Source organism: Capra hircus, chromosome 1, assembly GCF_001704415.2.
Source record: "Capra hircus breed San Clemente chromosome 1, ASM170441v1, whole genome shotgun sequence".
Taxonomy (NCBI): domain Eukaryota; kingdom Metazoa; phylum Chordata; class Mammalia; order Artiodactyla; family Bovidae; genus Capra; species Capra hircus.
The window spans coordinates 136,448,939-136,680,894 of NC_030808.1; the positions used below are offsets into that span (position 1 = coordinate 136,448,939).

General features: G+C 38.1%; 4 protein-coding genes across 8 annotated transcripts; 2 read left to right on the forward strand and 2 right to left on the reverse strand.

Moving 5' to 3' along the window:
• On the forward strand, positions 761-55,003 carry NPHP3 (nephrocystin 3). 2 transcript variants are annotated; one of them, XM_018051255.1, is made up of 27 exons: positions 761-1,216; positions 3,068-3,193; positions 3,912-4,062; positions 5,854-6,024; positions 7,220-7,353; positions 8,997-9,157; positions 19,236-19,392; positions 21,879-21,953; positions 23,459-23,632; positions 26,043-26,146; positions 28,107-28,221; positions 28,479-28,622; positions 29,089-29,186; positions 31,820-31,922; positions 32,363-32,445; positions 34,111-34,249; positions 36,115-36,279; positions 43,741-43,835; positions 44,450-44,572; positions 46,154-46,343; positions 46,502-46,743; positions 48,011-48,086; positions 49,766-49,893; positions 51,142-51,382; positions 52,364-52,489; positions 53,081-53,196; positions 54,166-55,003. In XM_018051255.1, the coding sequence occupies exons 1-27, from the start codon at positions 821-823 to the stop codon at positions 54,344-54,346; spliced, it is 4,014 nt and encodes a 1,337-aa protein (XP_017906744.1). In that variant the 5' UTR covers positions 761-820; the 3' UTR covers positions 54,347-55,003. The 2 variants fall into 2 exon arrangements, with proteins under 2 accessions (XP_017906744.1, XP_005675662.2); XM_005675605.3 differs by having other exon boundaries at positions 5,872-6,024.
• UBA5 (ubiquitin like modifier activating enzyme 5) lies at positions 56,512-89,404 on the reverse strand. Of its 4 annotated transcripts, none has more exons than XM_018051281.1 (13): positions 89,053-89,401; positions 86,531-86,596; positions 83,162-83,207; positions 82,957-83,046; positions 79,907-80,016; positions 77,492-77,578; positions 76,776-76,860; positions 74,988-75,092; positions 74,682-74,809; positions 60,945-61,098; positions 59,666-59,741; positions 59,410-59,516; positions 56,512-58,888 (listed from the first exon to the last, which is right to left on the reverse strand). In XM_018051281.1, the coding sequence occupies exons 1-13, from the start codon at positions 89,211-89,213 to the stop codon at positions 58,805-58,807; spliced, it is 1,299 nt and encodes a 432-aa protein (XP_017906770.1). In that variant the 5' UTR covers positions 89,214-89,401; the 3' UTR covers positions 56,512-58,804. The 4 variants fall into 4 exon arrangements, with proteins under 4 accessions (XP_017906770.1, XP_017906774.1, XP_017906792.1 ...); XM_018051285.1 differs by having other exon boundaries at positions 60,945-61,080; positions 89,053-89,397; XM_018051303.1 differs by lacking the exon at positions 86,531-86,596 and having other exon boundaries at positions 60,945-61,080; positions 89,053-89,404.
• On the forward strand, positions 89,798-203,557 carry ACAD11 (acyl-CoA dehydrogenase family member 11). The gene is made up of 20 exons (XM_018051271.1): positions 89,798-90,173; positions 107,456-107,555; positions 109,652-109,777; positions 118,701-118,862; positions 124,583-124,747; positions 144,622-144,763; positions 145,108-145,229; positions 147,063-147,169; positions 148,741-148,867; positions 156,205-156,282; positions 156,970-157,108; positions 158,989-159,096; positions 163,900-163,998; positions 178,182-178,248; positions 178,882-178,967; positions 180,754-180,825; positions 181,678-181,832; positions 198,710-198,826; positions 201,048-201,157; positions 202,287-203,557. The coding sequence occupies exons 1-20, from the start codon at positions 90,025-90,027 to the stop codon at positions 202,399-202,401; spliced, it is 2,346 nt and encodes a 781-aa protein (XP_017906760.1). The 5' UTR covers positions 89,798-90,024; the 3' UTR covers positions 202,402-203,557.
• ACKR4 (atypical chemokine receptor 4) lies at positions 165,128-171,392 on the reverse strand. The gene is made up of 3 exons (XM_005675607.3): positions 171,300-171,392; positions 169,066-169,475; positions 165,128-166,696 (listed from the first exon to the last, which is right to left on the reverse strand). Exon 3 carries the CDS (start codon positions 166,685-166,687, stop codon positions 165,635-165,637), a length of 1,053 nt encoding a protein of 350 aa, XP_005675664.3. The 5' UTR covers positions 166,688-166,696; positions 169,066-169,475; positions 171,300-171,392; the 3' UTR covers positions 165,128-165,634.

The following is a 231,956-nucleotide window of genomic DNA, read 5'->3' on the forward strand; positions in this document are numbered from 1 at the left end:
GAGATGTATGCATGCTGCTGCTGCTGCTGCTGCTGCTAAGTCGCTTCAGTCGTGTCCGACTCTGTGCAACACCATAGACGGCAGCCCACCAGGCTCCTCCGTCCCTGGGGTTCTCCAGGCAAGAGCACTGGAGTGGGTTGCCATTAATGAGAGGCATATAGCAGTCGCTCAATAAATTTCTGACTTCCTAACTGCCTTTGGGTTCGATCCTTGGGTCGGGAAGATCCCCTAGAGGAGGAAAAGGCAAACCCACTCCAGTATTCTTGCAGGGATAATCCCATGGGCAGAGGAGCCTGGCAGGCTACAGTCCATGGGATCCTAAAGAGTGGGACGCGGCTGAGCACACACGCATGCAAACTACCTTCGGAGAGGAGAGCAGCGTCTGGAAAGGCCGCAGCATATAAACTGCAGCAACAGAAGTTGAGCTACATGGGACCCAGGCCAGAGCTCGATGTGAGGCACGCACCCGTGGGGAAGTCTTGGCCAGATAGAGGGAACTGTGAGAAGCCTACTTGCGCCCTCCCGTAGGCACTGACAAAGTGCAGTGGCGGGCCAGAGCCACATCCCTGCTGTCTGCGCGCCACGCCGATCGCCCAGCAACCCGCTGGCCGGCTCGGCTACGTAGCCCAGCCCAGTCCCGTCCCGCCCCGCCCCATCCGTTCTGCTCCTCTGGCCCCGCCCTGTCCTTCTTGCCCGCCCACTGGCCCGCCCCTCCTTGATATGCTCGCTCCGCCCCTTCCTGCTGCCCCGCCTCGTCTATCTGGTCGTGTCCCGCCCCCTCCTCGTACCCTGCTGGCAATTAGCAGCGCCAGCCGGCGCCATGGGTACCGCTTCGTCGCTCGTGAGTCCCGCGGGTGGGGAGGTGATCGAGGACACGTATGGGGCGGGCGGCGGCGAGGCCTGCGAGATCCCGGTGGAGGTGAAGCCCAAGGCCCGCCTGCTGCGCAGCTCGTTCCGCCGGGCCGCGGGTGTGGCGGCTGCGGGAGCCGGGCCCGGTTCGCTGCCCCGTGGAGCGGGCGGCGGCGGGCTGCTAGGGGCCAGCTTCAAGTCTACTGGCTCGTCGGTGCCCGAGCTGGAATACGCGGCTGCTGAGTACGAGAGGCTGAAGAAGGAGTACGAGATCTTCCGGGTCAGCAAGAACCAAGAGTTGTTATCCATGGGCCGCCGGGAGGCCAAGCTGGACACGGAGAACAAGCGGCTGCGGGCCGAGCTGCAGGTAATGCTGTGCCCGGGCACTCACCGGAGATGACCGCGACACCTGGGAACTGAGGCCCGGGGCCGTCTGCCCACCGCCCCGCAGCCGCATGGCGGCACTGCCAACTGGACCCTGAACGCCTGACTTCGTCCCTTGTCCGTCCTGCCTCATCTCCAAACCAAGAAGTTTTGAAAGTTAAGCAGAAACTGCTCTGCATTTTACTTTGAGAGAACATACTGCCTTGCCGTCTAAACTGATTCTTTAGGAACCACCGGCTCCCCCCACCTCCCCACCTTTTTTTTTTTTTTCTGTCTTTGGGCCATTCATTCAGACACCTTGAAGCTGTTAGCCCGGAGCAGCAAATGCTCGGGGCTTCCCTGGTAGCTCAGCTGGTAAAGAAAATGTGAAAGTGAAAGTCTCTCAGTCGTGTCCGACTCTTAATAGTCCATGGAATTCTCAAGGCCAGAATACTGGAGTGGGTAGCTTTATCCCTTCTCCAGGGGATCTTCCCAATCCAGGGGTTGAACCCAGGTCTCCCGCATTGCGGGCGGATTTTTTACCAGCTGAGCCACAAGGGAAGCCCAAGAATACTCGAGTGGGTAGCCTATCCAAGCCCAAGAATACTCGAGTGGGTAGCCTATCCCTCCTCCAGGGGATCTTCCTGACCCAGGAATCGAACTGGAGTCTCCTACACTGCAGGCGGATTCTTTACCAACTGAGCTATCACAGAAGCCCTGGTAAAGAATCCGCCTGCAATGCAGGAACCCCTGGCTGGATCCCTAGGTCGGGAAGATCCCCTGGAGGAGGGTATGGCAACCCACTCCAGGATTCTGGCCTGGGAATCTCCATGTATAAAGGAGCCTGGCGGGCTACAGTTCATGGGGTTGCAAAGGGTCGGACACGACTCAGCGGCTAAACACAGAGCAGCACCAAATGCTAATCTCCGGGGAAGTGGGTCTGCCAGGACCACACAGAGACACAAAAGACTTTGGCGACATCCTGTTGAGGCAGCTCATCAAACCCTTCGTAGGTGTTTAAGACCCTGCCCCCCCACCAAATGCAATTGCAACAGGACAGAGTGCACAGGGGTGACAAATGTTCCAGTCCCAGGTTATTTCTGTTACCAATCCTGATTTCTTATGTAACCTTTTTTCTTCCTTTTTCATATACCTAGGCATTTAAAACACACACACACACACACACACCCTATATTTATTTTATCCATTCAGTCAGACATTTACTGAAGACCTGCAGTGTATCAGCCTTGGAGCTAGCAAGAGGAGTGAGACATGGAGCCAAGGAGTGCACAGTCTCACAGAAATAATTATCCTTCGGGTTAAATCTTATAAATTGTGATTTGTTCTCTTAAAGGTGGGAAAACTGAGTTGTAGTGAAGATTCAGAACTGGTGCAGTATTTCAAAGAAAAAGTATTAATTTCCATTGAAAGCTTAATGTTGAATATCTTCATTTATAATTCAAGCACATTTGCAGGGTTTTTTCCCCATTATATGTTTGAATAGAATGGCAGTATGCAGTTCTTGAAAACTGGTGAAAAACTAGACTGTTGATATTCTGAGACATGTAATATGTATATGAGAGTGTTGGTTGCTCTGTCAAGCCTGACTACCCCATGGACTATAGCCTGCCAGGCTCCTCTGTCCATGGAATTCTCCAGGCAGGAATACTGGAGTGGGTTGCCATTTCCTTCTCCACGGAATCGTCTGGACCCAGGGATCGAACCCAGGTCTTCCCACACTGCAGGCAGATTTTTTACCTCCTGAGCCAGAAGGGAAGCCCGATGTGCATATAACATAATGTAAAATTTGGGAGGCATGCTATTTTTTAGAAATAACAAGGTAAAATATTTCCAGGCACTTCAAAAAACTTACCAGAAGATACTTCGGGAAAAGGAAAGTGCTTTAGAAGCAAAATACCAAGCAATGGAGAGAGCAGCTACATTTGAACATGACAGAGACAAAGTTAAGAGGCAATTTAAGGTAAATTTCATGCATTTTTATCCCCAAAGTGACAGGGAATAAAGCAATATATTTTAAGATTTCATATAATACTGTGATGAGTAAATAGAAGTAAATGATGTAGGAGTCATGAAAGGTATAAGAGCTAAAGTCTTATAAAAAGTAAATACTTTTTACTTTAGAAGTATTTGAGTTGGACCAGGTAAACTTGAGATAATTTCAAAGAAAAGGTATAAAAGTGAACATTTTAGTCGGGGGTGGGGGAGGGGAAGGAAAGTGTTTGTATTAGGGGAGAGCATGTAGAAATATTTGGGGATGTGTCCTTTGGGAGGGCATTACTGGCAATAAGTGTGCATGCTAAGTCAGTCCAGTCGTGTCCGACTCTGTGACCCTATGGACTGTAGCCCACCAGGCTCCTCACTCCATTGTATTCTCCAGTCAAGAATACTGGAGTGGGTAGCCGTGCCCTCCTCCAGGAGGACAATAAGTGGGAGGGGGGCAAATTTGCTAAACATCAGGTAGCACACATGGCAGCCCCACACCTTAGATATATCCTCCTGGAATTCCATTGGGTTCCAGTTACAAAACTGTGACAGAGAGGTATTCGCCTTACAAAAGAGGGAGATCAAGTACCAAATGAATATTGATTTTATGAATGAAAGAATTTTCCCTTAAAAGTTGATGATATCACTTTTTGCTTATGGAAAAGGATTTCAAAATTAAAATATATCTTTTAAAGATTTTTAGGGAGACCAAGGAAAATGAAATTCAGGATTTATTGAGGGCCAAGCGAGAGTTGGAGAGCAAACTTCAGAGGCTACAGGCTCAGGGGATCCATGTATTTGATCCTGGAGAATCTGATTCAGATGACAACTGTACAGATGTTACTGGTAAGTTTATTTCCTATTTATAATGTTTTGAGATATCAAAATATTAATAGGTATAATGATTGTAGAGCCAGCTTTGAATCCTTGTACTGATAAGTAATTGCTCTTACAAATAGAATTGCTCTTTCTTTCTCGTGTTATAACAGGTCTTTTCTGTAGAAGTCTATGGCGTAGAAGCTGAGGTTCCTTCTATTTTGTTGCTCTGCCAACCTTAACCCATAGCTTTTCTCTCTCTGGTCTAAGATGGCCCCTCCAAGTCCCATCATATCTACAATTTAGCTAGAGGGAGTGGGGGAATACATTACTTTCCTTGAAAGCACAATCTGAAAGATAATACACATTACTCCTACTCAAACCCCATCAGCCTATACCTTCCTCAAACCCCATGCAGGCCTATACCTTCCTCTACCTAGGAAGATGGGAAAGTGTAATTATCAGTAGAAGAGCCATGTATGCACGTAAAGTTTGGGGTTGTGTCATTAAAGAAAGGAGAGAATGGATGTTGGACAACAGTTAGTAGTCTCTGTCACATTTTCCCACATAATGGATGTCTTCTTGCAGCTATCAGAGTATCTACATAATGTTTCATCAAGTGGTTTCCAATACAGTTTTTTGAAATATTTTAAAGTTTTTGTTTTATAATTAAACATATTAAATGTCTTTCTAGAAATAAAGAAAAACTCAGAATCATAGAATCAAAATGTGCACTATGTTAATAGGAAATAATAATGAAGTGTGATTGACACTGAACAATATTGTATTTTAACTGTAGTGGGAAGGTGCGGTCACTCTCCTATTTATAAAAAAACTGTAATTATATTCTTCCAAAGTAATGTATTTTGGAGTAAAATATGGCAATTGATAATCCCCTCTTAATTTGCATTTTAGTACCATTGAAATTTGACCAGCATTCTGAGACTTTTATTACTAACTTTTGAGGAAAAAAAGGTGAAGAGATTCTTAATGGCTTATTATGACTAAGACATTAGTCTTAGCGGTTATTTCAGTGTTGACATATGTTAAAATATAGTGTTTCAAAACTATTATATTCTAATTCTCTTGGCAAGTTAATAAAAACAAGTTAATATTTTCTCCTGGGTCTTTTTTCCTATTTTGATATAAACATGAAGAAGGAATGCTTGAGGGAATATTGCTCATTATTTGTCACCTACAAATAAAAATCAGTTTTGCCAGAGATTGTCACCCAAATACCAGTTTACTTAAGTTTAGTCAAGGACTCCATGTTATAGCAAATATTCCTTATTTTAAAAATGTTTGTTAGTAAGTACTCATTAATTCAGACATTAATTTTGTTCCTCTGGGAGGTTAAAGAGAATGTACTCTTTACATCTTTGGCTCATATCCTAGTGAATTACCAATATCAATTGCTGGTGTGCCAGTAATAGTCTTCCTTTGAAATTCATCCCTTCAAATTTTACACTGATACCTAAATCATATGGTTAGAAAAGTTTTTTAGAAATTTTTGTTGGGGAGCATTTTTAATTCCTCTCTCTGTTATTATAATTTCTTTGGTTATTATATTCCTAATTTCTTTTCATCTTTCTCTCTTTAATCCCCCTTTTAAGATTGAGATAACCAAAACTGTGTTAACTACCACCTTAGAACATGCCAGAAGTTGGTGGCAAAGTACTTTCAGAATTATTCTTTTGATTTTGAAATCAAAGTGTTAATATTTGTTGTATTTATGATCTTATAGTACTTTTCTGGATTAGAAATCCTGTTGAGTATATTTGATAAGGTTTTGAAGTTTCAGTATTATTTGGTTTTCATCAGATGAAATCTGCTTTACAGCTGCTGGAACCCAGTGCGAATATTGGACTGGTGGAGCCTTGGGAAGTGAGCCTTCCATAGGGAGTATGATCCAGCTTCAGCAATCGTTCCGGGGCCCTGAGTTTGCCCACAGTTCTATAGACGTGGAAGGACCGTTTGCTAATGTCAACAGAGGTAAATGGCTAATGGTAATTAGCCATTTGCTAATTAGCTTAGTTAATGGTAATGATTGTTTGTGTACTACAGTCTTGTGCTGGGAGAACTGCCATCAGCAGAGCGTAAGACTTGTTTTCTGGGTGTCTTCCACTGTCAGGCCAGTATGTTCTGGTACTTGTCACTGACCAGAAAGGATGAAGTTACATAATTCACGTCAGGATCAGATGGTGTCCCCCAGCCTGACTGACCAATGAGTTCTACTAACGGAAATTTTGGTCTGGATTCTCAGGCATTTTAGTTGAGTAGTGAGAGTTTACTGTAGATCAGCTGAAACACAGTGGTTTTCAGTCTTTTCTTCTGCATCTTTGATGGTGTTGGAACGTTGTGTGTGCCTGTGTGCTGAGTCACTTCAGTCACACGTGCACCCTATGGACTGCAGCTTGGCAGACTCCTCTGTGCACGGGATTCTGCAGGCAAGAGTACTGCAGTGGGCTGCCATGCCCTGCTCCAGGGGGTCTTCCTGACCCGGGGGTCGAGCCTGCGTCTCTTGTGTCTCCTGCACTGGCAGGCGGGTTCTTCACCACTAGCGCCGCCTGGGAAGCCCAGTTTTACTCATTATCTTTGTATAATTTGGTATTCAAAGCAGCTCTTAAGATCTGTTCAGAATTTCAGTGCCGCAGCTGACCTGAGATATTATAGCTCCATTCTTTTCTTAAAACTATGAAATTATTTATCTATCAGCAAAATGAAAATTATTTTTTAAATAACGCATTTTCAATTAGTCAAATATGTCTTAAAATAGTCATTCTCACTATCTTTAGGTTACTTTTCATTTTATACCACTCTTAAACTTTCTCTTTGACTCGGTCTATTTCAAGAATAATAAGTAAAACCAGTCTGGGAATGTAGGCCTTCCTCAGGTTACAAACTAACTGAACAGCCCATGTGGCCTAGTTCCCTGACATTTGACTGGAGCCATGGCTACCTCAGCAGAGACCACTGGTGACTGTGATTGCTTTAAACCCCAGGATAGAATTTGAGATTAGAGAACTGATTGCCTTTTAATATGTTATTCTAGAAGTTATGTCAGTATTACAAGTGAGATAAGATATCGTTCTACGATGCCAGTTGTGTTTTTTCAGACTTTCAGACATCTTATCATATGGTCTTCTAATAATTCTTTTGGGGAACTTATGAGAAATTTTATTTTCAGATGACTGGGATATTGCTGTGGCTAGTTTATTACAAGTTACCCCCTTGCTTTCACATTCTCTATGGAGTAACACTGTCAGATGTTACCTCATTCATACCGATGAAACCCAGCCTGAAATGGATCTTTTCCTTAAGGTGAGGACATTTATAAATTTTGTATTCACTGATTTAAAATACAAGTTAATATTGTATTCTGGTTATGATACTACTGCATCTGAATAAGGTAGTTTACTACATACAAGATTACATCTTAAAGAGTAGGAGGCATTTTGGGCTTTTCTTAAGAAAATGTCTTAGTATTTTCAGTATATTCAAATTAAGTCCTTGGAACTTTATGCTTTTGAATGCTTCATTATACATTCTCCACAGTGTTTAGCTGTGCCTGCTTTAGTTAATCTCTGCCAGCCCTATTCTTGAATCTGTTTCAGATTATAACAAAATGTAACCCTTGTCATGATTTTCAATTTTTCACAGCAGCCATTGGGGTTAATCTAAGGCAGGGGTCAGCAAACAAAAGCCTGTTGGTCAAATCTGGCCTGAAGTCTGTTACTGCGTAACCTAGAGCTAAGATTGGTTTCTGCGTTTTTAAATGATTGAAAAAGAAATCAGAAGAAGATTTTGATGTGAAAATCATATGAAATTCAAATTTTGTTGTCTACAAATTTTTATTAGAACACAGCCACACACAACATATTGTCTCTGGTTGCTTCACATTAATGGCAGAATAAAATTATAGTGGCACCTAAATGCACCACAAAAACCTCTGCCGAAACAGGCAGCTTCTTAAACTATTATTAATTTGCCATCTGGCTCTTCGCAGAAAAGTTCACCAGTTACCTTTCTAACTGAATTTTCAATAAATGTGTGGCACATGCAATACTTTCAATATTAACATCCTCTGGATTGTTGATTAATAAGTCCATTTAGCTTTCCTTTTTGATATTACTCAATTTTGGTAAACAGACACAGTATTTTGAAAACCAAAGCTTCTACTCACTAACTGAGTATACATTATTCCCAAATACATGTTGAGGGAATTACTAATTTATTGCATAGTAATAATCAACATTACTAAGTAAGTTAATTTGTCATCAGTTCAGTCACTCAGTCGTGTCCGACTCTTTGCGACCCCATGGACTGCGGCACGCCAGGCTTCCCTGTCCATCACCAACTCCCGGAGTTTACTCAAACTCATGTCCATCGAGTCGCTGATGACATCTCATCCTCTGTCGTCCCCTTCTCTCGCCTTCAATCTTTCCCAACATCAGGGTCTTTTCAAATGAGTCAGCTCTTTGATAATTTGTAATAGACCAGCATATTTTTATTTTATATCTGTTTGCTTTAGTGTTCATGGCAGACACTTTTTACTATATAAATTTATGGGTTTATGTTTGTCACCCTGTAACAATAAACAGAAGTTATTTGTAAGAATAATAATAAAAATATATACCACAGCAAAACAACTTAATACTGTACTCCTGTTGTTTTAAGTTTTATTATGAGATAAATCATTTTCTGAACTAGGAAATAGCCGAGCTGCTAAGCTATTACTATTTTCAATTTATAAAGAAGTTTGCCTTTCCTCTTAAAGATTTTTTTTTTAATGTAATTATGATTTTTTTTAGTTTTAAATCAGAGAATATCCAACATAACTTGTGATAAAGCATGTTTTTTTTTATTTTAAGTAGATGAAGCTGACTAGATCTTCAGTTAAATAAGCTGTGCTATCTTTCAATTTGCACATGAAAGATATTTGCTATGTTTCAATTTGTTTTTAGGATTACTCACCTAAACTTAAGAGAATGTGTGAGACAATGGGATACTTTTTCCATGCTGTGTATTTTCCAATAGATATTGAAAATCAATACCTCGCTGTAAGAAAATGGGAAATTGAGAAAAGTTCGTTAGTTATCTTATTCATTCATTTAACCTTACCAAGGTAAGCTGAAAATTCTATAATTTATTATAGGGGTTAAATTTGTAAATAGAATTAAGTTGCCAAATGAACTTGAAACGTAAGTTCCAATTGCATTCTTGTTTTTTTAACTTATTTATTTTTTAATTGAATGATGATTGCTTTACAGAATTTTGCTGTTCTCCATCAAACCTCAACATGAATCAGCCTTAGGTATACATATATCCCCTCCCTTTTGAACCTCCCTCCCATCTCCCTCACATCCCACCCCTCTAGGTTGATACAGAGCCCCTGTTTGAGTTTCCTGAAACATACAGCAAATTCCCATAGGCTATCTATTTTACATATGGTAAAATAAGTTTCCATGTTACTCTCTCCATACATCTCATCCTCTCCTCCCCTCTCCCCTTGTCCATAAGTCTATTCTCTATGTCTCTTTCTCCACTGCTGCCCTGCAAATAAATTCTTTGGTACCATTTTTCTAGATTCTATATATATGCATTAGTATACAATATTTTTCTTTATCTTTCTGACTTACTTCACTCTGTATTGTAGGCTCTAGGTTCATCCACTTCATTAGAACTGACTCAAATGTGTTCCTTTTTATCACTGAGTAATTTCAATTGTGTTATATTTATAAAAAGTAATGGATACTTCTTTATCCATTCATCTGTTGATGAATATCTAGGTTGCTTCCATGTTCTAGCTATTGTAAATAGTGCTGTAGTGAACAATAGGATACATATGTCCTTTTCAGTTTTGGTTTCCTTAGGGTTTATGGGTAGGAGTGGGATTGCTGGGTTATATGGTGGCTTTTTTTTATTCCTAGTCATCTAAGGAATCTCCATACCATCTTCTGTAGTGGTTATATCAATTTACATCCCCACCAACAGTGCAAGAATGTTCCCTTTTCTCCACACCCTCTCCAGCATTTATTATTTGTAGGCTTTCTGATGATGGCCATTTGACCAGTGTGAGGAGATATCTCATTGTAGTTTTGATTTGCTTTTCTCTAATAATGAGTGATGTTGAGCATCTTTTCATGTGTTTGTTAGCCATCTGTATGTCTTCTTTGGAGAAATGTCTCTTTAGATCTTTTTCCCACTTTTTGATTGGGTTGTTTGTTTTTCTGGTATTGAGTTGTATGAGCTACTTGTGTATTTTGTAAATTAATCCCTTGTCAGTTGTTTCCTTTGCTATTATTTTCTCCCATTCTGATGGTTGTCTTTTCACCTTGCTTATAGTTTCCTTTGCTGTGCAAAAGCTTTTAAGTTTAATCAGGTCCCACTTGTTTATTTCTGTTTTTATTTCCATTACTCTAGGAGGTGGGTCATAGAGGATCTTGCTTTGATTTATATCATTGAGTGTTGTGGCTGTGTTTTCCTCTAAGAGATTTATAGTTTCTGATCTTACATTTAGGTCTTTAATCCATTTTGAGTTTATCTTTGTGTATGGTGTTAGGAAGTGTTCTAATTTCAGTCTTTTACATGTAGCTGCCCCATTTTCCCAGCACCATTTATTGAAGAGGCTGTCTTCGCCCCATTGTATATTCTTATCTCCTTTGTCAAAAATAAGGTACCCGTACATGTGTGGGTTCATTTCTGGGCTTTCTGTCTTGTTCTATTGGTCTATATTTCTGTTTTTGTGCCAGTACCATACTGTCTTGATGACTGTAGCTTTGTAGTATAACCTGAAGTCAGGAAGGTTGGCTCCTCTAGCTCCATTCTTCTTTCTCAAGACTGCTTTGGCTATTCGGGATCTTTTATGTTCCCATATGAATTGTGAAATTTTTTGTTCTAGTTCTGTGAATGGTGCCATTGGCAATTTGATAGGGATCACATTGAATCTGTGGATTGCATTTGGTAGTATAGTCAATACTGATTCTTCCTTCCCAGGAACATGGAATATCTCTCTATCTGTTTATGTCATCTTTGATTTCTTTCATCAGTGTCTTATAATTGTTTGTGTACACTTCTTTTGTCTCTAGGTAAGTTTATTCCTAGATATTTTATTTTGTTGCAATGGTGAATAAGATTAATTCCTTAATTTCTCTTTCTGATGTTTCATTGTTAGTATATAGAAACGCAGGTGATTTCTGTGTATTGGTTTTGTATCCTGTGACATTGCTAAATTCACTGATTAGCTCTAGTAATTTTCTGATAGTAACTTTAGGGTTTTTTATGTACAGTATCATGTCATCTGCAAACAGTGAGAGCTTTACTTCTTTTCTGATCTGGATTCTTTTCATTTCTTTTTCTTCTCTGATGGCTGTAGCTAGGACTTCTGAAACGATGTTGAATAATAGTGGTGAAAGTGGACACCCTTGTCTTGTTCCTGATTTTAGGGGGAATGCTTTCAGTTTTTCACCATTGAGAATAATGTTTGCTGTAGGCTTATCATATATGGATTTTATTATGTTGAGGTAGGCTCCTTCTATGCCTATTGTTTGAAGAGTTTTAATCATAAATGGGTGCTGAATTTTGTCAAAGGCTTTTTCTGCATCTATTGAGATTATCATATAGTTTTTATCTTTCAATTGGTTAATATGGTTTATCACATTGATTTGTGTATATTGAAGAATCCTTGCGTCCCTGGAATAAACCCACCTTGATCATGGTGTATGAGCTTTTTAATGTGTTGCTGAATTCTGTTTCCTGAATTTTGTTGAGTATTTTTGCATCTATGTTCATCAGTGATATTGGCCTGTATTTTTCTCTTTTGGGGGGTTGTCTTTGTCTGGTTTTGGTAGCAGGGTGATGTTGGCCTCGTAGAATGAGTTTGGAAGTCTTCCTCTGCTATTTTTTGAAAGGGTTTTAGAAGGAAAGGCATTAGTGCTTCTCTGAATGTTTGATAGAATTCTCCTGTGAAACCATCTGGTCCCGGACTTTTGTTTTTTGGGAGATTTTTTATCACAGTTTCAATTTCAGTGCTTGTAATTGGCTTGTTCATAATTTCTGTTTCTGTTCCAAGAATCTGTCTATTTCTTCCAGGTTATCCATTTTATTGCCATATAGTTGTTCGTAATAATCTCTATAATTCTTTGCATTTCTGCATTGTCTGTTTTAACCTCTCCTTTTTCATTTCTAATTTTGTTGATTTGATTCTTCTCTCTTTTGTTCTTGATGAGTCTGGCTAAAGGTTTGTCAATTATGGTTATCTTCTCAACGAACCAGCTTTTAGTTTTATTAATCTTTACTATTGTTTCTTTCATTCCTTTCTCATTTATTTCTGCTCTGATCTTTATCATTCCTTTCCTTCTGCTATGTTTGTTTTTTTTTTGTTTTGTTTTTTTTGTTGTTGTTGTTCTTTTTCCAGTTGTTTTAGGTGTAGAGTTAGGTTGCCTATTCAATGTTTTTCTTGTTTCTTGAGGCAGGATTGTATTGCTATAAATTTTCCTCTTAGAACTGCTTTTGCTGCATCCCATAGGTTTTGAGTTGTCATGTTTTCATTGTCATTTGAATCTAGAAATTTTTTGATTTCCCTTTTGATTTCTTCAGTAACTGTTGGTTATTTAGAAACATTTAATCTTCATGTGTTTTATGTTTTACTTTTTTTTTTCTTGTATATCTAGTCTCATAGCATTGTGACAGGATGCTTGATATGACTTCAGTTTTCTTAAATTTACTGAGGTTTGATTTGTGACCCAATATGTGGTCTATCGTGGACAATGTTCCATGTGCAGTTGAGAAGAAGGTGTATTCTTCTGCATTTGGATGGACTGTCCTAAAGATATCAATAAGATCCATCTCATCTAATGTATCATTTAAGGCATGTTTCCTTATTAATTTTCTGTTTTGATGATCTGTCCATTCTTGTGAGTGGGGTGTTAAAGTCTCCTACAATAGTAACCGTATTGTATTATAGTTAGTTTCGCCTTTTATGTATTAATGTTTGTCTTACATACTGAGGTGCTCCTATGTTGGGTGCATAGATATTTACAACTGTTATGTCTTCCTCTTGGATTGACCCCTTGATCATTATGTAGTGTCCTTCCTTATCTCTTGTAATATTCTTTATTTTAAATTCTATTTTGTGTGATATGAGGATGTTACTCCAGCTTTCTTTTGTTTTCCTTTTGCATGGAAAATATTTTTCCATCCTCTCAGTTTCAGTCTACATGTGTCTTTAGGTCTGAAATGGGTTTCTTGTAAACAGCATATAAATGGGTCTTGTTTTTGTATCCGTTCAGCCAGTCTGAATGGATTGGAATACTTAATCCATTTACACTAAAGTAATTATTGATATATATATATATTCCTATTGCCATTTTCTTAATTTTTTGTGGTTTTATTTTGCAGATCTTTTTCTTCTCTTGAATTTCTTGACTATATAAGTCCCTTTAACATTTGTTTAAAGCTGGTTTGTTGGTATTAAATTCTCTTAACTTTTGGTTGTCTGAAAAGCTTTGGATTTCTCCATCAGTTTTGAAAGAGATCCAAGAGATCCAAGAGATCCTTGCTGGGTAGAGTAATCTTTGTTGTAGATTTTTCCTTTTTCAGTACTTTTAATATATCCTGCCATTCCCTTCTGGCCTGCAGAGTTTCTGCTGAAAGATCAGCTGTTAAACATATGGGGTTTCCTTGTATGTTACTTGTTGCTTTTCCCTTGCTGATTTTAATATTTTTTCTTTGTGTTTAATCTTTGTTACTTTGATTAGTGTGTATCTTGGCATGTTTCTCCATGGATTTATCCTGTATGGGACTCTTTGCACCTCTTGGACTTGATTGACAAACCCTTTTCCATGTTGGAGAAATTTTCAACTCTAATCTCTTCAAAAGTTTTCTCATACCCTTTCTTTTTCTCGTCTTCTTCTGGAACCCCTATAATTTGAATGTTAATGTGTTTGATATTGTCCCAGAGGTCTCTGAGACTACCCTCAGTTCTTTTTATTCTTTTTACTTTATTCTGCTCTTCAGAAGTTATTTCCACCATTTTATCTTCTAGCGTGCTGATTCCTTCTTCTGCTTCAGATATTCTGCTATTGATTCCTTCTATTTTTAATTTCAGTAATTGTGTTGTTTGTCTCTGTATCTTTATTCTTTAATTCTTCTAGGTCTTTGTTAATTGATTCTTGCATTTTCTCTTCTGTTTTCAAAGTTTTTGATCATCTTTACTATCATTATTCTGAATTGTTTTTCAGCTAGTTTGCCTGGTTCCTCTTCACTTATTTGGACTTCTGTGTTTCTAGTTTGTTCCTTCATTTGTGTATTATTTTTCTTCCTTTTCATTATTTTTATTTAAACTTACTGTTTGAGGTCTCCTTTCCCCAGGCTTCAAGGTTGAATTCTTTCTTCCTTTTGGTTTCCGCCCCACTATAGTTGGTGCAGTGGTTTGTGTAAGCTTTGTATAGGGTGAGATTTGTGGGAAATTTTGTTTGTTTGTTTGTATTTCCTCTGATGGGCAAGGCTGAGTGAGGTGGTAATCCTGTCTGCTGATGACTGGGTTTGTATTTTTGTTTGTTGTTTGGATGAGGTGTCCTTCATAGGGTACTACTGGTGGTTGGGTGATGCTGGGTCTTGTATTCAAGTTGTTTCCTTTGCAGGAGTTCTCACTATTTGATACTCCAGAGGGTTAGTTCTCTGGTAGTCTAGGGTCTTGGAATCAGTGCTCCCACTCCAAAGGCTCAGGGCTTGATCTCTGGTCAGGATCAAAGATTCCACAAGTGGCTTGTTATGGCATTAAGTGAGATTAAAACAAATACCCAAAAACAAGAAACCAAAGATGAACCCCAGATAAATGGCAGTTACAAAATCAGGCAAATAATAATTAAAATAATGGAATATACACATATACATATACACCCATAAGCAAAATCAAAACAGTCCAAGAAAAATAAAGTTCAATAGATTGACCAAGCAAACAAAGAAAACAAAAATTATATCTAACGGTTAAGAACTAAGCTAACTAAAGCACAAACTAGAAAACAAAACTAAAGCAAGGTGCCAAGTGGGGAATAAAGCAATGAAAATAAAACTAACAAATATGTTGAGAGGAAAGGGAAGAAAGAATAGACATGCAAAGTTAAATAGAGGTAGATAAAGGAGACTTATATACACTAAAGCTTAACTTCAATGTGCAAAGAACAGTAGGAAAAGCAAGCAAAGAATAAATGTAGGGAAATAATAATAGGTTTAAAAAAACTAATATTAAAAAAGGAGAAAAGGAAAAAAGGGAAGAGAAAAGGGGGAGAAAAAGAAAAAAGAGGAGAGAAAAAAAGGAAAACTCCACAGAACTGCAAAAGCCCAACATAGAAGCAGAGGTTTATAACAAGGAAAATCGTGATTGGAAAAAAAAAAAATCAAAAGCTTAATTAGATTTCATGATGCCAATAAAATCAACAACTACAACAGGATGGGTTGAGGGGAAAGGACAGAAAAGGAGACAAAGGAAAAAGAAAAAAAATCCAAAAGAAAGTACCAAACAAGTTAAAACATAAGAATAATGAATGTTTTTCTTGAGTCACTGCTGTTAAGATCCTTTCCCTCACTGGGAGTCACAGCCCACCTCACCTCCCTAGGATACCCTCCAACACTGTGCTCGTCTCTGGACCTGCTGTGGGGGCAGCTCAGATTCTAATCTGGTTTTATTCCTGTGTGTTCTTGCCTCCAATGTCCACAGCTATCAGAACTAGTGTGTTTTCTTTTGTGGGAGCTCTCAATGTCCTTTTATACATTCCATAGACACACAGTCTGCCTAGTTGTTCATGTGAATTTAATCTGCAACTTGTACAGCTAGTGGGAAGGTTTTGGGTTTCTTCCTTAGGCACCCTGCCCCTGAGTTTCAATTGTGGTTTTATTTCCATCTCTCTGGGTCGTCCACTGGGGTTTGCTTCTGAGGCTGCCCTGGAGGACTTGGGTCTGTCCCAGAGAGGGCCAGTTGCAGAGGTGGTACAGCTGCTTGGGTTGCAGGGGTTCTGGCAGCACCAGGTATTCAGGGGAGTTGGCAGCTAGGGCAGCAGGAAATATAGTTTTCTAGAAGAGCGGAACCAGTAATGGCCACAATACTCCAGTATTCTTGCCTGGAGAGCCCTGCTGATAGAGAAGCCTGGCAGGCCACAGTGCACAGGGTCGCAAAGAGTTGGATATAACCAAAGCAACCCCATGTGCATAGAGGCAAGACTTTTTTTTTCGCTTGTGGCAGCTCTGCCCACGTGAGGGTTTAGCATGAAGGTGGTGCAGATGCTTGGTTTGCAGGGACTTGGCAGTGCCAAGTGTGCAGGTTCACAAACTGCCTTCGCTGCAGGAGTTATGGCCCTATCAGAGTCTTTTTTCAAGCCTCTGGTAGCTGGCAATCAGAAGGCCTCTTTGGCTAGTCTTTCTCTGTAGCTCTACCCATTCAGACACTTAGAGGGCTCCCTTGCCTAGGGTCCTTCTCTGTAGTTCAGTGCGTCAGGTACATAGAGGCTGGGGTCCTACTCTGTAGATCGGTGAGTCAGGCACTTAAACCGTCACCCTGGGTGGCGTCCTACTCTAGTTCCGGTGCGTCAGGGGCTTGGTGGGTCATTCTCTCTATTGTTCATCTGCCGATGCTGGCTGTGGGAGAGAGAGGCTATGATGATGGCTCTACCCCCTACACGTGACTCAGTAGTATTGCCTTGCTTCCATGGCTGCCTGGCTTTCCTTCACAGGCGTTTCCCACCACAATCTCCTCCCTCACATCCCCTCAGTCCATCTGTCTGCAGTCAACAGCATTCCTCGCCCTAGGCTTGCTCCACAATCCCTAAATTCCAGCTCTCAGCCGCTGCACCTTCTAGGGGACCTGCGTCCTTGTCCAGGATGCATATGGCTGCGGCAAGGACTGTCTGATTCTCATTGCATTTAGGCTGCCACAGGTCAGCTGGTTCACTCTCATAAATGTTTCTCCTCTGACTCAGACAGTTGCCCCAGTGTGTGGACTGGACCCCTGCCTCAGTTCCCCCACCCACTGCGGGCAGTTCCAGTCCTACTAACCTTCCTGTTTTTCCTCCTAGTGCCTCATCCTACTGGGTTTTTGTGTGGTTCTGTATATTCTTTTCTGGTGGTCTGGTACTCCTGTCTGCTCTCAGCTTCTGTTCTGCACACACTTCTGTGTCTGGAGGTGTATTCCTGATGTGTCCGTGGAGAGAGATGTACGCCACATCCACCTACTCCTCTGCCATCTTGTTCTCTCTTTCTAATTGCATTCTTATAATCAAAGACAATCCTTGAAATTCAAAAGATTCTATGACTTTTCATACTTAAATATTAATAAAAAGTTTCACACTGTTAGGCTTGTTTTTGATAGGTTATAAGATTAACATCATTAATGTAAGATCATTTTAATCAGGGGTTAGCAAACCATGGCCCTCAAGTCAAATCCAGTCGGTCACCTGTTTGTTTCAATAAAATTTTATTGGAACACAGATACGTTCCTTTCTGTGTATTGTCTACAGCTGCTTTCGCAGTGTACCACCAGTGTTGATTATTTCAGCAGAGACAGTGTGTCCTGCAAAGCCTAGAATGTTGGCTAGCTGACTCTTCACAGAAAAGGGTGGTAACCCCTGATTTCAGTAATTAGCATTAACCTTCATTATTTTCTTTGTTCAGATACAGATTGAGAGGCAGTTGAACACTTGTATAAGTGTTAAATCATACTTTTAATTTGCTGAGGAGTAACTGCTTAAATCCAGTAAAGTGAGTGGTTTTCTTATAATGTGAATATAATCACACCAATGAATCTAATCTGCAAACAAATTTGTTCTTTTTTTTTTTAACCAGTTAGATATATAGATAGAAGACAGAATAGGATAGATAGAAGGTAAAATAAGGGGTTAAGTTTTCTTTCTATACTTTCTTTCTGATTGGATTTAATCCTTCCAAAGCATTTTTTTCTCTTTTTATTGAGGACCAACTCTGACTTTAACTGTGTATGGAAGTGTTTGGAGCCCTAAGCTTTACTAGAGACTCTGCAGTATAACCCATCCTTGATCCTTAGGACTATAGAGTATAGTCTGGATAGCCAGAGGCCAGGTGGCCGGGGAACCACCTGGTCAAGGAACCTTTTCCCAAAACAAGATTGAGGATTCCGTCAACTTGATTTCCTCCAGTTGGAGTTCTTTACCTCCCCTCCCTGTTTTCCTTTCTTGTTTTGTTTTTATATTTATTAAGAATATATCCTGTTTTATATTTAACATCTGGGTAATATTTTATCTCAGACAGTAGTATATGTCATTTGTTGTTTTTCTCAATTCTTTAATCTTTGCAACCATGTTTTTTTTTTTTTTCCAGTTTTCCTCTTTGTTTTTTCTTCTGTTTTATATTAGGGCTGGTATTTTAGTTTTTTAATGAAAATTCTGAATTGTATAATGGCTTTCCCTTGTATATACACACTTATTTGCCTCCCTAGACAAACTTTGACTTAATGCCTTTTAGAAAGGGAAATTGTTTATAGTTTTCCTTGTGATATAGAAAATGCTAATAGTCTATAAGATTTCTAGAATTTAAATAAGAATAGTACAAACTATAGTTATAGTTATAGTACATTGTAACAGAATTTCTTTTTAACCTTTACCTTGGTCAAGATTTTTACTGGCTGCCTAGCCTTTCTCATTTGCCTCTGGATCTTTCTTGCAGTGTATCTGGGGTATAAGGATTCAGATCATTTATTCTATGAGTAAAGGCTAAAGAACTAGAGAAGAGAAAGTCTTGAAACCTTGAGGCTGATAATATTTGTGTTTTAACTTGAGAATTATATAATTGTAAACAGAATTAAGTTTTCCATTTATTTGCAAAGTCTTATGAGTCTGGTCCATTATTTTGAGCAATGTTTAACAGTATTTTTGAGAAGTTTTTTTTTTTAAGTTATATTTAAATAAAGTTCTGTATGATTTTAAATTTAATTTATTGCACAGTTTATTGTCTGCTATTGTCTACTCTGTCTGCTAGTGAATATACTGTACTTTCATATAAGCTAGAACAAAGCTATAGAAAACATCCATTTTTGGAAAGTTTCACTTGTTCTGCAGCAAGGCCTTTCCTGGCCACTTGTCATTGTAGGAAATCCCCGTCTTGGCACTTAGGTAAATAGACTATCTGTGTGCTGCCACAGTGCAGTATAGCACAAGAAATACTGATTTCCAATCTAGCCTTTTATTGGAAGATTGTGAAGAAGCTTTTCTGAAAAACCCCGAAGGCAAACCACGATTAATTTATCATCGTTTGGAGGATGGGAAAGTCAGTTCTAACTCTGTCCAGCAACTGATTGATCAAGTTTCTAACCTGAACAAGACCAGCAAAGCCAAGGTAAAGTTCATAGGTTGTTTTTAAGAACATTCTTGGGAGAGCAGTGTGCTGGGATGAAAGCCATGAGGTGGGAGTGAGCCTGGCATGTTTGAGGAAAGGAAGGAAGCTTGTGTGGCTGGAGCAGAGTGAGTGAGGGGACGTGAGTAGAAGAGGTCACAGGGGGCCAATCCTGAAAAACCTTGGTTTTTCTTACTTAGAGAGAGGTGGGGAGCCACTGAAGGACTTTAACCAAAGAGGAAGAAATGCCGTTGTGACCAGGCTCTCTTGGGCTGCTGTGTAGAGAATTGACTGTGTTTTGAAGGGAGGGCAGTGGATGGGTCAGAGCTGGAGAGCTCCTGCTGTTATCCAGACGAGAGTTGCTGGTGGCTCAGACCAAAGGATGTGATGAGAAGTGATAGGATTCTGGATAAATTGACAGAGTCAATAGAGTTACTAAGAGATTAGTTGTGGACTATGAGAGAATGAGACACAAATAGTGATATATACCTAAAAAGTGTATGATATGTAAGTGGACAAATCAGAATCATTACTGTGCATTTTTCTCAAGCACAGAGTCCTTCTATCTATTATTGGCCAAGGATCAGTGTAAGGAAGAGCCTTTTCCTGGTAACCATTTCTGAGGGGTTTGGGAAAAGCCAAAAACTGATGATGAGTAGGAGAAGGATTTGATCATCCCTAGATGCAAAGCAGAATGTATTTTGGAATAGAGATTACAGGCTTTGCATTACTGCATGCTGAGATAACTTGGTAAATGTTTATAGTTAATGATAAGAATGCAATTAAATAACTCTAGGGTTTTCACAAAGTTTCTGTTTCTGTATGTCCAGCCAGAAAATGAGATCAAATGTGAATACAAACATTTTTCTTGAGGTCAGCATAATACAGTGAAGAGTCTAAGAAAAAAAGAGTACATTTTTATTATAGTTAATCTCCAGAGCCATTTCATCTTATTTGAATTTATTTTAGTACCAGCCTACGTTACCAGATGCTACAAGCAAAGTTACTTATTCTCTAGATACTACTTTTAAAAATTAGTATACCACAGGTTGAATTTTTTTATATAGGAGTCACAATCTCTCTACTATGATTATAAATTTAAATGTAGGCTAAACTTCTTTGCTTTGTTTTGTAGAATTGTAGTTTTACTGGCATAAAGATGGATTTTGAATGTTATGTATATTGAATGGTACAGAAATACATAAGATGAATTAGCTGTTTAATTCATGTGTGTGTGACTGTGTGTTTAAGAAAAAAAAAATGCCATTCAGGACATCAAGAGAAGGGACATTCAGCAGAGTGATTAAAACAGTAAAGGCTGGTATTTGGCTTTGCCTAGCTTTGGAATGTTCATAACCCAAAAGATGAAGTGATTAGCAAGGTATCTGCAAGTTTTTACCTGAAACAAAACTATGAGAATTCAGCCACTGGAGTTTTCCTAAAAAAAAAAAGACTATTCCTTTCACCTGGGCCAAGCCCCCCAGCCAAACAGGGAAAGAGCTGAGAGTGGCAGTTGTGGGGGTACCTTGTCCTCTGTACCCCCACCTGCTCCCCAGGTGAAGGCCCCTCAGCCTTGGCACATGGCCCCCTCCCTCCACCACTCCTCTAGATCATTCTATAAATAACCCACAGATTTGCTGACCACCTAGGCCCCAGATCCACAGAGAAAAGCAGAGGAAGCCCCATTAACTCCCACTAAAGAAAGTCTGGTTCCCCCTGACCACAACCAGGGACCCCAGCCCTTCCACATTTCTTCAGGTTATCCTGATTACCCTTCCAAAACACATATGCAGAAAGCAAGCAATATTCAGAGAGGGCTTTTATATGAGCCTACGTGTTGATGTTGCAGGACAAGAAGAAAGAAACAAAAATTATTTCCCCCAAGGCTGTGAGATAAAAAGAATCAAGCCAAACTTAGGAATACTTTCCGCAGTCTCTGCTCCACATGATAAAATCTGCTTCTGTTTGCAGGCAGAGATGGAGGCTCCATGGCCTCACAGCACACCCAGGGATGTAGACGCTGCTACCAGGCCCCAGCACGTACCATCCCACCTATCCAGGCCCTTAGTCAGTTCCTGCTCTCTCATGTCACAATGGTCAGCTGTGTGCATCAGTCCAGACAAGGTGGATTTTCAGTGATGATACCAGGTCCTGGACAGAGTTTTGGCATCACCAATACCAGTCACTTTTCCAGATGGACACATGAACCAAAAAAAAAAAAAAGCATACTTTTTGTTTTATTTGCAACATTGTTCACAAAAAATCCCTTGCGTAACCTTAGACAAGGTATTTAACTTGCCTCAGTTTCTTCTTCTAGAAAATGGAGAGAATAACAGTGTCTTCCTTATAGGGTTGTGAGGCTAAGTGAGCTATACACATAGAGCACTTAGAACAGTTCCTGACACATAAGCCTGTGAAAATGTTCAGTACCACCTCCTCCTCCTGTTAGTATTGCTTTTTCTTGTTGTTAAACTCTTTTTCCCCCCCAGATCATTGATCACTTGGGAGATCCTGCAGAAGGAGTCTATAAAACCTATATTTATGTAGAAAAGATTATTAAACAGGTAAATATGCATTCCCTGTAAGATTTCATCTCAAATATCTTGACTGATTTCAATAAAATTGAGTTTTCCAGAGAAAATCACTTGTTTGCTTTTTTGAAAGCAATACCTGGGTTGTGTGCCCTTGTTTCTGGCAGGAGTCCATCCTGTAGTATTGTTGTGACATTCCCAGTACCGTGTATCTGTATCTCTGAGCTCACAAATGGTTTGATTCTTTAATACCCATCAGGTATAAAATGGATTACAAAAGTGGTAGGTAAAAAGCAAGTATTTGAGGGATAATGTTCATCCTGTTCAGTAGAGAGTTTCCTCAGGTTCTGTGTGCACCTTGAGTTTTTGCAAATAGAAAAATTCAGGATGGATTTTACTACCCTCCTAACCATAGAGAGGAGTGAAAACATACCTCTGTGTGTCTGAGGTCATGGATCACAGAGACATCTCAAACTAAAAGTTTCTATGGTATCTCAGTATTATCTTGAAATTTTATATGAGTTAAATATTTTGCTTGATATTTACCTGTCTTTGTTTTTAATATTAAAAATCATTTAAAATTATGTATCAGCAAAAATGCTAATAATGATAATAAAAAGTATTCCCTATCTTCAAGTAAAATGGGCACAAGATGTTTAGCCTGTGTTTATTCTTACCTGCTGACCTCTCCGTCAGGGTACTGGGAACCCTATTTGAGAAGTAAGGGTTTAGATTACTTTTTAAAAATTAACTTGTGTTAAAGTATGGAGATATGTTATTAGAGAAAAAGAGTGAGCCCTGAAATAAGATGAATTAAACAGAATAAATGGTAATAAATGAAAATGGACATACTCACCAACTTTACCACTTGTAGGACAATATATTTTCAGTGATTAGTATAACGGGTAGATATCACAGCAGAGATATTTAACATCAAAAAACCCTATCTTAGTAATTACATTCTTATAAAAATGTAAAGCAGCATATATCTTAGACATTAGCACAGTCTTTAAAATTGTTCACTAGCCAAATACAACCCTATTGTGTAATATTTTTCAAAAACCAGATTCCCTCTAACTTTAATGAAAGAGAGAGGTCTTTGTTTTTATTATTTTAATATTTCTTTGTGTTGCTTTGTTAGTCACTTAGTCGTGTCCAACTCTTTGCAATCCCATGTACTGTAACCCACCAGCTTCCTCTGTCAATGGACTTCTCCAGCACGGATACTGGGAGGGGTTGCCATTCCCTTCTTCAGGCGGTCTTCCTGACCCAGGGATTGAACCTGGGTCTCCTGCATTGCAGGCAGATTCTCTACTGTCTGAGCCATTAGGGAAGCCCTAATATTTCTTTACTTTTATTTTTAAACTATTGCTTAATTTTATAGTTATAAATTGATCCCTGGAGGTACCATAAAAGGCCATCGGTTTGAACTTGCCCTCCAAGGTAGATGAGGGCCACCTGAAGCCTGTGTGCTGACTATACTGTATAAGGTCTTCACTTCCTTCATTCACTTTTGCGTGCTTGCTCTTGGTGTTCAGGACATCCTGGGCTTTGAAAACACAGACCTGGACACCAAGGATTTGGGCAGTGAAGATTCTATTCCAGAAGAAGATGATTTCGGTGATGTTCTGTGGGACATACATGATGAACAAGAGCAAATGGAAGCTTTCCAGCAAGCTTCAAATTCAGCCTGTGAGTTGGGATTCGAGAAAGTAAGCATTTGGTTTACAGTTCCAACAAAAATCAGTTGCACTTCAAAGCTGTAACATAATTGTGGTTTAATCTAATTATAGTCAAGGTTAAGGACTGTGTTAGTAACTTCCTCATGGCTTAATTATCCATGTTGAGACATGTGCTTAGGTTTGTGTCATGTGAAAAAAAGTGAGATTCAAATATACTTATGAACATCAAACATGTTTAGTTAGATTGTGCTTGTGTGCAAAGTCACTTCAGTCATGTCTGACTGTTTATGACCCTATTTGCCGTAGCCCACCAGGCTCCTCTGTTCATGGGATTCTTCAGGCAAGAATACTGGAGTGGGTTGCCATGCCTTCCTCCAGGGGATCTTCCCAACCCAGGGATTGAACCCATGTCTCTTATGTCTCCTGCACTGGCAGATGGGTTCTTTACCACTAGTGCCACCTGGGAAGCCCTCTTTACAGATTAGGATTTATCAACTATATGTGTATTATGCTACCATCTGCAATTCTCTAAGATAATATACCTGGGAAACCTGATAAAAATACTAAGGCTATCTATTCTTCCAGTTCCTAGAAGAATCAAAATATCAAACATCCAGAAAACAAAGCAGAGTAGTTAATGCAATAGGCAGATCTGTCCTTCGGCGTCTTTAAATATCTAAGTGAATAAACAAGACTAGAAGTGTACAATGAGTCTATCTTCAAGTTTAAAAAGCACTTAATATTTAAAAATTAATAAAAGAATATCTTAAAGAATATTATGGTAACTGTCACTAACAGCTATGTTTTTATAGAACTTTTAATGGCTTTTATAATTTAGACTGTCAGTTTTATGTCTTGGTTCCACTGTTTCCTCACTATGGCTTTTGATCAAGCCACTTAGCTCTAAGCTTTGACTTTCTTGTGTATAAAATGAGGATGACTAATAGAACCTATCTCACATGGTTGTTGGGGGGACTAAACCAGATCTTGCACATATAGCACTTGACACAGTACCCATCACATGGTAATGTTAAATTGTTATTTCATAAGGAAGGCAAGATATCACTATTTTGTAATTGAGGAACCTAAGGTTCAGATTATAGTTTGCCTATGAGCCTACAGAGTGTAGATTGCAGATGTAAGATTTTAACCTAGGTCTTCAGGCTATAAATCCTATGCTTTCTTCTGTGGCAAGGAGCCTTAATTTGGGAAACACAGGTCTATAAAAAGACTTTGTGTACGTGCTGCGTAGTATCTGACTCTTTGCTACCCTATCGACTGTAGCCTGCCAGGCTCCTCTGTCCGTAGGATTCTCCAGGCAAGAATACTGGAGTGGGTTGCCATTTCCTCCTCCAGGGGATCTTCCTGATCCACAGATTGAACCCAGGTCTCTTGAGTCTCCTGCATTGGCAGGCAGATTCTTTACCACTTTAAGCCACCTAGACTTTAGGTGGAGCCGTGAACTAAATTGTTAGGTCATACAACCTAACAATTTACGAGGTTTATGAGGTCGTAAATCAAATAAGCCCTTTGTTTCTTGAGAAGCATCATTTCTATCAGAAATATTTGATTTCCTGGGAAATATGATACAACAAACAGAAAAACTGATTGAAAAACTATACTAAGTAATTATTTATTGTAATTGCTAGAAATCTCTGCTACCCTAAAGCTCACACAAACTGCTTATTATACATTCTTTTGATTCCTCATCAGTTATCATTTACACCACTGGTACACTTAAACATCCTAACCCCCAAGATGACTTTGGAAACTCCTTTATAACAACTGAGATATTGCAGTTTTCTGAGCAAGTTCCTTTTCAGCTCTGAACCAAGTTTTCCTATCAGGGAAGGCCTCGGAAATAAGAGTTCTTGGGCTTTGCATAGAATTCACTCAATTTCAAAAAGATCTTAGGTGGCCTGTCATAACTTGATTCTCTGTAGTGAGTTCAGTGACTCCAAGGCTTCAGATAAGGCCTTCTCATTGTTTCTCAGGAATCCCTGGAAACTGAGATGGTCTTCAGAACAGGTATTCTTCTGACCAGGAGATATAGGATGCCTGCTGATGATTCCCTCAAGGTCTTCTGTGGTTCTTTCCAAGGTTCAGGAGCTCAGGGTAATACAGTAGCCTCCCTGCAACATTCTGCAGAACATCTGAATGGTGCAAAGCCCCACAGTGATCTGAAAGGCTGCCCTCATCCATTAATTTACATTAATACTATAGCAGAAGAAATTGGGGCCCATTCTTAGTTTACTCCTTTGGACATATTTAACCAATCATAAAAAACAAGCAATTATGAGGGTACTACTGATTAAAAGTAGATTTCATTTTTTCGTACAGCTTTTCTCCACTGATTTCAGAGGATAATCGGAAATTGACTCTGTTTAGTATTTGAAGAGGCATGTTCTTCCTCACAATTTAAATTTATTTTTATTTTTAGTACTACCAGCGCCTTAATGATCTTGTGGCAGCACCAGCACCAATTCCACCCCTTCTTGTATCTGGAGGACCAGGCTCTGGAAAGTCCCTTCTTTTATCAAAGTGGTATGATGCAGTGCAATTAAAAAGTTATTGTTGTCATCATTTGAACTACTGAACTCATTCAACAAAGTGAATTATTGCATGTCTACCTTCCTGCAAGGCCTGTATTGAATATTAAAAAAGCAAAAAGAGTAAAATAACAAACTCATGCCCTGAGAAATATAAAAATTGAATGTTAGGGAGAAGATGCAGAATGAGAAAGGAATAGCATTTGTGATTGTGTACATAAATTATGTTGTTGTTTAGTCTTTAAGTCTGACTCTTTTGCAACCTCATGGATGGTAGCCTGTCAGGCTCCTCTGTCCATGGGATTTCCCAGGCAAGAATAGTGGAGTGGGTTGTCATTCCCTTCTCCAGGGGATCTCCCCAACTCGGAACGAACTTGGGTCTCTTGAGTCTCCTGCACTGGCTGGCTGGTTCTTTACCACTGAGCCACCAGGGAAGCCCACATAAATTATGTAGGTCAGAACTAAGGGAGTGGTCAATATCAATATCAATAACCTCAGATATGCAGATCACACCACCCTGATGGCAGAAAGCTAAGAGGAACTAAAGAGCCTCTTGATGAAAGTGAAAGAGGGAGTGAAAAATCTGGCTTAAAACTCAGCATTCAGAAAACTAAGATCATGGCATCTGGTCCCATCACCTCATGGAAAATAGATGGAGAAACAATGAAAACAGTGACAGACTTTATTTTCTTGGCCTCTAAAATCACTGCAGATGATGACTGCAGCCACAAAAATTAAAAGATGCTTGCTCCTTGGAAGAAAAGCTATGACCAACCTAGACAGCATATTAAAAAGCAGAGATATTACTTTGTCGACAAAGGTCTGTCTAGTCAAAGCTATGGTTTTTCCAGTAGCCATGTATGGATGTGAGATTTGGACCATAAAGAAAGCTGAGCACTGAAAAATTGATGCTTTTGAACTGTGGTGTGGAGAAGACTCTTGAGAGTCCCTTGGACAGCAAGGAGATCAAACTAGTCAATCCTAAAGGAAATCAATCCTGAATATTCATTGCGAGGACTGATACTGAAGCTGAAGCTCCAATACTTTGGCCACCTGATTCGAAGAACTGACTCATTGGAAAAGACCCTGATGCTGGGAAAGTTTGAAGGCAGGAGGAGAAGGGGATGACAAAGGATAAGATGAATGGCATCAACAACTCAATGGACATGAGCTTGAGCAAGCTCTGAGAGTTGGTGATTGACAGGGTAGCCTGACGTGCTACAGTCCGTGGGGTCACAGAGTTGGACTGAGCAGTTGAACTGAACTGAAGGGAGTGGTCAGTGTGACAGGGAATTAGGTGAATTATAGAGGCATGTACCTTTATTTTCAGTTACTGGGCTCATCTTTAAAGATTAATTGGGATTTTAAATATTTGAAATAGGACAGACTATTTAGAGTGAAATAAATCATACAGAATATAAAAATAAAGGATAATCTTTACTATGAATATAAAACTAGTTCTTTAAATTATGGACTAAGTTTCCTTTAAGCTGATAAACTCTTATTTTAGTCCCTCATGTTATTTAAAAACAAGAGGTAAGACCGTTTTCTTTCATTCATAGTTATTATTTACATTGAGGAGTTACCATATGGTATTTCCTTTTTATTGCCCTTTTATTCAAAGTTATATTTCAAAATATTAATTTTGTACTTACCATAGAAACTTCTTTCTTCCTAGGTTAATGTTCATTTTACTAATACTTTAACCTCAAATGTATAGTGTTTTGATTAACATTAGTCGCATCAACTTTTAAGTAAAGTGAAGCTATAATTTTTAATGGTTTATTTAAAAGAATCTAAAAGTGGAGTAAAAATGGAAGTTTCCCACATTAATTCAAAATTAACTGATCGTGTAATTACTGACAGGTAGCAATTGATGCTTCATGCATTGTGAATTCTTTTTTGTTGACAGTAAAGGAGGTTTATCATTCTTACAAAAGGTCTTTTTCTTTCAGGATCCAATTACAACAGAAGAATTCCCCTAACACACTAATTCTTTCTCATTTTGTGGGGAGGCCCATGTCAACCAGCTCAGAGGCTTCCTTGATTATTAAACGACTGACTCTAAAGGTAGAATATACCATTTTTGGAGTTAGTTACTACAATTTTTATTTAGATTCAGAAGTTGTCTGGCCTGAGGACCTGATGATAAACTAATTTTCAGTATTACCCATTTGTTTTGGTTTTGCATACGGGTAAAAGTATATTTAATGCTGTTGGGTCCTTCTGGTGACAATTTTGGTTTAAAATGCAGAGATAGAAATATTTCTCACCAGCTGTGTGATAAAGTGTAGCTGCTTTAATTTGTATGTGTTCTCACCTTGTAGTTGATGCAGCATTCTTGGTCAGTATCTGCTCTGACATTGGATCCTGCTAAGCTTTTGGAAGAATTTCCACGTTGGCTGGAAAAACTCTCTGCCCGGCATCAAGGCAGCATCATCATCATTATTGATTCTATAGATCAAATTCAGGTATGTTTTCACTTTGTAACCTGTTGGTACACTCAGAAAGAGACAAAAATATCAGTAATGACAAATGTTTAAATCATGTTTGTGAGAAAAAAGTGTTGATTTTGTTTATTTCTGCTTAATTTATAGAGAGGAAGCATATGGATAATACAGAAACACACACACACAAATATATATATATATGCCAATAGACACTAGTATCTTGTTGGGAAGGACCAACTATATTTTCACAATTAGCAAATATTGTTCATTTTGACATAGTTTTAGGGCTTTGACATTTCCTTACATGCCCAGAATTCAGATCAGTGATGGTAGTGTTTTACCACTTGTTCTTCTAATATTCTGAGATAAATAATCCCCAAATAAGATTTTATCCTTAATGAGAAATATAATGAGAATTTCATTTTAATTGGAAAGCTTTTGAAATATTTTAAATTAATAGATGGAATTTTGTTTTTATATATTTAAGCAAGTTGAAAAACACATGAAATGGCTGATAGATCCACTGCCTGTGAATGTAAGAGTAATTGTTTCTGTGAATGTAGAAACGTGCCCTCCAGCATGGAGGTAAGCTGCTAACATTAGTTATTTCTGGCTACATAAAATATTTTAAGTAGAAAGAAAGGTTTTTGATACATGATTATTTCTCATATTTTTCATGTAAGTGGGAGTGAGGATAGGGGAAGTGCACAAATTCAGGAAAAGGATACAATCTATAGCATTTTGTGGGAAGTTAGATCTGAGATGTGAGGGAGAAGACTAGGATGGCCCCCAGGTTTCTGGCTTGGGAAATAAAGTAAATTGTGGTTCCATGAACTAAGATGGGAAACACAGAGGACAGGCAGGTTTGTGAAGGAAAGGTCATGAGTTTTGTTTTCAGACATGGTTTGTTTGAGTTGTCAATTATAGCTCCAATTGGTGATTTCTGTCTGGTAGGCAGTGAAATTTATGGGTGAGGAAAACAAGGGCAGAGCTGGACCAAGAAAAATAAGACTAGCCAGCTGTGATCCTGAAATGCAAGTCCAGTACTTAAAAAGGGATGCAGTGGTTGAGTTCTGTGAAGTGGTGTTTCTCAATCTATTTTGTCTCCCTACCCCAGGAGCCTTTTTAGTAATGTTCTTCCTAATCACCTCCCTACCAAGAAATTTTAATATCACACATATACCATATATAAATTCATGAACATAAACAGATACATGTGTATTTGTTGTTCAGCTGCTAAGTCATGTCTGGCTCTTTGCAACCCCATGGACTGCAACATGCCAGGCTTCCCTGTTCTTCACTATCTCCTGGAGTTTGCTCAAACTCACACCCATTGAGTCAGTGATACCATCGAACCATCTCATCCTCTGCCTCCCCCTTCTCTTTTTGCCTTCAATCTTTTCCAGCATCAGGGTAGCCAAAGTATTGGAGCTTCAGCTTCAGTCCTTCCAATGAATATTCAGGGTTGATTTCCTTTGGGATTGACTGGTTTGATCTCCTTGCTGTCCAAGGACTCTCAAGAGTCTTCTCTGGCACCACAATTTGAAAGAATCAATTCTTTATCATTCAGTTTTCTTGCAAAGATTAAAAGTATACTCAGTGCAATTGGGTCCTTTTGGTGACAATTTTGGTTTAAAATGCAGAGATAGAAATATTTCTCACCAGCTGTGAGAAACATGACTCATACCCATACATGACTATTGGAAAAGCATAGCTTTGACTATATGGACCTTTGCTGGCAAAGTGATGTTTCTGCTTTTTAATATGCGGTCTAGGTTTGTCATATTTTTTCTTCCAAGGAGCAAGTGTAATTTTGTGGCTGCAGTCACTGTCCACAGTTATTTTGGAGCCCAAGAAAATAAAACCTGTCACTGTTTCCACTTTTTCCCCAGCTGTTTGCCGTGAAGTGATGGGCCCAGATGCTATGATCTTGGTTTTTTGAATGTTGAGTTTTAAGCCAGCTTTATCACTCTTTCTCCTTCCTCAAGATGTTCTTTAGTTCCCCTTTGCTCTCTGCATTAGGGTGGTGTCATCTGTATATCTGAGGTTATTGATATTTCTCCCAGCAATCTTGATTCCGGCTTGTGAGTCGTGCAGCCTGGCATTTTGCATGATGTACTCTGCATATAAGTTAAATAAGCTGGGTGACAATATGCAGACTTGATGTACTCCTTTCCCAATTTTTAACCAATCTGTTGTCCCATGTTCAGTTCTAACTGTTGCTTCTTGACCTGCATACAGGTTTCTCAGGAGGCAGATAAGATGGTCTGGTATTCCCATCTCTCTAAACATTTTCCACAGTTTGTTGTGATCCACACAGTCAATGGCTTTAGCCTAGTCAATGAAACAGAAATAGATGTTATTCTGGAACTCTCTTGCTTTTTCTATGAGCCAGTGGATGTTGGATATTTGATCTCTGATTCCTCTGTCCTTTCTAAATCCAGCTTGTACATCTGGAGGTTCTTGGTCCCATACTGTTGAAGCCTAGCTTGAAGGATTTTGAGCATAATCTTGCTGGCATGTGAAATGAGCATAATTGTACAATAGGTTGAACATTCTTTGGCATTGCCTTTCTTTGGGATTGGAGTGAAAACTGACATTTTTCAGTCTTGTGGCCATTGCTGAGTTTTCCAAATTTGCTGGCATACTGAGTGCAGCACCTTAACAGCACCATCCTTTAGGATTTGAAATAGCTAAGCTGGAATTCCATCACCTTCACTAGCTTGCTGGGGAGGGGAAATCTTACACTTTTTATGTATAAAGCACAGATTTGTGGTTTATAAAAAGCATAAGATTTCCCTTCTCCAACAAAGAATTTCAGCATTTCACTGAGACTGGATGTTATAGGGTATTAAATTTGACTGAATTACAAGCAATGTTTGGTAAAAGACTATGTCTGGCACTATTCCTCATAGGTACCAATACTGATGTTATTTTACTGATCGTATAGAACATAGAACTAGAAATGTTTTACCAGTTTACTGTCAATATATGCGCATTTATCTTATAACAGTGTTTGTTGTGATTAATTGCTAAAAGTGATGACATGCATGTTATAACATGTATAAAGGAAATAATATTACTATGTTTAACAGAGATTAATTTTATGAAGGTAGTATAAAAAATTAATTCTTATAATGGACTTTGATTTGTATTATGGGAAGCTTTGTTGTTTCATTAGAAAAGAATTTGATTTTTCCTTTTTCTTTAAATAAAAGGCTGTGGCCTACACTTCATCTTGACCCTTTAAATCCAAAAGATGCAAAATCTATTATAATTGCAGAATGCCACTCTGTAGACATTAAATTGAGTAAAGAGCAGGTAAGTATTTTTAATTTTGCTGTTCTCTTTTACTCTCTATAGATTTCTTTATTTAAAAAAAATACCTTATATGAGACTTAAAATTCAATATAGGAAACTCTATGTGGTTCCAAGGAAAATTGGAATTTAGTTATTACTTTGTTAAATGGATTTACCCTTAAACTAATAAGATATAGAACAAGCAATAAAAAAGACTTTGGTCTTAAGGCTTACTTTACTGTATTATATTAAGCAGTATTTTAAAAATGAAAAAGCATTTGTATGATGACAGCACTTGTAGTTTACCACAGCACGGCAGTGATGCCACTGATGAGGTGGCAGGAACTGTGTTATTTCTTCAGGGGCATTTGCTGATGGCTCAGTTGTAAAGGCCACTCAATTCCAGGGTGGTTTTGTATTTTTGTTTTGTTTTGTTTTGTTTTTTTGGTTAACTGGTACAGGAGAAGAAGCTAGAACGACACTGTCGTTCTGCTACAACCTGCAATGCTCTTTACGTCACTCTTTTCGGCAAAATGATTGCACGGTAAGTGGTAGTTATTTTATGTCACCTTCAGCAATTTTGTGTTTGCTGCAGAATGCTTCCTCACTGTGTGAAACAGAACTGATCATTATGGCAATCTCTCAGGCCACTAAGATTCTGGTGTTCTAACTGTGATGCTATGACTTGACTGTGATGCTGTAACTTGACATCCATGATAATGTGACGACTGAAAATTGCTAGCCCTTGAATATCAGAACTTGTTGGAAATATTTATCTGGTTTTCATCACACTCACCTTTTCTCAACTTGGGCCTGCAAAAGAAGGCAATCTTTGTTCTAAATTGTCACCTTGAGGCCCGTAGTTTTGGGAAAGTGAGGAGGCAAATGAGGCATAAAAAATGATATTCAGGTGTCTTTCAATATCAGTAGATAGATGTATTGGTAGGAATTTTTAATTGTCTCTGTTCCCACATCCTGATAAACATTTCATCTTACAGCGGAGACTTCTATTTTAGACATTCATTTGTAATGTGCCTTTATATAAGCAGTAGAGAGTTTTACCTGGAGAAGGCAATGGCACCCCACTCCAGTACTCCTGCCTGGAAAATCCCATGGACGGAGGAGCCTGGTGGGCTGCAGTCCATGGGTTCGCTGAGAGTTGGACACGACTGAGCGACTTCCCTTTCACTTTTCACTTTCACGCTTTGGAGAAGGAAATGGCAACCCACTCCAGTGTTCTTGCCTGGAGAATCCCAGGGATGGGGGAGCCTGGCGGTCTTCCGTCTATGGGGTTGCACAGAGTCCGACACGACTGAAGCGACTTAGCAGCAGCAGCAGAAAGTTTTACTACCTTTACTTCTTCAGGACAGCCTCACCTTACTTTGTTTGCAACCAGAGGTAAAAAAGAGAAAGACTAATACTTGTTTTGGTATTCATCAGAGTAGGTTGTAATCCTAGCACAATTCATATTGGGGAAACTGAAACTAGTACTGTTGTCTCGCAATTCCACATTCTCACCTGAAGGACCACATTTGAAATGAAAAAAATCTTTCAAAACTTTGAATTGCCTGTGATATTTTCACTGACCCCTCCCCCTGTCCCCAGAGTTGTAGCAGTGAATCTGAGAACAACAGTGGCTTGCATGAGTACAATTCAAGAGTGTTAAGTCATGCATTTCGTATATTTTGAAGTAATCTCTTTTAAGAGGGACTATGGATGATTTTTTGTTTTTTCACCATTCTTTACATATTAAAAAAAGAAACTACTGGTAAATATGTAATGTTTTAAAACAAACCCTTTCTACTGTTTTCTTTAAGCTGATGTTTTCCAAATTCTGGTTCTGTTAGTTTGCATGGCTAACTAATAATACTTACTTGTAATTATTTTCTTGCTTCCTGTATGTAGGTGGCGCGCATCTAGATGTACCATGTCTTGTTTTTATGTTCCACCGTGTGCAGTAATTACTTGATACATAGTTAATTCCCAGCACATGTTTATTGCATTGAATTAAATGGTATACTAAAATAACTCTGATGATTCTAGCAGTCCCATAAAACTAACGTTTTCCTGGGCCATGTTTTATCGAATTCCTGTTGTCATCAGTTGAACAGTATAAAAAAAGATAAAGTAGAGCATTGTTTTTATTTACCCCCAATTATTCAGTTGTTGGCAGATTGTAAGAAATTAAATCTGTTCTCAATTCCAACAGTGCTGGGAGAGCAGGCAATTTAGATAAAATCCTTCTTCAGTGTTTCCAGTGTCAAGACACTGTTTCATTATACAGACTTGTTCTGCGATCTATCCAGGAGTCCATGGCAAACGATACAGATAAAGAACTAATGAAACAGGTAAAATGTAATAAACTTATAAAGGGAAGATTATTTTGCCATGTTTGGATTTGTGTGTGAATTGAAGTAAATGGTAAATCCCTGTAATGTTAAATATGTTTCAAGCATACACTATACCCACTGCCATAGCATGCTTATGACCAGAAGTGATATCTCAGGGAATCTTCATTTTCCTGATTATCATGGAGATTTTTCATCTTTTCATGCTTCTTGGCTATTCTTGTTTCATCTTCTGTGAGTTGCTGGGTCAGGTCCTTTACCCATTTTTTAACTGAGTTGACTTTTTCTTGTTGATCTGTTAGTTTTTAAAGGTTCTGCATATTGAATACAAATTCTTTTTTATAGAGTTTACAAATTAATGTCTTCCCTGTTCTTGTGTTTTAACCTTATGACATCATTATACAAAGTTTTATTTTAATAAAGTAAGATTTATCCACAGTTTCTTTTATGGTTTATGCCTGTTTATCTTTTTTTTTTTTATCCTTTGCTGTCATAAAAATGATTTGATATTTTTCCCTTCAAAATATTTTATAATTTTGTTCTTCATGTATAAGTCCTTAATGCACATTACATATTTTTATTTATTGTGTGAGGAAGGAATCTACTTTTTTTTTTTTGCCACGCTGCACAGCTTATAGGATCTTAGTTCCCTGACCAGGAATTGAACCTGGGATACTGCAGGGAATTCCCAGGAGCCTAATTCTTAATCTTTTAAAATATAGCTAGTTAATTGTTCATTTTACTTTATATATCTTTTCTACTGATTTGGAATGCCACCTCTCAGGTATCAAGCTCATATATAAACATGAGTCTGTTTCTAGGCTCTTCTGTTCCAATTTACTATTCTTTATCAATACCACTGTCTTAACTATTAGAACTTGAAAGTAAGCTTTGATATTTCATTGGGCAAACCCCCTCTTAATATTTTTCATAGTTGTCTTTGCTCATTTCCCATGTGTATCTTTAGAGCTGGCTCAGCAAGTGCCGCGGAAATTCAGTATGCAATTTTAATTGGAATTGCACTGAATTTAGAGGCGAATTTAGGGAAAATTATCTTATATCTTCTCCTTCATGAAAAGCTAGATAGTTCTCCATTTATTTAGTCATCGTCTTGAATGATTTTCAAATAACATTTTATCTTCTTTCCCATAAAAGTTTTGAACATCTTTTGTTAAAATTTGTTTCTAATAACTCTGTAGTAGTTAAAATAACTTGTAAAACTTTTTTTTGTTGCTGGTTATTCAACTTAGTTTTTGGAAATTCACTAACAACCTTGCTGAGCCCTTATAGTTTTAACCTGGATCCATTTTTGTGTTTATTTCTCAGCTTGGAGGGTTCCTGTAGTCGGACTTTTCTTTCCACCTCTGAGCCCATAAGCTTCCTTCCTTGTCTTCTTGTTCTGCTATTTATCTATCTAAATTTTCAGTTTACCATTTGGGATACTTGGGGGATTTCCCTTTCTTTTCTGAAGGTTCAATTATGATTTTAGAAATGTTTTGTTACTTGTTGTTATCTGATATTAAGAAGCATTTGTACTAAGAGGGTTGTTTGCTTCCCCCATCTTCCCAGAATTGGAACTCTGTCATTAGTTTTAATAATACATTTCCTGCAGTTTTAATTTCACTAAACTTTTTCTATATGTATGTTATCTTTGGCACGCTACATTTTATATGTACACTGTCTTATTCTTGATTAGTGTCTTTTGGAAAGTGTGTTCTAAGAAATCTGTTTCTTGGTTTATTAAATCACTTGAATGATAAATTTGAATAAGTTAATAAGCTTAAAAGAATTATGGACATTTTAATGGCTATTAGTTAACAATAGAGGTACTGTATAATTACTGTTAATTTATTTTATCTACCTAGATTCTCTGCCTTGTAAATATTAGTCACAATGGTGTGAATGAGTCAGAATTGATGGAACTCTATCCTGAGATGTCCTGGACTGTCTTGACCTCCCTTATTCACAGTTTACACAAAATGTGTTTGTTGACTTATGGTTGCGGTTTGCTTAAGTTTCAACATCTACAGGTAAATGTTATCTTAGTAAGGTTTTTTCACTTATTGAAATGTCTACATATCATCGCATATGTATTATGCTGTATAATGCCATATTATTTCAAATATTTCAATTAAAAGACAAAATTGAAATCTCATTTGGCATTACAGATATTTTTCTAGTAATTTTAGGTTAGATATAAAATTTGGCTAGTATTCTTATGAAGTAAATACCTTTATGAAATGGCTATTACTTTAAAAAGTAGTTTTTTCTGAAAGAGAAAAATGTTTTTTCAATTTTATGTTTCATTGTATTGTTGGTATATTATACATGGTTTAAGAACTTGGGTTCTGTCACTCTGCCTCAGTTCACAGCCCAGCTCTTTACAGCTTAATGTAACCCTGGGCAAGTTCTCTGAGCCTTGGGCAGATGTTTTCAGCTTACCTCAGGGGTTGTGAAGATAATTAATTGAAATGGTGAATAATTAATTGGTCCTGGTGAAGTCCTAAACATGATTTCTAGCACCTAGTAAATAAAGACTAATATAACTCTTTTTTTGTACCGCATAATTTGCATCTGTTAATCCCAAATTCCCAATCCTTCCCTTCCCAACTACCCCTTTCCCTTGGAAAACACAAATTTGTTTTCTATGTCTGTGATTCTGTTTCATAGATATGTTCATTTGTGTCATATTTTAGATTCCACATATAAGTGGTAATCACAGTTTGTCTCTTTCTGACTTCGCTTAGTATGAAAATCACTAGGTCCATCCATGCTGCATTTTCATTCTTTTATTTATGGCAGAATAAATATTCCATTGCATATATGTACCATGTATTTCTTATCCATTCTCCTATTGATGGACATTTAGGTTTTTTCCATGTCTTGGCTATTGTAAAGAGAACTACCATGAACACGGAAGTGCATGTATCTTTTTGAATTACAGTTTTTTCAGGATAAATGCTAACAGTGGAATTGCCAGATCTTATGATTACTCTATTTTTAATTTTTTAAGAAACCTCCATGCTGTTTTCCATAGTGGCTGTACCAGCTTACATCCCTACTAGCACTATAGGAGGGTTCCCTTTTCTCTACACCCTCTCCAACATTTGTTATTTGTAGACTTTAATGATGGCCATTCTGACTGGTGTGAGATGGTACCTCACTGTAGTTTCGATTTACATTTCTCTAAAAATTAGCAATAATGAGTATCTTGTCATATGCCTATTCACCATCTGTATGTCTTTGGAGATATATCTACTTAGGTCTTCTGCTCATTTCTTGATTGGGTTGTTTGGTTTTTTGTTATTGAGTTGTATGAGCTGTTGGTATATTTGGAAACTAAACCTCTGTTGGTCACATCATTTGCAAATATGTTCTCCCTTTGTTTGTTTGTTTATGATTTCCTTTGCTGTACAGAAGCTTATAAATTTGATTAAGCCCTGTTGGTTTAGTTTTGCTTTTATTTCTATTGCCTTGGGAGACTGACCTAAGAAAACATTATTACAATTATGTCAGAGAATGTTTTGCCTATGTTCTGGTCTATGAGTTTTATGGTGTCATGTCTTATATTTAAGTCTTTAAGTCATTTTGAGTTTGTTTTTGTGTATGGTGAGAGATGTGTTCTAACTTCAGTGATTTACATGCACCTGTACAGCTTTGCTAACACCACTTGCTGAAGAGACTGTCTTTTCTCCATTGTATTTTCTTGCTTCCTTTGTCGAAAATTAATTGATAGTAGGTATGTGGGTTTTTCTTGGCTAGTTCATTCCATTGATCCATAGGTCTGTTTTTGTGCCAATATCATGCTGTTTTGATTGCTGTAGCTTTGTAGTTGTGTCTGAAGTCTTGGGGGGTTATGCCTCCTGCTTTGTTCTTTTTCCTAAGGATTGCTTTGTCAATTCTGTTTCTTTTTATGGTTCCATATAAATTTTCGGATCATTTGTTCTAGTTTTGTGAAAAATGTCATGGGTAATTTGGTAGAGATCACATTAAATCTATAGTTTGCTTTGGGTGGTATGTCCATTTTAACAATATTAATTCTTCCAATCCAAGAGCATGGGATATCTTCTATTTTTTTTGAATCATATTGTTTCCTTTATTAATGTTTTATAGCTCTCAGGATATAAGTCTTTCACCTCCTTGGTAAGGTTTACTCCTAAGTAAATTTTTTGCTATGACTTTAAAAGGAATACTTTTTTACATTCTCTAATATTTCATTGTTAGTGTAAAGAAATACAACTGATTTCTTTATGTTAATCTTATATCCTACTATCTTCCTGAAATCATTGATCTGTTCTAGTAGTTTTTGTGTGGAGTCTTTAAAGTTTTCTATATGCAGTATCATGTCATCTGCATATAATGACAATTTTAACTCTTCCCTACCAATTTGAATACCTTTTACTTTTTTTTTGGTCTGATTGCTGTGACTAGGACTTCAAATACTATATTGAAGAGAAGTGGGGAGAGTGGGCATCTTTGTCTTCTTCCAGATTTTAGTGAGAAGGCTTTCATCTTTTCACCATTGAGTATTATACTGGCTGTGGGCCTGTAATAAATAGCTTTTATTATGCTAAGATATGTTCCCTTTGAATCGACTTTGGTAAGAGTTTTTAATCATAGACGGATATTGAATTTTCTTCTTTTTTTTATTGACTTTTCTCAAATGCTTTTTCTGCCTTTATTGAGATGATCATGTGTTGTCTTTTCTTTGTTGCTGTGGTATATCACATTAATTAATTTGCATATATTAAATCATCCTTATGACTCTGGGATGAATCCACCTTGGTTGTGGTGGTGTATGATCTTTATGTGTCATTGAATTAGGTTTGTTAATATGTTGTTAAGAATTTTTGCAACTATATTCATCAAAGATGGCCTATAATTTTCTTTTTCAGAAGTGTCTGTTGTGGTATCAAGGTGATGGTGGCTTCATAGAGTTTCTTTGGGAATGTACCTTTCTCTTCAGTCTTTTAGAAGAGTTTAGAAAAGACTGGTATAAGTTCTTCCTTGTATGTTTGGTAGAATTCGCTTGTGAAGCCATCTGGCCTTGGACTTTTGTTTGTAAGGAGTTTATAAATTACAGATTCTATTTTACTTCTAGTTATTGGTCCATTCAAGTTATTTATTTCTTCTTGACTCAGTTTTGCTGGATTGTATGTTTCTAGAAAGTTGTCCATTTCTTCTAAGTTGCTGAATTTGTTGACCTATAATTGTTCCTAGTATTCTCTTATGGCCCGCATACCAAAAAACGTTAAGTCCACACAGGCTACACAGGGATGCTCTGACATAAAAATGGTCCTCCAAGACCACAGTAGATAACTGTTTTTCCTAAATCCATAGAGTAAGAGAAATATAAGTAAAACGAAGCAGAGGAACCACTCCCAAATAAAAGATCAAGAGAATTCTCGTTAAATGAGACAGACTTCTTCAATCTAATAGACACTGAAACAACAAGATAATGAAAATACTGAAGGAATTAAAAAGGACTATTCATAGTAATGAAGGCTACTGTACAAAGAGACTAGAAACTAGAAGGAGGAGCCAAGAAAAATTAGAAAATTCACTTGCTGAAATGAAAGCTGAGCTAAAGGCAATGAATAGCAGAATAAATAATGCAGAAGAATGAATAAGTGATCTGGAAGATAGAATAATGGAAATCACCCTATCAGAACAGCAGACAGAAAACCAAATGAATTTTTAAAAAAAGCAATATAAGAGACCTATGGGATACTATAAAAGCATGTCAGTCTATACATAGTAGGGATCCCAGAAGGAGAAGAAAGAGAGAAGGGGGATTGAAAATATATTTGAACAAATTATGCCTGAAAATTTCCCAAACCTAAAGAAAGAAACATATCCTCCTGTGTACAGGAGGCACAGAAGGCCCCAAACAAGATAAACCCAAACAGACCTATATCAATACATACTATAATAAAAAATGGCAAAAGTTAAACATAAAGAGGGCTAGAGAATAAGGGGTGACAGAGAATGAGTTGGTTGGATGGCATCACTGACTCAATGGATATAAGTTTGAACAAACTCTGGGAAATAGTGAGGGATAGAGAAGCCTGGATTGCTGCAGTTCATGTGGTCGCAGAGTCAGACATGACTTAGCAATTGAATAACAACAAAATATAAAGAGAAGATACTAAAGGAAGCAAGAGAAAAACAGAGTTAATTATAAGGGAATCCCCATAAGGCTATCAGCTGATTTCTCTACAGAAACATTATAGGCCAGAATAGAATGACAAAATATATTCAAAGTCCTAAAACAGAAAAATCTGTAACCTAGGATACTCTACCCTCCAAGATTATCATTTAGAACTTTTCAGATGGGCAAACACTTAAAAAAAAAAAACAACAATACTAAACCCATCCTAAAGGAAATATTGAAAGGTCTTATCTAAATAGGAGAGAAGTAAGAATCAATAGGGAAGAGAAAACCACAGTTGGAAAGTAAATCATTTAACTAAGCTGGTTTGTTAGTTAGTCACAAAGTCATGTCCAACTCTTCTGCGATCTCATTGACTGTAGCCCGCCAGGCTCCTCTGTCCATGGATTTCCCAGGCAAGAGTACTGGAGTGGGTTGCCATTTCCTTCTCCAGGGGATCTTCCCAACCCAGGGATTGAACCTGCGTCTTATGCATTGGCAGGCAAATTTACCACTGAACCACCGGGTACACAGATATTTAAAAATTTCTGTGAAAGTGGTAATAACCACAACAAACAGCAAAAGGACAAACATAAAGATATAAAAGAGGACATTAAGATCATAAAATGTGGGGGACAAGCATAAGAAAATGTAGACTTTTTTTCCCTAGAATGTGTTTGAGCTGTATAACTACCAGTCTAAGGCAAGCAGATATAGGAAAGGGGCTAGCATACATGAAACATAGGGTAACCACAAATCAAAAACATATAATAGGTTTACAAAAACCAAAAAGAAGAGAAAATAAGCATAATGCAAAAGAAAATCATCAAACCACAAAAGGAAAAAGAAAAAGAAAGGAACAAAGAAGAAATATAAAATCATGGACAAACATGATTTAAAATAATAATAAATACATTTCTATTAATAATTACTTTAAATGTCAATGGACCAGACGCTCAAATCAGAAGACACATAGTCGCAGAAAGGATAAAAAAAAAAGAGTATAGAATATGCTGCCTACAAGAGACTCATTTTAGGGCATATGATACACGTAGATTGAAAGTGAGAGGATGGAAAAAACCATTTCAAGCAAATGGAAATGACAAGAAAGCAGGGGTTACAATATTCATATCAGACAAAATAGACTTTAAGTCAATGGTTATAAAGAGAGATAAAGAAGGATACTATATTATGCTAAAAGGATCAATACAAGGAGATGATAGTACACTCATCAACATATATTCAGTCAATATAGAAGCAACTAAATACATAAAACAAATACTAACAGACATAAAGGGATAAATTGATGGGAATACAATAATAGTAGGAGACTTTAACACTTGACTCACATCAATGAACAGATCTTTGAGACAGAAAATCAGTAAAGCAACAGACAGCCAAAATGATACAATATAATAGTTAGACTTAGTTGATATTTTCAAGACATTACATCAAAAATGTAATGTCTTGAATTTCCTGATGTTCAAGCTGGTTTTAGAAAAGGCAGAGGAACCAGAGATCAAATTGCCAACATCCGCTGGATCATGGAAAAAGCAAGAGAGTTCCAGAAAAACATCTATTTCTGCTTTATTGACTATGCCAAAGCCTTTGATTGTGTGGATCACAATAAACTGTGGAAAATTCTGAAAGAGATGGGAATACTGGACTACCTAAACTGCCTCTTGAGAAACCTGTATGCAGGTCAGGAAGCAACAGTTAGAACTGGACATGGAACAACAGACTGGTTCCAAATAGGAAAAGGAGTACGTCAAGGCGGTATATTGTCACCCTGCTTATTTAACTTATATGCAGAGTACATCATGAGAAATGCTGGACTGGAAGAAACACAAGCTGGAATCAAGATTGCCGGGAGAAATATCAATAACCTCAGATATGCAGATGACACCACCCTTATGGCAGAAAGTGAAGAGGAGCTAAAAAGCCTCTTGATGAAAGTGAAAGAGGAGAGTGAAAAAGTTGGCTTAAAGCTCAACATTCAGAAAACGAAGATCATGGCATCTGGTCCCATCACTTCATGGGAAATAGATGGGGAAACAGTAGAAACAGTGTCAGACTTTATTTTGGGGGGCTCCAAAATCACTGCAGTTGGTGACTGCTTACTCCTTGGAAGAAAAGTTATGACCGACCTAGATAGCCTATTCAAAAGCAGGGACATTACTTTGCCGACTAAGGTCCGTCTAGTCAAGGCTATGGTTTTTCCTGTGGTCATGTATGGATGTGAGGGTTGGACTGTGAAGAAAACTGAGCGCCGAAGAATTGATGCTATTGGACTCTGGTGTTGGAGAAGACTCTTGAGAGTCCCTTGGACTGCAAGGAGATCCAACCAGTCCATTTTGAAGGAGATCAACCCTGGGATTTCTTTGGAGGGAATGATGCTGAAGCTGAAACTCCAATACTTTGGCCACCTCATGCAAAGAGTTAACTCATTGGAAAAGACTCTGATGCTGGGAGGAATTGGGGGCAGTAGGAGAAGGGGACGACCGAGGATGGGATGGCTGGATGGCATCACGGACTCAATGGACATGAGTCTGAGTGACCTCCGGGAGATGGTGATGGACAGGGAGGCCTGGCGTGCTGTGATTCATGGGATCGCAAAGAGTTGGACACGACTGAGTGACTGAACTGAATTGAACTGAACATCAAAAATAGCAGAATAGACATTCTGTTCAAGTGCACCTGAAACATTCTCTAGGATTGAGCACATGTGTGTGTGTTCAGTCCTGTCCAATTCTTTACAACCCCCTGGACTGTAGCCCACCAGACCCCTCTGTCCATGGAATTTTCCAGGCAAGAATACAGGGATGAGTTGCCATCCCCTTCTCCAGGGTATCTTCCCTTGAACCCGCATCTCGTAAGTCTCTAGCATTAGCAGGCAGGTTCTTTACCACTAATGCCACCTGGGAAGCCCTTCATTGCCATGGTTAATTTATATATGTAATCTAATGTAAATAAATTCTTTCATTTGAGTATGCCGTGTTATATGTAGGTGTAGAATATTTGTAATTTCACAAGCTTATCTTTCTCCTTTGTAGTATTAATACATCAATTAAATATAGTTTGCTGTTTTTAGTACTTTTGCAGTTCACATTTCAGATTTTTAATGTATTCACTAAAAGTTTGAATTGTATTATATTTTGAGTTCTAACAAGAATTCTGTCAGTTGTCACATAAATACATACTGAATTTTTAAATATTTAATGCTATTTCTATTCTACAACTATAAATTGAAATAATTATAAATTTCATTTTAAAAATTCATTGTCAGACATACAGTGACTTACAGAAAATAGACTGTGATATTTTTTCTTTTTCTCCATAGGCTTGGGAAACAGTGAGACTAGAATACATGGAAGGCCCCACCATTATTGCTTCATATAGACAAAAGCTAACCAACTATTTTACCATGCAGCTAAGGTATTATAAACGTCCATTTTGTTGTTCTTAGCTTCTGCAACACACTATACCTCTGTGTCCTTATTTTTTCCTTCTTAGAATAACTTATTATAAAAATTTGCTTATTATTTTAAAGGTTAAGTTCTCTCCTGTTAATGCCAAAAGAACAAAATATAATTATGCAAGTCAGTCTTTTAATATTATGCTAAAGATTTAAGTGAAATCAATGCAGGATCATTTTATCATTTTTATTTTATTCTAGTTAAATAGTTTAAGTAGTTAAAAAAATATGTGTATGTCTGTAAATACCTGGGTGTGTACAGTTGTGTCCATTGATGGGGTTTTTTTGATAATTCACTTTGTGTCCATTGATGGTTTTTTTAATAGTTCAATGCCTACTCTATAGGTATAGGAAAATACCTATAGAGTTTGATCAGTGGTCCTGAATATCGCTTTATTTCCATAGTTAGGTTCATAAAGTTTCTGATTTTTACCTAATTTTCTCAGTATTCATTGAGTCAGGGATAGGATATATATCAAATATGTATCTCCTCCTCTAACATTTGCTAGTAGTCTTCTGAAGCAGTCTCACTGTGGGACAGTACTATTGAATGTTGTCCCTTCTCTTCTAATAGTCAGGACCGAGTGACTTGGAGGAGTGCAGATGAACTACCTTGGCTTTTCCAGCAGCAGGGAAGTAAACAGAAGCTGCATGACTGTCTTCTTAACCTCTTTGTGTCTCAAAACCTCTATAAAAGGTAAAAAACTTATTTGTAGGACATCTTTCCCCAGAAAAACAGATTCAAACAGTTGTTCTGTGTAACAGGGGAAAATGGCATTCTTCATTTAAAAATTAGTCCACTTTCAGTGGTAACCGTAGTATAAAACAATATGGGAGAAATTTTAAACAGTTTGCAAATTGCCATGTCTACTTTTCCCAAGACGTAAACAAAAAAGATGCTGTGCTGTGCTTAGTCACTCAGTCATGTCTGACTCTTTGCAACCTCATGGACTGTAGCCCGCCAGGCTCCTCTGTCCATGGGCATTCCCAGGCAAGAATACTGAAGTGGGTTGCTGTGCCTTTTTCCAGGGGATCTTCCCAACCCAGGGATTAAACCAAAATCTCCCACATTACAGGCAGATTCTTTACTGTCTGTGCCACCACGGAAGCCCAAACAAAAAAGATAAGAGTATTGTTTTTATAAAATCAGAGCTGGAATGCTCTTGAGATAGCTTTGTATCTTAATCTTTCACTGAAGCAGGTTTAAATCCAGACCACCCAGAGAGGTGGTTCATGATGTCTACCTCTTAGGGCATCCAAGTATTTTAAAGTATAGCCTTCAAACTAGACTTTGGGCTCTTCATAGGATCTGACTGGTGTCAGAATTTAAAGAAAGGATTACCCTTTTCTTATAATAATCTTTTTAAAGTTTTTATTCTATCTTTTTGGCTGTACCATGTGGCATGTGGGATCTTATTTCTCGTACCAGAGGTCAAACCCACACCCCATGCAGTGGAAGCACCAAGTCTTAGCCACTGGCTAAGGGAAATCCTTTATGTCTCATTGGTATCTCCTGGCGTGTCTGAATTTGCCTTTTGCAGAATCACCTTTTTATGAGCCAACCTTCTGACCTCTAAGTCCCACCTCCGTCTCACCTAGAAATTTAGACACTTCTCATAACTTAGCTGCATGATTTGTTTTGTTCCTTAATGATCTCTCTCAAATTTCTTTGTTGCAGCTCATAAATTATTTCTGATCTTCATCCAGTTTCTCATGATTTGAAATGAGATTCATCCTTTAGTTTAACAGCTCTCCATCCTACTTAATACCATCTACAGATGAATAAGCTTACTTTTATCATTCCATTCCTTGATGAAAATACGAAGCAGGTATTCTGACAGCTTGCCTGTGCTTTGTTTCTTCTGTTCGTATTTCCATCATTTAAAATAATTTTGGGGTGACCTCAGCCGTTGACTGCATATCGTAAAAAATCTAAACAGGATTCTGATAGGGTTCCATTGGTGAGTAACCATAATGGTATTCATGGTATCAGCCAGCACTGTGGAGTACTTGCTACATGCTATGATCTCCTTAAAGCAACACTTGAGGCAGGTGATGTCGGGGTGCTCCTTCTGCAGTCGAGAATGATGAGGTAGGAGAGAACACAGCTAGAGCGCTGTGGACTCAGATGGCAGGCCCAGTTTACACCTTTACCTCACTACACTGGACTGGCCTCCTAATACACTGTCAGTAGCTTGATATGAATTTGTGGCATCTTCACTCAGTAGTGGGGTTTAACATTTCTTTTTCATTATATCACTGTTATTTGTTGAAACAGAGGACATTTTGCTGAGTTGCTGAGTTATTGGCAGTTTGTTGGCAAAGACAAAATCGCAATGGCAGCAGAATACTTTGATTCACTGAAGCAGTATGAGAAAAACTGTGAAGGCGAAGAGAGCATGGTTTGCTTAGCTGACCTTTATGAAACCCTGGGGCGATTTCTCAAGGATCTAGGCCTTCTCAGTCAGGTAACTTCAGCAGGGAGTTAGAGACTGTGTGGGTCTTCATGTTTACTCTTTTTTCCTTCCTAGGAATTGATGTAGCTTTCATTTGTTGTGCTAACCAGATCGCAAATCTTATAGGATTTCACTCACATTAATTGGTCTTTAACCTTTTTCTTCCCCAGGCTGTTGTGCCTTTGCAGAGGTCTCTGGAAATTCGAGAAACAGCTTTAGATCCAGATCACCCACAAGTAGCCCAGTCTCTCCACCAACTCGCAAGTGTGTATGTACAGTGGAAGAAGTTTGGCAATGCAGAACAACTGTATAAACAGGCGTTGGAAATCTCAGAAAATGCCTACGGTTCAGACCATCCACATATTGCTCGCGAGCTTGAGGCACTTGCAACTTTGTACCAGAAACAAGATAAGTAAGATTTCAATTAGTAATGCTCTGGTTTTTTGACAGGGAATTAGTGTTCTTAATGTACTTATGTGGGAGGCATTGTTTTGTGGCTGTGTACTTTTCTTTATCCTGTACTTTCCTTATCCTATATTCTTTTGAATCCACCATATTCAAATATTATTCTTTGTCTGGGTCTTCATGGGGTAAACAAAATTAGAACTGCAAGGTTCATCTCTGTTTCAAGGACAAGGTTCATCTCTGTGGGGGACAGAGCATGGACTTTGGAGTCATAGAGCTGGATGTGCAAATGAGCTCCTTTGCTGACTGGCTTTCTAATACTGAGTACTACTAATACAGGGGACAGCAAACCATCACCCACATGCCCAGTCCAGAAGGTCCCCCCCTGTTTTGGACCTAAGGTTGTAGTGGAACACAGCCATAGTTTTTTGTTGTTTTTTTTTTTTTTCATTTACATATTATCTGTGGCTGCTTTCATGCTTCAACAGTAGCTTTTTAGTTTCAACAGGAATCACATAACCCACAAAGGCAAAAATGCTTACTATCTAGCAGTTTACAGAAGTTTGATCCCTAGTATAATACAACCTCTGAAAGATATCTCTTCTCTATCTGAAATCATTTCTTTTGCTCAATCATAAGCGACACATATTGGAATTTTTTCTTTTAACTTCTAAAAATATTGTTTCACACAGATTTTGTGTGAATTTCCCATTTCTATGTGACCAAAAATTAGTTGATATAGCAAACTAAAGTTTTGAATTTTCATTTAATTGGATTGCATTTTAGAGATTGCCTTTTAAACTCAAACTGAGTTTAATCAGCTAAAAAATAGTTAAATGTCAGCTAGTTGGAAGACGTGTTCTTTTAGTTGCTAAGTCATGACTGAGTCTTTTGTAACCCCATGGACTATATCTCGCCAGGCTCCTCTATGCATGGGATTTCCCAGACAAGAATATTGGAGTGGGTTGCCATTGCCTTCTCCAGGGATGCATTTCCCTTCTCCTGACTCAGGGATTGAACCTGCATCTCATGCATAGGCAGGCAGATTCTTTACCACTGAGTCCCATGGAAGCCCACTTGGAGGACTAGATTTATTAGATTTTGCTTTGTGAAAGTTTTTGGTTAAGATTTTTCATTCCATATGACTATCACTTCTAGAAATAATGTTGTATTTAATTAGCAAAAAAAAGACTTTACATTGGTGCTTTATTTCACTGAAGTATGACACTTTGGATATGTTGCTTTCCTTTGACTTATTTTTTTTTTTTTTTAAGATATGAACAAGCTGAACATTTTAGGAAAAAATCGTTTAAAATTCGTCAGAAAGCTGCAAGGAGAAAAGGCAACTTGGTAATGAGAGATTTCTTTTGTGTTGTATTTTGAACAAAAAGGAAAAGAACATCTCCGTATCATAATGTAGATGCATAAACCTCACATATTTAAAAACTTTTGACTTTAAAAATTGATTTCTAGGGAAATACTAATTAATATTTTCTAATTTAAAATACATGTTTAAATATTAGTATCACTGAGAAGTACAAATTAGTGTATGTTTATAAAGTGGAACTATATATTTTGGTAATCATTTTACACTATATACATATGTCATATCATAATGTTGTACACTTTACACAGTTTGATATGTCAATTATATCTCAATAAAGCTGGGGAAATTTTTCTTTTTAATTTTTAAAAAGTAGAACTATATAATCCAAAGACTAGATTTTAGTGTGAAGCAATTATACTCCAATAAAAATTAACAAAAATGATAAAGGTTAGATTTTAGAAGATGAACTTAAAAGCTGTTTCAATTTTTTAAAGAGCTGGAAAAGAGAATAAAAGAAATTTAGTAAACATTTAATGTTACATTCAAATGCCAAGAAATTATTATCCTTAAGTGTAAAAAATTTTCATTTTTCTAAGCTGCTGATAAAATAAATATAGCATATTTATTTTAACTTAAAATGCTATATTCAGTTTTTTATTAAAATGTATTTCACATCTAACACTGTGTAAATATAAGACGTACAACATATTTATTTGATGCATTTATATATTGTAATATGATTACACCATAATATCACATCACAAAATTATTTCTTTTTTGTGATTGGAATAATTAAGATCTAGTCTCTTAGCAAGTTTGATGATTATAATACAGTATTGTTGCCATTATTACCTATGCTATACATTTGATTTCCAGGACTTACTTGTCTACTAGTTGCAAGTGCTATGTGCAATTTTAAGTTCAGTTCAGTTCAGTCACTCAGTCGTGTCTGACTCTGCGACCCATGAATCGCAGCACGCCAGGCCTCCCTGTCCATCACCAACTCCCGGAGTTCACTCAGACTCACGTCCATCGAGTCAGTGATGCCATCCAGCCATCTCATCCTCTGTCGTCCTCTTCTCCTCCTGCCCCCAATCCCTCCCAGCATCAGAGTCTTTTCCAAATGAGTGAACTCTTTGCATGAGGTGGCCAAAGTACTGGAGTTTCAGCTTCAGCATCATTCCTTCCAAAGAAATCCCAGGGCTGATCTCCTTTAGAATGGACTGGTTGCATCTCCTTGCAGTCCAAGGACTCTCAAGAGTCTTCTCCAACACCACAGTTCAAAAGCATCAATTCTTCAGCGCTCAGTTTTCTTCACAGTCCAACTCTCACATCCATACATGACCACAGGAAAAACCATAGTAGTACTTGGTATTAAATGTTTAGTAATAGGGTTAATAAATATATGCACATTAATTCTGTTTCCTAATCTTTTTGATGCATTTAGGGATTCTGTTCATTTTGCTAAAATATCATAGTCATTTTCACAAAATAGTTTTAAATGAATTTAAGAATGTGATGTCACTGGGAAGTTTGTATACTTTTTAATAATCATTAGAGTAATTGAGTATACTTAAAGTAATTGTAATCTACTTTAAAGGAAACAAAAGGAGAAAGGATTTTTTCAGAACCCTAGTATATTGCTTCAGAATCAGAGATTGCACTTTCTTGATGATTGTTGTGAATTTCTGTGTTTCTCCAGTATGGATTTTCCCTTTTACGTAGACGGACTCTACAATTAGAAGAGCTCACATTAGGTAAGGATACACCTGACAATGCTCGGACCCTCAATGAACTGGGTGTGCTCTACTATCTTCAGAACAACCTAGAGTGAGTACCATACTGTTCATATTGAAAACAGGTATTCATTTCATCTCTTGCATCTATCAAGCCAAGCTAGAAAAAACTGACAGAATTTTTCATGTATGATATCTTATGAACATGGCCACATTTAACAAAGACCATGACACTTTCTCCACTGTTTTCTTTCACATTGTTTATTTAGTAACTAAGATATTCTGTAGTTTCCTTAGTATTTTATAACAAGTGAGTTTGTGTAGATATTGTACAAAAGATCTCACATAAGAACAAACTTGGGACTGAGAGAAAATAAAGAAAAGAATATAGATGGCTGCTAATTTTATTCTTCAATTTATTTGGGTGTAGACTCAAAAAGACTCTTTTATGATAAATGAATGTTTTTTGGACTTCTTCGTATGTCAGCAAAATATAATAGACTTGACAGTTTGGATATCAGAAAAATACAAATATTTAGCCCACTTCACAAAGGAGCAAGGTCTACTGTTTGTTGTGGTGCTCAGGCTTCTCATAGTGGTGGCTTCTTTTGTTAAAGAGCATGGGCTCTAGGGCACATGGGCATCAATAGTTGTAGCACACAGGCTCAGTCATTGCGGCTCCCAGGCTCTACATTATAGGCTGAGTAGTTTTGACCCACGGGCATATGTAGTCTTCCCAGACCAGGAATTGAACATGTGTCCCCTGTACTGGCTGGCGGATTCTTATCCACTGCACTATCAGGGAAGTCCCACAAAGGGTTCTTTAATTAAAACTTATTTAGTACTAGGGAGCTCCCTTGTAGCCTGGTGGTTATTTGGCTCTTTTACTGGAGAGGCCCGGGTCCTACCCCTGGTCAGGGAACCATCTTGCATGGCACAATGCAGCCAAAATACCAAAAAAAAACTCAACCAGATTTAGTACTAACTCCAAAGGGAGGGAGAAAGAAAGAATACCAAAATCCTTTGAGTTTGGCTTAGTAATTTTTAAGATATAAAAAGTTTGTTTTGGAAACTATTTATGAGTTTGTCTTTTAGGAGAAGTGAAGTGGAGAACTGAGACAATTATCCAGATACTTTAGGGTCTCACACTACCAGGAAGGCATATTTAATTTTTGGAAAAGGGCAGAAAGAGATGAGAGATGGGAAAGAGGATTTTGAGCTGAATCCTTCATTTTAACTATCTTGGATTTAAGAATAAAAGTACTTCAGTTCTCCTCCTAATTAGGACTAGGGTTCTGACTTCTAGAGGATTGTTTAAACCATCTGGGTCTTTTGTTCATAGAACAGCTGACCAGTTTCTGAAGCGTTCCTTGGAGATGAGGGAGAGAGTTCTAGGACCAGATCACCCTGACTGTGCCCAGTCTTTGAATAATCTGGCGGCTCTGTGCAATGAAAAGAAACAGTATGACAAAGCAGAAGAACTTTATGAAAGAGCCTTAGACATTCGGAGACGAGCATTAGCTCCTGACCACCCTTCTTTGGCTTATACGGTAAAGCATCTTGCGATCTTATACAAGAAAATGGTAAGTAATCCACAGCATGCCTACATGTGTTTTATAATATACCAGTTAAGCCATAATTGCTGTAAGCAAAACAATTTATCTTCTGATGGATAGATTATTTTCTATCAGCTTTTAAATCACAATGATTTAATTATTTCAGACTTAATTAAGGTCCTAGTTTAGTTTTTAACAATACATTCTAAATACAAATACATTTGTCAGCACTCTAACTACAACTTATTCTTCTTTTACATTTCAGAAGTTCTAAAATTCAACCAGTATTAAGTATGCTGTGTTAGGGTACCACAGACATAACAAATCACCCAGTTGTCAGGACTGAAGAAGTCTCCATAACTAATGAAATGACCATTTCACTTTTTCTTTTCTTTGCTTGCAGTTAAATGTAACCATTCTTTACCATAGAGTTCTAGCCTAAGTGATATTTGGAGTTTTTATAGCTGTCCTTAAAACAAATGAAAATCAGGAGAAAAAACTGCTTTCATTTAGTGTGGTTACAGAGTTGTATAGACTTTGTGGGACTGTTGCTAACCCTCCTAGTACTGAAGTTGATGTTTCAATATAAAGGTTGTTGCTATTTCTACCTAAATTTCAAGTAAAAAAGAAATAATCAGAAAAATCGGGAAAGTATTTGGTGGAAAATGAGTTTTAAAATAAAAACTTTGATGCTACCTCTAGATTACGTATAGTAGCAAACATACTTTAACTGGCATGTGTTTATGTCACCAGAAAGTTATAATGGGTGATCCTAAAGAACTTTCTGAGTTATCAGAGAAAATGTTCTTATATTCTATATAGCTTTACTTACATATTTTATTAGATTTCAGATATCTATAAACTTATCCATTAAACTGGGAGGAAATATTTCTGAACTTTTTTCCTCAAAATTACTTTTTACCATAAAACTGTATTTATGGAACAAGCTCTGATCATAAAGTATTTATTGCTTTAATATTTTTGTTAGATTTCACTTTTGTGTTTTAGGGGAAACTTGATAAAGCTGTACCTTTGTATGAGCTGGCTGTTGAAATCCGGCAGAAGTCCTTTGGCCCGAAGCACCCAAGTGTAGCTACTGCCTTGGTGAATTTAGCTGTTCTTTATAGCCAAATGGTAAGTTCCCATATAACACTTTATAAATGAATAGTTTTAACATATGAAATATAGGTAAACATGTATTAGATATAGGTAAACATGTATTAGATATGACAGTAAAAATAATTAAAGGACATTTAAGGTTATCTACTAATGTTCCCTTTAATACTTGAGAAATTATTAAAGTTACAACTATAAGACAGTCCATTCTTCTTTGTGTGAAATACTGTGTTTAGTTCATTGCATAGGCTTATTTATTTCTGGAGACTCCCTACATCTCTTTATGTAATATTGTTTCTAAGATGTATCATTTGCTTGTCATGAGTAAGTGATATGGTACCCTGGGGTACCGCAAAGAAGTTTGTGTTTATATAATTGGATTAATGTCAGTTGTTACCAAGCCAAGTCTAAAACTTAAGTTTCTGAATTTTATTATACTACTTCTCCAATTATGATTACTCTGAAATTAATCAGTTTATCTACATCTTGTAGGAGGATATTAACTCTTTTACAGTGCTTAGCCAAGTAGGTCAGCTCAGTCTAGAGTACCTTAAAAGTAATTTCAGAAACCCAATGTGTTCAAATGAGCATTGTTTCTTTTTTAATAAGAAAAAACACAGTGAGGCCTTGCCGTTATATGAACAAGCATTAAAGATTTACGAGGACAGCTTGGGTCGGATGCATCCTCGAGTTGGAGAAACACTAAAAAATTTAGCTGTGCTTAGGTAAGAATTCTTCACTTTCCTCATATTAGCCAAAATCCCTTTTAGGACATCTTTGATTCATCATAGAACCCCACAAAATATTTATTGCTGATATGCTTTTTATTGGAACAGAGGGTTTATTTTTGGCTGATCTAGTTCAAGACACATCGAAATAATATCCAGAAGTGAAATTGATGGTGGTACAACCTATTTTGTAGAGGGGAGTATCATGACAAATAAGAGGATGGATTACATTTGCAGCTAACTGGCTCTGGGGGTAATCTGGGCAGTTTGCTATGCTCAGTGCATTTACCATGTTGACTTTTGCATTCTGTTTACCTCAGGATGCTAACTTCCTTTAGCAGTTTCACTGTACCCATTACAATGTAGTCTTAATGGTGCCCCTATAAGACACTTGGCAGCAGATAAAAAGAAGAATTTGGGTATTCTGTTTTATTGGTTGGCCTGAAAACGGACTTTTCTTGCAGAGTAAAATTTACAAACTGAAGTTAAAATATAAAGTAAGATCATTTCTTAGGCAAAACACAAAATCTAGAAATGATCCACAGACTCTTTTCAAGTAATGGGTCAAGCTGCCTTTCGCATGTCACTGTGGGACCATTCACCATTACAGTGCACAGAAAACCCAGCTGTAGGGTTTTACACAAGGTGAGGTGGAGAGCACTTCTGGGTAGATTTCAGGTGGATTTTGTTTTTCAATTATTTCTATCTTGTCATATGGTTAAATGACTAGCAATTTGCTAAAATAATCTTGGAAATCCTGTGATAGTTGGCATTTTAGAAAATTTTGAAAGCATTCAACAAATAGAACTTTTTCTATATGAAAATCTAATAATAAAAACCTCCAGTTTTTCAATCTTCAGCTTGGAAAAAAAAGAGCACAACTTGTTTTTCTGTATCCTATAAGATCATTTAGAATTGTTAAAAGAGAATTTTGAGAATTTTTGAGAATTTTTTTTTCTCCCAAAGCTATGAAGAAGGGGATTTTGAAAAAGCTGCTGAACTATACAAAAGGGCAATGGAAATAAAAGAAGCAGAAACGTCACTTTTGGGTGGAAAAGCTCCTTCCCAACACTCATCAAGTGGAGATACATTTAGCTTAAAAACAACCCATTCTCCTAATCTTTTCCTTCATCAAGGACAAAGGTGACAGCAGCAACTACAATTCATTGGAAATGCACCTTAGGATAAAAAAATTAAGAAACATTTGGAACTTTAGAATTTAAAATTTATAAAAACTGTTAAGAAAATTTAATTTACTTTGTGTGATTTAACTGATTATTTGTATGATATTGGACTACATTGAAGTTTGAGTCATGGCTATTTCAATTTTAGCTGTTTGAAAGAATTACCTTTCCTATTGTGTGGGAACCAATATATACACCTTGGAATCCTAAGATAACATGAAGAATTAATTGATCATGGAGAATAGACTGGTCTCTGTTCTGTAAGAGCAGTTATAACTCTTTATGAGCAGTTAACACAAGGAGTTCAAGAATTCCATGATTCTTATCTTTCAAAATCTACTTTAGCCTCACCATTCCTCATCTTGCTATTCAGTAGCAGTCTGGCCCAGTTGTCTACCTCAAAGAAAAGTTTTGGAATAAAGGGATAACGTTTATGGGACATATGAATTGTCTTCTGTAAAATGAACTAGTATTAGGAATCATCTGTCTGCTACATTTCTTTTATTCTACCTTTTCCTTGAGCAGATATGGCTAAGCCCAGTTTTCTGTGCTTTCTACACTGTATATTGTTTTTGCTGTGTAGAATGTCCTTGCACAAACTGAAGTCAATATTGCAGTAACAAATCAAGCTCTTTGGCATTCTTTTAACTTTTCCCAAAATATGGACACGACCTTCTTCCTTAAATGGCCTACATCTACCTCTTCATTTATCTCAAACTCAAATTAGTTGCCCATTTTATATTGAAAATTAAATATTTTTATAGATTTTATAAATATTGCCAATCTGGGGTACTGTTTCATGCCACTTATGTATTTATATATGGTAAAATTTTCAATTTTAACACTTGTAACATTCCAGTATGTATTAATTGTAAAGGTGAAAGATGTGATAACCATATTTCACAATTTTAAAATAAAGGTGAAATTTCAAGTTCTTTTTTCCACTCCAGTTTATACAAAAAGATATTTACATTATTAAGAAAAATGTTGAACACTACAAAAAAGAAGAATTAGCATTGTAGTTTGCTAATTCACTGAGTAGTTTGCTCAACTTGAGCTTCAGTAACTCCTTAGGATTTTATGTTCTCTAAGGCTTGGCTACTCAAGGCGGTCTGTGGACCAGAATCATCAGTATTACCCTGGGAGCTTAGTAAAAATTCAGACAGGCACTCCCCAGACCTACTGAATCAGCATCTGCAATGTAGCTAGATTCTCAGGTGATTCATATGCACAGAAGTTTGGGAAACAGTAGTCTAATTTTAAGGCACTGGAGTGGTGACCTAAAGTAAATGAGGCAGAATCTTACGAAATGAGCATCATTCTTCTCCCTTCTGGCAGAAGTACAAAAGGGAAAAAAGATTAACTACAACCATAACACATATTTCTCGGTTTGCCAGCTATGAAAGGCACAAAGCAATTGAATTCACAAATATATCAGACACTGACTGATTTTATTTTTTATTTATTTTTTTTAGGACACTGATTTTAGAATTAACCTTTTAGAGTTTAAAATTTGATTATTTAGTGGTATAAGTAATTTAACACATCATAAATAATACATTAAATTTAAATGCCTTAAACTTTAAAAAATAAACTAAGATTGATATCCTAGAAGAAGCCTGAAAAAAGGAAAAACTAGCAAAAGGATAACATGCATTTTTGTTTGTTCCTACAAAATTTGCACTTGAAAAATATACAAAAAGTGAAAACTTACATTATTCAAAGTGACTTTAAGTCATTAATTATACTTGAGGGGTGATTATTTCAAAAGGTTTAAGTTTAAATATAGTTTTTAAGACTATATTTTGATCTTACTAATTATGCTACCAACTCAAATGTTTTCATGTAGAATGCCTACTTAAAAAAAGATAAAAATAGGGACTTCCCTGAAGGTCTAGTGGTTGGGACTCCATGCTTCCACTATAGGGAGCACTATGATCCCACATGCCATGCTACATGGCCAAAAAAAAGAAGTTCTCAAAAGGAATATTATGTGCCCTTTAATATACACCTTTAACATGAAAAGCATAGGTTTAAAATAATTATAAATCTGAATTGGAAGGCTTGAGCTGAAACTATGGTAGTTATTAATTTTCATTCATTAATACTTTACAAAAAAAACATGATGGCAGAAGTTAAAGCTTTATTAATATTCTCAAATATTTATTACATTTTTGGGTTGGTCAGTGTTTATAGGTATTCAGGAAGTAATATTTTTACATAAACTCATAATACTTACTTTTTTTTTACTATATAAAACATTTGAATAGTACCATGCCTGGTGTGCTGCGATTCATGGGGTCGCAAAGAGTCGGACACAACTGAGCAACTGAACTGAAATGAAGTGAACTGAACTTATGAATTAACCTCCCATTAAATTAGAAAGGGATTAAAGTTAAACATATTGTTTGTTTTACTCTAATTTAGAGTATCTGTGCTACGGCAATTTTGGGAGTGTGTTTCCATCTTTCACACTTGAAGCAATAGCGTTATAAATCTGGTCAAACACTATAGGTTTATTTAGTAATGTAAAATCCAATGATGATTAATTTCTCATAGTCAGCTGTCTACATATACAAATTTTCATGACATACAGACTGTCAAGAGAGCACTCTAGATTACAAAAGATATTTGTTACCAGATTTTTTTCTGCTAAAATATAACTTTAATGGAAGATATAAGAAAAAAATTAGGTAAGATTTTATAAAATATAAGATACCAGCAGGGTACAAATTAAGAACAGGAAAAAAAATCTTTAGAAGATAGTAGGTTCTAATATGTATAACTGATTCATTTTGCTGCACACCTGAATATAAACACAACACTGTAAATCAACTATACATCAATAAAAAAATGTTTTTAAAAGACTGTAGGTTCTAGCTATTTATCAAACTATATAAACTTAAACTTGTAAGTATAGCCTTACCAAATTAGTGTACCAAAGGAATGTTATTTATAAAGACTGCATTTCTTTTCTGAAATTCAAAGCATCTCTATGAACTAGAAAAGTTATTTTACAGATGAATATACTAAGCTTTTAAATAACTGCAATGACCTACCAAGGCAACATAAATACATTTCAAGCCTAGGAAGCTATCCCCATACATCCTGACATTACTGTAAACATAAGAATCACAGTACCCTAAAATCTCAAAACTAATAAATTAAACATATTTGATATTTGGCGCTTTCTGAAATTAGTTTGTAGAATCTTATTTCATAAATAGGAAGGGTACCTGTAATTTTTAATTACATTTTCCCCTAGAGATAGAATTTAAACATTCTCTCTTCAAAGCAAAAAAATCATCAAAATAGGAGACAAGCACAGTAACAGCCTACAGATAATGGTTACCAATGCATGTTTATTAGTCTCCAAACCATTAGGAATTTACTTCAACCGAGGCTTTCTAAGCCTTCATTATTTGTATGCAAACTCCAGAGAAAAGCAGTTTAGCAAATTACAATGATCAGGGAAAATGATACTCTTCCCTGTGAAGAAAATACACGTCAGTCATTTCAGAAGTAATTTAGGCTTCATTTATTATCTGCTACCCAGGACAAGCCTTTACCAGTAACGAATTACCCAGGGAATCAAATTTGAATAAAGTATTAGAAGGTAGCCCATATGATGGGTATAATTTAGGTGATCTTAAACCTAAACTTATCTTTTGCTCCTCAGTAAAGCACACTGACTCAGACAGATGATATGCTTTTTCTTAGTACAGAAATACAATTTGTACATCCTGAAAATATCTTTATCTGACTATCCATGAAGGAAGTTTCTTTTTATTTGCCTGTCTTGCTTAGATTATATGTATCACAAGTTTACAAACTTTTCCAGTGCCTACATTTCAGCTTATATTTCATCAGGAAACACTTGAGAGGATGTTTTTATTTTGTAGGTTTATAACTTGAAATTCACTATTGCTCAAGTTAGTAGTAGTGGGCAGTTTTCTTGTAGAGAGCAATTCCAAACAATGAGTATGTGCCTGCTGGCTATAATAATCAACATGCTGTTCCTCTTGTTCTTTCCCTGTATTTGATCACACACTATTCTATCTATTGTCCATGGCCGCAGGCAGCAGACTACAAAGGATTATTGGAAAGAAAAGGAATATACCAGCAAATTGGTCCTTTCTTCTCACCCCCCCACCCCAAAGGTCAAAACAGTTCAGTGGCTAACCTACAATTAATCCTCTGAAGTTTTCTTACTAGAATGAAACATGAGTTTTAAGAGAGTTTCTGATTTAGTTAAAGGAGGGGAGCAACAAGCAACAGTCACAGTATTTCCAAAGAGTTAATAACAACTCAGTGAAGATTACACATCAATTAATGTTAAGTTTTCTCAGTTTTTAAATGATTTTTTAATTGCAAGGGAACAGGTTTAAACATAGGAAATAAAATATAGGCCAGTCCATTATTTACATGTTCTTCATCTTGGCCATAAGGTCTTCCAAGCTTTCACCAGAATCTTCTACTGTTACTTCAGGTACAGAATCTTCTTGCTATCAATAAATGAGGGAAACATGGTGAAAAAATAATCAAAGTTCTTGATGCTTAGGAACATATCAGTAAGCTATCACTGTGTTCAAAAAATTTACGAAATAAACCTTCTTTAATATGCCTTCTAATTTTTAGGAGAGATAAAGTCCTTTATTTTCTCCACCAGTCTTTTGACTCACAAGGCAATAATTTCAGTTTTCTTGAGATCTCTACTGAACTGGTATTTTTAAATGGTTTCGTGGCTAAAACTATCAATATACAGAAAAGGTAGTCTTAATCAAAATCTATTTCACCGATCCATCAATGAATGAACAAAACTATTTTATGTCTACATTTTCAAACAGTTTAAAATGTGCTGTGCACATTTCCATATTAACACTGAATACCTCTCTCACAAATCTTAATGTAAAATATCTAAAATAAGAAATTCTGCATTGGCATTATAAAATAGGTTGAAGATATAAGAATATAAATAGACATTTTCTCTTATATCTTCTTATGGTAAATCGGATTTTAGATGTACCTTTTGGGGAACTGTATATGCCACCATAATTCCTTCAGGTAAGTCAGGGATTGGACCTGAAGAATTTTTCAGTTCCTCTTCTGAAATCTCAGATACCAACTCAATACCTGTAAAGTTAAACTTAATCTTAAAACCGCTTTCAAGGAACTTAATGAGCAATAATCATTCAAAACTTGTATAATCTTAATAATAATTAGATTCCCTCCCATAAAAGAATGTTTTTTGCTGCCATTTCAATTTATAAAACAATTCCTACCCCACTCATTGTCTTCATGTATTATCTCTCCTTCTTCTTGAATTACCTCCTGTTTGGGCAGTGCTGCTACCTTTTTCTGTAGAAATCAAACAGTTTCAGTGTTTTTACTCATTCTCAGTTCTCTGAAGCATTATTCAGACTTGATCAGAATCAAGAATTCAGACAGACTTTTTCTAAGGTCTACATACAGAGACTTTACGCAATACACAGAGAGACCCAGCAGACATGTATCACTAATCATCAGGGAAATGTGAATGAAAACCACAATGAGATAACATTTGTCAGAATGACTACCATCAAAAAGACAACAAATAACAAGTGTTAGCAAGGATGTGGTTTTGGCAAAACTTGTGCACTGTCAGCAGGATTGTAAACTGGTGCAATCACTGGAAAACAGGATGGAGGTGTCTCAAGAAACTAAAAACACAACTACCGTGTGATCTAGCAATTTCACTCCTGGTTTTTTTTTTTTTTTTTTTTTTAATGAAAACAAAAACACTCAGAAGATATATAATCCAATGTTCATTGCAGCATTATTTATAACAGCTAAAACATGGAAGTAAACTAAATGTCTATCAAAAAATAACTGGATAAAGAAGGTGTGGTACATATATATACAATGGAATATGACTCAGCCATAAAAAAATTTACTATTTGCAACATGGATGGAACTACAAGGCATTATGCTAAATGAAATAAGACAACCAAAGACAAACACCATATAATCTCACTTAAATAAAGGATCTAAAAACAAAACGAAAGGAAAACAGACTCACAGATACAGAGAACAAATAATGTTGCCACAGGAGAGGTAGGAGTGCAAAATAAGTGAAGTGAACAAAAAGGTCTAAACCTATAATTATATAATAAGTCACAGAAATATAATTTACAGCATAGGGAATATAGTCAATAATATTTTAATAACTTTGTATAGGAAGAGATGATAACTAGACTTATCACAGTGATCAGTTGATAATGTATGCAAATGTCAAATCATTACGTGGTACACCTGAAACTAGCATAATATGTATACAACCATATTTTAGCTTAAAAAATTAAAATTTAAAAACGGAATTCGGACAGGCTTTTTATCTTACAAAAAAACAAGAAAGGACTTTGAACAAAATTTTCATTTTTAAAGCATGGTGAATAAATTAGAACTTTAAAAATCCAAAATCCATTTACCTTGTATTCCAAATCTAAATGATTATTTCTTCTTTTTTAAGTTTCTGTCCTATGCAATATGATCTCTCATGCATTGTGACACATTGACATATACCTTATATTCCTCTTGCTGCTTCCTACAGTTTCTGTCATCACACTGAGGATTTGGCTTCATGGACATAGTAGGGAAAAAATCCTGCATTGCATTGTATCCAAGGTAAAAACTAACAGTACCAAAATTTAACAGAAACCTAGAAAAACAAAGCAGACTTAAAGAAACAAAACCATAAAAATATTAGAAAAAACTGATACTTAAAAAAAAATTATTTTGAAGGTAATGATTTCTGTAACAAGAACCCAGAAAACAATTTTTTTATCTTGTTTATAGGGCCTGGCTTATAGTAGATTTTCTTGAATTAAACAACAGAATGCACTATTATTTTTTGAACCTGTAATAAAGATAAAATGCTACCAATTAAACTATGACATGTCAACAACATTAAGAAGCATATTAATTTCAGAGAAGTTCAAATGTGAGATATCAAAGATATCTTAAAAACATCTTTGAGATATGGTTCTAAATCTCATTTTTAAAAGTTTTTTATATATGACACTGCAAAGTTTGCTATCTTAAATTTGTATTAAATCTCAATAAAATTTTACAGAAGTATTCACTCATGTAATAATCACTACCAGATCAAAATATAGTTGGCCCTCCATACCTATGAGGAATTGATTCTATAACACCCCCAACCCAGGATACCAAAATCAAGTCCTGCACAATATTTGCAGATAACCTGTGCACATCCTCCCATATACTTTAAATCATCCTGGTGGCTCAGACAGTAAAGAATCTGCCTGCAATGCAGGACACCAGGGTTTGACTCCTTGGTCAGGAACATTTTCTGGAGAAGGGAATGGCCACCCACTTCAGTACTCTTGCCTGGAGAAATCCATAGACAGAAGCAGGCTACCGTCCACAGAGTCACAAAGAGGCTGACATGACTGAGCAACTAAGCACTGAGCACTTTCACTTAGATTACTTACAATATCTAATATAATGTAAATGCTATGTAAAAAGAAAGTGAAAGTGAAGTCACACAGTCGTGTCTGACTCTTTGTGACCCCATGGACTGTAGCCTACCAGGTTCCTCCGTCCATGGGATTTTCCAGGCAAGAATACTGGAATGGGTTGCCATTTAATAGTTCTAAATAAAATGCAAATACTATATAAACAGTTAACAGCTTGTGGCAATTCACATTTTGCTGTTTGGAACTGTATGGATTTTTTTTTTGGATCCACAACTGGTTGATTCTGCAGATGCAGAACCCAAGGAAATAAAGGACCAGCTGTATAGTGCATTTCCAATATGCCACAAAGCACCCTTGCTCCCTTACATTTAAATCTGATTTTTTTCTTAAGTTTTTATTTATTTATTTATTTTTGGCTACCCTGGGTCTTCATTGCTGCACACTGGCTTTTCTCCAGTTCAGTGTGTGGGGTTCTTATTGCTGTGGCTTCTCTTGTTGCAGTACATGGGCCCTAGAGCACTCAGACTTCAGTAGCTGGGGCATGTAAGCCCAGTAGTTGAGGCATGTGGGGCACAGAGTGCAGGCTAAGTAGTTGTGGCACATGGGCTCAGTTGCCTCTTGGCTTCCTAGAGCAGGAATTGAACCTGTGTCCCCTGCATTGGCAAGCGTATTCTTAACCACTGGACCACTGGGGAAGTCCCTGATTCCTTTTAGAAGCTTATAAGTAGAGGAAAAGTCAGGTACAAACATAAACAACAAAAGGAAAAAAATTGAAAAATGTATAGTCTCAACATACAACAAAGAAAGACCAAAAAAAACTGAACAGAGACAGAACAAGGTGGCAGAGCAGAAGGTGGACATGGAGTACTTCTCCCTCCACGGATGTGCCCATCACCAGCTGAGAGTGGACAGGAGTACCAGACCAGTGGAAAAGAATATATAGAACCATGCAAAACTTGGTAGGGTGAAGTGGGGGAGAAACAGGAGTGGTACTAGGACTGGACCTGCCCTTGGTGGGTGGGGGAACTGAAGCAGGGGTCCGATCCCCACATCAGGGCAACTGTCTGAGTCAGAGGAGAAATATTTAAGGCTGAGAGTGAAACAGCTGATCTGTGGCAGCCTAAATACAATGAGAATCAGAAGTTCTTGCCACAGCCATATGTACCCTGGACAGGGAAGCAGGTCCCCTAGAAGGTGCAGCAGCTGGGAGCTGGAGCTTAGGGATTGTGGAGCAATCCCCGGGTGAGGGCTGTTCACTGCGGAGAGATGGACTGAGGGGATGTGAGGGAGGAGACTGTTTTGGGTAATGACTGGAGGAAAGCCAGGCAGCCATGGAAGCAAGTCGATACTGCTAAGTCAAACATAGGGGGTGTAGCCATCACCATAGCCTCTCTCTCCACACATGCCAACATAAGCAGGTGAACAACAGAGAGACTGGCCCATCAAGCACCTGATGCACCGAACTACAGACTAGGACCCCACCCAGTGCACTCCTTTAAGTGACTGATGCATGGAGCTACAGAGTAGAACCCCACCCAGGGTGCCTGTTTAAGTGCCCGACACACCAATCTAAAGAGTAGGACCCCAGCCAGGGGGGCCTTCTATATCACTGACATGCTGATCAACAAATAAATACCCCAAAAGGGAGCCCTCTAAGGGCCTGAACAGGTGGAGCTATGGAGAAAGACTAGCCAAAGAGGCTTCTGATTGCCAGTTACCAGAGGCTCGAAAAAAGTCTGATAAGGCCATAACTCCTGTGGCTGAGGCAGTCCGTGTCCCTGCAGACTTGGCGCCACCAGGGTCCCAGAGACCCAAGCAGCTGTGCCACCTTCACGCTCAACCTTCACTGAGGGAGAGCTGCCAAAAGCAAAAACGTCTTCCCATCTATGCACGGGGAATAGATGGGAAGGCTGAGAGTGAAACAGCTGATCTGTGGCAGCCTAAATACAATGAGAATCAGAAGTTCTTGCCGCAGCCATATATACCCTGGACAGGGAAGCAGGTCCCCTAGAAGGTGGGGTCCCTTCCATTGTGTCTAACTCGCTGTGACCTTGTGCACTATGGCCTGCCAGGCTTCTCTGTCAGGGGGCATTCCCCAGGCAAGAACACTAAAGTGTATTGGCCATTACTGGTTTCCATACCCTTCTTTGCTGCTAAGTCGCTTCAGTCGTGTCCGACTCTGTGCAGCCCCATAGACGGCAGCCCACCAGGCTTCCCCTTCTCTGGGATTCTCCAGGCAAGAACACTGGAGTGGGTTGCCATTTCCTTCTCCAATGCATGAAAGTGAAAAGAGAAAGTGAAGTTGCTCAGTCGTGTCTGACTCTTAGTGACCCCATGGACTGCAGCCTACCAGGCTCCTCCATCCATGGGATTTTCCAGGCAAGAGTACTGGAGTGGGGTGCCATTGCCTTCTCTGATACCCTTCTTTAAAAGCACTATATTTCCTGCTGCCCTAGTCATTGACTCCTCTGAGTACCTGGTGCTGCCAGAAACTCTGTGACCCAAGCAGCTGCACCACACCCACACCTGGCCCTCACAGGGGCAGACCCAAGTCCTCCAGGGCAGCCTCAGGAGCAAACCCCTGTGGACAAACCACATGCAGAGGTGGAAATAAAATCACAAATGAAACCCAGGGGCAATGTGGCTAAGGAAGAAGACCTAAAACCTTCCGAGCAGCTATACAAGCTGCAGATTAAATCCACATGATCAACTAGGCAGACTTTATGTCTATGGAATATGTAAAAGGACATTGAGAGCTCCCACAAAAGAAAACACACTAGTTCTGATAGCTGTGGAAAATGGAGGCAAGAACACACAGAAGTAAGACCAGATTAGAATTTGAGCTGCCCCAACAGCAGGTCCAGAGACCAGCACAGTGTTGGAAGTACCCTAGGTGGGTGAGGTGGACTGTGACTCCCACGGAAAGGACCCTGACAAAAGTGATTCAAGAAAAACATTTATTATTCTTATGTTTTGACTTCTGTAGTTTCTTTTTGATTTTTCTTCCCCCCCCCCGCCCCCGCCTCTGTTGTAGTTGTTGATTTTAATGGCACTATGAAATCTAATTAAGCTTGTAGGTTTTTCTTTTTCCAATCACACTTTTTATTGTTATAAACCTCTGCCTCTTATGTTGGACTTTTGCAGTTCTATGGAGTTTTCCTTTTTTCTTCCTTTCCTCTACCTTTTTTTTTTCTTTTCTAATTTTAATTTTTAACTTTTAAAAACCTATTATTTTTCTACATTTATTCCTTTGTTTGCTTTTCCTACTATTCTTTTACTCTCGCAGTTAATCTTCAATGTATATAAATCTTCTTTCTAAAGCTATGTTTAACTTTTCATATCTATTCTTTTTTTCTTTCCTTTCCTCACAACATACTTGTTAGTTTTGTTTTCATTGCTTTATTCCTCATTTGGCACCTTACTTTACTTTTGTTTTCCAGTTTGTGCTGTAGTTAGTTTTGTTCTTAACAGGTAGATATAACTTTTGGATTGCTCTGTTCACTCTGTCAATCTATTGTACTTTATTTTTGTTAGATTGTTTTGATTTTGCTAATGGATGTATATGCATATGTGTATATCCCATTATTTTAATTATTATTTGCCTGATTTTGTAACTGCTATTTGTCTGGGGTTCACCTTTGGTTTCTCACTTTGAAGTATTTGTTTTAATCTAACAAATAATGCCATAACAAACCACTTGTGCAATCTTCGTTCCTGACCAGAGATCAAGCCCTGAGCCTTTGGAGTGGGAGCACTGACTCCAACCCTAGACTACCAGAGAACTAACCCTAGGGAGTATCAAATAGTGAGAACACACACAGAGGAAACCACTTGAATACAAGACCAGGTATCATCCAACCACCAGTAGCACCCTGTGCAGGACACCTCATTCAAGCAACAAACAAAACAAAAATACAAACCCAATCATCAGCAGACAGGATTACTACCTACTCAACCTCATCAGAAGAAACACAAAAAAAAACTCAGCACAAATCTCACCCTATACGAAGCTTACACAAACCACTGCACCAACCTGAAGAGGGCAGAAACCAAAAGTAAGAAAGAATTCACCCTTGAAGCCTGGGAAGAGGAGACCTCAAACACAATAAATTAAAAATAATAATGTAAAGGTAGAGAAATACTGCACAAATGAGGGAATAAGCTAGAAACACAGCAGTCCAAATAAATGAAGAGGAAATAGGCAAACTACCTAAAAAAGAATTCAGAATAATGATAGTAAAGATGATCATAAACCTTGAAAACAGAATGGAGAAAATGCAAGAATCAATTAACAAAGACCTAGAAGAATTAAAGAGTAAACATACAGAGACAGACAACACAATTACTGAAATTAAAAATACTCTATAAGGAATCAACAGCAGAATATCCAAAGCAGAAGAACGAATCAGTGAGCTGGAAGATAAAATGGTGGAAATAACTTATGAAGAGCAGAATAAAGTAAAAAAAAATGCAAAGAACTGAGGAAAGTCTCAGAGACCTCGGGGACAATATCAAAAACACCAACACTGAATTATAGGGGTCCAAGAAAAAGAGAAAAAGAAATGGTATGAGAAAATTTTTGAAGAGGTTATAGTTGAAAATTCCCCCAACATGGAAAATGAAATAGTCAATTAAGTCCAAGAGTGGCAAAGACTCCCATACAAGATAAACCCAAGTAGAAACACACCAAGACATACACTAATCAAAGTAACAAAGATTAAATACAAAGAAAGAATATTAAAAGCAACAAGGGAAAAGCAACAAGTTACATACAAGGGATACCCCATATTTTTAACAGCCGATCTTTCATCAGAAACTCTGCAGGCCAGAAGGGAATGGTAGGATTATATTTAAAGTACTGAAAGGGAAAAATCTACCACCAAGTTTACTCTACCCGGCAAGGACCTCATTCAAAATTGATGGAGAAATCAAAAGCTTTTCAGACAAGCAAAAGTTAAAGAGAATTCGGTACCACCAAACCAGCTTTATGACAAGTGTTAAAGGGACTTATATAGTCAAGAAATACCAGAGGAGAAAAAGATCTACAAAATCAAACCCCAAACAATTAAGAAAATAGCAATAGGAACATATATATCAATAATTACTTTAAGCATAAATGGATTAAATGTTCCAACTGAAAGACACAAATTGGCCAAATGGATACAAAAAGAAGACCCATATATATGCTGTCTACAAGAAATCCACTTCAGACTTAAAGACACATATAGACTGAAACTGAGAGGATGGAAAAATATATTCCATGCAAATAGAAAGCAAAAGAAATCTGAAGTAGCAATCCTCATATCAGACAAAATAGACCTTAAAGTAAAGAATACTACAAGAGATAAAGAAGGACACTACATAATGACCAAGGGATCAATCCAAGAGGAAGACATAACAATTGTAAATATTTATGCACCAAACATAGGAGCACCTCAATACATAAGACAAACACTAACAGGCATAAAAGGAAAAATGGACATTAACACAGTAATAGTAGGAGAGGTCAACACCCCACTCACACCAATGGACGATCATCAAAACAGAAAATTAATAAGGAAACACAAGCCTTAAATGATATATTAGATGGATGAATCTCACTGATATCTTCAGAGCATTCCACCCAAATGTAGAATACACCTTCTTCTCAACTGCACATGGAACATTCTCCACAACAGACCACATCTTGGCTCACGAATCAAACCTCAGTAAATTGAATAAAACTGAAATCATATCAAGCATCTTTTCTTACCACAATGCTATCAGACTAGATATCAATTATTGTGTAAAAAAACACAATCATATGGAGATTAAACAATACATTTATAAATAACCAATAGGTTACTGAAGAAACCAAAAGGGAAAGAAAAAAATTTCTAGAAACCAATGAGAATGAAAACACAACTCAAAACCTATGGGAAGCAGCAAAAGCAGTGCTAAGAGGGAAGTTTAAAGCAATACAATCCTACCTCAAGAAACAAGAAAAACATCAAGTAGACAACCTAACTTTACACCTGAAAGAACTGGAAAAAGAACAAAAACCCCCCAATTAGCAGAAGGAAAGAAATCAAAAAGATCAGAGCAGAAAAACATGTAAAAGAAATGAAAGAAACAATAGTAAAGATTAATAAAACTAAAAGATGGTTCTTTCAGAAGATAAACATAGTTGACAAACATTTAGCCAGATTCAAGAACAAAAGAGAGAAGAATCAAATCAACAAAATTAGAAACGAAAAAGGAGAGGTTACAATAGACAATGCAGAAATCCAAGGATCATAAGAGACTATTATGAACAAAAACATGGCAATAAAATGGATAACCTGGAAGAAATGGACAGATTCTTAGAAAAGTTCAATCTTCTGAGACTGATCCAGGAAGAAAATAGAAATTATGAAAAATCAAATTACAAGCACTGAAATTGAAGCTGTGAACAAGTATCCCCCAAAACACAAAAGCCCAGGAGCAGATGGTTTCACAGGAGAACACTATCAAACATTCAGAGAAGAGCTAATGCTCAGAGCTAAAACTCATTCAAAAAACTGCAGAGGAAGAAACCCTTTCAAATTCATTCTACAAGGCCACCATCACCCTGATACCAAAAGTAGACAAAACAACACAAGAAAAAGAAAACCATAGGCCAATATCACTGATGAACATAGATGCAAAAATACTTAACAAAATTTTAGCAAACAGAATTCAGCAACGCATTAAAAAGCTCATACACCATGATCAAGTTGGGTTTATTCCAGGGATGCAAGGATTCTTCAATATATGGAAATCAATCAATGTGATACACCATATAAGCCAATTGAAAGATAAAAAACATATGATAATCTTAGATGCAGAAAATGCCTTTTACAAAATTCAGTACCCACTTATGATTAAAACTCTTCAAACAATGAGCATAGAAGGTACCTACTTCAACATAGTAAAAGCCATATATGATAAGCCTACAGCAAATTATTCTTAATAGTGAAAAACTGAAAGCATTCCCTCTAAGATCAGGAACAAGACAAGGGTGTCCACTTTTGCCACTGTTACTCAACATCATTTTGGAATTCCTAGCTACAGCAATCAGAGAAGAAAAGAAATAAAAGGAATCCAGATCTGAAAAGAAGCAGCAAAGCTCTCACTGTTTGCAGATGACATGCTACTATACATGGAAAACCCTAGTATCAGAAAATTACTAGTGCTAATCAGTGAATCTGGGGCTTCCCTGGTAGCTCAGACAGTAAAGTGTCTGCCTAGTAAAGTCACAGGATACAAAATCAATACACAGAAATCACTTGCATCTCTGTATACTAACAATGAAAAATCAGAAAAACAAATTGAGGAATCAATCCCATTCATCACTGCAACACAAAGAATAAAACATTTAGGAATAAACTTACCTAAGGAAACAAAAGAAATATACACCTAAAATTATAAGACACTGATGAAAGAAATGAAAAACGACAAATAGATGGAGAGTTTTCCATGTTCCTGGGTAGGAAGAATCAATATTGTGAAAATGACTATACTACCAAATGCAATCTACAATTTAACATCGTCCATATGAATTTACCAATAAAATTTTTCACAGAACTAGAACAAAAAATTTCACAATTCATATGGAAACACAAAAGACCCTGAAAAGCCAAAAGATTCTAGAGAAAGAAGAATGGACCTGGAGGAATCAACCTTCCTGACCTCAGATTATACTACAAAGCTATAGTCATCAAGACTATGGTACTGGCACAAAAACAGAAATATAGACCACTGGAACAAGATAGAAAGCCCAGAAATAAACCCATATACCTATGGGTATCTTATTTTTGACAAAGGAGGCGAGAACATAAGATGGGGCAAAGACAACCTCTCCAACAAATGGTGCTGGGAAAACTGGACAGCTACATGTAAAAAAATGAAATTAGAACACTTCCTAACACCATATACAAAGATAAACTCAAAATGGATTAAAGACCTAAATGTAAGACCAGAAAATAAAACTCTAGAGGAAAACATAGCCATAACATTCGATGACATAAAGCAAGATCCTCTATGATCCACCTTCTAGAGTAATGGAAATAAAAACAAAAGTAAACAAGTGAGACCTGATTAAACTTAAAAGCTTTTGCACAGCAAAGGAAACTATAAGCAAGGTGAAAAGACAACCCTCAGAATGGGAGAAAATAGCAAATGAAACAACAAAGGATTAATTTCCAAAATATACAAGCAGCTCATATAACTCAGTACCAAAAACACAAACAGCCCAATCAAAAAGTGGGAAAAGGTCTAAACAGACATTTCTCCAAAGAAGACATGCAGATGGCTAACAAACATGTGAAAAGATGCTCAACATCGCTTGTTATTAAAGAAATGCAAATCAAAATTACAATGAGCTATCTCACCTCCCACCAGTCAGAATGGCCATCATCAGAAAGTCTACAAACAGTAAATGCTGGAGAGGGTGTGGAGAAAAGGGAATGTTCTTCCATTGTTGGTGAGAATGTAAATTGATATAGCCACTATGGAATATGATACAGAGATTCCTTAAAAAACTAGGAATAAAACCACCATATGCCCAGCAATCCCACTGCTAGGCATATACCCTGAGGAAACCCAAACTGAAAAAGACACATGTATCTCATTGTTCACTGCAGTGCTATTTACTATAGCTAGAAGATGGAAGCAACCTAGATGTCCATCAACAGATGGATGGATAAAGAAGCTGTGGTACATATATGCAATGGAATATTACTCAGAGATAAAAAGGAATGCATTTGAGTCAGTTCTAATGAGGTGGATGAACCTAGAGCCTATATACAGCATGAAGTAAATCACAAAGAGAAAGATTAATATTGTATACTAATGCATACATATGGAATCTAGAAAAACGGTACTGAAGAATTTATTTGCAGGGCAGCAGTGGAGAAACAGACAGAGAATAGACTTATGGACATGGGGAGAGGGGAGGAGAGGGTGAGATGTATGGAAAGAGTAACATGGAAACTTACATTACTATATGTAAAATAGACAGCCAATGGGAATTTGCTGTATGGCTCAGGAAATTCAAACAGGGACTCTGTATCAACCTAGAGGGGTGGGATGGGGAGGGAGTTGGGAGGGAGGGCCAAAAGGGAGGGTGGAAAGGGAGGGGATATATGTATACCTATGGCTGATTCATGTTGAGATTTGACAGAAAACAACAAAATTCTATAAAAATTAAAATTAAAAATATTAAAAATTAAAACAAAATATAAATAATTTTTTTCTAAAACTGAGCAAAGAATATAAGAAGACAATTCACAGAAAAATATAAATGTTCAAGCCTTTGCACAACTAGAAATTAAAATGAGATACCCTTTTTTCACATGTCAAATTGACAAAGAGTTTGATGACTAACATCATATACAAAAATAAAATCAAAATGGAGTAATGATCTAAATCTAAAACCTAAATGTTTCCTAGAGGGAAACATAAGCAGAACACTCATTGACATAAATTGTAGCAGTATTTTTTTGGATCTGTCTCCTACAATAATGGAAATGAAAAGAAAAATAAACAAATGGGACCTAATTAAACTTTTGCACAGCAATGGAAACCATAAACAAAACAAAAACAAACTATGACCTGGGAGAAAATATCCGCAAACTATGCTACCAATAAGAGGTTAATTTCCAAAATATACGAACAGCTCATATAGCTTAATATCAAAAAACAATCCAATCAAAAATAGGCAGAAGACCAAAACAGACTTTTCTCCAAAAAAGACACACAGATGGCCAACAGGCACATAAAAAGATGCTCAATATAGTTAATCATTAGAAAAATGCAAATCAAAACTACAATGAGATATCACCTCACAGTGGTCAGAATGGGCTTCATCAAAAGGTCTGCAAATAATAAATGCTGGAGAGATTTGGAGAAAAAGGAACCCTCTTACACTGTTGGTTGGGATGCATGTTGGTGCAGCCACTAGGAGAACAGTATGGAAGTTCTTTAAAAAATTAAGAATAGAGTTCTCATATGATCCAGGAATCTCATTCCTTGGCATATATCCACAGAAAACGCATCTGAAAAGATACACAATGTTCACAGCAGCACAATTCAAAATAGCCATGACATGGAAGCAACCTGAAAGTCCACTGACAGATAAATGGATAAACGTGTGGTGTATATATATAAAATGAAATATTACTCAGTTATTAAAACGAGAATGAAATAATGCCATTTGCAGTAACATAGATGACCTAGAGATTATCATACTAAATGAAGTAAACCAGACAAATATCAATATCATCTGGTATCACTTATATGTGGAATCTAAAAAGCTTGATACAAATAAACATTTACAAAACAGAAACAGATACACATAGAAAACAAATTTATGGTTACCAAAGGGGATGGGAGGTCGGCAGCAAGGGAGGCGAATAAATTAGAGGAGTATGGGATTAACATATACACACTAAATATATAAAATAGGAAAACAAGGACCTAATATATAGCACAGGGAACGACACTCAATATCTTGTAATAACTTATAAAGGAAAAGAAGCTGAAAAAGAATATATATGACTTTGCTGCAAACCTCAAAAATAAAAGTTTGACAACACCTAATGTTACCAAAGGTGTGGACAAACCAGGTACTCTCAAAACTGTCATGGAAATGTACAATCCTTTTGAAGGAGAAATTTAGTAGTATCTGTCAAAATAAGTATTGCATAAACTTAGAAATTATACTTCTAAAAATTCACACTATAAAAATCTAGTTTACAAAGAAGGCAAATTGTTTTTTGCAGCATTGTTAATAACAGCAAAAAAAAAAATCTGTAAGTAGCCTAAATGTCCGTCAACAGAGAGCTGGCTATATATGATATATCTAGACATACAGATGTACAGAGAGATACTCTATAGAAATGACTATTTTCCCCCTTCTTCATAACATACAATAAAATATTGTGTTTAGATAGGACCTATTGAAGTCTGACAGACTATTTGTCTTATATGAAATAGTCACAGAGAAATAATGCCATTTGCAGTAACATAGAGAGTTGCCTTGAGAGTTCTTATGTGTGTTGGTATTTCTTTGCTGATAGGTGATACTAAGATTAGAGTGCCTCTCTGTATCATGTAGCAATTTTTTCTTTTTATATTAGATGCTGAAAAAATATAATTAAGCTTATTAACACTGTAAAGTAAGGTAAAAAAAAGGCCTGAGTTAAGAAACAACTAAAGTAGTTCTGCTTTTCATAAAGTATGAGTTGGTTCAAAAACTGATATTAATTTTAGCTGCAAAGAAACATTTGTCCTAGAAAAAAAGAAGAAAGGACGGACATTTGTCCTTATTAGCTATAGTTTAGATGTGTGGTTGCAGGAGTATCTATTTATGGATAACTGAGATATTACCCTAGTTAAAGTTTAATCACATATTATTTTTATTAATAAATAATAAGCATCAATGGCAGAAAGTGAAGAAGAATTAAAGAGCCTCTTGATGAAAGTGAAAGAGGACAGTGAAAAACTTGGCTTAAAACTCAACATTCAGAAAACTACAATCATGGCATCTGGTCCCATCACTTCATGGCAAACAGATGGGGAAATAAACAATGCAAACAGTGACAGACTTTATTTTGGGGGGCTCCAAAACCATTGCAGATGGTGAATGCAGCCATGAAATTAGAAGATGCTTGCTATGACCAACCTAGATGGCATATTAAAAAGCAGAGACGTTACTTTACCAACAAAGATCTGTCTAGTCAAACCTATGGTTTTTCTAGTAGTCATTTATGGATGTGAGAGTTGGACTATAAAGAAAGCTGAGCGCCAAAGAATTGATGCTTTTGAACTATGATGTTGGAGAAGACTCTTAAGAGTCCCTTGGACAGCAAGGAGATCAAACCAGTCAATCCTAAAGGAAATCAATCCTGAATATTCACTGGAAGGACTGATGCTGAAGCTCAAACTCCAGTACTTTGGCCACCTGATGCAAAGAACCAACTCAACGGGAAAAACCCTGAGGCTGGGAAAGACTAAAGGTGGGAAGAGAAGGGGATGACAGAGGATGAGATAGTCAGATGGCATCACCAACGCGATGGACATGAGTTTGAGTAAACTCCAGGAGTTAGCGATGGACAGGGTAGCCTGGCGTGCTGCAGACCATGGGACTGCAAAGAGTTGGACACAACTGAGTGACTGAACTGAACTGAATAAACATCAAATCAAGCGAGTGTGTCTGTGCCTAGGTCTTCACCCTTTGGCCAAACCTGCAGATGTAAATCATTTGGTTAAGGCTTCATAAATAAATATACCAGTACCACTGTAGCATTTAACAAGAGCTATTCCAAATGGAGAAAGTAACACAATTATGTGTGTGCTGATGTGTGTAAATTAATATATATTTAAATTAAATATATTAGATTTATTTATTTATAAATTAAGGGCTACCCTGGTGGTTCACTCGGTACAGAATCTACCAGCACTGCAGGAGACCCAGATTCAATCCCTAGGTTGGGAAGATCACCTGGAGAAGGAAATGGCAACCTGCTTCAGTATTCTTGCCTGAGAAATCCCATGGAAAGAGAAGCCTGGTGGGCTAGAGTCCATGTGTCGCAAGAGTTGGACATGACTTAGTGACTAAACCAACACCACATATATAAATTATATTAAAAATATATAAATTAAACCACTACCATATATAAATTAAAAGTATACATATATTACACATGTAAAAAATGTTAAAATATCTGTAAAATTAAATTTAAAAAATTAAATAATTAGCTGGTAACTCCAATTTTGAAATGTTTGTCAGAAGTAAACAGAAAAATTATTCTTCACTCACTTTAACACATTTTGTACCAAGATCCCAGCAACCACTCCCATAGTAGTAGGAAGACTGGCTGCACAAACACCTTCTCGTTTCAGAGTCTTCTCATCAATATTTGCAGCAACTACAAGTGGTGGAGCACACTACATGAAAAGAATTAAAAAATGTATATTTCAAAAGAAAGGGAAAGAAGTATTCAATGTTCCAAATAGTATTCCACCACATTCAAAGTTTGGTTTTCCTTTGAACTATAAATATTTTCCCCTAGGAACTCTAGTACTTAGCAGTGAAAAATAATAACTCAAAATGAATCATGCATACCGCAAAACAAGCAGATTCTCCAGGAATTATGAGCTGTATATGCCCTGAAACTGCATTTTCACTGACTCCAGACTCCATCCATGTTTGTCCAAGCTCATTACAAGCCTTAAAAGAAATAAGGGAAAAATAAGAACATTAAAACAAAAAAGTAATTTACCATAAGTTTTTTTCATGAAAAAGTGGAGTTTAAATGAATTACAACGAGTTTTTAAAAATAAATTTTTAGAAACAAAAAACTGTAAATAATGAAATTCCTTAGCAATTGACATTTTCCTTAGAAAAGTAACCAATAGCATTCAGGTAAGCAGTCAATAAATACCTAATTAAACTGAACCAAAGCATACTGGATTTCTTATTAATGTAAAACTTCACTTTTCTAAAATAATTTCAGCAACAAGAAACTGCAAAATGTTATTTGCAAAGTTGAAAACACAATAATTCAAAAGAAGAATTCAGTTTTATTTTTGAGAAATCATGTGTGTAAGCTATTTATACATATTTATACATTTACTTATAAGTAACAAAAATTAAAAGCAATGCTGACCAAGAATAAGGTAGTATTATAAGATATTTATTTATTTAAAAAATTGTACATCAGAATTATCTACTGTTTAATAGTTTCCTCTACTGGCCTAAGACAAAGTAGGATACTGAAACATATGCCTTACCAGCAAGGCTAGACAGGTCCCCTTAGAATAAATTTCAAAAATAGGATGAGATCACATTAAGAATAAATAAAACACATTATCAAAGGGCTTAAATGCAGAAATACTTTCAGAATGTGGAATATATACTGACAGAATACACAGGAAAATAGTGAGAGGATAACAAGCAGGAAGGCCAGGGGTCTCCAAACAGAGGAGGTAGGCTGCAAGTGTGATACATTTTTTATCTCTCTCTTATGAGGCAGGAGGAAACAAATTAGTGATATATATATTTTTCCCTTCCCTATACAAATTTAAAAGAGGTTTCTCTTAAAACACTGTGTTGCCATAATGATACCTGGTTCCACCTGAACTTAACTATTCTCAAACCTTGAGCTAACCAATGCATTTTTCTTATGGAAATGTTTGTCTTAAGCTATGTTTATATAATATGCATTTACCCCAGACTCTGTCTTCAAGTCCATTTGCTAAAGGCTCAGAACTGACTTGACAAACCAGTATGTTACACTCATACACTGTTCTCTTAATGAAACTATATATTTGTATGGGAATCTGCCTTTTTCAAGATTCATGCCAATCGTTTTATGGCCTGGGATGACTCACCTGGTGCCAAGATTATCTCAAAATGCATCTGGTAGGTGAGGGGCCTGGTGCCGTTCTCTGAGTCTTAAGACATTTCCTTTCTTTAATTAGCAGACAGCTGCTGCTGCTGCTGCTAAGTCACTTCAGTTGTGTCCGACTCTGTGTGACCCCACAGACAGCAGCCCACCAGGCTGCCCCGTCCCTGGGATTCTCCAGGCAAGAACACCGGAGTGGGTTGCCATTTCCTTCTCCAATGCATCTAGTAGCTATATATACATCCAGCTAAAGGCTAGCAGTGGGGTATTCTTTCTGCCCCCTTCTGATGTCTATGTCAGAAGCTTTCTCTATCTCCTTATACTTTAATAAAACTTTATTACACAAAAGCTCTGAGCTATCAAGCTGCGTCTCTGGCCCCAGATTGAATTCTTCTCCTCCGGAGGCCAAGAATCCTGGCCAAGACCAGGAATCCTGGTGTCTTTTTCGGGTTCAGCAACAACCTTTCAACAGGTAAACCCATGAGTATAACACAAAAGATACTCACTGTATTTATTGTCATTCGAGCTTCAAAATTATCCACACAGCTAAGAACTAGGTCAACAGGTTTTCCTTCTTCTAATCCACCATTACTAGGCAAAGAAAACAAGTTTTATTGGAAAAAATCAGGACACAAAATACAATCTTATTTGTTCAATCAACACATTTAGTCTTTCAGTAAATTTCTGAGTATAACTGTAACATAGAATTTAATATTAAAGACCAAGTATAAATTAAGTATTCACTGTTATAAATATTAATAATATTACAGTATTACTTAAACTGTAAAGATGTACAGGGGTACCAGAAATATAAACAGTGTTCACAAAAATTGCCATTTCTCTGTCAGCTTTTATAGACTTTTATTCATGTTTCACTACAAATGTAAATGTAATAAAAGTTAATTGAATATAATTTCAATAGTTTAGGTCTGCAGAAAACCATATTCAGATAGAAATATAACCTATAACACAGAACTTATAATGGAGGACCCCTTGCTATATCATAACGACAGACATTTTGAGGCTTATTTTTTATTTTGTTGTTACTATTGTTTAATGGACCATATATACTATTTACTGAGCTCCCACTATATAAAACTTACACAAAATATTAACTATTTTAAAAATAAAATATATATCAACCTTCTCATTGAATTGATAGATTTTCTAATACTGAAAGTGAGATGGACATTGTGCAAAATACTCATAAATAAAATTTTACCTTATTCTATTCATAAAATGTTCAAAGTTTTCTACTGTGGTTATATTGTAGTTGTGTACTTCAAAAAGAACATCAGGATTTATGTTCCTAAAGGGAAAAGAGAATGATTATAAAAACTACAAGTAGAACAGTAAAATAAAGCAAGAAAAAGCACTAAAAATAGCTAAAGATTATTTAACAGATATTAGAGAAACGGAATTCAAGCAATTCAAAGAAAATCCGAAGTCCTCTTCTACCTTTCATCCCACTGCAAGGACCAAGTTCAAAACATGTAGAGTGTCAGAAAGTGAAAGTGAAATCACTCAGTCGTGTCCGACTCTGTGACCCCATGGACTGTAGCCTACCAAACTTCTCTGTCCATGGGATTCTCCAGGCAAGAGTACTAGAGTGGATTGCCATTTCTTTCTCCAGGGGATCTTTCCGACCCAGGGATCGAACCTGGGTTTCCTGCATTGGAGGCAGACGCTTTAATCTCTGAGCCACCAGGGAAGAAAAAATATTCCCACAGTCTCAGTTCAGTTCAGTCACTGAGTCATGTCCGATTCTTTGCGACCCCACGAACCGCAGCATGCTAGGCCTCTCTGTCCATCACCAACTCCCAGAGACCACCCAAACCCATGTCCATTGAGTCGGTGATGCCATCCAACCATCTCATCCTCAGTTGTCCCCTTCTCCTCCTGCCCCCAATCCCTCCCAGCAACAGAGTCTTTTCCAATGAGTCCGCTCTTTGCATCAGGTGGCCAAAGGATTGGAGTTTCAGCTTCAACATTGGTCCTTCCAATGAACACCCAGGACTGGTCTCCTTTAGAATGAACTGGTTGGATCTCCTTGCAGTCCAAGGGACCCTCAGGAGTCTTCTCCAACACCGCAGTTCAAAAGCATCAGTTCTTTTGCGCTCAGCTTACTTTACAGTCCAACTCTCACATCCATACATGACCACAGGAAAAACCATAGCCTCGACTAGACGGACCTTTGTTGGCAAAGTAATGTCTCTGCTTTTGAATATGCTGTCTAGGTTGGTCATAACTTTCCTTCCAAGGAGTAAGCGTCTTTTAATTTCATGGCTGCAATCACCATCTGCAGTGATTTTGGAGCCCCCAAAAATAAAGTCTGACACTGTTTCCACTGTTTCCCCATCTATTTCCCATGAAGTGATGGGACCAGATGCCATGATCTTAGTTTTCAACTTTTTCACTCTCTTCTTTCACTTTCATCAAGAGGGTCTTTATTTCTTCTTCACTTTCTGCCATAAGGGTGGTGTCATCTGTATGCTGCTGCTAAGTCGCTTCAGTCGTGTCCGACTCTGTGCGACCCCATAGACAGCAGCCCACCAGGCTCCGCCGTCCCTGGGATTCCCCAGGCAAGAACACTGGAGTGGGTTGCCATTTCCTTCTTCAATGCGTGAAAGTGAAGTCGCTCAGTCGTGTCCAAATCCTAGCGACCCCATGGACTGCAGCCTACCAGGCTCCTCCGTCCATGGGATTTTCCAGGCAAGAATACTGGAGTTGGGTGCCATTGCCTTCTCCCGTCATCTGTATATCTGAGGTTATTGATATTTCTCCCAGAAATCTTGATTCCAGCTTGTGCTTCCTCCAGCCCAGCGTTTCTCATGATGTACTCTGCATAGAAGTTAAATAAGTAGGGTGACAATATACAGCCTTGTAGTACTCCTTTTCCTATTTGGAACCAGTCTGTTGTTCCATGCCCAGTTCTAATTGTTGCTTCCTGACCTGCATACAGGTTTCTCAAGAGGCAGGTCAGCTGCTCTGGTAGTCCCATCTTTTTAAGAATTTTCCACAGCTTATTGTGATCCACACAGATGTGCTGGGAATTAAGCTTTTATCACCTCTGTTAACTACACAATTCAGTCCAACAAAAGAGCTTCTTTGCTTCTTATTCAATTCAGTGCAAGAACGTTTAGGAACATAAAGAAACATCCCAGAGTAAGAGCTGCCCAACTAGGTCCCCTGGGCCAAATCTGACTACCACCTTGCTACATTTTTTTGTAAGGTCTACAAACTAAGAGTAGTTTTTATATTTTTAAATGGCTGCAAGAAAAGAAAAAAATCAAAAGAACAACAATATTTCATGATGTGAAAATTATAAGAAATTTAAATTTTAGATTCCATAAATAAAGTTTTATTGGGGCACAGTTTTGCTCATTTACTTTTATACTGCCTATAGCTACTACAACTGTATAGCTGAGCAGTTTTGACAAAGACCATATGGCCCTCAAAGCCTAAAATATTTACTATCTAGCCTTATAGAGAAAAAGGCTGCCAACCCATATCTTTATGCATAAGTGAAACCAGCATTTTTATACAGGAAAATTCAGTTCCATTTATAAGTTAGGTGACTGAATACATACAGGAAGATTTCACCAATTTCACTGCCTTCAACTGCTATTCCATTTACCTCAAAGTATGTTCTGCTGCTTGAACTTTACTTAATCCTGCTTGATGAGGTTGGAAGAAAAGTCTATTCATATTGGCCAGTTCCACCTTGTCATAGTCAAAGAGTAGCAACTAAAATGAAAATAGTGGTAATCTGATGAAAAGTGTACCAAAAAAGAAAAGAAAAATAACGAACTAGTCAGCTAGTTAAAATCTGATAGGTTTAACTATTTAACAGTAATAATATTAACTAACTTTGAAAAACTAGATGTCATATATTAAGTCATTTAAGGATCACATGCAGTAAGTATATATGTACTCTCCTCATTTTAGAAATAATACAACTAGGGTACTTGCCCAAAAGCTACTCAGCTAATATGTAGTAAACATGGGATTCAAACTGAGGCATTCTCTGCTGTACTGCCCCTCTAAATGATTATATCAAAAATTAATGTTCATTGCATTTCTTTTTTTTTAATTATTATGTTCATTGCATTTCATGACAATTTTTACAAACTGTGCCAAAATCTTACTTCATTCCAATTATTGGCCAAAAGCCAACCACACATTAGATAAATGAAAATTTTAAATAAGATTCAAAAAATGCTATAACTTAAAACCATGGTATAATACAATGCCCTTCATGAATATGGAACTAAATATACTCACGACATGGCTCAAACATTATTCCAAACAGAATGATTAACCAGTTAATTTATATTTCCTGCTATATATTTAGGCATGATAGCATTTGTCAAACCTGTTCAACCAACTTTAAAATGGCCAAAAGGTCCATTTCCTATCAGTAAGAGCTGGTTGAACTCAAAGATATCCAAAGTCCTTTCTTTTTTTTTTTATTATCTAAAATTAAATTTTTATTGGATGACACTCAGAGTAGACTAGACATGGCAGGGGAAAAAGAGGATCAATGAACGTGAATGCACAGCAATGCAATTTATCCAGAGTGAAGAAAAAAAGAACCAAAAAGAAATTGATCCTCTAGACCTATGGAATAATTCAAAGCAGTGTAAAAGTGATATACTTTGCTATCGTTGCCAAAGTCACTTCTTTATCTAAAATTCTGTGACTTTGTGATACAATTCTCAGTGTTCCAAATCTAACAATAAAAACAAAAATGGGATGTTCTTCTTCTCAATATAAAAACTAAAGAAAGTTAACCCAGCCCTTAGTATCTTGCTAGAAAAGACATCGCTTATATTCTCTATAACTTTCTAACCCTACTTAGTCTCTTCAAAATTTGGTTTATTTAAGCTTATTCAAACAGTATTTATTAGGTCAGGCCAAGTATTAAGTTTGAGTTTCAGCCTCATAGCTATATGAGTAAATTGTAGGAAATCCTAAACTTGAGGACAGGAGGTGTGAGTTGTAACTGTCAATAATTAGCTCTGATTCTGTAAGTCACTTTAACTGTTTAGGTCTGTATCCTCATTTGTAAAATAAGGCAGTTGATCTAGATCTGGTTATCCAGGGTACCTCAGGAACTCAGGAAATTTTCAGGGATAAGAAGTGGGCTCTGGATCTCCAATCCTCATTTCCCTACTTAACCACATGAAACAGCTTCCTGTTTCTCTGTTTTATACATTGAAGAGAGAGTTCTGAAACTAACCTATGCAGATTCTCAGCTTACAAACTTGAGTGCACTTGGAATCACTGTATTTAAAAATACAGATGTGTGGGTCTTATTCCCAGAGGTTCTGATTACCTATTATGGGGTGCAGTCTGGACATAAGAACTGTTTTTTTTAATATCCCAGGTGATTCTAACTACAGCAATATCATCTGGAGTTTGTGTTAAAATACAGATTCTGATTCAGCATGTCTTGAGTGGGACCTGGGAATCTTCAATTCTAACAAGTTCCCAGGTGATGCTGGGACCAGACTGAATAAGTAGTTCTTAGAGCATAGTCACTGGACTATCATCAGAGCCACCTGGGAACTTGTTAGAAATTCTTAGGTCCATTTGAAACCTACAGAATCAAAACCACTGGGTTAGAGTTCAGCAATCTATGTTTTAATAAGCCTTCCAAGTGACTCCAGTGCACACTCAAACCAAAGACCCACAATCTTCATGATCTCTACCACCCTTGGTCAATCAACCAGGGCATGTCAGCTGTAAGCAATTGTTGACAGGCATTTATAAACTTCTTGAAAGATATTAAAATGTTAATAAACATTTTTAGTACTTTGGTGTTGTCTTTTCTATATTGATAAGTAAGTGCCAATTTTGAAAGCACTTTAAAAATCTGGGACATGGAATGGACCAATATATTAAAGAGCATTGATAAAGCAAGCATTTTCCCACAAAGTTTATCAAAATGATATACAATTGTGGAAAACTTTTATATTCAACCACTATCTATCTAACATCATGGACTTTAGATTTATAAATATAAGATTGGTACACTGACTTCTGGTATAAAGTCAACTTTTCCTTCCTCCTCACAGTCACAATCTGAATCAATTTTAGAAAAAAGTAAGGAACTTCCTGGTGCTCCAGCGGTTAGGAATTGGTGCTTTCACTGCCATGGCCTCAGAGTTCAATCCATGGTAAGGGAACTAAAATCTCACAAGCCTCACAGGGCATGACCAAGAAAATTTAGGGAAAAAAAAAATGCCTGAGTTAAAAAAAAATCTGGAGCATTCAGCAGTTCAATTTCAAGAGTAAGAAAGGCACATGCTTTCTAGTTTGTCTTGTAAATAAGTTTTTTAAAAAATTTTGGAGGATGTTTCAGTGTTTCACTACACACTTTTTCAATTTAACAGCCTTCTTTCCTAAAGGTCTTTAATCAAAACACTTAAGTCCAAATTGTTTATACATTATCCCAAACAAAAAAGTTCCTGAACACAATCAGACAGTCCTTATTTAATCAGCAGCAATATTAGTTTCCTCTTGGGTGAGTTTATGTCTTAACTGGGGTAGAAAAAACAATCTGAATGAATACACCACAAATCAATATGCCATTAATAAAGAGAAAAAAATCCTAATTTGTACCTTATTTACTCCACAAGTGAATGGGTTCCGAACACGACAGAAAATGAGAAATGCTTTTACCTTACCAATGCCACATCGTGTCAGCATTTCAGCAGTCACACTGCCAACTCCACCAACACCTACTATTGCTACAGTAAAGGTACGGATTTTCTGTAAAATGCAAAATTATATATGTGTTGGTTAATAATTCTTCACTGAAAATGTCATTGAAAATTATTTTCATTTACTGAAATCATCTTCAAAAATTTGGAAGAGTTTATCATACCTCATAGTCCTTCACAATTCCCATTCGTTTCAAAGCCATCAGGCGGCTTAAAAAAAAGGAGGAAAAAAATGTTTTAAAGTTTACAGTATTTTAATTAATAGTGACATAGGTAAACATACATCATCATAGAAAATAAACTTTAAGAGAAGAAACAGTGAGGGGAGTGGGGGTGGGAGGAGAAATCTTTCAGTTAACTTTTACCAGATGAAACTAAATCACCTCAGATATTTTAAAAAGCATGGATGCCCGAATATCCTCCAAGGCAGAGCCTGTGCAATAAGATTTTTTTTTAAGTTCCTCATACATTCATTCTAATGTGCAGTGAAGATTGAGACCTACTGACTGAAATGTTAAGTTTCCAGATGAGAACGGGTCAAAGTGAAATTTCAGCATTTTCCCATGCTTATTAGTTTATGTAAATATTTAATGTTTGATTCAGATTTTATATTTAACATCAGAATAACCTCATGACTGGAATTCTATTGACTTGTTGCCTCTGCCCACAATGGTAAGTCTTTTAGTAAACACCTTTATTCCAAGGACTCTAAGAGGTACTTTAGATATCTAGTTACTGCTAGTCTGTTCCCTTCTTCAGCCACCAAGCCAATCAAACTTTGGATGGGAGGCCTAACAATCTGTGTTTTAATAAGCTCCCCAAATGATTGTGATGCACACTAAAGTTTGAGAACCTTTACTGTAGATTACTTAATTTATTCTCTTGTTATGGTTGGAAGAACATCTTCCCAAAGCTTTGTAAAGGGTAAATTTAGGAAGGTAAATTTTGAGAACTTGTATGTCTGAAATGTTCTTTACCTAACTTCTTAAAAACATTTTATCAAAATTCTATTCTTAGAAATATATTATAAAATGACAAACTGAAGGGTATATAATTGTTGAAAGCTATACCTATACACACACACTCTTAGTTGATAGTTTAACTAGATATATAATTTTACATTAGAAACAATTTTCCTTCAAAATTTCTAACGTGATTTCTAGTTTCTGAAACTTCAAAATGTGCCCTAGAGTGAAACTATTCTCATCAATTGTGCTGAGTACTTACTGGACTCTTTCCAATCACAAACGTATTTAAGTTGTAGAAAATTTCCTTGAAGAATGTGGTGACTTCTTTGGTTGGTTGGTTGGTTTTTCCTGAACCTTCTGGAGCTCCTATTATTTGGAAGTTGGACCACTTGGACTAGTCCTCTACTTGTAATGTCTTTCCTCTGTTTTCCATTTAGTTTTCTGCTGTTCTCTGGATTTCTTTTAATGTTATTTTCTTTTACTGAGATTTTCACTTTTGTTATCATTCTCCATTTGCAAGAATGATTCTTTTTGTAGTACTCTGTCCTATTTCATTTACACATATATCTTTCTAAAGATATTAATGATCATGTTGGGGTTGCAATCCCCTTATATAGTCTATTAATTTTGTTTCCTTCCTTTCACATTAGGAGGTTCTCTCATCCTTTCTGCTCATATTTAAAAGTCAGACACTAATAAAGGCAAGGATGTGGGCGCTGCTTATTTGACTTTGGGCTTCACTATAGCATGATCTTGGAGAAGGCAATGGCTACCCACTCCAGTACCCTTGCCTGGAAAATCCCATGGACGGAGGAGCCTGGTGGGCTGCAGCCCATGGGGTCGCGAAGAGTCGGACACGACTGAGCAACTTCACTTTCACTTTTCACTTTCATGCATTGGAGAAGGAAACGGCAACCCACTCCAGTGTCCTTGCCTGGAGAATCCCAGGGACGGGGAAGCCTGGTGGGCTGCCGTCTATGGGGTCACACAGAGTCAGACACGACTGAAGCGACTTAGCAGCAGCAGCAGCAGCATAGCATGATCTGGCTGGGCTGTTTAGTTGAGAAACCCAGAATGTCAATGTCTCTCAGTCTTTCTTCTTGGCACTCTAGATTCCCTACAGAAGAATCTTTCAATTTCCAGCCTGAAAAGTCTTTAAGCTGATCAGTTTTGGGGTGTTAAATGGAGAAGCAAGGCTGGGAGTCCTAGCATTCAGTATGTAAACATTTAGTTAATTCCTTTCCTTCAGGCATGAAGACTTGCTTTAATTATTAACAGAAATACTCTATTTTACTCTCTAATGAGTAAATCTCTAGTAGTCTCTCCTGACAGAGAAGAGGCATTGGCCTCACTACTCAAAGTGAAACAATGAACTTGGGTTGCTTCTTCAACAGATTTTCAGCCATCTCATTTAGTCCTACCTTAAGCCCTTCTTGAAAGACCTATGCCTGTTCTTGAGCTTTGAGAGAATTCTATTGTATAAGTCGGGTTGCAGGCTTTAGAGTGAATTTCTTGGATCCTTTAAATCAGGATCATCTATTAGTCATCTGTCCCTTTCTAGTTTCTAAAACTGTTTTATTATAATCATTCAAGTACAGAGACTCACCCATCCCCCAATTATTAACAGAAACTATTTTTTTCCCAGTGGCGATTTATTCCTTTTATTTTTTTTATTCCTTTTTAAAAATTATTCCTTTACTTTCATTTCACTGAGACTGGGTAGAAAGTGATATATATATGTGATCAATCTGCCTCTTTACCTTGATGCTGTCTTTAATCTTTATAAATAATCCTGAGAAGAATGCATTGCTGGAGAAGGAAATGGCAACCCACTCAAGCATTCTTGCCTGGGAAAGCCCATGGAACATGGACAGGACTTAGCAACTAAACAACAATAACAACATCCAACTGTTCCAGCAACACTTGTTGCAAAAACAATCCTCTCCATAAATTGCTTTGGTAACTTAGTTAAAAATCAATTGACCATATTTATATGGGTCTTTTACCAGACTTTCTATCCTAGTCCATAGAACTATTTGTTTAGCTTTATACTTATATTATAGTCTTATTCTCTACAACTTTAAAATGAAATTTTAAAATAAAGTTTCCTTTCCTTAAAAAAAAAAAAAAAAAGAATACATCGCAACCTCCTTTTATAAATGGGGCCAGCTGGGGGAAAGGGAGGGGAGATTCAGGTTAATTAACTTGCCCGAGATTAGTTAAATGACAAACAATTATTCAGAGCTGGGTTTTGGAGCTAGTATTTAAAACCAGGTTTTCTAATTTTAAAGACTCTGCTCACCTTTTCATTTAGTTAACATGCTTCTAATTATATTCCTTACCACACAATTTTACAGTTACTTGTGTTGATCATTATTCTACAACCATTGAATCTCCCAAATTAAAACAAAAGGTCTTTGAGGGTCAGGAACTTTGTATTTCAAAATGTCACTTGATGCAATTAAAATAACGTAGAATACCTACAAATCCCTCTATATTTTTCTGATAATCATGTGCTGTGCTTTATCATAATTCTTACCATTTATACTGTAATCCCAAGTTTACCTTTGTATCTCACACTTATCTGGTAACCTCTGGAAGGAAATGACCATGTCTTTGTATTCCCAGTGTCTGTGCAAATAATAAATGGTAAATAACATTATTCAGGAAGGCTGGAAATGAAAAGGTGCTCACTAAATATGTGCTGGATGTACAACAATTCAAAAAATAAGGCTGACCTTATCAAGTTTCCATGTACTAGTACAGAGCTTTGGGTGTCAACTGCCATCTCCAAAGTAGCAGTTTTAATAAAGACAAAATGGTGCAAATAAGATAGAAAATACTAAATGTTTAAATTTGAGTACTGAAAGATTTGTGGTTACTATAATGTCAAGTAATTGTCTCTGGAGAAGGCAATGGCACCCCACTCCAGTACTCCTGCCTGGAAACTCCCACGGACGGAGGAGCCTGGTAGGCTGCAGTTCATGGGGTCACAGAGTCAGACACGACTGATGTGACTTAGCAGCAGCAGCAAGTAATTGTCTCACATTAAAATGATGTCTGAAAGATGATTCTAAATATATGATTCACATTCCTTTGCTTTTCTCAGAGGGAGCATTTCAAAATTTTCATTTTTAAAACTGAAAAATGTTTAAGCATGCTAAATGGAATGAAAGTGACTAACGCTCAGTCATGTCTGACTCTGTCACCTCGTGGACTGTACCCCACCAGGCTCTTCTGTCCATGGAATTCTGCAAGCAAGAATACTGGAGTGGGTAACCATTCCCTTCTCCAGGGGATCTTCCCCCCAACACAGGGATCAAACCCGGGTCTCTTGCATTGCAGGCAGATTCTTTATCGTCTGAGCCAGGAGAGAAGCCAAATGGAATAGTTACTACTTATTCTGATTAATGAGATGGTAAACCTTTCACATGTGCCAAGTAAAATACATGCACTATCGTCAATTATATCTCAAAACTGAAAGAAAATTTTTGTTAATGTAGTAAGATAAATGAGAGAAAATCAAGAATCTGGCATGATTTAATTTAATGTAGGTTAAAATAAACTCTTCTGTAATTATAGAACAATTATAATTTTGGTCAGGTTTTCTATCACAAATAATATTGTAATTAACAGCTTTGTGCCTAAATACTGCGTCTGCATTTTATGTTGCAATATATATGAAGTGAAGTTGCTCAGTCCTGTCCGACTCTCTGCGACCCCATGGACTGTAGCCTACAGGCTCCTCTGTCCATGGGATTTTCCAGGAATGAATACTGGAGTGGGTTGCCATTTCCTTCTCCAGGAGATCTCCCCAACCCAGGGATTGAACTCGGGGCTCCCGCATTATAGGCCAATGCTTTACCATCTGAGCCACCAGGGAAGTCATATATATATATATATATATATATATATATATATAGAGAGAGAGAGAGAGAGAGAGAGAGAGACACACACACATATATATATATATATATGCATCCTAAGACATTTACTGAGGCTTTATGTCATGAATAAAACCTTTAAAATCCAAATTTCTGCTCTTTGAAGGGAAAGAGCACCAATAATACCTTTCCTGTTTCACCTATTCTAAAACTGTCCAGTTTTTAGCCACACTACTTAAGAGCTTATTTATTTTTACTGGGGAGACAGCTCCATGGGAACTTTGGAGCAAAACAAACCTAATGGCAGTCCAAGCCTTTTTAGCTACTGTTAGCTCTATGGCTTGAAGCAGGTCACAGCACTTCTCTAAGCCTAATTTATCTCGCCTATAAAATGGGGGTAAAATGACAGTAGCAATCTCCAAGGGTTGCGGTGAAGAGGAAAAGTGACAAGCATGCAAAGTGTTTAGCGGGTGGTGAAAGTTCAGTAACTGTTACTATACTGCCTAGCATCGAAAGCTCTATTCTAAGAACTTTACATATACTTGTATTTTCAATATTCACAACTCCACAGAAAGAGATACTACAGCAAGAAAGTGAAGGTACAGAACTCTCACCAGGTTACTCAGTTGCCAAGATTTGACTCCAGTCTGGGCCTAGGGTCCTTACCGTCAATCACTACCCTACATTCAACTACTGCCCTATATTCAACCTGCTGAATTAACAAAATCTTGGGAAATGAAGAAAGAAGAGGTACGGATAGGGCTAGTGAAGTCCAAAGGTTTTAGAGCTAATCTAGCTGTTTCCACCACACTAATTTAAGAAACACAGAAGACTCTATGAAGCTCCCAAGTTTAGCTTAGCAGGTTTCACATTTGGTGTCCTAGGCTGAAAGTTTCTACTATCAGTTTCATGCTGAGCGAGGAAGACTCAAAGAGGTAGGGGCGGCAGGAAACCGGATCCGTGTCCTCAGCAAGCACAGGAGCAGCACCATATGGCTGATTTAGTTGAGTTTTTTTAAAAAGAGAAAGAACACCTTTTGACCAAGACTAAGACTTGGCCTTGCTCGTTTGGAAATAAGACCCTAGAAGAAGAAAAGGGAGGTGTGAGCTGTCAGTTGGACAGCGGCGAGAAGCGCCTCACTTCTGACCACCTGGAGACCGTGACCTCGCCCCTCTTCCGGCCCCGACCCGTCCCGCAGATCACCTGTAGGGGTTGGAATCCACCACCTCGGAGCTCATATTTTCAATGCGGGCCCGACCGCCTCCTCCGTCGCCGCTCCCCAGGGCGCGGCGACTTCTCTCCTGGGCCAGTTCCCGCTCCAGCTCTTCGACCCGCTGCTGCAGCCGTTCCACAGACTCGGCCATGGCTGGGACCCCGGCCGCCAGCGCTCCCAGCCCCGGCCGTCGCCGTCGTCGCCGCCCCACGCTGCTGGCCTGCTGGCCCCGAGAGGGATATGTGGAGAGTCACCCTGCTGCAGCTTTCCCAGCCCACAAACCTGAGGAAGCGCTCGCAGCGCGCCCCAGACCGACACGTCTCGGCCGCTCCTGCGGGTCTCCCAGCGTGCCACTTCCGGTGCGTTGCAGTCAAAGGTCCGCCTCAGGGGGAAAAAAAAAAAAAAGCCCCCTACTTGGCCTCTTCGCCAGGACCTAAGAATCCAGGGAGCTCTAGGGCCCGGGTCATAAGTGTCCAGAACCAGCGGCCTGCGATGTTGCCTTTCCAACCTGGCGGCCAGGAAAAACCCCAGAATCTTTTATTCCTAGGCTCGAGGTCTTGACGGGCTCTTTTCCGCACCGGACCCGGTAGGTCTTCCGCCTGCCGGTGCTTTCAATTTGGAGATGGACCAGGCCTCGGCGTTCTAATATGCTCTTGTGACTAACGTGACTTTGCTTTCTTTAGAATTGAGGTCTCCAACTCTTGAGGCTGACTGAAAAGTTTAAATTCGAACACACAAGGCCCTTCTAGCATTTCCTGAATAGAGCCCAAGTCCAGGAGGCAGCTGGCCAATGCTGCCGGCCAGCGGCCTGGCGATGTGTAATTGGCTGGAGCCGCGGGCCCGCCTCCACCTGGGCGTCTCGGTCTCGCCCCTGTCTGTGGAGTGGCGTTCTCCTAGACATACCGGATCCCAGGAGTCTAGTGAGTTCTGTGACTCTGTGGTCTGAAGCGGCAGCGTAGATCATGGAAACCGCTGCCTCCCGCGAGCCCAACACTATGGAAGTGCTGCCCCAGCACAAGTTCGACTGCAGGTCCCTGGACGCCTACCTACACCAGCACTTGCCCGGCTTTGGGACCGAGCCCGAGGCCAAGCTGACGGTTGCCCAATACAGGTATCGACGCCAGCCTTCTCCAGCAGAAACAAATCTGTACTTTGTGCTTTTCTTCCTCTGGCCCTGGGTGGTTTTCCAGTTTCTTCCACCCTGTTTCTTTTTTCCGTAGTGACCTACTCTGCCGGCGGGAGCTGCTGTCACTGGCTCCCGCGTTACATTCTGAGTATTTCCAATTCCAGCGCGGTAATGGAAGCACTATAACGTTCACGATTCCAGCTATGAGAAGGAATCTTTGTTAACAGCTATATACTTTGAGAATTCACTGAGGCAGTTAAGGTTGGAAGCTCTGTGTGATATAGAGAGGCCGTTCGCTCAACCTTTGTTCTATAACCTTTTTTTTCCCAGAGAAGCGGATGTAATTCCATTCACATTGGCTATATTCTTAGAGGCTGAGGTAACGGTACCAGTTGGGGGATACGAATTCTTATCCTAGATATTCCATTTAGCAAATCACAGCACCACTTTGGGCTTTAGTTCTTTTGAAATAGGAGAATGGAACTAGATGACGGTGCTGAGAGTACTGTCTGTTCTCCACAGTGAATCTGCCTCTAGTCTGATGTTGTTGTATAGTAGAAGGTAATTTACAAATAGACTTTGCTCTAGAAATAGCATCTTGATAAACACAGAACTATAGAAGCAATCCTGGCTTCCAGAAGAATTAGGTGTGTCACTTACTGACTGGAAATTTAAGTACTGTGGTACATGAACTCTTTGATGACTAGTTTCATAACCTGTAATAAATACTTGCCTGCTCAGTATAATCCTGATAAATGAAGTAATATAGATGGAAGGGCTTAATGTTGTAACAGCACTGTTTACCAGTGGCCTTATCACAGGGGTTTATATTCCTTTACTACTGATTTCAGAGAAATTAAAAATAGTGGAAAGGTGATGGATCAGAGAGGGTTTGACGAGGTAAAATTAAAAAGCACCATGTGGAATTACCTAGCTGTCCAGTGGTTAAGACTCAGTGCTTTCACTGCTGGGGCCATGCAGTGGCCAAATTAAATAACAACCAAAAAATAAAAGGCACTGTATCACATAGATATTTAGAATGAAGCAGCAAGTGGAATAAAAAATGGCAGAGGTTTCTAGCCTGAAGACTTGGGTTGTAAACAGACTAATAGATCAAAGTTCAAATCAGCTGGACAAGTTATTTAACTCTTTTGAGCATTGAACCCTTCTTTGGCAAAGTGGAGATAATATTTATTTCCTAGGGCTTTTGAGAATTATCTAACTGAGAGTTAATTCTGAATTGTTGAATGTTAAATCAGAATTGTGCTTGATAAATGGAATAACTAGTATAGAACTAGTTAGATAGATAGATAATATAGAAGTATAGACGGTATAGAACTATCTCCACAGAGAATACACATTTATTTCCAGGACACATTGAAAAGTTTATAAAAATTGAAGAAATGTTAGGCCACAAAAGAAGTTTCAAAAATTCAAAAATGTCATTCTTTAAAAAAAAAAATCAATATAAATGCCAAAAGTTTACAAATCAAAAAAGGATAGCTAATGAACACATTTTAGAAAACTAATTGATACACAAATTAAAGAGCCAATAGTCTACAGAAAATAATGGAGTTTATCAAATTTCAGTATGCAAAAATAATTGAATTTCTCAACTTTAGCAGCAAAAATGTAAAGATATAAATTTTAGAAAGACCAAATTAATAAGAGCATCAGACATATAATTTCCTCAAACATTAATAAAATATTTGCAAGACTTTTGTAGAGGAAATTATAAAACTATTAAAACCTTAGAACTAAATACAATAAAAGATGCCATGTTCATGAATAGGAGAATTCAGAATTGTATGTTTCTCTTTTTTTCCAATTGTTATATAGATTCAGTGCAATGACACAGTCTTAATTTTTCCCCTAATTCAAAAAATTACTCCTAAATTGTATGTGCAAGAGCAAAGGGTTAAAAATAAAGGAAAACACTCCTGAGGAAGAACAAAGTGGGAAATGTGAATTAAGATGGCTTATTTTTTCAGAGATAGACAAATCAATAAAACAGAAGAGAGAATCCACAAAAAGACCCACATATTTATAGAACTTTGACATATGACAGTGCTGGCACTGAGAATCAGTCTTTAGAGAGTTGGAGAGAGATCTTTCAGTAAATTATACAGGGGTAATTATATATATGAAAAAAATTGAAATTAGACCCTTTCCTTACTCTACCTTACTCAGTTCTAGGTGGACTACAGAGGAACAGTAAAAGCAAAACTATAAACATTTGGAGACTTCCCTGGTGGTCCAATGGTTAAGAATCCATGTTGCAGTGCAAGGGACACTGATTTCAATCCCTGGTGCAGGAAGTTTGCACATGCCTCAGAGCAGCAGAGCCAGAGCACCACAACTACTGAGCCTCTGTTCCAGCACCCAGGAGCTACAACTACTGAGCCTGCAACAAAGAGTAGCCCCCTGCTTGCCACAACTAGAGAAAGCCCATGTGCGGCAGCAAAGACCCACCACAGTTAAAAAATAAATAATAAAAACATAATCTCTTAAACTGTAAACATTTGGAAGACATATAGAAGCTCTTTAGACTGTGGAGTAGAGAATAAAGTCTTTAAAAAGACAAAAGTGCAAACTGTGAAGGAAATGACTGGAAGAATCCTTTAAATGAAATTATAGATGAAAATATTTTCAATGTATAGAATGGATAAAAGATTAACCTCCAGAACATATGAAGAACTGCACTAGCTCAACAGAAAAATGAGCAAAAGACTTGAAGACACTCAGCCTCATTACACTGTAATAATTGGGGAAAGTGCAAGTTAAAATGACAAGATACCATCTCATAGCATAATTTTTGACTTTTTTAAAAATATGTTTATTTATTTTAATTGGAGGTTAATTACTTCACAATATTGTATTGGTTTTGCCATACATCAACATGAATCCGCCACAGGTATACACGTGTTCCCCATCCTGAACCCCCCCCTCCCTCCCCGTACCATCCCTCTGGGTCGGTCGTCTCAGTGCACCAGCCCCAAGCATCCAGTATCATGAGTCGAACCTGGACTGGCGATTCGTTTCATATATTGTATTATACATGCTTCAATGCTGTTCTCCCAGATCACCCCACCTTCTCCCTCTCCCACAGAAACATAGGCAAAACACTCTCTGACATACATCACAGCAGGATCCTCTATGACCCACCTCCCAGAATATTGGAAATAAAAGCAAAAATACACAAATGGGACCTAATTAAACTTAAAAGCTTCTGCACAACAAAGGAAACTATAAGCAAGGTGAAAAGACAGCCTTCAGAATGGGAGAAAATAATAGCAAATGAAGCAACTGACAAACAACTAATCTCAAAAATATGCAAGCAACTCCTGCAGCTCAATTCCAGAAAAATAAACAACCCAGTCAAAAAATGGGCCAAAGAACTAAATAGACATTTCTCCAAAGAAGACATACAGATGGCTAACAAACATATGAAAAGATGCTCGACATCACTGATTCAGAGAAATGCAAATCAAAACCACAATGAGGTACCATTTCACGCCAGTCAGAATGGCTGAGATCCAAAAGTCTATAAGCAATAAATGCTGGAGAGGTTGTGGAGAAAAGGGAACCCTCTTACACTATTGGTGGGAATGCAAACTAGTTCAGCCACTATGGAGAACAGTGTGGAGAGTCCTTATAAAACTGGTAATAGAACTGCCTTATGACCCAGCAATCCCACTGCTGGGCATACACACCAAGGAAACCAGAATTGAAAGAGACACGTGTACCCCAGTGTTCATCACAGCACTGTTTATAATAGTCCTGACATGGAAGCAACCTAGATGTCCATCAGCAGATGAATGGATAAGAAAGCTGTGGTACATATACACAATGGAGTATTACTCAGCCATTAAAAAGAATACATTTGAATCAGTTCTAATGAGGTGGATGAAACTGGAGCCTATTATACAGAATGAAGTAAGCCAGAAAGAAAAACACCAATACAGTGTACTAACACATATATATGGAATTTTTGACTTTTTTTGAAAAAAAAATCTGATAATATCAAGCAGAATATGAGATAACAGGGACTCATCCACTATTGGTGAGGGTGGCACCCTGATGCTGGGAAAGATTGATGGCAGGGGGAGAAGGGGTTGACGGAGGATGAGATGATTGGATGGCATCACTGACTCAACAAACGAAGTTTGGGCAAACTTGGGGAAATAGTGAAGGACAGGGAATCCTGGCAAGCTGTAGTACATAGGGTCAGAAAGAGACTTGATTTAGTGACTGAACAACAACGCAACAACCTTGGAAAACAATTTGGCACAATCTTGTAAAGATAAAATGGGAAGATATACATGTTGCGTGACAAAGCATTTCTATTCCTAGTTGTGTACTCCTGAGGAATTCTTGTACTGTGGTATCATGAGATAACCTACAAAAATCTTTGCACTGTTTGTAACAGTAAAAATAGAGTAATAAAACAACATTAATTAAAGAATGGGTGAATAAATTATAGTATATTCACATGAAGAAACACAGCAGTGAAGATTATTCAACTGCAGCTATATACATCAACACAAATAAAAACTGGATAAATAAACAGTATATTGTTTAAGGGGGTAAACTTCAAGGGAATGATAAATGTAAAAATCAAAATGATAGTTACTCTGAAGAGAGAGACAGTGGTGGTCCAGTGGTTAGGACTCAGTGCTCTCACTGAGGTGGCTCAGGTTTGATCCCTGGTTGGGGAACTAATTTAAGACGTGGTACAGACGAAAAGCAAAAATAAAAAATGAAGGGAAGGATACACAGAGGGCTTTAGAGATGATAATTTTTTCTTTCTCAAATTCTGTAGTGAGAACACTGGTATTTGTTGTGTTACTGTTCTCTCAAATATTATTTTTTACCTATGCAAAGTTTATTTTTAGAATGAGCAAAATTTAAATCATATTAGAAATAAAAATATTTTGACTTAAACAATAATGAAGATGTTGTATAACTTGATACAACAAACCCTATGATTTCCAAGTATGTGTATATTATGTGCCTGGTGCTGCTTCAATCACTGAGAATTTAACAAAAAAAAGATCCTGCCTTTTTGGAACCTGCATTCTATCTGGAGAAGACAGAGGATAAATAAAATCACTTTCTAAATATTACAGTGTATGAGAAAGTAATGTGTATTATGGAGAGAAACAAAGGAGAATAGGAAAAGAAGGTGGCATTCAGCAAGGAGAGATATGGATGTAAGCCTTATAGCTATCTGGGGAAACACTATTCCAGACAGAGGGAAGAGCAGAGGCTCTGAAGAGGGAGTGTGCCCAGTGGGTGGAGAGAATACAAGCCAGGGTGCCTGCAGTTGCATAACAAGGGCAAGAGAAATTCTGTTGACTCTTATAAGGGCTTTGGCCTTTACTCTAGCTGACACTCTTCCCAGGTGGTGCTAGGGGTAAAGAACCTGCCTGCCAACGCAGGAGATGTAAGAAATGCAGGTTTGATCCCTGGGTCAGGGAGATCCCCTGGCAAAGGAAATGGCAACCCACTCCAGTATTCTTGCCTGGAAAATCCCATGGACAGAGTAGCCTGGTGGTCAACAGTCCAAAGGGTCACAAGGAGTCAAACATGACTGAATGACTAAGCACAAAAAGTTAGCTGAGATGGTGAGAGATTAGGGATTTAGGGGCAGAGGAAAGAAGTGATTTGTTTTTTTAAGTAGAATCTGTTTCCCTATTATTGTTTGGCTGAAGGAGGCATACAAAAGGAGACCAGTTTGGAGTGTATTTTGATGACCTAGTAGAGAGTAATTAGTGGTATGGAACAAGGTGGTAGTGTAGGATAGGTGCAAAGTGGTCATATTCTGGATTTATTTTGGAGGATTTATAACTGATCACATATGGGATATGAAAGAAAAAGAAGAGGAAACCAACAGTATTCCATTTTTGTCTTGGCAACTGAAAGGATGGATTTATCATGCAATGAAGTAGAGATAACTGTAGACAATCAGATTGGAAAGGAAATATCAGGAACTTGGTTTTGGAATGTTGAATTTCAAGATGCAATTTAGACATGGGAGTGGATATGTAATAGTAAGCAGGCAGCTATATGAATCAAGAGGTCAGAGCAGAGATCTAGACTAGCCACATACATTTGGAAGTCACTGAGATAGAGAAGGTATTTAAAGCCATGAGATTATAAAGCTTACCTAGAAGATGAGTCTACATAAAGAGAAAGTCTATGAACTTAGTCCCAGGAATCCCAGTATTGAGAATTGAAGAATTAAGGATTAACATACAACAGAGTCTCAAAAGGGGTGGTCCAAGAGGGGGAAACCATGATCTGACACCATAGCAGTACTGCTGCTGCTGCTGCTAAGTCACTTCAGTCGTGTCCAACTCTGTGCGACCCCATAGATGGCAGCCCACCAGGCTCCCCCGTCCCTGGGGTTCTCCAGGCAAGCACACTGGAGTACTAGTAACCTTGAAAAAAATCACTTCACTGGAAAGATAGGAATGAAAGCTTGATTGAAATGGGTTCATGAGAAAATAGAAGAATAATTGTACCAAACAGTGTAAACATTTTGAGTTTATACTCCTTGCTCTAAAGGGGGAAATAAATGTTTTCTGTAGAGGGGGAAGTGGGGTCAAGTTCAGTTCAGTCGCTCAGTCATATCTGACTCTTTGCAACCCCATGAACTGCAGCACGCCAGGCTTCCCTGTCCATCACCAACTCCTGGAGTCCACCCAAACCCATGTCCATTGAGTTGGTGACACCATCCAACCATCTCATCCTCTGCCGTCCCCTTCTCCTCCTGCCCTCAATCTTTCCCAGCATCAGGGTCGTGGGGTCAAGAGAAGTGTTTTTAAAAAAAGAAAAAGGCAGCATGTTTGTATGCTGATGGCAGTGATCCAAAACAGTGAAAAATCTCTGGAAGAGAGAAGGCTAGAATTAAGTCCTTGAGTAGACAAGAGTAGAATGGGATCTAATTCACAAGAGAGGAATTGTCCTTAGAAAGAAATGTAGGCATTCTACAGACTCTGCAGGGAAGAGAGAGTATATGGATATAGGTGCTTCTATTTTTCCAGTAGTAATGTATGGATGTGAGAGATGGACTGTGAAGAAGGCTGAGCGCCGAAGAATTGATGCTTTTGAACTGTGGTGTTGGAGAAGACTCTTGAGAGTCCCTTGGACTGCAAGGAGATCCAACCAGTCCATTCTGAAGGAGATCAGCCCTGGGATTTCTTTGGAAGGAATGATGCTAAAGCTGAAACTCCAGTACTTTGGCCACCTCATGCGAAGAGTTGACTCATTGGAAAAAACTCTGATGCTGGGAGGGATTGGGGGCAGGAGGAGAAGGGGATGACAGAGGATGAGATGGCTGGATGGCATCACTGACTCGATGGACGTGAGTCTGAGTGAACTCCGGGAGTTGGTGATGGACAGGGAGGCCTGGCGTGCTGCGATTCATGGGGTCACAAAGAGTCGGACATGACTGAGCGAATGAACTGAACTGATGCCATAGAAATGGTAGTGTCACCTTGTGGAAGTTCTCACCTGATTGTTCGCATTTTCTCTGTGAAATATGAAGCTAGGTAATCAGCTGAGTGAAGATGGTGGAAGAAAGTGTTCGAGGTTTGAAGGAAGAGGAGGAATTGTGAAATAGTCATCTAAGAGCATGGGAAATGCATGAAAGGACTAAGGAAGTATATTATGATTGCAGCATGATTCACTTTGAGGTTCACAGTCATGAATTTGAAGTAAGAGTAGTTATTTTAGTAGGTATTATTGATCCTTTGCTCAGATTCTCTTGGATTGCTTTTTACTGTTTTCATGTATACCCTGCTTTGGTGGCTTCTGCTTCCAGTAGCCAACACATATGGCTCTTTTATAGACTGTCCTTGCCTTCTGGAGCCTCTTTTGCCCTGAATGTTGTAGTGCCCAAGATGGCTCTTAACCAGTGACTCATGGGTTCAGATGTATGAAATTCCCACTATTTTTGCTTTAGAGATAAGACAACTCTCAGGTGTACCTTACACTGTTGAGTCCCCTCCTTACCATGAAATCAAGCTGAAGTTACCCTCTAAGGAACTTTGTCTCAGATCATAATTTTGCTTAGCATTCTCCCCTTCCCTGACTTGCTAAGCAATGTTTTCTAAGCATTTCCTTACTAAGTTGCTTGCACACAAATCTCTCAGGATCTGCTTCTAGTGGACCTAACCTAAACAATAATTATGGCTATGTGTTTCTTTCTCCAGCTACATTCAGGCAAACAGTTGGATTTAACCAGGATGGGGGACTCCAAGCAAATAACATGAAGTGAGAGAGGGCAAGTGTATTAAAGATGCATTCAAGGGAGTAGTTATGTAACTGAGCATCGAATTTAAGCTAGTTAAGGATGGATATCATAGGGAAAGGGAGAACCAAAGGCCATGATAAGGTAGTATGATTAATGGTTGGTAGGTAGGTAGGTCCAGGGATCAAAGAATTGTTGAAATTGAGGTACTAGGTGTGTGAGTGAAAAGAGGTTATGATGAGAATTGCTGCTGCTGCTAAGTCGCTTCAATAGTGTCCGACTCTGTGCGACCCCATAGACGGCAGCCCACCAGGCTCCCCCATCCCTGGGATTCTCCAGGCAAGAACACTGGAGTGGGCAGCCATTTCCTTCTCCAATGCATGAAAGTGAAAAGTGAAAGTGAAGTCACTCAGTCATGTCCGATGTTAGCGAACCCGTGGACTGCAGCCTACCAGGCTCCTCTGTCCATGGGATTTTCCAGGCAAGAGTAATGGAGTGGGGTGCCAGTGCCTTCTCCATGATCAGAGTTAGAAATGCTTAAAAAATAGGATAATGCCATGCTTGAGTTGTTGATAAGATATAAGGTGTGTCCCAGGGCTTTCCACGTGGTGCTAGTGGTAAAGAACCCGCCTGTTAGTGCAGGAGACATAAGAGATGCTGGTTCAATCCCTGGCTCAAGAAAATCCCCTGGAGGAGGGCGTGGCAACCCACTCCAGTAATTTTGCCTGCAGAGTCCCATGAACCGAGGAGCCTGGGGGTCTACAGTGACTTACCACCACCACCACGGTGTGTCCCATAGAATGAGTGACAGGTAGTATAATCACTGGAGGTGAGAATTCAAGGAACTGATAGGCCTAAGAACAAATATCTTTATGGATTTTAATGCCATTAATAATTAGGATGGGGGTAGAGTTTTGGCCATCTGATACAAAGAGCCAGCTTACTAGAAGACCCTGATGCTAGGAAAGATTGAAGGGAGGAGGATGATAGAGAACAAGATGATTGGATAGCATCACCAACTCAATAGACATGAGTTTGAGCAGGCTCTGGAAGATGCTGAAAGACAGGGAAGCCTGGCATGCTGCAGTCCATGGATTCGCAGAGTCAGACATGACTGTGCGACTGAACAACACAGTGTTAGTAAGAGTGAAAATCCTTAGGCATTGAGGGAGAATGATTTATGAATTAGTGGGTGACTGCAACAAGAATGGGTAGAGGGTGGCAGAGTCTCTATGACATGAATTTCAAAGCTGGGGAAGAGGTGTTTAGACAGGATGGAGGGCAGAGAGCCTGGAACTGGCACTTTACGTGATTGTGGTGCTGAAAGACAGTGAGTTTCAGGGTGCACGATGTAAAGGTGTTGGGAGTTGGGGGCATGAGGGTCGGGGTGAGAGAAGACTAAGGACTATATAGAGCCTTATGGGAATTAGAATGCAGTGGATAAATGGTGACATGAGCATGTAGGTCTTTTGTTTGATAACATAAACAGAGATAAAGAGCATTATGAGACCAGTCCTGGTGGTTTTAAGACAGCGGTGCTATGAGTGATGGGAAGTAGGAAGAGATAGGTGTTTGGGAATGGGGATAGGTAGTCTTATTCTAAGTACTCCAAGTTAACTTTTTTTTCCCCCACAACTGATGCCAATATAAAAAAGAGCTTTGTGTTTTGACATGAATAGCTCTTTCCACTTATTTATTATGTGGATAAAGTGAACCTGTATTATTCTCTTTCTCTGTGTGTATTTAAGTATACAGATGTCTATTTGTTGGTTTTGTTCATTCGCTAAGTCATGTCTGACTCTGCGACCCCATGAACTGCAGCACTTCAGGCTTTCCTGTCCTTCACTATAGCCCTGAGTTTACTCAAATTCCTGTCCACTGAGTCGATGATGCCATCCAACCATCTCATCCTCTGTCACCCCTTCTCCTCTTGCCTTCAATCTTTCCCAGCATCAGGGTCTTTTCCAATGAGTCAGCTCTTCGTATCAGGTGGCCAAAGTATTGGAGCTTCAGCTTCACCACCGGTCCTTCCAATGAATATTGAGGGTTGATTTCCTTTAAGATTGACTGGTTTGATCTACTTGCTGTCCAAGGGACTGTCAAGAGTCTTCTCCCACATCACAGTTTGAACACACAAAAAAAGTTCTTCAATACTCAACCTTCTTTATAGTCCAGCTCTTACAACCATACATGTAAGAGCTGTATGGAAAAACCATAGCTTTGGCTATATGGACCTTTGTTGGCAAAGTGATGTCTCTGCTTTTTAATACACTGTCTGGGTTTGTCATAGCTATTCTTTGAAGGAGCAAGCGTCTTTTAATTTTGTGGCTGCAGTCACCATCTGCATTGCTTTTGGAGCCCAAGAAAATGAAATCTGACCCTGTTTCCATTGTTTCCATATCTATTTGCCAAGAAGTGATAGGATTGGATACCATGATCTTCCTTTTTGAATGTGTCACTCAGTTGTGTCCGACTGTTTGTGACCCCGTGGACTGCAGCCCACCAGGCTCCTCAGTCCATGGGATTCTCCAGGCAAGAATACTGGAGTGGGTTGAATGTTTAATTTAAGCCAACTTTTTCACTCCTCTTTCACCTTCATCAAGAGGCTCTTTAGGCTCCTCTCTGCCTTCTGCCATTAGAGTGGTATCATCTGCTTATATGAGGTTGTACGTATTTTTCCCAGAAAGTTTGATTCCAGTTTGAGCCTCATCCAGCCTGGCATTTCACATGATGTGCCCTGCACATAAGTTAAATAAGCAGAGTGACAATATACAGCCTTGATATACTCCTTTCCCAATATCAAACCAGTTCATTGTTCCACATCCATTTCTAACTGTTGCTTCTTCTCCTGCATACAGGTTTCTCAGGAGACAGGTAATGTGGTTTAGTATTCTTTAAGAAATTTCCACAGTTTGTTGTGATCCACACAGTCAAAAGCTTTAGTGTAGTCAATGAAGCAGAAGTAGATGTTTTTTTAGAATTTCTTTGCTTTTTCTATGATCCAGCGTATGTTGGCAACTTGATCCCTGGCTCCTCTGCCTTTTCTAAATCCAGTTTGTACATATGGAAGTTTTCAGTTCACGTACTGTTGAAACCTAACTAGAAGGATTTTGAGCATATTCTTGCTAATGTGAAATGAGTGCAATTATATGATAATTTGAACATTCTTTGGCATTGCCTTTCTTTGGGATCGGAATGAAAATTGACCTTTTCCAGTCCTGTGGCCACTGCTGAGTTTTCCAAGTTTGCTGGCATATTGAGTGCAGCACTTTAGCAGCAGCATCTTTTAGGATTAGAAATAGGTCAGCTGAAATTCCATCACCTCCACTAGCTTTGTTTGTAGAAATGCTTCCCACTGCCCACTTGACTTCACGCTCCAGGGTGTCTGGCTCTAGGTGAATGACCACACCATCATGGTTATCTGGGTCATTAAGAACTTTTTTTATACAGTTCTGTGTATCCTTGCCACATTTTCTTAATCTCTTCTGTTTTTGTTAGGTCCTTGCCATTTTTGTCCTTTATTGTGCCCATCTTTGTATGAAATGTTCCCTTGGATATCTCCAGTTTTCTTAAAAAGATCTCTAGTCTTACCCAGTTTATTGTTTTCCCCTATTTCTTTGCATTGTTCACTTAAGAATACTTTCTTATCTCTCCTTGCTATTCTCTGGAACTCTGCATTCAGTTGGGTATGTCTTTCCCTTTCTCCTTTTCCTTTCGCTTCTCTTCTTTTCTCAGGTATTTGTAAGGCCTCCTCAGACAATCACTTTGCATTTCTTCTTCTTGGGGATGATTTTGGTCACCACCTCCTGTACAATGTTATGAACCTCCATCTATAGTTCTTTAGGCACTCTGTCTACCAGATCTAGGCCCTTGAATCTATTTATCACCTCCACTATATAATCATAGGGCATTTGATTTAGGTCATACCTGAATGGCCTAGTGGTTTTCCCTACTTTCTTCAATAAGTCTGAATTTTACCACAAGGGGTTCCAGATCTGAGCCACAGTCAGCTCAAGGTCTTCTTTTTGCTGACTGGGTAGAACTTCTCCATTTTGACTGCAAAGAATTTAGTCAATCTGATTTTGATATTGACCATCTGGTGATATTCATTTGTAGAGTCATCTCTTGTGTTGTTGGAAGAGGGTATCTGCTATGACCAGTGCATTGTCTTGGCAAAATTCTGTTAGCCTTTGCCCTTCTTCATGTTGTACTCCAAGGCCAAACTTGCCTGTTACTCCAGGTATCTCTTGACTTGCTACTTTTGCACTCCAGTCCCCTATGATGAAAAGGACAAATGTCTGTGATTTTAATATGTTAAATAGTTATAATTTAATTAATATAGTAATTGTAAATAGTATATTAAGAAGCTTAAATAATGATTTTTTAAACTGTCAGTGAACCGGCTTCCTACAAATCAGAGTCCTTCAAACTTCATGACTCTGCGGAATGTGCTGTATTGTGTTTTGTTCAAGTTGGTTGATTTTTGCAGTCATGGATCCAGAAAAGGCACCTCTGAAGATTAGCCACCACTTCCAGGGAATGCCCAGCAAAGCACCTATCATGATGCCTGTTCTCTGATACACTATGGTGGAGTTTTGGATCCTCTCCAGCTTTTTCTGCTGATGTTAAATTCTTCCTTGTTAATAATCTGATTCTTAGCCAGCTGTTTGTTGCTTCCATTGCAGTTGTCAAGAATCTTCTGACTTCCTTTGATTCTGCCTTGACATCTCTTCTACCATGGCTCTGAATCCTAGTTTGGGGCAAGATTTTTGGGGATATTTTGCCTCTTCTCATCTCCAGCTTTGTATTTTTAAGTCTTTTGAACTATATACTCAATATTTTCTATGCTTAAACACCATGATATTCGTCTTTTAGTCTTCTCTTCTCTCGATCTCTAATCCACAGCAAATACATTTGAAGAACTATTGGCATCAGTATCAAAAGTTACTATTTCAAAGAATGCCATAGCAGTGCCTGTGAGTTCAGTTGCCAAGCTGGTTGTTATCCTGCATCATTGCTCACTCAATTCCATATACCTCAGTGAGCATACCAACCTGATTTTAAGAGTAGATATGAAGGTCTAAGTCCACTTGGTATTAACTGCTTGCTATGGTGCACTTGGTCAGAATAGTCATGACTCCACAAGTAGTTTCAAAATTAAAGAAAAAGGAGTGATATCAAAGAACAGTAAATTCTGAATAACTTCAAATTTATCTCCAGACAAGGGACAAGATGGCTATCTTCAGTTCAGTTCAGTCGCTCAGTCGTGTCCGACTCTTTGTGACCCCATGGACCACAGCACGCCAGGCCTCCCTGTCCATCACCATTCCTGGAGTTTACTCAAACTCATCTCCATTGAGTCGGTGATGCCATCCAACCATCTCATCCTCTGTCGTCCCCTTCTCCTCCTGCCTTCAATCTTTCCCAGCATCAGAGTCTTTTCAAATGAGGCAGCTCTTCACATCAGGTAGCCAAAGTATTGGAGTTTCAGCTTCAACATCAGTCCTTCCAAAGAACACTCAGGACTGATTTCCTTTAGGCTGCCTACATAGCTGTAAACATATGTGACCTTTATCAGGACTGATGCTTTTTAAAAATTTCTTGCTATTGAAAAAAATCTTATAAGAATATCTCCAAGCTTGGAAGCTTGGAGATGCAAATAGAGCCACCTGGCTCTAGTAGCCAACTAGTAGGATTACATCATGGATCTGAGGCCAGCATGTTGTGAGAAAAGTGTTTAAAAAAAAAAAAACCACAAAAGTTTTCTCCTGTTCTATAGACTTCCTTCATAGCTCAGTCGGTAAAGCATCTGTCTCCAATGCAGGAGACCTGGGTTCAATTCCTGGGTCAGGAAGATCCCCTGGAGAAGGAAATGGCAACCCACTCCAATATTCTTGCTTGGAGAAACCCATGGACAAAGGAGCCTGGCAGGCTACAGTCCATGGGGTCATAAGAGTCGGACACGACTTAGTGACTAAACCAACCAACCATAAACAAATTAACTTTCTAACTCTGTTACTCTGGAAACTTGGTAAGGTGGAGTGTCAGCTGTGTTTCCAAGCAAGAGCACTTATGTTGAAAGTAACATCTATTTGATAAACTGCATCTGAACTGGAAGGCCTGTAAATGTATCTGGTCAGATATTTTATGCTTAACTAAAGTATCTGGTCAGATATTTTAGGCTTAACTTGGGGCTTTTCTACCTTTAGTCTGTTCTTAAAATTGGTCATGTCTCTTGTTAGAGGACTGCTCCTGGAGATGATGGAGTCATCATGGTGTGGAGCATGAGGCTTCTAAGCCAGGGTGGCACTCACACTCATCCACTGTGGTCTCATTCCTTCAAACCTGAGCCATCACCATAGGGACACAGGAGTTATACGGTAGATCCTAGACTGCTGCATGGACCTACTGTAAGGACCTTACTAAAGAAACTCATCTGATGCTACCCCGCTGGCATACTGTATCTCCTGTCTTCCTGTGCTTCTAAGTAAAACCAGTGCTAAGATTCTTTGAGATTTCTTGTCTAGTCAAATGAGTCTACCAAATGAGTGTTCCTAACTGAACACTTAAATGCAAAGATTCCATCTTTGTAATTAAGGTTCAACAAATCAAAAGTGTCACATGTTTGATTATAAATCAAGCCATTTCTTTTAGTATTAAATATCTTGTTCAAGTCCTAACAGTCTTGTTCAGGTCCTCAAATAGTTATGACCTTTGACTCATTGATGATTCTTATCATATTGATACCATCAGTGGATTCTATACTATATGGAGGCCTGATGGTTAGAGTGGTAAAATGTAGTCAGTACTTTGTTCACAGTGCACAGTGTTGGTGATGGTCTTCCCCTGCTGGGATTCTGCTTTTTTAATCTTTTTTGTCTTTGTTAGAACCATGGATGGTGGATACTTGCTCAAAGGAGATGCTTTTAGTTTGGTGGGGTTTTGTTTGTTTGTGTGTTTGTCTGTTTAGATAAAATTCATGCTGTGTTAAACTTGAAATTTTAACTATTTTAAGTGTATAATATAGTGGTTTTTATTAATTCACAATATTCTGCAGTCATCACCACTATCTAATTCCAGGAAATTTCCATCATCCTACGAAACCCTTATCTCACAATTCCCCCTTCTGCTCATCCCCTGGAAACCAATAATCTACTTTCTATCACTATGGATTTACATATTCTGAACATTTCATAGAAATGGAATCATATAATATGTGACCTTTGGTGACTGTTTTTTTTTTTTTTTTCCACTTAGCATAATGTTTTCAGAGCCAATCCATGTTTTAGCATGTATCCAAACTCCATTCCTTCTATGGCTGAGTAATATTCCATTATATGAATATATCATATTTTGTTTATCCATTCATCTGTTGGTGAACATTTGGATTGTTTCTACTTTTTGGTTGTTGAAAATAGAGCTGCTATGAATATTCATGTACAATTTTTTGTTTGAATGTGTTTTCAGTTCTCTTGGATATATATGTTAGAGTGAAATTGCTGGGTCATACGGTAACTATATATTTAATAAAAAGCTTTTAGTTTTCCTTTTATATTTCACCTTGGTCATTTACCATCACAAAACACCAGTGCTTCATAAATGACTGTGTTATCAGAAATGCATCGAAGCAGACATTTGGCATTAAAAAATGTCTTTGTAAGGTTCATTGCAACTTGACTCTTTGTAGCATCACAGATGAATTGTCCCGTGTCAAGTTAGACAACACAGGGGCTTCCCTGGTGGCTCAGTGGTAAAGAATCCACCTGCCAATGCAGGAGACATGCGTTTGATCCCTGATCTAGGAAGATCTCGCATGTCACAGAGTAACTAAGCCCGTGAGCCACAACGACTGAGCCTGGTCTCTAGAGCCTGGGAACCGCAACTACCGATTGCCCTGCAACTACTGAAGACTGTGGGCCTAGAGCCTGCGCTCTGCAACAGAAGTCACCTCAACAAGAAGCACATGCACCACAACTAGAGGATAGCCCCCGCTCTCCACAGCTAGAGACAAGCTCCCACAGTAATGAAAACCCAGCACAGCCAAAAATAAACAAATGAATTTATATTTTAAAAAGATTAACAATATAGCTCGATGTTGTCCCATTTGCTGACACTGTGGCAATGATCTTCACTTTCCTATGCTTAAAGGTGCTCACCCAGGATTAGATGGTGCTTTTTAGTATGACTGCTGGAGAGGATGGGTTTTGCTTATCTGAGTAAGATGTAGAAACTGCAGGTGCTGCTGCATTCAATCTGCTTTTGTTCTTTGCAGATGGAGGCTGGAAGCCTAGGGTAAAACTTCAGAGAAAAATGTTTTTTAACTTTCTCTTATTACCTATTACCTCCGGGATTAATTCTTCTGCTTTTTTAGTTCAAAGCCTCTCTTTCATGCTCTTGAATTCTTTAAAAGTTGGGTAAATGAAGGTATAGATTAAATAATTTTGGCAGCTGGAGTGTATTTTCTTAGCCCATGTGAGAATTTCTGTCCACAGAGCAGGGAAAGTCCGTGCCCTGGTGTCTGTGAGTTGCCTGGGGCACTATTGCACTTCCTGGCCCAAATATCCACTCTAGGACCTTGCTTATCAAAATTCCCATTTCAGAGAGCTGTACTCGCAGTTCTCTCTCCAATCGAAGACAAGGGAACAGTTGTTTCAGCATCTTTTAATTAATTTGCTGACAGATCCCCTACAATCTCTTCTCCCAGCCTTTCTTTACTTAGATCTAGACGTTTTTCTAGGGATACTTCTGATAAAACTCATGATTTGCAGGCGGGAAGTAAGATCTTCTCTTTTACCTGTGTGGATTATAGATTTTCCAGCTGCCACTGTGTTACCGTCTGCTATATATAATCCAAAAATGAATGTTCTCAGCCGCTGGTAGCACCCCTCTTGGCTTTCTAGCATTGAAGTGGATTTATTTTCATTTTGTGTTTTTTTCTGAAATTTCAGCAGAATGTGGGAGAAAAGAAAAATATATCTTTGTTATTGGCCTTTTCTCTATTCTTATCTAGATCAGGACAGTCCAATCCAACCTTTCATCTCCAGAAAGGCTTTCAAGCATATGTACTCAGAAAAAAACCACCTGGTTTACTTCTTCCTAAAGCACATAAGGTATGATATACAAATGCAATGTTAAATTCCTTGTTGACTAATAAATGCATTTTATACTCACAAAACAATTTAAATTGCTTTTAAAAGTACTCTCACAATTGTTAAATATAGAGAATACATTTCTTAGATGAAAATTTCACTTGAGTAGTATTCCCACCCCCTTTTTGTTTTTATCACTGATTTGAGTTTGAAATCTGAGGCTGTGTTTAAGCTGGTAATCTTGTGGATTTGATTCCTTTCTATACAGTTAGCTAGAAATACAGTTAGCTAGAAATACAGTCACCTGATGAATATTTTCAGAGCTGCTCATCTATAGATGTTTTGTACTTTGATTAAATTATGTTTTAAAAGGTATTATTATATCTTATAACAATATCTATTCACTGAATACTTTAATATATTTGATGTAATAATCCTCTGATCTTTTGGTGATAAAAATAAATATTTGAATAATCATAATACGCTGTAGGACAGGGAGGCCTGGCGTGCTGTGATTCATGGGGTTGCAAAGAGTCAGACACGACTGAGTGACTGAACTGAACTGAATATGCTATAAATATTAGACAGTGAGACTTATAAAAGATTTTTGTTAAAAACTGATTCTTTTCAGAAAACATATTATCTATGGATTTTTAGAGAAAAGAACATTAAAATCATGATGCATATTTTGGATATTATTATAATCATGTATAACAGATTATACATGCTTCCCAACCCAAACTGACTGGAGATGGGCCACTGAAAGGTGGGTTTAATATCACAGTAATAGAAAATGCAGATTCTGACTATGATATTCCCAGAAAATGAAGTGACCTGCATGCTTAAGATCGAAAAAGTTCAGGAACTTTTCTTAAGCCTCAACAAGGCATGGGTGAAAGAGAATCCCCACCTGCAGGGAGAGATTTATGCCCCAGTAAACAGCTGGATTTGTCTCTCTTCTTGATAATACCCTGGATATCTAGAAGACATCAGAACATAACATAATGCTTTCAGCCCAAAGATCTAAAGTACTTTTGTTTCAACTCCTTTCATTTTTCCCATATCTGCATTGGAAAAAAGCAGTGTTCCCACATGACATCTACTTTATGAGCAGCCTCCACCGCCCCATGCCACGCCTACTTCACAGCACCAGAAGCTTCTTTCTGTAGCTATTGGCATCTCTAACTGCTCTCACCTTGGTTATGGGTTTAGTCATTTCCCTGCTCTAGTTATTGCAGCAGTGGCCGGTTTATCCCTCTGGTCAAAGTGAACTGCATGGTTTCTTCTCCTTAGAAGTGATCAGCCTGAGTGTGGGGAAGGGGACTTTGCAGGCAGATTAGTTGGCATCAGTGTTCTGCTATAAGCTGTGTCCCTGGGTTCTGAGTGATAAATGTGTACATCTTTCCTGGTTGAGGAAGGCCTTTTCTTCACCTATCTTAGCTGAGCTTCTGTGTCAGTACCAAGTTGCTTCTCATTGTCTTCTTACCCAGTAGTTATCTTGAGCTCCATGGCAGCCCATACCACTGCCTTGAAAACAAGTACCTCCATTGATCTCCAGACAGAGGAGGTACATTTCCTTTCTACCAGCATCCACAGGCTTCCACCAGTACCCTGTAGTTGACTATGCCCAGAGCATTGAAATAGAGACTTGCCTGAGCCCCATGGTAGACTGGAGAGGAATTGGTGGTGGGGAGCAAGAGCAAGAGTGAGTCAGCAAGCAGGGACTGATAGGAAAAAAATGTTGGTTGTTTTTTTTTTTTTTTGTAATGATATCTGCAAAAGTTTATGGTCAGAAACTGTCACCTTCATATTATCAGTCAGATTAAGCCCCACACATAAGCCTGTTCTTTTAGCCTAATTAGCAATTTTTGTTGTTGTTTTTATTTTAGTTGCTAAGTTCTGTCTGACTCTTTTGCAAGTACCAGCCTAATTTATAGTTGTAATAATCGCACTAAGACTACTTTTATGGATTATACTAAGGAAATTATTATCCTCTGGGTTATATTGTTTGTCACATTTGTTGATACTGTTTTAAAATTAATTTCTAGCCTTAATGTTAGCTCACAAGTAATTATTAAATTTCTGTATTTCTGATTTTTAATTATCATCTTATTTAGATTGATAGAGAATTTAAAGTCCAGAAAGCCTTGTTTTCAGTTGGATTCCCCGTTCCCAAACCTTTATTGTACTGCAGTGATCCGTCTGTCATCGGAACAGAATTTTATTTGATGGAACATGTACAGGTAAATTAACACTTAATTGTACTTTGTTGCTTTTATTTCTAGTTGTGAAATTACATGTTAATAAATGATAGTTTATCAGTCAGCATTTTAGGTAGTTTGCTTTGCAAGGGCTTAAACTTTTTTTCTTTTTATTAAAGCAACAGAAATATATCCTCTCATTTCCAGAGGCTAGACGTTTGAAACCAAGGTATCAGCAGGGTTGGTTCTTTATGGAGTTTTTATTTTTGTTTTGCTTTTTAAATTATTTTTTATTGAGATAGAGTTAATGTACAATATTATATGTTACAGATGTATTACATAGTGATTCACAATTTTTAAAGGTTATACTCAGAGTTATTTTATTTTATTTTTTTATTTTTTGGCTCTAGTCTATCTTTTATTTTTTATTATTTTACTTATTTATTTTTTATTCTTTTTTTTTTTTAACTTTGCAATACTGTATTGGTTTTGCCATACATCAACATGAATCTGCCACGGGTGTACATAAGTTCCCAATCCTGAACCCCCTTCCCACGTCCCTCCCCATACCATCCCTCTGTGTTATCCCAGTGCACCAGCCCCAAGCATCCTGTATCCTGCATTGAACCTAGACTGCTGATTCATTTCTTATATGATATTATACATGTTTCAATGCCATTCTCCCAAATAATCCCTCCTTCTCCCTCTCCCACAGAGTCAAAAAGTCTGTTGTGTACATTTGCGTCTCTTTTGCTGTCTCACATACAGGGTTATCGTTACTATCTTTCTAAATTCCATATATATGTGTTAGTATACTGTATTGGTGTTTTTCTTTCTTGCTTACTTCACTCTGTATAATCAGCTCCAGTTTCATCCACCTCAATAGTACTGATTCAAATGTATTCTTTTTGATGGCTGAGTAATACTCTATTGTGTATATGTACCACAGCTTTCTTATCCATTCATCTGCTGATGGACATCTAGGTTGCTTCCATGTCCGGGCTATTATAAACAGTGCTGCGATGAACATTGGGGTACACGTGTCTCTTTCAATTCTGGATTCCTCGGTGTGTACGCCCAGCAGTGGGATTGCTGGGTCATAAGGTAGTTCTATTTCCAGTTTTATAAGGACTCTCCACACTGTTCTCCATAGTGGCTGAACTAGTTTGCATTCCCACCAATAGTGTAAGAGGGTTCCCTTTTCTCCACACCCTCTCCAGCATTTATTGCTTGTAGACTTTTGGATCTCAGCCATTCTGACTGGCGTGAAATGGTACCTCATTGTGATTTTGATTTGCATTTCTCTAATAATGAGTGATGTTGAGCATCTTTTCATGTGTTTGTTAGCCATCTGTTTGTCTTCTTTGGAGAAATGTCTGTTTAGTTCTTTGGCCCATTTTTTGATTGGGTCATTTATTTTTCTGGAATTGAGCTGCATAAGTTGCTTGTATATTTTTGAGATTAGTTGTTTGTCAGTTGCTTCATTTGCTATTATTTTCTCCCATTCAGAAGGATGTCTTTTCACCTTGCTTATAGTTTCCTTTGTTGTGCAGAAGCTTTTAAGTTTAATTAGGTCCCATTTGTGTATTTTTGCTTTTATTTCCAATATTCTGGAAGGTGGGTCGTAGAGGATCCTGCTGTGATTTATGTCATAGAGTCTTTTGCCTATGTTCTCCTCTAGGAGTTTTATAGTTTCTGGTCTCATGTTTAGATGTTTAATCCATTTTGAGTTTATTTTTGTGTATGGTGTGAGAAAGTGATCTAGTTTCATTCTTTTACAAGTGGTTGACCAGTTTTCCCAGCACCACTTGTTAAAGAGACTGTCTTTAATCCATTGTATATTCTTGCCTCCTTTGTCAAAGATAAGGTGTCCATAGGTGTGTGGATTTACCTCTGGGCTTTCTATTTTGTTCCATTGATCTATATTTCTGTCTTTGTGCCAGTACCATACTGTCTTGATGACTGTGGCTTTGTACTAGAGCCTGAAGTCAGGCAGGTTGATTCCTCCAGTTCCATTCTTCTTTCTCAAGATTGCTTTGGCTATTCGAGGTTTTTTGTATTTCCATACAAATCTTGAAATTATTTGTTCTAGCTCTGTGAAAAATACCGCTTGTAGCTTGATAGGGATTGCATTGAATCTGTAGATTGCGTTGGGTAGTATACTCATTTTCACTATATTCATTCTTCCGATCCATGAACATGGTATATTTCTCCATCTATTAGTGTCCTCTTTGATTTCTTTCATCAGTGTTTTATAGTTTTCTATATATAAGTCTTTAGTTTATTTAGGTAGATATATTCCTAAGTATTTTATTCTTTTCGTTGCAATGGTGAATGGAATTGTTTCCTTCATTTCTTTTTCTACTTTCTCATTATTAGTGTATAGGAATGCAAGGGATTTCTGTGTGTTGATTTTATATCCTGCAACTTTACTATATTCATTGATTAGCTCTAGTAATTTTCTGGTGGAGTCTTTAGAGTTTTCTATGTAGAGAATCATGTCATCTGCAAACAGTGAGAGTTTTACTTCTTCTTTTCCAATTTGGATTCCTTTTATTTCTTTTTCTGCTCTGATTGCTGTGGCCAAAACTTCCAGAACTATGTTGAATAGTAGCAGTGAAAGTGGGCACCCTTGTCTTGTTCCTGACTTTAGGGGAAATGCTTTCAATTTTTCACCATTGAGGATAATGTTTGCTGTGGGTTTGTCATATATAGCTTTTAGTATGTTGAGGTATGTTCCTTCTATTCCTGCTTTCTGGAGAGTTTTTATCATAAATGGATGTTGAATTTTGTCAAAGGCCTTCTGTGCATCTATTGAGATAATCATATGGCTTTTATTTTTCAATTTGTTAATGTGGTGAATTACATTGATTGATTTGCAGATATTGAAGAATCCTTGCATGCCTGGGATAAAGCCCACTTGGTCATGGTGTATGATCTTTTTAATGTGTTGTTGGATTCTGATTGCCAAAATTTTGTTAAGGATTTTTGCATCTATGTTCATCAGTGATATTGACCTGTAGTTTTCTCTTTTTTTGTGGCATCTTTGTCAGGTTTTGGTATTAGGGTGATGGTGGCCTCATAGAATGAGTTTGGAAGTTTACCTTCCTATGCAATTTTCTGGAAGAGTTTGAGTAGGATAGGTGTTAGCTCTTCTCTAAATTTTTGGTAGAATTCAGCTGTGAAGCTGTCTGGACCTGGGCTTTTGTTTGCTGGAGGATTTCTGATTACAGTTTCAATTTCCCTGCTTGTGATGGGTCTGTTAAGATTTTCTATTTCTTCCTGGTTCAGTTTTGGAAAGTTGTACTTTTCTAAGAATTTGTTCATTTCTTCCACTTTGTCCATTTTATTGGCATATAATTGCTGATAGTAGTCTCTTATGATCCTTTGTATTTCTGTGTTGTCTATTGTGATGTCTCCATTTTCATTTCTAATTTTATTGATTTGATTTTTCTCCCTTTTTTTCTTGATGAGTCTGGCTAATGGTTTGTCAATTTTATTTATCCTTTCAAAGAACCAGCTTTTGGCTTTGTTGATTTTTGCTGTGGTCTCTTTTGTTTCTTTTGCAATTATTTCTGCCCTAATTTTTAAGATTTCTTTCCTTCTACTAACCCTGGGGTTATCCATTTCTTCCTTTTCTAGTTGCTTTAGGTGTAGAGTTAGGTTATTTATTTGACTTTATTCTTGTTTCTTGAGGTATGCCTGTATTGCTATGAACTTTCCCCTTAGCACTGCTTTTATAGTGTCCCACAGGTTTGGGGTTGTTGTGTTTTCATTTTCATTCATTTCTATGCATATTTTGATTTTTTTTTCTTCAGTATTTTCTTGGTTATTCAGAAGCATGTTGTTCAGCCTCCATATGTTGGAATTTTTAATAGTTTTTCTTCTGTAATTGAGATCTAATCTTAGTGCATTATGGTCAGAAAAGATGCTTGGAATAATTTTGCTTTTTTTGAATTTATCAAGGTTAGATTTATAACACAGGATCTGATCTATCCTGGAAAAGGTTCCGTGAGCACTTGAGAAAAAGGTGAAATTCATTGTTTTGGGGTGAAATGTCCTATAGATATCAATTAGGTCTAACTGGTGTATTGTATCATTTAAAGTTTACGTTTCTTTGTTAATTTTCTGTTTAGTTGATCTGTCCATAGGTGTGACTGGAGTATTACAGTCTCCCACTATTATTGTGTTATTGTTAATTTCCCCTTTCATGCTTGTTAGCATTTGTCTTACATATTGTGGTGCTCCTATGTTGGGTGCATATATATTTATAATTCTTACATCTTCTTGGATTGATCCTTTGATTGTTATGTAGTGTCCTTCTTTGTCTGTTTTCACAGCCTTAGTTTTAAAGTCTATTTTATCTGATATGAGTATTGCTACTCCTGCTTTCTTTTGGTCTCTATTTGAGTGGAATATCTTTTTCCAGCCCTTCACTTTCCGTCTGTATGTGTCCCTTGTTTTGAGGTGGGTCTCCTGTAGGCAGCATATATAGGGATCTTGTTTTTGTGGGCATTCAGCCAGTCTTTGTCTTTTGGTTGGGGCATTCAATCCATTTACGTTTAAGGTAATTATTGATAAGTATGGTCCCGTTGCCATTTACTTTATTGTTTTGGGTTTGGGTTTATACACTTTTTTTGTGTTTCCTGTCTAGAGAATATCCTTTAGTATTTGTTGGAGAGCTGGTTTGGTGGTGCTGAATTCTCTCAGCTTTTGCTTGTCTGTAAAGCTTTTTATTTCTCCTTCATATTTGAATGAGATCCTTGCTGGGTACAGTAATCTGGGCTGTAGGTTATTTTCTTTCATTACTTTAAGTATGTCTTGCCATTCCCTCCTGGCCTGAAGGGTTTCTATTGAAAGATCAGCTGTTATCCTTATGGGAATCCCCTTGAGTGTTATTTGTTTTTCCCTTGCTGCTTTTAATGTTTGTTCTTTGTGTTTGATCTTTGTTAATTTGATTAATATGTGTCTTGGGGTGTTTCACCTTGGGTTTATCCTATTTGGGACTCTCTGGGTTTCTTGGACTTGGGTGATTATTTCCTTCACATTTTAGGGAAGTTTTCAACTGTTATCTCCTCAAGTATTTTCTCATGGTCTTTCTTTTTGTCTTCTTCTTCTGGGACTCCTATAATTCGAATGTTGGAGTGTTTCATATTGTCCTGGAGGTCTCTGAGATTGTCCTCATTTCTTTTAATTCGTTTTTCTTTTTTCCTCTCTGTTTCATTTATTTCTACCTTTCTATCTTCTATTTCACTAATCCTATCTTCTGCCTCCATTATTCTACTATTTGTTGCCTCCAGAGTGTTTCTGATCTCATTTATTGCATTATTCATTATATATTGACTCTTTTTTATTTCTTCTAGGTCTTTGTTAAACCTTTCTTGCATCTTCTCAATCCTTGTCTCCAGGCTATTTATCTGTGATTCCATTTTGACTTCAAGATTTTGGATCATTTTCACTATCATTATTTGGAATTCTTTGTCTGGTAGATTCCTTATCTCTTCCTCTTTTGTTTGGTTTGGTGGGCATTTCTCCTGTTCCTTTACCTGCTGGGTATTTCTCTGTCTGTTCATCCTGTTTATTTTGCTGCATTTGGGGTGGTCTTTCTGTATTCTGGCAGTTTGTGGAGTTCTCTTTACTGTGGAGCTTCCTCACTGTGGGTGGGTTTGTATCAGCGGCTTGTCAAGGTTTCTTGGTTAGGGAAACTTGTGTCGGAGTTCTGGTGGGTGAGCTGGATTTCTTCTCTCTGGAGTGCAATGACGTGTCCAGTAATGAGTTATGAGACGTCAGTGGTTTTGGAGTAACGTTGAGCTGCCTGTATATTTAAGCTCAGGGGTGTGTTCCTGAGTTGCTGGAGAATTTGCATGGTATGTCTTGCTCTGGAATTTGTTGGCCTTTGGGTGATGCTTGGTTTCAGTGTAGGTATGGAGGCGTTTGATGAGCTCCTATCGATTAATGTTCCCTGGAGTCAGGAGTTCTCTGATGTTCTCAGGATTTGGACTTAAGCCTCCTGCTTCTAGTTTTCAGTTTTATTTTTACAGTTGTCTCAAGACTTTCCCTTCTATACCACACTGTTGATAAAACATCTAGGTTAAAGATGAAAAGTTTCTCCACATTGAGGGACACCCAGAGAGGTTCACTGAGTTACATGGAGAAGAGAAGAGGGAGGAGGTAGTTAGAGATGACTGGAATGAGATGAGCTGGGATCAAAAGAGGAGAGAGCAAGCTAGCCAGTAATCACTTCCTTATGGGTGCTCCACAGTCTGGACTGCTCAGAGGTGTTCATGGAGTTATACAGGGAAGAGGAGAGGGAGGAAGTAGACAGAGAATAAAAGAGGGAAATGAAAAGGAGAGAGACAGATCCAGCCAGTAACCAGTTCCCTAAGTGCTCTCCACCATCTGGAACACACATAGATTCACAGAATTGGGTAGAGAAAAGAAGGGGGAGGGAAGAGACAGAGGCCACCTGGTGGAGAAAAAGGAGAGTCCAAAGGAGGAGAGAGCAGTAAGGCCAGTAATCTCTCTCTCAAGCATAAATATGTACTGAAGATTGGGTTTTTGAAGGTACAAAATTGATAACAAATACCAAAAAGCAAACAGTAAAAATCTAGAATAGAGGCTGGATTTTCAAAAATACAATATTAAAAAAGAGAAGAAGAAGAAAAAAAAAAGTCACAAGAATTATTAAAAAAATAATAAAATTTAAAAATATATATATATGAAGTTTGCTTTAAAAATTGGGTCTTTTGGGGGGAGAAATTAACAGTAGGTTATAAAAATGAAAACTAAAGGAGAAATAGAGGATTTAAAAATTAAAAAGTGTTAGAAAAGAAGAGAAAAAGAAAAGAAAAAACAAACATCAAAAAAGAATGATCGTGAAAATGGTAAAGATGTATCTAGTACTTTCTCTGGTGGGATTGTGGGCAGTGTGGGATCACTTTCAGTGATTTTTCAGATAGTTCCTTGGTCCGGCTTATATTTCTCAAGATCTATAGGCCCCTTCCAATGTAGTGGGTACTAATGACAGGATTTTAATCTATTGCACCTGTCAATCCCAAGGCGGTTCCCTCTGTTTTAGCTTCTTCTATTTGCTGGTCTCTTCAGTGTCCGATTTCTGCCCTGATGCAAGGGGGTTGGTGGTGGACAGTTTTTTTTTAGGCTGACTTGTTCAGTCACGCTGTGCAGAGGGAGGGATGCTGCAAACAAATAACACTAGTGAGTGCTCGCAGTGTCCCAGCCACACTGGGCCTGACGGTGCACACAGCTCAGGCTCTAGCTTGCTCCACTGGGAACCATCTGAGGCCGGCCCTGGTCTGCATGCACCTCCTAGGTCTAAGCAGCTCAGGCTCAGGCACTCAGGTAGTCCCCAGAGGCACAGACTGGTTGGGCCTGCGTTTTGTGCCCTTCAGGTCCGAGTAGCTCAGGTGTTTGGCGAGCACAGTCGCTGCGACTTATCGCCTCTCCCGTCCCTGCTGCTCAGTTTTCTGGGTGTACAGCTGGCGCACCTCCTCAGGCGGATGATGACTGTCCAGAACTCCAAGAAGTCTTAGTTAGCAAACAAGCCTATTTGCAGTTTTGTAGGTAATGTCTCTCTGGGGCTGCTATTGCCCCCTTCTGGCCCTTCCGACTCTGGCTGCCTGTCACCAGAGAGGGATGGTCTGCAGCTGGCTAATTCTGTTCCGTCCTTTGTTCTGTGCGCGGTCCAGGCGGTGTCTTATGTTAGAGCTTTTCGCGTGGTAGCTATCCCACAGTCTGGTTTGCTAGCCCAAGTTAGCTCGTTCTGGTTACACTTGGGGCATTCAGGCCCGATCCTTGTGAAGCAATGCAGCCCGCGCCTCCCTGCCCAGCCCCTGCTAGCTAGTGGCAGATGCAGGTGTCTGCACTGCTTCTCCGCTGGGAGAGTTACCGTTGGGCTCGTAATCTGTGGGTTTTAATTATTTATTTATTTTTCCTCCCTGTAATGTTGCCCTCTGTGCTTCCAAGGCTCACCACAGAAACGGCAGTGAGTGTGTTTCCTGGTGTTTTTGAAACCTCTCTTTTTAAGACTCCCTTCCCGGGACTAATCTCCCTCCCTACCTTTTTTGTCTTTTATATTTTTTCCTACCTGTTTTCGAAGACAATGATATGCTTTTCTGGGTGCCTGATGTCCTCTGCCAGCATTCAGAAGTTGTTTTGCGGAATTTACTCAGCGTTGAAATGTTCTTTTGATGAATTTGTGTGGGAGAAAGTGGTCTCCTCATCCTATTCCTCCGCCATCTTAGGACCACCTCCCACTTAGAGTTATTTTAAAATACTGGCTATATTCTCTGTCTTGTATTAAACTTTCATTTTAATTTGAGAACACAATTTGAGTGAGATAAACTAGGAACATATTTACTAATTATAGCATATTGGCCTATTCTTCCTCTAGGTGTCAGTAAAGAGACATGTAATGGCAATAACTAAACTATCCAGATAGTAGAGGGAAAGAAACTACTCCAAATAAGAAACCAGTCCATTAATAACAGTATATCCAAATTTTTTTAAGATTTTTTATTTGGTAAAATGTTACTGGAGAGTAGTTTTTGTCCTTAAAGTTAATCTTGGTGTATCCTTGTATTTCGCCTGTGGCATATATGTGTTAGTTGCTCAGTTGTGTCCAACTCTTTGCAACTTCATGGATTGCAGCCCACCAGCCTCCTCTGTGCATGGGATTCTCCAGACAAGAATACTGGAGTGAATTACCATTTCCTTCTCCAAGGGATCTTCCTGACTCAGGGATCAAACCTGGTGGGTCTCCTGCATTGCAGGCAGATTCTTTACCATATGAGCCACCAGGGAAGTGCTGGCACATTCTACAGAGAATTGGTTTTGATTGCAAAACTGTACCTAATCTTTGTATGAAACAGAGTATGATGACACAGCAAATAATTGGTATGAAAATATTTATTTTGTTTAAAATTATCTGTTGTAATTGCTTCCATAGGGCCGAATCTTTCGTGATTTGACAATTCCTGGAGTTAGCCCAGCAGAACGTTCAGCCATATACGTGGCCATGATACAAACCTTGGCTCAGTTACATTCCTTGAATATACAGTCATTGCAGCTGGAAGGATATGGTAGAGGTGTTGGGTATTGCAAAAGACAGGTAAGGCATCCACACGAAGAGTTTCTTTTCTCAAGTTCTTAGAAACAAAATATACATTTTTAATTAAAGTAAAAACCTATTATTTTATACTTTTCTGAAATCTGGCTATAACTTTGAACCTTCAGATAGACTTATTTTAAACATAAAATAATGTTATAATTTTTAGATCAGCAAAAGCTTCTATAACTGACAGCATATATAAATGCAAATTTAAAGCTATTTCTATCTCTTCACTTAATTTACCAATACATTTTCTATACAATTTTCCTTTTTTAAATTAGTTTAACAAATATTTGTTAAGCATGTGTTTAATAAATATTTATTAAGCATATAAGTATGTTTAATACATGCTAAGTACTGCGTTAAATTTCAAGAAAATAGAAATCAATTATTCCCCTAAAGGAACTTAACATTTTTGAGACACCTCTACATAAAACTCATTTACATGAAACTTGAAAATGGTATAAAAGAATATGTAACCTGGTAGTGGGGTGGCCGTGAGGAAATACCCCTCGTCCAAGGTAAGGAGCAGTGGCTGCACTTTCTGGAGCAGCCATGAAGAGATACCCCATGTCCAAGGTAAGAGAAACCCCAGTAAGACGGTAGGTGTTGCAAGAGGGCATCAGAAGGCAGACACACCGAAACGATAATCACAGAACACTAGCCAGTCTGACCACACAGACCACAGCTTTGTCTAACTCAGTGAAACTAAGCCATGCCTTGTGGGGCCACCCAAGACGGGAGGGTCATGGTGGAAGGTCTGACAGAATGTGGTCCGCTGGAAAAGGGAATGGCAAACCACTTCAGTATTTTTGCCTTGAGAACCCCATGAACAGTATGAAAAGGCAAAATGATAGGATACTGAAAGGGGAGCTCCCCAGGTCAGTAGGTGCCCAATATGCTACTGGAGATCAGTGGAGAAATAACTCCAGAAAAAATGAAGGGATGGAGCCAAAGCAAAAACAATACTCAGTTGTGGATGTGACTGGTGATAGAAGCAAGGTCCAATGCTGTAAAGAGCAATATTGCATAAGAACCTGGAATGTCAGGTCCATGAATCAGGGCAAATTGGAAGTGGTCAAACAGGAGATGGCAAGAGTGAACGTCGACATTCTAGGAATCAGCGAACTAAAATGGACTGGAACGGGTGAACTTAACTCAGATGACCATTATATCTACTACTGCGGGCAGGAATCCCTTAGAAGAAATCAAGTAGCCATCATGGTCAACAAAAGGGTCTGAAATGCAGTACTTGGATGCAATCTCAAAAACGACAGAATGATCTCTGTTCATTTCCAAGGCAAACCATTCAATATCACGGTATTCCAAGCCTATGCCCCAAACAGCAATGCTGAAGAAGCTGAAGTTGAACGGTTCTGTGAAGACCTATGAAACCTTTTAGAACTAACACCCAAAAAAGATGTCCTTTTTATTATAGGGGACTGGAATGCAAAAGTAGGAAGTCAAGAAACACCTGGACTAACAGGCAAATTTGGCCATGGAGTACGGAATGAAGCAGGGCAAAGGCTAATAGAGTTTTGTCAAGAGAACGCAGTAGTCATAACAAACACCCTCTTCCAACAACACAAGAGAAGACTCTACACATGGACATCACCAGATGGTCAACACCAAAATCAGATTGATTATATTCTTTGCAGCAAAGATGGAGAAGCTCTATACAGTCAGCAAAAACAAGACCAGGAGCTGTCTGTGGCTCAGATCATGAACTCCTTATTGCCAAATTCAGACTTAAATTGAAGAAAGTGGGGAAAACCACTAGACCATTCAGGTATGACCTAAATCAAATCCCTTATGATTATACAGTGGAAGTGAGAAATAGATTTAAGGGTTTAGATCTGATAGATAGAGTGCCTGATGAACTATAGATAGAGGTTCGTGACATTGTACAAGAGACAATCCCCATGGAAAAGAAATGCAAAAAAGCAAATTGGCTGTCTTAGGAGGCCTTACAAATAGCTGTGAAAAGAAGAGAGGCAAAAAGCAAAGAAGAAAAGGAAAGATATAAGCATCTGAATGCAGAGTTCCAAAGAATAGCAAGGAGAGATAAGAAAGCCTTCTTCAGTGATCAATGCAAAGAAATAGAGGAAAAGAACAGAAAGGGAAAGACTAGAAATCTCCTCAAGAAAATTAGAGATACCAAGGGAATATTTCATGCAAAGATGGGCTCGATAAAGGACAGAAATGGTATGGACATAACAGAAGCAGAAGATATTAACAAGAGGTGGCAAGACTACACAGAACTGTACAAAAAAGAGTGTCATGACCCAGATAATCATGATGGTGTGATCACTCACCTAGAGCCAGACATCCTGGATGTGAAGTCAAGTGGGCCTTAGAAAGCATCACTACAAACAAAGCTAGTGGAGGTGATGGAATTCCAATGGAGCTATTTCAAATCCTGAAAGATGATGCTGTGAAAGTGCTACACTCAATATGCCAGCAAATTTGGACAACTCAGCAGTGGTCACAGGACTGGAAAAGGTCAGTTTTCATTCCAGGCCCAAAGAAAGGCAATGCCAAAGAATGCTCAAACTACCATGCAGTTGCACTCATCTCACACGCTAGTAAAGTAATGCTCAAAATTCTCCAAGCCAGGCTTCAGCAATACGTGAACCGTGAACTTCCAGATGTTCAAGCTGGTTTTAGAAAAGGCAGAGGAACCAGAGATCAAATTGCCAACATCCGCTGGATCAAGCAAGAGAGTTCCATAAAAACATCTATTTCTGCTTTATTGACTATGCCAAAGCCTTTGACTGTGTAGATCACAATAAACTGTGGAAAATTCTGAAAGAGATGGGAATACCAGACCACCTGACCTGCCTCTTAAGAAACCTATATGCAGGTCAGGAAGCAACAGTTAGAACCGAACATGGAACAACAGACCGGTTCCATATAAGAAAGGAGTATGTCAAGGCTTCATATTGTCACCCTGCTTATTGAACTTCTATGCAGAGTACATCATGAGAAACACTGGGCTGGAAGAAGCACAAGGTGAAATCAAGATTGCCGGGAGAAATATCAATAACCTCAGATATGCAGATGACACCACCCTTATGGCAGAAAGTGAAGAGGAACTAAAAGGCCTCTTGATGAAAGTGAAAGATGAGAGTGAAAAAGTTGGCTTAAAGCTCAACATTCAGAAAACGAAGATCATGGCATCTGGTCCCATCACTTTATGGGAAATAGATGGGGAAACAGTGGAAACAGTGTCAGACTTTATTTTGAGGGGCTCCAAAATCACTGCAGATGGTGATTTTAGCCATGAAATTAAATGACGCTTACTCCTTTGGAGGAAAGTTATGCCCAACCTAAATAGTATATTGAAAAGCAGAGATATTGCTTTGCCAACAAAGGTCCATCTATTCAAGGCTATGGTTTTTCCAGTGGTCATGTATGGATGTGAGAGTTGGACTGTGAAGAAAGCTGAGCACCAAAGAATTGATGCTTTTGAACTGTGGTGTTGGAGAAGACTCTTGAGGGTCCCTTGGACTTCAAGGAGATCCAACCAGTCCATTTTGAAGGACATCAGCCCCGGGGATTTCTATGGAAGGAATGAAGCTCCAGTACTTTGGCCACCTCATGAGAAGAGTTGACTCATTGGGAAAGACCCTGATGCTCAGAGTGATTGGGGGCCGGAGGAGAAGGGGACAACAGAGGATGAGATGGCTGGATGGCATTACCGACTCAATGGACATGAGTTTGAGTGAACTCTGGGAGTTGGTGATGGACAGGGAGGCCTGTCGTGCTGCGATTTATGGGGTCACAAAGAGTCGGACATGACTGAGCAACTGAACTGAACTGAACTGTATCTGGCAGTAAATTGTTTGTTACTTATCATGAGAGCTGTTCTATTTGGAGGGTAGATACAAGTATGCCCTTGTTAAAGTTGAGGAATGCTTCGTATGATAGATATGTCTTGTACTGTATATTTAAGGAAGAATAAAATTACAGTGATAGGGAAAAGATGATGAGAATTTCACATCAAAGGAATAGCAAGACCAGCTAAGTATGGGGCTGTTTCCCTTTGTACATATGTCTGTTTCAAGGGGAAGAAGGAAGAGAGGCAGGAACTAAGGTTGAAAGAATACTCACTACATACCAGGTCCCATGCTAGATGAGTTATAGACCCAATGTTTTTTAATCTTTGTAACAACCCTATTACATAGATTTTAATACCCTCATTTTACAGATGAGGCAACTGATGCTTGCAGGTATTAAGTAATGTACAAATAAGTGGCCTAAACATAATTTAAACCCAGCTCTCCCTGATTCCAAAGATGAAGGTCTTTACTGTACTAAATTGAACAGAGATACCTTAGAAAGTAGAGACAGAGATAAGTAGGTAAATATTATTTCAATTGGTTGAGGACTTTGAGAATAGGTTGACCTAATTGCATTTATTCTAAGAAAAATAGGAAAAAACTTTGCATTTTCATGTCTGTAATATATTTCAAAGATTCTTTAGAAGATTCTATGAGTAATAAAAAAAAGGAGATTAAAATGAGAAATAAGTCTCCCTTATTTTTGTAATCTCCGTATAACATTTTTCAGAGACTACTTGTTTCTTGTAACCCTTTCAGAAATTTTCTATTTTTTTCATATGTAGGTATATGTGTTTGTTCTTTTTTTTTTCCTTCTACAAAATAATTGCCACATAAAGGCTAGAACCTACATTTCTTGATTCCTATTGTTGTTGTTCAGTTGCAAGTCGTGTCTGACTCTTTGTGACCCCATGGACTGCAGCACACTAGGCCTCCCTGTCCCTCACCATCGCCTGAAGTTTGCCCAAGTTCATATCCATTGCATTGATGATGCCATCCAGCCATCTCATTCTCTGACACCCTCTTCTCCTTCTGCCCTCAATGTTTCCCAGCATCAGGGACTTTTCCAATGAGTCGGCTGTTCGCACCAGATGACCAAAGTACTAGAGCTTCAGCTTCAGCATCAGTCCTTCCAACAAGTATTCAGGGTTGATTTCTCTTAAGATTGACTGGTTTGATCTCCCTGCTGTCCAAAGGACTTTCAGGAGTGTTCTCCAGCACCACAGTTCGAAGCATCAATTCTTTGGCATTCTGCCTTTTTTACGGTCCAGCTCTCAAAACCACACGTGACCACTGGGAAGAACCTAGCCTTGATTATACAGACCTTTGTTGGCAGAGTAATGTCTCTGCTTTTCAACACACTGTTTAGGTTTGTCATAGTTTTCCTGCCAAGAAGCAATCATATTGTGGTTTCATGGCTGCAGTCACCATCCACAGTCATTTTAGAGCCCAGGAAGAGCAAATCTGTCACTACTTCCACCTTTTCCCCTTACTTAGTTTTAAGCTGGCTCTTTCACTCTCCTCCTTCACCCTTATCAAGAGGCTCTTTAGTTCCTCATCTATTTCTGCCACTAGAGTGGTGTCATCTGCATATCTGAGGTTGTTGATGTTTCTTCCACCTCTTGATTCATAGGCCAGTTTTTTTTTCCCCCTGATAAAAGTCTAGGTAAGTAGAATGGAACTAGATGGGAGAGAAACTTAAGTGTTGAAGTTTCTAGGCCTATGCGAGTGTTTCAGACTAAGAATCATAGGCATTATTCCTGAATATTAAAGACTGAACCTAAATTTGATATAATTGAATTTTGTTTTAATTTAAAAATTGCTAAATCTTATGTTCTACTTTCAGCTCTGTCATTTTAAAAATTTATTTATCTTTAGGTATCAACCTGGACAAAGCAATATCAAGCTGCAGCTCATCAGGACATCCCTGCCATGAACCAGCTATCTGATTGGCTAATGAAAAACTTGCCAGATAATGACAATGAAGAAAATTTGATTCATGGAGATTTCAGACTAGATAACATAGTTTTCCATCCTAAAGAGGTATTGGAACCCCTGTTTACAAAAATTGAGTATGTCTGACTTGTACTAAGTAGATGTTCCCCTAGAGTGCTGAAAAAGCCCAAACCATCCCCATTTTTCCTCTACATTCAACACTGTCTTCACCGCTCACAATTTTTGGAAATGAGCCTTGTAGATTATCTGGCATAGGTATCTTCTTATCTTTAAGGCCAGGTCTCATACTGGCCTTTACTCATAAAGTAGTAAAGTACTTTAAAATAATTTGGGAATTTACATACATGTTGCTATTTTCTTCAAAGATGTTTTTCAACTACTCAATATATTTAGCTTATACATATTCTTGCTCTTTTTTCTGGTTCATTTTCATTTTTTTCCCCTGTTGGAGAATTTTTGGTTTGATTATTATTAGCTCAGAGAGGACAGAATTCCAAAAGATTCTTTTGAGGCTTCAAAAGAACATGTATGAATTTAATGGAACCTTGCTCTGTATAAATGTACTGAGTGTAATTTTCATAAAGAGTACAAACAAATCAAAACTATAATCTTCCTCCACTGAGCATAGTGAGGCCTAGAATTGAAAGAGTGTGGTGGGACTAAAGAAAGTACTTCAGTTTACCTACATGCCTTTGGGCAAGACATTCGGCCCTTAGTATTCTAACACTGATGTGAAAGATTTACAGTTCCTGAATCCTCCTCAGGGCAAGATTTTCTGGGTTCATTAGTTTTCTCAGAATGCTGAAATGTTGTAGGGCCAGAAGAGCTGCTCTAAATTCACGTGCTGAGCTTCTGGGTTTCATATTCTTTTCCTGTAGGAAGAGGATGGAGGAAAATATTGAATAATAGTTTAAAATTTCATAAATAAGTAGGGAATTAGACCATTTTTCTTTTTCATGAAGGCACTTCACAAATTGAAATATCAGTCCCTGGATTATAACAAGTTTAGTATGTGTATGTTTGTGCTCAGCTATACATGTTCCTAAGAATATGATTGAAAGCTTTTTATTTTTCCTTTGAGGGTAAGGATTGTATCTTTAATCTTTTTCTTACTTTTGTTTCTAAAGCCTATATGGTAAATGCTGAGTAAATGGGGACCTTCTAGACTAAAACCTCCTATAAAGCAGTAAATGCATCTTACTCATTTATACAACAGTTACATGTTTCTGAATGAATCTATGCTAAAAGAACTGATTATAATTAATCACTAAGTAACTGTTTCCATCTCATCTATTTATGCTTAATTTTTGTTCTCCAGTAGTATGGCTCTCCCCACCTCTGTGCCTCCATTTTTGTTGTAGCTTTTAATTTTGAAAATCTTTAAAGATTCACAAGAAGTTATAAAAATAGTATAGAGGGGGCTGTGTATCCATCATCCACATTCCCCTAAGAGATCTCACACAACTATAGTAAATTATTATCAAAGCCAGGAAATTGATATTGTGTGCATTTTGAATTGGGGGGAAAAACAAAATCAGGGTTCCCAAGAAGCTAAAGTGAGGTAATTGATATGGAGCTGATGCTGACTTTATTTTAATTCTTTTCTTCTTTTCCCCTCTGTTTTTATATTCTAGTTTTCTAAGATATCCTATCAAGTTCTATTATTTAGAAAAAATTAGGACAAAGTAAAATCTTTACTCTTTGGTAAATATGTACTAAAACCTAAACAGTGGTATAGGGAATGGGATTATAGGAGGCTTATGAACTTATATTCCTGTGATGTTTAAGGTTTGATGTTTTATTTTTTTTCCCCCAAGCAATAGCTTATTTTTGTTTTGTCATCAGAAAACTCAGTAATTAAGGAATAAAAACAAAAACAATTTTGAATGATAAACCATCCAGGAATGCGTGTGGTAAGCCAATAGAAAATTACTAAAGGGAATAAAAAAACCTGAACCATGTTACTCAGTTTCACAATCCCTAGTTAATTTGTAGTTACTGATATATAAAGTATTTGAAGCATATTTGAGCAAGTGTTTCAGTAACAACATGCTCAATGAAATGTTTAAACGAACTCCAGTTTTCCTGGAAAAGATTATTAACTTTCCAAATATAAATCAGCCATCTGGCAGAGAAATGTTTAAGATTTTGGAGTTTAGTATACATATTGCCATTTCAGCTTGAAAGATAAATAGGTTTAACTAGGAACAGATAAACCCATAGATATTTCATCTGCCTTCAGTAATTAGTAGTCAGATGTATTTTAGATAAATATAAGTACACTGGTTCTTCTGAAGTCATCTGCCTTGCAGCATTTTATATGTTGTCTTATGAAAAAAAAAAGATTTGATATGCAAAGCACAATGTATTTTTAATGGTTTTTTTTTCTTCTTAATTCCCCCATTATTTCTAAGATGCCAGTGTAGTTGGGGAAAAGTTTAGTTATAAAATTTAATTTTATTGCTACAAAATACATGGGGATGTGTTTTTCCCAATCTTTTTACTTTACAAATAGTTTTAGATACCCTTAATATGCTCTTTGGTCATAAAACCAAGTTTTGAACACAGGCCTACTGACTTCATTCTACACTGTCCTGCTTCTCATCTCCCCTGGAACTGGTCAGTTTTGGTAATCTAGAAACTTAGACCCTTGTCTTTGACCACATCCTCACTACCTTCTGGGCTTCCCTGATGGCTCAAATGATAAAGAATCTGCCTGCTCTGTGGGCGACCTGGGTTCTATCCCCAGGTCAGGAAGATCCTCTGGAGAAGGGAATGGCAACCCACTCCAATATTTTTGCCTAGAGAATTCCATGGACAGAGGAGCCTGGCAGGCTACAGTCTATGGGATCACAAAGAGTCGGACACGGCTGAGTGACTAACACTTTCACTTTTCTTTTCACTACCTTCCACTTCTCTTATTTATATCTCACCTGAGATGCTACAAATTTGATTGCTCTTACTTTAGAATTCATGAACCCCTTATGACTTCATCTGACCTCTCACCCTGCCTGGCCTATTTCGGCATGATCAGTCATTTAAAAAACTACCTTCTCTATTATCAATGAAAAAATAATTTTTTGACAATGAATGTGTGTGAAAATAATGTAAGAAGTTACTTGTTATTCCAGAATCTTCTCAACTCTTGACTATATATATAATCTCCAACCCTGATCTTGATTCATCATATTTTTGCTGCAGAATAAAGTCATAAAGTCAGATTAATAGGGTGTGGGACATATTTTTGCTGCATAATTTCATCTAGGCTCTAACTTCTCTCTATAAAATCTGTGAAAAAATTTTAATCCCTTTTTCAAATCTTTTCTGTTCTTCTCAAACTGTCAAGTTGCTTTTTACATCTAGACTCTTATTCTCAGCATTTAGACTTGATTCATTTTTATCTTTTTAGTCACTTTTCAGCATAAGCTGCTTTATAGGGACATTCCCTGGAAGTTCCCTTGATATTGCTGAAGGTATTTCAGTCCTCTCCTTCATGCAGACTGCTGGTTGACATTTTTCCTAAGCCACTACCAAGAAAAGTTGTTACTTTCTAAAAATTAAAGTATAGTTGATGTACAGTATTATATATTGACTCTCCTGGTGGCTCAGACGGTAAAGCTTCTGTAGACAATGCAGGATACCTGGGTTTGATCCCTGGGTAGGGAAGTTCCCTGGAGAAGGAAAAGGCAACCCACTCCAGTACTCTTGCCTAGAAAATCCCATGGACGGAGGACAGTATTATATATTACAGATGTATAGTATAGTGATTCATGATATTTAAATGTTGTATTCAATTTATAGTTATTATAAAATATTGGCTATATTCCCTGTATTGTACAATATAGCTTATTTTATACATAATAGTTTGTACCTCTTTATTCCCTACCACTGTATTGCCCCTCCCCTTTCCCTCTTCCCATGGGTAACCAGTAGTTTCTTCTCTGAATCTATGAATCTGTTTCTTTTTTGTTATATTCATTAGTTTGTTTTATTTTTTAGATTCCACATATAAGTGATATCAAGCAGCCTTTGTCTTTATCTGTCTGACTTCTTTTACTAAGCATAATACACTCCAAGTCCATGTATGTTGTTGCAAATGGCAAACTTTCCTTCTGTTTAATGACTGAGTAGCATTCCATTGTGTATGTATAACACGTCCTCTATATGCATTCATCTGTTGGCGGACACTTAGGTTGCTTCCATATCTTGACCATTATAACTATAAATAGTGCTGATGTGAACACTGGATTCACGTATCTTTTCAAATCTGTTTTTATTTTGTTTCAGAAATGTACTCAGGAGTGGAATTGCTGAGTCATATAATAGTACTAGGGCTTCCCTGGTAGCTCAGTTGGTAAGGAATCAGCCTGCCATGCAGGAGACCCTGGTTTGATCCCTGGATTGGGAAGATCCCCTGGACGAGGGCATGGCAACCCACTCCAGTATTCTTGCCTGGAGAATCTCCATGGACAGAGGAGCCTGGCAGACTACAGTCCATAGGGTCACAGAGTCGGACACAACTGAGCAACTAAGCCCAGTACAGCACACATGATAGTACTGTTTAGTTTTTTGAGAAACCTCCATACTGTTTTCAATAATATTGGGCTACAGGAATTTATATTCCCACCATTATATGAGGAGTTCAGTTTCTCTACATTCTCACCAGCATTTGCCGTTTGTGTTCTCTTTTCTGGTAGCCATTGTGACAGATGTGAAGTGATACCTCATTGTGGTTTTGATTTGCATTTTCCTCATGATTAGCGGTGTTGAACATTGCATGCCTACTGGCCATCTGCATGTCCTCTTTAGAAAAAGATATATTCAGGTTTTGTGCCCAATTTAAATCATATTTTTAAAAAAGATTTAAATACTTATCTTTGGTTGTTCTGGGTCTTAGTTGCAGCATGTGGGATCTTCAGTCCTTGCAGCATGCAAATTCTTTGTTGTGCCATGTGAGATCTAATTCCTTGACAAGGAGTTTAACCTAGGCCCCCACCTCCAGGGAAGTCCCTAATCAGCTTTTTTTAAAAATATTGAGTTGTATGGGCTGTTTACATATTTTGGATATTAACCCCTTATTGGTCATATTATGTGCAAATATTTTCTCCCATTTAACAGGGTGTCTTCTTATTTTGTTGATAGCTTCCTTTGCTGTGCAAAAGCTTTTAAGTTTAATTAGGTACCATTTGTTTGTTTTTGCTTTTATTTTCTTTGTCTTAGGAGACAGATCTAAAAAAATATTGCTACAGTTTATATCACAGAGTGTTCTATGTATTTTCCTCTAGAAGTTTTGTTTCCAGGCTTATACTTAGGTCTTTAATACATTCTGAATTTATTTTTGTTTTTGTATGAGAAAATATTCTTATTTCATTATTTTACATGTAGCTGTTCAGTTTTCTCAGCACCAGTTGTTGAAGAGACTGTTTTTTCTCCATTGTATATTCTTGCCTCCTTTCTCATAGATTGATTGAGTATGGATTTATGTCTGCATTATCAATTCTGTTCCATTGATTTATGTGTGTATTTTTTGTATCAATGCCATACTGTTTTGATGATATGATACTATAGCTTTGTACTATTGTCTGAAGACAGGAAGCATGAGTCCTCTACTTCTGTTCTTTTTCTCAAGATTGTTTTGGCTATTCCAGATCTTTCATGTTTCCATAAAAATTTTATTTTATCTTGGCCACACTGCACAGCTTGTGGTATCTTAGTTCCCTGACCAGGGATTGAATTCAGGCCTTCAGTGGTGAAAGCATGGAGTCCTAACCCCTGGACCACCAGGGAATTCCCTCCATACAAATTTTAACATTATTTGTTCTATTACTGTGAAAAATACCATTGGTATTTTGATAAGTATTGCACTGAATCTGTACCTTGCCTAGAGTGAAAGTGATAGTCACTCAGTCATGTCTGACTCTTTGTGACCCCATGGACTAGATAGTCCATGGAATTCTGCAGGCCAGACTATACAGTCCATGGAATTCTGCAGGCCAGAATACTGGAGTGGGTAGCCTTTCCCTTCTTCAGGGGATCTTCTCAACCCAGGGATCATACCCAGATCTCCCACATTGCAGGTGGTTTCTTTACCAGCTGAGCCACAAGGGAAGCCCAAGAATACTGGAGTGGGTAGCCTATCCCTTCTCCAGCAGATCTTCCCAACCCAGGAATCAAACCAGGGTCTCCTGCATTGCAGGCAGATTCTTTAACAACTGAGCTATGAGGGAAACCCTCATAGTTAAATGAGTTAAAGTGGTCATTTTAACAATATTAATTATTCTAGTCCAAGAACATGGTACATCTTTTCATCTGTTTGTGTTACCTTCATTTTTTTCATCAGTTGCTTATAGTTTTCCAACTGCAGGTCTTTTACCTCCTTAGATAGGTTTATTCCTAGGTATTTTGTTCTTTTTGATACAATAATAAATGGGATTATTTCCTTCTTTTTTAAGTACATTGTTTTTAATTTTATTTATTTATTATTGGCTATGCTGGGTCTTCTTTACTGCAGTCACTTATTTCTAGTTGCAGGGAGCAGAGGCTGCTTTCTCGTTGCAGGGCATGGGCTTCTCATTGCAGTGGCTTCTCTTGTTGCAGAGCATAGCTCTAGGGCATGTGAGTTTCAGTAGCTGTGGCATGTGGGCTCAGTATTTGCAGCTCTCAAGCTCTAGAGCACAGGCTCAATAGTTGTGGCACATAGGCTCAGCTGCTCTGCGGCATGTCGGATCCTGCTTGGTCGGGGATTAAACTCATGTCTCCTGCATTGGCAGGCAGATTGTTTACCACTTAGCCACCAGGGATTTCTTTTTCTGATAGGTCATTGTTAGTTATAGAAAAACAACAAATTTCTGTGTATTAATTTTATGTCTGCAGCTTTACCAAGCTTTACCAAATTCACTGGTGAGGTCTAGTTGTTTTCTGGTGGCATCTTTAGGATTTTATATGTATAGCATTTGTCATCTGCAAAGAGTGACAGTCTTCTTCCTTTTAAATTTAAATTCCTTTTGTTTATTTTGTCTGGATTCTATGACTAGGACTTCCAATACTATATTAAATAAAAATAATAAGAGTTGGCATCCCTGTGTTGTTCCTAATCATTGAGGAAATGCTTTCAGCTTTTCACTGTTTTAGTATGATGTTAACTGTGGGTTGTCATTGACTGTCATTATGTGAAGATATGTTCCCTCTGTGCCAACTTACTTGAGAAAAATGTCATAAATGAATGTTAGTGTTGTTCAATCACTAAGTCATGTCCGATTCTTTGCAACCCCATGGACTACAGTATGCCAGGTTTCCCTGTCCTTCACTATCTCCCAGAATTTTCTCAGACTCATGTCCTTTGATTAGGTGATGCTATCCAGCCATCTCATTGCCTGTCACCCCCTTTTCCTCGTGCCCTCAAACTTTCCCAGCATCAGAGTCTTTTCCAATGAATTGGCTCTTTGCATCAGATAGCCAAAGTTTTGGAGCTTCAGCTTCATCATCAGCCCTTCCAATGAATATTTCAGGGTTGATTTTCCTTAGGACTGACTGGCTTGATGTCCTTGCTATCCAAAAGACTCTCAAGAGTATTCTCCAGCGCCACAGTTTGAAAGTATCAATTCTTTGGCACTCAGCCCTCTTTTCGGTCCAACTTTCACATTTATACATAACTACTGGAAAAACCATAGCTTTGATTATATGGACCTTTGTCAGCAATATGAAGTCTACTTTTTAATACACTGTCTAGATTTGTCATTGCTTTTCTTCTTTTAGTTTAGTGGCTGCAGTCACTGTCAACAGTGATTTTTGAGCCCAAGAAAAAAAAGTCTGCCACCATTTCCACTTTTTCCCTGTCTATTAGCCATGAAGTGATGGGACCAGATGCCATGATCTTAGTTTTTTGAATGTTGAATTTTTAAGCCAGTTTTTTCGCTCTCTTCCTTTACCTTCATCAAGAGGCTCTTTAATTCCACTTCCTTTTCTGCCATTAGCATAGTATCATCTATATTTCTGAAAATGTTAATATTTCTTCTGGCAATCTTGATTCTAGCCTGTGACTCTAGCCCAGTATTTTGTATGATGTATTCTGCAGAGAAGTTAAATAAGCATGGTGACAATATACAGCCTTGACACACTTCTTTCCCAATATGGAAACAGTCCGTTGTTCCATTAAGGTTCTAACTGATGCTTCTTGAACTGCATACAGGTTTCTCAGGAGAAAGATAAGGTGGTCTGGTATTCCCGTCTCTTTAAGAATTTCCCACAGTTTGTTGTGATCCACACCGATAAAGGCTTTAGCGTAGTCAATGAAACAGAAGTAGATGCTTTTCTGGAATCCCCTTGTTTTCTCTGTTTCCAGCAAATGTTGGCAATTTGATCTGTGGTTCCTCTGCCTTTTCTAAATCCAGCTTGTACATCTGGAAGTTCTTGGTTCACATACCATTTAAGCCTAGCTTGAAGGATTTTGAGCTTTGCCTTGCTATCGTGAAATGAGAGCAATTATATGGTAGTCTGAACATTGTTTGGCACTGCCCTTCTTTGAAATTGGAATGAAAACTGACCTTTTTCCATCTTGTGGCCACTGCTGAGTTTTCCAAATTTGCTGACATATTGAGTGCAGCACTTTAACAGCATCATCTTTTAGGGTTTGAAAAAGCTCATCTGGAATTCTATCACCTCCGCTAGCATGTAGTAATGCTTCCTAAGGCCCACTCGACTTCACATTCCAGTATGTCTGGCTCTAGGTAAGTAACTATACCATCATGTTTATCGAGGTCATTAAGACCTTTCTATACAGTTCTTCTGTGTATTCTTGTCCCCCCGCCCTTTTTTAATAATTTTAAATTTATTTATATTCTGCTTGAAGGATACTTGCTTTACAGAATTGTGCTGGTTTATGCCAAACATTCGGAGAAGGCAATGGCACCCCACTCCAGTACTCTTGCCTGGAAAATCCTATGGACAGAGGAGCCTGGTAGGCTGCAGTCCATGGGGTCGCTAAGAGTCGGACACAACTGAGCAGCTTCACTTTCACCTTTCACTTTCATGCACTGGAGAAGGAAATGGCAACCCACTCCAGTGTTCTTGCCTGGAGAATCCCAGGGACGGGGGAGCCTGGGGTGGGCTGCTGTCTATGGGGTCACACAGAGTCGGACACAACTGAAGCAACTTAGCAGCAGCAGCAGCAGCAGCAGAGTCATACAGCAAATTCCCATTGGCTATGTGTTTTACATATGGTAATGTAACTTTCCATGTTACTATCTCCATATATCCCACCCTCTCCTTCTTCCTGCCACCCCCATGTCCAAAAGTCTGGTTTTTGTGTCTGTGTCTTGATTGCTGCTGCTGCTGCTAAGTCACTTCAGTCGTGTCCAACTTTGCGACCCCATAGACGGCAGCCCACCAGGCTCCCCCGTCCATGGGATTTTCCAGGCAAGAGTACTGGAGTGGGTTGCCATTGCCTTCTCCCTGTGTCTTGATTGCTGCTCTGCAAATAATTTCATCAGTACCATCTTTCTAGATTCCATATATATGCCTTAATGTAAGGTATTTGTTTTTCTCTTTCTGACTTACTTCACTCTATATAATAGGCTCTGGATTCATCAACCTCATTAGAACGGACTCAAATGTGTTCCATTTTATGGCTGAGTAATATTCCATTGTGTATATGTACCACAACTTCTTTATGCATTCATCTGTTGATGGACATCTAGGTTGCTTCCATGTCCCAGGTGTTGTAAATAGTGCTGCAGTGAGCTTTGGCGTACATGTGTCTTTTTCAATTTTGGTTTCCTCAGGGTATATGCCTAGTAGTGATAATGCTGGGTTGTATGGTCGGAGAAGGCAATGGCACCCGACTCCAGTATTCTTGGCCTGGAAAACCCCATGGATGGAGGAGCCTGGTGGGCTGCAGCCCATGGGGTCGCTAAGAGTCAGACATGACTGAGCAACTTCGCTTTCACTTTTCATTTTCATGCATTGGAGAAGGAAATGACAAACCACTCCAGTATTCTTGCCTGGAGAATCCCAGGGACCAGGGAGCCTGGTGGGCTGCCGTCTATGGGGTCGTATCGAGTCGGACACGACTGAAGCGACTTAGCAACAGCAGCAGCATGATGGTTTTATCCTAAGGAATCTCCATACCATCTTCCATAGTGGCTGTATCAATTTACATTCCCATCAGCAGTGAAAGAGGATTCCCTTTTCTCCACACCCTCTTCAGCATTTATTGTGTGTAGACTCTTTGGTGATGGCCATTCTGACTGGTCTGAGGTGATATCTCTTTGTAATTTTGATTTGCATTTCCTAATAATGAGTGATGTTGAGCATCTTTTCTTGTGTTTGTTAGTCATCTGTATGTCTTCTTTGGAGAAATGTCTTTTTCCCACTTTTTGATTGGGTTGTTTGTTTTTCTGGTATTGAGTTGTATGAGCTTCTTATATATTTTGGATAGTACTCCTTTTTCAGTTTTTTCATCTGCTATTATTTTCACTCATTCTGAGGGTTGTCTTTTCACTTTGTTTATAGTTTCCTTTGCTGTGCAAAAGCATTTAATTAGGTCCCATAATCATATGGGATTTTTGAGCATAAAGATAAAAAAATTTTTTTTTATTTCCATTATGTTATTTTATTTCCATATATTTATTTTTATTTCCATTATTATAGGAGGTGGGTCAGGGAGAATCTTGTTGTGATTTTTGTCATAGAGTGTTTTGTCTATGTTTTCCCCTAAGAGTTTTATAGTTTCTGCTCTTCATTTAGATCTTTCATCCATTTTGAGTTTATATTTGTATATGGTGTTAGGAAGTGTTCTAATTTTATTCTTTTACATGTAGCTGTCCAGTTTTCCCAGTACCATTTATTGAAGAGGCTATCTTTGCCCCATTCTATATTCTTGCCTCCTTTGTCAAAAATAAGGTACCCATGGGTTTATCTCTGGGCTTTCTATCTTGTTCCATTGGTCTATATTTCTGGTTTTGTGCCAGTACCATACTGTCTTTATGACTGTAGCTTTGTAGTATAGTCTGAAGTCAGGAAGGTTGATCCTCTAGCTCCATTCTTCTTTCTCAAGATTGATTTGTCTATTCGGGGTCTTTTGTATTTCCGTATGAATTGTGAATTTTTTTGTTCTAGTTCTGTGAAAAAATGCCATTGGCAGTTTGATAGGGATCACATTGAATCTGTAGATTGTGTTTGGTAGTATAGTCATTTTCACAATATTGATTCTTCCTACCCAGGAACATGGAATATCTCTCTATCTGTTTTATGTTCTCTTTGATTTCTTTCATCAGTGTCTTATAATTTTCTGTATACAGTTCTTTTGTCTCCTTAGGTAGGTTTATTCCTAGATATTTTATTCTTTTTGTTGCAGTGGTGAATGGAGTTGATTCATTAATTTCTCTTTCTGAGTTTTTCATTGTTAGTTTATAAAATGCAAGTAATTTCTGTGCATTGATTTTTGTATCCTATGACTTTGCTAAATTCACTGATTAACTTACAGTAACTTTCTGAAAGTATCTTTAGAGTTTTCCATGAATAGTAGCATGTCATCTGCAAACAGGGAGAGTTTTACTTCTTCTTTTCTGATCTGGATTCCTTTTATTTCTTTTTCTTCTTTGCTTGCTATAGCTAGGATTTCCAAAATATGTTGACTAATAGTGGTGAGAGTTGGTACCCTTATCTCATTCCTGATCTTAGAGGGAATGCTTTCAGTTTTTCACCATTGAAAAACTGATGTTTGCTGTGGGCTTATCATATACAGCCTTTACTATGTTGAGGTAGGTTCCTTCTATGCCCCTTTTTTGAAGAGTTTTTCATCATAAATGGGTAGTGAATTTTGTCAAAGATTTGTTCTACATCTATTGAGATTATTATATGGTTTTTATCTTTCAATTGGTTTATATGATGTATCACATGGATTGGTTTGCGAGTATTGAAGAATCCTTGTATCCCTGGGATAAACCCAACTTGATCATGGTGTATGATTGGCCACCTCTTCTTAATCTTTTCTCTTTCTGTTAGGTTCTTGCTGTTTCTGTCCTTTATTGTGCCCATCTTTGCATGAAATGTTCCCTTGGTATCCAATTTTTTTTAAAAGACCTCCTCTAGTCTTTCCCATTCTATTATTTTCTTCTATTTCTTTGTATTATTCACTTAAGAAGGCTTTCTTATCTCTCCTTGCTTTCTCTGGAACTCTGCATTCAGTTGGGTATATCTTTCTCTTTCTCCTTAGCCTTTTACTTCTCTTCTCTTCTCAGCTGTTTGTAAGTCCTCCTCAGACAACTATTTTGCATTTTTGCATTTCTTTTTCTTAGGGACGGTTTTGGTCACTGCCTCCTGTACAGTTTATTATCTATCAGATCTATATCTTGAATCTTTGCATCACTTCCACTGTAAAATCATAAGGGATTTGATTTAAGTCATACCTGAATGGCCTAGTGGTTTTCCTTACTTTCTTGAATAAAAGTTTGAATTTTGCAGCAAGGAGTTCATGATCTGAGCCACAATCAGCTCCAGGTCTTGTTTTTTGCTGACTGTATAGAGCTTCTTCATCTTCAGCTGAAAAAAATATAATCAATCTGATTTTGATATTGAGCATCTGGTGATGTCCATGTGTAGAGTCATCTCTTGTGTTGTTGGAAGAGGTTCTTAGCCATATTCTGTTTGCCTTTACCTTGCTTAATTTTGTACTCCTAGGTCAAACTTGCCTGTTCCTCCAGGTGTCTCTTGACTTCCTGTGTTTGCATTCCAGTCCCCTATAATGAAAACGACATCTTGTTTTGATGTTAGTTCTAGAAGGTCTTGGAGGTCCTCATGGAACCATTCAAGTTCAGCTTCTTTGACATTATTGGTTGGGACATAGAATTTGATTACGGTGATGTTGAATGGTTTCCCTTGGAACAAACCAAGATCATTTTGTCATTTTTGAGACTGCACCCATGTACTGCATTTTGGACTCTCTTGTTGATTGTAAGGGCTGCTCCATTCTTTCCAAGGGATTCTTACCCACAGTAGTAGATATAATGGGTATATGAATTAAATGGATTTTGAATTTTTCAAAAGCCTTTTTTTACATGTATTGGGTTGTTCATGTTTTTAATCTTCAATTTGTTAATGTGGTGTATCACATTGGTTTTCAGATATTACAAAATCTTTGCATACCTAGGGTAAATCCCACTTGATCATGGTGCATGATCCTTTTATAGTATTGTTGTATTTAGTCTACAGTTATTTGATTTACTAGTATTTGGTTGAGGATTTTTGCATCTATGTTTATCAGTGATAATGGCCTATAATTTTCTTTTTTGCAGTATCTTTGTCTGGTTTTGGTATCAAGGTGATTCTGGCTGCAAAGGACAAGTTCAGAAATGTTCCTTCCTCTACAGTTTTTTGGAATAATTTAAAATGGATAAGCATTAACTCTTCTGTAAATTTTGGTAGACTTGATTCATGAAGCCAACTGGTCCTAGATTTTGTAATTACTGATTAAGTTTGCTTACTGGTAATTGATCTGTTCATATTTTCTATTTCTTCCTGGTTCAGTCCTGGAAGATTGTACCTTTTTAAAAATTTGTCCATTTCTTTGAGGTGGTTCATTTTATTGGCGTATAGTTTAATAGTGGTCTCTCATGAATCTTTATATTTCTGTGATGTCAGTTTTAACTTCTTCTGTTTCAATTCTGATTGTATGGATTTGGTTTCTCTCTTTTGTTTTTTAATATATCTGGCTAAAGATTTATCAATTTTGCTTATCTTTTCAGAGAGTGAGCTTTTAGTTTCATTATTCTTTTCTATTGATTTTTTAGTCTCTAATTTATTTCTTCTCTGATCTTTATGATTTCTTTTCTCCTGTTTATTCTTTTTCTAGTTCCTTTAAGTGTAAAGTTAGGTTGTTTGAGATTTTCTTTTCTGATTTAGCTTTTATAAGTGTAAATTTCCCTCTTAGAACAGGTTTTGGTAAATCTTATAAATTTCAAATCATGTTTTCATTTTATCTTTAGGTATGTTTCTATTTCCTGTTTGACTTCCTCAGTGATGCATTATTTAGTACTTTATTGTTCAGCCTCTATGTGTTTGTGTTTTTTTGCAGTTTTTCTTTTTTTGTAGTTGAGTTTTAGTCTCACAACATTGTGGTCAGAAAAGATGCTTCACATGATTTCAGTTTTCTTAAATTTACTGAGGATTGTTTTGTGGCCAGCATATGATCTCTCCTGGAGAATGTTCCATGTGCACTTGTAAAGAAAGTGTATTCTGCTGCACAATATTCAGATGAATATTCTATGTATATATGAATTAAATCCATCTTTTCTAATGTGTCATTTTAGGCTTATTGATTTTCTGTCTGGATGATCTGTTCATTATGTAAGTAGGATGCTAATGTCCCCCACTAATATTGTGTTACTGTTGATATCCCCCTTTATGTCTGTTAATATTTGCTTTATGCATTTAAATGTTCCTATGTTGGGTGCATATGTTGTTACATATAGGTACAATTATATTTTCTTCTTGGATTGTTCCCTTGACCATTATGTACTGTCCTTCTTTGTTTCTTGTAACAGTCTTTATTTTAAAGTCTATTTTGTCTGATATAACTTTTGCTACCTCACCTTTTTTTTTTTTTCCACCCCCTCACTTTCAGTCTGTGTATATCTTTAGATCTGAAGTGAGTCTCTTGTAGGCAGCATCTATTTGGGTCTTGTTTTTATATCCATTCAGCTACTCTGTGTGTTTTGATTGGAGCATTCAGTACATTTACATTTAAGGGAATTATTGATATGTATGTTATTATTGCCATTTTGTTAATTATTTTGGAGTTGTTTTGTGGGCCTTTATATTTCCCTTTCTTCTTTTGTTCTCTTGTGATGTGATGACTGTCTTTAGAGTTATATTTGGATTCCTTTTTCTTTTTGTGTGTATATATGTTATAGATTTTTGGTTTGTGGTTACCATGAGGTAAATAGGTGTATGAGTATGTGTATTATTTTAAGTTGCTGATACCACAATGTCAGATGCATTTTAACCACCTTGCATTTGTACTCTCCTCCTCTCATAATACTGTTCTTTATATCATATTTTACATCTAAATGGTTTCTGTATTCTTTACGTGTTTATTGTTGATATCAGTGGTTTTACTACTTTTGTCTTTTAACCTTCCTGATAGCTTTGTGCATGGATGGTCCTGGGGTTTTTTCCAGACTACTGGAAGGCAGAGCAAGTCTTAGAGTCTAGTTGCGGGATCCAGGGATTCTAGGGCTGGTGTCAGATTACTGCCAGTGGTAGGTGGGTTTCTGACACAGAGGCTGGGGTATCCAGAAGCTTGAATTGGCCTGCTAGTGGGCAGAACCAGGGCTAAGTTTGTCTCAGGGGAGGGTATGGCCTTTTGGTCAATGATCTGGGTCTGCAGGCTGCAGAATTGTGATTTTTTTGCATCTGGTGCCTGCCTATGGTGGGTGGAGGAAGTTCCTGGGCCCTCTGTTGGTAAGGGCTGTGTCCAGAGGCAGCTTCAGGCTCATGGGGTCTTCAGGCAGCCTGTCTGCTGATGGATGGCCCAGTTAGTTGCATGGCCTAAGGTGTCCCAGGACTGGTGACTATAGTTTGTTGGGGCATGTTTGGGTCCTAGGGCTAACTAGAGGGAGAATTCCGCAATGACACCTGCCAACACCAATGTCCACATGGTAGAAGGAGCTCCCTAGAATGGTTGCTGCCGGGGTCCAGCCCCGGTGGATCCAGGGAATTCGAAGGGTGGACGGCGTTGGCGTGGAAAGACTTGTTTGTTTATTAATGTAAGATTAGATTAAGAAACTATAGTGTAATAAGAAGATTAAGTGGAGGAAGAGGGCTGAATAGCTTGGTTTACGCGGAAGGCCAATAAAATTCCAGACAAGGAATTTGCACCATCTACGTTGGGCCACCGGCGCCCGCTTGAATATCTAAGGGTGCCTCGCCTTAAGCTCCCTTTCGTGCTGGTCTTAACAGCCGGGGCAAGTAAGTAGACCTGGCGAGCCTCCGCGCCCCAGATGGAGATTCAGCCTGAAGTTAAAGTAAAGAGCAGAGAGAGGGAAGGGGAGAGAAGAAGAGAGAGAGAGACATGGGGGGAGCCAGAGTCCCAAGAAACCAGGCCGAGAGACTAGTTCGAGAAACTGGTCCGAGAAACTGGCCCCCATCCTTTATTGTTCAGAAGGCCTTTTATACTTTCGATAAAACACGGAGATCAATGGGTAACACAAAATTATGTAGCGTTCCCAACCCAGATTCTTTCCGTATATCATTTTGTATACAAAAGGTCTCAGGTGATTTACATTATCTTCTGGCCAAGAGGCTTGTTAACACTTTTTAGCTCTCTTCCTTAATGAATGTTAATTTTGTTTCCCCTGAAGTGTTTTTCTTTAATCTACATTTCCTTAAAGCATTAAAGTTACGTCTCTATAGAACAAAGGTGCAGTGGGATATAACAAAGAAGGTACTTAACTCGAAGATCTAATGTTGCTAATACCAGGTCTACTACTTGTTTTTCTATATACCAACTATATCTAAAAATAAAGGATATGAAAATTTGGCAGCAAGCATTGACTCAACAAATGAAACTCTTAATCAGTCCTATTCTAAAGATTTTGACTCTTCGGAAGCCCCTACATTCCTAGGATGTTTTAAGCTTCCTGTGCCTCCTGCGGTCAGGAGGCCTCAAACAATCACACTCGCAGAGTCCTGCAGGCAGGCTAGAAAGCCATCGGAGGGGTTTTTTGGATTGAAACACTCTTTCAAATGCAGAAGACTAAAGCCCTGAATTGACTTTTTCCAGAAAATGTCAGAAGAGTGGAAAAGCAGAGCACAAAAGCCGGCAGATTTTTGTTGGGGTACGTGCTTAGGAATTTCCAGAGGGGTCCCTGAAGTCTGAGCACGCCTTGCGTATGTCAGCTTCCTTCCTCATGACCTTGTCACGGGCGGGCTTCCTCACACTGGCTCCCGGCAGGTTGCCACTGGTGTCTTTGTCCCCAGGGTGAGCTGCAGTTGCCTCCTACCTCTCTGAGAGACTCTCTGAAACCAGCAGTTAGATCTGACCCAGGTCCCTATGAAATTATGACTTTTATTTTGAGATCCTGGAAGGTGTGAGATTTTGTGTGCACCCTTTACAAGTGAAGTCTATATTTTCCCCAGTCCTCTGGTACCTTCCAAAAGTAAGCTCCACTGACCTTCAAAGCCAAATAAATGCTCTGAGGGTTCATTTTCCTGGTACGGAACCCCTAGAATGGGGAGCCTCACATGGGCTCAGATCTCATACTCTTATGGGAGAACCTCTATTGTGGAATTATTGTACAGTTTGTGGATATCCACCTAGGGATATGGGACTTGACTATATTGCAAGTCCACCTGTCCTACTCATCCTGATGTGGTCCCTTCTTTTGTCTTTAATTGTAGATGATCTTTTCTGGTTGGTTCTGGTCTTTTTCATCAGTTATTGTTCTGCTTATCATTGTTATTTTGATGTGCTCATGAGAGGAGGTGAACTCATCCCAGATAGGTTATAATAAGATAATCGGTATAATTCTCTGTGCTATACAATATATTTTTGTTGCTTATCTGTTTCATATATAATAATTTGTATCTGTTAATGCCATATCCCTAATTTGTCCCTCCCCCTTCCCTTTCCCCTTTGGTAACCACAAGTTTGTCTTCTGTATCTGTGTCTCTTTATGTTTTATATGTGCATTCATTTGTGTTACTTTTTAGATTCCACATGTAGATTATTTCATACAGTATTTGTCTTTCTCTGACTTATTTTACTCAGCAAATATTCCTTAAGTCTCTCCCTGTTGCTACAAGATGGCAATATTGCATTCTTTTTTATGGTTGAGTAATATTCCCTTATGTATATACCATGTCTTTTTAAACCAGTCATCTGTTGATGTATACTTGGAATCAACCCAGTTGTGGCTAGTTTGTTTTTAATCTACATGCACTATAAATATCGTGGCTGATTATCAACAAAATGAAGCTTCTGTTGAGCTGGATTAAGTTTAGTCGCTCAGTTATGTCTGATTCTTGTGACCCCATGGACTATAGGCTTCTCTGTCCATGGCATTCTCCAAGGCAAGAATACTGGAGTAGTTTGTCATTTCCTTCTCCAGGAGATCTTCCCAACCCAAGGATCAAACCTGGGTCTCCTATATTGTAAGCATCTCTTTACCAACTGAGCCACCAGTGAAGCCCATAGGCCAGTTGTGCAGAGGAAGTGCTAGTTTTCTTTGGATGTTAGGAGCACAGAAAAAACAGAATGGTATGGACAAAAATGCATCCAATCCTTTTTTTAAAGCAAATTTAACTGATAATTCAGTATAATCACAACCATAAAAAGTCTTATGAAGTCAAATCATGGAGGAAGTAATGATCAATTTTTCCATAGTCATAATAGAAAATTTTTTATTGCCTGTCATATGCCAGGCTCTGTACTTATTCATTGGATAAATACATTTTAGCCGCCTACTGTGTGCTAGGTACTTAAATAGACTCTGATAAACAAAATGGACATATTACCTACCTTTATTTCATATTCACACTAACTCTACACCAGATATGTTATGGTTACTTAAATTGAAAATCTGAAGTGTTAACTAGTCCAGAACTGCAGAGTTAACTGTCCAGAATTACACAGCCAGTAGATGATGGAGGGCTTCCCTCATGGCTCAGCTGGTAAAGAATCCACCAGCAATGCAGGAGACCTGGGTTCAATCCTTGTGTTAGGAAGATCTCCTGGAGAAGGGAACAGCTACTCACTCCAGTATTCTGGCCTGGAGAATTCCTTGGAATGTATAGTCCATGGGGTCACAAAGAGTCAGACATGGCTGAACAAGTTTGGCTTTCTTTCACTAAATTGTAGAGCTAGGATTTGAATTCAGGTCTGTGTGGTTCCACAGACCACATTTTCCTTAAAGCTACAATAATGTGTACAAATATGTGACTGACGTAAGGGAGTACAAACACATACAAAGATACATAAAGGCATGAAATGCAATAATATGCATTGCCTAAATGAACTCTGCTGTTTTATATGGCTTAGATAATCTTGGCTAAATTGTTGCTGCAGTCTCCTGTTTGCTCCCCTACAATCTGTTCAAAACATAGCAGCTAGTGACCTTAAAATACAAATCCTATTTAGTTACTCTTCCTGTACAGACCCTCCAACGGAGTGCCTCCTCCCATATCCCATCCCTCCTACCTAACTTGAAGCAACCATAGTCATTGTTATCAGTTTGGTGTGTATTCTTTCAACTTTGAGTATTCATTTGCAACCTTTTTATTTAAATAGGATCATAGTACACATATTATTCTGCAGATTGCTTGTATTTTCAGTTGAATGCCCTATGTTCCTAACATAAAAATTTATATTCCTTTGATATATATTGTTACAAAGTAGCATGAGGAAAGCTGTTATTGATTCCAAATTACACTGCTCTTTTATCATGTTGCTATATGATGATTGATTTTATATTCATAAAACAAGCAGCATCTTTTATAACAATTACCTTTTTGTATCTGCAGCATAAAATAACTTACTTTAAAAAATTACTGTTTCCATAGGAGTGAAATATTTGTCATGTTGCTAGATTCATTATTAGAGCATAGATTCTTAAATTATAAGTAATTGTTAGAATTTCTTCTTTTATCATAGTTAACTTCCAGTCAAATATTTTCAACTGCTCTTGCCTCCACTCTTTAGTAGACATGTTAAGGCTATGTAAAGTAAAATGAAGAACTGAGAGCCAATCATGGAAGCAGGATATTATTTGATAAGTGAATTGTGCCACTGTGGGTAAAAACTGCAAACCACAGCTTCACATTTGCTTTTGATGGAAAATATGATTTTCAATATATTCTATTTCATTTTTTTTCCTTATTTTAGTTCTTTTGGATTTATTTTTTTTAGTTTTTTATTTTTTAAATTTTAAAATCATATATTAAAATCTTTTTATTTTTAATTACAGTCTCGAGTTATAGCTGTGCTTGATTGGGAGCTTTCAACCATTGGTCATCCTTTGTTAGACCTGGCTCATCTCTCCATGTTCTACTTTTGGCCAAGGACTGTTTCATTGGGAAATCAAAGCCATCATTTGCAAGAAAACATAGGTATGAAAACATAATGTTGCCTAAATTTCTGTTAAGGTAAAATTGTATTTCTCTCCATAATTAACAAAAGATAATTTTATAATCTTAGATAACCAGCTTTTATTTGTTTCTTGAAATGTTTTTAAATCATCTTTTTCAATTTTTTTAAAGTGTGCCATTCCACTTTAAGTAATTTGTGACAAAATGTAATTATTTCTATATAGTATCCTTTTGGAAATAAATACTTGGAGCATGTTTTGCTTTGTAGAAAATGGTTTTATATTCAATTTTATATGTATTATGACATTTAAAATTATTCACCCTGACATTTTTATTAAAGTTCATGGTATGTACTGTTTTTATAGGGATACCATCAATGGAAGAACTGATTTCAATATATTGCCACTGCAGGGGAATTAATCCTAATCTTCCTAACTGGAATTTCTTTCTTGCCCTTTCATATTTTAAAATGGCTGGAATAGCACAGGTAATTAATTTTTTAGCATGTGTTTCACTGTTACTTACTGATGTACTCTTGAAAATATTTTTGGTTTTGGGGGGTGTTACATTCTTTTTTTTTTGGCTTGGCTTGTGGAATCAATTCCCTAACCAGAAATTGAACCCAGGCCCCTGACAGTAAAAGCACAGAATCTTAACCACTGGACTAGAGAATTCCCTTATATAATATCTTCAGATCAATTTATTTTCCACAATGACAAATACCAAACATGGATAAAATATAAATCCAGAGTTTACAGAATAGGAATTTGGCAAGGGAAAAAGTTGAGTAGCAAATGTGGTATAATAGACCAAAAAGATGGAGGAAGGGAGAGAGAAAGACACAATGACAAAAAGAAGAAAAGCATGTGAAAATTGGTTATTTCCTGAATATCAATATAAGAAAGAGCTAAACTCCTAATGTGATGTCTGATTCAGATTGTAAAGCCATTCATTAATCAGGGCTGATGGTGAGGAAAGAATTATCATTGTATTTCCCAAAGCCTAGCACGGTACCTAGCATACAGAAGCCTCTTAATTATGTTTTTGAGTGAAGATAAGCAAACTGTCTTTTTTCCTAATAATATGACAAATTTTGAGAGAAAGTTGAATATAAGTACAGTTTTTTTTTAATTTACAGTTTAAACAAATGCATTCTTCATTATACTACCTCGTTAAACTAATTTTTCATTAACCTAAGTTTGAATCTTTGTTTATTTAAGAAATTAAGATGCTTCATCACTGGCAAGGGGTTAGGATTTATAGGAAGAACAAGTAAATAAGAGATTTTAGAAACAAAGGGAATGGGAAAAAAAAGATTAAGGTAAATTATGGTTATTTTTCCCTGTCCTCAGAGTCCATGCTGTCCTCCAATACTTGAAATATCTTCTAAGAAATTGTTGTGTTACATCTCATCCTGTAGTTTAGAATCATATTAATCATATTAATTAATCTTGTTGCTTGGATGGATTTCTCACAATAAGGTTTATGGTATGTTTCTGTATTTGTCAGTTTCCACAAAAAAGATACCAAATAGGCTTTCAAATTAAAATGGATTTTCATTTCAAATGAAAACTTGACATGGTTTATGATTGAAATTAATATGTCATAAACTACTCTATGTCATAAACTATATAGTAGTAACTTTAGAGATGATCATAAACATTCCATGTTAACTAGAAATGTGAAATTGGATTACAGTGTTAATATTGTACAAAGAATTATATACAGAAATAAACTAATGAAATTCAGTTGATACTGTTTGGGGCAGGGAACCAGAGAATATATTATGATGGAGGCACAGAATAGGGAGAGGTAAGAAAAAAAAAAAAGTTGAGCATTCCACTAACACTATTCAAAGGAGAAGAGTTTCACCTTAATTAAAGGTCCAAAAAAGGGGATACAGTATTCTTAGAAGTCATTTCATTGCCTTCTTTTTGTTTTGTAATTTTTAATTTTATTTTAATTTCTTTATTTTATTTTTTTTTTCTCCACTATGAAGGTAGAACAGTGATCTTTAGAGATGATGTAACTTGCCAATTTGGTTTCTTTGGTAACTGCTGAAGTAATTTTGAAGTTTGGTTTGATTTCCAGCTATAATTCTGTTATGATTAGAGTATGTTAGCCAGAAGATAAGCGTGTAATACTTTCATTTGGAGTGGCATGATTTTTCCTGCATGTAAATTAATAGAATTGATAGTCTGATTTATATCTTAGTAGTTTGTAAGTTTAGTGATTCACATAGCTGGGAAACTGGGAAGACTGGATAGCTGAAGAATACTTTTCATTGAATTTTAATCACTTTGTGTTAATTTACTTATAGGGCATTTATAATAGATATCTTCTGGGAAATAATGCATCTGAAAATAGCTTCCAGTATGCCAATGTTGTGCAACCTCTGGCAGAAATTGGATTGCGGCTCTCAAAAAGGCAAGCAAAATATAGATTCCGTGTTTAATTCAAATAGAGCCTGTATTAGGTATGTGAGGGTCATAAGCTTTAGAAGGATAGGGATTGTTTTTATTGCTTACAACACAAGGATTACTGCTGTCAACCATGGCTATTCTTTTTTTTTTTTTTTTTAGTAAATCTCTTTTATGCTTGAAAATAAGTTGACTTCACATATAAAGAAATATCAATTTAATATTAAGAGGTTTCTCTTTTGCCAAGTGGAATTATAAACTTTTAAGGATATTGATAAAATTCTGAAATGTTCCCTTCTAATGTTTGTTACTTACATATACCTATTTTAAATTACGTATTATATAAGATGATTTATTAAGCTTAAAAATGTTGCTCTCTTCCACCATCAAATTGCATGAAACTGTATTCAGACATTTAAGCATCTTTTAATTCATATGTCCATTAGTGGGGCACTTCTGAGGCATCTAATACACTTTTTCAAACCATACCTCCATATAACAAGTGTGATGCAAGGGGAGGGTAAATTAGGGGATTGAGATTAACATATACACACTACAATACATAAAATAGATGATCAACAAGAACCTACTGTATAGTGGAAGAAACTCTACTCAATATTCCCATAAGCTTTATGGGAAAAAAAATCTGATAAAGAATAACTATATGTATATGTATAATTGAATCACTTTGGTATACCTGAAACTAACACATTGTAAACCAACTACTCTCCAATGTAAAATAAAAGTTAGAGGAAAAAAAAAAAAAAACCAGTGTGATATATAGCACTTACTGAACGCGTGAATCATGTTGCCCCTGGAAATTTTGCCCAAGCCACAAGTTTCCATGACATCACCTTGAAAGTGAAAGTGTTAGTTGCTCTGTGTGTCTGACTCTTTACGACACCATGGGCTGTAGCCCTCCAGGCTCCTCTGTCTGTGGAATTCTCCATGCAAGAATACTGGAGTGGGTTGCCATTTCCTTCTGCAGGAGAACTTCCTGACCCAAGGACTGAACCCAGAGCTCCTGCATTACATGCAGATTCTTTACCGTCTGAGCCACCAGGGAGGCCTGACATCACTTTAGGACCATTGTATTTTACACTTCATCTTATACATGAATATTTGTGATCTCTATAACATAATAAATGACAGTGCTGCTCTTCATAATGATCTTTAAAGGTCTTACTTATAATGACATCCTGCAATTGTATTTGTGAGGCAAATACTGAGAGTGTCTAATTCTATTTGTGTCCAATTTCTTTGCCTTCTTGTTTAGATATTTTGATAGGTGAATTCAATAAAGATTTTAAACTCCCATTGATTGAGGTCATGCCAGGCTATGTTTTCTCCAAAAAGTGCTTTAAGCACTAAAGTTTAATGTTCAAAATAAAGTGATTCTGCATTCCTCTCATAACCATGAAAGGTTAAAAAAAAAAGCTCCAAAATATGGAAGCTCTGTCTGAGAGATATTTACGGGGAATTGGGGGAAGACTTCACATTCTATTCAGAAATCTGTAATAATGATTTTGGACATCTTTGTAACTTTTTTCTTTCTTTGTAATTTTTTTTTAAATAAAGATCTTTCAGCACTGCACTTCCACAGACTGATACTACCTGTCAGTTGTTTGTACAGACTAGGACAGGTCAGGACGTTCTTACTAGGGTGAAGCAGTTCATGAAACAACATATCCTCCCAGTGGAAAAGGTAAGTATTCTATAAATAAACAGAATGTATTTGCACTTCAAGACTATTGATGAATTACTTCTGTTATCTCTTCTTCTAGGAGTACCCTGGTATCATTTCTTTGCAGTCAATCCTTACCTAGATGCCCCTTCTCACCTTAGCACTGAACTGCTACAGAGCCTAATCCTGAAAAATTCCAAGCTTCTATAATATGCCAAGGGAATGCCACATAAATCTGTGGAATTAAGACTAAGTCGAAGGGAATTAGCTGTTTGTAAAGTTAAGATCTTTGAATAGAGTGAAACATTACTTTGAGGGTCTTTCCTAAGGCAGTGACAGCCTTTTTTTTCTTTATGAGCCCCTTTGAAAATTAAAAGGAGTTTATGTTAAACAAAAAGGGCATACCCAGAAAATTTTGTATATTATTTGAAACTGTATATGGCTACTACCACTGTTCCCCTCACAGGCTTCTGTTCTAAGGTGTACAGTTCAGTTCAGTCGCTCAGTTGTGTCCAACTCTTTGTGACCCCATGAATCGCAGCACGCCAGGCCTCCCTGTCCATCACCAACTCCCAGAGTTCACTCAGATTCATGTCCTTCGAGTCAGTGATGCCATCCAGCCATCTCATCCTCTGTCTTCCCCTTCTCCTCCTGCCCCCAATCCCTCCCAGCATCAGAGTCTTTTCCAATGAGTCAACTCTTCCCATGAGGTGGCCAAAGTACTGGAGTTTCAGCTTTAGCATCATTCTTTCCAAAGAAATCCCAGGGCTGATCTTCAGAATGGACTGGTTGGATCTCCTTGCAGTCCAAGGGACTCTCAAGAGTCTTCTCCAACACCACAGTTCAAAAGTGTTAAGTTTCAGTAAATTCACTGAGAGTAGACAAGCAATGTGACACACTCATTCATTCAGTTAACAAATAATAATTGGGTACCAAGTAATGGATTAGGCACCTAGCAAGCCATTGAAAGTAAAAGGAAGAACAAGAAGACAGGACTTTGTACTCCTATAGAGCTTATACTTTAGCATGAAAGAAAGGCATTAAGAGATGATAAATGCTATGAAGAAAAGATAAAAACTATTATGACTGTATAAGGCATTCCTGCCTCAAATTAGGTGGTCTTGGACAAATAACTTTATCTCTCAGAGGCCCAATTTCTTTATCTACAGTATGAATAGGTATGACTATGTACATAATAAATTCCCATTTAAATCTTCTGTGATTCTGAGAGCTCTAGAGCTAGGTGAGACAAATTAAATAGGAAACTGAAAAAGACTAAAATTCTTTCAACAAAAATTGTCAGTGTTGATATGTGTTTATAGAGCAGTTACTATTATTGCTTGAATTATATGAATAATTATAATATTTTTAGTGAAGATCCAGAGTAAGATGAATTTGGCTCACAGTGTGGAATATAGCTTAATATGAAGAAGTGCTTTCCAAAATAGTCACTTCTTAAATGTGGTCAGTGGTTAAGGTATCACTTTGCAGACTTTCTGCTCTAGTTAGTATATATACAATTTTGAGTTTTAAAATTCTGAACTTCTGATGACCAGAATGTAAGACGGTACTATAAATCTTGTAGAGGAAAACATAGGCAGAACACTATCTGACATGAATTGCACCAATATCCTTTTGGATCCACCTTCTAGAGAATGAAAATAAAAACAATTGGAACCTAATTAAACTTAAAAGGTTTCGCACAGCAAAGGAGAAAACCAAAAACGAAAAGACAGCTCACAAAATGGAAGAAAATATTTGCAAATATGGAACCAACAAGGGATTAACCTCCAAAATATACAAACAGCTCATGCAGCTCAATATCAAAGAAACAAACAATGCAATCAAAAAATAAGCAGATCTAAGTTGGCATTTCTCCAAAGAAAACATGGCTGAAAAGCATATAAAAAATATGTTCAATATCACTACTTATATTAGAGAAATGCAAATCAAAACTGCAGTGAAGTATCACCTCACACCAGTAAGAATGGCAATCAAAATCTACAAACAATAAATTGTGGAGAGGGTATGGAGAAAGCAGAAACTTCCTACACTATTGATGAGAATGTAAATTGGTGCAGCCACTATGAAGAACAGTATGGAGATTCCTTAAAGAACTAACAGTAGAGCTACCCTATGATGTAGCAGTCTCACTCCTGGGCATATATTCAGAGAAACTCTAATTCAAAAAGATACACCCCAATGTTCATAGCAGCACTATTTATAATAGCTAAGACATGGAAGCAACCTAAATGTCCATCAACAGATGAATGGATAAGGAAGATGTGGTACATATATACAATGGAATATTACTAAGTCATAAAAAAGAATGAAATAATGCCATTTGCAACAACCCAAATGGACCCAGAGATTATCATGCTAAGTGAAATAAGTCAGAGAAAGACAAATGTCGTATGATATCACTAATATGTTGAATCTGAAAATATGATGCAAATGAACTTATGAACTTATTTATAAAACAGAAACAGATTCACAGACTTAGAAAACAAACATGTTTACCAAAGGGGAAAGGTAAAAGAGAGGGATAAATTAGGAGTTGAGGATTAACATATATATATTACTATCTATAAAATAGATAATCAACAAGGCAGACTGAAATCTTGGACGAAAATCCCCTTGAATTAACAATAAATTTTTTTAAACTGTATTTTTGAAAGCACAAAAATAGGAAAAGTGCACATCAGGGGACTAAAGGTTTTGAAAAGAGAATGGAAATTGGATTTGGAAAGCAGGATGGATCATACCAAAGACTAAACCTTAACAGAAAGCCACATTTCAAGAGAATTTCACAGTGAGAGAGGTCTTTAATACAGGTGGTAACCAATTTTTCCTTTTTACAATGGACCCCCTATGATTGCCTGTTATGAAGAGCAAGAATGAGAACAGTCATATCTAGAAAATAAGATTATACCATTTAATACACTAACATCTTAATATTATATATCTTTAGTAGTAAGACTCCTGATGATTTTTTCTTAATGCTTTATATATGTTCCCAACTTATAACAGGAAAAAAATAAGGTTCAATTTATGCTCTTCTAATGACCTTTTAGATTTCTTTGGATATCATAAAGTGAGAACATGAGAACCCATTACCCATTAAAATGTTAAAAGGTGATTCTTCCTGGAGGGGAGGGAGAGGGAATTGGTGGTAATCAAAAGTTATAAACTTCCATTTATAAGATAGATAACTAGGAATGCAATACACAGCATGATAAATATAACTTACAGTTACGTGTGAAAGAAATTTTTTCTATTTCTTTAATTTTATATCTATATGAGATGTGTATATTCACTAAATATTGTGATAATCATTTCATGATGTGTGTTAGTCAAGTTATTATGCTGTATACCTTAAATATATACAGTGCCATTCAGTTCAGTTCAGTTCGGTCACTCAGTCGTGTCCGACTCTTTGTGACCCCATATATCTCAATAAAACTGGAAGAAAAAAGGAAATGAAATAAAGGCAATTCTTCTTATTTAAAATGAATAAGGATTAAAATAGCATGTAGAACAGAAACTAGCAACATGACATACTTGAGAACACACTTTTAATATAATGGTAACATTAGTCATATTTTTTACTGAATCTAATAATATATTAGGGAAGAATTCTTGCTTCTTTTTTTCTAACAGACTTAAGTTTAAAGTGAAAAATGTATTATGTTGCAAAATTACTTATAGGCTCAGATTTAAGACTATGAACTAACATACTCCAAAGCAGTGTGTCTGTCAGTGAATGAGAAAGTTAAATATTAAAGGTGATATCTAGGGAGAATTGATCAGGCACCAAGCATATTTTCTGTTTTCCTTTTCCGTTAATAAACCATTTTTTCATACTTTAAGAATTAAAGAAAGATTCTTTGTGATAAATTATTTTATTTTAATTCTGACTTCTACCATACCACATATTGTTGTGTTGTTCAGTTGCTAAATCTTATCTGACTCTTTGCAACATATAGATTTTGCAAAATTCCAAATCATACTTCCCTCATAGCTCAGTTGGTAAAGAATCCGTCTGCAGTGAAGGAGACCCCAGTTCAATTTCTGGGTCAGGAACATCCCCTGGAGAAGGGATAGGCTACCTGCTCCAGTATTCTTGGGCTTCCCTTGTTGCTCAGCTGGTAAAGAATCTGCCTGCAGTGTGGGAGACCTGAGTTCAATCACTGGGTTGGGAGGATCTCCTGAAGAAGGGAAAGGCTCCAGTATTCTGGCCTGGAGAATTCCATGGACTATATAGGCCATGGGGTCGCGAAGAGTCCGACACGACTGAGCAACTTCCACTTTCACTTTTCACTATTAAATAATACAAATTTTTAAATAATTATATAAATGGCTTGAAGAAAACTGAGCGCCAAAGAATTGATGCTTTTGAACTATGGTGTTGAAGAAAACAAGTGAGAGTCCCTTGGACTGCAAGGGGATCCAACCAGTCCATCCTAAAGGAAATCAGTCCTGAATATTCATTGGAAGGACTGATGCTGAAGCTGAAGCTCCAGTACTTTGGCCACCTGTTGCGAAGAACTGACTCATCAGAAAAGACCCTGATGGGAGGGCTTCCCTGGTGGCTCAACTGGTAAAGAATCTGCCTGCAGTGCAGGAGATCTGCGTTCGATCCCTGGGTTGGGAAGATCCCCTGCAGAAGTGAATGGCTACCCACTCCAGGATTCTGGCCTGGAGAATTCCAGGGACCTCAGTCCATGGTGCCACAAAGAGTGGACATGACGAGCAACTTTCACTTTCATTTGATGCTGGGAAAGACTGAAGGCAGGAGAAGGGGACAACAGAGGATGAGATGGTTGGATGGTATCACAGACTTTATGGACCTGAGATTGAGCAAACTCTAGGAGTTGGTGATGGACAGGGAAGCCTGATGTCCAGTCCATGGGGTCACAAAGAGTCAGACGTGACTGAGTGACTGAACTGAACTGACAAATGGCATAGTGTAATTTCTCACAACTATAGAGTCAAACAGAGGTAGTCACAGATGGGAATTTGTACACGTATTACATAACACATTTCTTATCAAACACAATTGCATTACTATTTCCATGGCAACATGAGGGATGGAAATGTTAATAATTAACAACCATAAACAGGAAGTCTTCCAACTTAACTTACTTCCTGACAGAAATGACAAGTACTGTTCATTGTGGTGCTTGTGAAAGAGCCATCCTTTGTCTTCTTGAAGTTTTAGACTAGCCATGCTTCAATAAAAGAAACATTTTAGCATATTTACTTATATGACTGTAATTTGGTGAAACAATTTTAGAAAACAATTTTGTAATACAGAGTTTTGACCAATGTTCATAGCCTTATTTCAGTAATTCCATTAGCCTATATGTAGAAAATAAGTACCGAGTTGTTATAAGAGCAAAATATTGGAAAACGTCCTTATAGTCCAATATTTTAGTTCACAGATTAGAGATTACTGTTATTGTTTTTATGTAGCTAGTTGTTAAATTTCAACTTACCCTTGTATTTATCACTTTATTTATTTACTATTCCTTCTTACAACCCAGATGTTCCTTCTTGGATCAAAATCCTTTAATGAGAATCTGCTAGTAAATGCTTATTTTTCTTTATTTTTTCCTTTTTTTCCCCCACATCTGAAAAGGGAAGCAATGATTCTCTCTGTATCCATCATATCTTAACCATCATATTTTCCTTCCATTGAATTCCTGTGCTTCATTGAAGAAAAGAGTAATTTCTTCAGATCCTTCTTTCAATTTATTATTATTTGAATGTAACTAGTCCATCATTCAACCTTGCATAGAAGGGTGTATCTCATTATCTGGATTGTGTCAGAATTGCCTAGAGAGCTAGTTAAGATTACAAAAATAGGAATACACAAGTAGACTCATCAAGGAAGGATACAGCATGAACCCTTGTGTTTTATCAAGTGATTCTGATGCCCACCAAAGTTTGAGAATCACTGCCATTGTGTTTTTAAATTTAATTACTGTGATTTTTCTTTGCCTCAAGTTGTATTCAGTCTTTTTCAGGTTTGTCTGCCCAAGTTTGATAGTCCTTTGTCAGCCTCTTAATTCCTTCTTTTATTCTTGGAATCTATTGGACACAAATACTTTTTATTCTGTATTTAATCATTATTCTATCTGTGGCCTTTGGGGGTATGATTCTATTTTGTTGAACTTTTGTTTTTGCTAATTCTTGCTAATGGTGGCTTGTTACCTTGAGTGTTTAGTTTTTTTCATTCTGGAATCACGTTCTTTGGAATGGAATTTTATCTGCAGGGATTAGTCAAGACTTTTTTTAAAAAGAACTTTTCCTCCAGAGTGAATTTGCTTTTACTTCAGCAGTACTTTTAGGCACTGCCACCAGGAACACTGTAAACTTAATTTTTGACTTGAATCTTTAGGGCCACATAGGTCTGTGAATTCAGATCTCAAACTTGATTGAAGACAGGCTTCAGGTTAGGAATGTTTCTTTTTTCTGTTCCATCCTGTGAATGGTCTTATTCAGCTTTTTGTTTTTATTTTCTACTTTTTTCCACTTAGGTTTTGCAGATCAGGCATCCTGGCTTTGATGCAGGGAAGTGGTGGTCTCTGATCCTCTTCTTGCCCTGTTTCTGACATTTGGTTTTGCCTGCCTATGTGGCCCATTGGAAACTAGGATCTAGGCTAATATAAATCAGCCTACACCCTCCAGACAAACTTGGTTCCAGTGCTCACTCACACCTAAAGTCAGACATTTTTATTCCTGGCCTCTGAGGAGTTTCCTTATTTTCCTTTCAGCACAGCTATGTAATATTACATGTATTTTTAAAATTATTTTAAATATTTTACCCAGCATTTTTAGTTGTATTACCCTGGGAGAGGAGTCTATGACCATCCAGTATGCCATCTTACTGAAAATGGAACACTCGAATCTTGGTGTAGGATTTTGAAAGTTAGTTCTCTAATACCAGGGCAGCATAATTTTGTGAAGAATAAAATATTGTATTATTTATTATAACTATATATTACATATGATTATATATTACACATATAATTATATGTCTTAGCCTGGGCCTTAGTTTCCAATGGGCCACATAGGCAGGAGTCAGGAAGCAAAAACAAATGTCACAAATAGGGCAAGAGGAGGGATCAGAGATCACTGCTTCCCTCTACCAAAGCTAGATGCCTGATATGTAAAAAAAAAAACAAACCTGTAAAATTTTTTATAATTCTCTGTCTGATTTTAGAAAGAAATTTTACTGATTCAATAGCAACTGAAAGAGCTTTTCACTTAAATATGTTTATTTACTTTGGATATTAGCAGCTTACGGCATTACTTTTATTAACTCTAACTAATGAACTTTTTTATACTTTTAGAAGGTAATTGAGTTCTATGTTCAAAATGAAAATTCAGTGGACAAGTGGAAAAAACCTTTAGTAATTGATAAACTCAAGGTAAGAAAAATAAGAGAACCTTAAAACTGGACAATTTATATGCAGGTTTTTTTTGAGAACTTTAGTTTGTTGTCGCTTCTCTTGTTATATATGTAGAGGATAATTATATCAATTATAACTTGTGTTATATATGTAGAGGATAGTTATTCGAGTATACTTTTTAAAAAGAAATTTAAAAATAGAATCTGTAACATACAAATTAGTTTACATAGTGTGTTGTGTGTGATATATAATGAAGACAGCTTCTTATAGCTATTCAAATTAAAAATACAATCAACACTTTCACTTGAGACTGAAGTTGAGGCAGAGTATTTGTCCCACATAGGCTTAATCCAAATTTCATGTTTTCAAATGGTAACACATGTTAGAAATTGAAGTGCACAAAATAGTGTATTTGGCATAATTATACTCAAATGGAAGAGATTTTATAATAGCTATGATTCAATAAGAAGCACTCAAGTAACTAAATTTAGTTTTTCAGCCAAATATAAGGAAGCTTTGTGGAAAAGTCATTTATTTAACCATTGAGAAAATGTTGATTTATAATGAATTAATGACTGCACATTGTAGGATATGATGAAATAATTTCATAAGTTTGAAAGGCACAAATACCAATATCTTTTAAAAGTAGACTATTTTAGGTTGTGATAAATTATGGTCACTCTGGCATATTCATCATCTTGACAGGAAATGGCCAAAGCAGAAGGCCTCTGGAACTTGTTTTTGCCAGCTGTAAGCGGTCTCACCCAGGTGGACTATGCCTTGATTGCTGAAGAAACAGGAAAATGCTTTTTTGCTCCAGATATCTTTAATTGCCAAGCACCAGGTTACAACATTATTTTAAAGCATAACTTTTCTCAGATATTTTAAGCAGTGTTTAAAATTTCTCTGTTTTTTAACAAGGAAATTTTTCTACACAAAGTCATTGATTTATAAATTTGTAATTTTACTTTTTACTTTCATTTAAATGTTAAAAAATGGATCTAATGTTCTCATTGTATTATTCTTTTATTAAACATCATTACATTGAGTATTAGTGAATAGAAGTTACCATCAAAGGGATTGGCATTATAAAGTTTCCTTTTTTCTGACTCAGTATTAAATATATCTATGGTTAGTTAGAATGAATAGAATTTTTAAATCTTTTGGTTAGCCTCACTGTCTCTCCATTTACTTGCTCATTCTTTATCAGTTGCCTACTATATGCTAAGTACCATTTTAGGAACTCCAGATAGATCATGAAACAAAATATACAGTTTTCTGCCCTCATGGAGCTGACATTCTAATAAAAAACAAAAATAAACACCAGATAAATAAGTAATTTTACAGTAAGTTTGAAGATGAAAAGTTCTTTGGAAGAAAAAACCCAGTGAGGTAGGGAAGTGCTGGAATGCTGAGAGATGCGGAATATGTATTACAATTTATTATTAAGATGAAAGGCACAGGATAGGCCTTATTGAAAACCTGACATTTGGTAAAGACTTAAAGAGGGTGAGAGAGTCAGCCATGCTTAGATCTGAAGGGATAGTTTTCATAGCATAGAGAACATAAAATACAAAGGCCTTAAAGCTTGAATGTGATTGGTGTATTTTAGGAATAACCCAGGAGGTTATTGTGGCAGGGAAAGAAAAGTAGAAGATATCAGAGGGAAAGGGTCTTACATGTGTCTTAACAGGCAGATGACAGCTTATACTTTAATGAAATGGACATTTGAGCAGAGGAGTGACAAGATGCCTCTTAATTTTTAAAGGATCCCTTTGGCTGCCATGTTGAGAATTAACAAAAACAGAAGGATATAAGCAGGGAGTCTTGTTGTGATGGTCCTGAGCAATGGATGAGAGGGATATGTTCAGAGAAGTAGCAGTGAAAATAGTGAGAAGCGAAAGATTCTAACTGTATTTTGAAGGCAGAGCTAAGAGGATTTCCTGGTTGGTTTTGGGGTATTAATGGAAGAATCAAGGATGCCTTCAAGGACTTCAGTTCAGTTGCTCAGTTGGGTCCGACTCTTTGTGACCCCATGAATTACAGCAGGCCAGGCCTCCCTATCCATCACCAACTCCCAGAGTTCACTCAAACTCATGTCCATCAAGTTGGTAATGCCATCCAGCCATCTCAACCTCTGTCGTCCCCTTCTCCTCCTGCCCCCAATCCCTCCCAGCATCAGAGTCTTTTCCAATGAGTCAACTCTTCGCATGAGGTGGCCCAAGTACTGGAGTTTCAGCTTCAGCATCATTCCTTCCAAAGAACACCCAGGGCTGATCTCCTTTAGAATGGACTGGTTGGATCTCCTTGCCATCCAAGGGACTCTCAAGAGTCTTCTCCAACACCACAGTTCAAAAGCATCAATTCTTCATAGCTCACACAGTCCCAACTCTCACATCCATACATGACCACAGGAAAAACCATGGCCTTGACTAGATGGACGTGAGTCTGAGTGGACTCCAGGAGTTGGTGATGGACAGGGAGGCCTGGCGTGCTGCGATTCATGGGGTTGCAGAGTCGGACACAGCTGAGCGACTGAACTGAACTGATTATGTTTAGTCTATGGCCATGCCACCCTGAACACACTTGACCTCATCTATTATGTTTCAAAATATTTTTGTTGGTAAATATTAAAAAGATTCATGTCTTTTATCGATATAAAGTTTGAATTCATATTAGTACATTTTTAAATGCAAAATAAATGCTTTTCTTTATTACATGTAGACACAGGGAACATGGAGGTGCTCCACCTATATGGAAGTGAGAAACAGAAGCAGCAGTGGCTAGAGCCTCTTCTTCAAGGGAGTATTACCTCCTGCTTCTGTATGACAGGTAAGAGCAAATCAGTCACATTCTCCCATTGTACACTCTTGAGGTTATATGGAGGAACTAAAGAAATGTGGAATGTGGCTTTGTGTTTAGGCAAATTTTCCTGTGACCAGAAATATGAATGTGTTTGTTGTGAGCCCAGTTTTAATATTTTGGCATTTTTAAATGTGCAGAATAAAATCATCCTCCACTTTGGGAGGATACCAAATGTTTTCTGGTAGCCTGCTTTAGCAGCAGAGTACCAGGTCACCTGACCTGCCTCTTGAGAAATCTGTATGCAGGTCAGGAAGCAACAGTTAGAACTGGACATGGAACAACAGACTGGTTCCAAATAGGAAAAGGAGTACGTCAAGGCTGTATATTGTCACCCTGCTTATTTAACTTCTATGCAGAGTACATCATGAGAAACGCTGAGCTGGAAGAAACACAAACTGGAATCAGGATTGCCGGGAGAAATATCAATAACCTCAGATATGCAGATGACACCACCCTTAAGGCAGAAAGTGAAGAGGAACTGAAAAGCCTCTTGATGAAAGTGAAAGAGGAGAGTGAAAAAGTTGGCTTAAAGCTCAACATTCAGAAAACGAAGATCATGGCATCTGGTCCCATCACTTTATGGGAAATAAATGGGGAAACAGTGGAAACAGTGTCAGACTATTTTTTGGGGTTCCAAAATCACTGCAGATGGTGACTGCAGCCATGAAGTTAAAAGACACTTACTCCTTGGAAGGAAAGTTATGACCAACCTAGATAGCATATTCAAAAGCAGAGACATTACTTTGCCAACTAAGGTCCGTGTAGTCAAGGCTATGGTTTTTCCTGTGGTCATGTATGGATGTGAGAGTTGGACTGTGAAGAAAGCTGAGCGCCACAGAATTGATGCTTTTGAACTGTGGTATTGGAGAAGACTCTTGAGAGTCCCTTGGACTGCAAGGAGATCCAACCAGTCCGTTCTGAAGGAGATCAGCCCTGGGATTTCTTTGGAAGGAATGATGCTAAAGCTGAAACTCCAGTACATTGGCCATCTCATGCGAAGAGTTGACTCATTGGAAAAGACTCAGATGCTGGGAGGGATTGGGGGTAGGAGGAGAAGGGGACGACCAAGGATAAGATGGCTGGATGGCATCACTGACTCGATGGACTTGAGTCTGAGTGAACTCTGGGAGATGGTGATGGACAGGGAGGCCTGGCGTGCTGCGATTCATGGTGTCGCAAAGAGTCAGACACGAATGTGCAACTGAACTGAACTGAACTGAAACCTAGTTTCGTAATCTTTTGACTTGCATTTAAAATTGCCTTCTAAGGACATTTAAGATCTTTTTTACCTTAGAATATGAAACATTCATCTTTGTGATAATTTTATACTGACACTTAAAAAGTACTCCACTCTGCCATAAATTGAAAAAAATAGAACTTTTACCCATGTTGGTCATATAGCTCAAATTATAAATTATAATCATGTGGGCTGATGAAAGTAGGAGCATGTTAATAAAAGTGGGTCTTGGTATATTTGTACATAGGAAACAGTTATTAAGAACTCTTACTCAAAGAACAAAGTCATTGTTTTGTAATTGAGTTAGAATTAAACTAAGTTTCATCTGGCCATAAATTTATCAGAATTTATTATCCCTCTGTAACACTGAATGCATTTATAATAGTAAAACTGGGACCTCCCTGGTGGTACAGTGGATACAAATCCACCTGCCAGTGCAGGGGACATGGTGTGATCCCTGATCCAGGAAGATTCCACATGCTGCAGAGCAACTAGACTCGTGCATCCCAACTACTGAAGCCCATGCACCTAGAGCCTGTGCTCTACAGCAGGAGAAGCCACCACAGTGAGAAGCTTGTGCACTGCAACTGGAGGGCAGCCCACGCTCTCCACAACCAGAGAAAGCCAGTGCACAAAAACAAAGACCCAGCACAACCATAAATATAAATTTAAAAAAAAACAACTCAAGTAGACAGCTCCTTTTCTAAAGAAAGAGTGTCTCTAGTTTTAGAAGGGGAACACATAAACTATTTGAAGGATACTGCTCAGAAGAGCAGCATATTAACAAATGCAGATTACTATGATTTAGAACTAGCCTGTTAAGTTCTAAAATGCAATGCTGTAAAGCAGTCTTGTAAAGCTGTCCTATGGAAGGCTTTCTGAAGACAGTAAATCTAGAGCTAGTTTTACAGAATGCAACATAGATCGATGACAGCATTACTGATGGGATCTGCAAGGCACAGTTAGAAGCTGTTTAAGATACTACAGAAATAGTGTCAGAGATGTAGAAAACAAGCTATGGTTACCAAGGGAGCAAGCGGCAGAGAGGGGTAAATTGAGAGACTGGGATTGACATACACACACACACATACACACACACACACGTATATAATAGATAACTTGTATATAGCCTACTGTATAGCACAGGGAGCTAATGACCTGTATGGGAAAAGAATCTAAAAAAGAGTGGATATTATGATTCACTTTTCTGTACAGCAGAAACTAATACAACATTGTAAATCAAATATACTCCCAAAAAATTAATTTAAAAGAAAGTTGGTTAATATACTAAACCTACGGTGATCAAGACCATCCCCAAGAAAAAGAAATGCAAAAAGGCAAAATGATTGTCTGAGGAGTCCTTACAAATAGCTGTGAAAAGAAGAGAAGCAAAAGGCAAAGGAGAATAGGAAAGATAGACCCATTTGAATGCAGAGTGCCAAAGAATAGCAAGGAAAAATAAGAAAGCCTTCCTCAGTGATCAATGCAAAGAAATAGAGGAAGACAATAGAACGAGAAAGACTAGAGATCTCTTCAAGAAAATTAGAGATACCAAGGGAACATTTCATGCAAAGATGGGCTCGATAAAGGACAGAAATGGTCTGGACCTAACAGAAGCAGAAGATATTAAGAAGAGGTGGCAAGAATACACAGAAAAACTATACAAAAAAGATCTTCACGACTGAGATAATCACAATGGTGTGATCACTCACCTAGAGCCAGACATTCTGGAATGCAAAGTCAAGTGGGTCTTAGGAAGCATCACTACAAACAAAGCTAGTGGAGGTGATGGAATTCCAGTTGAGCTATTTCAAATCCTAAAAGATGATGCTGTGAAAATGCTGCAGTCAATATGGCAGCAAATTTGGAAAACTCAGCAGTGGCCACAGGACTAGAAATGGTCAGTTTTCATTCCAATCTCAAAGAAAGGCAATGCCAAAGAATGCTCAAACTACCACACAATTGCACTTATCTCACATACTAGTAAAGTAATGCTCAAAATTCTCCAAGCCAGGCTTCAAGAGTACATGACCCATGAAATTCCCGATGTTCAAGCTGGATTTAGAAAAGGCAGAGGAACCAGAGATCAAATTGCCAACATTTGTTAGATCATCAAAAAAGAGAGAGTTCCAGAAAAACATCTACTTCTGCCTTATTGACTATGCCAAAGCCTTTGACTGTGTGGATCACAACAAACTATGAAAAATTCTTCAAGAGATGGGAATACCCAACCACCTGACCTGCCTCCTGAGAAATCTGTATGCAGGTCAGGAAGCAACAGTTAGAACTGGACATGGAACAACAGACTGGTCCAAATTGGGAAAGGAGTACATCAAGGCTGTATATTGTCACCCTGCTTATTAAACTTATATGCAGAGTACATTAAAAAAAAATATGTCAGGCTGGATGAAGCACAAGCTGGAATCAAGACTGCCAGGAGAAATATCAGTAACCTCAGATATGCAGATGACACCACCCTTATGGCAGAAAGGGAAGAAGAACTGAAGAGTCTCTCTATGAAAGTGAAAAATTTGGCTTAAAACTCAACTTTCAGAAAACTAAGATCATAGCATCCGGTCCCATCATTTCATGGCAAATAGATGGGGGAATAATGGAAATAGTGACAGACGTTATTTTCTTGGTCTTCAAAATCACTGCAGATAGTGACTGCAGCCATGAAATTAAAAGATGCCTGCTCATTAGAAAAAAAATTATGACCAACCTAGACAGCATATTCAAAAGCAGAGACATTACTTGGCCAACAAATGTCCATCTAGTCAAGGCTATGGTTTTTCCAGTGGTCATGTATGGATGTGAGAGTTGGACTATAAAGAAAGCTGAGCACCAAATAATTGATGCTTTTGAACTGTGGTGTTGAAGAAGACTCTTTGAGAGTCCCTTGGACTGCAAGGAGATTCAACCAGTCCATTCTAAAGGAAATCAGTCCTGAATATTCATTGGAAGGACTGATACTTTGGCCATCTGATACAAACTCTGATGCTGGGAAAGATTGAAGGCACGAGGAGAAGGGGATGACAGAGGATGAGATGGTTGGATGGGATCACTGACTCAATGGACATGAGTTTGTGTAAGCTCCAGGAGTTGGTGATGGACAGGGAAGCTTGGCACGCTGCCGTCCATGGGGTTGCAAAGAGTTGGACACGACTGAGTGACTAAACTGAACTGATGGTGGGGAAATCTGGCTTGCAAATACAGGTTTCCACTGTGGGAAGTAAACAATGATATTTTCAATGTATGTTTGATGATTAGGGAGAGGATTAAGTGAGTTGTAACCCAAGTCATATGTCACTGAGTAAGCCAAAACCACACAATTTTGATAGCTGATCTGAGTTGTTCTAAATATTTCATTCATTCTCTCGGTGCACATTTATTGAATACCTACTATGTGTAATGGTAGGAAGATGAAAAAGACAAAGATGCCTCTGTCATCAAAGAGTTCACATTTCTTTGAGTGTCTTTTATAAACCAGTAGTATCTGCCGGCCTGTAAATTCAGCCTTTGCTTATTTGTAGAGCCCGATGTAGCTTCAAGTGATGCCGCAAATATTGAATGTAGCATCCAGCGAGATGGAGACAGCTATATAATTAATGGCAGGAAATGGTGGAGCAGTGGTGAGTATTCATAATGATCCTTCATGCCAGATGCTGTGCTAGAATAATAAGATACATAGTTATTCCTTTCATGACCACAGTTCTTTAAATTCTACCTTTGAAAGCATTTTCAAATTTAGAAATAGTTGATAAAAGGAAGAAAGCTGAGCGCTGAAGAACTGATGCTTTTGAACTGTGTTGTTGAAGAAGACTCTTGAGATTCCCTTGGACTGCAAGGAGATCCAGCCAGTCCATTCTAAAGCAGATCAGTCCTGGGTGTTCATTGGAAGGACTGATGCTAAAGCTGAAACTCCAATACTTTGGCCACATCATGAGAACAATTGACTCATTGGAAAATACTCTGATGCTGGGAGGGATGGGGGGCAGGAGGAAAAGGGGACGACAGAGGATGAGATGGCTGGATGGCATCACCAACTCGATGGACATGAGTTTGAGTAAACTCCAGGAGTTGGTGATGGAAAGGGAGGCCTGGCATGTTGTGATTCATGGGGTCGCAAGGAGTCGAACACGACTGAGCTGAACTGAACCAATAAAAGGAAAGTAATCTTAATGTCTTGATTAGGCAATGTTTATTTTAAGAACAGAAAACATCTATTTTTTTTACAGTTGGTGAGGTAAAAATTTATATTAGTACATACCATGTTTAGCCATTGTCATTTCTACCAAAATTAAATTTTAGTATGGGCATATTACCTGGACTATAATAATTTATACATAATTTTTGAAGAGATAAGCAATACATGTTATTAAAATTTATTTGTGGTACATATTTTCATTGCTTAAAAATACAAGTGTTTAAGTGAAAAGTAAGAGTCTTTACATATAGGAAAAAATTTAGTCAACCCTCAGTAATAGAATCACATAAGTGGATAAATCCTTTAGGCAATTATAAAAATTAAAACCTGTGCTTGTCTGAGGATTGCTTCTAGAGTATACATGATAAGTCTAATAGGATAACCAGCTTATTACTAAAGAAAGTTGACATAAAAGTAAATTATACGTTAAGAAACTTACTATTAATACATTAAAATGGCCAGAAAAGCTTTTTTTTTTTGCTAGTTTTTATTCTTTCTGGAGTTTTATGAAATCACTTACACATTAGAAACAGGAAAAAGAAAAAGACAGCCAGAAAGCTTCTTTTTTTATTTCTGATTGCTAATTTTTACTCTTTCTCAAGTTTTATGAAATCACTTACACATTAGGAACAGGAAAAAGAAAAAGTCATTAAATGTTGCTGCATGATTATTCAAGTATTAAAATTATGCAGGAAAATTGTTATATTAAAATTTAGATAATTTAAAATAACTGTAAATGACCCTTAAATTAAACCTCTTTAATAATCTGTTTTAGATGACCTAACTTGTAGTGTTTTTCTTATGTATGACTGTTAATACTATTTTCTTATATGGTTAGCTTTAATTTCTATGTTTTATGAATTTATTATTTTGTTTCCTCTTTTTCTTGGCTTCTACCCCACTCCCCTTTCCCGCCCCAACCTCTTCATTGCTACAAGTTGCCACCACAGTGTTTGAAATTTGAATTTCTGAAAAATGCAGATGTTTGATGCAGATGCAAATGTTCTCAGCGGGAAGCATCATTCATGTGTATTGAAGCAAGAGAGAGTTGAGTCTTATATTTAAATGCTGAACGTACTGGTTGGCTCTGTAGCATCTTCAGATTCGAAAGGAATCTCCTCCACATTTTGTCTTTGTCTTCTCCAGGATCCATATTTCTTGGCAACTTTCATGATGTAGTTTTTAAAAGAGGTTCCCATGAAAACATACAGGACTGGGTTGAGGCAGCTGTGGAAGAGTGCAATACTCTCTGTGATTTGGATGGCAACATCCATGCGTTTGCTCATGTCACAGTCAGTGATTAGGGAGTAGATGATGTCTATGGCTTGGCAGAACTTGACAATGTTATAAGGTAATTGAGTGATGATGAAAACTATGACCACTGTGAGCAGAACTTTGAGGGGCTGAGATTTTTTAATATTAGGCATCTTGATGAGTGTCTTTGCCGTGATGAAGTAGCACACTGCCATGATAAGAAAGGGTATTACAAATCCAATGCAGATTTCCAGGATTTGAATTGATGCTTTCATTGATGTTCCTAGGTGGTATGGAAAGATGGGAATGCACCTAGCTTTATGATTTACTGTATAAAAAACCAACTGAGGGATACTCAACAAGATGGCAGCCACCCAGACACAGAAACAGATGACCCAGCATGGTTTTCCCACTCCCAATTGACTGGGAGCTTTAGTTACTGCCCAGTATCTGTCTGTGCTGATACAAGCCAGAAACTGCATTCCAGACACAAAATTGACTGTGTACAAGGCTGAAGTGACTTTGCACATGATTTTCCCTAAAACCCACCCATGAACTGCATTAACTGCCCAAAAAGGCAAAGTGAATAGAAGGAGTAAATCTGCCACTGCCAAATTCAGGATGTACACATCTGTTTTGGTTCTCCGCTTTTTGTAATAGGCATAAATCGCCACTACAGTGGAATTGCCTGCAAGTCCAATGATGAAAGCTATTGTGAAGAAGGCAGGTAGGAAAACTTTTGCAAATTTTCTGACCTCTTCTTTTATACAGATCACTTCATACTGACTATAGTCATGAGTGTCATTCGTTTCATTTTCCTCATAATAGTAATCTGTTGACTGGTTGTATTCCAAAGCCATGGTTCCAATCTAAATGGCAAAAAGAATACAGTATATTTATTTTAATATTGCTTAAATGGAAACACTTCTGCTCTAGCATATGTTTTATGCTTTTATTAGAGAATAGTTTGTTGCCATAACATACGTGAGCCTGAGTCTGCCACTCTTTGAAACTCTTTAATGGAAGTCACATTGGAGTATATCCTCAAGAGTAGTTTTTCACCGCTTGTTTTTACAAGTCTGTATAGGAAATGGGATTTACAGATGGAAGATAAAAAATAATACCCTGGGAAATGTTCTTAATCATTAAGCCCTAAAGCTTTTACATACACAACTTTGTGATTCTTATGCAGTATATCAACAATAAATTAAAATAAATTATTTAAAATAAATATTTTACTTATATTTATTCATGAATTTATTTTAAATTAAGTTAAATTATCTCAGAATTGTACTTAGTTTTAGTTGTTGGCTTTTATAAAACAAAGTCTGCTCCAGTTAGCTTCCCTCCAAAGCTTGCCACTGCATGCTGATTGTAAACTACTATTTGATAGAACTGTTGTTCCACTAGTCACCTAAGCCTTAAGCCTGCACCATCCTTGATTCCTCTCTTATCTTCATCCCTTCATCCAAGATTTTCAGTCTGCTCCTAAATTCTGATTTTAAAATCTGTCTCTTCCTTTTCACATAATTGAGCCACATTATTACCTGGCCTATTACAATGTCTTCCCAACTGGTATCCTACTGTTCTCATTCCTTCTTACCCCTTCCTTGTCAAAAACATGTTTCTTACTGCCATCAGTGTGCTCTGTCTCTAACATGTCAGTCTTATCACTCTCCTGCTTAGCTCCTCACCTAAAAGACACATCTCTCTGAAAGATACAATCTAAGTTCTTTACCATGATACCCAAAGCTCCATAATGTAGTCCTACCCATGGTTCCTGTACCCCCTCTACTGTACACCTTACACTGCAGACGATGATAATACTGATTTGCCAGTGGTTTGGGGGCACACACCATGCCGTAGTATGCATCTACATCATTACTCATTCTGCTCTTTTATCTGATATGCTATTTCCTTCCCGTCCCTTGAAAGGCCATTTCCTATTCAGTTAACTCAAATTTCACTTTTCTAGAAGACTTTCCCAATCCAATAACTGTATCTATGTATCAATTGTATCTACATATCAAAGAACTGACCTGGTCCTGTGGAGTTTCCCAAACTATCTTTTCCCTCTATGGTCTAAGTTCCCTAAGACTGTGACCTATTGGATTTCTGTTTGTAATTAATAACTGAAGAGAGTGCCTGGTACACTCTAGGTTGCCAGCAAATATTTCTCAACTACAACATTTACTAGTAAGTATAAAGCTGTTACTCTAGGAATGGAAAGATGATATTCCAGGAATCTCGTGTCTCATCATTAAGTTATTCTACTATGTTGTCAATTAATACCCTGTAGTATTAAGATAAGCTTGCACAAAATTCACATTTTAAAATATATATAATAATAACTTTAAGTGTTTTTATTAGCGCTAAGCTTTGTTATGCTTTTTCCTTAGCCCTTCTGTCTTTCTTGGATTATTTTTTGTCCTTGGAAGAATCTCAAATGTTCTTATAGAATCATTAATGAAGAAATTATTTTCAAAACAGTACACCAGCTTATGCTACATTTTCAAAAGAATATTCTTATACTTGCTAACCTTTTGTAAATGAGTAAAGCAAAATGAAGAAGGCTACATAGAGGAAAAATACCACATAGAACTGCTTTCATTTTATAAAAACCAGGTGCTCACAATTTAAAATGACTGTTTTATCCTTATAGTTATTTGAAAAGTTCCAATCTAGAAGACCACTCTAGGGTTCATTTTCTTATATGTTAATTATTAACACAATATGAACTTTGTTCTTTCCTTCCCTTTTATCACAGAAATCTTAAACCTGGTGATAAGGTATAATATGGCCAAACAGTAAAAGATATTAAGGAAAGATATTTTAAAAGAATTAATCATACTAAAAAATGAGTAAATAAAAATAAAACTGGAAATTATTTGCAGAAGTGATCCTTCTGGCAGATAAATAGAAACACATTTAAATGTCTTTATAATTATTACAAGAATTTTAAAAATTGGTGTTTATAAAACAAAGCAAGAAAAAAAATGGTATAGCAAAACCTGTTATTAACAAAGCTTTATAGGCAAGTGATGGTATTAAAATAATATTTTCTTCTGGCTATATTCATATTTTTAAGGTTGAAGTGTATAACTTTTCAAGTAGCTCTTTTTTGCACATGTAAAGTTTTATGCCTCAACTCCCTCTGCATAGGTAAATATACAAAATCTTTGGGCTTTAAAAAAAAGTCATATCCAACTCTGAATGAAAAAGAAAGAAAAAAACCAACCTGTTTCAGTAGGCAGACAGGAGCAATCTTGAATGCAGAGAGTAAAATCAAATGACAGTCTCTAACTCAGACTACTTTTGTTTTCGTTTTTACACCCCGCCTTTGTCTTACATCCAGGAGGGCTTTCCGGAAATGTAATCTTGTGAGCACTTGATCTTCTATTTATGTATAACCGTCCTGTGAAGTCATATCCAAGTTCTTAAGTATCCTTGGTTATAAACTTGAAAGAATTCAATCTTGTTTCAAAAGCTACAGACCTTTCCAAGTTTCCACTTAACTGAAGGGAATGGGAACATGTCTGCAGCTGAGGTACTGACTGCCAAACCAAGAGAATTCACCAGAGCACCTCAAGGCAGCTAATAAGTACTTGTAGGTAGTATCTAGACAAATACTGTCTAAAATTATTTTATCTAGGAAAGAAAACAAAAATGATTGTAATTAAGACAATTATCTTTTTGAAGACTAAATTATCAAAAATAAATTCTGAGTAATTAGTAGAATTTAAATTTTTATACCAGATCATTTTATATTTTATTAATACTTAAACTGTGAGACTCTCCTTGGCTTCACTGAGCTCCTCCTCTGTCCTTGACCCCAGAGTATGCCTTTCCCCATGACTTTAAATTCTTGTGCCTTCTTGTAATCTTCATTGACCAGCCACAAACTTTTCACATCCTTCTGCCTGGGAAGCCTATCTCAGCTGTCTCCCGCTCCCCCCATTTCCAAACAAATGAAAGTTAGAGAAAGAAATGCATGCAGATTTAACACTAGTAGACTGACCTGGACTCTCCTCACATTTGCATAACAGTTCCCTTATTTACTTTCTCAGAGGAGACTAGGCTTAGAAGTTATTTCAGACCCATTCCTTTTTTTCTCTAAGCAGTTGATCTAATATTCCTGTTGATTCACAGAAAAGAAGCTCTAGGTCACTGAGGTCTTCACCTTCAGACAGTGTATGTCTGAGGGTACAGCCAGGTTCTCCTCCTTGTTATCTACCAGTCTTTGAGGAAGAGTTATTTGCATGCAGCTAAACCATCTAACCAAGAAAAAAAATACCTAGATTTGCAGTGTTTGCCATTCTTCATGGTGTAAATACTCCCACCATGGCCAGTTTCAGCTACCAATGTGAATTCACTGAGGGCAACTTTGCCAAGAGATGAGTATTTTCAGCCTTTCTTAGGAGGCTCTAGCACAATTCTTCAAAGGAGGCATCTCTTCTCCTTACCATTGCTGATCATTACTCTGATCTCTTACGAAGGATACTGCTCTTAATATTATCCCTGCCCTCTCTAGGGGCTTCCCAGGTGGCTCTGTTGTAACCACGCATTCCGGGAAACAAACTCACTCAGAAGGACAATGCAGATAGTGGAGTGCAGTTTATTATACCGGTGGGCCCAAGGCAGAGTCTCCTCTTAGCCAAGGAACCCTACCAGCATTTGTGAAAATCTTTTATACCCCATGTGTACATGTCCAAACCTACCACCCCAAATTCCTTGAGACTTACATAAACCAAGGAAAATACAATCCCCAAAACCCCATCATTCATGTGCTATGTGCTTATGTGCTCAAACAGTCAAACAGTTAGCCAATAATCAATAAACCTGAGGTTACACCCCAATAGATACAGAAAAATTTATGGCCTGTCTGGAGGAAGGGGTGATTAGTGTATGTTTTCTCTTTGGTGATGAGTAACCTAGATATGATCTTCAAAGTTCTCCTGTCTGGAGGGGGTCTTATCCTTCTGTTGTGTTTTCATAGGCACTAAACACAGAGTTCAGAATCCACTGGAAAGGTGGCCAAGCATGATCAGCATGAACAGGCCTAAGATGGAGTCCAGGCCCTATGAATTCCTTCTTCAGCTCAGTGGTAAAGAATCAGCCTCCCAATGCAGGAGATGCAGGAAGCACAGGTTCGATCCCTGAGCAGGGAAGATCCCCTGGGGTAGGAAATGGCAACCCACTCCAGAATTGTTGTCTAGGAAATCCCATGAGCAGAGGAGCCTAAGTACAGGGAGTCACAAAAGAGTCAGACGCAACTGAGCATACATGCACACCCTCTCTAGACTCTCTGGTCTTTCGCTTTCTCTTACCTTTTATTCTTTTTTTTCTTATGTATTTTGGGGCCAGGTGGAAGCAAACAAGCAACTTCCACTAAATTCTTAGAATGATCTATAAGTTCCCACAAGGTCTGCCTCCATCCCTCATTACTTCTCTGACTTATTTCCTTTTACTCACCCCTTTGCTTGCTTATTCTGCCGCACCAGCCTCCATGCTGTTTTGAAATGTACCAGGCACATTCCTTCTTAGGGCTTTTGTATTGGCTCCTCTATCTGCCTGGAATGTGCTTTCTTTTAATATCCACAAGGTTCACTCCCTCATGTCTTTCAAGTCTTTGTCCAATCACCACCTCCTCATTGAGGCAACCTCTGACTATTCTATTTAAAATACTGTCACAAAACAAATGAACAAACATTAAACAAAACAGAAACAGTTATAGATACAAACAAAAAACAGATGTTTGCCAGATGGGAGGAGGAAGATGGGGGAAAGAAATAGGTGAGGGAGATTAAGAGATTACAAACTCTTAAGAAGGAATTACAAACTTCTAGTTGCAAAATAAATGAATCATGGGGATGAAATGTACAGTGTAAGGAGTATAGTCAATAACTAAGTAATTTTTGTATGGTGACATATCATAACTAGGTTTATCATAGTGGTCACTTTAAAATGTATAGAAATATCCAATCACTATGTCATATTATGGGAACTAATATAAAGTCATAGGTCAATTGTACTTTGAAAACAAACAACCATTTAAAAAAAGAGATCAGATATGTGGTTATCACAGGCAGGTGTGGGTGTGTGTGCATGCTCAGTCACACCCAACTCTTTAATATCCATACTACATATTGAATTAATGTTTTATATGATTGGGGGGGGGGGCGGGCGTTGACCGTGCTGCATGGCTTGTGGGATCTTGGTTCCCTCACCATGGATCAAACCCATGACTGCTACACTGGAAGTGTGGAGTCTTAACCACTGGATCACCAGAGAAGTCCTGTATATGAGTTTTTTACTTAGCATTTTTGCTTAAGTGTTATGCCAAACTCCCTATAAATGACATTTTTATGTTATGCCAAACTGCCTATAAATGACATTTTTAGTAGCTAAATAATATTTTGTTGTGTGGATTATCATAATTTGCCTTACTGTTCAACTATTATAAGATTTTTTCTAGTGTTTTGCTATTACAAATAATGTTAAAGAGAGTATCTTTGTAGATGTAGTAGGAAATGGTACTTAATCTTATCTTCCTGAGGGATTTTAAAGAATGGGACTAACCATGTCTAACTATCACTTTTCTTGTTACACGAAAGATAGCATTCCATAGAATAATCTTAGAGTTCTTTCAAATCATTGCTTAGAATGTTTTCTTATTTTTTTAAGAAGGGTTCCATTATATGGATACATCCATATAATTGTCTTCTGTTGATGGATATTGATTTATGCCCGATTCTTTCCTCTCTCAGTTCATTCATGCATGCTAAGTCACTTCAGTCATGTCTGACTCTTTGTGAACCTATGAACTGTAGCCCACCAGGCTCGTCTGTCCATGGGACTCTCCAGGCAAGAATACTGGAGTGGGCGGCCATGCCCTTCTCTAGGGGATCTTCCCGACCCAGGGATTGAAACTCCATCTCTTATATCTCCTGCATTGGCAGGCAGATTCTTTACCACTAGCAACACCTAGGAAGTTCAGGAGCAGCTATATCTGTAGGATAAATCTCAGAAGTTGAATAGGTGGATTAAAGACTAAGTGAATCTGTAATTTTGATGGATGTTGCCAAATTGTGCTTCATAGGGATGGTATTACTTTGTACTCTCACCAATAATGTATGAAAGTATCTATTTCCCTAGAGCATTGCCAGTTGAATGTCTTGTTCCACTACCATTTTGCTGTCTTAAAAAACTTGTAATTCAGTTCCAGTTCAGCACCATTCCCCTTCCCTTGCCAGCTGTATGTGAGATATTTTTCCTAAATTGTTGGTTTTTTTGTTTGTTTGTTTGCTTGCTCTAGTCTTGTTTCTTTGTTGTTATTGTTTAGTTGCTAAATCGTGTCCGACTATTTGTGGCCCCATGAACCATAGTCCACCAAACTCCTCTATCTATGGAGTGGGTTGCCATTTTCTCCTCCAGGTGATCTTCCTGACCCAGGGATCGAACTTGTGTCTTCTGCATTGACAGGAAGATTCTTTACTGCTGAGCCACCAGTTCAGTTCAGTTCAGTCGCTCAGTCGTGTCCGACTCTGCAACCCCATGAATCGCAGCACGCCAGGCCTCCCTGTCCATCACCATCTCCCAGAGTTCACTCAAACTCACGTCCATCGAATCAGTGATGCCATCCAGCCATCTCATCCTCTGTCGTCCCCTTCTCCTCCTGCCCCCAATCCCTCCCAGCATCAGAGTCTTTTAAATGAGTCAACTCTTCGCATGAGGTGGCCAGAGTACTGGAGCTTCAGCTTTAGCATCATTCCTTCCAAAGAAATCCCAGGGTTGATCTCCTTCAGAATGGACTGGTTGGATCTCCTTGCAGTCCAAGGGACTCTCAAGAGTCTTCTCTAACACCACAGTTCAAAAGCATCAATTCTTCGGCACTCAGCTTTCTTCACAGTCCAACTCTCGCATCCATACATGACCACTGGACTAGACGGACCTTTGTTGGCCACCAGGGAAGCCCAATTTTGTTTCTTACTGTACAGCAGTTTAATACAGATCAGCCAATCAGTCTCTTTTAATTTAATTTATTTTTTCTTTTTGGCCACACACAAGGATTGAACCTGGGCCATTGGCAGTGAGATCATAGATTCCTAGCCACTGAAGCACAAGACAATTCCTATGTTTATTATTTTTGAGGTTTAAAATTTCTTTTCCATTCAGAAATTTCATAGATACTAAATTATTTTTTCTTCTAGTTCTTTTATGTCTTAATTCTTTAATTTTTTAAAAATTTCAATTCTGATCTATTTGGACCTGATTTTGATTCAACTATATTTTGCAGCAGTGACAGCATGTAACATTTATAGAATACTTTTTAGATGTAAACCTTCCTAGAGGAAGAATAAGTGAATTTCAAAGGTTGTTTCCCCTATTAACAGTAGCACATATAATCCAAGGGAACACATGAGATTTTCTTTTTTTTCCTTAATGAAGTGAAAATTGCTCATTCATGTCCGACTCTTTTGTGACCCCATGGACTATACAGTCTATGGCATTCTCCAGGCTAGAATACTGGAGTGGGTAGCCTTTCCCTTCTCCAGGGGATCTTCCCAACCCAGGGATTGAACCCAAGTCTCCCACATTGCAGGCTGAGTCTTTACCAGATAAGCCACAAGGGAAGCCCACTTTTTTTCCCCTTAACTGTATGATAAACATTTTTTTTAACAAGTGGAAATTTCATTGTAAAATATTAGTTAACACATAATTGTTTTTAAAATCTGCCTGCAATGTGGGAGACCCTGAGGAAGGAAATGGCTACCCACTCCAGTATTCTTCCCTGGAGAATTCCATGGACAGAGGAGCCTGGTGGGCTACGATCCACCAACGCACAATGAGTCAGACACGACTTAGTGATTCACTCTTTCACTTTTCATTAGTATTAATGGTAAGACCAAATGAAGTTTATATATTTCACATCAGAAGTTCAATATTGGTAGAAATAACCTTGATGCTTTGTAAATGACTAATTGTACTTCATATTATATTATTGTTTATATCACTTTCCTTATGGTTGCAGACCATATCCATACTCAACAGTTATGTTTTTCTCCACCTGTCATATTTCCTTGTGTTATAGAATGATTTTGTTTGATAGTCATGTGGTTGTAAGAATCTGTGAAATTAAAACTCAGCAAATATCAGGAAAATGTCCCTTTCAGCCTAACTTAATCCTGGCACTTGAACAGTCTTGAAATACCACACAGTCTGGATTAAAAACAAAATTATTTTATCTGTGCCATCTGTTTTCACTCATGAAGGCCTGTGACACAGCAGATAAATATTTAAATGCTTTCTGATCTATTCAGATTTCCTTTAATATATTTAATTTGTGACATTTGGTATCCTGTCCATTAATTAAAATAACATGAGAACAAAAACTCTTTAGAAGAAGGACATTTCAGCAGCTGTACCTGCCAAATTATGCTAGTAGCTAAGATGAGATGATATATTTGTGAGAGGGTTTTCCCATTTTCTGAAACATCAAGGTTAAATCAAAATATTTCAAAATTTACAGCTTATGTATTCATCCTTACTTCCTCTATTTAATGACCCCAAAAAAGGAGAGCCAATTTAGAAGTTTCACTTTTTTAGAATCTGAATTGTTTTCCATATTAGATTAGGCAAAGCAGAATTGAAGAACTCTTTTCCTAGTTTCTTGAGTTTCATCAAAATTTACCTAATATCTGAAATATGTTGAGTACTTAAAGTTGTGCCAACAATTTTTCATGATAAAAAGAGCAGGACAAGAAATCCTATTGGGAAATATTAGAGAAAAAATATGGAATTAGAAAAGGAGTGCTTTCAGTTAGGGTTTAAGGGAGTTATAGAGAAGACTTTACTTTTGAAGGATTAAGATCCATGAATCCTTAAAAGATGTACACAAAGTGGTTTTGATTACCAGGATAAAGTGGACAAAGAAAAGATCTCTAATGAAATGAACCCCAAGTCATACCATTATGTCCTAATCTGATTTATAAACGTACACCCACCAAGGAGACAGTGTGTTATATGGAGCAAGTGGCCGGACTCTTCATTCTTAGAACCTCAAGTCTTCCTACAAGTAAAACCTAAAAAACTGCAAGTGGAAAAATATCCAGTTGAAAAATTAAAAATAAGCCTTTCTGGAAAAGATTCTTTTGTCTATAATTTCTAGAAAAAATCAAAGCATGATTGCATAACATTGTAGAACCAGAGTCAATCAAGGGTAAAAAAATTCCCTCTGCTCAGCATTTTCAGATAAGAAATTTACATTAATATCCACATTGAAATTTAAGTTTTATCATCTACTGTTTGAATCATCCTAATGTTTTTTGGGTTGATCCTCAGAATTGTGGAATTCATTTTCTCTGTGTTAGCACCTGTAAAAATCAGAAGGACACACTTTTGTAAAAATAACTAAACACAATTTGGAAAGTCAAACATGGTTCAATAAATGAGGATAGTCAAGTGGACTGAACATCAAGAGTATAACATCTGAGATTTTTAAAACTTAATTTTGAGATATGTGAGTGGGGAGATCTTTTTTCACTAAAATCTGGAAGATGTAGCAGCTGATACATCTTTCTTATAAAGAGTCCTTTCAGAACTGATTGAAAAAAAAAAATAGTTTCCATTAAATTTGAAGAAACCCAAATTAGAGCTTTGGTTTTAAAACAATTATATTTAACTTTAACCGTATTTTACTTTACATGTATAATTCACAATATAGAATAATTGAGGGAAATAGAATGGTAAGCTCTTGGTTTCATTGATTTAAAATTTTTTAAGCTTCTAAGATTCCTAATTCTGCCTCTTATCTGATCTTATTTTGAGGTGATCATTGCATTTCTAAAACTTCAGCTGACACTAATGATAGGTACCTGATTTAAGAAACCATCACATGAGATAAGTGAAAACCTGGTTTGGGCAAAGTTTTAAAAACTCTAGGGGAGTTCCATTTCTGGTGTGGTGGATTAAGTACCTAAGATTGACCTTCTCACAGATAACAACTAAAAAACTACAAAAAATAACTACCTGAAGAGCCTGTAGAGTGACCAAAGACAGGCTGGTTTTGTAGCAGAGTCAGAATTTAGAAGATGAGATGGGCCCAAGGTCTCATTTTAAGAATTTGGCCTAAGGACTCAATGTGGTGTGAGAATGCTGAAACTTCTCTAGATAATGCAGGTCTTTGTGTCCTAAGGAACTAGAGGATAGTAAGGCAGCCATTGCTCCCAGAAAAATGATAGAGTAGGGTGAGATTCCAGGAAAGGAGAAACCGGAGAAAGAGAGCTCTGTCTCCTGTGTAAGCTTTGCCCAAGTCTCTGGCTTACTCATGAATCAAAGTAATTCACAAAGCAGACTCAAAGCACCTTGCAGCTAAATCAAAGAGCTAAAGTGAAATGTGGCCTCTCATTCACCTTAACTGAGACTGACTCTGCAGTTTGACTCTACCTAAGTTAATTGCCTCTTAAAACAATAACATTAACCGTCTTCAGAGAGAGAGAACAGAATCCAGAGTCTTCAAAACAAAGGAATTATTATGTCCAGAATACAGTGGAAAATTATTCATTAAATGAAGAAGCAGGAAAACACTTTCAGGGCACCAACCTTGCTTCATCCCTATTCCCATTTCCTCCTCTCCACATTGTTTTGAAATAAATCCCAGGTATCATATTATGTCTCTCACAAACATTTCAGTGTGCATCTCAATAAGAGCTCTTTTAAAAATGTAACCACAATGTCATTAGCACACCTAAAATTACTTAGTATCGTTACATATCCAGTAAGTATTCAAGTTTCTAATTGTTTGTAGATGGATTAATGCTTTTCAGTTTGTTTAACTGAAACAGACTCACCCTCATCCAACTCCATGGCTAGGGAAGTTAAGTCTTTCTCAGTCACTGGTTGAGGAGTAAATATCATGAGTTTTGGTACTGTTGTCCATAGATCAGAGAATATGAGATCTAAACAGGAGGAAATTCGCTAGAAGAAGTTATTTGAGGAAATTCGCTAGAAGAAGTTCATAATCTTTCCAGCATGCTGATGTTTGAAATGGTATGAATGGGAGAGCCATCACCTTGTCTTAAGGGCTGCAGTTCTTTCATGGCTTCTTTGACTTCTGGTTATTTACATGCAGCAGTTCTCACTGAAAAAGTCCATTCTTGGCCTAAGTTAGTCAATTTTCTTGAGTGATATACAGTTTTGTACATAAGCATTTCTTTGTTTGATGATCAAGGGCTTTCTTCCTATGTGTTTGTTTTTGCCAGAGGTAAACTTTGAAAGATTAGAACCTTTAGTGTGAAATGTCAGACTAAAAATTTCTCTTATGATGTATTCTTTTCATTGTCTCTCTGATTTTAGGAGCTGGGAATCCAAAGTGCAAAATTGCAATTGTTATGGGAAGAATTAACAGTAACTCTGAAACCAGGTAATAAAACAATAGGGATTGAGAAATCTATGAGGAATAAGAGTCAGTCTTTTTTTGTACTCACTTAATTGACTTAAAATTCACTATTTAGGCCCATAAATTATAATAATATAAAGTATATCATGATATTAAAAGTCATATATCTGTTGTTTCACAATTATTTTGCTAAAGATATATTTAGAAAACATTTTAGGAAGTGTTGGTATACATTCTTCACTGTGAAATTTCCTGTTTTAAAAAGTGTTGCTGAATTCTCAAAGCTGTTTGGATCCAATTATAAGATATATAAACTTTTTCAAAACTGTCTGTAAGTAATTAACTGATTAGATATTTAGATCCAAGGCAATAATCTTGAAATGTTTAATATATTAAATATCAGTTCCCAGTTACCATTCTGAGCAAGGAGAAGCCTCAATTAAATAACTTTCACATATTTTCAAATCATTATTGTTCCAGATCACAGCCCGTATCTGAATGTACTTAATGATTTTTATACAATTCCTATTCCAGACATCATTACTTACATGATTACATGATAGCAACAATGAAAAGATGACAGTTGAGTCTCCACCTAACATTTGTTTTATTTTTCCACTTAGCAAACTTCCTAACATCTACTTTTCTTTTGACCAGACACAAACAACACAGCATGATTCTTGTTCCCATCAACACACCTGGAGTAGAAATAATAAGGCCCTTGACAGTTTTTGGCTACCTGGGTAAGTGTTCAATCAATTTGTCTGTGTATTTGCAAGTAGGAAACCTAGAATATGCAGTAACTCTGAAGGAAATAGATAACATTTTAGTGCATGAGATGGATTCTTAGAAACCCTTTGACCCTTAGTATAAATTACCAGTGGAGTTCAGAATAGAACAAATGGAAAGAGAGGTGGTGCAGCATTCTACCACATTTTGTCTGCTTTGGGGAAAGGGCAAACTGGCATTTAAGGCATAGCAACTCTGTGTGCCAGTCTTCTTTTCATCATCCAGGAGGAAGGGTTAATGAAATAGATGTGAAAAATTAAGTAACTCACAGTAATATTCATTTTTAACTTTCTTAATCAACCTACAAGAGTTCATAAGCAAAAGGTTTTGATTGATTTGAATGCAGAACTTTTCCTTCCTTCTGTCCTTGGGTGGAATGTCTAAGAAGCAAGGATACTTTTGCTCAGTCTCATGTTCACTGTTTCCTTGCTGCTCAGGTTTCTCACTCTGCAAGTATTTGTTGAGTACTCAACCCACTGCAGTATGCTTGCCTGGAGAATCCCATGGACAAAGGAGCCTGGCAGGCTACAGTCCATATGGTCGCAAAGAGTCAGATATGACTGAAACGACTTAACATGCACGCACACACACAAGCACTGTTACAGGTGCTCAGAATACAATAGTGAACACAGTAAACTAAGATCTCTGCCCTTGTGGAGCTTACTTGCTGAGGGACAGACAGAGGATAAATACAGATATGTAAATAAGCTAGGTAGCTGTCAGCAAATGATAAATGTTATTAAAAAGTTTACTGAACTTAAGGTTTTGTGGTGACCCTGGCTTTCTCTTTATTGTTAAATGTAACTAATGCAAATATTTAAGAGATGGATTGCTTTTTATAGGCTGCAGCTAGAAAATGTACCCACAGGTTAAGTGGTTGGGTTGTAGAACAATAGCCTAAAAGACCATGAAAATGGGTTTATAATGTTGGTTGGCTATTAATACCCACCATTGTAGAGCCTATGTTTCAAATTTCAGTATGACTGTTTCACCAGTATCTCTCCAACTCTCTGTGCCAAGGCCAAAAGAAATAGTGTGGACAGAGTTGATTATTAATGTCTGTTCTGACAGGAAAAGGGTGGGGAGTTAACTGGAGATTATCTCCAGAACTTGGTGAGGAGGAAGGATGATGTAAAGACAAAGTGTGGATGTGTTCCCAGTCTCTGTCACATGCCAGCATTTTCAAGAGGCAAACAAGCCTAGACTGGAAGCAAATATACTTGCAGGTCCAGCCTTGGCTTTGTCTCTAATGCTAAACCTGCTCTGTTCCTTCGAGCAGGTTTTTACATCTTCAGGCATTGGTTTCCACAGTGATAAAAAAGAATTATATAATTCACTTGCAAATTTTGAACCACTGGAACCTTCTTTTTTTTTCCCCAAGCAAAATTTTCTTCAGAAGCCTGTATATTAAAAATTTCAAAGAAGAAGCAATAATAAAACAATAATAAGATGATCTAATTTGAGCTATGGAGCCATCTTCCTTTTCACAGCTCTACAATCTCAGAGAATCCATTCAAAACCTCTGGATGAAATGATATCTAAAATTTCTTAAACAGTTGATAAGTTTTTTGGGCTGCACAGCACTGGGGGTTCAGGGCTCAGATCTACCTAGAAATGTCTGACATATGAGGCCTTTAAATTCCACTGTCTTTGAGAATCGTATTTCAGTAGATTAATTATCTCTGACTACCTTTTTGTCACCTCATTTTGTTCTCTAAACTCTCATTCTCTATTTTATAGATAATTTCCATGGAGGACATTTTGAGATCCATTTCAATCAAGTGCGAGTTCCTGCCACCAATTTAATACTAGGTGAGATAAATTGAACAAATGATTCCCTAGTAATTTAAAAAATATATTTTCAGGTCTAAATCTGAAAAAGATGTGAAGTCTACCATAATTTAGATACTTTCCTTCTTGTTTACTCCATTTATAAGGGAAAATTATTTCCTTTGGTAATAATAACAATAATAAGGTTTTATTTAAGTATTTGACATGGTATCACATCTATTGAAAACATAGCTAAATACAAAAATTATACAATTCGGAGCAACATACTTTTTCCTAAAACATGATCGTCAAGCCTCTACTTGTTTTAATAAAACCTCAGTAGTTTCTGAACACTGTGTTTCTTGAATGACTCCATCCTCTTGCTTGTTGGAATCCTACCCAACCTTCAGGGAACATCTTTGATGCCACCTCTTTCAAGAAGGTTCTTATATTCCTTATCTCATCCATTCGATAATCCCCTGATCCTGCCAGGCCCTCAGGTTACCATGATGAACAGACACCTTTCCCTCCTATGCCTTTCTTGCCCTTCTCCATATCCCTTATCCCTAGCATCCTTGCCCCTCTTCTAGTTTCTAAACTCAGGACTGTTTCTTATGTGCCTTGGTAACCATTGCAACACTAACAAAAAAACTTATGCAGAGTAGGTACTGAAGAGATAGTTTTTGAATGTGATCCAAGTTTTTAATGATGGTGGTTTACATTTCTATGTATTAGAAATCAAAGTTCCATAAATGTATAGTGAACCTTATTACAGAACTTACTTTTTTCCTACTGGAATGCCATTTTTATTGAGGAGAGTTCATTATTTTCTCAGGATCTGTGTAAATAACAAAAGAAATAGGCTGTGGTCATGTTCTCCTTTCTTTTTCACAGGTGAAGGTAGGGGATTTGAAATTGCCCAAGGCCGGCTTGGACCTGGCAGAATCCACCACTGTATGAGAACAATAGGTTTGGCTGAACGTGCTTTACAGATCATGTGTGAACGAGCAAACCAAAGGGTGGCCTTTAAGAAGAAACTTTATTCACATGTAAGAATAATTACTTATTTGAATTTATTGTAGCCCAATACACTATACTAACCTTGAACCAAAATAACATTATTTGGTCAGAAAGAGATTTCCTCTGCATAAACAAGGTGATTCTTTTCCACAAAATATATTTATTTGTAGTCTGTACTTAAATGTAGTCTGATGATGTGGATGGACCTAGAGACTGTCATACAGAGTTAAGTCAGAAAGAGAAAAACAAATATCATATTCCACATATGATTCCACTTATATGTAAAATTAGAAAATGATACAGGTGAACTTATTTGCAAAGCAGAAATAGAGACACAGAGGTAGAGAACAAACATGGATACCAAGGCGGGACAGGGCAGGATGAATAGGAGGGTTGGGATTAACATATATACACTACTATGTATAAAATAGATAACTAATGAGAACCTTCTGTATAGCACAAGGGACCCAATGCTCTGTGGTGACCTAAACAGGAAGGAAAATCCAAAAAGAGGGGATATATATATATATACATGTAGCTGATTCACTTTGGTACAACAGAAACTAATACAACATTGTAAAGCAACTATATTCCAATAAAAATTAATGAAAAATCCTGAGATTCAAGCTATGTGTGAATATATATATATATAGGCTGATGAGAGATAGTTATCTTTGTGCAATATTTAATAATTCTTTAAGTGCTTCAACACCTCAGCACACAAAGTGTCGATAATTTGTTCAACTTTCTCCGGTTCTCGTTCTCTAGAGAACTTCATAGAGTAGCCCTCTCTGTGGACATGAGAGGGCTGTTTTAAGGAAGAATGAAGCCTTATTCTCTGGCTCTGTGGAGGAATTAAGACAGATAAGTGGAGAGATATAGGAAAATAGCCCAAAACTCAGTGAAAGAAAAGAGATCTAAAAATGGAAAGGACTGCTTTATAAAGAAGTGAGCTCCCTGTCACTGGAGAAATGCAAGTAGAAATGGGACCAGCATTAGCTGGGGTGTTCATGATATTTTGAATTTTTACCTCTAAGTTATGTACTACTGAGCCTATTGTTTACAAAGAACAATACTTACATCCAGGCACTATAATCCAAATTAGAAAATATTTATCAAGAGGGAAAAGATGCTACCATATCAGATTTCCTTGTTTACAAGAAATATTCAAAGGAGCTTTAAGCTGAAATGGAAAGCTTCTTAAGAGCAATGAGATAGCCAAATCATCCCCCTAAAAGCCCTTCTAAGAAGGTAAGAAAAATTATTATTAAATATTTAATACTAAAGATTGCTAACATGTACTGTTAGGTCAAACTTGTAGTGGTAAATTGTATCCATGTTTGCTGGACATATATATTTTAGTACATTTTATAAGATTGTCTCAACTGTACTTTATAAGGAGTTATAAAGTTCATTTCTGATAACCTTATAAATATTTTACAGTATATTTTTTACCGTGAATTGCTTTCTTTTTTATGAAATATTATTTAGCAAATCTATGAATTAGTTAAAACATTGTTCTTATGAAAAAATATAGCGTGCTTTATGGCACATACCTGGGAATAATTTGTAGAAAACGCTTTTAGTAAACAGTGAGGGCAAGTGTCCAACTGTTGGATGGGAACTCCTGGAGGTAAAATGATGTGAAAGTTTGAGGCTATAAATACAACTCCATGATGCTGCTGGAGTAAGAGCTAAAGAGTTGTTCATGGCATCAAATGTCACTTCATGAACATTTCTCTTCTCAAATTTGCCACCCAAACCCCGAGAGGGGTGCAAGGAGGAACAGAAAGGTTTACCTACAGGCATCTTGAACACGCAAAAGCACTCTCAAGTGCTGCTTTCATGACAGATGTTTTAATACTGTGCTAAAGAGAAATTTCTTTTCCACTTTGTAAACTTAATGTGGCAAGCATAACAAGCCTGGGCTTTTCAAAAATATGCCTCCCTTCTCTGAAAACCTCTTGCATTTGGCATAAAGGAAATGATCTGGCAAGAGCTAAAGAGATGTGTGAACAGGTCAAATAAAAATCTGGGCTCGCTTTTTTTCCCTTTTTTAATTTGTCAAAGTAACATTCCACTTCCCTGAATTTGGAGATCCTTTCCAGCTGCCTTCTAATTTATTCCAGGCACTAAAGCAAAAAGTTCTTTATCAAAGTTCTCTCCTAGTAAATAAATTTGGCGCCTTCTTAGAGCACCCATTTAATTCTTCTTAGATCATCTATCAGAGATAGAAGCAAGGTCTGATGCTGTAAAGAGCAATATTGCATAGGAACCTGGAATGTCGGGTCCATGAATCAAGGCAAATTGAAGTGGTCAAACAAGAGATGGCAAGAGTGAATGTCGACATTCTAGGAAGCAGTGAACTAAAATGTACTGGAATGGGTGAATTTAACTCAGAAGACCATTATATCTACTACTGCGGACAGGAATCCCTTAGAAGAAATGGAGTAGCCATCATGGTCAACAAAAGAGTCCGAAATGCAGTACTTGGATGCAATCTCAAAAACAACAGAATGATCTCTGTTCGTTTCCAAGGCAAACCGTTCAGTATCACAGTAATCCAAGTCTGTGCCCTAACCAGTAATGCTGAACAACCTTAAGTTGAACGGTTCTATGAAGACCTACAAGACCTTTTAGAACTAACACCCCCCAAAAATGTCCTTTTTATTATAGGGGACTGGAATGCAGAAGTAGGAAATCAAGAAACACCTGGAGTAACAGGCAAATTTGGCCTTGGAATATGGAATGAAGCAGGGCAAAGACTAACAGAGTTTTGCCAAGATAATGCACTGGTCATAGCAAACACCCTCTTCCAACAACACAAGAGAAGACTCTACACATGGACATCACCAGATGGTCAACACCGAAATCAGATTGATTATATTCTTTGCAGCCAAAGATGGAGAAGCTCTATACAGTCAATAAAAACAAGACAGGGAGCTTACTGTGGCTCAGATCATGAGCTCCTAATTGCCAAATTCAGACTTAAATTGAAGAAGGTAGGGAAAACCACTAGACCATTCAGGTATGACCTAAATCAAATCCCTTATGATTATACAGTGGAAGTGACAAATAGATTTAAGGGACTAGATCTGATAAGAGTGCCTGATGCACTATGGACGGAGGTTCGTGACATTGTACGGGAGACAGGGATCGAGACCATTCCCATGAAAAGAAATACAAAAAAGCAAAATGGCTGTCTGGGGAGGCCTTACAAATAGCTGTGAAAAGAAGAGAGGTGAAAAGCAAAGGAGAAAAGGAAAAATATAAGCATCTGAATGCAGAGTTCCAAAGAAGAGCAAGAAGAGATAAGAAAGCCTTCCTCAGTGATCAATGTAAAGAAATAGAGGAAAAGAACAGAATGGGAAAGACTAGAGATCTCTTCAAGAAAATTAAAGATACCAAGGGAACATTTCATGCAAAGATGGGCTCGATAAAGGACAGAAATGGTATGGACCTAACAGAAGCAAAAGATACTAAGAAGAGGTGGCAAGAATACACAGAAGAACTGTACAAAAAATATCTTCACAACCCAGATAATCACAATGGTGTGATCACTCACCTAGAGCCAGACATCCTGGAATGTGAAGTCAAGTAGGCCTTAGAAAGCATCACTAGGAACAAAGCTAGTGGAGGTGATGGAATTCCAGTTGAGCTATTTCAAATCCTGAAAGATGGTGCTGTGAAAGTGCTGCACTCAATATGCCAGCAAATTTGGAAAACTCAGCAGTGGCCACAGGACTGGAAAAGGTCAGTTTTCATTCCAATCCCAAAGAAAGGCAATGCCAAAGAATGCTCAAAGTGAAGTGAAGTTGCTTATTCGTGTCCGACTCTTTACAACTCATGGACTGTAGCCTACCAAGCTCCTCTATCCATGGGATTCTCCAGGCAAGAATACTGGAGTAGGTTGCCATTTCCTTCTCCAGGGGATCTTCCCAACCCAGGGATCGAACCCAGGTCTCCCAAATTGCAGGCAGACACTTTAACCTCTGCACCACCAGAGAAGCCCTTGCTCAAACTACCGCACAATTGCACTCATCTCACACACTAGTAAAGTAATGCTCAAAATTCTGCAAGCCAGGCTTCAGCAATACGTGAACCATGAACTTCCAGATGTTCAAGCTGGTTTTCAAAAAGGCAGAGGAACCAGAGATCAAATTGCAGAAAGTGAAGAGGAACTAAAAAGCCTCTTAATGAAAGTGAAAGTGGAGAGTGAAAAATTTGGCATAAAGCTCAGCATTCAGAAAACAATCATGGCATCTGGTCCCATCACTTCATGGGAAATAGATGAGGAAACAGTGGAAACAGTGTCAGACTTTATATTAGGGGCTCCAAAACCACTGCAGATGGTAATTGCAGCCATGAAATTAAAAGACGCTTACTCCTTGGAAGAAAAGTTATGACCAACCTAGACAGCATATTCAAAAGCAGAGACATTACTTTGCCAACAAAGGTCCGTCCAGTCAAGGCTATGGTTTTTCCAGTGGTCATGTATGGATGTGAGAGTTGGACTGTGAAGAAAGCTGAGCGCTGAAGAATGGATGCTTTTGAACTGTGGTGTTGGAGAAGACTCTTGAGAGTCCCTTGGACTGCAAGGAGATCCAACCAGTCCATTCTGAAGGAGATCAGCCCTGGGATTTCTTTGGAAGGAATGATGCTAAAGCTGAAACTCCAGTACATTGGCCACCTCATGCGAAGAGTTGACTCACTGGAAAAGACTCTGATGCTGGGAGGGATTGGGGGCAGGAGGAGAAGGGGATGACAGAGGATGAGATGGCTGGATGGCATCACTGACTTGATGGACGTGAGTCTGAGTGAACTCCGGGAGTTCGTGATGGACATGGAGGCGTGGCGTGTTGAGATTCATGGTGTCGCAAAGAGTCAGACACGACTGAGCGACTGAACTGAACTGAACTGAGGGCCTGTAAAGATCCACCTAGGACCACTTTCCTTTATTCTAAAGTTAAGAAGTAATTGCGTATGGTGGTTTGTTCATGAAGTTATAATCACCTAGTTTGATCAATTCAGTTCAGTTCAGTCACTCAGTCATGTCTGACTCTTTGTAACCCTATGGACTGCAGCACACCAGGCTCCCTGTCAATCACCACCTCCTGAAGCTTGCTCAAACCCATGCCTATCGAGTCGGTGATGCCACCCAACCATCTCAGCTTATCTCATCCCCTTCTCCTCCTGCCTTCAGTCTTTCCTAGCATCAGGGTTTTTTCCAGTGAGTCAGTTCTTTGCATCAGGTGGCCAAAGAATTGGAGTTTCAGCTTCTGCATCAGTTCTTCCAATGAATATTCAGAATTGATTTCTTTGAGGATTGACTGGTTGGATCTCCATGCAGTCCAAGGGACTCTCAAGAGTCTTCTCTGACACCACAGTTCAAAAGCATCAGTTCTTTGGCACTAGCTTTCGTTATGGTCCATCTCTCACATCATGCATGACTACTGGAAAAACCACAGCCTTGACTAGATGGACCTTTGTTGCCAAAGTCAAATCTGCTTTTTACTATGCTGTCTAGGTTGGTCATAGCGTTTCTTCCAAAGAGTGTCTTTTAATTTCATGGCTGCAGTCACCATCTGCAGTGATTTTGGAGCCCAAGAAAATAAAGTCTCTCACTGTTTCCATTGTTTCCCCATCTATTTGCCAGGAAGTGATGGGACCGGATGCCATGATCTTAGTTTTCTGAATGTTAAGCTTTAAGCCAACTGTTTCACTTTCCTCTTTCACTTTTATCAAGAGGCTGTTTAGTTCAGTTTCTGCCACAAGGGTGGTGTTGTCCGCATATCTAAGGTTATTGATATTTCTCCCAGCATTCTTGATTCCATCTGGTGCTTCATCCAGACCGGCATTTCGCATGATATACTCTGCATATAAGTTAAATAAACAGGGTGACAATATACAGCCTTGACATACTCCTTTCTCATTTTGGAACCAGTGTGTTGTTACCTAGTTGGATAGCCATTAAAAAAAGACACTGACTGCTGGAGTTTTGTTTGACATTGTCAATTCAGAGCTTGGTTTCAACATCTAGGACAGTGCCAGCCAACAGAAATAAATAGGGTAAGCCAGAAATGTAATTTAAAATTCTCTGCTGCTGCTGCTGCTAAGTTGCTTCAGTCATATCCGACTCTGTGTGACCCCATAGATGGCAGCCCACCAGGCTCCTCTGTCCCTGGTATTCTCTAGGCAAGAATACTGAAGATGGTTGCCATTTCCTTCTCCGAAAATATTCTAGTAGCTACATTTTTTAAAAGTAAAAAGAAACAGATGAAATTGATTTTAATAATGCATTTTATTTAATCCAATATATCTGAAATGTTATCATTTCAACATGAAATCAATATAAAAATATTACTAGTGGTTATTTTACATTCTTTTAAAAACTGATTCTTCTAAATTAGATGTACATTTCACACATGTATAATACATCTTGTTTCAGACTAAACATATTTCACATTGCATATGATTATTGGCTACCATGTTGAACATCACTGTGATAGGGAAACTGATCAAAATATCCACCACTGAAGCAATGTACTGTAGCAAACATGTTGTTGTTCAGTTGCCAAGTCATGTCCAGTTCTTTGTGACACCATGCACTGCATCATGTCAGGCTTCCCTTTCCTTCACTATCTCCCAGCGTTTCCTCAAACCCATGTCCACTGACTCAGTGATGCCATCCAACTGTTACATCCTGTATCGCCCCCATGTCCTCCTGCCCTCAGTATTTCTCAGCATCAAGGTCTTTTCCAGTACGTCGACTCTTCCCATCAGGTGGCCAAAGTATTGGAGCTTCTGCATCAGTCCTTCCAATGAATATTCAGGATTGATTACCTTTAGGATTGACTGGTTTGATCTCCTTGCTGTCTAAGGGACTCTGAGGAATCTTCTCCAGTACAATTTGAAGGCATGAATTCTTTTTCGTTCAGCCTTCTTTATGGTCCAACTCTCACATCTATACATGACTTCTGGAAAAACCATAGTTTTGAATCTATGGATATTTGTCAGCCAAGTGACATCTCTGCTTTTTAATATGCTGTCTAGATTTGTCATAGCTTTTCTTCCAGAGAGCTAGCATCTTTTAATTTCATGGCTGCAGTCACCATCCACAGTTATTTTGAACCCCAGGAAAATGAAATCTGTCACTGTTTCCACTTTTTCCCCTTCTATTTGCTATGAAAAGATGAGACCGGATGCCATGATCTTAGTTTTTTGAATGTTGAGTTTTAAGCTGGCTTTTTCAGTCTCCTCTTTCACCCTTATCAAGAGGTTCTTTAGTTCCTTTTCACTTTCTGCCATTAGGTGGTATCATCTGCATAGCTGAGGTTGTTAATATTTCACCCAGCAATCTTGAATCCAGCTTGTGCTTCATCCAGCCCAGCATTTCACATGATGTACTTTGCATAGAAGCAGAGTGACAATATACAGCCTTGACATACTCCTTTCCTAATTATGAACCATTCTGTTTTTCCATGTCCAGTTCTAACTGCTACTTCTTTACCTGCATACAGGTTTCTCAGGAGGCAGGTAAGGTGGTCTGGTATTCCCATCCCTTTCAGAAATTTTCACAATTTGTTGTGATCCACACAGTCAAAGGCTTTTGCATAGTCAATAAAGCAGATCTTTTTCTTGAATTCTCTTACTTATTCTGTGATCCAATGAATGTTGGAAGTTTGATCTCTAGTTTCTCTTCCTTTTCTAAATCCAACTTGTACATCTAGAAGTTCTTGGTTCACATACATTGAAGCCTAGCTTGAAGGATTTTGAATATAACCTTGTTAGTGCATGAATTGAGCTCAATTGTGTGGTAGTTTGAACATTCTTTAGCATTGCCCTTCTTTGAGATTGGAATGAAAACTGACCTTTTCCAGTCCTGTGACCACTGCTGAGTTTTTCAAATTTGCTGGGATATTGAATGCAGCACTTTAACAGCATCATCTTTCAGGATTAGAGATAGCTCAGCTGGAATTCCATCACCTCCACTAGCTTTGTTCATAGTAATGCAAAAAGAGTTGTTCAAAGAGTTGTTCATAATATTCTCCTATTATCCTATTGATGTCTGCATAGTCTTCTGTGATATCCCCTAAAGGATACAAAATTGTTTATTTGTGCCTTCCTTTCTTTGTCTGTCTAGTTAGAGGTCTGTCAAATTTATTGCTCTTTTCAAAGAATATGTATTAACTATTAACATATAAAATTATACAATATAATAATCGATATGAGTTAATATTAATAAGATCTTTGTTTCATTTTCTCTTTTGTTTTCAGTGTTATTGATTTCTGCTGTTTATCATATCTTTTCTTTTGCTTTTCTCAGATTATTTTGCTCTGTTTTTCTAGGTTCTTGGTATGGTAGCTTGGATTATAGATTTTAGACTTTTCCACTTTTCTAGTCTATGCATTTAGCACTGTAAATTTTCCTCTCAGTACTGCTTTATTTGTATCCCACAATTTGTATGTATTGTATTTTCATGTTCATTCCATTCAGTGTATTTTTCAATTTCCCTTGGAATTTCTCTTTGATACATGGAAGTGGGTCACGAGAATGTGTTACTGAATTTCCAAGTGTTTAGAGGTTATCTTGCTATTTTTGATTCCATTGTGGTCACAAAACAAATTCTGTATTATTTCAGTTCTTTAAAATTTGTTGAGGTTGGCTTTATAGACTAAGATACGGTTTATCTTATTATGTGTTTTATGGATACTTGAAAAGAATGTAGATTCTGCTTTTGTTGGGTGGAGTGTTCTGTGAATATCTACTAGATCCTGTTGGTTGATGTTATTGTTGAGTTCTTCTATATCCTTGCTAGTTTTCTAATTGTCCTATCAATGGTTGAGAGAGGGGTGTTGAAGTCTTCAAGTAGAACTATGGATTTGTTTACTGTTCTTTTCAGTTCTTTCTGTTTTTTATTTACATATTCAGCAGTTCAGTTATTTGATGCATACACATTTAGGATTGCTATGACTTCATAAGGATTTACCCTTTTATCATTATATAATGACTTTCTCTGTCTCTGTGCTTTGACCTCCAAGTAATTCTCAGTACTTTGAAGTCTACTTTTATCTGGTATTAATATAGCTGGTATTAATATAGGAAAGCAGGAGCTTTCCTTTGATTAATGTTTACATGATATATTTTTTCATTTTTGGTAGGTTGTTTTCAACCTGCCGATATCATTATATTTGAAGTGAATTTCTTGATGACATATAGTTAGTTGGGTCACATTTTTTAGTTCATTGTCTTTGTAATAAGATTGAGGCTAGTGCTTAAGGCTGCCATTTCATGTTTGATTTTAGTTTCTGGTTTTTTTTCCTGCATTCCAATCAGTTAATTTAACACTTTTAGAAGTCCACTTTGCTTTATCTAGAATGTTTCTGATTGTATCTCTTTGTAAACTCTTTTAGAGGTTGCTCTGGGTATTATAATATAGATACATATGATATATAATAATAATACATATATTAATATATGTATGTATATATCTCACTAATCTATTGGTATCATCATTTGACCAGTTTGAATGAAGAAACTTTACTTCCCTTTAACCTCCACCATTTTTAATATAATTGTTTTAAATATTTCCTCTGTGTACATGTAGAATGACATCACATAGTATTAAAATATTTACTTTAAACATCAAACATAGTGTAGAAAATTCAAGAGAAAAAGAAAAAACAATTTCTGTAGCCATATTTTTCTTTTCATGGTTTATTCCTTCCTGATTTTCCTAGGTTTCCCTTTAACCCCTCTGTTTAGAAGGCTTTTTTTAGCTGTTCTTATTTAGGGTCTATAGGCAAGTGTTCTCTGTTTTCCTTTATCTAAGACTGTCTTGATTTCTCCTCCTTAAGGAGGGTCACAAAAAGTCGGACACAACTGAGTGACTGAACAACAAGGATATCTTCACTGAGTATAAGGTTCTGTGTTGACAATTCTTTTCTTCTAGCACTTGAAAAATATCCTGCCATTTCCTCCTGGCATATGCATATATTTTCATTCTTCACTGGCTGCTTTTAAGATTTTGTCTTTAGTTTTTAGAAGTTTAATTGTGATGTGTCTTGGCATGGATTTCTTTGATTTATTATGCCTTAGGTTTACTCAGCCTCTTAAATCTATAAGTTATGTCTCCTGCCAAATTTGGGAAGTTTTCAGCCATTATTTCTTTTGAGTATTTTTTCAGTCTTGCCCTCTTTCTCATCTTCCTAGAGATGTTAGATATTAGATGTTAGATAAATGTTAGATATTTTGTTATAATTCACATGTTCCTAATGCTAGTCTTTGAAAGAATTTTTTGCTCTATTTTCTCTCAGTGGTCTAGATTGATCAATTTCTATTGACCTGTCTTACTGTTCATTGGTTTGTTCCTTTGTCTCCTCCATTTTGCTAAACCATCCACTGCCCATTCACTGAGGTTTTTATTTAAATTGTTATATTTTTCAGTTATAAAATATCCATTTGGTTCTTTATTTCTTCTGTTTCATTACTAATATTTAAATTTCTTTACTGAGACTTTCTATTTTCTCATTTGTTTCTACTGTGTTTACATTTACTAATTGAAGCATTTTTATTATAGTTGCTTTAAAGTATTTGTCAGAAATTATAACATCTCTGTCACTTCAGTGTTCACATAATCATTCATTTTCAGACCTCCTGGGTTTTGACATGACAAATGATTTTTTATTAAAACCTAAACATTTTCATAATATATTTTGAGACCTTATTTAAACTTTCTATTTTAGCTGGGTTTATCTGGCAGTACTCAGTTAGAGGAAAGGGTTGCACTACCTCTGCCAGTAGGTAGAAGTCCAGGTTCCCGCTCCGCCTACATTGATACCTGAGGAGAGAGATGTATTCTTATCACTGAGTGGTCCCCACTGACATCATAGAACGAACAGAACTTGTTCCTGGTGTCACTCCTTACTTGGCACTGTCTGATACCACCCTGGACGGGGTGTTGAGGTACCTCATTACAGCACTCAGAATGGTGGAAGCCTGTGTTGGCATGAGTTGGGGTGGGGCCAATGATTTTTTTCTGTGGTATTTGGCATAGATAGAGTGGTTATTCTCCAAGTTTTCTGTCTTTCTAGCTGCCCTTTCCCAGTCCTTCAGCTATAGACAGTAGACTTTTGTTGATGCTCTTTTTCATTTGATTTTGGTCTGTGCTCATTGGCATTTTCAAGTTGCTGGCTTCTTCAGCTCCAAGTCTGGGATATATGAGACAAAGAGAAAATCCAGGGAATTTAATCTCATGTTCTTTTTCTGGTCCAAAAGTCCCTTGCAGTCTACCTTCTTCTCTCTACCTTTCAGAGTCTTGTTATGCTTGTTTTATAGACAGTGCCCATTTTTGGTTTGTACTTTGTTGAAGGACTAGGGGAAAGTACATCTATTCCATCTTCCTAGAAACAGAAGTCTTTGGAAGCATGAGTTTCTTAATTTGTGCAGGTATTCTCTAAACTACTGTCTAAAGTTCTCTGGGAAAGGCTAAACTAGAGAATGGGGACTGGTGCTGAAGCTTAAGTAGAGTCTCCTTTACTCTAGGTCTGGATCTTGGGAAACACACCCTCGGGCATGTATGCCGATCATATAAATTTAGCAACTTAGATGAAATGGACCAACTCCTCAAAAACCCACAAACTACCAAAGCTCACTGAATATGAAATTGTTGTTGTTGTTCAGTCACTCAGTCGTGTCCGACTGCTTGTGACCCCATGGACTGCAGCACGCCAAGCTTCCCTGTCCTTCGCCATCTCCCAGAGCTTGCTCAAACTCATGACTGTTGAGTCGGTGATGCCATCCAACATATCATCCTTTGTCGTCCCCTTCTCCTCCTGCCTTCAATCTTTCCCAGCATCAGGGTCTTTTCTAATGAGTTGGCTCTTTGCATCAGGTAGCCAAAGTATTGGAGTTTCAGCTTGAGCATCAGTCCTTCTGAATATTCAGGATGGATTTCCTTGAGGATTAACTGACTGGATCTCCTTGCAGTCCAAGGGATTCTCTAGAGTCTTCTCCAAAACCACAGTTCAAAAGCACCAATTCTTTAGTGCTCAGCATTCTTTATGGTCCAGCTCTCACATCCATACATGACTACTAGAAAAACCATAGCTTTGATTATATGGACCTTTGTTGGCAAAATAATGTCTCTACTTTTTAATACACTGTCTAGGTTTGTGTAACTTTTCTTCCAAGGAACAAATGTCTTTTAATTTCATGACTGCAGTCACCATCTGCAGTGATTTTGGAGCCCCCCAAAGTAAAGTCTCACTGTTTCCATTGTTTCCCCACCTATTTACCATGAAGTGATGGGACTGGATGCCACAATATTAGTTTCTGAATGTTGGATTTTCAACTAATTTTTTCACTCTCCTCTTTCGCCTTCATTAAATGATTCTGTAGTTCCTCTTCACTTTCTGCCTTAAGGGTGGTTTCATCTGCATATCTGAGCTTATTGATATTTCTACTTGCAATCTTGATTCCAGCTTGTGCTTCATCCAGGCAGCATTTCATTTGATGTACTCTGCATATAAGTTAAATAAGCAGGGTGACAATAACAGCCTTGACATACTCCTTTCCTAATTTTGAACCAATCTGTTATTCCATGTCTGATTCTGACTGTTGCTTCTTGACCTGCATACAGGTTTCTCAGAAGGTACATAAAGTGGTCCGGTATTTTTAACTGTTTAAGAATTTTCCACAGTTTGTTGTGATCCACACAGTCAAAGCCTGTAGCATAGTCAATGAAGCAGAAGTAGATGTTTTTTGAAATTCTCTTGCTTTTTCTATGATCCAACATATGTTGGCAATTTGATCTCTGGTTCCTCTGCCTTTTCTAAATCCAGCTTGAACATCTAGAAGTTCTTGGTTCATGTACTGTTGAAGAATAGCTTGGAGAATTTTGAGTATCACTTTGCTAGCATGTGAGATGAGTGCAATTGTGCAGCAGTTTGAACATTCTTTGGCATTGCTTTTCTTTGAGATTGGAATGATAACTGACCTTTTTCAGTCCTGTGACCACTGCTGAGTTTTCCAATTTGCTGGTGTATTGAGTGCAGCACTTTCACAGCATCATCTTTTGGGATTTGAAATAGCTCAACTGGAATTCCATCACCTCCACTAGCTCTATTCATAGTGATTCTTCCTAAGGACTACTCAACTTTGCATTCCAAGATGTCTAGCTCTAGGTGATAGATCACACCATCACGGTTATATGCATCATGAAGTTCTTTTTTGTATAGTTCTGTGTATTCTTGCCACCTCTTCTTAATATCTTCTGCTTCTGTTAGGTCCATACTGTTTCTGTCCTTTATTGTGCCCATCTTGGCATGAAATGTTCCCTTGGTATCTCTAATTTTCATGAAGAGATCACTAATCTTTCCTATTCTATTGTTTTCCTTTATTTCTTTGCATTGTTCACTTAGGAAGGCTTTCTTATCTTTTGGAACTCTGCATTCAGATAGATATATCTTTCCTTTTTTCCTTTGCCTTTCATATCTCTTCTTTTCTCAGCTCTTTGTAAGGCCTCCTCAGACAACCATTTGCCTTTTGCATTTCTTTTTCTTGGTGGTGGTTTTGAACACTGCCTCCTATACAGTGTTACAAACTTCTGTCCATAGCTTTTCAAGCACTCTGTCTATCAGATCTAATCCCTTTAATCTATTTGTCACTTCCACTGTATAATCATATGGGATTTGATTTAGGTCATAGCTGAATGGCCTAGTGGTTTTCCCAACTTTCTTCAATTTAAGTCTGAATTGTACAATAAGGAGTTCACGATCTGAGCTACAGTCAGCTCCTGGTCTTGTTTTTATTGACTGTATAGAGCTTCTCCTTCAACTGTGAAGAATATAATCAATCTGACTTCAGTATTGACCATCTGGTGATGTCCATGTGTAGAGTCGTCTCTTGTGTTGTTGGAAGAATATGAAATAGATAACCCTAAATGCTTCTATTAAAGAAGTTGAATTCACAATTTAATATATCTTGAAGAAAGAAATCTTCAGGCCCAAATGGTATCAGTGGTGAATTCTGATGAACTACTAAAGAAGAAAAAACACCAATTCTACACAATCTCTTCCAGGAAAATGAAGAAGAGGAAGCACATTCCAGCTCACTTATGAGACCAGAATTACCAAACAACAAGCTACAGACCACTATAGATGCAAAAATCTAGAGTAATCTAGCAGTATATAAAAAGAACAACCAAGTGATGTTTATCCCAGGAATACAAGGCTGATTCATATTCATATGTCAATCATTAAGAAAATTATTCATTGTAATCTACCATATTAACTGCCTGAAAAGAAAAACCACATGATCATATCAACTAATGCAAAACGGCAACTGACAAAATATCAACATCTATTCATGAAATATTAGAGATACAAAGGAATTTATTTAACCTGATTCAGACCATCTAAAAATTCTATAGCTAACATCATACTTAATAATGAAAGACTGAGTGTTTTAATTCCTGAAATTGAGAACAAAAGATGTTTACTCTCACCATTGCTCTTTATCGTCATAGAGGAAGTCTTAGCCGTTGCAGTGAGACAAGAAAAAGAAAGTTCCTAGTTGAGGAGAAAAATAAATAAAAATGTGCCTCTTTGCAGACAACATGATTGTGTATAATATCCTTAGGAATCTACCAAACAAAACAAACAGTCCCTCCTAGAACTAAAAATAAGTGAGTTTAGCAAATTCTCGGAATTATATCAACATATAAAATTAATTTTATTTCTATATACTGCATGCTAAGTCACTTCAGTCATGTCCAATTCTTTACGACGGTATGGACTGTAACCCACCAGACTCCTCTGTCCATAGTTAAGAATACTGGAGTGGATTGCCATTGCCCTCCTCCAGGAGATCTTCCTGACCCAGGGATTGAACCCACGTCTCCTGTAGCTCCTGCATTGGCAGGTGGGTTCTTTACCACTAGCTAGCAGTGAACATTTGGAAGCTGAAATTTTTTAAATACCATTTTACAATAGACTAAGAAAGGAAATAGGTACACATATAACAAAATATGTATGCTATCTATATGCTAAAAATTATAAAAGTAATGAAAGAAGCCTAATAAATACAGAGAAATGCAGAATGTATAGATGGCAAACAAACACATCAGCAACTGCTGCTGCTGCTGCTGCTAACTCGCTTCAGTTGTATCCGACTCTGTGCAACCCCATAGATGGCAGCCCACCAGGCTCCTTCACCCATGGGATTTTCCAGGCAAGAGTACTGGAGTGGGTTACCATTGCCTTCTCCAACATCAGCAACTAGGGAAATACAAATTAAAACCACCATGAGATATCTCTGCACATTGTGAAAATGGCTAAAACTTAAAAGTACTCACTATACCTAGTGCTGATAACTGGAACTCTCATATACTGCTGGTGGGAAGGTAAAATGGCATAGTCACTCTGGAAAATGTTGACAGCTTATAAGTATTTAGCAGATGACCTAACAACTCCACTCCTGGTATTTGCTTTTAAAAATGAAAAGGTATGTTCACACAAAAACTCATATACAGATATTTACAGGAGCTCTTTAATAATCACCAAAAATTGAAAACAGCCCAAATGTCCTTCAACAGATGAATGGATAAACGAATTGTGGTACATCCCTACAGTGGAATACTACTCACTGATCAAAAGGAATGGACAGTTGATAAACAGAACAATTTGGATGACATTCAAATGAATTATGCTGAGTGAAGGAAGCTGGCCTCTAAAGAACACATGCTAAAGAATTCATTTATATGACCTTCGGAAAAAGGCAATAGTATAATAACTGACAAACCTAGACAGCATATTAAAAAGCAGAGACATCACTTTGCCGACCAAGGTCTATATAATCAAAGCTATGGTTTTTCCTGTAGTCATGTACAGATGTGAGAGTTGGACCATAAAGAAGGCTGAGAGCTGAAGAACTGATGCTTTTGAACTGTGGTTTTGGAGAAGACTCTTGAGTCCCTTGGACAGCAAGATCAAACCAGTCAATCCTAAAGGAAATCAACCCTGAAAATTCATTGGAAGGACTGATGCTGAAGCTGACGCTCCAATACTTTGGCCACCTGATGTGAAGAGCTGACTCATTAGAAAAGACCCTGATACTGGGAAAGATTGAGAGCAGGAGGAAAAGGGGGTGACAGAGGATGAGATGGTTGGATGGCATCTTTAGTTCAATAGATGTGCGTACTCAATGGACATTAGCTCAGTGGACATGAGTGCTCAAAGGACTGCATGCTGCATTCCATGGGATCGCAAAGAGTTGGACACAACTCAACAACAACATAATAACTGAGAACCATTCAGTGGTTTCTACAGGTTAGAGGTAGGGCTATTAAGGGGCAGCATAAGGGAATTTGGGGGGGAAGATGAAACTGTTTTGTATCTTGATTGTAGTTATACCAATCTATGAATGTGTTAAAATTCATAGAACTGTTCACCAAAGAAAAAGTCATGTTTACTAAATAAATAATAGTAACAGTACAACGAAGGACTGCTGGACCATTCTCACTGAAATTGTCTTGGGAACTATGTAGACTGTCTATAAGCAGATCCACCACCTTACACTTAACAAGTTTCAATGGGACTATGCAGTTAGCATTTAAAAGAGCCAGTATGGAGAGTCTTGGCAACAAGACAGTTGCTCAGTTTGGCTATCTTGACTTTAGACACCAGAATATCCAAAATAAATTATTTTTATGAGCAAATAAATTTTTTTTTCTAAAATCTTCCAAAGTTACCTGCAGCCATACCAAATACTGTGTATATGGTTGTGTGGTTATATCAAACTAAGTCTTCCATTTATATTAATATATAGAATAGGTTGTTTTCATGTGTTATATGTGGACCTCAGACACCAGCTTATCTCCTTCTGCTGCCCTTTGTTCCCCTCCAGGAGGTAGTAGCTCACTGGATTGCTGAAAGCCGCATTGCCATTGAGGAGATCCGCTTGTTGACTTTGAAAGCTGCTCACAGCATTGATACTCTGGGCAGCGCTGGTGCTAAGAAAGAGGTGAGAACCTTTCGACCACCATCTGCCAAGTCATACGTTTCTCCCACACTTTGGGCATTCCAGGTTTCATGGTGACTGGAGGGCACTCAGAATATTGGAAGCTTCCATTTGAAGCTTCCATTTGGTTTAAAGATTATAAATGTATGTCATTTGCCAGTTTTCCTTTCACTGGGCTGCTTTAGGGAAAGATTTTCAGGATGAAGAATATCTTCAACTTTCTCAAGATGCCGCAACAAAAAGTAGGAAAATACTAGACTTTATACAGACTTGGAATTGTACCCGGTATGTCACCTTCTGTCAACCTCTTGACCTTGAGCAAAGTATCTTACTAATCTGCCTATGACCTAGAGTTCCAATGAAGAATAACCAAGTTAATGTAGAATGCAGAGCACTATGCTGCCACATAGAAATGTTTCATAAAAAGTCCTTCTTGTCATCTGTTTCTGGCTTATTTGGAATAAGAGCATAATTATATAAGAGCATAACTATAAAATCAATGACACTTCCATGTTCTAGCTAATGTAAATAGTGCTGCAATGAACAATGGGATACATGTATCTCTTTCAGTTTTGGTTTCCTCAGGGTATATGCCTAGGAGTGGGATTGCTGGGTCATATGGTGGTTTTATTCCTAGTTTTTTAAGGAATCTCCATACCATCTTCCATAGTGGCTGTATCAATTTACATTTTCACCAACAGTGCAAGAGTGTTCCCTTTTCTCCACGCTCTCTCTAGCATTTATTGTTTGTAGACTTTTTGATGATGGCCATTTTGACCAGTGTGAGGTGATACCTCATTGTAGTTTTGATTTGCATTTCTCTAATAATGAGCAATATTGAGCATCTTTTCATGTTTTTGTTAGTCATTTCTATGTCTTCTTTGGAGAAATGTCTGTGTAGGTCTTTTTCCCACTTTTTGATTGGGTTGTTTGTGTTTCTGGTATTGAGTTGTATGATCTGCTTGTATATTTTGGAAATTAATCCTTTGTTCATTGTTTCATCTGCTATTGTTTTCTCCCATTCTGAGAGTTGTCTTTTCACCTTACTTATAGTTTCCTTTGCTGTTCAAAAGCTTTTAAGTTTAATCAGGTCCCACTTGTTTACTTTTGTTTTTATTTCCGTTACTCTAGGAGGTGGGTATAGAGGATCTTGCTTTGATTTATCATCAAGCATTGTGGCTATGTTTTCCTCTAAGAGTTTTATAGTTTCTGGCCTTACATTTAGGTCTTTAATCCATTTTGAATTTATCTTTGTGTATGGCACTATTTACAATAAAAACAGCACTATTAACAATAGCCAAAACATGGAAGCAACCTAGATGTCCATTGACAGATGAATGGATAAAGGAGTTGTGGTACATATGCACAGTGGAATATTACTCAGCCATAAAAAGAGACACATTTGAGTCAGTTCTAATGAGGTAAATGAACCTAGAACCTATTAAACAGAGTGAAGTGTATCAGAAAGATAAATACCATATTCTAATATATATATACAGAATCTAGAAAAATGGTACTGAAGAATTTATTTATGGGGCAACAATGGAGAAACTGACATAGAGATAGACTTATGGACATGGGAAGAGGAGAAGAGAGGGTGAGATGTATGGAGAGAGTAACATGGAAACTTACAGTAGCATATGTAAAATAGATAGCCAATGGGAATTTGCTGTATGGCTCAGGAAATTCACACAGGGGCTCTGTATCAACCTAGAGAGGTGGGATAGGGAGGGAGATGGGAGGGAGGTTCAAAAGGGAGGGGATATATGTATACCTAAGGCTGATTCATGTTGAGGTTTGCAGAAAACAGCAAAATTCTGTAAAGCAATTATCCTTCAGTAAAAAATAAATCAATTTTTTAAAAAAATCAATGACATTGCTAAGGGAAAATGATTAGTGAAGACTCTTTACCTCTTTATGATCCCTAACATGATAAGTATCATTTATCAGCTGCCTGAAATCAAACAAGGCAAGGCAAGTTATAAATAATAGAATGTAATTTGGATGAGGTATTTCTTTCCAGAAGGTCTATGTTGACTGAAATATGGCCTAATGGCTGCATTAGCGGATCTTTGTTGGCTTTCATCAAAAATCCTGTTTCAGTGGTGAGTGTTTGTGGAAAAGTTCTCTTGTTTCTTCTCACAGAGAAAATACAGATTAGATCAAATTCTGTCACACAAATTGTCTAAGAAAAGAACATTCTTCTTACATCTTGTTTATACAGATTGCAATGATTAAAGTGGCTGCCCCCCGTGCCGTCTGCAAAATTATTGACCGGGCCATCCAAGTGTGTGGAGCTGCGGGTATTTCCCAGGATTACCCTCTGGCTAACATGTGAGTTCTGTGTGCTAAGTAGTTTCAGTCATGTCTGACTCTTTGCAACCCTATGGATGATAGCCCGCCAGCCTCCTCTGTCCATGAGATTCTCCAGGCAAGAATACCAGAGTGGGTTGCCATGCCCTTCTCCAGGGGATCTTCCCAACCCAGGGATCCAACCCACATGTCTTACGTCTGCTGTATTGGCAGGCAGTTTCTTTACCATTAGCCCCACCTGGGACCCTCTGACTAACATGTCATCTAATCACCATCTATATTTAATGGTGTTGGGGTTAAATATCTGCAGATGCTTTGATACTATTTACAAAGAAAATAAAAATAACTAACTTACTTTAAAGCCTAATTGAAAGCTAACTGAGGTAATATAGGTACTTTACAGTAGATCTGTGTATCAATAAATAGTTTTATGATTACAATTGTCATTTCCCTCAATTATGTTCACTTTTACCCTGAGAGGATGCACCGAGCATTCCTGGACTGTAAATAACTCATGAGGGTTCACCCTGGAACAGGAAGGAGGACAGGAGCAGAGCTGGTCAAAGCGGGGCCCAGAGCCAGGCTTAGGCAGGCACTAAGGATGCTTTACCACCCACACCCATAGGTGTGGCCAGACTGCGGCCATTCCTGCCAGCCAACACATTGTGTCCACACAGTAAGTGCTGAGATCAAGAAGGTACACTAACCACTGGACATGATACCACCTTCTCTGTCACACTGGAGATAAGAATCTGGTGCCCCATCAGTTTTTCCTCCATCAATTTTTAATAAGAAAGAACTGAATATATAGTACTATGTATTTATATTATATAAAAGTTATATATTCTTCATGGCCTGTGGCTTACCCAAGATGTCTCCTAGCAACTTCTAGTACCTACAGCAAACCAAGAATGAGATTAAGCCCACTGCACTATGCCATTTAAGATTCCACTCCCAAAGTGAGGACTTTAAAATGACATTTCACAAGCCCTTGGGCTTACTTTTCTTGATTTTCCCTGTGCAGTTTTTCTTATCACTGTCTTGGTGAGATTTCAAACACTAATAATCTTGGCTTAGAGTTAGAGTGACTGTTGAAGCGTCAGGTTTCTCTATGATAAGTCCTGACACTCTGTTCTTTATGTTTTTGCAGGTATGCCCTAACACGGACTTTGCGCATAGCAGATGGGCCTGACGAAGTCCACCTCTCAGCAGTTGCAAAAATGGAGCTGAGGGACCAAGCCCAAAACCTGAGGGCCAAGATATAGGAGATGACACGACCTCACCTTGATACACACTTCATCAGTGCCAGCATTTGAATATTTTTCCACTTTTGCAACAGCTTGAGCACAGGATTAATTACTCTCTTTGGTAAAAATTTGAGCATCTGTTTTAATCAATGGCTTTTATCATTTCAAGGATCACACTTGAAATTTTATAATCTCAAGGGTTTAAGTGAAAAAGGAAATTTTATAGCTTCAGTCTAACACCTAAATGTATATAACATTTAGTTTTTAAACACACTACTTGTAAAGAAATCATGAAGTAGACTGGAGAACTAAATCATGAGCATACAAATATTTTTACTTTTTTACTTTCAGGAATTGTTCCATTTAAATAAATATTAAATAAATATTTAATCACTACTTTGTAAAAATATAGTGGGATCTCCTTTTGGTCATTGGTTTTAGGGGTTGGTTTAACACTGTGTGGTATTGTTTGCATTGAAGGAGACATGACTGATTGGGTCATTTTAGAGTTTATATTGTTATAAGTCTCTTCATAATTCAGCAGGAAGCCTTTATCCATAAAATCTGATTATGGTTGAAAGTTTACTAGAAGACATGCATCTTATGAGAAAATGAAATTAAGAAAAATTTTAATTATATGTATAAAATATTGATGTGAACAATGGATGTTTTAACCTATAAGAAAGTTATATAGTTTTGAGAGGAGATTAAAAACAATCTGCTCTGAACACTATTTTGTTAAAAGCAATACCCTAAGCCAACATCCTTGTGGCCTGTTAAATCAGTGCTGCCAGAACTACAGCCCTGGACCACTTGTGAATCTTGAGCACCTGAATTATATGGTCAGCATAACTTAGGAACTGAATTTCTGATTTTTAAAAATTTTAATTGATTTAGATTCTCAGTTCAGTTACTGGAAAACTTTTAAGTATGCTCAGAATAACTTGGGTATGTTAATTGTCTTTGGCAAATGTAAATTTTTTGAAGTCTAAATGCAAGTATTTTGAATGAAAATTTAGCATCCAAATTAAGAAAGTACAAAATATACACCAGATTTTGAAAACTTAGTACAAAAAAAATAAATGTTTCGTTAATACATTTTAATATTGATTACATGTTGAAATGTTAATATTTTTGATATACTGAATTAAATAAAATATATTATTTAAATTAATTTTACCTGTTTCTTGTTACATTTTTAGTTTGCCATTAGAATCAGTTCAGTTCAGTTCAGTTACCAACAAATTTTTTTAATTTTCAAATGAAAATATTTTGAATTCAAAAAGCTTTAAAACTGTACATGAATTTATTGATGTGCATAAATTATTTCAGTCATTATTTAAATATTTTCTTGGAGTGGGAGTGGGTACCCAGCATTTGACAAAGGCCCGGGTTCTGAGTCTTGTATATCATGTGGGCTTTGTAAACATTTGCCTTTGAGCCTTAACCTCGCGGTATCTCATATTTCCTTCTGTATGTTGGGATTAACTTTTAAACTTAGAGGACCTTTATCTACTGAGGGCTTGTGTGATAATCACTGAAGCTGTATAAGAATACTTTGATACTTCTGAACAATAAAGCCTTCTATAAGGCATCCTTTTTTAGGTAGATAAAATCTTATAACCCAAGCTATTCAGTCTTATTACTAGTTTTAAAAATTGCAACTTAGAAGAAATCAAGATTGTTTCTGACCAATTAGGATTAAAAGTTGTATCTGGTAATTGTAATTTTGTGATAATTTTTTCCTCCTTGAGAAAAACTGGCTGAATTGGTGGTTGACTTATTTCAATTGATCTGTTTCTGTCTGTCATATACACAGCTGTCCTCTCCCCATGTGATCCATATCACCTCTCTCACCTACCTTTAATTTATTCAGATAAAATCATATTAAAAAACATAGTAAAGATTGTTGAAAGAAAAAACTCCAGTCAACAAAGACTAAAGTAAGATCAAGGGCCCTTTCCCTTAATCAGTGAGTGAATGACTGACTGTAAACACAGGAGCGACAGGTCCCTTTCCAGGGTCTCCCCCGGCTGTCACTGCAAGTCACTCTGAGCAGTCCACCCAGGACAGTCAGCCAGGTTTCCCAGTCATTTGAGCCCTCACAGGTTTAAAATGAGAAGTCGTCCTTCAGGTAACCTCACATAGGAAGGTAGGAAGAGGGAGAGCTCACCAGTTAGTGGGCAGCAGCAGGGAAGGAGGGGAAGCGGCTGCCCAACTGGAAGTCACCATAAGGCTTTACACGAAAGTGGCCACAGAAGGCATGGCTTGTCCAGGGAGTAGCCAAGTAAGGATCTCCAGGAGTTGATGGTTTAACCTTTGAGAACACACAAGAGAAAGTTCAGGTAATCGTGGAGGAGCTGAATTTCTCATCAGCCTGTTTGTAAGGCTTCCCCCAGGCCCGTGTCTCCCCAGCTCTGCCCACAACTCTGGTCTGCTTGCATCTCATAGGCCTGTCCTGTTCAGTCACTCAGTCATGTACGACTCTGTGCAGCTTCATGGACTGCAGCACACTAGGCTTCCCTGTCCTTCACTGTCTCTGGAGTTTGCTTGAACTCATGTCCATTTAGTCAGTGACGCAAACCAACCATCTCATCCTCTGCCGCCCCCTTCTCCTCCTGCCCTCAATCTTTCCCAGCATCAGGGTCCTTTCCAGTGAGATGGATTTTCCATCAGGTGGCCAAAGCATTGGAGTTTCAGCTTCAGCTTCAGTCCTTCCGATGAATATTCAGGGTTGATTTCGTTAAGGATTGACTGGTTTGATCTTGCCGTCCAAGGAACTCTCAAGAGTCCTCTCCAGCACCACAGTTCAAAAGCATCAGTTCTTCAGTGCTCAGACTTCTTTATGGTCCAACTCACATCCATACCTGAAAAACCATAGATTTGACTATACAGACCTTTGTTGGCAAAGTAACATCTCTGCTTTTCAACACACTGTCTAGGTTTGTCATAGCTTTTCTTCCAAGGAGCAAGCGTCTTTTAATTTCATGGCTGCAGTCACCATCCCCAGTGATTTTGGAGCCCAAGAAAATAAGGTCTGTCACAAAGATCCTTTCTTGACCACTTGTTCTGAACTAGCATCACCTGCCCTCCAGCCCCTTTACCTACCATTCTTCTCACAGCACTGATCACTTGGCATATCTACTTATTTATGGTCTGTCTGCTCAGTGGAGTCCACTTTTTTTGTGTATTGGAACCATGCATGCTAGCATGCACTCAAAAAAAGTATGAAGGAATGAATTCATGTGCATGGTTGCTTTCCTGATCCCTGATTTGCAGTTGTTGAGAGGGCCAAGCATTTATTTGTAAGTCTGCAAACAGAAGCAGAACAGAAGCCCGAGCATTAGCCCAAGAACACAGAGGCTGGGCAACAGACCCAGACTGAAAGCGAACATGAAAGTCTTCTCTGGGACTGAGAAGGGATATTAGAGCCCCAGCAGCGGGGGCACACAGCAGTTTGGGCTGATCAACTGATGAAATACTTGTTTTTAATGAGTATTTAACAATTCAGAGAATGCACATTTACTTTTTTTTCTTTACTAAAAAATTCAGTTATTTAGGAAAATTCAGTTATTCAGGAAAATTGCATTACAATATTGGTTTGATTTTTGCCATACATCAACATGAATTAGCCATAGGTGTATATGTGTCCCTTCTTTCTTGAACCTCCCTCCCACCTCCCACCTTTTCCCATCCCTGTAGATTGTTACAGAGCCCCAGTTTGAGTTCCCTGAGTAATACAACAAATTTCCACTGGCTATCTGTTTTATATATGGTAGTGTGTATGCGTCCAAACTACTCTCTCCATTTATCTCACCCTCTCCTTCCTGCCTTGTACCCTTGTCCATAAGTCTCCTCTATCTATGTCTGTGTCTCCATTGCTGCCATGCAGATAGGTTCATCAGTACCATCTTTCTAGGTTCCATGTATATGTGTTAATATATGATATTTGTTTTCCTCTTTCTGATTTACTTCACTCTGTATAATAGGCTCTGGGTTCATCCACCTCATTGGAACTGACTCAAATGTGTTCCCTTTTTATGGCCAAGTAGTAGTCCCTCGTATATATGTACCACAATTTTTTTATCCATTCATCTGTCGATGGACATCTATGTTGCTTCCATGTCCTAGCTATTGTAAATAGTGTGCAAGGAACATTGGGATACATGTGTCTTTTACAGTTTTGGGTTTCCTCAGGTATATGCCTAGAAGTGGTATTGCTAGGTTGTATGCTGGTTTTATTCCTAATTTTTAAAAAAATCTCCATACTGTCTTCCATCATGGCTGTATCAATTTACATTCCCACCAACAGTGCAAGAGGGTTCCCTTTTCTCCGCACCCTCTCCAGCATTTATTGTTTGTAGACTTTTTGATGATGGTCATTCTGACCGGTGTGAGGTGATATTTTATTGTAGTTTTGATTTGCATTTCTTTAAGAATGAGTGATGTTGAGCATCTTTTCTTGTGTTTGTTAGCCATCTGCATGTCTTCTTTGGAGAAATGTTTGTTTAGGTCTTTTTCCCACTATCTGGGTTGTGGTTTTTTTTTTCTGGTATTTAAGTTGTATCATCTGCTTGTATATTTTGGAAATTAATCCTTTGTCCATTGTTTCATTTGCTGTTATTTTCTCCCATTCTGAGGGTTGTCTTTTCACCTTGTTTATAATTTCCTTTTCTGTGCAAAATCTTTTAAGCTAGTTAGGTCCCACTTGTTTATTTTTGTTTTTATTTCCATTATTCTAAGAAGTGGAGCATTTTTTTTTTAATTTTCTTGATGTGGAGTCCAGCCTAATCAGCCAGAGTGCTGTGATCAGCTCAAGGTACAGAGGGAAGACAGGATAACTAAGAAAAACAAAACCACATTCAGTGATCGTTAGAATTTTCTAATTTTCCAAATTAGGATTCAGGGAAGAGTCCTCACTTAATTCAGGGCAAAAAGCATTCAGGGTTTATGATCCTGCCATAATATTTTTATTTCTTCAGGATACCCCTTTCTCATAATTTTGTGATTATCATGAAGAAAATCCATCAACATTCTAGTGTAAGAGTGTGGTTGCAATAAGTTTTGTGAAATAAGAGTTTCTTTTAAAAATTTATTTCTAATTGGAGGGTAATTCCTTTACAATGTTGTGTTGGTTTCTGCCATATATGACTCAGCCTTAAGTATACATATATCCCCTCCTTCTTGACTCTCTCTCCTACTCCATCCCCCTTCTCACCCCTGTAGGTCATCACAGAGCACCAGGTTGAGTTCCCTGTATCATACAGCAGTTTCCCAGTAGCTATCTATTCTTTTTTACTCTCATTATACACTTTATTCAAGGAATCTTTGTTGAAAATATAGTCCTACAATATAAGATTCTTATAGAAAGTAAGTTAAAGTAGATGTACAACAGTATATGTGTGAAATCTTGGATACTATAGAAACAGACCATTTATAGTGGTGAGCGATCTGTACATGAAACATGGACAAGGCTTTGCTTTATTCCAACGCAGCACAGTCCACATTTAAAGATACATATGATCTGAGAGAACAATTCTGCAAGTTAAAGACACTGATGATGTTCCAAAGATTCTGGTTGATAATGCGTGTGACTTGGAAGACGACAGAGTTGTAAGAAGGGAACAAGTCAAAATCCAGCAAGAAAATAGAACAACTGTGTATTCTTTGACTCCTCTGGGAGTGTCTGAGGGTCTCCTGCAGAGGCACGGGTCAGCATTGGCGTGCCGCTGGGACAGGGCACTGGCCAGCAGCCTCTACCACTAGCTATCTACTTAACATATGGGAATGTGTATGTTTCCATGCTACTCTCTCAGTTCATCCCACCCTCCCTTCCCCCACTGTGTCCACAAATCTATTCTCTGTCTGTGTCTCTATTCTTGCCCTGCAAAGAGGTTCATCCATACCATTTTTCTAGATTTTGTATATATGTGTTAATAAATGATTACACATCCCTGGTAGCACAGATGGTAAAAAATCTGCCTGCAGTACAGGCTCTGCACTGGTTCGATCCCTGGGTCAGGAAGATCCCCTGGAGAAGGGAATGGCAGCCCACTCGAGTGTTCTTGTCTAGAGAATTCCAAGGACAGAGGGATTCTCTCACTTAGAAAACTCTCCCCGAGTCCTGTATTCTCAAGGCTTGCTCCCTTCCTGTAAATGTAACATTTTAGGTGTTTTCTCTGTGATTACCCCATCCAAATGTCTCTGCCCTTCTAATATATACACACATACACTCCTTACTGCTTCCTCTGGTTTGGCTTTCGTGAGAATGGCCAGCTTGTAACATACTATGTATCTTTCTTTTTTATTTGGCTTATTATCCCCCCACTTCCCATTAAGAAGTATGCTTTAGCAGAGAGGGGATTTGTGTATTTGCCTCAATGCTACACACTTGGTGTCTAGAACAATGCCCAGCCAGTGCGTATTAGATCCTCACTAAACATTTGTTGAATGTGTCAACGGAATTCTTCCAGCTACTGGAGTGCACAGATCCCAGGAAGTTTGCTTTCCTCTCCATCAGGAGTGTGCAGCACTGACTCATGTTTACTCATTGGCCATGTGTGTGCTTAGTCACTCAGTCGTGTCTGACTCTCTGCCACTCCCTGGACTGTAGACTGTCAGGCTCCTCTGTCCATGAAATTCTCCTGGCAAGAATACTGGAGTGGGTTGCCATGCCCTTCTCCACTCACTGGTCATGCAGAAGCCTAAAAGACCTAAAGCCCTGTTTCTCAATCTCAATTCTGGTTGAACATCAGAATCCCAGTTTAACGAAGACTCAAGTGCCCCAGCCCAACCCAAATCCAGTGCTGGTGATGGTGACTTCAGGAGTGACTTGAAGGGATTCTGAAGAAACGAGGGCCACTCCCTGCAAATCCTGATCAGGTCTGTTTTAGAGTGTCTGGCTGAAAACCCCAGGAAGAGACTGGCTAATGTGTGCTAAGGGAAATCTGCTAGGCGAGTATGGAAGCAGAAGACCAAGAAAGCCTGGAGGCTCTTGCCAGGAAAGGCCACAGGGAGGGAGAGCAGCTGACCAGCAGAGCTGACCTCCCTGGGCCCCACGCTCCTCAGGTGCACCTCTGCCCAACCCCGCCACTCAGGTTCCGAGGAGCGCCCGGCTGGCCAAACTCATTGCAGAGATCACCGGGGCCTGTTCTGCAACAGAGAGAGAAAAAAGAAATAGCATCTGCCACATGTATGGTTTTAAATTGTCTAGTGCCACATTTCAGTTCAGTTCAGTCGCTCAGTCGTGTCCAACTCTTTGCGACCCCATAAACAGCAGCACGCTAGGCCTCCCTGTCCATCACCAACTCCCAGAGTTCACCCAAACTCATGTCCATTGAGTCGGTGATGCCATCCAATCATCTCATCCTCTGTCATCCCCTTCTCCTCCCACCCTCAATCTTTCCCAGCATCAGGGTCTTTTCAAATGAGTCAGCTCTCCGTATCAGGTGGCCAAAGTATTGGAATTTCAGCTTCAACATCAGTCCTTCCAATGAACACCCAGGACTGATCTCCTTTAGGATGGACTGGTTGGATCTTCTTGCAGTCCAAGGGACTCTCAAGAGTCTTCTCCAACACCACAGTTCCAAAGCATCAATTCTTTAGCACTCAGCTTTCTTTATAGTCCAACTCTCACATCCATACATGACTACATTTAAAGAAACATAAAAAATTAATTTTAACTATATATTTTATTTAACCTAATATATCCAAATATTGGGACTTCCCTGGTGGCTCAGCAGTGAATAATCTGCCTGCAATGCAGGAGATGCCAGAGACACACAGGTTCAGTCCCTGGTTCAGGAAGGTCCCCTGGAGGAGAGCACGGCAACCCACTCCAGTATTCTTGCCTGGAGAATCCCATGGACAGAAGAGCCTAGTGGGCTCTAGTTCATGGGGTCTCAGAGTCAGACATGACTGAAGTGACTGAGCATACACACACACAGACACACGCACACACACACACATCCATATATTATCATTCCAACATGTAATCAATAACAACAATTACCAGTAAGATATTTTTCACTTTTTCCCCTAAAATCCAAAGTATATTTTACATTTACAATACATCTCAATTTGGAAGCTAATTTTTCAGTGCAAATACTTGAACTGTAAAAAAGTTAATTGTAGTTTTCATAAAACTTACAGTTGAAAAAATAGATTCATATACTTGAATTGTTTCATGCACATTAAAAGTTTTTAAAAGCATCAGTTTTTAAAATTTAAAAAAGTTAATTAAAATGAAATTAAGAAATTAGTTCATCAGATACATTTCAAGTGCTCAGTAGCTACAAATGGCCAGTGGCTATTGTGCTGGCCAGTATGCCCATGAGATGCTGACCTGCCGCACTAAATGAAGGAAAGGCCTTGGGGCGTTAAATATGGAGAACAGATGCTGAGCAGCCAAAAGCAACTGTTTACCACTTGTGACTAAGGGAAGGCAGTATTTTTATATCCTCTATGTTTTGGTCTGGTGAAGGAAGGTTAACTCCAGGGCATTTCCTTTATTTAGAAAAGAAAACAAAACAAACTCATAATGAAAAGGAACTGCTAAGTATTTCTAGTTATCAAGGGTCCTGTGGTAAGCCATTCCTAAAGATCATGCGAAGGGAAAATTGGTATCTGTTCAGGGTGGTTAAGGTTTCCAAGTAGGAAAAATGCTTGGCTCTAATACATAGTAACAGAAGGGTGTAAACTCAGTCTCTTGAGATCGCATGTTTGATTCGTGAGCCAGAGTCCTCCCTGCTTCATGGGAATTAATAATAATCTTGTCACAGAAATGGAGGCAACACTTTTAATAAAATTCAAAACTGTTATCATCAGTTATTCTCTCCCAACCGATCCTCTACAAACTGTTTATGATGAAGTTTTTGGCTTCCAGGAGAGATGATTCCCAAATGGTCTACTTGCTGCATTTCATTCCATTTAGTCCATTATAACTCATATGTCTGTCTCCAAGACACTGAAGGAACGTTCTATTACTAAGGGACGAAGCCATGAACGAGGCTGAAGGGATGACCCTCATATCTGGTGTAGATAGATGTTCGGTGCTTCCTTCTCAAAGCGCTGGCTGCACATGAGTTAGGTTTAAATTCTAAATCCATTTGAAACCTTTCTGTAAGAAGTCTCCTGCCAACTCATCAAGACAGCTAGACTAAAGCCCAAAGGAGTAAATAATTTAACAGGCAAAACCACAACATGTTGCGATCCTCACACACTAAGTTAATGGGGATTTTTTGTTCTTTTTAACCTTTCTTTTAGGGTTAGAAATCTCTCAGCTGGAATTCCATCACCTCCACTAGGTTTGTTTGTGGTAATGCTTCCTCAGGTCCATTTGTCTTCACATTCCAGGATGTCTGGTTCTAGGTGAGTGACCCCACCACTGTGGTTATACGGGTTATTAAGAGGTTTTTTGCACAGTTCTTTTGTGTATTCTTGCCACCTCTTCTGGTAGGTCCTTGCCATGTCTGTCCTTTATTGTGCCCCTCTTTGCATGAACTGTTCCCTTGGTATCTCTAATTTTCTTGACGAGATCTCTAGTCTTTCCCATTCTATTGTTTCCCTCTATTTCTTTGCGTTGATCGCTAAGGAAGGCTTTCTTATCTCTCCTTGCTATTCTTTGGAACTCGGCATTCAGTTGGGTGTATCTTTCTCTTTCTCTTTGCCTTTTGTTTCTCTTCTTTTCTCAGCTATTTGTAAACCCTCCTCAGGCAACCACTTTGCCTTCTTGCATTTCTTTTTTTGGGAATGGCTTTTGTCACCGCCTCCTTTAGTCACTGCTTCCTGTACAATGTTATAAACCTCCATCTATAGTTCTTCAGGCACTCTGTCTACCAGATCTAGCCCCTTGAATCTATTCATCATCTCTGTATAATCACATACGTCACCTCACTGTATAATCATAAGGGATTTGATTTAGGTCATACCTGAGTGGCCTAGTGGTTTTCCCTACTTTCTTCAATTTGAGCTTGAATTTTGCAATAAGGAGCTGATGATCTGAGCCACAGTCAGCTCCTGGTCTTATTTTTGCTGACTGTATAGAGCTTCTCCATCTTCAGCTGCAAAGAATACAATCAATCTGATTTTGGATTTGACCATCTGGTGATGCCCATGTGTACAGTCGTCCCTTGTGTTGTTGGAAGAGGGTGTTTGCTGTGAACAGTGCGTTCTCTTGGCAAAACTCTGTTAGTCTTTGCCCTGCTTCATTTTCTACTCCAAAGCCAAACTTGGCTGTTACTCCAGGTATCTCTTGACTTCCTACTTTTGTATTCCAGTCCCCTATGATGAAAAGGACATCTTTTTCTGGTCTTAGTTCTAGGAGGTCTGGTAGGTCTTCATAGCATCGTTCAAGTTCAGCTTCTTCAGCATTATGGTTGGTGCACAGACTCAGATTACTGTGATATTGAAAGGTTTGCTTTGGAAATGAATGGACATCATTCTGTCGTTTTTGATACTGCACCCAAGTGCTGCATATCAGACTCTTCTATTGACTATGAGGGCTACTTCTTTCCTTCTAAGGGATTCTTGCCCACAGTATAATGGCCATCTGAATTAAACTCACCCATTGCCATCCATTTTAGCTCACTGATTCCCAAAATGTCGATTGATGTTCACTCTTGCCATCTCCTGTTTGACCGCATCCAATTTACCTTGACTCGTGGACCTAACATTCCTGGTTCCTATGTAGTATTGTTCTTTACAGCATGGGACTTTATTTTCACCACCAGACACATCCACAACTGGGCATAATTTCTACTTTGGTTCTGCCTCTTCATTCTTTCTGGAGCTATTTCTCTGCTCTTCCTCATTAGCATATTGGACACCTACCAACCTGGGGGCTCATCTTTCATTGTCATATCTTTTTGCCTTTCCATATTGTCCATGGGATCCTCAAGGCAAGAATACTAAAGTAGTTTGCCATTCCTTTCTCCAGTGGACCACATTTTTCAGGCCCTGACTAGCTGGGACCTGCCCTTGAGTAGCTCCACATAGCTGGAAGACATGCTCAGTGCTCTGGTTATCCCACTGCTGATCCTTGTTGAGTGTGTAAACTTTCACTGGCCAATGGATATTGGCTGTTGGACGCGGTGCTGGAGAAGACTCCTGACAGTCCCTTGGACAGCAGGGAAATCAAACCAATCAATCCTAAAGGAAATCAACCCTGAATATACTTTGGAAGGACTGATGCTGAAGCTCCAATACTTTGGCAACCTGATGGGAAGAGCCAACTCATTGGAAAAGACCCTGATGCTGGGAAAGATTGAGGGCAAGAGGAGAAGGGGATGACAGAGGATGAGAAGGTTGGATGGTATCACTGACTCAGTGCACTCATGTGCATTTGAGCAAACTCCAGGAGACTGTGAAGGACAGGGTAGCCTGACGTGCTGCAGTTCACGGGGTCATAAAGAGTCAGACATGACTGAGGGACTGAACAGCAGCAACACACTTTCTTTTGCAGACAGTTTGGAAAAGCCATCCAGAAGAGAGGCAGAAGCCACCAGTTACATTTACCATTTTTCTCCAATAGTTTCTTCCTATTCAGTGTTGCCGCCTCATGATTCTTTAAAGTATTAAATCATAAAGACTTTGTATTTATATAGAGATGAAGCAACATGACCCTAGACCAGCTGGAATTGACAGAACACCAGATTAACTTTAGAGTTGAGGAGGAAAAGACCTCAGTCCCAAGCAATTCACCCAGTCCATCTGAGTGCCCATGGTGGGGACACTTGCCCACAGACCTGGGTTGTCCTGGCCCTCAGGAGGTCTTTCAGCCAATTGACAACTCCCTTAACCTGAACCCCCCACCCATTTTTACTAGAAAATGCCATGTTTTCATCAATCACATGACCTTGAGAAAATAAACTGGTACTTACATGGAAAATATTTTTCAAATTTCTAAGATCCCATTTCCACTGCAGAAAGTTGAGCATGGTGAGCAAGATGAGTCTGAAGCAACTTCAGCTGAAGGATCTAGAAGCAGGAAGCAAAAGAGGATCAGAGATGGGATTTCTCCTCACTTTGGACCTCCAACCCCAACTCCAAACCTCAGGGGGTCAAATTCTGAGCAGCTGGCATTGTTGAAAATACCTGGAAGTCAGAGGAGACTGTCCTTGAATAGCAATCTATAATTTTGTGAATAGTCCATGCTGTTTATAGCACTGAGCAGCGCTGGCTCAGGCACAGCCCATGGTTCCATTAATGCCAGTTGGTAAAACTTTGCCATTAACTATCAATTGTATAATGTTAATTTATTTTTTTGCTTTTTACTGAGAAAAACTGATTTTTACAAGCACAGTTCAATTCATTCACCAAATACTTAGTGAATTCCTACTATGTGCTAGGTATAATACTAAATTCTGGGGGATCTAAGATGGATAAGACAGACATGATCCCTGAACCCACAAAACTTACTTCCTGTGGGGAGATGGTCAGGTAAATACAAGGCTTTCATTAACAAAGTCCAAGATATCAAGGGGGTCATGGGAGGCTCCCAGACCTGAAGAACAGTGCTATGAGGAGAACAGTACTATAAGAAGATTTGGAGGAAAAGGTTGGCAAGTTCTAGAAACTGAGCAGTTCACTATTTGGGGGATGATACAGAGATAGCAGGAGAGATGATGCCAGAGAAAGAAGGGGCTGGAACATGAAGGGCCCTGGGGCCAAAGACAAGCTGCTGGACTTGGTCCTGAGAGCAGTGAGGAGTCAAGGAAGTGAACGTGGGGTTAAAAAGGTCGCACCTGGTTTTAGAACTATTGCTCCATGAAATATGGATTAGACTCAGACCATGTTAGAAGTCAGACACCAAACAGGATCCTACTGCACTGAACTAAGGCAACATGTTGGAAGGTTTTGCAGTGGGGAGACAGACTGGAGATGGATGCTGGAGATATTTAAGGTGTAGAAGAAATAAAATGTAGTTAATTAAAAGTGATGTTGTAAGAGAGGCTGAAATCAAGGATGATGCTCATGGCATGGCATGGCAATTGGCCAGGAATAGAAGGTTAACTCTTTTATTTAATGGATTTTGTTTGTTTTAGTTTTCACTTTAAACCTTTGATATCACTGAGATATACATGCATGTAAGTAAATAAGGTGGGGCCACTCTATGGATCTTTTCTTATACAGGGTGGGATCTATATGAAGGTAGCCAGTTGCCTCATTAATCCATTTCTCTTCTCTCACCCACATACACACACATGCCTAGGGGAAAGGGCATCTTTATCACATGCTATTTATCATGTGCTTGGACTGATAGTTTGACTGTTTGCTTCTGTTGACCTTTATGTTTACAGTGCCTATGCCAAGTTTCAATTTTCTGTACCCTTTTAATATACTTTAAAAACTGGTTGAACACAAAGATAAACTCAAAATAGATTAAAGACCTAAATGCAAGACCAGGAACTATAAAACTCTTAGAGGAAAACATAGGCAGAACATGTGTTGACATAAATCAAAGCAAGATCCTCTGTGACCCACCTCCTAGAGTAATGGAAATAAAAACAAAAGTAAACAAGTGGGACCTGATTAAACTTAAAAGCTTTTGCACAGCAAAGGAAACTATAAGCAAGGTGAAAAGACAGCCCCCGGAATGGGAGAAAATAATAGCAAATGAAACAACAGACAAAGGATTAATTTCCAAAATATACAAGTGGATCATACAATTCAATACCAGAAAAATAAACAACCCAATCAAAAAGTGGGAAAAAGACCTAAACAGACATTTCTCCAAAGAAGACATACAGATGGATAACAAACACATGAAAAGATGCTCAACATTGCTCATTATTAGAGAAATGCAAATCAAAACTACAATGAGATATTACTGCACACCAGTCAGAATGGCCATCATCAAAAAGTCCACAAACAGTAAATGCTGGAGTGGGTGTGGAGAAAAGGGAACAACACTCTTGCACTGTTGGTGGGAATGTAAATTGATACAGCCACGATGGAAGATGGTATGGAGATTCCTTAAAAATCTAGGAATAAAACCAGCATATGACCCAGCAATCCCACTCTTCGGCATATACCCTGAAGAAATGAAAATTGAAAGAGACACCTGCCTCCCATTGTTCATTGCAGCACTACTTACAATAGCTGGGATTCCCTGGTGGCTCAGAGGTTAAAGCATCTGCCTGCAATGCAGGAGACCTGGGTTCAATCCTTGAGTAGGGAAGATCCCCTGGAGAAGGAAATGGCAACCCACTCCAGTATTCTTGCCTGGAGAATCCCATGGACACAGGAGCCTGGTGGGCTACAGTCCACGGGATTGCAAAGAGTCGGACACGACTGAGCGACCTCACTTTACAATAGCTAGAACATGGAAGCAACCTAGATGTCCATCGACAGATGAATGAATAAAGAAGTTGTGGTACATATACACAACGGAATATTACTCAGCCATAAAAAGGAATGCATTTGAGGCAGTTGTAATGACGTGGATGAACCTAGAACCTATTATATAAAGTGAACTGAATCAGAAAGAGAAAGATAAATATCATATTCTAACGCATATATATGGAATCTAGAAAAATGGTACTGAAGAATTTATTTTCAGGGCAGCAATGGAGAAACAGAAATAGAGAATAGACTTATGGACATGGGGAGAGGGGAGGAGAGGGTGAAATGAATGGAAAGAGTAACATGGAAACTTATATTACCATATGTAAAATAGATAGCCAATGGGAATTTACTGTATGGTTCAGGAAACTCACACAGAGGCTCTGTATCAACCTAGAAGGGTGGGATGGGGAGGGAGATGGGAGGGAGGTTCAAAAGGGAGGGGATGTATGTATACCTATGGCTGATTCATGGTGAGGTTTGACAGAAAACAGCAAAATTCTGTAAAGCAGTTTTCCTTCAATAAAAAATAAATAAATAAATTGGTTGAGTAATTCATTATCCAGTTTCTTTCTAATATTTCTGTTATATTTTTACAAATGAGCCATTAATCATTTTGTTGGGGTTTTGATTGAGATTGTGTTAAGTTTACTTTAGGGACAACTTATATCTCTACAATATTTAATCATCCTACCCAGGAATAAGACATGGCTGTCCATTCAAGAATTCATGTATGTTGCTCAGTAGAGGGCTAGTCATCATAGAAAATTGCACATTCCATATTAAAGTTACTCCTAAATGTTTTCTTCCTTGTTTGTGGGTAATATTTTGTCTATTGTTTTTCCCATTAGTTTGTATGCACAAAAGCTGTTTTACCTTTAAAAAAAACAAATTGATTGATAGTTGATTTATAATGTTGCATTAGTTTCTGCTGCACAGCAAATTTATTCAGTTATACAAATATATGTTCTTTTTCATATTCTTTTCCAATATAGTTCATTATAAGACATTGAATATAGTTCCCTGTGTTATACAGTAGGTCCTTGTGGATTATCTATTTTACAAATAGCAGTGAAAGTGAAAGTGAAGTCGCTCAGTCGTGTCTGACTCTTTGCAATCCCATGGACGGTAACCTACCAGGCTCCACAGTCCATGGGATTTTCTAGGCAAAAATACTGGAGTGGGCTGCCATTTTCTTCTCCAGGGGATCTTCCCAAACCAGGGATTGAACCCAGCTCTTCTGCATTGCAGACAGATGCTTTACCATCTGAGCCACTAGGGAAGCCCCCAGATAGCAGTATATATATATGTTAATCCAAAATTCCTACTATTTCCTCCCAGGCCCTTTCCCCTTCAGTAACCATATGTTTGTTTCTTGTATCTGTGAGTCTGTTTCTGTTTTGTAAATAAGTTTATTTATATCATATTTTAGATTCCATGTATTCAGTTCAGTTCAGTCGCTCAGTCGTGTCTGACTCTTTGCAACTCCATGAATTACAGCACGCCAGGCCTCCCTGTCCATCACCAACTCCCGGAGTTCACTCAAACACACGTCCATCAAGTTGGTGATGTCATGCAGCCATCTCATCCTCTGTCATCCCCTTCTCCTCCTGCCCCCAATCCCTCCCAGTATCAGAGTCTTTTCCAATGAGTCAACTCTTCGCATGAGGTGGCCCAAGTACTGGAGTTTCAGCTTTAGCATCACTCCTTCCAAAAAGCACCCAGGACTGGTCTCCTTTAGAATGGACTGGTTGGATCTCCTTGCAGTCCAAGGGACTCTCAAGAGTCTTCTCCAATACCACAGTTCAAAAGCATCAATTCTTCGGCGCTCAGCTTTCTTCACAGTCCAACTCTCACATCCATACATGACGACTGGAAAAACTATAGCCTTGACTAGACGGACCTTTGCTGGCAAAGTAATGTCTGGGGAGGCCTTACAAATAGCTGTGAAAAGAAGAGAAGTGAAAAGCAAAGGAGAAAAGGAATGATATAAGCATCTGAATGCAGAGTTCCAAAGAATAGCAAGAAGAGATAAGAAAGCCTTCCTCAGTGATCAATGCAAAGAAATAGAGGAAAACAACAGAATGAGAAAGACTAGAGATCTCAAGAAAATTAGAGATACCAAGGGAACATTTCATGCAAAGATGGGCTCAATAAAGGACAGAAATGGTCTGGAACTAACAGAAGCAAAAGATATTAATACGAGGTGGCAAGACTACAGAGAACTGTACAAAAAAGAGCTTCATAACCCAGATAATCACGATGGTGTGATCACTCACCTAGAGCCAGACATCATGGAATATGAAGTCAGTGGGCCTTAGAAAGCATCACTACAAACAAAGCTAGTAGAGGTGATGGCATTCCAATGGAGCTATTTCAAATCCTGAAAGATGATGCTGTGAAAGTGCTGCACTCAATATGCCAGCAAATTTGGAAAACTCAGCAGTGGCCACACGACTGGAAAAGTCAGTTTTCATTCCAATCTCAAAGAAAGGCAATGCCAAACAATGCTCAAACTACCTCACAATTGCACTCATCTCACACACTAGTAAAGTAATGCTCAAAATTCTCCAAGCCAGGATTCAGTAATATGTGAACCATGAACTTCCAGATGTTCAAGCTGGTTTTAGAAAAGGCAGAGGAACCAGATATCAAATTGTCAACATCCACTGGATCATGGAAAAAGCAAGAGAAAGTTCCAGAAGTGCATCTATTTCTGCTTTATTGACTATGCCAAAGCCTTTGACTGTGTGGATCACAAGAAACTGTGGAAAATCCTTCAAGAGATGGGAATACCAGACCACCTGACCTGCCTCTTGAGAAACCTATATGCAGGTCAGGCAGCAACAGTTAGAACTGGACATGGAACAACAGATTGGTTCCAAATAGGAAAAGGAGTACGTCAAGGCTGTATATTGTCACCCTGCTTATTTAACTTATATGCAGAATACATTATGAGAAACGCTGGGCTGGAAGAAGCACAAGCTGGAATCAAGATTGCCGGGAGAAATATCAACAACCTCAGATATGCAGATGACACCACCGTTATGGCAGAAAGTGAAGAGGAACTAAAAAGCCTCTTGATGAAAGTGAGAGAGGAGAGTGAAAAAGCTGGCTTAAAGCTCAACATTCAGAAAACGAAGATCATGGCATCTGGTCCCATCACTTCATGGGAAATAGATGGGGAAACAGTGGAAACAGTGCCAGATTTTATCTTTTTGGGCTCCAAAATCACTGCAGATGGTGATTGTAAGCCATGAATTAAAAGACTCTTACTCCTTGGAAGGAAAGTTATGACCAACCTAGAAAGCATATTCAAAAGCAGAGATTACATGTATAAGTGATAGCATATGTTATTCGTCTTTCTCTGACTTACTTTGCTTAGTGTGATAACCTCTAGGTCCAACCATATTGCTACAAGTGTTATCATTTCATTCTTTCATATGGCTGAGTAGTATTCCATTTTATACATGTACCACATTTTATCTATTCATCTGTTGATAAGTGATATCATATTTGTCTTTCTCTGACTTACTTCACTCAGTATGACAGTCTCTGTATCCATCTATGTTGCGGCAAATGGCATTATTTCATTTTAACGGCTGTGTAATATTCCACTCTATATACAGACTGCAAGGAGATCCAACCAGTCCATTCTGAAGGAGATCAACCCTGGGATTTCTTTGGAAGGAATGATGCTGAAGCTGAAACTCCAGTACTTTGGCCACCTCATGCAAAGAGTTGACTCATTGGAAAAGACTCTGATGCTGGGAGGGATTGGGGGCAGGAGGAGAAGGGGATGACCGAGGATGAGATGGCTGGATGGCATCATGGACTCAATGGATGTGAGTCTGAGTGAACTCCGGGAGTTGGTGATGGACAGGGAGGCCTGGCGTGCTGCGATTCATGGGGTCGCAAAGAGTCGGACACGACTGAGCGACTGAACTGAACTGAACTGATATACGTACCACATCTTCTTTATCCATTTCTCTGTTAATGAATATTTAGGATATTTATGTCTTGACTATTTTAAACAGTGCTGCTATGAACATTGGGGTGCATGTATCTTTCCAAACTAGTTTTCTTTGGATATATGCCCAGGAGTGGGATTGCTGGATCATATACTAGTTCCATTTTTGTTTTTTTTAAAGAATCTTCATACTGTTCTCTGTAGTGGCTGCACCAATTTACATTCCCACCAACAGTGTAGGAGGGTTCCCTTTTCTCTACACATTCTCCAGCATTTATTGTTTATAGACTTTTTGATGAACAGTGTGAGGTGGTACTTCACTGTGGTTTTGATTTGCATTTCTCTAATAATTAGAAATGTGGAGCATCTTTTCAAGTGTCTATTTGTCATCAGGATGCCTTCTTTGGAGAAGTACCTATTTAGGCTTTCTTCTATTTTTTTGATGCTGTTGTTTCTTTGATACTGAGTTGTATGAACTCTTCATATATTTTACAGATTAATTCCTTGTCAGTTGCATCATTTGCAAATATTTTCTCCCAGTCTGTAAGTTGTCTTTTTGTTTTGCTTATGGTTTCCTTTGCTGTGTAACAGCTTATAATTTATTTGTTTATTTTTACTTTCATTTCTATTGCCTTAGGAGACTGACCTAGTTATGTCAGAGCATGTTTTGCCTATGTTCTCTTCTAGGTGTTTTATGGTGTCATGTCTTATATGTAATTCTTTAAGATATTTTGAATTCATTTTTTGGTATGATGTGAAACTTCATTCAAACTTCACTAATTTACATGACGCTGTCCAACTTTCTCAATACCACTTGACAAAGAGATTGTCATTTTTATCCATTGTATATTCTTGCTTCCTGTGTCAATGATTAATTGACTGAACTCTCTAATCTGTTCCATTGATCCATATGTCTGTTTTGGTGCCAATACCACATTGTTTTGATTACTATAGCTTTGTAATATATCTGAAGTCTGGGAGTGTTTTGCCTTCAGCTTTGCTCTTTTTCTTCAGGATACTTTTGTCAATTCCGGGTCATTTGTGGTTCCATATAAATGTGGGGATTATTTGCTGTAGTTCTTTGAAAAACCTCCTAGGTAATTTGATAGGGATCACATTAAATCTGTAGATTGCTTTGGTAACAATTAATTTTAACAATATTAATTCTTTCAATCTAAGAGAATGAGATATATTTCTATGCCTTCCATAAAAAAGTTTCTTTTTAAAAGTTTTTATTTTACTGATTTTTAGTTTCTCCTTAATATGCATTGACTTTTTAAATTTAGCTTTTATTTTTTTAAATAAAAAATGTACATGTCTGAATTCAACAGTTCAGTTCAGTTCAGACGCTCAGTCGTGTCCAACTCTTTGCAACGCCATGAATCGCAGCATGCCAGGCCTCCCTGTCCATCACCAACTCCCGGAGTTCACTTAGACTCATGTCATCCAGCCATCTCATCCTCTGTCGTCCCCTTCTCCTCCTGCCCCCAATCCCTCCAGCATCAGAGTCTTTTCCAATGAGTCAACTCTTTGCATGAGGTGGCCAAAGTACTGGAGTTTCAGCTTTAGCATCATTCCTTCCAAAGAAATCCCAGGGCTGATCTCCTTCAGAATGGATTGGTTGGATCTCCTTGCAGTCCAAGGGACTCTCAAGAGTCTTCTCCAACACCACAGTTCAAAAGCATCAACTCTTCGGTGCTCAGCCTTCTTCACAGTCCAACTCTCACATCCATACATGACCACAGTAAAAACCATAGCCTTGACTACACCGACCTTAGTCGGCAAAGTAATGTCTCTGCTTTTGAATATGCTATCTAGGTTGGCCATAGCTTTTCTTCCAAGGAGTAAGCGTAGTTATAAAAAACATCAGTTGTTCATCCTCCCACCCTTTCAACATGCTAACTTCCCATTCCCACAGGCAAACATGTAAAACTTATAAGCTAATTGTTAAGTGTGACTACCTACTTCTAAATATCCAAGTATGCTGCTACTCATCTCCCAGTTTTTACTAGAAAAAATTTCAAACCTTCAGAAAAATTTCAGGGAGAGTAAAATGAACACCCGAATATTCTCATCTAGATTCACATTTTTTTCTCTCTCTGTCCTCTTCTCTCTCTCTCTCTCTCTGTGGTATTTGACAATTAGTGCAAATATCATGTCATCCCTAATACAATGACCACACTTGGGGAATTTGACTTGGAAAATATTGCTATTCAAATGCATGCTCACTTGCTCAGTTGTGTCCAACTCTTTGCAAGCCTATGGACTATAGACCACCAAGCTCTTGTCCATGGGATTTTCCATGTAAGAATACCTGAGTAGGTCATTTCCTCCTCCAGGCCATCTTCCCAACCCAGGGATCAAACCTATGTCTACTGCATTGGCAAGTGGATTCTTCACCACTGAGCCACCTGAGAATCCACTTATCTTGCTACTCCTTGTTTTTCGTTTTAGCTATAACTGAGTGGTCATTCATCTTCTCCCCCCACCAAACTTACATTCCCTCACATATATCCTTCCTGTTTTTCCATTCTCCCCATATAATCATATTGGCATTATAATTAAGTACCACTCAGAATCTTATGGGTCATATGTACAATGGTTATTTTTCTGACTCTCCTAAATTCCTCAGATACATCAACCTCCTTCATGTTCAAACACACAGATTGTCTAAGTGTTTCATCTTCTTAAAGAATTTGTTCCCCAAGCCTCTGACCTGCTTTGGCCTGGTCCAGTCTGGTCATGCTCTAAGTCAGCTACAAACTGTTACCTTACTTTGGGATCTCTTTTCACCACCATTTGGAGAATTCCTGCTTCCTTTCTTGGTTACCCTACTTTGGTGGAAAACATCCTTCAGGAGCTTCTTACAAAACATTCATGGGAGGTATTTCTGAGACCTTATTTGTAAATGTCTTAATTTACACCCCATCTCCCCCTACCCCGCCACACATACACACACACACACACACACACACGCACACACACACACACACACACACACACACATTTAACTGGTAGTGTGGCTGGATCTAGAATCATCAGCCGGGACATTATTTTCCCCTAGCTTTTGAAGGCATCACTTCCTTGTCTTGTAACCTTCAGTGTTATTGAGAAATCCAGTGTTATCCTGATTCTTGTTCCTTTCTGAGACATGTTCCCCCCTTCTCCTGCCACACCCTGAAAGCTTATAGAAACTTCCTGTTTCCATGTTGTAAGATTTCACAATGACATGGACGTGTCAGGGTTTATTTTCATCCACTGGGCTGGGCACTGGGAAATTTGACTTTCTAATTATGTTTTCTGCTCATCTTAGCTCACGCTGCTATAACAAAACAACATATACTGGGTGACTTAAACATACTTTATTTCTCACAGTTATGGAAGGTGGAAGTCCAAAATCAAGGCACGAGCAGATTGAGCATCAGCTGAGGGCTGTTTCTGGTTTTCAAATGCTGCTTTCTCGTATGTTCTCATATGGCAGAAAAATCTCAAAAGAGGTGTCTAGGGTCCCTTTGATAATCCCATTCATAACTCCACTCTAATTCCATCATCTTGAAGCTTAGAATGTCAACATATGAATCAGGTTGGGGTACACAAATTCAGTCCATAATCAGTTCAGTCGCTCAGTCGTGTCCGACTCTTTGCAACCCCATGAATTGCAGCATGCCAGGCCTCCCTGTCCATCACCAACTCCCAGAGTTCACTCAGACTCGCGTCCATCGAGTCAGTGATGCCATCTAGCCATCTCATCCTCTGTTGCCCCCTTCTCCTCCTGCCCCCAATCCCTCCCAGCATCAGAGTCTTTTCCAATGAGTCAACTCTTCCCATGAGGTAGCCAAAGTACTGGAGTTTCAGTTTTAGCATCAGTCCTTCCAAAGAAATCCCAGGGCTGATCTCCTTCAGAATGGACCGGTTGGATCTCCTTGCAGTCCAAGGGACTCTCAAGAGTCTTCTCTAACACCACAGTTCAAAAGCATCCATTCTTTGGCGCTCAGCCTTCTTCACAGTCCAACTCTCACATCCATACATGACCACAGGAAAAACCATAGCCTTGACTAGATGGACCTTAGTCAGCAAAGTAATGTCTCTGCTTTTGAATATGCTATCTAGGTTGGTCATAACTTTCCTTCCAAGGAGTAAGCGTCTTTTAATTTCATGGCTGCAGTCACCATCTGCAGTGATTTTGGAGCCCCCCAAAATAAAGTCTGACACTGTTTCTACTGTTTCCCCATCTATTTCCCATAAAGTGATGGGACCAGATGCCATGATCTTAGTTTTCTGAATGTTGAGCTTTAAGCCAACTTTTCACTCTCCTCTTTCACTTTCATCAAGAGGCTTTTTAGTTCCTCTTCACTTTCTGCCAAAGGGTAGTGTCATCTGCATATCTGAGGTTATTGATATTTCTCCTGGTAATATATCCCTTAAAAAAGTAGTATCTCTTTCAGGATCTAGAATTTTTGGATAATGAGCCTCCTAGACTGGGCCTCTTGTTTAACTTTCACCTCCTGTTTTTCCATCTTCATTTTTTTACTCTGCTTCTTAAGGAAATTTCCTCAACTTTACCTTTCAGTGTCTTCCATTGTTTTTCATTTCTATTTTAATTTTTTTTTTATTTGTAACACCTGGTTTTAATTCTCTGAAAAAGTATTTTTTTGAAGTGACATCCTGTTGTTCTGTGGATGCAATGTTTATCTCTGTGGTTATTAACCAACAATAGCTTTCTTCTCCAATGTTTTCTTCTTCCTTCTTTGTCTGTTTTCTCCAAACTGCCTTTTTTTCTTTCCAGTTTTGACCTCTTCCATGCTTCTACTCTCCTGCCTGAAGGTGTACATGTGTCAGTATTCAATGTAATGAGGTCTGACTTCAGAGGTTTTCTACCACACTGAGCTACTCTAGGACACTCTGTCACATGAAGAGTGTGGTAGCATCCAGCTCTGTAGCAAATGATGGTTTTCTGTAAACTCAAAAGGTCCATAAATACTCTGAACTCATCTTGCTTATTTTAGGGCTAATGAGATAGTCTGCCCACCTCTTGCATTTAAAGTCAGAGAATATTATCTATTTCCTGTCTTGGAATGCTGGGGCACTAGGTAAGTGTACACTAGGGGCTGTTTGGAGTCCTGTAAAATATTAGTGTGAGGGTAGGGCCTGAGTTTAAATTTCTAAACTTATGCACAACCAAATATTTGTAGAATTACTTCCATATGACCTTTATTTGAAGATAAATGACTCATTTCTTCACTGACTCAAGCTTCATAAACTTTTTCCTGAAACGGAGGTTGAGAACATGGAGTTCCTCTTCTGCTCACAGATATTGCCACATTTGATGGTGCCAGGGAATGAAGCAAATATTCCTCACAGACATAGGACTTATGTATATAATCACTGAAAAGTAACTGAAAAGTGTCAAAAATTTACACAGAGTAACCAGATAATCATGTTATAGAAGCCATACACTTTTTCAATGTTAAAAAATAGAGGCATAAACATGAATTTTTCTTTGTATATATAACTGAAACTTTCCATTAACAGTTTTGGGCCTCTATCTGCTCTTATGTCATTTCCCTAAGTTGGGGCTTTGTACAAATGGTGGAAATGTAGACATCTTTTGTAAGCCAGATGGAAAAACAAATTTTTAAAACGGTCATCCTACTTCCTGAATGTGTGGAACCCTGGATCCCACAATAACCTGGTCCCACTGTTTACTCCCTAAATTTGAAAATTATGCAGAGTCTAGACATGAAGTTCTTTCCTCTAAATGCTAGATGACATATTAGACAACATATGCAGTAAACATTAGCAAGAGGAAACTGCTGGTGAGGAGGAGAATCCTGGATGTTCCCAGTAGAGAAGAGAGTCTGATTCATGAAATAAAGCCCAGTTATTTGTTAGAAACAGGATCAGAATTCTTAGAAGTGATTTAGCACTGGGGTTAGAGAGGGACTGACTTTTCCAGTATATTTAAAAATATGTACCTTCATACATCTTTGCATAGATGGCTTATATTATCTTTTGGGTGCTCAGTTGCATCTGACTCTTGGCAACTCCATGGACTGTAGCACACCAAGCTCCTCTGTCCATGGGATTTTACAGTCGAGAATACTGGAGTGGGTTGCCATTTTTTCATCCAGGAGATCTTCCCAACCTAGGGATTAAACCCATGTCTCTGTGTCTCCTAAACTGGCAGGTGGATTCTTTACCACTAGCACCATCTGGGAAGCTCTATATTATCTTTTATGAGATACTTATTAACTGAGAGTATTAAATATTAAATGAAATATTAATTGATCAGACCAACCTAGGCATTTTAGAGAAGAAATTGATGACCAACATCAGATTGGCAAGCCAGTGTTTTCTTTTCTCACACTATCTCACTGTCTAGGAGGCTGAAACCATCAAGGAGGTGTTAGGCGTTTACGTCTATTCTCTCTGATCTACAGAACAGAGAGAGGCATTACTGATCTCCATTTAAAGATGAGCAGTCACTAGGTGAGGGCTAGAATCACAGCCTGGATGACCCCAACTCCAGGACCTATGATGATTCCAAGATAACTTGCTGCCTCTCTCTTGCTCTCAATTAAAGACTGGGTGACACAAAACCACAGTGAGACACAGAATTCAACACCCAGGTCCGAGGGCCTCCAGCAGTGATTCTGCTATAACCTGGATACTCAAATTTTAACACCTACTTGAGAAAACCAACAAAACAGGGGCCACCAGTTACCTCCTTATAACCCAATGTCCATTCCAAATTCCAGTGTGTGCTGCAGACCAGCCTTGGCAGTTTGCCTTCCCAACTTCATGACAGGCTGTCCGTTCTTTACAAAGGTACTTAAGCTGCGTCTATACCAAGTGCGGTCAATGCCCAGGTGGCTCTTATTCTGTAACCTCTTGTCCTGCTAATCTATGAGCAGACTTTCCTTTCTGCCACTGCTCCTCCAGTCAGCACCAGTGCATCAGTCAGCTCAGATTGCCACGCTGGGTGGCTTAAACAACGGACATTTATTTCTCACAGTTCTAGAGGCTGGGAAGTCTGAGATCAAGGTTCTGGCAAGGTAGGTTTCATCTGAGGCCTCTTCTTGGCTTATAAGCAGCTACCATCTCACTGTATGAGCACATGACTATTTTGTTTGCACACAGGGAGAAAGAGAGCAAGCTCTCTGGTGTCTCTTCTTATTAATCCCATCATGAGGGCTACACCCTCATGACCGCATCTAACCCTAATCACTTGCTAAAGACTATTTCCAAATACACTGGGGCTTTGGGATTCAACATGAGTTTGTAGGGGTGAGGAACAAACATTCAGTTCATAACAATGGCTTCTCAGAAGTCTTCTTCCCTCTCTTCATAAAAGCAGCCTGAGTACACCTGACGGTAAAACTACCCCATACTGTAACAGGAGTTCAGTCACTTAAAAATACAAATGATTTAACAATTAAGTCATTAGACAGAAAGCTAACTCATCCAACTCCTTGCAACCACTATTTTTTAATCTCATGTTAAGGGAACTGAAACTCTTTGTGTCAAATCTAATTTGCAGGTACTCATTGCATGTCCCATTTGGTTTTAAAAACTTTGAATGGGTTGCCCAGATTTTAAAGTCCAACTTCACACTGAAATCGGGATTTGATTCAGCACCCTGTGACTGCTCTGCCCTCAGCTCAGTGGAGCCGAGCAGAGGCTGCTCTCTGATCAGCACAACTGCCATCCCTCTGTACCCACCCACTGGACCTTTGCAGGCCAAGGTTTTTCTGGTCTTTTCATATAGAAATGCAAATAAGAGGCTGGTTGCTGTTGTCCAGGCAGCCCTGCCTGCTAGATGTCAGTTTCCCAAGAAATTCAGGATTCTCTAGCTTTTTCTAATCCACGGACTCCAAACTGAATTCTACATTTACAACGAGACTCACTTGACTGTGTAAACAGTCTATGTTTTAGTTTTAGGACAGAATTCTTCGTTCAACTTGGTTGTCAGGCATGCTTCTCAATTTGGAAGTGAATTTAAGTCATTCTTGCTTCTTGGACCTATGTACTGGTAAACAGGCAGATCAAGAGAAAAGATGTTTCAGTTTGTAGGAAACAGATGGTCTTGCTAAGCAAAGATTATGGCATCTCTGATTCTTCAGCCAAGATAATGACTTTTTAGTTGGCAATTATATAGCAACATAACTACTTAAAAAAAAATTACAAATCCCTTTAGGTTGATCTAAAGGTCCTTGAGATTTGTTTCACCCTCTTCCTGATCCCAAGAATGAAAACAATGAGAACTACTGAAACAGCAGCTCAACTTTATCACTTGGGTCAGGCCTCACATTTACCAACCTTTTCTCACAGCAGTATTTAATTCTCACAGCAGTATTTAATCCTCACAACAGCCCTGGGAAGGATGGGTTAAGGATTCAGTTCAGTTCAGTTCAGTCGCTCAGTCGTGTCCGGCTCTTTGCAACCCCATGAATCGCAGCACGCCAGGCCTCCCTGTCCATCACCAACTCCCAGAGTTCACTCAGACTCGCGTCCATCGAGTCAGTGATGCCATCCAGCCATCTCATCCATGGTCGTCCCCTTCTCCTCCTGCCCCCAATCCCTCCCAGCATCTGAGTCTTTTCCAGTGAGTCAACTCTTCGCATGAGGTGGCCAAAGTACTGGAGTTTCAGCTTTAGCATCAGTCCTTCCAAAGAAATCTCAGGGCTGATCTTCAGAATGGACCGGTTGGATCTCCTTGCAGTCCAAGGGACTCTCAAGAGTCTTCTCCAACACCACAGTTCAAAAGCATCAATTCTTCGGTGCTCAGCCTTCTTCACAGTCCAACTCTCACATCCATATATGACCACTGGAAAAACCATAGCCTTGACTAGATGGACCTTAGTCAGCAAAGTAATGTCTCTGCTTTTGAATATGCTATCTAGGTTGGTCATAACTTTTCTTCCAAGGAGTAAGCATGTTTTAATTTCATGGCTGCAGTCACCATCTGCAGTGATTTTGGAGCCCCCCAAAATAGTCTGACACTGTTTCTACTGTTTCCCCATCTATTTCCCATGAAGTGATGGGACCAGATGCCATGATCTTAGTTTTCTGAATGTTGAGCTTTAAGCCAACTTTTTCACTCTCTTCTTTCACTTTCATCAAGAGGCTAATTTTTAGTTCCTCTTCACTTTCTGCCATAAGGGTGGTGTCATCTGCATATCTGGGTTAAGGATGATCAACATTATTTTATAGATAAGGGAATAAGCCCAAGGAAGTCTTTGCATTCATTGTTTACAGCCCCCGGCCACTAAAAGGAAAGTTTATGCCATATAGGAGGAGGCTTCCGAGGTGGCGCTCACTAGTGGTAAAGAATCCGCCTGCCAGTGCAGCAGATGTAACAGACACGGGTTCATTCCCTGGGTCGGGAAAAAGACCTGGAGGAGGGCATGGCCACCGACTTTCTTGCCTGGGAAATCCAATGGACAGGGGAGCCTGGTGGGCTACAGTCCACGGGGTCACAAAAGTCAGACATGACTGAAGCGCCTTAACACACATGCATTCCTAAAAATGCAAGCAGGAAGTTAAATTCCTCATCAATGGGATGCCAGAAACAGACTCAGGTTATCTGTAATATTTTCTGCAAATTGCTCTTCCCCAAATCCTAATAAAGTTTAGGCATTTAGATACATTTCATCACATAATGGACAACTTATGCATCAGGAAAGGGACTGTAGAATTTTCTGGCTGAAAAGGCTTCTTGAGCTGACTATCTAGTGACAATCCTCACTCGGGCTTACAGGTGACATCCAGGAGTGGTCTTCTGCCCATTTCAGGGTTCGTCCCCTGCACTGCTCCTGAGATGGGCTGTGTGTTATTAGTGTCCTTCAGCTTTGCCACTTCTCATCACCCTCCCCTTCAACAAACACACCAAACTGATCACAGCCCACTGTATTTAAAAGCACAGCTCTCATTTGTGAATCACACTGAGGCCTGCTGCAATGTTATTGCCTCAGCTTGGCACTCAGGACACACCCAAAGCGGTTCCTCCCTGGATCTCAGGTTAGGTTCTCTTTGGATCCCTATATGCTACCCACACCATAATATCCTACCCCTCCAGATGTTCTATACTTACTTTCCTGTTACCTGGCTCATGCTGTCTTACTTTTTCCTCTCAGGGCAAATCTCCCCATGCATAAACCTCAGATAAAACCTCTACCCCCAAAGAGAATAGAGGACAAGGCTGAACTGCATCAGAAGTATCTGATCAGCAATTTCCAACTGTGGGAAAATCAACAAGCTAGATGGTCCTGGGGACTTCAACAGACAAGTGATGGGGAAAAGGGAAGGAAAGGTAGCCAGATTAACAGACTTGAAGAAATTTTAAAAAGAAAAATAGCAAGACAACTCTGGTGTCCAGGGATGTACACACTGGGTGATGAACTAAGGAACACAAGGAAGTGTCAGACAAGTGGTCACTTTTGGAGGGAGTGGAGATGATTCTGATTGGGGAACATGATGGGGCTACTGGAAAGGCTGGCAAAGTTCTTCACCTGGCTGGGAGCTCAAAGGTGATTTGCCTTATAATAACTGATTAAACTAATTTTTTCAGTAAGACTTTCTGTACTTGTTTAAGTTTACAATAAAAATGTTTAAAAATGGGGACTTCCCTGGTGGTTTTCACACTCCCAATACAAGGAGCCCGGGTTTGATCCCTAGTTGGGGAACTAAGATCTCACATACCTCACAGTACAGCCCCAAAAAACATAACAAAACAGTTTAAAAATGAAAAACAAGCAACTTACTCTTCCTAGTCACATATACCTATTTGATATTATGGTTACCTCCAGATAGTGGCTCAGAATAGTGTCAAGTAAAACTAAGTTTTGATTTCCTACTCTGTTACTTACTAATAATGTGACTTTCAGTAAGTTTGCCTCTGAGCAGTGTTGCCTCTCTGAGCTTCTTATTCTTCACCTGGAAAATGGGAATTATATCAGCAACATAGCTAATGTCAAATGAGATGTCCTCTGAGGATTAAACGAAGTTATGCATGTACAACACTTTATAAAATGTTTGGCATAATGTTTAATAAAGATGAGCTGTTATTGATATTCAAACATCAACAACCACATATTTATTTAAATTGATCTTTAAATATTAAAATCATCCACAATATCCATGTTCCTTTAGTATTTAAAGGAAATATATTGTGCTGAGTTATGCTCTCCTAAAACACCTACTCAAAACCAGCTGTTAGAATCTCTCAATGGACGTATTTTTATGACAAACTATTGCCTTT

Coding starts and splice junctions, on each gene's coding strand:
- NPHP3 (XM_018051255.1), top strand. CDS start 821: ATGGGTACCGCTTCGTCGCTCGTGAGTCCCGCGGGTGGGGAGGTGATC. Junction 34,250..36,114: donor ATAAAGAACTAATGAAACAG/GTAAAATGTAAT, acceptor TTATCTACCTAG/ATTCTCTGCCTTGTAAATAT. Junction 44,573..46,153: donor TCTCAAAACCTCTATAAAAG/GTAAAAAACTTA, acceptor TTGTTGAAACAG/AGGACATTTTGCTGAGTTGC.
- ACAD11 (XM_018051271.1), top strand. CDS start 90,025: ATGGAAACCGCTGCCTCCCGCGAGCCCAACACTATGGAAGTGCTGCCC. Junction 145,230..147,062: donor AAATGGCTGGAATAGCACAG/GTAATTAATTTT, acceptor ATTTACTTATAG/GGCATTTATAATAGATATCT. Junction 201,158..202,286: donor GATTACCCTCTGGCTAACAT/GTGAGTTCTGTG, acceptor ATGTTTTTGCAG/GTATGCCCTAACACGGACTT.
- ACKR4 (XM_005675607.3), bottom strand. CDS start 166,687: ATGGCTTTGGAATACAACCAGTCAACAGATTACTATTATGAGGAAAAT.
- UBA5 (XM_018051281.1), bottom strand. CDS start 89,213: ATGGCCGAGTCTGTGGAACGGCTGCAGCAGCGGGTCGAAGAGCTGGAG. Junction 59,742..60,944: donor AGCAGCAAGAGGAATATAAG/GTATATGTCAAT, acceptor TGATTTCTACAG/AAAAAGGTAGCAGCACTGCC. Junction 58,889..59,409: donor CATATACAGTTCCCCAAAAG/GTACATCTAAAA, acceptor ATTTATTGATAG/CAAGAAGATTCTGTACCTGA.